The sequence below is a fragment of the Onthophagus taurus genome, chromosome 6 (assembly GCF_036711975.1).
Source record: "Onthophagus taurus isolate NC chromosome 6, IU_Otau_3.0, whole genome shotgun sequence".
Lineage (NCBI taxonomy): Eukaryota > Metazoa > Arthropoda > Insecta > Coleoptera > Scarabaeidae > Onthophagus > Onthophagus taurus.
The window spans coordinates 20319477-20607834 of NC_091971.1; the positions used below are offsets into that span (position 1 = coordinate 20319477).

The 288358-nt window shown below is 34.4% G+C and overlaps 2 protein-coding genes across 20 annotated transcripts; one reads left to right on the forward strand and one right to left on the reverse strand.

Moving 5' to 3' along the window:
* The first annotated feature begins 16017 nt into the window (after positions 1–16017).
* On the forward strand, positions 16018–29780 carry LOC111419747 (LDLa and CE4_CDA_like_1 domain-containing protein vermiform). 4 transcript variants are annotated; one of them, XM_023052611.2, is made up of 5 exons: positions 16018–16290; positions 16559–16679; positions 16805–16935; positions 23709–23858; positions 28427–29780. In XM_023052611.2, the coding sequence occupies exons 1-5, from the start codon at positions 16242–16244 to the stop codon at positions 29581–29583; spliced, it is 1608 nt and encodes a 535-aa protein (XP_022908379.1). In that variant the 5' UTR covers positions 16018–16241; the 3' UTR covers positions 29584–29780. The 4 variants fall into 4 exon arrangements, with proteins under 4 accessions (XP_022908379.1, XP_022908392.1, XP_022908385.1 ...); XM_023052624.2 differs by lacking the exon at positions 16805–16935 and adding an exon at positions 17177–17289; XM_023052617.2 differs by lacking the exons at positions 23709–23858; positions 28427–29780 and adding exons at positions 21851–22000; positions 22057–23339.
* A 28622-nt stretch (positions 29781–58402) lies between these two features.
* LOC111426499 (splicing regulator muscleblind) lies at positions 58403–213094 on the reverse strand. 16 transcript variants are annotated; one of them, XR_011640800.1, is made up of 14 exons: positions 212873–213094; positions 202425–202459; positions 168271–168316; positions 157446–158119; positions 112359–112529; positions 112049–112129; positions 111639–111821; positions 110263–110481; positions 98755–98874; positions 98012–98116; positions 96620–96661; positions 92719–92848; positions 69515–69599; positions 58403–58493 (listed from the first exon to the last, which is right to left on the reverse strand). XR_011640800.1 is itself a non-coding variant. In XM_071197135.1 (10 exons), the coding sequence occupies exons 2-10, from the start codon at positions 157629–157631 to the stop codon at positions 91676–91678; spliced, it is 1980 nt and encodes a 659-aa protein (XP_071053236.1). In that variant the 5' UTR covers positions 157632–158119; positions 166776–167294; the 3' UTR covers positions 81413–91675. The 16 variants fall into 16 exon arrangements, 1 of the variants encoding a protein (XP_071053236.1); XR_011640807.1 differs by lacking the exon at positions 112049–112129; XR_011640810.1 differs by lacking the exon at positions 110263–110481.
* Positions 213095–288358: the final 75264 nt, after the last annotated feature.

Genomic DNA, 288358 nt, shown 5'->3' on the forward strand with positions numbered 1-288358 from the left:
TATTCATTAACATGAATACGTATAATATAACTGCACTAATAGAACATAAGCGTTGACTGCATTAATTTCATATTATAAAAACTGCCAGCGGCCATCCCTTTGATTGCTTTTTGGTGTATATGTTTGGAGAACCTGATCGATATTGACTTATTGTTATCAATAACTATTTGGGGCTTCTTCGTTTCATCTACAAAAAATTCACCCTTATTATGTATTCATAATAATGTTCCCTTATTTAGGACAATAGGAAGCCAACACTGCTTTTTCTTGTTTTGGAATGGCACTAAGCAGTGTGAGATTTATTTTTCTATTTTGCTGATGTATTTAGGCCATTATATTTTCACGACGTTATATTTTCACAACCTCCCCAAATCTTTATCCCACACTTTCCGAGTTTAGAATGAATACACCATTTCGGGCACTTTCCACACAATGTGAGCAACTGTTCGTTGAGAGTTACATTTTCATGGGGAAATTAATTAAATAATAATTTCTCATCTAAAAGTAAAGATTGGGAAGTTGTAGTAAACCTGATTCTATCAATCCATCACCTATGTACATTCCATAAAATTCTAATTCCTTCGTCATGATATTTGTAAATTTTTGGTAACATTGAGAAAATTTCTCCAAATTGTGGCCAGGTTTTGCTTACAGTATCCTTTTCATATGATTTTGGCTCCTTCTTTTACTTTTCAAATTTATTTTGTGATCTGCAGTACCATATCTACATTTATAACGTAAGAAAATAAAACGAAAAACTTACAAGTAAAAATTGACCGTCATTATCAGTAGTATTAATGCTTTCAGATTCTGAATCAATCAAATTTTCGAGGTGAATTTCTCAGGAAAAACTACTTCGCCGTTGTCATCTCAATTGACAGTAACATCCTGGTCACCTTCACTATCTATTTCACTTTCTTTCAAACCAATGCCGCAAAATATCTTCTGCATCTTTATCAGTTAGCCGAACCGATCTTCTTTTAGCCAAGATTACAAAACGTTTGCGGAGAAAAGTTACATATTGTATTGAGGCTTTTTAACCGGACCAAGACATTAGTTGAATGGGAGAAATGTAAACAGGCTCTAACGAATTACACCAAAAACATACGTAAGGCAAAAATATAACCTTGGAGGAGGTTCTGTGAGGGAGTGAAAGACACATCCAGCAGTGCAAGAATTCACAAGATTCTCGCTAGAGATCCGGCAATACCCCTGGGCTCACTTAAGCGGCCTGACGGTAGTTTTACGGACTCTAGCAGAGCCTCATTAGAGCTTCTCATGCAGAGTCACTTCCCAAGAAGCTTGATGATGAGGGCTGATAATGCCACAGCGGGCAATTCCTGCATGGCACAGCGCCCCTCAAATACGGATTGGAGTATGGCTAAAAAAGTCGTCACTTGCACTTCCGTCGACCAGGCGAGTCAAACGTTTAAGTTTATTCCTTGCTTTGTTACAGCAAGGGAATTTTCAGAGCGAGTGTCGCCTGGAAACATGTACCGGCAGAATGGACTAAGGTAAGGGGGCCAATCAGCAGAATTGGCTCTACACAACTTAGTTGGTAGAGTATCCAGAACGCTGCAGGATAAAAAAATCTTGGTTTGTGTGTACCTGGATATAGAAGCCACAATTTCTTGAAAGAGCTGCTCTTGACAGGGGAGTGGAAGCAACTATAGCGAGTTGGATCCGCAATATGCTTGATAGTAGAATAATTTCTATTTCACTCCACGGTGATACGATACATATAGAGAAAGTAGAACAACCAATTTACAGATTTAAGCAATATGCTCAAAACTGTTCCAACATGTCCCACCAATGGGCTGCGGAAGACATTATAAGCACTGATACTGTGCTATCAATGCTATCAAATTTGGCGGGATCACTATCAGTGATTAATGGTCGATACCAGATTGTACTGACTCAGCGGCAGTCCTCGATCGAAAATGAAAATTCTCTGGTTCAGGCAGATATTTGCATGTTCACAGATGGATCAAAAACGCCGGAAAGGGTCGGAGCAGGAGTATACTGGAAAACACCTCGAATTAAGCGACCTTACAGCCTGGGTACGTATTGTACTGTATTCCAGGCGGAAGTATTTGTACAAATACTTCTAACTACTAATCATCTACTAATAAAATGAAGTACAAATTTTCTCAGACAGTCAAGCCGCTCTCCAGGCGCTACAAGCCGTAAAAATGGTGTCGGCACTGGTTAATGATTGTAAGAGAACATTAAACACACTGAGTTGTGATAATAGAGTTTTTCTGATCTGAATCCCGGGTCACTCGGGGGTTGCTGGTAATGAAGCAGATGAGCTGGCAAGAGAACAGCAGTTGGTGTATCATTTGCGATGGCCTACTGTGGACCAGTTCTCCTGGAATGAGACATGCTAATGTGTTTATTAACATCGCCACTGTCAAACCCGGGAATATTTTAGCAACTATAGCGGCATAAAAGTTCTAATGAGTGTCTTTACTGGGCACTGCCGATTAAAAGCACACCTCAACTTGTTAGGTTTAGCCGGCGATGTTGAATGTCGACTGTGCGCGGAAGAAGTAGAGATGGTTGAGCATGTTTTATGTCACTGCCCTGCCGTTAACCGTATCAGATTCTCGATTTTTGGATCGCAGTTTATCTCCTCAAAGGATCTGAATGATCTTTCACCGAGCAAGGTATTAATGTTCGTTAAGAACATTGGACTGCACGGTGAAATTAGATAACGATATCTATCGGGATACAATAGATTCTTAGGATCGCGGTGCAAGGTTGGTTGGTCCACCTACCCGATATGTAGTCTATGTAATGTACATATTGTATAAAGACAGCGTTCTCAATAATTACATTCAATTAGGTGAAGTATTCAGTAGTCTATACTTTATCATCATATACGAATCGCGGGACGAAACGTTAGGGAGAGAAAGATTTAATAATATTGCAAGTATAATATCAAAATAACGTAGTATGGATAATGAATGACCCTAATGCACACTTAGTAAAAAATCTTACTGTACCAAGAACAACTCTTAGACATAAATTAGACGGAAACGAACCAGGATATCTAGGATACTTCTACATTTTTGGCTTTAAGTCGAAAGTGTTCTGCCATTGATAGCACACTCTGGCTAAAATAGATTTTCTGGTAACAGTCGTTGCTGTTAGGATGTATACGCCTGCTCTTACCGGTTTCTTATTTGACAAACTGTGAGAATTACTGCTAATAGACTTCTTGGATGATCATAGTTTGCACTTGAGTATAAGCAACCTTTCTCGGGAACATAAAATGATTTTAACACGAAACACATGTTAACACATTCGAAATGAAGCGTCTTTTTGGGTTAATTATTTATATGGGTATAGTTCGTCTAACACATCAACCAGATTATTGGATAGAGCCAATGTTTCAAAAGGAATTCCCGGCAGCTATATCCTGGAAGAGTTTCGAATTAATTTTGATGGTGCACTGTGCGGATAACGAGGACAATCCCCAAAACAGACTCCGCAAAATCTAGAGCTTGCTCGATAAAATGGTCCATAATTTCCAGACAAGCGTCAATTCTGGCGAAACTATATGCATTGACGAGCAGTTATGCGCCAATATCCAACAGGAAAACGTCATAACTATGGCATAAAGATATTGAAGTTCTGTTGTAATGGAGGATATACTTACAACATAAAAATTTACGCCGGCAAGAATCTTGACTAACGACGCCATTCAATGAGCCATTGCTGGATTGCGGAAGGACCATGGTCACGGATAATTGGTACACTAATCTATCATTGGCAGAAAAGTTGCTAGATCGACAACCACATCTAAGGCACCTTGAGGAAGAATCGCAAAGCAAATCCGAAATAAACTTAAGTCCGGTGAATACATTGCAAAAGAGGATTGGCAATTTACAACCATTGGATATACATCACTTATTTTCACATGACGTCAATAAGTTCCAAACTTATTGAACAATATTTACGTCAACAATTCGTAATGGTTTTATACCTAACATTGGGATTCGGGTTGAAACTGAATTAAACTGTTTATTTCGTGATATACATTGGGTTGATGAAGATAATTCAAGAAAAATATATTGATAATATTATGCTACTGGATGGCTTCAGTATGGACATTTATTTCGAGGATAAACAAGAAAGAATACGCAATAAAGATATATTAGAAAAAAATGTACTACGCATATTTCGACATACGAACAGCGACACACCTGGATTAATTATTCCCACATAAATTTATAATATTTATTTCGCGTTAAAATGTTCTGAATTAAATTGTTTACTTCGAAAATAATCTTATTCACCACATTGATAATTAATAGCTGAAACCAATTAATGATAAACATAATATCCAACTTAAACAACATATGAAATTTTAAAAAGAATCGTATTTTAAAAAAATCTTGAACAAACTGTTAATTTAATAGATGTTTGCACAACTTCTCATCAATTGACTCACCTATACCGATTTGAATACAACGGATTACGGCGACGAGTGGAATTTAAAATATCTTTTCTTGCGTGGTAAACTCATATAATCGGCGTTCTTGTATGTCATTAAAGTGTATAAAGTCAGCACATCGAAAGCTTATTTAGCAAACTCCTATTAAGAATTTTGTTATTGTTAAAAAATTAAAAATATAAAAGTTTTCTTGTTAAATAGTAATGCCTCGAGGTTTGGTTTTTTTAACCACTCCTAATTTTTTCTTTTCATTCTTTTTTTCTGGTGGAAAGAGAAAGAATGCTACCGGTCAAGTCACATTCTTATATTTAAAAAATGCCAATTAACTAAATGTCTTAAATGAAAGTTAAACACAATACTATCCTTTATTATTTAAACATGATTTTAGAAACGAAATTTAATAAGAATTGGTGATTAACTAATTACCACGAAAAAGTAAAACGAAGAAAGTGAATAATTTGGGTCAAGGTGGTCTATTAGAGTCTCGCCTCTCCTTATCAGACACCAAGAAAACTTTTACGGATTTCAAATTTTCTTAATTTACATCTATTCCCCTAGCAAAGTTTATAATAAATTATTCAAATTTATCACAAAAAAAGGAAAAAAAATATTGAATAAAAAAAAAGCGATGTTGAAACGTGAAAGTATTTAACCTAAATATCTTCTGCTTCGTCTCAAAGGATCTTAAAATGTCGTTTGCATAAAATTCTGGATCAATGTCGTAATTTCTTATTAACAATACCAAAGAGGTAGAAGTTTTTAGGGCGCGGCTTAATAATCATATGTGTGCGTTGAACATAATAATTGCGCAAAAACCGTATCTCAAGGTGCTCGAAACTGCTACATAAAGCAGCATTACGTCCCAAAGCCTTGACGTAAAGGCATTTGATCTGTTTTTCTTCTCGATCTACCGCTCCCGCAATATGACATTGAAGGTGGTATTTCCAAAATCGTCCAAATACGGCAAAAGTAAAATTTTAAAATGTCAAGGAACATTTTTAGCTAAAATTTTTAATGCGAAAGATTTTTTTTCTAATTTTTTTCTTAAACCAATCCTCTCTTTACCTTTGACCTTTCATAAGGACACTTTCGAGTATCCCGGAGTGGTCGCAGTTTAAAATTCGAGCGATGGTTCTTCTCACCTTTCGCGGTCCGGCTTAACGAAATAAAACCGCAAAGAAAAATTGTTTACCGCCCGGCACAAAATCGAAAGTCGTCGTTGTCGACGACGTCGCCGTGAAATTCCACGAACGTCTCACGGTCATACCAGAAAGACAACTTTACTCAAACGGTAAACTCAATAAACTCAAAAGCAGACTCTTAGATGAAAAAAAAAAATTCTTCCAACTCTCCATCTAAGGAAATGAACCTGTACAAAATGTTTAAGTACACTTTGACAAGTTTACTTACAAAGAATTCCTCTTCTGGCATTGACTTTAAACTGAGAACGAGAAAGAAAAAGTGGGAAAGATGTTTAGAAAGAATTAGAAGAATGTTTTGTTATAAGAAAGAAATTATTTTTTTAAAGTTAATATTTAGAGGATTTAATGTTTGATACAAAAAAATAGGAATTTATTATCAAAAAAAATCTCGTTAGAAAAATATAAAGGAAGAAAAATTGAAATATATCATTTGAAACTAGCAAAAAACTAAACAAAAATAAATTCAATATTTTTAGAATATATTGTTGAGGAAATGGTGAAGAATTTTAACATTTGCAATTCGTAACAGTTTGATTTATAACCGATTATAAATTATAGCCACGACTTATTAAATCATTGCTACACATCCAGTTTTCCTCGACTGGTTCTTTAATGTTGACGAAATATTCTTGAAACGGAAAATGTGCGATTTGGGGATATCGTACAAGATAATTGACAGATTCGAGAGAAAAAGGTGTGAAGAAGAACTAGGAAATGGATGAAAGATGGAAAGAGAGGAGTTATGTGTGAAGCAAAACGATTCAAGAAAATTCTACAAAGGATTGAGTCTCACAAGAAAACTTTACAAATCCAAAATAAAAATAGAAAAGAGAGAAGACCACATTCTTGTAATCAATGAAGAACAAGTAGTACATCTCCGTACTAGATAAATACTAACATTTTTGAGAGGAAAACCAAATACTTCAAATGTTTACTAACGGTAAAAAACTTTAACCACCTATAGTAGCAGATCTCAAAATACTTAAGGAATAACACTAGAAGAAAAACTTAAAAAGAACTAAAAACACAACAAGTATCCTGTAAAAAAAGAATCGCGACAACGGTATAAAGCTATAAACAAAACAAGAGTTTTAACTACTAAGTTTTAACATATAATACTTAGGTGAATACTACCAAAGGCCACAACAAGTCGTTATCGATACCATGTCAGTACTTGAAAGGGTTCCCCAGAAATTAAGAACAAATTTAGGTAGAACAAAAAGATTACAAAAACATTCAAACGCAAAAGCAAGATCTGTGACTATTAACAGATTTACAGGTATTGCGAACACTGCTGCCCAAACAGAAAATCAGCATAGCGCCTCCTAGCGGTGGCGGTAGACCCACACTCTGTCAATGCGCAACCAGAAGGGAGCTCATTAATTACTTGGCATATCTGGTATAAGAAGCATTTTTTAAAACTCATAGTGTGGAATATTGGTGGAGATAGCATTCCCTTAAACCTCACATTAACCGAGTGCACGTCACCCCGAAAAGACAACTTTTTTACAAGATACGCTGGTTTATGTAGAGTGAGTAATTTAATGATTATACATCACAAGACATGATAATACAACTGCGGATAGTCGAACAAACCAGCAGATACTAAAATTATGCATTAGAGGTTGGAATGATTCACTAGATGCTGGAAATAACTTGATCTAATTACAATGAATACCATAGCTATCTTTGGAATACTGGTGCTCTGTCTAACTATCTGTCTGCAAAGGAAAGATAAAAGGTTGCGACTCACCCGTGACCTATCCCATAATGTTTTAAAGAACAGGGTAGTCGGCCATGAATGTGCCGCCACAAATACCCCCCCCCCTCCGATACTGTTAATCTTGCCGATGTAAATAAATCGGATAAAAATTCGTCAGATTCTGTCAATCACAACATTTTGAAAGCATTTTCCGATTTCGCATTAACTTGTCAATCTTTGCTCAGTAATGTCAGTCAGAAACAGCTGTCGTTAGAAAATCAGATATCGGCCATTCACGACCAACTTAATAATTACAAACCTCAACAATCTTGTCCACATTGTAATTGTCATAATCATAAGACACGATATTCTTTTTCTCGCCAACGCTCACATTCTCGTGGTAGATAATATTCTCATTCTTCCACGGTGTGTTCATATCATGAACGGTTCGGTAATCAGGCTTTTAATCGTCAGGGACTATGATGTAAGTTTTATAAATCCAGTAAGCAAAGATCCAAATCACCATCTACATAAAACCCAAAAAACGAATAACTGTTTCAATGGAAAATGATAAACGCAAATCTATTCATCAGATTTGTTCTCGTCTTTTCATTTTTGATAAACAAAACCGATTAAATTTTTTAATTGATTCAGGTGCAGATATTTCTGTTTTACCTCACCGAAGTTTTCCTGATCGGCAAAAAGATTCAGAACCATCTCTTTGTGCTGCCAATGGATCTTCTATTAATACTTCTAGTAAAAAGATGTTGACAGTACCATTGAATCTAAGAAGAAATTTTCCCTTTATATTCTTCACTGATGCAAATATCTGTATTGTCCCCGAAATTATTTTCCATTGAAACAAAATATTCGCATATATTAAAATCTTTTCCCGATTTAACTTCAATACCTAACTTTGCTTCTCCCGTTAAGCATTCCACAAAACATTATATTGTTACAAATTCCCATTTACCCTTCTGCAGACCAAGACGTCTGCACTCAACAAAATTCGCAATTGCCAAAAAAGAATTTGATTTAATGATTTCCCTTGGTATTTGTCGTCCTTCATCTTCTTCCACTGCTTCTCCATTACATATGGTTCCTAAAAAGGATTCTGGTGATTGGAGTCCTTGCGGAGACTATCGCCAATTAAACTTGATTACCGTTCCAGATCGTTACCCACTGCCAAGATTTTAATGTTAATCCACATGGTTGTAAAATTTTTTCAAAAATTGACTTAGTCCATGCTTACCATCAAATATTATTGCTGAAGAGGATTTATAAAACTGCTATTACAACTCCTTTTAGAGTTTACAATTTTACCAGAATGCCTTTCGGACTCAGAAACGCAGCACAGACATTCCAACGGTTCATTAATGAAGTCGCTAATGGTTTAAACTTTGTATTCGTATATCTAGATGACATTCTTATAGCAAGCAAAAATGAGGACGAACATATTTCACATTTACATAAACTTTTTGAAAGATTAAATAGCTTTGGCATGAATATAAAAGCTTGAAAATGTATTTTTGGGGTTCAATCCATTGATTTTCTTAGTCATACCATTTCATCAAATGGAATTCGTCCTTCATCCGATAGGATTCAGGCCATTAATGATTTTCCAAAACCGAAAACCCCTCAGGAATTGCAAAGATTTTTAGGTATAATTAATTTTTACCATCGTTTCGCCCCAAATTTTTCAGCGATTCTTAGTTCTTTACATACTCTTTCTAATTCTTTGAAAAATAATAACAATAAAGACATCACTGTTTGCTTAGATGAACATGAACATTCATTTAATACTGCAAAAATTCTTCTAAGTCAATCAATTGTTCTTGCGCATCCTTCTCGTACAGCCAAATTGTCAATAATAACAGATGCTTCATCTACAGCAATTGGAGCAGTTCTCTCCCAAACACATAATAATTTTACTCAACCTATAGCATTCTTTTCAAAAAAATTTTCATCTTCACAGATCAATTAGTCCACGTCCAATAGAGAACTTCTTGCAATATATTCAGCGATTAAATGTTTCAAACATTTTCTACATGGCCATAATTTTACGATTTTTACCGACCAACTAATTCCTATATACATAGAGTCTATTTGCTATCAATAGATATTTGCACCGACCTCATTAGATTCTCGTTCTAATCGCTATGGAAACTGCCTAACTTCTAGACTGAACAATTACTGAACAAAATGTTGGAGTTCTCTACTAATTGCTGGAATCATCCTCTGGATACTGAAATACCCTAACATCTTTCAATAATCTTTGTTTGAGAGATATTTGCAAAGCTAGTATTTCTAGCATCTTCTAAGAACTTTGTGGTAGGTGATGGCAACATAATGTTATGAGACAAGTAACCAAAATAGAAATTATGCTGCCAGCTAAAAATTTTCAGCATGTGTTGTACACTGAATCAGTGATCCACCCTCCATGGCCATACATGTACATATGTATACAGGCTGGTCCATAGAATACGAGCTGAAGGGCATAACTGCCAGAGAAAGACTTTATCGAAAAAACCTGAAACATATCAAGTTTGTTTCTTTTGACGCAAAAATTATACCCCAAACTTTACCCAATTATTTTCAAATGGGAAGGGTGTTCAAGCGATACAACATTTTATGTCTTGGTTTTATTAAATTGGTTTTCTAAAAAGAAAAATTAAAAATAAACATGTTATTCATTGAGAAAAAAAGAAATTCTTAACCCTTAAGAAAAGCCTTAACCTAATAAATGTTCAAAGTTACCACCACCAACATCCATGCAAATTTTGTTCAAATTTTTGCCTAACATTTTCGAACATTTCAGAAGTTATTATTCTGCATTCATCAATAATACACTGGCGTAACTCTCCAACGAATCACACTCGGTAGCATAAACTTTTGATTTTTATAAAAATTTTGAAACAGTTGCTGTCACAACACATATTTTGAACAAATATTTTGGAGTGCCGTAGTCTAAATGTATTTTTATTATCTACCTGGTTCAATTTGGTCTTTTCTCAATGATTATGAACATTAACATGTTTCTTTTTTAATTTTTCTTATTAGAAAGATCTTTAAAGCCGGATATTTCGAAAATAAATCGTTCTAACAATTTTTTTGTATTGTATCAATAAAAGCAAGATCTATAGAATGATGTGAAATTTATGGGAATCTGTTATGGGAAATTTTTTATGAATTCGAGAGTATGTCAACATTTTTGACACTTTTGCAGCATCGGTAACTTCGCATGTCCTCTACTTAGAGTGAGGAGTGAGAGTTGAAAATGAGATGAGGAGTTAAATATGTTCTTTACAACTATATTTACAAGTTTTGATCAAAAAGGGAACCAATCCATTGCATATTGTCATAGAGGTCATGGTTTTGGTACGAAAACAGAACAATCTGCGTCAACCCTACATTCCTATACAGGAAGCTTTTTACCTACGGTAATTGTGGGTATATATTCTGTATGTACGACATGAAGAAAAGGACATCGGAGATTCATTACATACAAAGTTTCCACTTTTCTTAATGATTATATTACAAACAATATTATCAGAAACTTCAAAATGCCACCGAAGGACAAAACCGGAACAATACTCTAATCTGATACTTAATAACGCTGTTCTTTTCTGGACGATTTGACAAAGTTATCCAATACTCAGTATTCATTTGTCCCTTGTGATCATAATAATGGCGTTGAAACGAAACACTTGAAATGAACTAATACTGATCGTGTCTAGATACCTATAGAGTATATGCAAAAATGTTGGTATAGGCTAGTTCAAGCTGCAGTTTTGTAGATGTAAGAGAAAATTTTTTTAATTGATTTCAAATACTAGTGGATGAAATCTAATAAAACAAAGATTTTATATACTGAATCTTTAAAGAAGAATATTCCTAAAGAAGAAAAAGTAGAGTTCATTATATCAAAATAAGATTAAGATCTCGTAGTTTTCATTTAACAAAATACGAAAATATCCCATTTCCTACAGAAAAGGCGTACTTGGAGAATTGTTCAAGTATTACTTCAAGACTCGAAACAAATGGAGAACATGAAAAGCTCTAGCAATATATTTTGAGTAAACATATATCCTTCTATGAGGAGATATGTGAGTGGCCAATAATGGGTGGAGCAGAAGCTGATTAAAAGGCATTACTTTAAACCTTAGGAAGCTAATTGTTGTACATAACTGCTGTGTTCAGTTCTATAAAATGTAAACTATTTCGTTATTGATTTAAAAATTGGTGTTGTATCATGACAAATTAAAGAAAACAAAGATATTTCTGATTTTTGCATTTTGTTAACACCGTGGAAATTAACTCAACATTCTTAATAGATCTTTTTACTACCGGATATATCTTGTGTGCTGTTCAGTCTATATTATTAAAGATTGATATTGAATTATGCCGTCGTTTCATATTTGATCCGCCATCACTATCATCATGTTTCAAAATTTCCCATTAATTAAACATAGACTAGAACATTTTTGAAATGTAATCTACTATGTGACGATTCTTAGGAATTCAGGAGAACCTCAAACAATATTTTTCAAACAATCTTTTTGGCTGGTCTGTCGCAGCACCGCTGAAATTATTTAAATTGCCTAACTTAATTTTGCTCTTGAGTTTCATTTGTATTTTAGAAGAAAACTTCGTTTATTTCTTTTGGTGTGTTGAAAATATTTTATACTGGATTTCTTTGTTATGTGGTTAAGTTAGTTTAAATTAGTGGTGGAACGGATATCCGGCAACTATCCGGTATCCGGCCCTTTTTAAAATTCGGCCGGTTACCGGATAGTTCCAAATATCTATTGTATTGGATATTAAAAATCTATTACTTCATACTCCACCATTCACAGGAATTAGTATCTCTTTTAGGTGTTGGACACTGCAGATAATAATCAAGTTCAACCCCAATAGGACTTTTTTCATTGAATACAACTTTATTTATGATTAGCAACCTCATTGTAACAATACTAATACGATATATAAAATCTCTTGTTGCAGTTTCGTCTATTTTCTTCTCTTCGCTTGTAATTCATCATCACATTCATTACTAACATAACTGTTGCTGTTATCACTTTCGATTATTAATTAAAGTATCCTCTTTTTAATGCACCAAGCCGTTTTGAAAAATCACTTTTAGTTCTTGAGAAATAAATTTTTTAAATAATCGACAATGTTTTCGAATTTTGCAATTATCGCCGACTAAATTCTAATAATGATAAATGATAATGATAAATATACTTTATTCAGTGCAATAAAAGCATTACATGAAAGTCGATTAAAAAGAAAATATATACACAAATTACAACACTTTAAAAGACATGTAAAGGGTAGGTATACAATGGTATAGAAACTGTGGTTAATTAATAGTTTTTTAACTTCTTTGGCAAACTGTTTGGACTTTAAGGCGTGGTAATTTGGTATCTTGTTATACAACTTTGGGCCCCAATAGTCCACGTAATTTTGGGTTGTGTTGGTCCTGTGATATGGTACTTGTAGAGCATTCTTGTTTCTTGTAACGAAATTATGTGTGTAATTGTTCTTGATATATTTTTCTTTGTTCTCATGCACATATTTCAAACAGGTGAGTATGTAAATACAAGGCAGGGTAAGTATTTTTTCTGTATTAAAGTGATCTTTGCAGCTTTCGTACGGTTTTAGGTTGCATAGTGATCTGATTGCTTTTTTTTGAAGGGTGAAGATACGAACTGAGTCCGATGCCATACCCCACAACAGTATTCCATAACTTACAACACTTTAGAAATTTGCAAAATAAGCTATCTTTGCTGCTTCGTGAGTTGCGACCATTTCATTCTCTTGATAGTATATATTGCACTGGCTATTTTGAAAGCTAAATCTGATATATGTGACTGCTAGGGAAGTTTGTTATCTATATTCATCCCTAAGTACTTGATATTATACACCGTTGGATCAATTTATGGCGCAAATTTTAAATACTGTGTTTTCTCAATATTGATTTTCAATTTGTTGTTATGGAACCATATTTCTGCTCTCTCCAAGTTTTTATCGCTGCACCTTTTCACGTCTTGCTCCGTTTTTGTTGTTGTTATAACTGACGTATCATCGGCATACACACATGTTACCTCTAATGTTAGATTGAAAGGCAATAATTCGCATAAAATCAATTTCTTGGAATATGAGTATGAAAATTTCTCAAAATGTTAATAAAAGTAAGGTACACTGGGGCAAGTGTGAATTAGGGGCAAGGATGACCCACATATATTTGAACAATTACTTTAATACATGTGGGTCACCCTTGCTACTAATTCACACTTGCCCAAGTGTACCTTATACTGTATTTGAAAAATAACTTTTAGTTTTTAAGAAAACAATATTTGAAGTTTTGATAAAATTTTCGATGTTGCAATTTTCATCGATAATTTTCAAAATTCGCTATTAAATTAATTTCTTGAAGGATCCTTGTGGAAATATCGCCAATTATTAATAAAAGTATCCTCTTTATGGAGTTGCTTGGTTAGTTAAATCAATATCAAAAAAGTTTATTTTGTATCTTGGCTCTAAATAAGTTGACATATCTTATCGGCTTTCTTATTAATTTAATTTTTATTCAAATATCGCAATAATGTGGCAATATAGGGTATCACTTCAGAAATGCACCAGAAATTATAACCATAATGATGCCGAATATTCGGTATTCGGCTTTTCGCAAAATCACTATACGTTCCATCACTAGTTTAAATGATTTCGACGTAAGATCAATGCTATGACTCAAGTGTATACTTGAGGGCAATCTTAACATAAAAAGGCATTTAAAACAGCCATTTATCCCCGACAATTGAGATAGATGCACGTCCCACAAAAACCATCGTCTTCAGCCATTAGATCGTGCTTTCTTCAAGTTTTTAAAAATGACATACTATTCTGCTTGGTCCAACTACGGGACCAATAATCCCTCACGGAAGATTACCGGGCTGCACCTTAGTGCGCTTCTTGGCTTAGCTTGGGGTAAGTCAACAAACGTAGATAATGGGTTTAGTGGTTTTATAACCTGTGGAATCATTCCTTTTGAACCTGATACGACACCAGACTACGCTTTTCTGTCAGAATCCACAAAATCTAGGGCAGATACATCTCTTGTTTCCCAAAATAATATGATGAGAGTCGCTGTTGCTGGTCCTAGTTGTTCAAGAAACGATAGTAATGCTGGTACTTCAAGAAACTATGAATGTTCCTTGGCCTGGATTTTCTGAACAATACGAGGATTTATCTCAAAACGTAACACCCTCGAAGTTATTGGACAAAATATATCTAGTGCCTTGTGAAAATAAGTCCTAATAAATAAACTCTATACTAATCACTTTTCAAGAAGTTTATAACTTTATACTTTGAATTAAACAATGTTTATACCTGTTCATAACCTGATTTTTTTTGTGTTACACCCTGGTTCAGTAACGTATACCATTTCCGTTTTGCAAAACTAAACTTTTTGTAAGATATCTCTTTTTAATATAATAATAAAACAAAACCCAACCACGTCACATTATCTGTTTATTGATTGAACAATGCAAATAGTGACCTTTAAAATTCTTTACGAAAAGCGTGACGCGCTGTCGATCCAGCACGAGCAATAAATCCATATCCGTAATCGTGAATCTTCAAATAAGTAATACGTATATGATTCTATATCCGCGAGTCTTGATTTTTTGTGCCAATATGTATCACTAATTGATACCATCTTGTACGAGACAGAGAATATTATAATATTGAAGTATATTACCCAGCTATGAAAAGTATTTGAATTATTCTTAGTTTGCAAAGTTTTGTTAGACATTTCATAACTTCTTTTTGTTTACAAGAAAGTATCAAAGTACAAAAAAAGTATAAAATATATTCGAGAAAGTTACCTCATTTTCAATTTTTACGTTTTTTGCAGTCATAGTTGAAGCTTGTTATGCAATAGCGCCGCATCGCTTGGCGCATCTGTATGTACTACTATCGATTTGGAGATATCAAATGTATTTTTCCAATATTCAACTTTAAATTTGGGCATTTTAATATTAATACTCAATAACGGTTCAGTTATTATATCTAAAATAATGAAACTAATTATTTGTGATGTAATATATAAATCGTTACTAAAATAATAATTGTTGTTGCGATTAATTGTTTTAAAATATAAATCTAACTTAAATAGAACAACTTTATTTTTTACCTCTTTGTTTTCGTACAAACAACTTTCTTTTTACTCGTGACGGAATAAACGATCACTTCTTAATTTAATAGTTTTTTTTCCAATAGTACTTATTGAACTATCAACTTGAATATAAAATTTTTGTTTCTTTTAAATATTACAAGTTTTATATTACAATATTTGAGAAATATAAAAAATTTAAAAAAGAAAAGAAAATGACAAGATATTTAGTAACAAAGAGAAGAAATTTTCGGGCAACACGAAAACTTCAAAAAGAACCTCTTGAAATCACCAAAAATAACATAAAAGCGAAATTGATTTTGAAATAACCAAAAGACTTTATCTTTGAAGAATATTTATATCTGTTGCATATGTATCAAAACGTATCTTATATAAATGTTTTTAAATAGTGGGGATAAATCTTATCCCCCACAAAACTAATGGCTTGGAAACTTGGTGTTAACTTGAAACGTCTAGTCGCAAATGGAACAGTTCGTGTTAAACAGCTGACCTCTTGTGGACGATTTTCAAAGTTCACTCCCTTACCTTAGTTGTGGTGAAAGTCACCTCTTGAAGACGTTGGACGTCGATCATTGGTAGATTCTTAGTAATATACGCATGCGTAGTCGCTAAAATAGCTTTAGTATAAATATCAAGAAAGAGTGTAACCATTTCTTAGCTTGTGGTTGAAGTCTAAGGATGGCTTCGAAAAGGTTGTGGCTGTGTTTTTTCCTATTAATTGGGTTAGGTAAGTTATTTTTTTTTAATAATAAATATTAATTTGTGAGTCACAATAATTTATGTGATTACTTAAAGTAAGTAAAAAGGAAAGATTTTTAATGTTGTCTTAATTGATCATTAACAGTATCATTAACTATCTGAAGGTTAAAAGTAAAAGTAGGTGTTAAACCGGTTTCGAAAACTTTCTATTTTACCTAATGCATCATCATTAATTGGAAATTTGATAATTAATCTCAACTCGACTAAACTAACTTTTGATACAATTACAATTTTAGTACATTGTCAAGATGAAGATGCAGGAGATGGAGATGCAAGTACAGAAGAACTTTGTGAAAATAGGCCAGCTGATGAATATTTTCGCTTATCAACAGAAGGTGATTGCCGAGATGTAGTAAGGTAAGAGAGGGAAAGTTTCTTCTCTTTTCTGATTTTCTTTCTTGATATATTTCTTATATCTTCTTGTTTCAAAGATATCATTCGCAGTTATTTTTTATTTTTCTTTATCTTTTTTTTCTTAAAAGGTGCGATAGTAATAGTGATACAGGAGTTACAAGATTAGCTTCCGTGCGTTGCCCAGTTGGTTTAGCCTTTGATGTCGATAGGCAGACCTGCGACTGGAAAACGAACGTGAAAAATTGCGATAGAGTAGAAAGTAAGTGAACAGAAGAAATAGTGATCAATATTAAAAGCGATGATGGATTAATTTTATTCTTAATTTTCATGTCTTTTGTACTGTATTTCTTTTATTATCTTATTTCTTAATCTTCTTATTGTTTATTTAATTTTGTGTTGTTAAAAATATTTATATTACCGAGAAACCCGTTTAGATATGGTCACTAATTCTTAAATATCGAAACATTTTTCATCCAAAATCTTCTTCATAATTTCATCAGGTGCACTAAGAGCGGTTTAAAGCAGATTACATGCCCCAGTGGGTTGGCATTTGACATCGATAAGCAAACTTGTGATTGGAAGGGAAAAGTTACAAATTGTGACAAGCTCGAGAGTAAGTCCAATGGGGGACAAAAGTTGCGATAAAACTCGGTGTGCGGTTTAAACAAAAATTATTTTCAAATTTTTCGCTGCAAATTTGCCTTAGAAATTATTTTCTGTGTACACATCTCGTTCAAAATATTTTTGATAAAGAAATTTTTTTGTTTGATTATTTTTTTTTAGAAACGTGATTTGTACACAATGTTTTTGATGAAAAATTAAATTTTTTTGTTAGATTTTGAGGTAATGGTCAAGTAGGGGGTTTTGTAAAAATTTGCCAAACGCCGAAAATTCGCAAAATCGACTTGTACAAATTATTATAATATTTTTAGTATATGGTGGTCGTAATTTTTTAGAAAAATTTAAATTTACATTGGATTAGTAGAAAGTAGATAGCACCTAAAAGCTTTCTTTGCACTTTGAAACCAGCTTTCACAAATTTTTAAGGTTATTTTTTTGGTGGTTTGGTTTCCTATTTCCTGATTTATCCTAATTACATCATTTTATTTCTTATTATCTACTTTTTAACACTTTTTTTTCTTCCGTTAAATTCTTTTACTTCAAAATTATCCGACCAACTTTGAAATCCCACTACATTGTTAATTGACATCTTTCTATTTACACTTAACACGCTTCCTATACATAAACCTACATTCAAAAAGGTCTACTTTCTATGTGAAAAGTAAACAAAAGAATATTTTCAACATATAAAGACTACAAATACAAAATAATACAAATTGCCAATCCTTTTTTAACCGTGTAAATACATTGTATATACAAATTTTTAAACGCTCACAGCAAGAGATGTAATGCAAATAAGAAAATGATGCACCTGATTAACACCAATTTTTTAAATAAGCCAACGGTAAATACGAAAAATAAAGGATAAGAACAAATTGCTTTAAAATTTGTCTTTAGTTTACATGTTTATTTAGGGGTTATATTTTATTGAACATCACATTTCCCATTTCATTAAATAAATGTGTTAAATACAACTTGCATTTCACGTATCACAGAATAAATGGTTTTATTGAAAAATATAAATGAGATGGATTTGTTGTTTTGCATTGCGATGTAACAAACTGACATTTATAACAATATTTTAAATTATTGAAGAATTTTTTTAACTCTTGATAACACACTTTCAAATATTTATACCTCAATATTAGCATTAATTGACCTCAAATAGAAGAGACAATCTCGATTACAGACACAAGCTTGCAAATGCTCTTGCCAATCGTAGATAAAATTTAAGAACGATGTTTCAAGTGGTTATTTAGTTATTTTTGCCATTGCCAAGAGTCAATTGTCAATGAGTAAGAAAACATAGCTGAGGCCACTGACGGCCGAGGAGCTACAATAGATGCTTTCAATACTTACATAAATACATACATTGGTCGTTGAATTGTAAACATGTTGATTATAAACCTTCGTGGGCTTAATTTGCAAATAGCTACTGTATTCTTGCGCTATGAAGTTTTATCTTTGAACGTCGAGATAATTTGTAGCCAAGGTCAGTTGCGGCTGAAACATTTAGCTGTTGACTACATAACTCCATGACGTTACTGTATATCTACTACATATATCTGTTTTCAATGGTAATAAAACGGCAAATGATCAGAAGATAATCAATACTTCTGCTGCCAATATTTCCAAATTTATTGCCAAAGATGTCAGTGTGGATTTAATAAACAAAATTCTTTGTTTATTTGCTTCTAACTACCGATTAACGCTTAGGAGCTCGAATACCATCTGTGATATGATTAGTTATTTTAGAAAAAGTAAATAATCTGGTAATGCACCATCTTCATGGAGAAATCGTAATAAACATGGTATCGTTGAACTTGGTAAACCAACCCAATGTACTAAAACTTTTGAAAGGTATCCTAGATTGCTGCTAAAGTGGCTCGCGGCAGAGATGCATAAATGATCTTAATACATAAATAGCCATTCTATATCTGCGCCATGAAGTTTTACTTCTGACAGCACCGATAAGTTAGCTGAACTCGCTTGTGGCTAAGGCACTAAGCTGTTGGCCATAAAACTTCGTTGTCTTAGTATACAAACAACTACTGTGAAGAATGTTAGTATACAAAATATGTATGATCATTTGCAGACAAAGCTCTAAGTTGTTGAACATAAAACTGCGTAATGTTGGTGTGTAAGTAGCTATTGTATACCTGAAGATTAAGCTTTGTGACTTTAATATATAAATAGCTATTGTTGCCATACGGAGCTGATACGCTAAGTCATTTAAGATAAAACTTTAATAATTTTAACATACATAGCAGTTGTATACCAACATAATGAAGAATTACTTTTACAGCCGTCATAGATTGAATGCGTTAAGCCATTGAATATAAAACTGTGTAACCTTGATACGAAAATAGCTGAAGAACACTACACTGTGAAGTTTTACTAGATAGCCAAGATAGATAATACCAGAAGTTAAGACATTAAGCTTCTTCTTCTTCTTTTTCCTATGATGCACCTTTCTCTTATCGCCTTTGTCTGAGGAGCCCTGTAATCATTACTGATTTTGTCACTTGGTTTTGAGCCTCCTCATAGGTTGCGATTTTATGTCTTTACTTTCCAGCTCCAACTTGCATCTTCGAGGCTCCCTATACGTCACTAATATTTTGGTTTTTTTCTGTGGAAATCCTCACATTGCCTTTTATTGATGTTTCACAAAATTTATGGAGGAGCCTTAAAAGATTATCTTCGTTATCTGCTATAAGCATACATCATCTGTATAGCAACTTATGTTTATCATATCGTGTTCCATTTTGTACCCGTCCAGAGATTAGACTTTTTCTTTCTATTACCTTGTCCATAATTAGATTGAAAAGGAAGGGTCTTACTGAATCGCCCTGTCTAATTCCTTGGGAAGCCAAGACTTGCCCATTGGCATAGTTGTGTACTTTAATCTCATCACTTTAATCTTGTGTATTATATTATCCTGCCTTCGCATACACGATGCTATGTAGTGCAGTTATCTGATTTCGAGAAAGATTTAATCGTCGGTTATCACAGGAATGGCTGATCCTTAAGGAGTTGCCTAGCCAGTTGAAATGTCAAAAATCGACAGTGGCCTATGTTATGCAGAAGTGGAAGGCTCAGTTAATGTTTTGTAAGACACGTTTACAGTGGACCGTAGATCAATGGAAACATGTTCTCTGAAGCGACGATTCTAGAAGTTCATCCTCTACCGTTTGGGTGGTCGGAACTGGGTCTGGTGTCATTCTTGAGAACGCCTATAGGTCGAATCCATTGTGCCAACAGTAAAGTTCGGCGTACGTGGGATTACTATTAATAAATTAATAATCAAAGGTGAAGTAGGATCTCTGATTTGGTTCCAGTCCAAGAAATCTGGGGTTTTGGATGTCACCATTAATTAGGTTGTCATTATGTAATGTTGGAAGCTGTATTACAATTTTTTGCCAACATATATAGGAAACCAGTATTTTACCCTTTTGGAATCCAAAATGACAATTTTAGTAGCCTTATTTTTGATGGTAAGAATTTTCATCTAGAATCTCAGGTTTGTTTTTCTTTGTTGTGGCCGAAACTGCTATTTTTTGGGAAGCACACTGCTATACACAAATAGACATTGAGTATTCTATCGATGTATGGATATGTATGGTACTTCATAATATCTATTAGGGAATGTAAGATCGGCAATATGGGGCATGTTTGGTTGATATCCGTATACATTCATGTATATTTTATAGGTTTTTTGATGTTAAAAGCTTTGGCATCATAGAAAGTAAAACTCTTTATCGCGCATTTTGCTGGATGACTTACAATGCAACAGTTCGTCAATACTAGAATGTTCGCTTCAACCTGCAACTCACGCAAGAGCAAGTCAAATTTTCTGTTTAATGTTTTCGTCCTCAAATTTAAGACAGAGGATGATGAAGAGAAAATATCCCACAACAGCTCTTTCACACTATCGTGAGATTCTTTTTATACCAATGAGAGTATAATATTGTCACTCCAAGTATGCCAAAAACTCGTGATAACTGTATTTCTGCAATTTTGACCTCTATAGTATTGGTAGTCACCTCTCTCAGAAAATCAATATACATCTTTTTTTGGTTGGATAATTTATAAGCATCTTGTTCGATTTTAATATCTCGAGCTTGTCGAATGATAGAATTTATCGATTTGGTTTTTGAAGAACCACTATGCACCAAAATTTGTTGATTTACTTTTTCGATGAGAAACTCCTCAGTGAAGGAATTCCCTTCTTCAGGTATTGAAGTAGCTCAATAATTCTCAACCTTTCCTCTGACAATATTCAAGTCTTTAAAAAATAACTTTTACCACAAAAAACCAAACAAGATTTTCAATACCAGGAGATTCCATTAAATACTAGGTATAGATTTTTCTTCACAAAATTTGAGAAATACATAAAAATTTATCCGAACACAAATTTTTTAGGAATCAATAAAAAATGTGCTTAATTTCAATGAAAATCCATCACATTAATAATTTTCTCATTAAAACCTCAACATCATTTCCATTTATCACCGTATATAAATTAAATTTTTTTTGAACTTGTTAATTATTAGAACCAAGAAAAGTACTACCTATTTTGAAAACGGATGAACCAGTATGTTCAGAAGGTAAATTATCTTGTGGAAATGGTGAATGTATCGATAAAGAATTATTTTGCAATGGTAAACCCGATTGTAAAGATGAATCGGATGAAAATGCATGTAGTAAGTTATTTCCATTTGAAAATCGAAAAACAGAAAAAGTAAAAAATAATTTTTAGCTGTTGAACTTGACCCAAATCGAGCACCTGATTGTGATCAAAACCAATGTGTTCTTCCTGATTGTTTTTGTTCATCTGATGGTACAAGAATTCCCGGCTCGTTAGAACCAACGAATGTACCTCAAATGATTACGTTAACTTTTAACGGGGCTGTTAATATTGATAATATCGATTTGTATGAAGAAATATTTAGTGGTACAAGAGCAAATCCGAACGGTTGTCAAATTAAAGGAACGTTTTTTGTTTCGCATAAATACTCTAATTATTCTGGTATTCAAGATTTACATAGGAAAGGTCATGAAATTGGTGTTTTTTCAATAACACATAAAGACGATCCTGATTATTGGACTCACGGGACTTATGATGATTGGTTAGCCGAAATGGCTGGGGATCGCTTAATTATTGAAAGATTTGCCAATATAACTGATAGTACCGTTATTGGTATGAGAGCACCTTATTTTAGAGTTGGTGGTAATAACCAATTTCAAATGATGGCTGATCAATTTTTCGTTTACGATGCTTCAATAACAGCTTCTTTGGGTCGAGTACCGATTTGGCCATATACTCTATATTTTAGAATGCCACATAAATGTAACGGAAATGCCCATAATTGCCCAAGTAGAAGTCATCCAGTTTGGGAAATGGTTATGAATGAATTAGATAGAAGAGACGATCCCACTTTCGATGAATCTCTTCCTGGTTGTCACATGGTTGACTCTTGTTCAAATATTCAATCTGGAGAACAATTCGCGAGACTTTTAAGACACAATTTTAACCGTCATTTTAATAGTAACCGTGCCCCATTAGGTCTTCATTTCCACGCGTCTTGGTTGAAGAGTAAAAAAGAATACAAAGAGGAATTAATTAAATTTATTGAAGAAATGTTGGGTAGAAATGATGTATATTTTGTTACGATGTTGCAAGTTATACAATGGATGCAAAATCCTACTGAACTTAATGGGTTAAGGGATTTCCAAGAGTGGAAAGAAAAATGTGATGTTAAAGGACAACCTTTTTGTTCATTACCCAATTCTTGTCCGTTAACTACTCGCGAATTACCTGGCGAAACTCTTAGAATGTTTACTTGTATGGAATGTCCGTCGACTTATCCATGGATTTTGGATCCAACTGGAGATGGGCTTAGTGCAAAATAATAATTAAAATTTGAAAAATGTGATAATGAATGGGAAAATTAGAGAATTAAAAAAAACTTTTTTAGACATTTAAAGTTGGTTTGTAACTTTGGCATTTGACGACAAACAATAAAATATTACATGACCCAACCCATTTCTGTTTTATTCCGGCATCAATAAACCATATCGCCTTGAACAAAATGCGTAGGCACATTTTTTATCAATTACATTACACTTTCACTTTATTCCAAGTGACTTTTATAAAATTTAAATATCTCATTCTATCTAGAGTATCTAACGTAATAAACCAAACCCATTTATACAAAGACAACGAACCAATCAACATCGATCGTTTTGATAAAAAAAAGTTATTACGTAACAATTTTTTCTTATTAATCGAAAGACCAAGCAGCAATTCGGTTTCTTATCCTTTACTTTTTTATATAAATTCGTATTTATCGTTTCCTGTACTTTTTTGTGTGTATTTCTTTATTCTAATTTTTAATTGTGCGTGTTTAGAACCAAGAAAAGTGCTACCAATTTTGAAGACGGATGAACCAGTGTGTCCAGAAGGAAAATTATCTTGCGGAAATGGAGACTGTGTCGATAAAGAACTTTTCTGTAATGGAAAACCCGATTGTAAAGATGAATCTGATGAAAATGCTTGCTGTAAGTATTCGATTTATAAATATTTTTTCTCTGAATTTCGTTTCCTGAATTTAATTTTCGATTTTTTTCTATCGTAATTAAAAAAGTTACGGTAAAAAATGTAAAGTGTTTCAACAGATTTGATTAAATTGGAAACAACGATTGGTATTTTCAATGTTTCATCAGTTTTAGTATTCTGTATTCCTCGTTTTTCGTAGTGTTTTTATACGAGGATTCGCTTTTACGCGGTTCCTATCAAAGTTTAGAAAACAAATTTGTTTTCTGTATCAAAAAGAGTTCAGTTACAAAATATTTTAGTGGAATACTTTACTTAAAATATACATATAATAGTATTGTAGTCATATCAAAACAAAGTTAATATGTTAATAAGAATATTGTTGTATTTATTGATGTACATTATTTCCGTGTCACACTTGTTTTTTATGAAAATCGGACGGAGTCATTAAACTGATTCATCCGAAAAGATTTCATTTTACTAAAATCTTCGATAACACGCAGTATGTGCCTGTGTGCGGTATATTCATCGAAATCCCAGAAGACAGAGAAGCAACCTCAACCAAAAAATCATTGATAAAAATCAATCACATTATCGTTTTTCTTTAATAGCACTATTGTGCCGGGAATTAAAACTAATCGTATTAACTAGAGACTATCCATTGATGTCTTCTAGTTTTGTTCTTACGCACTATGGTCCTCTATTATATCAACTAATACAACACACTATACAAGATCACATGGCTTTCTTTTCTTCAGTCTTCTGACGTGGTGTGGATTCCAGTTAAAAATCCTCTATGTTGTCATGGACCTGATTTCTTAATGGTTCCAACCATTACGGAATTTCTTCCTTGTTGTAGATTGAAAGTTTGGAGTTCCCAGTCAGCCAAGAGAGTCTTCTTTTCATGCTCTTTCCACCAAAGTTTGCTGTTCAGAGTCAAGCTTAGGTATTTGACGTTCTCCTCATATGCGACGATGGTGTCATTTATATCTAGGAGCATTGGGGTTTTCTGCTGTTTATTTGTAAAATTGACAAAACCTGACCTTTCTTCACTTCAAGTACGGTTGTGTTATCTGTAAACATAACCACAGTAGTCTACTCCACCTATAATATGTCGCTATTGTACGATAGATACAAAATACGCCCCGTTACTGCCTTGAGGCACTTTCGCTTTTATTCATTTTAAGTCTGAGTATTCATCTTCTTGTTCATTCTGAAAAGAATTCTCATCGAAATGTACGATGTTATGCCTTCATGCCAAAGTTTGTCAAAAGTTTGTGCGTCGGAAGACTACGGAGCACTCTTTCTATTCTTTCAAGACCCATTTAATGGTATTAAAATTAATGGTATTGTTGAGTGCTTTTGGCTAAATCTAAAATGACAATCTGAGATTAGGTTAGTCTTAAACTTAAAGAGTTCTTAAACAATTTGATATCTATAAGGTTTAACATCGTTAAGTTATCTTTTTTGCATTGACAACCTCTGCAATTTTTTAGCATGCCTTTGGCTCTTCTAGACAGGGCTTATCCTAGAGCTTTCTTTGAAATCTGGTTAGTTCTTATCTCATCTGCTATTTCTTTAGGAATATATTCTGTATTTTTTTTATTGTCCACTAAAGGTTTACAACTTTTAGTAAACTGTAAACCTCCCTTATCCATCCCCAGCCTTCTCCCCACTCTTCCAGTATCTAAATTCGGTTCCTTTCCTCTTCTCTGGGCTCGCTACATCCTCTCTACATATGTTCTAGCATTTCCGAATCCTTTCCGCACAGCCAACATCACCTCTGCACATCGTCCGCCCAGTACCTGTTCGGTCTCTCCTCATTGCTACAAAGGAATCTGATCACCAGCCTCTTCCTTTACTCACTCCCTTCCTTCATGAAGTATTTTGAAAACCCCTCCGTCATTATGTCCCCATATCTTTCATTGTATTTTCGCTCTCTTATCTGCGTCCTTCTCTCCCGTCTCCATATCATCTCCCCTTCCATTCTTCTGTTATTTATATCTGAACCGAAAAACCCGTCCTTTTGTAATATATTTTCCTTCCTAACTTCTTTCCAACACTCCCCCAGGCTCCTGCAGTATGGTTTTCTATCTATTATTTCTTCATATTTAACTGCTTTTCTGCACGCCTCCACCCTCATTTCATCCACCTTCACTTCCTCCCTCACAATATACCCCGGTGTTTTCCTCGCCAGACCCAGAAACCACCTCCAGTACCGATTCTGTACGTCCTCCAGAATATCCTGCCTCTTTCATCCCCAAACTTCCGCAACGTTCATCACAGCACTCCTCACCAACCCATCAAACATAATCTTTCTCTTTCTGATGTCCCTTCCAAACACTCTCTCACCCTATCCCCAGAGCTGCTCCATCACCTTATTTGCCCTTTTAGCCATCTAAAAGGGCAAATAACTACTTCTTTAGGAGTAACTATTGTGATATTTTCTGTTCTTTGGTTTTCAATATTAGTCATTGATTTTGCCCTGGGTTAAGAGTAAAGATATCAGTCAGATGTTTAGCAAACATCGTTACTCTTTGTTTATTGCCTCTGATCTCTTGATCTTCTTGGTTGGTTTCCATAATGAACAATCAGTCTCTTGACATACTGACAGTTCTGTTAGTTAGGAACTCATAGACCCTTGTTTAAGCTTTTGAATTGCTCTTCTGAGCTTCTGCGTTTTGTTGTTAAGTACAGTTTAGAGGAATCCCAGGACTGTTAACATCTTCTTCTAGCTCTTCGTTTTTCTTTGACAAGTTCTCTGATCTCATCTCTATCTCTTTAGTATTGTTGTACGGCTGAATATCAGAAATGATATCAGAAATTGATAGAACAGAAATTGAAATTGATATCAGAAAGCTTTCCCAGTCAGTAATTTTTGTTAGTAAGAGTACAACTGGCTAACCTTTCTATTTTACCTAATGTTTGATTGCAGTCTATGTCAAAGTTCTCTTCAACATCTACACAATCAGCGCAATAGAAAAACATAAGGCGGCAATCTTACTTCTCGTCATATTGTCGTACGTTTACTCGCTCTCACTCTGACTTCCTTCCTGCATTCTCCATTTTTTTTCCATTTTCTCCCTCTATCCTCATCTATATCTCTCTATCCTTATACCTTATCGTCGGCACAATAGCGCCCACTCATGTAAATCCACATTACCTATTTTCTTACTATATGCCCTGGTAACTCCGGATCAAGAATAAATGCCCATCTCTAGTACCTTGTTTGTATATTTTCCAGCCTTCCTTGTTCTTCTCAACTCCATATCTCTTCTACATACAACATCATGCTCTTCGTCATTCCATTAAACGATGTTTTCATTTTCGGAATATCTTTCCTAAATATTCTTTGTCTCCAATATTAATGAACTTCCTCTATGTCTTTGTTCCTAGTATGTTTACTATCACCTCAGATACGAATTCTTCTTCACTTCTTCAAACCCTTTCCTTGGCAATTTCTATTGCTCCCTCCGTCTTCTTATTCCCTTACAGAACTTCGATACTTTCGTTATCTCACATATATCTGGCAAAATTCCTTTTGCATTCATCAAACCTATCCTGTAATGTCTTCGTATAGATATTACACACCATATGCAACAAACTAATTACTCTGTAACTAGTGACCTGATCCTCTATTGACTCAGAAACCCAGAAACCTCATTGTCTCTTCAAATTCTATTTAAAACCAACCATTGCATACAAGTTTCCATTGCAAAAAGACTTCTGAAGGCATCTTAAACGTCCCACCATGGCTTATTCTGAATTTTATCTCTGTGCTTCTCAAAATCCACCCTGAATTTGCCTTCCTTCCTCATTCTTCAACAGCATGATGAAATATTCACTACAGATCGTTTTTGGCATTTTACTTTTGCTATTATCTATTGCCTTTCTAAGTATTCACTCATCCTCGTCTACTTTCCAACTACGCCATTGCCTCAATTTCCATTTCTTGTCTTCTTTCACTTCTTTACTCACTCTATCCCAGTTCAGCATTGGCTTTTCCTAGTCAGAATTCCCTATATTGTCTGCATTCCTTTACTTGTATGGTACCAACACTTTTTTTTCAGCTCTGCTCCCCGTATTCCAAGACCGCCTTTCAGTTCTATCTGTAATCTTTGATGATTAGATTTCCCAGATTCTCCTACTATGAACAAGTTCATACCTTCTCACGTTTCCTAATCCACGATCACAAAATCAATTATCGATGTTCTTCTTGTCCTAGTATATGCTCCTCCTCATCTTCCTTATTTCCGTTCAATTTTTCTCTTAAATTGCATAATCTACTGTAGAATAAACTTTTACTCAAATGAAAATATATTCGCCCAATTAGTTCCCATCTCTTGCTCCAGTTAGTATGTTTAACGCTTTTGCTTTCATCAAACCTGTGATTTGCATTCCCATATTCAAAACATCACATCCTTAGCCTCCAGTTATATTCCATCCACTTCAACCACTAAATTACGCAAATTTTTAAATTTCCTGTTTGCAATAGTATTATAGATATTTTACATATATTTTAATAATATGAAACTTTTTTTCGATTATTAACACTTTTTTTATATTATTTTAGCTGTTGATACGGATCCAAATAGAGCACCAGATTGCGACCAAACTCAATGCGTACTCCCTGACTGCTTCTGTTCTGCTGACGGAACGAGAATCCCTGGTCAATTGGAACCAGCAAATGTACCTCAAATGATAACTATAACATTTAACGGAGCCGTAAATGTCGATAATATCGATTTATACGATGATGTTTTTAATGGCCAAAGATTAAATCCTAATGGCTGTTCGATTAAAGGAACATTCTTCGCATCGCATAAATACACAAATTACTCAGCTATTCAAGAACTTCACAGAAAAGGTCATGAAGTCGGTGTTTTCTCTTTAACTCATAAAGATGATCCTAATTATTGGACCCATGGTTCTTATGATGATTGGTTAGCTGAAATGGCTGGTGCTCGTTTAATTATTGAAAGATTTGCGAATATAACTGATTCCTCAATTGTTGGAATGAGAGCTCCTTATTTAAGAGTTGGCGGAAATAACCAATTCCAAATGATGGCTGATCAATATTTCGTTTATGATGCTTCGATAACAGCTTCTTTAGGTCGTGTACCAATTTGGCCTTACACTTTATACTTTAGAATGCCTCATAAATGTAATGGAAACGCTCATAATTGCCCAAGCAGAAGTCATCCAGTTTGGGAAATGGTCATGAATGAATTAGATAGAAGAGATGATCCAACATTTGATGAATCACTTCCCGGTTGTCACATGGTTGATTCTTGTTCAAATATCCAATCTGGAGAACAATTCGCGAGACTTTTAAGACACAACTTCAACCGTCATTACAATAGCAACAGGGCTCCATTAGGTCTTCATTTCCATGCCTCCTGGTTAAAGAGTAAAAAAGAATACAGAGAAGAATTGATTAAATTTATTGAAGAAATGTTGGGAAGAAACGATGTTTATTTCGTAACGATGTTACAAGTTATTCAATGGATGCAAAATCCAACTGAAGTAAACGGTTTGAGAGATTTCCAAGAATGGAAAGAAAAATGCGATATTAAAGGACAACCGTACTGTTCCTTGCCGAATTCCTGTCCTTTAACAACTAGAGAATTACCCGGTGAAACTTTAAGATTATTTACTTGTATGGAATGCCCCAATAACTATCCTTGGATTTTGGATCCAACAGGAGACGGATTCTCCGTTAGGAAGTAAAGAAGTTGCAGTAGACGATTACTTAGATAGGAAGACTTTGAAAAATGTTTTTATTTTTTTTTTAATTTTGAGTGTGAGTTTTTTGAGAGAACGTTTTTTAGAGAAGTGCCTTATTTTGGATATGTATTACATTATTATGCTAAAGTTGTACATAAATCAATTTTTATGAAAATATAATATTAACTTTCTTATTTAAATCTTTTGAGTTTTATTTTGTTGAATACACCGAGAGAAATACTAAATTGATTATTTTATCATACTATGACTCTGAAATACATGGATTTACTCGTCTGGACATTTAATAGACATTTAATCGTTAGCCACACGGTAGATTTAATTAAAGACAGTATTAAACTTTATCGCAGTTCTTGATAATTAATACTATAACTTTTGGCAAATTGCGATGCATCGAAGTTCGTAAATTATTGGCAGTAAAATACTTTTTTACATCCGATGCTGTAATGACATTTTTAGTAACATTTTATGGAACCAGTTCAAGTTGGTGACATTGGGTCATTAATTTTTCTAGTTCTCAATGTGACAATGTTTGCCTATGAATGTTTAAACACGTTCTTAGCATCGAATACAAGGTCCACAATGATGAGGACATTGAACTCGCAATTTCTCTTATTTTAGGAGGTGTACATGAAAAATTTTTGTCAGGTGAATACATTTTGTGTTTTGAGTTTCTAATTGTCAATTCAAATTTCTATTTTCAAGTGTTACGGTGTTACCAACTGCTACATACCTATTTCTCTATACATCATTGAGTACTTATATATAATCTTAGTTCTTATATTAATTATCAGGGTCATCCACGACGACAGTCCATTAGAACTTTACAGGGTTCTGGCCAAAATACAAATTTGAAAATTCAGATTTAAGTATTATCAATTGCGTTCTCTTCGACTAAAATATTTTCAAATATCTAACACTTCCGATTATACCGGAAGTCGCCACCTACTTTATTTTTTAAATGGAACATCCTGTATATTTTTACATATTTGGATTTGTCTGTTTTCAAGGTTTATGAATGACTTTACTTTTTGCAAATTGATTCGGCCGTTCTCGAGTTATTCCAATTTTTCTAGAAAAATCAGCTCCGGCAGACATTTGTTCAAAAAATCAGAGAACACTCGATTTTTGAGATATTAATTAAGGATTCAGAACATACTTAAGCAACTTGATGGAGTATGTTTTGGTGCCGAGTATGGCTGTCTAGAACGTTTGGTCACTTTACTATGGCACGTTACCTTTTCGAAACTTGGAAGTACCATAACTTCATTTCTTTAAATGGCATCCCCCATATTTTATTACTTAGTCGTCTTCGGTGTCTCATTTTACATCTTTTATATCCCATATGTCCTATACCTAACATTTATAGTTTAGGAAATAATTAGGGTTTATAGAAAAATGCACACATTATCGATATCTAACCTAGTCATAAATACCTAGTGCGACCTAGTGAATAATCGAATGAAGTGGAGGTTTGAAAATTTGCAGACTTGTGATGTTTGATGCCAGCTTTTCAACTAAAGTATTTTCAGGTTCCGGATACTTGTGGTTACACCGGAAGAGGTGACAATTTTCATATTTTAAATGGATCACCCTGAGTTTTGTAACATTTTTCAATCAAAAATGTCAACTACAACGTTACTTAAACTAAAATTAGATCTAAAACTAGAACTAACACTAGAAACTTTCGGGTTTTGTCGTGCGTCTTTTAATAAAAGGTTTGACGTTTCGGATGCCATGTTGCAACCTTCTTCAGAAACTGGTTCGAGTGATTGAAACCCGAAAGTTTCTAGTGTTAGTTCTAATTTTAGTTTAATTCACACCGGCTGTGAAAGCCTTCGTACTTATACAGGGTGTCCCGTTAAGCGTACGGAGCGGCTGTATCTCAACAACGGTAAGGCCTAGAGGTTTGGGAAAAAAATCCTGATAAGCAAAGTGGGCAAGAGAAATACCTGGAAATTATTTTGAAGTTCGTAATTCGACCACTAGGAGGCGTAGCTGCCATAGAGAAACATAAAATTCCCGCTATCTCAGAAAGTTAGACGATGAGCTATAACTTTGACAACATCATTTAGTAGCTTGGATAATACCGCATCGCTTTTGTTTTGCGATATTTCTCATATCTATCATAATAAGGGAGGGGGAGGCCAATGCGTTTTCAAATGTTTACATTTTAATATCTCCTGGACCGTTCAACCGATTTGAATATTTTTGGTCTTGTTTGAAAGAGCATTTCATGCTCTTTTAAAAGATATTTTCAGTAAGACCGCTTGGTTTAAAACAAATAAGCTAGAGGGCGTTATCTGCAGCGGTTACATATTTTTGTGATTTTTGAAAAAAAGTTAAATGGAACGGTACTATTTCTCTCGGTACTATTTTCTTTCTAAAATGCTCTTTCAAACAACACCGAAAATATTCAAATCAGTTGAATGGTCTAGGAGATATTAGAATGTAAACATATGAAACGCATTGGCCTCCCCCTCCCTTATTATGACAAATATGAGAAATATCGCAAAACAAAAGCGATGCGGTATTATCCAAGCTATTAAATGATGTTGTCAAAGTTATAGCTCATCGTCTAAATTTCTGATATAGCGGGAACTTTATGTTTCTCAATGGCAGTTACGCCCCTTGCGGTCGAATTACGAACTTCAAAATAATTTCCAGCTATTTCTCTTGGCCACTTTGCTTATAAGGATTTTTTTCCCAAACCTCTAGGCCTTAACGTTCTAGAGATACAGCCGCTCCGTACGTTTAACGGGACATCCTGTATAACGTTACTTTTTATAATTTCAAATCTCTTATTTTGTTTTTTTTTTATACTTGTACACTAATTGTAAGGGTTAATAGAGGCATTATTATTATTATTATTGTTATTATCTACTTTGAGCGCCGGAAAAAAAATTTTGTAAGTAGTAAGGAAAGAGTAAACAGTTTGACATTTGCTAAAGCTATGGTTTATTTCTGTTAGTGTGATGACTAGGTTACTTTTTGTAGTGATCTGTTCTCAAGAAATGCCACGTTTGGAATTTAGTAATAAGGATTATTTGAATTTGATAATATTTTTTTGGAGAGTGCAACCAAATAATTGCGCGTACGTGTCGGCTGCAACATACAGGGGCCTAAAATTGAACAAAAATTTCAAAAATGTAATGAAATACAGGGTGTTGCATTTGAACTATGAAAATTGTCACCTCTTCCGGTGTAACCGCAAGCACCCGGCACCTGAAAATATTTTAGTAAGAAGCTGGCATCAAACACAGAAGTCTGCAAATTTTCTAAAGGCCACTTCATATGGTTATACACTAGGTCACACTAGGTATTCATGGCATACTAGGTTAAATATCGATATGTGTGCATTTTTCAAAAAACCCTAATTATCTCCCAAACTATAAATGTTAGGTATAGGACATATAGGATACAAAAGATATAAATGAGACACCGAAGACGACTAAGTAATAAAATATGGGGGGTGCCATTTAAAAAAATGAAGTTATGGTATTTCCAAATTTCGAAAAGTTAACGTGCCGTAATAAAGTGACCAAACGATCTAGACAGCCGTACTCGGCACCAAAACATACTCCATCATGTTGCTTACGCATGTTCTGAATCCTAAATTGATATCCCAAAAATCGAGTGTTCTCTGATTTTTTGAACAAATGTCTGCTGGAGCAGATTTTTCTAGAAAAATTCGAATAACTGGAGAACGGCCGAATCAAATTGCAAAAAGTAAAGTTATTCATAAACCTTGAAAACAGACAAATCCAAATATGTAAAAATATATAGGGCGACTTCCGGTATAATCGGAAGTGCTAGAAATCTGAAAATATTTTAGTCGAAGAGAACGCAATTAATAATACTTAAATCTGACTTTTCAAATTTTTGTATTGGCCAGAACCCTGTAAAGTTCTAATGGACGGTCGTCGTGGATGACCCTGTATATAAGACCTCAATGCTCTACATTGTCAAAATTTATTTTATTTATGAGAAAAAAAAAGGATAAAAACGCGAATTACAAAAAATAGCATAAAAAACATCTCATAAGACATAAGACTCGTTTTTCAACTTGAATTCATGCATTTCAAACGTGTCTTACGAAACTTGTTTTTTAATATACTATTCCTAGAAATAGGAACAAAACCTCAAATCTATAATCACTGTTATACACAGCCGTTTATAAATTATGATGTATGCGCTTAGGATTTTCGATGTTAAAAAGTGTTAAAGCTGAAAAGTTCATCGGTTTCAAATAGTGAAACACTAGCTTGCATTAGAAATGACTCTCGCAAATTCTACTCTCACTGCAATATCTTGGCTAATATCTCGGTAAGGCTCTTTGGACGAATTGGCAAGTGATGAAACCAACTTACACTCTAGTCAAATGTCTCCCCAACTCTTTCTTATGTGGTATTTATTTGTACTTAATATGGGTTGTGATTGGGTTAACCTCTCAAAGTAATATTGGATTAAGTTCTTTTATGATTAGTTGGGTTACTTGGATTACTTTACTATTACTTGTTATAGGGTTGGTTTGCTTTGTGGTTAGCCTGATCGGCTAGTTTTTGGGTTAAATCATTTATTGATTGAGTTTTTTTCAGGTTGGGTTACAATTAGTTTGAGTAGAACTGCTTTGTTGTTAAGATGTTTTTCGTTAGCTTCCTAGGATTGAGTTTTTCTAGGGTTAGTTGGTTTCTTTTGAAGCTGGAGTACTTTGTTATGGACTTGTTATAGCGTTGATTGAGAGTTAGTATTCTTTCAGATGATTTGCAATTGGTTTGACTTTCTTTGGAGTTAACTTGCTTAGTAGTTCAGTTATTTTAAAGTTGTTGTAATTGAGTTGAGTTGTAGTTAAGTTGCTTGGAGTTGAGTTGTTTTAGGGATGAACTAGCTTAGAGTTAGCTTTTTTTGCATTATGGTTGTCTCTAGTTACCTCCTTTCTTATCCTTACCTTCTTAATATTTTTGATATTAATATCAAAATATCAAAAAATGTTTACTGAATTACTTTGAAATTACACTTAAAGAGAGAGAACCTACGATGTCAAGGTGTACCCTTTCAAAAACATAAGAGGTAGCGGGTGCCATTGGAATTTGCGTTGGCTTGGATACGGCGATTTTAACAGAATTGGAATATTCAATAGATTGATTTAAAATAGAACTATTACGTTGCAAACATTGATTGTGATTATAAGCTGTCGGCAAAGTAATTAAATTATTTAAGCAGACCTTAATTGATGGAGAGTGGGCGCGCGGCCTGTAACGGCCAGTCGTGATCGATCCTTGCTGAATTCTGTAATTTTGATTTTGTACAACTAGCGAAAAGAACTGTACTATTAGAATTGGGAAAAAAGTCGTAAAAGTTCATAAAAATAGATTAAAAGTTTTTATTGAAGATTAATATTTGTTACTGGATGTCGATTGCTCATACCAACTTTTTCATAACACTTCTAATACTGGAAGTATGTATATACGAATTTAGAAAATTTTTACGCGCAATAATAATTTTTATGTACTATCAAATATCACATTCATGGGTATCCACGGTTGGTGTTATCAGAAACAAGCCTAGAACTACAAACTTTCGGGCTAAGCCTAAACAAAGTGTTTAAAACATTGTTTGAAGTTTCGGATGCCATGTTGCAACCTCGAAAACAAGTTTAAAAGTAACAAAATCCAACCATCCAACGCACACAGGGGCGGCCTCTATATCTTCCTTTTTCCGGTTTTCCTGGCATAACGGGTCGGGTTCCTCGTAAATCGAATATAGCTCCAAATCCAACAATCTCAATCAAATAGACCCAACAATCTTTAGGAGGACCTGACGTTCAAAGTTCCTTTATCGTTTTGGCTCAATGTCCACGTCTACGCTCCTTATGTAACGACCGGGCCCACTAGCGCCCAGTATATTGTTATCTTTATCCTGTAAGTGAGAGCTAGTGTGCAGAACTATCTCTGAAAACCATGAACACACCTGCATTTGTTGGTAGTGTTCACAAGAGATCCAAGATACACTAAACTATTAACTTGTTCGAAGAAGTATTCGCCATACTAAATTATTAACAAAGGGTTGCTTGACGGGTCTCTAGTGGTAACCATGTACTTTATCTTCCCGTGGTTAACAGTGATTCCGACCTATGCGAAGTTAGCCCCCAATTTTTCTAGCCCCCAATTAGATAGGATTTTACATGTATAGTATTTTGATTATAACAAGAGAACCAGTTAACCGATTTCGATAAACAATGTCTCATTCGAAAGCTTAATATTTGACCAATACGAATGAGGAAATGCCCGATTCGAAATCTCTTTCGAATTCCGCTAAAACGCCAAAATAATGCGAAGATACACGAAAATAACACAAAAATGATCTTTTTTTTATGTGGTGATAACTCATAAACGATTTACCCGATGATCAAGATCTATACGTCATTCGATTCGTCATAGTTTCTTCTATCGAAATCACAAAATGCCCGATTTCAATTCTCTCCCATTAACCTTATACAGCCCTCGGAATGACACCGTGTTCCGTGTGGCTCGTTGTTTACGCACGTGTGAACGCCCGAAAGTCTAGCCCCCAATATAAAAAAATTAATTTAAACTAAATCGACTATAAATAGAGAACAGTTTGGCGGATTTTAATGTTTTATATCTCAATCGAAAGTTTATGCCTGGCTAAATGCCCGATTCGAAATATTTAAGGATTTTGATTAAAACACAAAAAACGAATTAATCAAACACATCAATTATCTCCTTAACTAAATGACCAATTTTAGTCATCAACATCTCAATCGAAAGTATGATCTACAATGAACGCGAAGGTGGAAATGCCCGATTTCAAAATTTACTAATTATCTGCGTACGGCTATTGAAATGACCCCGCGAATCAGCCGACTGGAAGTCTAGCCCTTCAATAAGAAAAAATTAATTTTGATTAAATTCGCTATAACTAAAGAATGGTTTGACCGATTTTAGTTTTATATATCTCAAATGAAAAGCTTGCGTCTGGCTGAATGTAGAAGATATAAACATTAAATTAACAAGGCGTATACACGCATAACATTGTATTACATGAAACTGTAAGTGCATTTTTCTCGAAACATCCTTTTTACAGCTGGTTAATACGATTCCTAAAAAACAATTCATTCGATTGACTTGAAATTTAAATGCACTTTCAAATAGTATCTTTCTATCGTATGACCTACAGAGAAACTGATACGATATATACATGATTTTTTTTTTGAGATAAACTTATCGATTTGCAGAACAAAATCGAACGTATATTTTATTATAAAAACACAATCTTTACATATATCATAGAATATTTCGGGAGCAGGTTCAAACTGAAATTCGTTAATTCAAAAATTCGACTTAACGCTTTTTTTGTTTATTTACTACTACTATCATTTCTTTTTTTTTTTTTTGTTTCCATGACTTTTATTTTTTTATATTAACGCCACCTCTTAATACTATCATAGGTGATATTATTACAATATTATAGAAAAGAACATCATTTGATTTTTGAGTTTCAGATTATTTCAAGGAATGATATTGTATCAACCATAACTTAGACAATCCACGCACCAACTTGGTTGAGGGACAATGTAAAGATTATTTTCTATAAACAATTCTTTTTAAATAAGTAAATATATCATGAAACCATATGCAAAAGATTAAATTGAAATACCACATAATTTGGTAGCAAAAAAATTCCCAAAGAAATCATTTTATTTGATACAAAAAAAAGAAACTCCCCCATTAAAAAGTTTGAATAAGATTATACTAGTATTATTTGGAGTAGTTTACACTCAATTTCAAATTATTTCATGTTTTGACAATGTTGATAATTAAAGCTTTATAATTTTTCAAGCACAAAATGCAAAAATTTATTGAATAGTACCGTTTTTCAACCGTTCAAACACACCGTTCAAATCGCAAATTTTCCCGATATGTTTTGGTCAATTAATAAAATTGAAAACGACTCACCGAATAGATGTTGTTTCCCTTGGATTTTACTTCGAAGCTCAGCTGGAAAGAAAAGATAAATTAATTTATTGTGACAAAAAAAAAAAGAATTAATACGATACCTTCACATCCTTCAACATCCATAAAATAGCAATCCCATGATGTCCTATATCACATCACTAATATCACCTAACACTTAGCATAAATATAGCACGCATTTATAACTTAATTTAAGTAATGTTTCATTTTTCTAAACTACTTTATCACCCTTAAATGCCCGCACATCAACTAAAATGCGTTATTAGCGAATCAACTTCCAAACATCCCCTCCTTAATTTATTGTGGGGAGAAGGAATACTGGAGGTGAATAAACAAAAAATGTAAAGACGACGGGCCGAAGCGGTTTTAAATCGTTTTTTGGTTTTAAAACTCAACCTTTCAATAAAAAAATTACTCGTTTTCTCGAAACATTTCAAATAAAACTTACGTCATTTTACTAAAATAAAACGCACTAAACGAATTTCAATGTTTAACACTTCCTGCAAAAGAAAGTCTATCCCCAATATAAAAAAGATAATTTAAACTAAATCGACTATAATTAGAGAACGGTTTGATGGATTTTAATGTTTTATATCTCAATCGAAAGTTTAGGGGCTAGACTTCCAGTCGGTCATTTCAATAGCCGTACGCAGGTAATTAGTAAATTTTGAAATCGAGCATTTCCACCTTCGCATTCATTGTAGATCATACTTTTGATCGAGATGTTGATGACTAAAATTGGTCAATTAGTTATGGAGATAATTGATGTGTTTGATTAATCGTTTTATGTGTTTTAATCAAAATCCTTAAATACTTCGAATCGGGCATTTGGACAACCGCATTCAGCCAGACACATACTTTTAATTGAGATATAAAACATTAAAACCCGTCAAACCGTTCTTTAATTATAGTCGATTTAGTTTAAATTAATTTTTTCATATTGGGGGCTAGACTTCTAGTCGTCAGATTCGCTTGGTCATTGCAATAGCTGTACGTAGATAATTAGTAAATTTTGAAATCGGGCATTTCCACCTTCGCATTCATTGTAGATCATACTTTTGATCGAGAGGTTGATGACTAAAATTGGTCAATTAGTTAAGGAGATAATTGATGTGTTTGATTAATTCGTTTTTTGTGTTTTAATCAAAATCCCTAAATATTTAGAATCGGGCATTTCGACAACCGCATTCAGCCAGACACATACTTTTAATTGAGATATAAAACATTAAAACCCGTCAAACCGTTCTCTAATTATAGTCGTTTTAGTTTAAATTAATTTTTTCATATTGGGGGCTAGACTTCTAGTCGTCAGATTCGCATGGTCATTGCAATAGCCGTACGCAGGTAATTAGTAAATTTTGAAATCGGGCATTTCCACCTTCGCATTCATTGAAGATCATACTTTTGATCGAGAGGTTGATGACTAAAATTGATCAATTAGTTAAGGAGATAATTGATGTGTTTGATTAATTCGTTTTTTTGTGTTTTAATCAAAATCCTTAAATATTTCGAATCGGGCATTTGGACAACCGTATTCAGCCAGACACATACTTTTAATTGAGATATAAAATATTAAAATCCGTCAAACCGTTCTCTAATTATAGTCGATTTAGTTTAAATTAATTTTTTTATATTGGGGGATAGACTTTTGGGCGTTCACACGTGCATAACCAACGAGCCGAACACGGTGTCATTCCTAGGGCTGTACAAGATTAACGGGAGCGAATTGAAATCGGGCATTTTGTGATTTCGATAGAAGACACTATGACGAATCGAATGACGTATAGATCTTGATCATCGGGTACATCGTTTACGAGTTATCGCCACTTAAAAAAGGTCATTTTTGTGTTATTTTCGTGTATCTTCGCATTATTTTGGCGTCTTAGCGGAATTCGAAAGAGATTTCGAATCGGGCATTTCCACATTCGTATTGGTCAAAGATTAAGCTTTCGAATGAGACATTGTTTATCGAATGCGGTTGACTGGTTCTCTCTTGTTATAATCAAAATACTTGTAAAATCTTATCTAATTGGGGGCTAGAAAAATTGGGGGTAACTTCGCATAGGTGTCATTCCGACTGTCTTTGCAGCTTGTTCCAGGGCGATAAAGCATTGTTTTGATCTAGAAAAGATCGTGTCGCCCCTTCTTATTCCAATTTCTCGCATTACATTTTCCAATGCAAAATTAGAAAGTGAGGATGAGTCTCCCTGCCTCAAGCCATGCTTTATTTGGAAATTCTTAGAGACTTCTGTTTGTATTCTAACAGATAATGTTGTATCTAGTATTGTATGTAAGCTGTTCTAATGTCATCAAACAGATAGTGCGCGTTGATGTTATATTCAAGGGTCTTCTCCAGAATTTTCCGCAATGTGTGAATTTGGTCGATGGTCTTCCGAAGATGAATCTACATTGATACTCGCCGACCACTTCTTGAGCATAGGGTTGAAGAATGCTACACTTGAAGTATACAGTACATTGCCTGGTATTTTGTATGCGCTGTCGAAAGTTATCCCTCTGTAGTTATCGCAGTTGGTGGGGTCGCCCTTTTTGTTTAGTGGACATATTATTCCGCATTACCATTCTTGAGGCGTTTCGTACTTCTCCCATGTCGAATTGATCAGTGTATACATCGTTTCGCTGTATATTTCATCAGCCTCCGGAAATTTATTATTTTTTTAGCGTTTTAATGGCGCTAATAACTTTACTAGTCAACAAATGTGTCAATAACTGTTCTAGTTGGTTGCAGTGTTGGACTTTATTAGAGGATGTGCCACTCAATATCTACGAATGACAAAATGTGCTTTCAATTAAATGGTTGCCCTTATGTCTTGCAAAAGGACTGCTTCGAATAAAGTTAACCTAAAGACTAAATTAAACAAAAGGAATGATTAATTTATTTAGTATTAATTTGATTGCATTATTTTCTTAAAACAAAAGCAAATGATCATCATACCATCGCCACTAATACAAACTCTGCATCGCCGCCGAAAAGATCTTTTTACTATCGTGCAAATATCTTATTAATACACTTTTTGTTTTATGCAACCCCAATAAAAAAATCAAGGGGATTTAGATCCGGAGAACGAGGAGGCTACGTAATCGAACCAAGGCGCCAAATTCATCTTTCGGGATATTCTGTATTCAAGTAATCTAGTCTAGGACGAGCATAATGAGCTGGACAACCATCTTGTTGAGATTTGGAATCTTGACTAAACAGGCCATCTTTTAAAATAACTTGCCAAGAGTGCAAGGGAATATGACACTCCTTTTTTTAGAAATTGTGCGTCAAACTTAATAGACGTAATATAAATAAATAAGTAGACGTAAATGATGAACAATATATTAATTAAATATCAGTGCTACATATGTTTCGGTACCACTATGGAATCTCTTTGTTGGCTTTATTAATAGACGTAATTTTTTTCGCAAAACTTACGACTTTTGTTGTTTGATTTGTGGCTTCTATAGTAGCATGGTTAATAAGGATTACATTATTAAAAGAATCACTATAAAATTGCGAATATATCTGACCGTAGTACCTAAAGATATGATCTACGGAAACGATTTTTAACATTTTCACAATTATGTTTATTACCACATAACTAAAAGACATGAATTTTCTTTTTATTTTTACCGGAACAGGTATGGGTTGGGTTTTCACCTGGTTTTTTATTATTACAAATACTACGCTTAACAAGAGTGATTCTGTTAATTTTTTTCAATTTTATTATAAAAATACTTATAACCTGTTCATATCTTCGATTTTTTTTTTTGGTTAAATCGTATTGAAATAGTTTTACATAATAACAACAACTAGTTTCTCTTACGTTTTCTTTTTGTAATTTGTTGGAGTTTGCGAGGTCCACTTTCTGTTTTCTGTTATATGGACGGTTTTCCGTTATCTTTTCTTGATATTGGCCTAACTGCGCCCATATAATAATAATACTTTATTGAGCCAAATAAACAACAAAATAAGAATAAATCAAGAAATATACAATTCACAATTCAAGCTCAATGGGTGCAAGAGCAGAAAAGGCAAAAGTGCCACTGATTTAACTTGCACCCTATAAGGTCGGCAAATATCGAAAGACCGCAGTAATAACCGTTATAAAAATAACTAAAGTAAATAATATATAAACTGTTATAATAAAAAAAAACAATAAAATTAAACAAAATAAAATAAAAAGAAACATTCCAATTAAACAGAACAAAAATAAAATTGCGCATTACAAAAATATATCAAACACCCTCTCGCGTAAAACAATGAGTTTGAACGCACGAGCCGAGCCGGCACACCTCGCCTAACCAGGAATTAAATTCCAAAAACGATCAACCTGGTACGAAAATGAACACTTGAATTTTGAAGACCTATGCGAAGGAATGTTTGAACAAAATCTGTGCAGGAGATTCAAGTTATGAACATCCGCCCTGAACGTAATTTTACGACTCAGATAAGGTGGCTTGCCAGATGTAATAAGACCGTAGATGAAAGACAAGTAGTGAACCACAACCCTCTGTCGCATATTCAGCCAGTCACTAGATAACAAAATTTGCGATACATGATCATCTTTTCGAAGATTATACATAGACGAAGACACGAATTCTGCACAACCTGAACCCTCCTTAAACTCTCCTGGGATAAACATGAACCAAATACAACATCACAATAATTAAAGTGAGACAATACAAGAGAATCACAAAGGAGTCGTTTCAAACCCTGCGATAAAAACATCTTACTACAGTAGAGCCTTCTTAGGGAACCATAAGCACGCCTACATAATAAATTAATATGCTCACCAAACGCAAGTTGATCATCAATAATAAGACCTAAACTCTTAACCGAATTGGTCAGTCCTAACTGTACTCCAAGCATCCTAATATTAATATCATCCTTATTAACAAATCAACTACCCTTTTTAGTGAATAAAATACATTGAGTCTTGTCGGGGTTGATCAAAAGAGCATGTCTCTTAATTTCCATACATAAGTGATTTAAATCGCTCAAGATTCCGATCGCTCACCAGGCAGGAAATCTAGATACAGTTGGGAATCATCAGCATAAAGATGATAAGAACAATACTTTAACTTTGAGAATAAATTGCTGGTATAAATTGTAAATAAGATAGGAGCAAGGATAGATCCTTGCGTAACAGTAGCAACCAATTCAATAGAATCAGAACACTGTAACCCCACCCTAACCGCCTGCATACTATCAAACAGATAACTCTTAAACAAACAAACAGCACACTCAGACAAACCAACAAATTCAAGACTAGCCAACAAAAGGTCGTGATTCAAGATATCACATGCCTTACTAAAGTCAAGCAACACAAGCACAGTAGATCTATCAGCATCAAGAGCTCTATATATATCATTAGTCAAATCAAGAAGCGCTGTGGCACAGCTATACTGACTCCTAAAACCAGATTGTTTATCTGGTAGTATATTATAAGTATCTAAAAAGGATCTTAGTTGCTCCGCCATAATTTTCTCTAATACTTTAGACAAAACCGGAAGGATAGTAATAGGCCTCAAATCTTTAAGCTCTTTAACTGGTTTCGTTTTAGGAACAGGAGTCACCAGACCACATTTCCATGCCTTAGGATAAACCGACATTATCAGACAAAAGTTGAAAATATGACAGAGAACATTCAAAATACGAGGACAACACAACCTAACCATATCTAGAGAAATATGATCCGAGCCAACACTAGTAGACTTCAACAAAAGCAAATACCGCTCAATAGAATCTACAGACACTTTCTTGAAGGTAAAAGCAATACAGTCAGGACTTAATTGGCTGGTATGATAGAAAGTTAATAACTCCGAGTCAGGCTTAATAACAACATCAGCAACAGATTTAGAAAAAAAGAAGTTGACACTATCAGGGTCAGCCAGATCGGGAGGTAAATCAGTGATATTCGACCTAACAAGATTAAATTTTCTCAAAGTCCTCCACATCAAGCTAGGACCTTCCATCACACAACTCCGTTCAATAAAAGCTCTTTTCTCACGATGAATAGCACCCGTAACAAAATTTCGTAACTGCTTATAATACTGAAAATGTGCAGGATTTCTCGTTCTCCTGTAACGCCTTAGAGCAGACTCTCGAAGAGCTATCATCCTCTTTACATTTGCAGTAATCCACGGCAAAGAGTTCCTCTTTCGAGTCCTAATAACGATATAAGAATTTTCCGTTAATCTTCTTTGGCCAACTTTAGCATTAAAGCCTTCTATAGCTATTACGTTGGATATATGGTGATTATATTCTTCCAAAGTTCTTTCCAAATTGTTGTTAAAGCTTTCTATATCCGCAATCGGTCCTTTCGTTATTGCATATTTTGCTTATAAGAGCATGAACCTGCATCAATTTTATACTTTCATCGTTACTTATCTTTATAATTAGGATTGCTATTCTTTCATTTATATTTTCTTTTCAAACCTCCTTTATTAATAAACATACGCCATATTGATGGTTAGCCGTTGCTCCACGATATAATAGTATACCTGTCGTTCTTTTTGCGTAATAATCACGTAATTTTTTCCTACTTCTGATATTTCTATTATATTCCATTCAATTTTTGAAACAGCGTGTTCCAATATTTTATCTTGGGAATCGCTCTGCCATATTACCGTGCAATGGCCAGTTGTAGTGAGGTAATTTATTCTCTGTTTCTGTGTTCTTTATATTTAGTTGATCGTACCTTCTTTTATGCTTTAGTCAGTAACTGTTCTTCTTGGTGAATTTTGTTAATTGTATCTGCTAAAGGTAGTGCACTGGTAGAAGTGTACTACTTCTATGTTTGGATTTTCTTTGGGTTCCAGTTTTTTGTGTTTTCTTCTTTTTCATTGGTTTTGTATTTACCTGCATGTCGGATCCATTTTCAGTTCTTTGACGTTCTTTTCATCTCTGCTCCGATTCTCCCTTCTTCTCCAGAGTGATTGATTTTTTTAATAAGTCGCTTCGGCTTCAAGCACTTTTTTTCTATAACGCCTATTTTTGTTATTCCTGCGTTATTTAGCATTCTTTAGCTTAGTAAATTTTTTGTTTGTTTTATCTTAGCATTGTTGATAATCAATTGGTACTTGTTGAACTTTTTTTTTTTTGCTGAAATGTTGGATGGATCTGGTTCGAGGAGGATTCAAATTTCAAATTATAAAAAGAAGTTGAACGTAGCTCATTTGAACGTTAGATCATTGGTTCCCAAGTATAATCTAATAAAATCCTTAATCCTTGATAACAATATTGATATTTTTGCGATGACGGAAACCTGGTTAACTCTTAATATATCCAACTCTTTAGTTAATATTCCTGGCTACAATCTGGTTCGTAGGGATCAACACGTAAGCTCAATACGATTTCAGCTTCTAAACAGTTCCTGCTCTATTGAGCAACTATTTTTTACCGTTGATGCAGGAAAAAAACTCTGTATTACTTTTGGAGTGGTTTATAGGCCCCCTAATTTTAATCTTCCTCTTTTTATCGAAACACTGGAGAGTACCCTTTGTGAGAGTATTGTTACATCTCACTCGACAATTATCGTGGGCGATATTAATGTTGATCTTCTTAAGCTTGATTCTCCCTCAACAACACTTCTTCACTCATTTGCGACTTCTATTGACTTACATCAGTTAGTCACCGAACCCACGAATTACACAAAATTCGCAAACTTTACTCGATCCAGTTTTTACAACAAATGATAAGCTGTTTACTAGTATTGATGTTGTAAATGTACCTAATATATCTGATCATGAACTAGTAAAGTGTGAGCTGGCATTTGATATCGGTAGGCCTGCTGCAATTTATCGTACATACAGGGATGTGAAAAACATTAATTATCCACAATTCTTGAACGATCTGAAATCAATTCCGTGGAGAAACATATATGATCAAGAAAATGTGAATGATAAAATAACTTTTTTCAATAATTGTTTACTTACTCTGATGGATTTGCATGTACCTATAAAAACTAGACGGTTTACAAAGCCTCCCAGTCCCTGGCTAACAGATAATACTAAACTACTAATGTCTATTTGAGATGATGCGCTTAAAAAATTCAAAAAGTCTAAGCTAACTCAAGACTGGGTTTCATACAAGTTGCATCGCAATCTGGTAACATCAACGGTGCGGGCTGAAAAGAAGGCATACTATGATTACGCCTTACGTAGTAAAGATCCAAAGGCTCTTTGATTAAACTTCTAAATATAAATAAAAAAATCGATAACAAAGTGCCTAACATTTTTCTTCCAAACGATTTAAATAATTATTTTGTTCACGGTGATTCTTCACTTTATATCCAGATTGATCCCGAATTACCCATATTTTATCAAAATAATGTAAACCCTAGAGTGCAGATAATGCAAGCTTTTATGCCTGTTGATGAACATGAAGTATCTATAATAATTAATAACATTAAAACTGCAGCGGTGGGTTCTGATGGTATCTCAATCTGGATGATTGACTTGTGTACCCCCTTTCTCATTCCTTATATTACTCACGTAATAAACGCTGCTGTTCATCAATCAGTTTTTCCGGATGCCTGGAAAATGGCTGAAGTAATTGCATTACCTAAAGTATCTTCCCCTTCTGCCCTAAGGGATTTTAGACCGATCAGTATCCTCCCAGTAATGTCAAAAATTTTAGAGAGAGTCTTGGAAAAGCAACTTAGAGCACACTGCGAAAGGTATAGTATACTACCAGATCAACAATCTGGGTTTCGTTCGGGTTTCAGCTGCGCAACAGCTTTATTGAACCTTACTGATGATGTATTTGCTTCTAGAGAGGCCGGGCAAGCCGCACTTTTGTTATCGTTGGACTTCACCAAAGCATTTGATACAATAAATCATAATATACTTGCATCTAAACTTAATTATTTTGGTCTTGGAAATCAAGCTGCAATTTTGATAAAGTCATTTTTGTCGGACAGGTCTCAGGTTGTGAAGATTAATAGTCAAGTGTCGAGCGCTCTGTCTGTTACTCGTGGAGTCCCTCAGGGGTCCATTTTGGGGCCACTATTGTTCTCTATTTATACATCTGATTTTGACCAGGTTCTCAAGCATTCGCAGATTCACTTGTATGCAGACGATACACAGCTTCTGCTGAATTTTAATCCAAATAATTGGGTTGATGCCTGTATAAAATTTAACTCAGATATAGCATTATTTTCTGATGTTGCGAAACGCCATGAACTTGTGCTAAATCCATTTAAGTGTTCTGTTCTTCTGTTTTGCGGTAGTGTCACAAGGAGAGCGATTAAGCCTTTGATATCTGGTCAATTGGTGGTGGATGGCGAACCTCTTACTGTTTCTGATGATATAAAAATTTTAGGAGTCACATTGGATCATCAGTTGAGGTTTGAGGAGCATGTGGCCAGGTGCTTGAGGGGTGGGTATGGCGCCCTGCGTCTCTTGTATACCCATAGGGATGTCTTAAGTAAAAAATTAAAAATTATGCTGTGTGATAGCTTGGTTCTAAGCAAATTAAATCACTGCGACGTTGTTTATGGTCCAAATTTAACGGAGGCGAGTGGGCGTCGTATCCAGAACCTTCAGAACGGTTGTCTGAGGTTTATTTACGGAATTCGTAAGTATGACCATATTAGTCATAAGTTGGCAGAGACTGGGTGGTTGAACATGAAAAACAGACGTAAACTGCATGCAACTTGCGTTTATTATAAAATTATTAAAAGTCAGCGGCCTCCTTACTTGCTGCAACGCCTATCTTTCAGAAGCGATGTCCATAACATTAATATAAGGAGGAAAGATGTATTGACGGTACCACGCCGCGCCTCGCACCGATCCTTTTCCTACCAGATAGCTAAAACGTACAATGATCTACCTATGAACCTTATAGGATTGAACTGTATTTCGTTCAAGAGTAAATTAAAATCCTCCCTCCTGCTTGAGTCATCATGATTTTTTTTTTATTATATTCTGAGTTACTAATGTATCGCTTTATACTGGCATGTCGTCGTATTTTGTTATTTTGTTTTTTTTTTTTCATTTTGTTTATTAGTATTGTTAAAAACATTCTCATTTTTGCTTTATATATATATTTTCTATATATTCTGGATCAAGTGGAAGAGCAGTGGAAGAGCACCAAACTGAACTTCGTCCAGAAAATAAGTCTATTTTCTAAGAGTGTATTATTATTTTCTTTCCTTTTTTTTGCGACTTATTAATAAAGGCATTATTATTATTATTGTTTGTGGTCCATATATAACTTGTAGTATTTTATTATTTAAAATGTCCGTCTTCCCCATACTTTTATAATTTTTATAATCTCTTCATATCTGCTATTGGGTTCCTCGAAAAAGTGTTTTATTGGCTAACACCTCAATTAATTTTCTCTGTTTTCTCCAACTCTATTTTTTAGATTTCTTATCCGTTCCACTACAGTAATTATCGTAGGGATAATTATAGTTTCCTTAAGTAGGCCCATTATTTTTTGCTTAAACATCGCCGATCGCGTTTATGTAGACCATATAGTATAACATTTCGTATTCGATTTTCCCTTTTCACACTTAGATATTTCAGGGTGAAGTATCTTTTTTAAAATTAAAATGCTTTAATCACAATTCAGTAATAATTTTTTTTCAAATTAGTTTGAAACTAATTCAATAGATGATGGTATTAAACTTCAGTTTCTAATGCATAGGTTGCCTATCTGTATATTTACTTTATCTCTGGACTTCACTGTCGTAGTGATACCTAAATATCTAATGCATCTCCTGCTGATGATCCCCGTTTCAGCCATTGAGATGTGATTCTAGTGCTTGGTGAGAAACACGATCTAATAGGAAGTTGAAAATGAAGTAGAATTTATTTTTTATTTACTAGCGATAGAATATATTTTAATTTTGCCCTTAATATAATTGTTATACTATAATGAAGTATATAACAACTTATATAAATAAAGGCGTACTTTGTAACTAAGTGTATTTACGATGTAGGAAATAAAACTAAAATAAAATTCACATAATGGTTTATTAACTCTACTATATTCAGAAAAGGGAGGTACGAACCTCTGTTTGTATGATCAGCAGATCATCATCACATCAGTATTCTTATATTTATAATTAATAATAAACAATAATATATCAGTGATCAATCTTCACCGTCATCACGTCTTCCCTTTTTTTAGACGCACATGAACCGCATTTAGAAACTTGACAAAATGTTAATGATTTCTTTCCTTAAATTTAATTCAAGATTACAAGGTTTCATCATAAATGTTTTTGAGTTTGAAAGAAAAACAAATTGTATATTTACAATTCAACGGCAAGTTCAAGTCGGCTTATTACGTATTACATAGATAATAATAAAACAAAAACAAATTAATTAATTAAATATTAATTACATCATGAACATTGTCAAATTTCAATGGTTCTTATTTATAGATGTGCGGAATCTCCATAAAAAACTGGCCCCGAATCAAAAAATCTTTCTTATACAAGAATAAACAATTTTAATATCAACGTTAATTTTTTTCTCTTTTTGTTTCGGAAGCGAATTCGTTTTTATTATTATTTTTTTAACCATTTCTGTTAAATTCATTTTTTTATTATCTTATTTCGTTCGGCCCGATTTTTTTTTTAAAGAAAATGTGTAATTCCGCACGTCTATGTTATATTAAAAACGTTTTCGCCGTCGAAATAGATTGGAAAATATTAAGTTAGGTTAGGAATTTTACAAATATGAGAATATTAGAATAACATATTGTACACGTATAAACATTTAATTGTATTTTTCATTTCCGTTTCCGTTTTCGTCATCCTTTTTTGAAGAGAAATTTACGTACATATATTTTTCATTAACTTTTTTATTTCATTAATTATAATTGTTATTTGATTTATGTTTTAGGTGGTAATAATAATAAATACATTTAATATGATAAGTGTAAGTATCTATACATGTTTTGTTACTTTTTTTGTTTGTTATATTTTATACATAATTATTACAGTAATAAAATTCCTTTATATCGATTTTTAATTAATAATTATAATATTCAAAAAATATTTTTATTTTTCTTAAATCTTTTAAAATATTTTCCAATTTATTTCTTGGGTCGTACACGCTGTGCTGTTTACTCTCTGTATTTCTTTTTTTTTCTTTCAATATAATAATTATATTTTTATAATAATATACTTTTAGTCACAGAATTATTGTTAAAAATTAATTTCTAAAAATTAATGTACACAAAACTATTCGCAGTGGAAATAAAATTCTCTTCGGGGAATTTTATTTACACGAACGAATAAGGTTGTAAACGTCTTAACAGGAACCAGTGGTGGGGTACTAACTTTCTTCCCCACTACTAGAACTACAAAACAGCTATATGCTATAGCCGTGTCATCGACTTAAAATGTAACAATTACTAAAAATATCACAAAACTGTTGTTGATCAAAAAAAAAACGGAAAAAATAAAAGACCGAGCCACTATTTTTTTTTAATCTTTTTTTAGTGTTCCTATTCACAAATTCATTCCATTTTTTTGTTTCTTTTTTTTAATTAATTAATTAATATACATTTACTCGGGTAAATATTTGATTTGCCTTAAATATTATTGACAAATAAAGAAAATGAAAATCACCACAAATAAAAAAATTTTGTCAAAACAACGATTTTGCAAAAAGAATTAAATTTTGCAAAAAACTATTACAGACGAGATATATATATACATATTTTTTATTATTACAAATGCTTCGCTTAACAAGAGTGACTCTTAGTTTTTTTATTTTATTATAAATATACTTATAACCTGTTCATATCTTCAATTTTTTTTCTTTTTTTAGTCAAATCGTATTGGTTGTTCTAAAAATAGTTTTACATATAACAACAACTAGTTTCTCTTACGTTTTTTTTATTCACTTTTTTCGTCATTTAAAAATACGACCGTTAGTAATTGTCAGGTGAGAGCTATTTTTTTTTTATTTTGAAGAGTATTAAAAATCCCTAATTTAAAAAACAAATTTATTTTCGCTCCTTCCCGGTTTTTTTTCACGTACATTTTTAATCTTAAATATTGTATATTATGTTTTTTATTGTTTTCTTTTTAAATTCGGCTCAACAAAGAACATAATTATAATTAATAATAATAATCATCATTTTTTAAATAACAACGAAAAAATTATTAAAAAAAAAACATTAAGTATATCGAAAAAAATAAAATAAAATAAATTTGGGTGTGATAAAATGATTGAAACTAATCAATTTATTTATTAATTGGCCCAATCATTTCGTTGCACCCTGTATAAGATTATAATTTAATAATTAATCAATCAATAATAATAATTAAAAAAATAAACAAGAGTAGATGTTTTAAAAATTAATAATTAAAGATGGTTTTAAAAAAAATCCCATCGATAACAATAATTATAATATAAAAATTTAAAAAAGATGCTTTGTATAAATTTTTTTTTAATTTAAATCGCGTCTCGAAATTCTACGTTTTTAAAAATTGTAAAAAGTTTTGATTTCATTCTTTTCCTTTCTTTTTAATTTTTAGCGGGCGAAGCGCAAAAATAGCTAACAATTCTTTTTCTTTTTAAGCAAGCAAAAGGAATTTTTATTTTCTCTTTTAACTCTTCTTGGAATAAATTTGTTTATAACAATTTTATATGAACAAATTATACATCATGCAACCATACCAAAAAAATCTTTTAATTTTAAAAGAAGTGGAAGCCAAATTTTTATTTTTTTCGTTTATTGTCAACGATAAATCAACTTTGATTAAACCAAACTATTTTAAACGAAATCTTTTTGATTGCATGATTTAAACAAATTAGAAGCGAACCTATTTTTTTAGTACGATTTTGAAAGATTGATTTTCTTTTTTAAACATACATTGAAGTACAAAAATTGATTGTCCTCCCAATAAACATCAAAGATCAACGTTGATTTACCATTAAACTCGACTTAAATCGGACATCAATTTCCATCAACAAATTTTTATCCCGTTTCCATCTTATTTTTTCTCAATGTTTATTTATTACAAACGTTTTTAAAAATGTAAAAAGTTAAAATGTAAAAAATCTCGTTTTACGCTTTTCATTTTTAAGACAGAAAAAAATAGTCATTGTCACGAATTTATTATCATCTCGTTGAATTATTTTAGTAGTTATTTAAATAAAATTAAAAGAATTGGAAATGTGTAGGCGTTTAAAAGCGGATTGTTTAAATTTAAAAAAATAATTAAAATTTCTTGAATTGGATGAAAATTTTAAAACATTTTGAAATTAATTAATTAAATCGCTAAAGAACGGCTAAAGCTTTCTACAACTATAATATTTAAGAATAGGGAGGTTAAGACAATATTTCCACACTAGGGGGATATACATGCAAGTTAATATAATCCGTAATACATATCGTTTTTAAGGAAATTATTCTAAATATGTTTTAAAGCTAACTATGGACTATAATAATCAAAGACAATTAATTAGTAGCAAACAGCTATTTTCTTTTTTTTTCACCATTTCTCCTCATATACATTTAATAGTACTTTCTTTTCATCAACAAAAAAAACATCATCATCATCATACAAGCGACAAAAAATACAAAACCCCACTGTATATAAAACAATCATTAATTGACAATATTGTTCAATATTTTTCTCTTGTATATTTATATAATAACGTGGTGTTAATGCGAGGTAAACAAACCATTTGGTACGATATTATAATATTTATTTAAATCGTTTATATACAGAGAGTTAACCTTTTTTGTCCCATTAATTCAAACATTTTTCCCAAAATATTTCCCGATCGCGTTATTATTTTTAAAAAATTATTTTTTTTACTGTGACGAGATGATGTAGCGAGGGCACGTAAGTAGCGCAACCCAAAAAAAAGTAGACGGGACTAACTAATTTATGCCTCATTTTTCTGTTTCTCTTTTACCTTAATTATTTATTTAGCGAGCGTAAGCAAAGCAGAGAGACGAGTGTGTGTGGTTTTTTTTTTAAATTTTTCTCTGTATATTTATTTATATGTGTGCTTTAAACGTTATTTAATATTTTTGGAAGCTCTCACGCGAATTTACGGTATTAAAGGGAAAGAAATTAACAATTAAGATAAGATTAGTTAAAATTGAGTTGGAGTTTTAAGGGAATTTTATGTTATTACATTTTATTTTCTTTGAAATTGGACGTATTTTATGGATTTTTTTATTAATTTTATTTTTGTAATAACTTAATTTGTTGATTGATTTCTTTTTATTTTTAAGGTGGACGGATAATTTGTTGTTGTAATTGTAAAAAATTAGCAAAATGAATTAAATATATAAGGTGAATTTTTAAAATAAAATTAATAAATTTAAAAATCACCACTTAAAAAACGACTTATATCTTAAATAATTGAGTTTAATCTATTTCAAAAATTAAGAGTCATATATCAAAATGAAGATGATGATCATTGAAAAGTAGATGGTTTTGTAACTGTAACTAATTCTTGATTTTTTAGATGTTATGAGACTAATTGTAGTCAAGGTCATTTATGGACGAGGCGCTATCATTGAGACCATTATCCTTTTGACGCCAAATGGTATACTAGTGGTCAGCATACCACAGTTTTAAAAATATTTAATTGAATGTCCAGCAGAAATCGAGGTGTATCGTGAACTTAAAGAATAAGAGTCAAAATAATCTTGATAAATACTAGTTGACGATAATAATTTAGCTAAATTCAACAGAAAAAAATTTAGGAGGAAGAGTGATCAAAGATGTTACTCAAGACTTGAAAGACTCGACTCTTTGCAGTTAAGCTATTTAGAACTGATGTCACATCTGGGCTTATTGACGCATTACAAAACTATCATGTATTCAATCGCCTTCCAACTCAAACGGAAATAAGTAATTTACCAGTTTATGGCACTTGTAGATGATCACTGAAGCATAAAAAGTTAAAAGCCTAGAACAAGCTTGTAATGTGCCAGTTTGCATTAATTCCGAGGGAACTGTTTTAAGTTATACCATGAGGTCTATTCACCTAGTAGTAGTGTCATTTTACAAAAAAAAAATGTTTAAGTTGGGAGTTTTTATGAATTATAATTTTGCATTTTGTTATTTTTTGTACATTTGAGAACGTTCTTTTTATGGTTTCTTTGACTACAAAGGATTAAAAGTAAAATACAAATGTAGCGTCTCGGCCTCGAACAACCTTAGATATGATTTCTTTCAATAGTTAAAGACAAACCAATGCTACTTTAACATATAAATAATTATTATGTATTAAGATAGCGAAGATTTATTTTCATTAATCATGAGAAAATAAAGCCGAGGTTGCTTGTGGCCGAGGCGCTACAATTAAGATCAACAACGATTAATGATGGTCAAGGTTTAGATGTATATTTTTTGTAACCGACTATATACGTCATAATAGTTATGCATCCGCCGCAAAAGACCTAAACTACAATTTTTCTTGGTCCTCAAAAACAAAACTTGACGTTATTAATATATTAATAAATATGATATATCAACATAGAGATTTTTAGTGCAGATTTTCAAACTTTTCGGAGAAAAAGAGGAGATCGTCGTTGTTATGATCAAATAATTCTTTTCTGTTAAAGGTGGCCGGTTTCAGTGCTTTTCTATCATTTTCTGGAGAAATGTTTACTCATTAACATCAAAAAAATCTTTCCACTTCATTGAACTCCTTCAACAACAACGCAGATGATAAGAAATTAACTCAAATTTTCGTTTTTCTGTAGTGAAGCAATGAAGCCGCCAAAACTATGAAACAACCCTATCTCAATTACTTTCTAAGATTGGAATCTCATTCTACCCGTAGATTATCAAAGAGAGCTTTACAATACCAAGAACAATGAACCTAAACTTGTGAACTTATGGGAAATTGAACCAAGAGCTGTAAGATGTAACCAACGAAATGAGTGAAAGGAAGATGTTATATGTGTGCAATTATATGAAATTAACAATTAATTTTAAGTGTCGATATTTTGAAAGAAAAAATGCAAAGCAGTCATGTATGTTTAATAATTAGAATAGAAAGTAGGAATATTCAAAGAAGAATCAAAAATGATTTACTGAAGGGAATTTCCTGCCATATTTATGAAATATTAGCTAAAACATTTTGCCAATTTCAACGAAATATGATAATCATTTGGAGCAAAAATTTTTCAAAGTACAATTCAAAACTAGAACCTGATTTAAAGATCGATTAACGTAATTATTATTAAGAAACGTATTATCTTTTAGGGTATCTTTAGAAAAAGTGCCCTGTCATATTGATACCAATCTTCATTAACTTTATCAAACTTTTATTGGCAGAATGACAACGATACGAACAAAGGACTTCACTTTTTCAGAAATAACATCAACAAGTTCGTCTTCACGAATAATACGTGGTTAATTAATTCTGTTGGATGTCTTTGTTCTGCAGAAGATGATATCTAAATCCATTTTTTTTTAATACTGCAAGATTTTCCTTCATTTGCCATTTGTAGGAAATAACAATAGAGTACATATTACTCAAATTAGGTATCACGTAAAGGTTTATTGTGATGTCTCTTTGGATGTCTTGAGAGTTATAAAGAAGATAAAATTATTACTGCAATTCATGTCTTCTTTAGGGGTGGGATTTTCTGCACAACATGTTATGTTAAGTTGAACTCATTGCGAAAGAAGCGAATTAATTACTACTTGTAATAGAAGGAAATATGATAGTGAGGATATTAATAAAGTTATTAAATTGGTTACCCAAAAATATAAGTTTTGAAGAGGAAGATAATTTTGATTCCATAGTATACTTTTAAAATAAATATAGTTGATGACACCATGAAAATCATGTATTGGACTAAAACATGAAAAATAAACCACAAAATTAGGACATCATGATGATTGACTGATTTAGAAGATGATCAAAGGACAAAATTTACATAAATAAAAAATTGTTAAGTCAATTCAGGGAGAAGAAATCTGAGGGATGTAGCTATTAGGATTATTTCACTGAAGTATCGATCAAATGATGGCATAAGCTGGTTTGCAAACAAAGCTGTTTCTATCAAACTTACGTTGATATCGAACCATTTGTAGAAGTAGTAATGGTCAAATTGGCAAAAAATGCGTTCTAACACCACAATCATTTTATTAGTTAATAGAAAAGTATTACTAACACGAAAAAGTGTCAGGATCTTTGTTCTTATAGTTATTTGGATTTTCACAACTGACAGAAACTATAGGTAGCTGGACTTAACAGCATACCAACCCAACTCAATACAACCAAACATAGCCCAACCCAACTCGACCAACCGGAACATTACAGCGCAAGAAATCCAACATATTATAGATGTAATTGTTATGATATATAATTTCCAAAAACAAATTCTGCATTGTGTTTTTGAGTGACACTTTTCTTCATGAACTTGTACTAATGTTAAATCAAAACAAGTATGGTACTTGTATAAAATGTAAAAAATGAAAAATGTGGAAAATATTTCAGAAATGATCAGGAGTTTTTTGACACGTTAATAAATAATAACTTAGGTCTTAACATGACAACATGGGTGGTTTCCAGAGACGATGATATCTAAACTAATAAACACTATTGAATTTAGTTGTGCGTTTATAGCAAAATTATTCAGCTATGGCAATTCTACAAGCCAACCGGCAATTTTCCTGATTATGAAACAGTCACAACGATTTTTTCATTGGATTTCACTTCAAATATCTTAAGAAGTGTTTGTTGACATCACTGTTAAAACCATTCACCTTCTGTGTTCTAGCTCTTTTGGAAATCACTTCTCCAAAACCTTCCTTACAGATATTCCTAGTCTAAACATGTAATTAGAGAGCAAGATACAGAGTTATAGTAATCTCTCATTTAGTTGCAAATTTTTAAAATTCTAAAGCATCCATCATCGTTTTCGTGGTTGTTTTGTTGTGATGTAAATAAAAACTTTATTCGAAAAGTTAAATATTTTTTAAATACACAGATAACCAAAACTTATCATCAAATAAATCTAAATTTTCATATTTCATTAATTTCTTTTAAACTCATCATTATTATTAATTCACCCTATATTTAACACATTTTATCGTTCTAAGAATATCCATATAAACACCCTCATCTCCAACTTCTTCATCTTTAATTTTTGAATTTTCTTTCTAAATCCCCTTTAATACCGAATATCGATAAAGATTTTTCAATTAGATTTAAAATAAAAAATTATTAAAATTTAAATGCTTTTTTTTACAAGGAACATCACGACTTACGTTTTGTAAAATTTCGTTTATTTTTTTTTTAACTTTCATTTTACGATTTAAATTTTTTTTTGTTGCGGTTTCTTATTATTTCTCTGTGGCACTTGGCTGGGGAGATATCGTTTTATCTTTTGAATTTTTCTGTTTAGAGAAATCAACCGGTGAAAGTAAAAATCCGAGACGAACATTCGAAAATTAATTATAATACAAAACGAAATAAAAATAATGAATTAAAAAAATATTTATTTTTTGAAAAAGTTTTGACTAGAACAACGGTCGTTGTCGCGCGCGTTATCATCGAACCGTTTTGTTTTCTGTTCTATTTATTTTAAAAAAATCACAGCAACGTATAGAAAAAAAAATTAAAAAGAGAAATAGATTAAAAAAAAAGGTAATTAATTAATAATAATTAAAAAAATGTGGTGTTTGATATACACGGGCACGGAAAGGGGGTACCTATTACAATATATTTTTTTACCTTAGTTTTTTAAAAAATTATTATTCTGTAAAACGTAATAATAACCATCACAACAAGTCGAAGCGTTTCAACGTCTTGGATATCTCCCTGTTGACTATCGATTTATACTCAGGCCCATTTATTATTATTTATTTTAGACTTAATTTAGCCCGTTAACTTTTTTTCTCAAAAAATTTTTGAAACACAACCAGTTTTATTTCATATTTAAAAAATTAATAAAGAACTTTTTTATCACATGAAATAAAAAGGCCAGCAATTTATTTTCATTTTTCTTAAACAAACCTAAAACGTAGTTAGTAGTAATAGTAGTAGTAATATTTTAGTTACCGTTAAACTCCCGTTATTTTATTTTTTTTAATATAATAAATTTATTGTTTTGTTCGGGCTTCGCGCGGTTTTCATTTCATTTTTTTTTGCTCACTATTAATAACATTCGCTCTCATCAAACACGTCAACACCTTAAAATCTAAAAAAATTGTGTGTCCACAAAAAAGTCACTCCTCAAATCACATTTTCCCGTTCAATTCTCATTACAACTTTTTTTATGATTTTCTTTTCCTCATTATTTTTTTTTTCGTAGTTAATATTATTATACAATATTATTTCATCGTTACTTTTATGAGTAGTAATAGTTATGTATATTATTTTTTTTTTGCTTTTTAAAAAAAAATCCTATTGTTATTATTAGTAGTAATAATATAAAGTTATGCTTTTTTCATTACGTGACCGTAAACAATATAGTAGTAAATGTTTTTTATCATTTTTTTTGTCATTTTAATAATCGTAAACAGTTCGGTACGATAATAATAATAATCATAATTATAATAATATTGTTATTTTTTTAAATAAGTATTCGTTATTCATATTATTATCGTTATTATCTTATTTTCTTGAATTTTAAATAGTACTTTGCTTCCTCGTGATTTTTTTGTTGTAGTATAAGTAAATTTTTTTGTTAATTTTTTTACGAAATGTACAATAATATTTTTATATGTTATTATTATTATTATTTTTTTAATATAGTAGTCGAAGTAGTCGTCGTGTCTCGTTGTCGCTACTGCAGGTAAGATGCCAGGGCAGCCATGATTGGAGCAGGCGGCAGTGCTATAGGGATGTGGTAATATTTACACGTGGAACGGACGCACTGGCCCTTTGCGGCGTCCCTACAGACGGCAACGCGTTGTTCCACCACTTCCACCCCGTCCCCTACAACAAACAATTCATAAAATTACTTAACAAAAAAAAATCAAAAAATAATTAAAAGCATAAACTTGTTTCGTTCGTTCTTGTAAGCAAGTCGTTACAAGTGTTTATCGTTATCAGTTTACATCTTGTTCGTCGTTTATGATTACTAGAAATATCAGCTGGTTAAATTATATGAAGGGTGCACGGAAAAAACCAGCTAAGTCCGTTTTATTCGAAATTGAGATAGCAGTGTCAGTGTGTAAAATATCTATACACAGGAAAAACAAGTTAAGTCCGCGCGGTACAGAGGAAGAAAGAGCTATCTGCTTAATAGCTCAGTTCTGCCATTGCGAATAAATAATTGTGTGAATATCAGTTGGTTGCAACTATGAAAGTGCGTAATGATAATGACTGTGATGATAATATTGGTGAAGTCATTGCGAAGACAACAAAGAAGTAACCTATACATGGGAGAATCAAAGATGCAAACAAAAAGCTGCGTTTACAAAGCCACGAGAGGGGAATTGAATGTAACTGTGAACGTTTCAATTGCTCAGCAAAACTTCTAGACGAAGCAAAACAAAACATCTTGCGAAATTTCAATAACTTGGCCTCGGTGAATGAACAAAATTTGTACTTATGTGACTTAATGAGTCTTGTACCAGTACAAAGAAAACGTCCAAGACAAGATGAACATTAAGCATCATTCATCATTCCGAGATTGTGTTGTTACCTACAAGGTAAATTATTCCAGTGAAAACCGAATGATTGAAGAGAACGTGTGCCGTCAAGAATTCATGGCACTGCATGGTTTACAAAGAGCAAAATAGAATACTTGATAAACTCTTTAAAAAAACCGGGATTACTCCAAAAGATACTCAAAGAGACTCATCTTGACTATTCTGTAACCTATGAAAGCTATAGAACAATTTTCACGAAAAATTTCAACATCTCGTTTGGTTATCCAAGGACAGACACTTGTGGCATTTGCGATACTTACTTAGCTAAGTTAAGATGTATGCAAAAAGATACGGAAACAGCTCAGGGAACAGAAAAAAAAACTGACAATAGAAATTAGACGCCTTACTGTAAAAAATAAGGTAGGTACACAACCATCGTGCTCAAGAATTCTATGCAAGGAAACGTAAATGTAAGATTGTAAGCCGTTAGGATGTCAAAAAAGAATCTATCTGTATGGATTATGGCAAGAATTTACCCGTGCCCAATATCACTACCAACGACGTATACTATAAAAGACAACTATCCATGTGTCTTTTCAACATACACATACTCTCTACATCAAAAAGTATTTTTTACGTATGTCCAGAAAACATAGGCAAAAAGGGAAGTGATGATGTTGCCTCGCTGTTGAACGATTTTCTTTATAACCACTTTGACTCGCAAGTTTGAAATAGTTTGGACATATTTTGTGATTCATGCGGCGTATGCATTATTCCGTTTTTTTCATCATGTCGTTCATGAACAGAACTGTTTGGATGATGTAAAAGTGACCTTTCCAGTAAGAGAGCATTCTTACATGGAGAATGATAAGAATATGGAAATCATCCAGCACAAAACCAGATATGAGACTCATAATGAGTTATGTGATTTGATAAGGTCTTCTAGAGTTAAGCCATCTCCTTTTATTGTGACACAAATTGGCATATAAAACCAAAGTATTTTTCGCCAGTGGACCAACCACCTCACTACATTATACAAAAAAAATGTCCCTTCTCAATACGAGAAATTAAGGAGTTTGAAATGTCAAAGGAACATCCAAGCATTATTATTATATTCAAGGATTATTCGATATAGGAACTTTTATAATTTGTATTGGGAGACCGCCGCTATAGACGACAAAAAATATTGAAAAAGCAGAAATTTGCACGAATTTTTACTAAGATGTCCTGTCTAATTCATTGTTGTTTTATAATCGTTTTATTTGTAGGATTAATTAAGATATCAGCAGACAAATATGCTGATCTGCAATGTTTAAAGCGATTTTATGGTCCCACTGCCCAAGAATATCTAACTAATATTCCACAGAATTAAGCGTTGCTCACTTTTATTATCTATCAATAAAATATATCATAAACCAACGTTTGTCATTAAAACCGGGGAAAATCCCGGCTAAATCCCGTGAACATTAGCTCATCTACAGAGTTCCACTCTTTATCAAATATAGGAAACATGATAAAGTTTCAGATTATTAACTTCCTGATTTAAGACGCCAAAACCCATTGTTTGTGACTTGGCCGGTTTTTCCCGTGTACTCTTCATATGTCAATAATCCCGAGGATTTCTATGGTAACACATAACATTGTTGAAAAGCAATAATATTATAAGCAAGCGAGAGATGTGGCGCAAAGTTTGTAAAACCTGATTGGAGTCACTTCTTAATTAGAACCAAGGATGATGAAAACAGTTTCCATTTGGAAAACCAAAAGTGTGAAATGAGCCATGAAGATATCCAGATTGTAACAAAAGGTTCTATGCAAAAGAAGTTTTATGAATTTGTGCAGAAACACCAATAAAATTAAAAAGACAAAATATTCTAGATTACTGTAGAGTTTTTCCACATTGTTCCAAAGAGTAATGAAAACTCGACATGAATTAATTATAACGCCTCAGCCGCAAGCGACCTCGATATAGCATGGGGCCTCAAAGATCCTCTATCCTAAGATTAGCTGAGACCGCTTGGGACCGAGGTATTGCAGTTTCCGTAAATCTATTCTGGGTAAATGTCATATTAATTGTAATGTGGAGGCCTCAAATATTCTCCACTCAAAGATTAGCAGACACCGTTTGCAGTATTTGTTATTATTAGGAGAACCAAAAATATGTAAACGTATATTTTTTCATACGCCCGAGAAAAGAATGGACTACACAGAAATTTATTTCAGACCAAACTATGAATTTTGAGCCGTATTTGTTACAGCATATTTTTGCTGATTTTATCTATACGAACATATATTGCATATTGGCGAATTATAAAACATTTTTCCAAATAAATGCATATTTTTAATGCATATTTCCAATATTTTATTTTGCAAAAGTTTCAATTTGATATAAAGTTACCGTGAAGTTAAAGTTCTGTAAAGAAAACTATGGTAACAATGGTAATTCCCTATTCGGTCATCACTCGGTGGATCCCCATTCTACCGGGTGACATATTTGCCGTAGAACATATAGAACGCAAGGAGTTGCGAGTGTAAGTATTATATATTTACATTTCAAGTGATTAGAAAAAAATAGGTAAGAGTAAAAATTTATTTGAAATTGTAGTAGTAATACAAATTGGAATTTATTGTAGAATTATGCCGAAAGTGAAATTGTCCATGTCAGGAAAATTATCCCAATAGGTGCGTGAAGTGTGCAACAAATCTGTGTCAATCGAGAAAATATTGTCTGTAAAACAGCGTTTTGCAAATTTTTCACACATAGAACTAGAGAAAAGAAATAATGAGAAGAAAATTACTTAGGATTTTTTGCTGAACGTTCCATATCCAGATCAAAGGATTTTCAATTTGCAGAAGATGTGCAACAAAAAATTATTATCGTTCCTAGAATAATACATAGAGTACAAAGTGCCATCAGAAAATACCCGTCGCACAAAATATGTTAAAGAACCTTACAAAAATACCATAGAGTCATAGACCGAGTCAGAAGGGCATCAACGGTCTTTTTTGGTGGATTACAATCGACAAAACAACAGATGCAACAGGAAGATATGTGGCAAATGTCATTATTGGTATTTTGAATCATGATGAGTTGATCGCTAAACAACAAATTTTGTTTCGTGTTTGATAAAGCGAATCATAGCACTATTGCAAGGCTTTTCGATGACTTTATTAAGATTTTGGATGAGACTTTTAACAGAGACATGATTTTACTCTTTGTATCAGATGCTGCTATATGGTAAAAGCAGCTCAGACCATACATATGTTTTATCCAAAAGTGGCACACTTACCTTGTCTTGCACACAGACCACATCGAGTTTGTGAGCAAATTCGAGGTATGTACACCAACGTCGACCGACTTATCGCCAATGAGAAAAAGGTATTTTTAAAAGCGCCGTCGAGAGCAGCAATTTTTAACGAAATAGCACCTTATCTTACTCTTCCTCCACAACCAGTAACTACTCGAAATAATTGGGAATGTGTTTGATGCATTAGATGAAGAAGACGTCAATCAAAATTTTAAAGCACCTACTAAATGACAATACAATATTGCAATGATTTTCATTGCATCAAATTATGGCTACCTTGGAGTATTAATAAAAACATTGGAAACAGCAGGACTTCCGCTTTTTACACAGGTTGAAGTAATGACATAATTACTGCTCAGGACTAAATTAGTGGCATAAACAGTGAAGCTGCTAAGTTAGTAAAGAAAAAAATGGCTATGGTTATTTCAAAAAATCACGGTTTTTCTAAAATAACCTCAGTGAAGTACTAGCATTTAAATTTGCACCTATAACTTCAGTGGAAGTAAAACGAAGTTTTTCAATGTATAAGAATGTTTTACGAGCAAACAAATATTGTAATCAAAATTTATGCTAAACCTGTTTCTGTTTTATTTTCTATTTGTAACTTTTTAATTCTTATAAGTCGAACTAATAAATATCTCGTGTATAGAAATAGATCTCATTTTTCATTTACCTTGTTTAATCTCACCTCAAGACCTTAAACTCCTCAATGATAAATTTTGCTGAGATTTTATAGATTTGCTGATATCATATTAACTGTCACGCCTCGGCCGCAAGCGACCTTAGCTTAATATAGTAACCTCAAAGATCCTCCAACCCAAGTTTAACCGAGGCCAGTCACAGTATGCGCTGTTTAATTTAGCATCGAAGTAGTATTACAAATCCTTCAAACTCTATCCTAGGTTTACCCGAAGTCCCTTGCGGCTAAGGCACTCCAAGATGTGTTAACCAGTTAACCTGTTTTCATGGATGTGGTATTAATTGAACCACCTCGGCCGCAAACAACCTCGGCTTAATATGGATATCACAAAGAGTATCTCGTTTAAGTATAATATGCGTTATTTAACACCGGAGTACTTTTAATTGCATCGCTTCAGTCTAGTCTTACAATCAGAAATCCTACAACCGCTGTTCTAAGTTTAGTCGAGATGGTGCAGTATATGTTATTCTGTTTTGGGCGAATATGGTGTTAATTGTAGCGATTCAGCCGAAAGCGATCTCAGCTTAATAAGGAGATCTCCACGATCTTCCACACTAAACAACACAATATGCGTTATTTAATTTAACTTTAGACTGCTTTCAAATACAAAAATTATTTTAATAACAATCGAAATACATACTTATAGGGAGTAATTTGCCAATGTATTTGTCGGGGTGACGGCTTTGCATAAGACGGCACATAACAAACCAAATTATATCTTTGTAATTTTATAACAAAATAGATATTGTATTTGGAACGAAAATTTGAAGATATTCAACCAATCTTGTACTTTTAACATCATTTCGAAAAAACCGACTATGTATTACGAAAACCATATTAACTGAGCTGAAAAAAGCATCAATGGTCAATGTGCACATTTATATTTACGTGTAGCATTTCTGAAAACACATTAAATCTAAATTACACAGTACACGAGTATAATTGTAATTTTTATACAATTTACGACTTGGAATTATTATCATATTCCTCGATTACGTGACACACGTTGTAAAGTCGAAATTCTTCGAGATCGGAGGAATTTCAATAACTTGAACGAGAAGAAGAGGTTGTCTATATAAATTCGATATCTTCGGGTGCGTGTTACGACAGATAGCAAGTCAACAACATATTTGCCTCTTAAACCAAATTCGGATTTATTTTTTGATGTGTTGCCCCTCCAAATGTAATGAAGTGAAATAAATATTCAAGGTCGAAATCAATTAGTGTCATTTATAAATTATTGGAAATACTCCAAAATTTCATGTAAATTTAGGTCCACATCCAATAAATTCCAGTAACCCTCAGGCAGTTCTTGGAAGACATCAAAGCCTAAAATTCTTGAAAATCCCTCAACTTTCCAAGAAACACTCGGAGATCTATTGATAATGGTTCGGAAAACACTCCGAGTACACTCCGGTAAGATATTTGATGTCTCCCATAAACCCTTAAGCACTTCTTGAAATAACTTGAAACTACATTGATATTTAATGGAAAACTTTCTAAAATTCTTGGTAATCTAAAAATATATTTCAAAATTCCTAGAAAATACTTTCAAATGTTTTCAAATCTCGAGCAATTTTTAATAAATTGCCGAAATTCCCCAATATACTAAAAAATCTCTGAAGTATGCAGGAAATGTCGGGAAATGTATTGGTAATAAATCTCAGAAATGTGTAGATAGTTAAAGAAGTTTGGTTAAAATTTTTTTCTGAAATCGACTCAAATATGTCTGTATGTATAGAAATTGTCTAATATTTCTTGCAAATAGTTGAAAAGTTAGTAAATTTTAGAAATCCTCAGAAAGTTCTTGGAAGACGTCAGGTATCAAGTTTTGAATCGCACAGGCTTTTCTTTTATAAATATTTACAAGAACATATAAAAATTGTTTAGATATTGGAGCGCCATCGCAACCTCCATAACGAGAAAACTGCTGGATATAATGAAGATGGTTGCGTTAGAAATTTATTTGTTTAATAATATTCTAGTCTGATTTTTTGGCATGGAATATTTCCATTTCTTCATAAATGTAAAATTTATTGGATTCTTTTAGGATATAAATCAAGAAAATAGTATTGTCATTAATTTTGTTTTTTTATGCTCACATTATTCCTGTAAACACTACTTTGTTATTTTTTAAGTAGTGTATATTTGCAATTTATTATCAGATGTTTAAATTTGATATTATTTTTGTATTCCATATTATTAAAATCCGATCATTTCTTTTCCAGTGCTGTTGTTGAATAATGGATAATCTTTCTTCAGATCTGGATTGAAAAAATCAAATATGGTAAAATCAACCTAAATAATTCAAAGTATTGTTCAAAGTTTATAAACTTCACTCAAAGACGAACTACACCCAATCTAAACTATTACTTTTAATCTCCGAAAAAGTATAGTGCTCTATAACTACTCTAGAAAATTAGAACTCTTTTCAAAATAGAAAATAATCGTTTTTTTTTCTAAATCACCATGGTTTTTAAACTCTTTTAGTACTTTTGCAGAAAAGATTTCAGTATGGCTGTTATGATTGTTGTAACTATATCGCTTTTCGTAGCTTTTGCTTTGATTCCGTATTAATTTCTAAATTTTTCCGAACCTGTTGTTAAATTCATAGCATTACTTTGTCATCTATATCTCTGATCATTTAAGAGATTTGTTAATGTATTCTTAATAACATTATTAAGTAGACTTGAAACCCTTACGTATTAAAATTAAAATACAAAGGTATGAAGCCTCTTGATATGGACTTACATCACATTATAAATATACATCCAATTATAGCCGTTGAGGTACAACTTGGGGTAAGTGTTGTACCCAAACCATAATTATTACAGATGTCCCGATCATCATTGACCTACATAATACAACTAGATGTACACAATAAAGGTGTAGAGATTTGCATTTCGCCTACATACTATCTGTAATAGTAGTATTATTCTACCTATAATAGTAGACCGTCCATGAATGGCCTCTTTATAACATGGATGTTAGTAGTAATTGTAGGTATTGCCTGCATAAAGCTTTTATGGTCATATCAATAGCAGGAATATTCTAAACATAGCCTGCAAATACTTTTAGAAAAATCTACAAATTATCGCTGAATATATATGAATAGATAAATATCACGAATATTGAGAAAATACAAGTGGTTATATGAATCTATGTCAAGTGGACTCTCTATGTACGGATTATTGAAGCCTGCTTATAGCTTTGGTGTTGGTAGTGTTTCTATAGTATCCTATGCGGTGATGATCCACTGGAAATATCTAGAACACGAAACGTTTAACTGTAACACTTGGAAAGCTTCAGTGGTCCATTATAAATAATATTCCGTCCAATATTTCATGAAGTGAATGTATAGTTCAAGAAAATTTATATTAACATCTGAATTCTATACCGACTCATACATGACATGAAGGATGTAATACACATTACTGCACCCTTCCAATTTAATACGTAATTCAATCGAAAAGACCAAATCAAGACATATTCTGCGTCTGAAGAAATTAGCTAATACACAACGTATTTATTCTGCCGAAGTTCGCCAAATATGGACGCAAAGATAGAGCAGAATCCTGGAATCTGTTTGCAAAAGATTTGGAAGAGAAGACGATTGCCTTCGGTTTCTTAGGGTTCAGTGAACTTCAAATACTCTTAACTCAAAAGGACTATCCCTGACACATAATCAAAATCAAAAGGTGGTGTCTAGGCCCAGTCTCTTGCATCAATAAAAAAAGAGAAGCAGGGTGTGATAAACAACTCTGATAGCTACAATAATGTCAACGGAAGCAAAAACGACACAATCTTAAGTGGAGCAGTGACTGCACTATGATGTTTACGAAATTCAAATTGATAAGGACCTAAAAGTGAGTTATCCACGTAGTATCCACAAGTTGCTCGCAAATAATGTGCTCAAGTTCCTTCGAAAAGTACTTACGAAACTAATAATATCGAGATAAGCTGAAAATCGGTGGGATGATTTAGGGCGAAATAGATGAATCTATTCAAAAGTTAAAGATATGAATCCAAGGGGAAGGTAATAAGTTTCTATGTTTCTTAGTCTCTATGTAAAAATTATGAGTCCACATGTTGGTGTGGGAGTATATCTATGTCTTTATCAGGGGAGTGATAAAGACATAGATATAGAGACATTTTGTAAAAGTGGTTATATGTGTTGCATAAATGTCGACAAGATTCGTTGTTGTAAAGATTTGGAAAGAGCAGAAAACGCCACATGGCCTCATAAAGACGCTCCTTCATAACGATTGTTATGTTAACGTTAAAGCAAGCAGAAGGCACCACGAGTAAGATGGAGATAATGATTTGTGCGCTCCAATAATAATTTCAACAAATATTAGCGCAGAAAATACAGGGTGATTCATTAGCTCTATGACAAACTTTGGCAGATGAAAGGTGATGCGATTCTAAGGAAAAAATCTAATATGAATATGGGTCCGATTCATTTTGGTTAAAGAGTTACAAGCCTTTGAAAATTTTACACAGTTTAATAGGCAAATGAAAGTGTAACATAAAAAATAAGTTTAAAAATTACAAAAATTGTTCGAAATGTCCGCCTTCAGCTTGAATGTACGCCTCACATCGACGAAGTAAAGGTTCTATCACACTTGGATCATTCCGTATGCTATTAGCTGCATCTTGAATTCTGTCCAATAGTTGCTGACGGGTAGTAATTTCTACATGGTACACAAGCTGCTTCATGTGTCCCCAGAAATAATAATCCAGCGGATTTAGATCTGGGGATCGTGGTGGCCAGACTACTGGACCTCCATTGCCAATCCATTTGTTTGGAAAATGTTCATGTAACCAAGCGATGACTTCTCTTCCTCGATGTGGTGGTGCACCATCGTGCTGATACCACATATTTTGAACGATGTTAAGTGGTACGTCGTCGATAAAATCGAAAAGGTTATGTCCCAAGAAATTTCTGTACATATTTGCATTTAAGCGTTCATTTATCACCCATACAGGTAGCAAAGAATTGTTAAAAATGCCACCCCAAACGTTTACACTAAACCGTTGCTGAAATCTTCCTGGTCTAATTGCATGTGGATTTTACAAGGACCACACATGTTCGTTATGATAATTATTTATGCCGTCCCTAGTGAAACACGCTTCATCAGACCACAGAACTTGGGAAATGAAGTTATTATTTTGAGCATGTTGCTGAATAATCCAATGGCAAAATGCTAAGCGTTGCTCAGTATCTCCAGGATGTAATGCTTGAACATTTTGGCGATGAAACGGATGTAACATTTCTCGATTCAATACACGCCATACAAAACTTTGGGATATTTGTAACATGCTCGCTATACGCCGAGTACTAATTGAAGGGTCGTCAAGTACTAAATCAATAACACGTTCTTCATTTTGTACATTCACATCATGGGGACGAACGGAATGTAGTGGAGCGGGGTTACCTGTTTCTCTCAGTCTGCGAAATGATGCACTAAACACTGTATGGGCAGGTTGATGTCTATTTGGAAACCTACGAAGGTATTCTCTTGCTGCTTGCCGAGCGTTTCCGTTACAAAGCCCTTATACAAAAATAATATCTGCATATTCTTCAGTCGTAAATACATGCATTTTCGTTTTCGATCAAAACTCTGACAATTATAAACTTTGAAACACACAGAATAGAGTAAATTGAAATGTTTGACATAAAGAACTCAGTTTTGTTATCACAGCCAACTCTGTATTTGTGTTTCATAATTATTGTTGCGATTGTTGCAAATCTTTACTTCGTCGATGTGAAGCGTGCAATCAAGCTGAAGGCGGACATTTCGAACAATTTTTGTAATTTTTAAACTTATTTTTTATGTTACATTTTCATTTGCCTATTAAACTGTGTAAAATTTTCAAAGGCTTGTAACTCTTTAATCAAAATGAATCGGACCCATATTCATATAACATTTTTTCCTTAGAATCGCATAAGATGTAAAAATGAGAATTAAAAATTGAGTTTCCAGGTTTCAGAACTGCTGATCGAATTCAATTAATCCGATTAAATAATAGTATTATGTTTGCATTAACATTCCATTTGGAATTAATTAATTATATAATGCATTATTATGGATCAATAACAATAATAAGTTAAACTAAAATTTTGTGTCAAAGTTACAAATAACAATTAATGGAATATAAAAACAAAATGTGAAATGGTGTTCTAGTGTTTATCACAATAATATAGTCCAAATACAAAATACGATAATAATATACGCAAAATACGTTTGGGATCGTTTCGTTTGATTTAAATATAATTTAGAAGAAACTTTTTAAAAGAATAAGTAAGCATAAATTTAAATATTAAAATGAATATATTGTAAAATAACAAACCTTCCTGTAGATGTACAAATCTGCAGGCCACTCTGTTGCAGAGACCGCGATTAAAATCTTGGCACACCGGGAGGGTGTCCAGCAACTGTAAAAAAAGAAGAACCCAAAAAAATTGGAATATTAGTATCGATGAATTTTCATTTTACAAAACGAAATAATTAAAGAAATTAAAAAAATAATAAAAAACGAAACAAAACGAAAAAATAATAAATAAAGAAACACTAAAGTTAAGTAATAGTATATCGTAAATTTTTGTAAACAATCATAATAAAGAAAAAATAAAAATAAATAAATAACATACGTGGATGTGGTGCACATGTATGCATTCGTACAATAAATAATTTAAAAAAGAATAAAATTGAGTATAATAAAGTAATAAAAAGATGATAGATGCAAAAAGTTTTTTTTTTTGTAAAAAGTATCATACATAAGCACTACTTATTTTGATTTTTTTTAATTATTATTAAATTAAAGAAAAAAAGTAGAGAAAACCTAAGATTACTTAACGATTAAAATGTGACAAAAACAACAAGAGTACTAAATTTGATTTATTTTTGGGTAACTTCTCGCGTAGTATCTATCTAAGTTCATGCTAAAAAAACATTATGTGGTTAAAACACTTATTTTTTTTAACTAAACTCTGTGTATTACATCATATCCAAACATTCTGCACATAATTTAAAACTTTATTACTAAAACAGGTAATATAATTAAGACTTTCACAATTTAATATAGTAAAACTTTTCATAACACTACTCAACTTGGAAAAAGCAAAAAGCTTTATGTTTATTTTAAGAACATTATTTCTAAATTTCACAAAAAAAAGATCCAAAACACAAATATACTATTTTGAGTAAATTTAATAAATCCAGAAAGTTATGATTTGAATCTTACAATTAAAAGCTTTCTAAAATAAAAAAAATCTTTTGAATATAAACAGGATCAAGATCAAAGATAAAAATTAAAGCGGATACATAAAAATGGATTTTGCTAAATAAATAATTAAAACGTAGTTTAAAGCAAAGTGTTAATAATAATGATAAGGTCTCGTATACAGGTGTCCCAGATTTTTAGCCCACATAAGTTGGAAATAATGAAAAAGTGAGAAGTTGGTTAAAATTAAAAAAAAAAAAGTTTATGTATTGCAATATTTCCAAAATTTTCCCTAAAATATAATTCATGTTACCAATTTCGTTAATTAATTAATTAATTCATCATCATCAGCGAAATAATCTTAATGACTCAAGAAGAATATCAAAAATGGGAATAGAAACGCAAATATGTCAGAATTAAAATGCTTAAATCAATTAAATATATCTACAAAATAACGATTGAAAGTTATTCTGTTTAAAGGTTAATTGTTTAAAGAGATTCTTATACTTTTTTGTCATCGTGTTTAATCTAAATATAAGATAATAAAATTTTTACATCAGTTGAATTATTCATTTTCTATTGTTAGTCGTCACAGAAAATATTAGGATTTGTTCAATACTTAAATGTGTGAATTAAGAAAACGTGATGATATTATAATCTATATAGAAAATAAAATATTGAGAACAATTGAATAGAACGTAACCCAACCCAACAGCAAAATATTCAAAAATAACATTAAAGTTCGATATTTAAGTGCTACAATTTTTGTAGTAACAAATAGGCTCTCAGAGGTGCTTGAAAGTCTTGAAAAGCACTAGTTGATATTGATAAAGGTTGAGAGATATTAAGCAGTATTAAAGATCTGCTTAATATGAAGGTTTTGGAGAGTGGAGATGTGAAGATCTATCGCGAGAGATTTTGGACGTTTTGGAGTTTAAATTAAATAATGCTGGGAACAATTGAGAAGTAGTGGAAAATATTGAGAGCATATTTGCTGCGATTAAGGATGTAGTGGACGATATTGAGAGCCATTAATAACATTAGAAAGACATTTGAGAGGCAGAGAATGGAGTTGGGTTGGGAGATATTTAGAGGTACTTGGAGATACAAAAAGGTTTTGGACAATGAATTGGATGATATAGAAAAGCTTTGAAGAATTGACAATTATTAGTAACATCAAGAAGTACTGGGAGTAATTGAGGTTGACTTGGAAAATGTTGAGTCTCATAAAAAATTATACAAAATTATTGATATAGTAGCGATTTGAATTGCATTGGCAGTGCGTATTGATATAGAGCAATTAAGGTTGAGTTAGGAAATGTCAAAATCCATAAAAAAGTTATACAATGGTATTGACATGCAATGAGAGTCATTGAAAACCATTGGGAACGATTGGTGTTGGGTTGAAGGACATTGAAAATTATTAAGTATTCCAAGAAGAAGTGGGAGTAATTGAGTTTGAGTTGGGAAACTCATAAAAAGTTATGACAAGTATTAATATCTTAGAAGCAAGGTAGGTTGGCAGTTAACTCCTCAAGTAATGCAATTGAAAAGTATTGGAAGGCATTGAGAAGTGTTAGAGATTGAATTAGAAATGGTGTTTGAGGTATTGAGAAATATTAAGAATTCTGAGAAGAGTACTAGGAGATATTAAGTAATATCCGAAGTCATAAAAAGCTATAAAAGGTATAAATTTATTAAATTAAATTAAAATGTTTTAGAGATTGTTAGATAATGTTTTGAGAGATATTAATAACTACTAACAATCTTCAGAAGTGCTGAAAACAATTAATTTCCAGATTACAAATTTTGAATGCCATAGGAAGTTATTGAAATGTGATGACATCTAATGAGAGCCAGTGAAAATTATTAGGATTCATGAAGAGTACTAAGAGCTGTTTGAGATGGGTTGTGGGAGCTATACAAGTATTGCAATTTAACAGTAGTATTTTGAAAAACCATTGGAATCGATTAGGGTTGGGTTGGCAAATATCGAGAGGTGTTGGTAGTGAGTAGTAGGAGGTATTAGTATCGAAAGGATTTGGGCATTAAATTGGATGACGTTGAAAACTTTTGAGAGGTAATAACAAAAAGAATCTTGAGCAGTACTAAAAACAATCTACGTTATTGAAAGACCTAATTAGTAGATCTAGTTAATACCTAATAAATGGGGTTATGTTAGCAACTATTGAGAACTAATGGGAGCCATTGTAAAGTTTTATGTTATATTTTCGTGGAAATACTGTGAAGATCCACAGAGGGAATACGATTTTCAGCGAGCCATAAATACTCATAAATACTATAATAGATGTAAATCATAAAGTGGCATAGACCAACTGTCAACCAAACCCCAATTACTTCTAGTACTCTTCAATGGCTCTTAACAGATCCTAACTCATCCACAACTATTCCCAATCTCTCCCAAAGTCCCTTAATATTTTCAAATACCTCTCATTGGCTGTCCATATCTACCAACTTAACACCACCCCAATTGCTTCCAATGTCATGATACTTTACGACAACTCAAAACATAACCAAAATCTTCAATCGCTCCCAAAATCTTATAAATTCATCTAAATTCATCGGCAATTCCTTTTTTACCACCAATTCCAGTACGTCTATATAACCTACAAATATTACTACTCTTTTCAGAACTATCCTAGTATCTTATCACAGTACAGATATCATAATAGTGGGAGCAGCAAACCCTGAGTGTTATATTACGTATGGCTGTTCTATGTGTACCAAGTATCTACTGATCATGGCTTCTTACAATGTAGCATATCTAGATTCTTTCTGATAATAACTTATATTAAAGACTTGTAGAGTCAAATTACAAATTTGAGCAAAGGTTATCTCTTCGGCAAAAAAAGGAAGCATACTGGTCTTAGTAGCCATATCCAGTTTATAGTGGCTAACGACTTTAATATCAAGCTTGAAATGCGTAAATGTGTAAATAATATCTTCATGATTGTGTCACAAGACAAATACAACATAAATCGCATGTTATTGATTGTACTAGATAATTAAGAAGCAAGATTATTTCAAACCAATTCGTGGTCGGTAGAGTTCAATTCTTTGATAATTTTGCCAGCTGCCATTAGATTCTCTAATATGTAGCGACTTGGATTCATGTACGTTTAATGTATTTCATATTAATTTCGTTGTTTGCTCAGAAGAATTTTCCCAAACATATTTTCAGAAACTGATTTCTTGCAGTTTGTAATGTAAAATTGATGATCTTATTAATTCGGCCTTAAAACAAAGCAAAATAACTTCAACTTTTTCATTTAATTCAAATAATTAAGTTTTATCACAATGAGTTTAATATATTTGCATTTCAGCCCATTTTCAATAAAATTCCTGAATTATAGAAGTCAGAAACGGGTGAGATATCTGACTTAATATTAATCACGATGATCGATAATTTATAAAGCAATATTAGCTATTCGCCCCCAATCAGCTGTGTAAAATCAAGCGTAATGGACGCAAAAATTGGGTACAGAATGTCGGCAACGATGAAAGATAGAAGCTCAAAATTAGCACACAATGACAATAATTAACAGACGAAAGGACAATTGATGATGTGAAATTGATCAAGATGATACGATAAGATAAGAGATATAATGAATCAGGAATGAGCTACGATATGTTTACAAGGAATAAGGAATAAGTTGTTGAGGTTGGAAAACGAATATGGTTTGCGATTCGGTTTAACATCATGAATGAACTAGAAAAGAGTTCTTTTCAACAGATTTTTCAATGCTGTAATAGTACCTCCTTCAAGATTCGCGTATTTTCAACTATAATGTATAACATGAGTCTTTAGGATCCAATATATTTTTGTAATCGAAGTAAAAAATTCTCACAAAATATCTTTTTGATATCTCAAAACATTTTAGATTGATTGCAATACATAGATTAGAAACACTTTGTCTAATTTTACCCAACTCTATGTCATTTCAAATTTCCCCATAGTGAATTAATTAATTAGAACACCTGTATAAATAAGTGTCCATGCAGAATGCTTGAAAGATTTTTGATTTCTTTTTGTTTAAGCGATAAAAATTAAAATTAAAACGGATTGTGAGTAGTAATAAAAAATAAAATATAAAAAAATGAAATAAAAGCGTTTTTAAAAAATGTTTAACTACTGGAGAAGCATAAAAATATTTAAAGTTTACTTCATAAAATTATGTTAGATATTTTGTTAAAAAAAATTAAATAAAAAAACACTCACAACTTGCATAAAATCGCAAAAAGTTTGAAACGAGATGTATTTCGCATGCTTTTAGTTTTTGTTAACGATTATTTTTGTGGTATAAAAAATACATTAAATAAAATACATCTCGCAACAAAGTTTATATACATATTTCTCATGATAGCTGTAGGCACACTGCTAACGTGCAATAAACTATTTAAAAAAAATCTGTAATTCTCGCATAACTTTTATATCAAAAAAACATAAAATAGCGTAATAATAAAAAGTACCAAGTAAAGTATAGATGTGATGGGGCTCTACAGCGCTCATGATAAAAAAACACAGTGAATACCTGGCCTTCGTCATCAGTGTAGATCACAAAAGGAGCATTGGAGGGCGTACCAGTATCTAGGATCGGCGTACATGCAGCAACCAGCGCATATATTTTTGTGCAGATGCAGAAGCCAAAAATTGTTTTTTTTTCGCAGCCAAAAGTCAGAGCTCGTTACAAGGCGTTTTATTTTTTTTTGTAGTTTTTAACATAGTTTAATTTTTTTTGTTTAAGTTTTTTTAATCCATCGGCGGGTCCCATAACCATTTTTATTTTTATTTTATTATGTGGCGTGAAAGTAGTAATAAAAAATAGACACAGCACGAAACACCCGGTATAAAAAAAATAAAAAAAAATATAATAAATAATGAAAAGAAAAGATAAAAATAATTAAAATAAAAATAAAAGTAGAAGACGAGATGCAGAAGAACACAAACATAGTGCAGAAGATCGAAACGAGTAGAAGCCGTTAATTTTCGTATGCATGAAACAAACAAAATGTAAAAGCAAAAAGGTATTAGTTAATAATCATCATTCAGAAAGCTTTTTAAAAAATTAAATACATTCTCTTAAGAAAAATAAAATTAGCGAAACATAAAATAAATACAAGCTTACCTATTAAAAAAATCGTCGTTATACGCCAAATAAAGCTCAGGATTTTTTTTTTAATTAATTATTATTTGTAGCTGAAAGCGAGTGCTGTTAAAAAAACAAATTATCAATAAACAACTGTAATAAACAGGAAAACGATTACTGATAATCTAAAAAAAAATAAATAATTTAATTAATTAATTAAATAAAAGCGTGTAAGTGAGAAAATGAGAAGAGAAGGAAAAAAAATCTGGTTCTACAATAGCGAGTGATTTTGACGAGAATCCGCAATTCCGCTAAAACATAAGGCAGATTAAAAATAAATTAAGTACAAAACGCAGCCGCTTGGTTAGATAAAAAAAAGACACAACGGCTAGAAAAGTAGAATTTGGTTTTAAAAAAATTAGTCGGGAATCAAATAACATTAATCAATATACTACCAAAAACTAAATTCAAAAACAACACAAAACTACATTAACCGATTAATTTTCTCTCCAAATCTACTGAGGGTATCCCACAAAAATAGGATTAAAAAATAATAATAATTAATACATTATTTATTATTAAATAATATCGGAAATAAATACCAATTTTGCAAAACAAATTTTTTCTTTAAGTAAGGTATTTAAGTAGATAAATTTAAAAGCCGTAATAACAGCTCTATATCTATAAATAACATATTTAACCTTTGCTGCTGTTAGTAATAACCGTTAAAGCTTTAAAATGACACGTTCATGTTTGAAGATAGAAACTATATTTATGTAACGAGTCCAAATGTTAAATATTTATGGATAAATGACTCAAACGTTTAATGGAAGAGCCGCCAAATAAATTTGGATTAAGGTATTTTTTCATTACATAGTAACGAAGTGCGAAGATTAATTAAGTGCCACATTACAGCTGTTAAACAATAAATTAATAAGTTATTATGATAGAGGCTAATATAAATAGCTTTTATAAAATTTATCAAACGGTAACAAATTTACATTTAACTCAAAAAATTTATATTTAAAATTATATTATTTTAAATAACATTTTTTGTAAAGAATTCCTACTCTCTAGAAGAGAAAAATGAACTTATTTTGGAATAATAAACGTTATGTCACCAACCTTTCCAGTGACTAAAGCCGTACAAGGCTACTGATTGTCCCTAAGTTGGAGAAGATCATGTCAAAGAATGGGAATACATACAGTGTGTTAATTAATTATCGCGATTTGCGTATTGCAACACCAATACTGTGATATTGGTTGCATACTTGCCATAATGACGTTGGGTACGATAATTAATTAACACACTGTGGATACACTTTGCTGATGACCAAATAATCATTGCACAGGGTAAAGAGGATGTATGTTAAGGAAACTTGTCGATGAATATGAAAACTAAACATATGTGTATTGGAGGAGCTGGCATTAAAAAATAGTCCCAAAATTGACACCTGCGACAAATATAGTTCTTTGGGAACAAAAATAACAACGTATGGAATAGAAAGTAAAATGGAGACAGAAAACAATTAGATATCTGAACTCGATGCTATGATTCAAAAGTATATGACTTGAAAAAAAACCTATATATATATTTGGCAGTTTTTAAAAGCATTGTCTCATATGGAAGTGAAACTTGGCAGTTAACAAAGAACCTTAAAGAAAGACTATTAGCGCCGGAGATAGATTTTTGACGAAGATTAGCTAGTAATAAGGGAAATAATAAAGATGGACTAAACAATAATAGAGGGCACTCAACAAAAACAGCTAATCCGGATAATGTATGTTTTCATCCAAATAAAGCGGCTAAGCTTCATCTTGACCGGGGTCATTAAGCCGAATCGTTTTTGACTGAGGCGGTTCAATATATGTTATCCAATATTGTATAGATATTGTATCTACAGTAGCGCTTCGGTTATAAACGACCTCGAATTAATTAAGACGGAGAAAGAACGATGTCGCCGATTCATATCATATCGATATAATATTAGGCAACACATATTGCAACGCCACACTTGCAAGTAACGTCTTGTTGAAGCAACTTCATGATATTTTCAGTGCAGCTTGATGCAATATTAAACAGCACATTTATCATAGTCTTGGTCGCAAGCGTACTCAGCTTAATGAAGCAACAACATACATTGTTTGTCTTGGTAACGTAATAAGTTACAATATTAAACAACACATTTTATCAAAACGTTGCAGGCTTGAAGTCGACGATTACTTTTTGCCAACAATATAAAATTAAACACAACTCCAACAAATTGCCTACCTTGCCGATAAAACCGAGCTACATAATATGTTGATATGGCAATGACAAAAGTTGATAAATCAAAAAAGCGTTAATATCTCATAAAAAGCACATTGAATGTAATATTCAGTTATTGTTGATTACTCAAGTGATGGTTCCTATTCGAGTAAAGCTAGCTCCGTCTTACAAAATGTGCATAAACGTGCAAGAGCAATGATTCTGATGTTACTAAAGATTAATGGAATTGTACAGAGAAAGAAAGTATTATAAATACAGGGTTTTTCAAAAACATTTTTTTTTGGTAATTGGATTAGCTATCATATGTCAAAGTTTGATGGTGAGCTAATAAATCACCCTGTATAAAACAATTTACACAAACTCCCAATTTCAATCCGTTAATTTGACATAGATTGGAGACAAATGTAACATCTCTGTACTTTTTGAAATAAATTTGAAACGGATATGCAGCTCAAATGACCATGGAGCACCATGCAAAAATGAATAAAGAATGATTTTCAGTAATAAATAATGAATAGCCAAATCCACTCTGTGAAAAAGATACCCTGTTTTTCGTTATGCTAAAATCGAAAAAATATCCAAAGAAGCTTGCATCGTACAAACTAATAAAAGGAAAAGTAAGAACGACGAAAAAGGAGAAAATGGGCAACAAACATTTAACAGCAGAAGTGGTTGACACTGAAAACAGAAGAAGCAAGAATGGAGGCGAAGAAGAAAATGTTTCAAAATCCAGGTGAGTAAGTTTCTTTCACAAAAAATGTTTCCTAATTTAACAAAACTATGGATGGAATATTTTTAATCTAATATTGCAGGAGATATGGTATGCAATTTGTCTCTTTCTAACTATTCAATTCGCTATTCAACAGTCGCAAAATGAATCAGATACAAACCAAACATTGGGCACATTTTCCTCAACTCTGTCGTCGACAAATAATAAGGAATTTGCTACAAAGAAATATGGTGTTTGCGTAAAAAATGATATAAGAAGTTGTTTCAACTTAGCAGTGCATTTAATGAAACGTTATACAGGGGTGATTCAAAAATCCACTGACAGACAAAAAATTAAGATGAAAAGTCTTAATATACATTGACTTGCAAATGCCACCTTAATGAGATATAAGGGTGTCAAAGTTTCTTTAAAATTAAACATTATCTACAATCAAAAATCCTTTTTTTTAAATATTTTCAACGCCACTGCTAATTTTGTCAAATGAGCAGTATTTTCGTGTAAAGTAATCAATTATCTATCAATTAGTCTCTTACAAAACTTTGATTAAAGCAACAGTTTTTGGACTGGATTGACAAATTTTCTGCAAACATGTTTTTCTTAAAAACTATAACTGATCACTTTACACGAAAATACTGCTCGTTTGACAAAATTAGCAATGGCGTAGACAATATTTTGAATAAAGGGTTTTTTATTGCAGATAATGTTTAATTTTAAAGAAACTGATCAGCTATATCTCGTTAAGGAGACGTTTGCGACCCCATATATATTAAGACTATTCATCTTAATGTTTCATGTATTATCTACTCTAGACGTCTGTCGGCGGTTTTTTGAATCACCCTGTATATCAAGGGATTAAGTAAACGGTAAAAACTTTTCACGAGATCGTAAACTTTTAGATGATAACGTTAACTGCGGTAGTTCGAAAACCTGTTGTTTCTTGTTTATCCAACATGATGTGTTCAAGTTCAATTCTCAAGTTTTTGGATTCTGAAATATTTTCGAATAAGACAACTTTTTGTATGTGTTTTGGCTAAATCTTGAAAACGCATAATTTGCTCATCTTATGTGTAGGGTAAATCAAGTTTTGTAGAACAAAAAGTAATAAATTGCTTATTTGAAAAAGGGCAGAACAAAATATCTAGAAAATACTAAATAACATCATCAAAATATATGTGTTTGTAGTCAAGATTTTTGTGAATCCTGTAACAAATAGTGGGTTTTAACATAATTGCTTTAATGACAAATAAATTGGTAAAAACGAAAAACCCTTAGGGTTACCCAAAAAAAATTGAATTTTTGTTTGGGAGTTGTTGTCTTAGTTTCCATTAACGTATGTAACTTATGACTATTTAATTAACGTTCGAGTATGCGGCGATGATAGGCCACAACTCTGCGGTGCGATTTTAGCGCTCCCCATTCTGAATATAGTACAAACATAAACAAACCAAGCCACTGGACGTTTCAATTTTCAGTGCTTACAACTACTTCTATGTATACAGTTTACTTCCCCCTACTTCGACTCTTATCAATACAAAACATAGATGTGTTACTAAAAATATTTCGACCGTACATACTTAAAATAAACTTGACTTTAAGATTTTATCTTAAAACAGTATTTTTTAATTAATAAAAGCTTGTCGCTTTGTTTAACAAGCAGAATAGGCCACTTAATTAACTAAGCATACATATCTTTGCAAATAAAAAGCAGAATTAGATTTAAACAAAAATTAAAATGTTAAAATCAAAAGGTTTTTTCAAAAACGGTTCTTCTAGACTTTTTAAACATTGTATATACAAATGAATTAATAATAAAGTTCAATAACTATGGAATGTATAAACAATACTTAACATCATTACATAAGCACTTGTTTCAAGATAAATTAAAATCGTTAATTAATTAATCGATTTATTTCCGATATTATAATTAATCGAAACCAACCCAAATTACATTATGATCTACGTTTATGAGATACCCTATAGAAAAATAAGTACTGATAAAAAAAAACAATAATAAAAATCACCATATAAAATGTTTACTTACTACAAAAAAGCTACAAACATTTTTGGTATGTAAAGGCGCATAGATAGTGAAATGTAGTAAATACAGTTTCAATACGGGGTAAGCCTCTAGCCAATAATCCATAAATCACTTGCAATATCTCATCACTACTTCAATAATCACGATATTTTAACAATATTTAATAATTCAAATCCATTAAATTATTATTGTAATGTGGTTCCTTTTCATTATTTGTTTATACGGTTTTCGATTTTCTCATGTTAATTTTATTTTTTACTTATCTATTTCTATTTTCAGTAACTAAGCTTCGTTATGAAATTGTGGTAAGATCTTGTGCAATGTGCATTTTTAAAAGAGGAAATTTAGAAAAGTGATTTTAAGAGGAAATCGGTGTTTTAATAATTAATTTAGTTTAAGTAATATTGCTAAATTGCACATTACACAAGCTGAAAAAGATTTTTTTTTCGGTTTTATAATTAAAACAAGAATTACAAGGATCCTTTTAAAAGCGCACAAACCCTCACTTCGAAGATCTCAACAAAAAAAGAATAAATAAAATGTACCACTAAAGAGAAAAGCTTAGCTCAAACGGTTATTCATCTTATTATATTTTTTTTTTCAAAAAAAAAAAACACTTCGGCCGTAAAGGGTACAAAAGCGATTTGAAATATTTTATATTTTTCTTTTCTTTTCAAGGAAAAGTAAAAGAATAAGGAAGAGAGGATAATAATTTATTAAGAAATCGAAAATCGAAATCGTTTTGTTCAAAAATCGATTTTGATTTCAAAAAATAAAATTAGAAATAAATATAATTTCGGGGAGTAAAGGAAAAATGATTGAGAAGATAATAAAAGAATATAATCAAAAATAGAAGCAATGATTAATAAAACAAATATCATGCATTTCCAAGCATTATTATTACAAATAGTAGCTGTGTTCAATTACATACACCTCAAAAAAGATATTAGAACGAGTAGTACGAGTACACATTAATAATAAATTTAGGCATTTATTTATTTTTTTGTTTGTTTGTATTTTTTTTTTCGCGAACATCGGTGACCCACACCTTTTTTTTGCATGATAAGCGTGATCAGCCGCCCGAAAGGCACTACATTATTGTGAGTCGAGTAGTAAAAAGATCCGGTTCTCATTTTTATTCTTAAAGTTTTTTTTTTGAGACCGCTGATTACGCGATAGTACAATTATTTTTTTTATAAATAGCAATAAACAGTGCTGAGAAAAGGGTTTCTACTAAACTATTTAGCTTAGCGGTTCGTATTTTTTTTTCTAAATTTATAAAATTAAATAAAAAAATAGTGTGAAGAAAAAAGAAAATGATAAAAGGTTTAAAAAAACTGTTTAAAATAAAAATGTTAAAAAATTATTTAAAAGAAATATAGCAAAATATTGTTTTACGCCAATTAAGATTTTTTAAAAATATTTTTTAAGTGAATCTATCTTAAAAATGCAATTTTTAATTTTTTTTTCTAGTATTAGGTATATCTAACTTTATGTTAACTTTAAAATGTAATAATAATTTCTAACATACATGCATCACAATTTTTTTTTCAAATTTTTATCTAATAATACATTTGAATAAAAAAACAATTATTAAGTTAAATAAAAATAGTAGTACGATCAGATTTGTAATTTAAATACAGGTTTTGTGTAAGCTCTACTTGTAAGACACTTTTCCTTTTTTAACCTGCATTATGATTTAATCGTTTATCTGAAGGTAGTTAAACTACATCACAAAAAAAAGATATTATTTATATTATTATCATTAAACTTACGTGTTTTTTCTAATAAATGGTTAAAAATTTACATTTATATAATATTTATATAGTGTTCATGATTCTATATACTTCTTTATCCTACATCTAACTCTACAAAAAACTCTACTATTCAATTTATCATCAAATTTGAATTTCTACAAACTCCTCAACATAAATCAAATCTATTTAAATATATAATCCTCTAAAAATATATTTAATTACACAAGTTTTACTTTTACACGGTTGCTGGGTACGAGTTAATGGTTATTTTGGATGAAGATACGAATTTTAAATCCGTTTTTTGCAATCAGTTCAGATTTTAGAGAATAATTTTTAGCAATTAAAAAAAATTAAATGAATTGTTTATCAAAAGTAAAGAATTATTTGGCAATTCAATTAACACTCAGCCCAAAACAAACACGTTACAAAGCGCATAAAATGAATTAAAAATGTAAATAGTAAAGTGGAGAGAATCGCGTTATAATAAAACGATAAAAATTATTTGGGACCGTAAATTATGATAAATATTTAATTGATCTCATTTGGCATTATGTATTATTTGTCATGTGGTTTATTAAATACGTGCATGCAACGACAATTAAAACGATGTTGAGTGTTATCACTCGAAATACTCGAATAAGCCAGCGCAAAATAATAGCCCGAAACGTGTCCGATTTTATCCAATCAAAGTTTTTACATTTATTGAAGTATCACAATTGATATCCAAAATAAGATTTAACATAGCAAAAAAGAATAATCTATCTTTGTATTAAACTATTCATAAACTAGATGCAAGATTAACCATCGTTCAAGATCTATTCAAAGGCATTGCGAGATATTTGAGATCATTTTGAGCAATTAAAAATCAGTAAGAAATATTTATTGAGAGCTATTGGGAGCCATTCGAAACAATTGGAATGTTTTAAAAGCTTTTGAAAGTAAAAAGTATTGGGAGTAACTGGGAACTAATAAAATGCCATTATTTTCTTTTCAGAGCTTTTTCTTTTTAAGAAAAAGTATTAGGAGCAACTGAGAGTTGTTCAAAAAATTGGATCTTATTGAGAATGTTTGGCTTAATCTCAAATATAGATTACTTAACATAATTTTATTACTGATAATAAATGACTAATCGAGCGTATCAATTAGTATCGATCAGAAAAGTAATAAATGATTCAAATTTCACCATTAATATGATTTGATTTGGTTTGGGTAGGAAAAACTATCTTGACAAATAAAGGACTTGAATTTAATGTGATGATGTAATATGAGTCTGAGACGTGGTCGATGACGCATAAAGAAGAATCCACGCTGAGAGATTTTCGGTGCTATACTTTAGCTGAAGAATCAGGATGAACCACGAGCTGGATACCATAATAGTATCCGTAGCGTTTTATAAAGGCAAAGCACCTGCGATGGCTGAGGCATCTACATAGAATGGAGCATGGCAGAGTTGAGAGAATGCTGGAAACCGACAGAGAAAAGAAAGCGAAGGAGACCACGAAGGACATGGAAGATAGCAGCAGAGGAGGATTTACGGACTAAATCTACATAGAACTCTAGAGCTAAATAAAGAAGAAGAATATGAGATGTAATAAACTGGATTTGCTGAAAATTAGTAGTTCCTACTACGGAAGAGTATTTGTAAAATTTTGACTAATTACTGTTGGAGCAAAAAAAGTATATAGAACCATAAATAAAGAAATACTTCGTCGTTGTTAGAATAGCCACACAGATGTGGTTAAAATTAGTAATGAAAGCATTAAAATTCAAGAATGGATGACCAATCAAGTTAATGTAGAGCAATATTTCATCAATCAAATATGCATATTTTGATATATTTTTACCAAAAAAAGAGAAGTATATTGAAGAAGAGTTAAAGAAGCCAAATTTAAAACATAGTTGAGGCTGATTACATTGACTTAAAAAGAATGGAGCTTTACTAGAAATACTTTGCTTGTTTGCTGGGATCAAACTAGCAAAATAATATACAGAAATAGGTTAGTAATTGTGAAACATAACAAAAACGGAAAGAATATTGCTGTGGAATAAGTTCACCAAAGTTATTCAAAGTTACTTGTTCGAAAGCAATAATTAAAGTATTATACAACCTTTGTACTAACTTTATGTTAATCTGTAACTACTCACGTGTGGTAAAATAGAAATGTGTGTATCCAGCAAACGGAACAATCATGCCACGGAGTGATTAAGTTAAAACCTATAGTAAAGTATGCATGATTATATTTGTTGAAGTTGAAAATTAAAAATGCATTTACTTCAAACGTCATTAAATGATAACTTTATTGCGGTGTTTTCTTGCTTTTATAGTTTCATTTAAATTTAAATTATTATTTTTGATGTTTTATATCAAATTTTATGTTTAAACTGTATTATTATGAAATTGTTTGTTGATTATATAACCCACTCTTGCTATTATTTGACCCTGTTATGTTACGTCTTTTACCAATCTCCAACTACTTGTAAGTTTATTATTAATATGATATTTAATATAAACAATATCTAACAATTTATTTGAAGAAATCTTCTCAAAAAAAAGACACCACAAAGCGCTGGAAATATTTGAACTTCATCCAATCTTTTTATCGTTTTAGGTTGTTAATAAATATACTCAATGAACTTTAAACTTTACCTAAACTATGATATTTAAAATGAACCTAATTTGTCCATACCTTTCATGACCCTGATTTAATTTGAGAATCGATATCTCAGTTACACAACTCAAATTGAATTGTGAAGATCTTAAATTTAAAGAGGAATCAAAAATATACCAGAAATTGTTAATAACACAAGAAGAATTAATACAAACTATAGTAAAAATGTTGGAAATTTTCTGAAAAAGAATTAATAGAATATAACTATTGAGTCCTTTAAATAGGACTTCGAGGTGATGTAATGATGTAAACTTGAAAGAAATGATAAATCTCGATGTAAACTTTCCAAGTATCGATTAATACTAATTATTTTTTTACTTAATTTGTATGATTTTTATAAATGTATATTTCATAGTTTATTTAAATTTCTATTTATATACTTTCAATAATTTAGCGGTACGAATTGGCCTTTAAAATGATGAACGAAAAAATAACTTTGCGGATTACCAATTTAAACTGTTCGATGTAAAATAAAAATTGAAATTTTAAAAAGTTCATTTTGAAATTACAACTTCCAAGGTCTCAAATTTAGTTATACCGATATGGTCTGATTTCCCCTGCTGATGTACCACCATGTGTTTTAAAAATTTATGAAAAAGCAATGAAAACATTTCGATAAAGAACAACGACTTCCGCTTGGGTTATTATCTGTGTACTTTTGCTTCCAGTTAAAAACGTTCAAAATCAAATCATAAAGTATCTAGTTTTTAATAGAATGGTTAATTTTTCAATATTTCTTGCGAATTATAAGATAATTTTTTAATTGATCGATTTATCTAAAAAAGAAGCGAGATTGATGAATGGCTTGAAAGAATCTGATCCAAGATGACTGCCTATTCCGTTAAAAACACCGAATTAATTAAAAGTCGATTAATTAGTTTTCATGATAAACTAAAAAGTTGACAAAATGTACAGCAGCTTTTTACTGGCAAAAAAATTGGCAAAATTAAAAGTTTTTTATGGATTTTTTCTTCTAATTATTAGGCGTATAGTTTGATGATTTCTTTCATGGTTTTAAAAACTCATTAATTCAAAAATTTTTACGGATTGATTTATATTTTTAATAGTATCATCTGAATGATACTTTAATAATACTAGTAAAATACTACAGAGTCGGCATAGAGGTGTGATTTGAAAGTGTATTTAAATTTCTGGTAATAATATTCTGATATAATTCGACATTTTCTAAAACACTCTTTTCTAAATTTAATTTAAATTTATGTAAATGGGGTTTGTAACGACGGCAATTAATTACCCCACTTTGATTGTATCTAATTTAAAGTTTTCTCATCATGACTGGAAAAAATATCGGTTCGGTTAACTAAAAAGGAAGGTGCGTAAGATTTTTATGTGAGTGTTTTTTTACAAGAAAGTGATGATAATGGGAGTTATTACCAATATAGATGATAGTGATAAAAAGAATGAGGAAAATGTATCTTTTATATTCATTAAAACCATAGATCACCTATATTTTTTCAATGATGAATTTTCATACTGTTGAAGCAAGGAGTTGAAATTGAGATTTAGATAAATCATCACCAGTTATGATTTATGGCTACACTATTTACATTCCGTGGTAGATCCTCCTTCAAACAGTACATCAACCCGGGAAAGATGATATCAAGATTTAGAATAATTTCCAAATATATACCACAGCGTCAAAACCAAACTCAATCCAACCCAATCAGGGATAGAGCATTCTTTTATAGATTGTGGACAATACATTGCAGCGCCTCTAAAATCTAACCAGAAAATGTTGGATATTTCTTAAAAAGCCAAGGTCGCTTGCGGCCGAGACCCTATGATTAGCACAACTTAAACTCAAAAGTGCTCAAACAAAAAGAGGTGTTGTTATCAGCCTCTAATTGCAATCGTTATCTTAGCAACCTTTCCAATAATGTATACAACAAAATATCCAAAAGAATTTTTAGAAACTTACAATAGCTTGCCAGCAGGAATTTTTCAAAAGATTTTGGAATAATGCAAAATTAGTTCTGAATTGAAAAACCTAAAAAATCTTGACAAAGCGTGGCATATAGGCCAGTCTATTTCATATATACAGTTACAGAAAAGGAAGACCGATAATACTAGCAATTGAGAGAGTACAACAAATCGTTGATGAGATAAAGGAAGGAGCTTTAAAACACAGAGAATTTTGCGCCTTAATTCTCTTAGACATAGAAAATGTATTGAGAAGGAAATTAAGAACCCTTAACTCCAGGTTAATGGCACTTTAATCCCTATTTTGAAGAAAATTAAGTATTTAAGAGTGTTTCCTAACAAAGGCATGACCATGACGAAACAAGTAGTAAAAGTAACACATAAAGCAACTTTCATATGTGACCTAATTTTGAGACTGATGCCAAATTTGGGAGAACCAAAGTCAAGAAAATGACTATTATTGTCAACAATAGTAACATCTGTTATTCTATACGCTGCACCAACGACATCTAAAGCACAAACGCTTTTGAGACTTCCTGACGATGGTAAATAGAAATTGTAGCGGGATTACCTCCAATGCATCTACTGGTACAGAAGAGAACATAATCATATGCGAGTGGAAAAGAATCGATGGATTAATTGCAGAAAAAGTATGATAAACATCTAGCACAGAAGATGACCAAAATTACAATGTTTGGATAGAAATTTTAATATCGGAGATAGAACCATGGATAATGAAAAGCTAGAAGTAGATTATTACCTTACACAAGCTTTCACCGGACACGGAGTGTTTAAGAAATATCTATGCCTCATAAAGAAATCAGAATCTGAAGAATGCTGGTTTTGAAGAAGTACTGTATCGGTTTTAGCATATTTTATTTTTATGGGAAGAATTTAGTAGTGTAAGAACAGAGTGCGAAAGAAAATATAGAGAGAAGATAACAAGAACAAAAAGAAAGAAGTAGAAAAAAATGAAAGAAGATCAGAAGATTCACTCCAAAGTACTTTCGAATGTTTTGCAGAAGACGACGAAAGGGTTTTTTTGTTGGGTCGGAGATTCAACAATGAGTTTAAACCCCACACTATCTGGTCGCTCAATATCCTAAGTCAGTTTAGCAGATTTTTCCCCAACCTCACAAAGCCTAGGTCATTTTTGGCCGCCGTTTCACAATTAGCACAATTTAAACTCAAAAGTTATGAAGGTATACGTTGCTTCAGCTGGCTAAAAGCTCCTAAATTTAGAATCCTGAACCTATGATTCCAAAAATTTTAAAAATTTGGTACTCTAAAAGAAATATTTTATGTCTTTGTCAAAATTAAATTGCAAAATTAAAATTTTGTTGGTTAATTATTCTAGCGATAATTTATGGAAGTGTTGGAACTGCAGAAGAAGATGGGTACGAAGCTCTATAAACTTCAATCAAGTGGGGATTATCTGACGAGAATATTCGTGATACTCGATACCAATGAACGCGCGCAGATTATAATTTTGATGGTTTACTATTTCCAATATCTGGATTTTGCAACAATGGCCTAGTCTGTTGGCCGTGCTTTACACTCAACTTGTAGTAATGAAGTAATGATGGTGAGCACCTTCGAGCAATTTTCGATTCTGTGTGTTTCTAATTGATTCCATATGATTCTAAAAATATTTTAAAGAAGAGGCAGTTTCAAGGATTTTTTTTTTTAAGTCTATCAAAGTGTCTCGGTAAATTTTGATTGGACCCTAACTCCAGGTGGAATTCCTTACTTACTTTATATGATCTTAAAAAATTTCAGAAATTGTTCATCAATTTCCTAGAAAATTATTGATAGATGTAGATAATTGTATATAATTTAAAACTTTTTAAGTGCACATACTTTGGATTTTATAACTTTAGATTAATTCGGAAATTCCTAATTCGTCCTAATTCGGGTATTCTTCGGAAATAAGTTAGTTCATAGGTAGTGTTAGAGAGAATATAAAAGCAATTTTGCGATATCAAAATTTGGAGTGTTAGAGATAGTCCAAGATAGTATTTGCATGCAGAATTTGTTAATATTGACTGAAGTAATATTCCAACAATGAAGGCATTGAGGAAATTATTCGTGACATTGTTGATGCGCTGACTGATTCGAGTAATAATTGAGTTTACACAATACCAATATTATTAATATTGATATATTTGTGTTAACTTTGTTTTATATTTTAATATTAAATCGATAAAAGATCAAAGAATAAATTTAAAAAAATATTTAAAGCAAATTATTTTCTTGGAAAAACGCGGTCAAAGAAAATGATGTCATCCACATAGAAAATTAGTGATTTTAATGTTTACAAATATCATGTATCAATGTAAAGAATTGCCACAAATTCTTTGATCAAAGTGTTCACAAAGCAATAAAAAATTTTATTTCATTAGAGAATTGCTAAAAATAATTTAATTTACCTCTAAAATCTGAGTCTGAAAAAATCTAAAAATCCTTTCTCGTGACCAAATTTAAACCGATATTTTTGTAAATTTGTGTTACTATAAGACGTTTATTTAGGATGGCTTTTATGAAATGTTTAATTGGCGTTTCATAGTTTCTTTTTTATCAAAATGAAAAGAAATAAAAGAAAAAAACGAGAAAAAAAAAAATAAAAGCAATAAAAAAAAACTTTTGTGCATGTGAGATCAGATAACTTAGGAAGACCACTGACTAACGCTAAGCGACAGTCGTTACAAATTGGCATTATTATCTTAAAAAAACTCTGTAGTTATATTAAAAGTACCTTACCAACTAATAGAACAAAACTACCAAAAACACACTGTTTTTAGGTGCAGTGCAAAAATACAGCAAAAATATACGAGTACCTAAGGTCAAAGTTAGTGTACTATAAATTTTTATGGTTCTCGCAACAAGTTTATAACTATAAAAGCGAATAGAAGCAGTTTCATCAATGTTATGAAGCGATTATAACTAAAAAATTAGTTTTCATAAACTATTAAAACTAAAAAAGTACCTAAAAATAAATTACAATTAAATAATTAAATTATAAAGGTACGTTTTTAGTTGTTTGATTATTTAATTTTTGGAAAAATATTGAAATGGATTTAAGGCACAAACAAAAAGCGATGAGAAAATAATAAAAAAAAAAATAATTCCTCGAGGTTGACCCGTTTTATAAATTTGTTGGATTTGAGCACTACACTATTTTTTTATACGAGGAGTAACAAAAGTCAAAATAATAAAAATACATTTTTTTGTTTTAATCAATAGTAAAATTATGTAGGCTGGCACCCAACCCAAAAAGAGACGTTGCGGTCTCTTTTGGCGACATGCAACTTAAAAGGTACAAAATTTTTATCTAACACGGTGGTTTACAAGCCCCAAAAAAGAAGCATGCAAGTACAACGACAAGTAATAATAATAAATTCATTTTAATAAATCGAAATTTCGATCTCGCTTTTACGTTTTAATTTTCTATAATAATAAAAATTAAATAACTGCAACAAACAATGACATACAAACACCCAATATCTATATAACACGTATAGAGCTGTAATAATTTAATAATAAAAAACAGTTTTTCTTTGAAAAATAAAAAAGAAAAATTTTTTTTAAATTAAAAATAAAACGAGAGAAGGTAAGAAATATTTCTTTTTGGGTCGGTTAACAAATCAACAAAAATCTACAAAAAACTCGATACCTATTGTAGCAAAAATGGCACTAAATTATATAACAACAAAAAGGAAAAAATAACGGATACAATGCTCTTTTCAAAAAGAAACCTCTACTACCATGCGGTTTATATATTTTCTCTTTATCGTAATTATGCCTTTATTTTCGTTTATGTTACAGCATCAAAGGTAATTTTTCACCATGCACGCAATTTATTTTTATGCATTAATTTTAACGATCTTCCAAAACAAGATTTTTTTAGGAAGATGTTTTTTTAAATCTATATGGAGGAGCACTTTTAAAGTTCTTCTTTTTTCTTTAGTTTTCTTTAAAACAACAACGTACAACATGTACAAACACAGACGAACAGCGACGACATAATTATTAATCTTATTTTTTTTACATTCCCATTTTTCATCGTCAACCCGTATTAAATAAAATTTTTCAATTCGGGAATATATGAATTTCAATTTTTGCTTCGACTTTTTTTTTATTTTATTTATTTTTTTGTATTTTTAATTCTTCTTTTTTTACTCGTTTTATCACAGAACGGAGGCACTCACTTTATCTTTAGGGTGGCAAATAGAAACGACACAAATTTTGACTAGATCATCTAAAGACTTGTAGTATTTCTTTTTTTCTTAAAACTTTTTTGGGATTGCACGAAATGTTTGCGTAACCCATAGGAAAGCTATGCGTACCGTTTATACAATAAATATTTCTTTTTTTAGAAGCAAATCGCATATGAAAAATTGGAAATTTTAAATATTATTTTACTAAGAATGAATCAAAAATGTCGATGTGTACGTATCATGAAGCATTGTGCGTATAATAAATAAATTTAACTTGAGAGTCTACGGAAGACTTTGTGTTACAATTCAATTTTTGCAAAATGCAAGCTATGTAATAGTAATATATGTGATACACCTAAACTTAAACACAAAAAAGGAACAATTATTATCTCACCTCTAGGAGATAAGAAAAACGAACAAGTAACATTTAATCGGTAATAAATTTATGAAAACTTGTACTTTGATTTATATAAAATAAAACCTTTCTTTTTAACGTTTAACAAGACATTTAGAATTTCTTGATTACAAATTTCCAATCATTTCTTTGCGAACACACCTTCTAGAAATTATCTGTTTTCAATTTCTTATACGGTGGCAAGACAACATTGTTATTATTGTTATTATTATTGTTATTTTGAACGGCGGAAATGTTTGCTGTTGGTGCACCAACGTTCGAAATAGGTGTCGAAACGGCCGCAGCCGACTGATATTGTGAGGCGGCGATTAACCCTGGAGTTAAAAGTTGGGGAGCCGCGTGAAGTTGCGCTGCTGCCGCCGCTGCAGCTGCAGCCGATGCCGCCGCCGCCCCCGGATATGAATTTCTCAATACATAAGGGTTAATGTGAAAAGCTTGAGGCGGTCGCCCCATATTTAACAAATTTGCTTGTGATAACGCCGCTGCGTAAGGATTTAATGCTAAACCCATACCAACGGAAGCCGCTGCCGCAGCGGCTGCGGCAGGCATCGGTATAGCAGTTCCTGGATATCTTTGAGTAACTGCCGGAAGTGTTAAAGTTTGCTTATTTAACGCAACTCCCGTGTAATTCAAAGGATTTAAATGGCTCGTTAATGGATTACCAACTGTTAACGTTTGATTAGCAGCTGCAGCAGCAGCCAACTTAACAGCTTTCGCATAACTTTGATGAGCTACTTCTTTAGCGATCGTCGCCGCGTCAGTTACATTTGGAATACTACTCGTTGTATTTAATGAATTTATTGAACTCATCGAATTTATAGTATTCATGGTATTCATTGTATTCATTGAAGCCATTGAATTCATGGTATTGATTGAAGCCATCGAATTTAACGCGGCGTTTACTTGTTGCTGTTGATCACCAGCCTCTTTAATCGCAGCCAATTGGCTTTGAACATTAGATTGTTGTTGAGCTGCAGCTGCAGCAGCAGCCGCAGCGGCTGCCGCCACCGCCGTCTGTTGTTGCTGTTGTTGTACGCTGTTGCTTGTACTATTATTATTAATGCTATTACCGATGGTGCTCTGTGTTTGAGATTGAGAAACGACCGGACTTTGCGCGTCCGCAGCTGTTGAAGGGGAGGAGCTAGAAGTGGCGGGAATTTGAAGATTGGGAGTAGCCGTATACTCACATGAGACGGGCACGAACGGTTGATGTTGCAGCTGCATCAACTGCTGGTAGGTCGTTGCGTTCGGTTGATAAACTGGTACGCCTGACTTATCACCCGCAGGCCTCTTGTATGGCATCATACCAGGGAAGGCCTTCAAAAGAAAATTATCATTAAAATCAAAATAACAAAATCAATAGAAATATGATAAACTACACTTTTTAAAAGTATTAACAAAAATGATAAACATAATTAAGACATTTTTTATTATGGCATGAATTTCATCTCCAATTCAAATCATCAATAATCAATGACTTCAATGTTAATCAAGTCGTAGTCGTTCGCCGACTATGTTTGAATATGCCAATATGAGTTTTCTTTCTCAATATGAGCTACTCATCATCTGATTGTTTATGTTTAACTATAAAGCATTCATCTTTTAAAATTATCTGTAAAATCTTTATTAAAAAGCATTAATTTTAATGAGATGATGATACATTTAATCTCGTTATTGTTGAAATGAAAAATATTTGGACATCAAAATTGGTATTGACAAAGGATATGGCTTTTTTAGACTTGTTTATTTAAATATAGCCGATAGGTTTGGAAAGAAAAAGGAAGTTTAAAAATACGAGCGTGAAAGAAATTTCATCATCGCTACAATGATAGATTTAAAGGAAAGTTACTTTCTCATCCGTAGGTTTGATTTAATATTAATAATTCGTTTATAGCGGCTCCTGACTTCAAATTGCTTGATATATTAATGAACCTGATAAATTCAACGTATTTGAATAGTTTGGAAAAAATTTTGAAAATTTGAAGGTATTACAAAAGAAAGTATTTGCCTTGGTATAAACAATGGGTGTATCGATAAACGGATTAAAACTTTCAACAATTATAATAATAATCCAATTATAAATAGATACAGTGAGCCAATTATTGCTTTGGAGGCACCCACAGATTTACATTTGGTGTTTGAAACTATTGATACAATATTTAATAACTTGTTGAAAAATATTGTACTACTGTTTAAAATAAACAAAATAAATAAAGTTGAAAAGAGGACTTAAAAGGAATTTGGAATTTGCTTCCACTAACATATTTATATTCTCGTTTTGAAAATCCATTCAAGTGCAAATCATGAAACAATGGCAACGAAATATTGTACCGAGTTTCCCTAACTTTAATTCATGATGTATATTATCACATAGAACAATTTTGTAGCTTCATAAAAAATGGATTGGAGTATTTGTCAGATTTCACATCATCGTCATTCATAAACCTTTGGTAGCTAATTTTTGGTAGCTAAACCGTTCAAATTGTCCAAAGAAAACGAAATCTTTTTACAAAATACAATTATTACCTAAACATAAAACGTAAAGTAGGCGACGCTGAAGGTCCTTAAGAAAACTTGTTAAGAGATCTGAGTCATCGCGAAGCGAGAATGTTAATAGAAGGTGTTTGGTGTATCCGATCCTGTCCATAAATGATATGAGAAAATTGTGAATTTCATTAAAGAAGACGAAATATGGACAATATCTTGTTCCAAGGAAAATAACTTTGACTATTTATATGCATATGTAGTCGCTGTTATGGGACGAATAAAAGAAATGTGAGAGATGTATTTTATTAGATGGGCTGAGAAGAGGACAATAACACCTGATTCCATAAATAGATTCGTCCAGTATATAGGATTAATTCATTGGAACTCTCATAACTCTATTCCGGAGGTGGATCTCAGAGCTGCTGATTATCTTCAATTTTTCCAAAAAAAAGGATGCAACTCAAAAGTAACAAATAACCACTGAACTGGTTTAATAACCTGAAAAGGTCAGTAAAGGCGATTGTCTTCCCTCTCAATGTTCTTTTACATTATTACCACACAACCGCTGGCTATCAGGATGAAATTACTCTTAGAAGGTGATTTCCTGGTACTTTCACAAACCAGGTTTCATGCAATCATTTTAATTTCTATTGTGCTGTTGATTTTTATTTAAAATGTCTTATAGACCATTGGGAATCATGATAATTTAACAAAACTTGCAAATTTTGGCACATTATAATATGATGTCATGACATTAGTGAGGACAAACACTTGTTCACTATATTGTAAGTTTTTATTAACACTTTTTATGATCTGTGGTGAGATGCTAGGTTGAATGATCTCATTAAAAACGTAGAACGGCAGTAGGCTGGATCCACGGCCAGTGATTCAGTGCATTTTACTAAGCTTTATACGTAGTTGCTTGTGTTAGGAGAAAATATGTTATTGCCATGTAAGGCGTCTATCGAGGTAAAAGTACCTGGGTATTTGTTGTTGATGAATGCATAGTAAAGAGGACATGTTTGGATTTATGTTCAATGACTGTGATTCGCCACGTTTTTATCCACTCCTGAATTATGATAAAATGATATTGCAGATTTCTGCACTGCAGAACACTGCAATGTCATCAGCATATATTGTAACAAAACTGATGTATACAACAGACACATTATTGAGCTGAGAACTACACCTTTAGGTATTCCTGATAATACGAGGTCTTGATTGGAATAGTTATTACCCTATTTCATAAGCCTGTGTGTCAGACAGGATTTCAGCAGTTAACAGTGTGAATAATTAAAGAAGCTCATTAGTTTGACTTGTAAGTCAAAGACTTTGGGGAGCATAGATATCAAGCTTATGAGTCTATACGAGGTGGTTTCTTCTGACCTTTTCCAGAATTATGAATCATAATGATTTGAGCAACTTTCTAGGTGTCTGGGAAATAGTGTGCTCTTAGAATCATATTAGATATGAAACTAAGATAGTACGATTGTCAACATTTTCCGGATAATTTTTGCAATAATAAAGTTAGGAACCAACTTTATTATTGGAAAAATTACGTCATTTATAGCCTGGAAATGCCAATGATGAGAATGTCAAAAAACAAAGGTGCCAAAACCAGTGTGCGCTTTTCCTTCAATAATAGTCTTATCAATGCAAAAGAACTCAACGTTTTAAGGTTTTATGATACTTTGACAAAAACATTTTACTTTGTTTACCTTGTAAATTTTGGCAAAGAGGTTTGCAATGAACAATTAGATCCATGAATTGTTAATCATCTGGAAAAACAGAAATTGGAAGTGAAAACTATATGACGATTTTGTCGTTAGAAAAAGGAATACATAGGCATTTGCAAACCCATAGAGATACACAACTACACAAAATAAAAAGCAGACAAACACCATTATATTCTAAGTGGATTCTCTGTACAATTACAGCGAATGCTGTTATTATTAGGCCGTGCCGATAGGACAAATGGCGTTATTGTACCTTCTATTCATACAAAGAATTTCGTGAATTTTACCAGACAATGACAATTCGAAAAATAGTTCACTGGTATTACGTACGTTTTTTTTTGCTATTGGTGTTGATTTGTGATTTGGATAAAGAGAGGCGTTACATAACGGATGACAAAATTCTGGCCCTACATTTCATGACGTACGTTAATGTGTGTTCACGATGGTAATGGTTACAAGTTATGAGGTAATATCTTTGCATTACCATAAAGAAGAATGGATCGACGTCAAGAAAGATTAGGTTTAATTTAAATAGCTGCTAGATATTTTAAGCATGAAACTGCGTATTAATATTACTTCTAATATTAATTCGATATTATACCGTATTGCAAATCTAGTACAAGGAGTGAAAACAGGTAAAAGAACATTATCATAGCGTTAATCAGCTTTCGTGACATCAAACATGTCTACACATGTAACTCTACAGTTATAGCCAAAACGAATAAGAGAATGGCAGCATCTATGAATTGAAGTTTTTGCTTTTATTTGTTTCTTCTTTAATACTTTTAAAATGTGCAGCTTAACTAATCCCCACCCAACACAACTGCAAAAAAAAATGTTTACCATTAAATTATTAAGTACTTACAAAATTGTCATAGTAAAATGATCCGACAGATTTCATATCCATCTGTAATTAAAAATAATAAATTCAGTTACAGTACCACATTCTTCATTTCTTAATAAAAATAAACAAAAAGAACGTCTAAAACACAGTCGAAAATGTTCCGCAAAATTTCCAAAACTTAAAAATATGTAAAAAAAATCTGTTTGAATTCCAAATAGCACAGAACATCTTCAACAAGAATCAAAAAACTTCAACGAAAACTAAAAAAAAATAATAATAAATGGTCTCAAAGTGGAGGGTAATGTGTGATGATTCTTTTGGTAATACCGAAAAATATACAAAAACGCAAAACGTTTTTGGAAAAATTAGAAGCAAAAAGTACGAATATAGTAAAAAGTTAAATAATTTGAGTTTGCTGTAATTGTAGTTGCTAGGATGTTGCGATTCTTGGCTCTATAGGAGAAAAAGAAATTTTTTTGATAGATTTTAAAATAAATTAATATTTTTTTTGTGGGCGTTCGACGACTTTGGAATTCCCCCCACTCGTGGACGGCTGGTCTCATCGATAACACGACGATTCCGGAACATGCATAAAAGAAACATATAATAATAAGAAAAGCGGAAAAGCCCCGGGCATAGAGAAAACGAAACGATTGAAGCGATTGTCAGCCGTCACAACATGCTAACAACTCCTCCGAAAAAAATTATAAGGTAGCAGTTTGCCACTTATAGTAATAATACTAAGAGGAATTTAATTGTGGCCATTGGTCAAAATACAAAAGCTTCAGAGGACGTTTGATATCTTTTTTTAAATTTTCTAATAATAAAAATAGGTTACCTAAAAAGCTACTAGAGAAAAAGCGAATCAACTTATTTTTTTTTTACAAGCGTATAATTTTTCCTTTCAAAATTGTGTTTTGTGCCCAAAAAATAAACGAATCACAATATAATAAATAGCGTTGTTCGAATAAGCACGATTACAAGACAAAAAGAAGCTCTGGTACCTTAACGCTTATTTGGCAAAAATCTGGTGCCACCACCTTAATTAATTTATAAGATATAATTTAAAAGGAAGTTATGAAAAAAAATTAAATTTGTTTCAAGATAATAATAATATAAGATGCCAACCACTACCTATTATGTATATAATAAAATAATTTAATAATTAAAAGAAACCTAATTATTAGTTTGTAATTTTGAGATTTTTATGTTATGATATGTACGATATTTTTATTAACAAAAAATATTAGAAAATGGTTAGAAATTAATAAAAAATGAAAAGCTGCTGCATGTACATACTTGAATTCGGCCACAACAACCAAAAAAAGAATAAATACATAATATTAAGCTGCCTGCCATTCTGTTACATCGAACGAAATCGAAAGAGGGAATTACAATTGGTTTTATTTTTACCATAAGAGCCGTCGGCCACATCAATATGGAGTAGATGTACGGTGGCTCTTCTCCGTTCCAATTTTGGCAGATATACAGGATCGTGTACGTGCGCAACGGTTGGATCTTTCCAGACAGAAACAATTTGTTTTTAAAAAAATCAACTAATTTAATTAAACTACCTATCACTTTTTATTTAAACTTATTATTTGTATTATTCAATGTAAAACAAATACAACGAGTGGAAATAATAACCAAGATGCTATAAAACATAAAATTAAATCCATTTTGAATAATCAATTATTTTTAATTTATAAATTTATAGAAATAAACAGTATTGTTTTTGGCAATGTAATGAAGGCATGGTCATTAAGTTGATTTGTTAAAGCTGGATAATTTTATTGAAACATATTTTGTGGATAATTCGATAATATATTTTATATAATATATATCTTTTTAATTAATGTAATTTGTTTGGGTTTGAAAATGAGTTCTAAATTAATTATTAAACTCATTATTTACATAATTCATGAAAAGATTGTACTATTTTAAGAAAGCATTTAGGGCCATTTATTCAGGTATGCACACACAACAAAACGAAAAAGAAAACAATCCAAAAAAAGATTAATTTCTTCCAAAAAATCATAAAAATAAAATAATTAAAAATATAATGATTAAGGGGCTCTGTTATTTTTTATGTGTACAGATGTATAAATATAATAATAAAAATATTTTGTCATGCAAAGCAAAGGCGCATATGGTACCAGTAATAAGTCTGCGTCTGCAGTGCTAGTTTCGCGTGGCCTCTTCTTGCCGATTTCAACGGTCGCAGGGCCAGGCGCAGGCACAGGCGCAGCCGCCAGCAACGGCGACACCGCAGCACTCTATTAGTAGCGGCAACATTACCAAAGCGCATCCGACCAATTGGCAACGGGTCAAAATAAAACAGAAAAAAAGAAAACCAGCACTAAATTAATCGTCCGTACGTCTGTGTGGTGTGAATACAACAACAACAACACGGCATTAATCAAGTAAAATAAAAATACAGAGAAAATAAAATATTTGGATTCGCTTTATGTTGGCGCCCTCGCCAAAACTTTTGACTCGGACGAATTTGTATTAAGAAAACTGAAAAGACAATAAAACAAATAAATTTCAAAAAGATTACGGCAGGTTGCTGGATGCGGGCGATTTTTTTCCATGAAGAGAGAAGCATCGGCTGGAAGGAAATTTAAAAAATGGTGTATTAAATAAAATAAGAAGGTTTTCTATAAAAAAATTTAGAAACCTTATCAATAATAATTTAAAATTAACACTAATAACAATAATTACGTAAATAATAAAAACAACATGCAAAAGCCCTGTAATGTTTCGTAATGTCGGCTAATAAGCCTCGAGGGGATGAACTTCAATTACAGCAGCTTCTGGGTACCTGAAATATTCACGACTTTACATTTTGCATTGTTTTCATTTTCATCTATAAAAAGATTAGGGTCAATTCCTTACGCAATGAAAATCTTACCTTAGAAAAAGAAAAAAAGACATGTTTAGAAATTTATTTTTTGAGAGTGTATTTTAAAAAATTTATGATTAAAAATTCTATAATTTTTTTGTTTTATTTTTAATTTCAAGGTGTAATAGTGTTCGTGTAGGGTTGTGTACAGAGCCTTTAAGTACAAGCGGAAGAAGAGCGTTTGCAATAAAGCAAGCGATTCTTATCTACAAATAAGGAATGTTCCTTCACCGAAGTAAAAATAGTAATACAGGCCGACAAAAATTTTATTAATTCTAAAATGCTTTTTACACGTTCAAAATATCGTGATTCTATAAATATTATAGTATGCTCATTTTTTTTAAGTTTGAAGTTCTATTTAGAGAGGTAATCTTTTAAGTACCACTCAATCTTTTTAAAATTCGTTTTTAATCGTTTAAATATCTCTTTGAGAAGTCGGCTCTTGACATTAATTGGTTTCGTTAACATAAAATTCAAACAATTATATAAAACGAGTTTAAAGATTATAATTTGGGTGTCTATATTTGAACGAATATAGACATTTATAATACTTTAAGCCAACTTTTTGCAGCCAATTTAAGGGCAATTATAAGGACTTTCAGTTTTACGGTTGTCACAAAAGGTTATGAGAAAAAGAATTTCACGAAAACTGGGAAGAAATTAAAAACGGAATGTTACGTGATTGGAAAAGAATTCCCTATCAAACAAAACGAAAAAGATGAATATTCTTTTAGTACCGAAAGTCTTAAATTAAAGAGATTTAAATGAATAAACGACTAGACTTTAATCTATATAAAAATTCTATAAAATACGATGAGGAAAGAATCTCTAAAAGAGAATAACTCACATCTAGTTCACATGAACAAACTAAAAGATTTAAAGAGAATAATTATGACTAACAATTCAAAACATTTTGAATATAAAGTCCCAATGCCGAATGGAAAACTTAAATTTATAACAAAAACATCTCGAGAATGAGTTGTATGCATATAAAACTTAGTTGCTCAACTACATAACTACTTCATAACATCTTGCGCGTCACATCTTGTTAATAACATCGATGGCTGTTTACTGTCTACACAAACACAGTGATTTATAACTACACAACGAGATGAACAGAGAGTAGTCAAAGTTAAATGAAGAAATAAATTTGAAAAGATTTTATTTACTCATTTAGTTTTCACACATCCAATAAATATAGAAATAACTTTTTAGTTTCATTGGATTCTTGCGCAGATAATTCAATATTTTTAACCTAACAAACTTGGAATTGTTGGCAGCTCATTTATTTCTTAAAATAGCGCTTAATATTACGCAGGAGTTGGAAACATCAGTTTCATGTAAGAAAAACCATTTCATACAAAACACAACTTCAGGATAATATTTTTGTACCACATAAATTTAAACGATGTTGAAAAGTTATCGAAACTCGTAAAATTAAACAGTTATTGAAAAATTAAAACCAAAATACACAATTTTAAGTGTACGATCTTTCACTTGCCATCTTTTTGAATATTTTTAACCAACACTTCCATTTTTAAATTGTTAATTATACTTTAATAATTTGTTTCTAACGTCGTTCATGAAATATGGCACATCAAATAATGCCACAACCTATTTGTGTTGTTAACCTATTGAATGTACTGTCTATACAATCATTGTTTCTTATACTTATTGCCATTGTTTCTTCAAGAAGATTATTCATCCGTTTTTTACCAAAAATCAAAGGCTCCTTCGGACAAATGTTAGAAGATGAAGATGCATCTTTACTTGGACTGTTTACTCAACAAGCAAAATTATCGGTATTGGTCACCTGATAACCTGCGAAGATTACACCGACGATCTGCACACAGCCAAAAGGTGAAAGTATAGAGTGAAATTTCGAAATTTGTACCTACTTTTTCCAAAATGAGAAGGATTATGTAGTGATAGTTAACTCCACACAGTAAAAATGAATGATAATGAAATAAGATAACATGATCCATAGTCAATAGTCATAGCCACCATAGATATCACCATTTCTTAGGTTCAAGCCAGGAATTCTCAAAATATCAAAATTGACAATCATCTGCGTTAAATTCTGTTATAAGTAGAAAATTAAAGGTGATAGAGAAAAACGTTTCCCATAAAAGTGAATGATAATGAATTAAGATAACATAATCCATAGTCAATGCCACCATAGATATCACCATTTCTTAAATTCAAGCCAAGAATTTTCAAAATATCAGAATTGACAATCACATTGACAACCAGTATAATAACCATATCCTGGTCTTTGAAAATAAGTGTATTTCAAGATATTACCCATCCATCTGCCTTAGTTACGAAGAAAATGGAAAATGGGAATTATCTCATTTTAAAGTACACTGCAATGTTTACTACGATTTCGTTAATAATTCCTCACTCATCCACTAATATTAGATCTGTTGGTAATAATAGTAACTTTTCAAGACAAGCAGCCGTGGTTATTTACCAAGCAGTGGTGTAGTGGGTTACGACCAGTCTGCGCAAAAACAACAGTGAAATGATTACCGAAAATTGTTGGAGTACTATGGTCTTTCTTGGCAGCATTTCACAGAATGGAATATCAATTCATAACCATCAGCTGAAGCTATGTCATACTAGGTGAATGATAAACACTATTAAAGAAAGACTATCATATCTATTTCAGTGATGTAATAGAGGAGAGAACCTTTTAGAAAGATTATGTATTTTTGCTGTTCGAGTGTAATCGAGACTATTTTCTAAAATTAGAAACAATTAAAACACCTTTTTGTTGTTGTTAAAGTAATTTCAAAATCATCTCTGGTACTTCTAACTTATCTCTTGAAAGATAACCTTGGTTATAAAAGTAGAATTGAAAAACTTAACGAGATAATTGCCATGAAATGAATGATGCTGTCATACTAGTCCAGGAATAATTCTTAAAAATATGAAAATGATAAACATATCGTACCTACATCTCCATATACCATCCAGATATGATATTTTTAGGTTATTACCAACATTTGAAAAGTTAAGGCAGATTTTGTAGAATTTAAATAACAAGCTCTTTGCTACAAATTTCTTCTGTACCCACAACAACAACAAGAATTAATTTTATTTATAAATGAGCAAAAAAAATTGTTATTAAGATAAAAAAAATGTATATCATTGTATTGACTCCAAATTTGTTTACGGGGAGCATTTAAAATTTAAATAACTTTTTTACATACAACAAACCTACATACAAAGTGGTAATAACACCCTTTTTTCTATATTTTCTGTCTTGTATTCATCAAATAAATATTGAACATTCCTTAACATACGAAATATTAGCAGTCTGAATCGTGATCTTTAAATTCGCCTACTTTGCATAGTTAATGAAATAAATCATTAATTAATTTTATTAATTCAAGAGCCAATATCTTAGATATGAAAAAAAAAACATGTAGTAATCGATTAAATGTATTTTGATTGAGAAGAGCAATAATATCCAAAATATTAGAATCAATTTGTACTTCACAATAAGATATTCTGAAAACCGTGATTAATTTAGCAAATCTGATTATGATTTTTCGTTTTAAGATTTGTCGACCTGTGTAATGATAAAGAAGCATTATAAGATACAAAAACTTAAAACTGTAAAAGTTCCAATAAAGCTGAATGAAAGAAAAATATAATTTTAGGTCTCAATAATTTTGAATATAGTGATATAATATAGGATGTTTCAAAAGAAGTCTGCCAAACGTAAATTTGTTTACTTGTAAAAAACATACATAAAACTTTTATTCCGAAAGCCTTCATAAAACTGATTTTATCAAAAAATCTGTGAAAACATTGACGTATTAACATTGACGTTTATTATTTACATTTTATTGCTTTCTGCCATTAGACGACTCGAAAATTTTTCGAGAACGATAAATACTTGGATGGTACTTTCCACGATCTTCGTAATTCATTAGATTAAATAATATAAATAAAAACGAAAAGTTCTTGTTTCTAAGTAAGCTTAGGTTGCTGCAACAAATTTATCGCAGAATGTTTTACTGTTGTAACTTACTTTTCCCTCTGCTAAGCTACTATTACTTATGTTCTAATTGCATAGGGTGGTGAGAGCATGTGTATTAATGCTTTTAAACTACAGGCAAGAGCTATCTGAATAATAGGTAATTTAAACTACTAAGAGGAATGTAAACCCTTTATCATTAAAGTTTAATTTCAACATGTTAGTTTGTTTAAACTCTTCTTTATTATTTTTATTTTCTTATTTTTCGTAAAAATTTCAATTTCAATTAAATAACAATTTAATTTCTGATTCCAAAGAAATAAAGAAAACAGCATAAAGAAGTCAAAGTGATATCGATTAAGTAATAGTTACAAGATTTATAGAAAGAAGGCAAAAGCAATTCATTCGATTAAATCTTAGTTTATATAAAAAAATGGAAGTAATGCATTTCGGGTTACAGAGTCGATTAAAATTTAATATCTAAATGTTTTGCGTACATTTCGACAACATTATATTATTCATTTATCCCTATTTAAAGTACCAGTTCATGCGGACAAAATAGACTATGTGTTCAGGTGATGTATCACTTCCGGTTACGCTTTTTGCTTCTAAAGTTAACGTGACATATAAATATGAAAAAATTTCTCTTTGTGGACTGGCAAAAAAAAGTCATAAACTATTATTACATAATGATGATGTTAATATATACTAATGTGCTCAAATTATACACTAACCTTTTATTTCTAATATGTTTTAAAAGTTAACTTGTGTTCGTAGTGTTGAAAGTAATCAACACGACGACAATGTGTCGTTTATGTTTCTAAACATAATATGTTAAAATGTTCCCATTAAAAATCTGTTGATTATTAAACACAAGACATAATTCCTGATCTAGGGCATATTATACATTTTATTTCACAAATATCAAAGGAAGCACTAACTAAACTTACGTAATAATGAAATGTAATTATTCGACTACGGAAAACATAGATGATAAACTGTAACAACCTGAAAATCGATTTTTTAACTCAAACCCATCAAGGATTATTGAAAGAACTTGTAGAGTAGAATATCAAAAAGATAGAGTAATCAAAAAAATCCAAATAAATCAGTTAACGTTTCTGTGCATTATTCCAAAATTTCTTAAAGTTTGTTTTTCGTGACGATTAAACTCAATCAAGACGAAGTTCATTTAGAAATATTGTTTACAGTTGTAAATAACCTAGTCCTTACTTAAATCAACACCCTCCATTAAACCTTGGTGAGAAACTGGTACAACTACAACATTATCTCTAAGTGGGGAAAAGCCTGGAAAGCCAAAGGACCACCAGGAATAAAGCAACAGATCTTCCTCAACCAAAAGGATTTGGATTTTCTCGCCACCTATAGAAGGATCTCAACAGAGTCTGTATGTGGTGACAGCCTCCACAAATGAGGAGTACTGCCATCGTCTCAATGTGACAGCAGAGCTCCAAAATAATCTAACTAGCTGATTGTGAGGGACTTTCTATCTTATCGCTGCGCAGGAATTCTATGATGCTCTAAACACGCAGTTCTTAAATGGTTAGTCGAATTAGATATAAAATTTTAGATTTCGGTTGTACTTCCTATTGACTGCTATGTATTACAGTTCATATCCATCATCCTATAGTTAATATATCACATTGCTTCTTATGACCCCATTTGTGTTTCTCGAATCGAAAGCCTTTTAAAGGTCCAGAAAAGTTAAAACACTTTTCTTCCTTCTATCATTGCTTCCTCTGAATTCACTCTGTGACTCATACAATGTTTCCCCCACTCCGTCTATTAGCCTTTTTTTGTATTATATTTTTGAACATCTTCATAGCTGACATTACAGTTCATATCCATCATCTTACAGTTAATGTATCACATTGCTTCTTATGAGCCCATTTGTGTTTCTCGAATCGAAAGTCTTTTAAAGATCCTGAAAAGTTAAAACACTTTTCTTCCTTCTATCATTGCTTCCTCTGAATTCACTCTGTGACTCATACAATGTTTCCCCCACTCCGTCTATTAGTATTTTTTTCTATTATATTTTTGAACATCTTCATAGCTGTACTTTTTTTGTACCTTTTTTGAATGTTTAGTGCTTTCCTCCAGCCTCCCGACAATTTTTCTTTTCCCATAACTCGTCTTATAGGCAGTGTTGCCGTTTCGGTACAATTGTACTGAATTCAGTACGATGTCATGGATAAAGTACGTGAAAGTAGCAATCCAGTACAAAATTTTGTAATCGGTACAACTGTACTAAAATCAGTACATTTTGAGGGAAGCAGTACCACCTTTTTTGAATTTACTGTTTTACCGTGTCACCAATGAGCCCAGTGATAAAGTGATACGTTTCACAAGTTTTGTTTCACCTAGAAAAAAGGTCTCCTATTTTCTCTCTCAATTTAGTAAATCTTTTTCATTTTCAGTACGAATTTTGGTACATTTATTTTCTTCAGTGCGGCAAAACTGCTTATAGGTACTGTATAGTCTCTATAGTTCTATTGAATATATTGCTTTATCTGTTTCTTGTGAGTTATTTAGCCTTTTTCTTCTTCTAATACGACGATGTCTTATTTTTTCTACGATCCCAACGTCCAACTTTCATACCATCTTTTAAATGATTTTCCAAGAACTCGTTTGGTGTTTGGTTTTTGTAGCATAGTCCATTTGACTAATTTCACCAGAGACATCCTATTGATAGAGTCTCTCTATTACCGTCGCCCGGATCGCACGAATCTCACTCACCACATCCTGGAATCCACATTCATCTCTTACTGTACTGGTACTCACATCATCACGTACATTAACCCTTCGTATTGTTTTATATTTGCCGTATCTGCTCGTGTTTCTGCAGCATAAGCAAATATAAGTCTGATAAAGGTTTTGTACATTCGAAATTTACTTTCTGTCAACTTAAACTGATTTCTCCATATTTTTTAGATATCCAGATATTCGGACAGATATGTTTTTTTTGATTTCTTATGTAGTCAGTTGATATCAAGATATTGTAACCTTAAGAGGTGGTAGTAAACCTGTATAAAAGCCGCTGTAAATCGTTTTAACTTTCTGATAATAAAATTTTGTGGTCGATATAACACAGTATTTTAATGCGGTTGTTCCCTATTCCATACCTAACATTCACCTCATTCAAGGTATCGGATTTAAGTAATCTCCTTGTTTAATAACCGTCATCACACGTACTGGTTCAGTTTGTAGTTTTTAAGTATTCCTTAAGTTTTTCTTAAGTATTTTACTACATCCAAAAGACGTACCGGAGATGTGCAGTATAAATATCGCGTCTATCGTCGATATATTTTGTCGGAAACCTTGTTGATTGAAAAATGTTGAAAAAAATAGTAGTAATACAATCACTAGGAAGGAACTACTGCTTATATTACTGCGATTTTTTCTGCCAGGATTTCAGTAAGTTATTTTAAGACGGCGCTTAGTAATGTTATTCCTGTAAAGTTTGTTGGGTCTTTCTTTTTGAATATAGGAATGATGATAACAGTGTGCCATTCTGACGGTATTATTTCTTTATTATTAATTTTGTTGAAGAGTTTAGTTAATTCTTTTTGAATTTTTCCATACCAAATACATAAGCTTGTTGCTTATGTATTTAATACCAAGTGCTTTTTTTGGATTTGTTGATAACTTTTTTGACTTCTTCTTCTCCATTAATGGTCTTGATTAAATTCGTAACTTTCCTCTGTGTTGTTTTCAGTGTTCGATAAAATAGTTTTTGGTTTTCAATCTATTTTTTCCAAAATATTACGTTGGTTGTATTTTTCGTTTTCATTTAAGCCATGTCAAAATATACAATCAAAAAAGCGTTTTGATAACCTTCACAAAGTTTATGAACATTTCAAATTTCCTCCAAAAAGATTTCTATGCACATCATTACTATTGTAAAACTAGTGAAAGTTGTTTTTCTGCCATAGAAAAATGAGTCTTAAATTGCTTTAGGTGAAACGGAAGAGTTGGAGACTTTTATGGAATTTTAGGTACTTCTGGATAAATTCTGTCAAAAAGATTTCGTTACCGACGGCCTTATTTCAAATTGTATTGGGAAATAAACTTTCAAAGAGTTTTCAACTATTTCTAAAGATTACATTATCAAGTTACTTATTTTAAACTCTCATTTTTTTTTTATTATTTTTTCGTTCATCACATCACAGAATTCAATAGTTAGTCAATATTTATGTATGTACACAGAAAACAGGACCTTCGAAAGTTAGAATTAATGTACTACATAAGATTCTTGAAGTGCAACGCTCCTCACATTTCCAGAAGGTTTTTTAAATAGTGTCGTTAGTTATAAAGGAATAAAAAGTTGATACAGAGAGAAATTTGCCTGCTATAGTTAGAAACTATAATAAAACCAAAGGGGCTGTCGATATACATTCGATCAAATGTGTCACCATATGAATTGTAGCTGAAAGACATAGTTTGCATAAATTCTTATGTGATCTTTATACACAGTTGCTACAAACTGAGCAAGAAGCCATTGTCTGTATTTGACTACATGTGGAGGGACACCATCAGCAGCTCTCTCATGATACAGACTAACGATACCAACTTATTTATAGCAAGCTATTGAGAAAAATCTTGGTCTGGAAAGACTCAAGCTCATAGCATCCAAGATACCAGAGCAATGGGCAGTTATTTTTTTATAACCATTTACGCATGGTTAATAATAATGTTTTATATTTTATGGCTAGTATTCTAGGGTTAAGCACAAAAGACCACTACTTTCAGCAGAAGTTCAAAAAGCTATTAAATCTATTTATTGCAACGCTGTTTATGAGCAAACACCCAGAGTAGCAAAGAAATTCTCAATTTGCTCATTTGGACGTTTTCTCGAAGACATCTAGATTCTGCCCCCAAGATTGTTCAGTTTGCGTTATATTTTATGGTTAATATTCTAGGATTAAGCACAGAAGATCACCACTTTCTGCAGAAGTTCAAAAAGCTATTAAACCTATTTACCAGGATTTAACATCAGAGGATTTATTGTAACTCTGTTTATGAGCAAACACCCAGTGTAGCAAAGAAAGTCTCAATTCGCTCATTTGAACATTATCTTCAAAACATCTAGATTCTGCCCCCAAGATTGTTCAGTTTGCGATGTACATACATACAAAAACTCTTCACCCTTAATAAAATTTTAAGAAAAAAAAATAGAAATAACAATATTACGTTATAGAAACATTTTAGACATTTAGACACATTTAATTGAACACATTGTCCATTAAGACACAATGATAATATTTGAACATGAACAAATTGTATCTAGTTTTATTATATCAATCTTTTTCGAAAGTATTAACGATACAACTTTGCAATTTACGTTATTTTCCATCAATCTTCTTGCATATAATTTACATAAACTGCGTGATACTAGTTAGTAGGATCATGTTTAATGTACATAAATTACAAAATCTCTGTCTGCATAATAACATTATTACTGGCGAGACGTCTTTATATTTGAAAAATTAATGATTGTTTTAAAAAGTTATTCTATAATATAAGATTTTCGTTTGTCAGACTACATTCAAACACTTCATAAATAAAATGAAAAAAATGAAATCTAAGTATTTCTCGGTATCCACAAGAGATTGCAAGGAACGTTCCCCATTTCATCTACACTTCCTCTATACTATTTTTCCAAATTTTCACTGTAATTTCGAATACCGTCCGGAACGGTAGGACGAACTGAAAACTCCAATAGCTATCGTAATCCACGCGTTCGACTCCTAGTCACGTACCGTTTAAATTATGCTCCCTACGAGATGGGATTTTCGTTTATCCATCGATAGTTGAGAGTACCTACCAACCGGAAAACGTTATTTTTTTTTCGAAATTTAATTTTTAACGCTTTTGCAATTAAAATATCTCAATCAAAAAAGATCAAAACCGTCACACGCGCGATATAATGCAAAATTATCGCTACCGTTTATAATTTAAACGATGAATGAAACGCGAGACGCGGTCGGTAATTAAGTGGAGGTACATCAAAGTAGGTGGAACGCTCTAGATTACCCCCAAAGAGCCGCCGCCGCCCTCGAGATTTTGGGGGGTCTGGTCTGACACGATGAGATTTTAATAAGTTTAGAGTCGCAGGCGAAAGGAGCCAATTGGGAACGCTTTTGGAGCGCTGTGCTAAATATGCAGACAGATACCAAGATAGAGACAAGAGAGTTAAATAATAATAATAATAACGATAGCAATAATAATAATAAAGAGGCGTGGTATACATTTCATTGCATAGGGAATTGAGCATGAATCGCCTGGCTAATCAAAACGAGAATCGCTACGGACACTAACAACGACGACAAAAAACAACAAAAAAAAAAGGAACACAAATAAAACCAAAAGCAAAATCATAAAGGGTTTAAGGAAATCGGGTAGTGAAAAACTATTAACCAATTTGTATTGGTTTATGGAAATATTTTGGAAAAAAATAAAATAAAAATATTAGTTTTGGAAAAAATATACACACAAAACTCTATTGGCTATTAGCGATGCAAAAAATAAAACTTAAAAAAAAGGTGATAATTAAAATGGCTTTAGTGAAAAGGATCTTTTTTGTATTACTTGTTTATCTTTTTAACTAAAGCGATTTTAGGGTCATCTTGGCAGGGTTTTTTGGGTTGGGTAACAAAAAAAAGGTAAAAAAAAATTAAAATTTTTGATAAATAGCGGCGTGCTGCGGCGAAAGAAAGACAGGGGGTTCGATGTAGCGTAGGTAGAGCATACCGCGGCTGTGGCCCGCGACTGTGCGGCCTTGATTTGGGCTTGCAGGTGCAGAGGGGGGTGGAAATAGCGGCAGGGGTCGCGGTTGCAGCGGCCCTTCACTGCGTCCATGCAGACAGTGACGGTGCCGTCCTCGTTGGCAGTCACCGTATCGGCGGGATGCGCAAAGCGGCATTCTGACTCTGCCCGCTTGCACGCCCCCCGCTGGAACTCGCGGCACACCTACAGCAGAGGAGTCACACACCGTCTCAGATCTTTCCATAAAAATTTCTTCCGTTTATTTCAAAAATTTATTATAAGGTCATTTCTTAGTCGTAGAATATCTCTTTCATTAAAATATACAACATAATACATCAAAGAGAGACAAAACCCGATATCTCTTGATCATTGACAAAAAATGAATATATTTTAACCTCTTCTAATTTTGAAAATATAAAAAAAATAACAAAATAAAATAACTTTGATATTCGGATACTCATTCGACTAATACTTGTTCTATTACTAACGCAACAAGTACTCCAATAATGTTACAGTTTTAAAACAAATTTTTTTCCTTATCTCGAATAATATAATTAACGTAACTTTAATGGAACATTTGAGGCGTAACATGAGACCGACTACTTACGTAAAAAACTGCTGCCACTACAACTACTTCTAAAATTAAAAAGGGGAAAAATGTCGAATTGTGTATTATATAAAAATGGTGTTATTAATTAACATTAATTAATTAAAAGTCGGTGCTGCTGTTATTTTCAAGAAAATGTTTGGTTAAACAAAAAGGGTCAAAGAAGTTGTATTAGTAGCGATGGTAAAAAGGCAAAAAACGGTAGTAAGTGTAAAAAATACATATGTACATACATAGCAAAATAGCGGGGAAGGTTTTTAAACATATATCAATATATGTACAGGTTTGGTTAAGAAGATAAAAAAATAATCTCCAATTTTCGGAATTCTCGTTAATAACTTCTGTGTTTAGTTCCTTTTATTACATTTAAAAGTGTATATAATTTGAAGTAAATAAAGTAAAAAAAAAATAAAAGAAATAAATCTGTTAAGAGCAGTTAGTGTCTTTAGTGTTAGCGGTGTTTATCTTTTTGGTTATTACCTCCATTCGAAGCGCTATATAGAGAACACTCATGTTACAAAGAAACCTAATAAAATAAAAAAATAAATAAAAATAAATTATAAAAAAACGATATTTTAGAAAAAATTGTGTTATTATTAGTGTTGTAATACGATGTATTTGTTATTATTTTGATAATTAATCCCCTTGTTTACTTAATTTTATATCTTAAATTTAATAATAAATAGTTTTTTAATAATAAATAGTAAAAATTAAAGAATCATCGTTTATATAGAATAAATAGAAAAAAATGTACCTCTAATCTATCAGAGCGGGGCATTTTTTGTTGGGCTACAACCGTTTGTGGTACAACCCCCAACGGTGATGTCACCCCCGTAGGATCAGGAGCCATAATCGTGGGCATAATGTGGCCTGGAGCGAAATACGGACTGTATGTGCTCCCCACTTGCGGCATTCCGGTCAAGTATGGATTTGCAGCCTAGAAAATATTCCCAAATTAATTTTACAAAAATAAAAATCATTTCCAACATTATTTTTAGCATTTATTACTATCATGCAGTAATTCCAAAAAGCTAAGCAGTTTTTAAAAATCGTTTAATGAACAATATTTTAACTTATTAATTTAAAATGAAGAAAGAAGCAGTAAAGCATACGGGTGTCGCTTTGGACGTTCTGTTTATTAAACAAAATGCCCGTTAAAATTACCATTAATGCATACTGCTCGTCAACGGACATGGACAAATATGGAAGTAGGGTGAGGGGTAGGCAATCAGACGATGGATCCACCTCCAAAAATGAAATCCCATAATTAGTACAAACCAACACCAAAAAATACATTTTAAATATAAATTAATTAAGAACAAGTACAAATTAAAACAAAAATAAATAAATAAAAGTGGTTATCGTGCAGGCGCTGCAACAATAAATAATGACATCATAAAAATTATATGAAAATGAAAATTCCATATCCATGCAAAAAGTAGTGTGCCACAATGAAATGAAATACAAAACTTACTACTGCTGGTACTTGACCAGGAACTAAAGGTTGACCAGGTGTCAATCCCATCTGTTGCATCAGGGCATTCTTCAAGGCGAGGTGATTTCTTCCGTTGATCAGGAGTTGGTCTTTTAGGTGTTGTGGCGGGTGAAAGTATTTGCATGGTGGCTTTTCTCGGTTACACCGACCCTGTAACAAAAAATTTAAATATAGTAAAATCTCGATATAACAGACTTCGGATATAATCGAAAAATATTTTTAAGTCATACTATTAATAATATTATCTATAATTATAAATGTTTATATATAAAAACAAACTCGGGGTATTCCCCGTTGTTTATACGATTTATAAATCAAGGACGGTAGTTCTAGTTGTAATGTATATTTTTATTTAATTAAAAGTAGAACTCACACTAGACTTAGAACTAGAAACTCGGGTTTAGCAGTGCGTCTCTTAAGATGGCCAAACAAGAAAATTTAGACACGAAGCTGAAAATTACTAAGCTTTTGGTGGAAGAGATGTCTCAACCCGAAGAAACTAAAATTTGAAACATTTTGAAAAATAAGGAAAAATTTGTTGATGGAATAAAGAGCGGTACACCAATTAATGTAACGGTTATAAGAAAAGGAGATGAAATTATTTCAAATATGGAAAGATTATTATTAATGTGGATAGAAAATAAGATAAGTCGGCATATTCCACCAAGTCAGATAATTATACAAAATAAAGCTCTAAGTTTATTTGATGATTTAAAAGCCAAGAATGGGGAAACAACGGAAGATATTACAATCGTTGTTAGTCATGGATGGTTTGGAAAGTTTAAGAAGAGGTCAAATTTACATAACATCAAAGTGTAAGGGGAACTGCAAAACTAAAAGTGCAGCTAAATTCGTTGAAGACCTAGAAAAAATTATAAAAGAGGAAGGCTACACTCCTGATTTTTAACGTTTATGATACAGGTTTGTTTTGGAAGAAAATGCCTGCAAGAATATTTATTGCTAAAGAAGAAAAGTCTATGTCAGGTTGCAAAGCAGCAAAAGACAGAATAACACTTTTATTGGATAGCAACGCCTCAGCCACTATGAAAGTGATACCAATATTAATTTACCAAAGCGAAAACCCTAGAGCCCTGAAAAATTATGATAGAGATAGGATAGGTAAAGGTGAGTTTAGACATGCATGGATTTAGTGGCGCAGTTTTATGTGCACGCCAATATGTCGAATAAACTTTCCGAAGCATACAAAATAGTCGCTAAACTTTTAGTGGAAAAACAGATAAAAGAAATGTAGAAAAAGAAACGATGAAAAGGTCGTGTCTGGGTTAAACCATGGATTAGTCTTCGATTTACTTTGGGTGTTTCTGCAAAACTTCTGCGAGAACTCGCAACAAAAGATTCTGCAAGCTCTAAAAATCATCTACGAATGACAAAGCAAAATTGATACTCTTCTGGATTGTGTTCTGACAAGCACTACTATGTACATCCCATAAGATTCATAGCCTTCAAGAAATTTGATTGTCAGTTCTGCCGACCAGTTTCTTTTTTGCTATAATAAACTATATAAACTACAATAAACACAAATTAGGATCTCAACCGAAACCAAAATCTAACTAAAAACTGGTGAGCCGATATGCAAGAATTGTTTACACACGCAAATTTTGTTTTGCTGCACGTATTATTATGTCTTCACTGGCGCCAGTGATTTCAGAAGCGTGAAGACTTTTCCGCTCCATGCATGCATGATTTCAACTTGCATGCTAGTTGATGTTTACACATGCAATTTAGTTTAATTTTTACACCTTAACTGCATTTGTTTTTCAAGACTGGTTTAAAAACTGTTTTGTACCTGAGGTTACGTATTGCAAGAAGAATAAAATTTCGTTTAAGATTTTGCTATAGACAGACAACGTTCCTGGTCACCCTCAAACATTAAATAAACTGCACCCTGACATTCGCGTGGAATTTTGACTAGCAAATACCACTTTTATACTACAACCTATGATTCACTGTGTACTAGCCACCAGTAAATTAAATTATCTAAAACGATCTTTTAGTGAATGTAGCAATTTTTTAGATTCATAGATCACATTTTAGATTGTATTAAAATAGTACGAGACGCTTGGAATAATATCTTTCCAAGCAGGAAACAACAATACAGAAAGCTTGAAAAAGTTATGACCCTACAACCATAATAATGGGCAACATTTTAGAAATTGCAACAGAGCTAGATCTGGAAGTAGAATCAGAAGATGTAAATAAACTCCTTGCTTCGCATGATAGATCTCTGACCAACCTGTTAAACCTTGAAACACAAGAAGAAGTCAACGGTAAAGATAATAATATTGAACCATCTGAATGTTTGACAGCGAAAATAATTCTACAAGCGTTTGGGCTCCTTGACAGAGCTATGGCTCTTTTTGAAAAGAAGTTCAAAAGTTAATGCAAACCTATCGAATGCTTAGGTTTGTTATAAAGAAATCTACATAGAAAAGAACTGCAACTCAAAGAACTCTAGATAGGTATTTTCACGCAAAATCTATACCATCTACGTCATCAACCGTCGCTATTCCTATTGAAATCGAATCCACATCGCCACTAAGAAAACCTCGACTGTTACATTATATGTACTTATGATTTATTTGTATTGTGCCTATTTTTGATTATATTTCTACCGTCAAAGTTTTAAAGTTAGTACCCACATGTACGGATACCTGCACTAATTTAATTATTAAAACATTTTTCGTTTTACGTACTTTTTCATTTTATGTACATGCGTTGGTTAAGTACATAAATAATAATAATAATATGACGAAAGTATGCTTGAATTAAAACTACACCTAACACTAAACCTAGAACATAGATACATTCGGGTTTAGCCGTGCGTCTTCAGAAACGACTTCAAACTTTCTAGTTCTTGGTCTAGTGTTAGTTCAAGTTTTAGTTGTTATTCAGCGCTAGATGGTTGTATATTTTTATTGAATTAAAAGTAGAACTAACACTAGACCTAGAAACATCGGGTTTAGTCGTATTAAGAGATGCACGGCTAAATCCGAATGTTTCTAGTTCAAGTGCTACTGTTAGCTGTAGTTATGTTGTTATTCAGCGATAGATTGTTATCGATATTTATTATCACATAACGGACTTTTGGCTATAACGAACACTCCTTTCCCCGTATTAGTCTATTATATCGGGATTTTACTGTAATTATTTTAGAAAAAAAATTTAAAAATAGTAGTTTTTGATTGATAACGAAGGTATAAATTACACCATAGTGGCACTTCGTACAAGCTTTGATTCAATAGCAACATACAAGTACAGTTTCTTTGATGTTGTTATTCCATTACTAATTGGCAGCAGTGGGTTGCTCGTCGTCACTACTAAAGCGCATTATTGGCGCACCAAAGCGCCGTGTTGCGCCTTTTGTGAAAGCATTAGCCCGTTGATGCGAGAGCGTTTAATTATATAAATGTGCGAGGGTAATGTATTAGGTAATGAGAACATTTCGGCAATAGTGGTGGTGATTGAGCGTTAAATTTCGTTTATCGAGAATTATTACCTAATCGGAGTGAGTTACAACTACACTAATAACGATTTTGTTTTTATCCTTCTATTCCTCTACTATTTCTTTTTAACTTAAAGAAAATTTTTCTTGGTAGAAATTTTATCGAAACGCTCACTCACTTCTTCTATCTTATACGAGTAAAACGAGGAGGGGTTCTCCTCTAGGAAAAGAAGAGAGTTACTTTTTAATCCACTAATGGAACGACACGTCGCCGTCGCCGACCGACCTTCCCAACCAACCTTCGAGGAAATGCGATGGAACTTTCAAATGACCGCGGTCGGTTCCTTTCTGATAAATTTACTCCGGATCCGTCCCCACCGGATTGATGACTCGGCACAATTAATGGGTCTTTTTTCGCCCTTTTTCCTTCGCGATATCGGAAAACTTCTCATTGAGGGCCCGGTTATTAGATTGGATCGCAGAGTAGAACCCAAACCCCTCTCTAATTGAAAGCCTCCATACACAAGTTAATTTAACCGTGTTTATCTACGATGAATATGGTTTAGGCGTTGAAATTTAATTAACTTGCAGGTGAAGCGTTTTGATTACAACGTTGTGTATATGTGTATGAATATTGATGCGTAAGCATCGTCCCTATATGGACAGCTTCAATGTAACCAAACGCTATTATAAGTTTAAGTATCATTTCCTATATGTAATGAACCCCTTTGTTCAAAATATTCAATTTTCTAATTGGATTTCTTTTTATTCGTTGAAATGAAATAAAGATGGTGAGTTTGATTTAAAGGTGTAAAGTACCAAACATTTGTACATTAATCATCTCGGCCTTTATATCTGTTTGCCAGCTTAGAAAAACAAATAACAATGAAGGAAATAAATTCTGCCAGGAAACGCGGGTGGAAAGCACACGCAACAGGTTGTCCTTTGGAGAGGGGAAGGAATGAAAAGGACCTGTTTCTCTCGTCCCTATATTCACACACTCAACGTCGCCATGGCGAGTCTAAAACGCGCACACCATCTCGTGTTCATAAACTCTTATGCAAGCACATTAACGGTTAAAACCTGAATTGCAATTAGATACCACCCACTAAAAGAAAAAAGAGGATAAAAAATCGAGAAAATAGGGTGGACTTTGTGTTATTATCCCCTTTATATTCTTCAGTTTTCTCGTTAAACAAAAAAATGTACGCACGCAAATAGCTTATTATGCACTGGCCCTTCGCGGAAATATAATTCCGGGTAGAAAAAAGATACGCGATAAATCAGGTCTCGTAACAAAACATGGTAATGACACCGACAAATTGGCTTGCAAATGGAGAGAGAGGAAAAGCACCGCGAACATGGTCCGCGAACGCGACCGCAAAACATCGAACGATTTTTCATCTTAAACGCCGTGTATAATAGCCGAACCAAATCGAGCACCCGGTTCGGTAATTCAAGAGCTTATTAGCCCCGTCGAGTGTACACCGAGACTCGAGGGGGCAAATTTTAAACTTCAACTTCGTCAACGGTACCAAGTAATAAATTGCCGGTGTCACTTTGTTGCGGCGACGTCGTCAGGAACGAATGTTTCACAGAACGGAAGGTAATTTATCGTATCACATATAAGAATCATCTAGGATATTTTAAAATTTATAGAGAATATTTTTATTTTTAGAAATAGAGTTTTTTTAACAAAATAATTTTTCAAATTGTTTATTTGAAGTCGAATGATGTGTTCGACAATTTATTATTGATAGAAGGGAGGACAGACACAGGGTCTTTGCTTACTGAATACTAACGATGTGCTCCTTATTTACGGAAACTGGCTGAATAAACTCATCGCCAATAGTAATCACATCGATAATTGCGTACCGAGATGGGGAGACGTCCTGAAATTATTCACCCCAAACAGGGTGGAGGCGCGGTTCGTGTGCCGAATTCGCTCCCTCTAATTAGCCGATTTGTGTCTCCAGACGGGAAAGGGGATACAATTAGTATACGACACGCGTATACTAAACCCCCTAGCAAATATCCGTAGGCGATAATTTGCACCACTAATTTATCTTTTCTTATTGTTTTCAATAAACATCCGCTTTCATCTTTTTTTTTGCCCCTGTTTCTATAGTATGTAGTTATTTGTTAAAAGAAAAACTTTTTTAGAAAACCACAAATTGAATTCGACTGTCGAAACCTCTACAAAAGGAAGGATGATCGAGTAAAAGGAACTAACAAAAAAACGTGGTTTTCGATTCAATTAAAACAACCTACATCACTCCCTTCATCTCGTTTTCGTCATCGTTCCCCCCCTCTCCTCTTTTATTTTTTCGTTCTTTTCCTTTCGCCGAGAGATAATTCTAAAAGGCTCGTTATCAATTACGCGCGAAATGTCAGGTCGTGACATTAAAAATAACTCTTCCGTTATCGTCCACTTCTTTCGAGCGGCCCACTCTCGCCATGCGATAAGCAAACGACGCCGGAACCGGAAGTGACGTGATGCTTCTCCACGCCCCTCGTCCTTCGTCTCCTTCGCGACATCATTACCGATCCCCATTCCCACCGCTCAACAACCTTCTCCTGCTATCCCCCAGGGCTTTGCAAATCTATGATTGATCAGTCCGGTAGATACTCTACCTTAGGAAATTAGTTCCCCATCTAAGATATTTCGAAGTTTGCTTTTCGATACCTTGTAAGTGGATAGATGGAGGTAAAGGTAGTTTATTAAATGAAAAATAAACTTCTACGTGTATTAATCTTGAATACTATTCAAGGTTTTACGTATTTGAATGGATGGACTTGAGTTTTCCATTGGTTTCCTTTGATGTATTTAAGAGGTTGTCGTCGCCATTTCTTCGTCGGTAAAGTAGATAGGGGAATCCTACCCGCAGGAAACTGCCAATAACGACTGGTATCGCTCTTCATTACCTCAGACTTTGATGCTCCCATAAAAAAATCCCTTTTAGAGCCCAGAAGGAGCGTCGACCCCTCTTCGCCTCCAACCTGCTTTGCGTTCCCAATGAAATGAAAAGAGAAAAGTAAATCAATTGGTTTCCGGCGACGTTACGTCGTCTGACACACTCGCTTTTTGGGAGCTTTGCAAGAAAGCAAGGAAAACGTGCGCTCGCGAAGGACCTTTTAACGTTCTCCTTTTTCTTCCTGTTTTCTTTTCGTCCCTTTTTCTACATCTTGTTGGTCGTTGTCTCTTTCTTTATTTGTATTGTCTTGCCGTATTGAAGTGGTCGCAAAAATGCAAACGCTGGCACAATACCTGAGAGCCTTACGGGACCTACCAGCGACTGTTGCACGGTCCACTCGCTTGGAAAATTAGGCAAAGATTTCCCCGAGCTATTTCCCGAGTTCTGATACCTGACTGTCACTCCGCGTCAGGATTTCTTTTACTGGTTTTACTGTTGTTTCAAAAATGAATGCCTTTTGATCTTGTCTTAGAGTTATAACAATGAAATTCATCTGGGAATGAACTACTATATTCTTTCAAGTAGTTCCATCTACCATTTGTCTAATATGAACAAGTAAATATGATGAATTACTTTCATCCATTTCATAAATATACTCTATGGGTTATCCAAAATAGAACAAAAAATAAAATAATGGACTTCCCTAAAATTCGTGGAGAACCGTCGAGTAGTAAAATTTTAACGAAGCACAATTCGTCAAGTGTCGAATGCTCTCGTTTGTCGTCCTGGCGTGGCGAAGAGTGCACTTCCGGTCGCCTCTGGGCGAGTGGCGAAATAATTAACACGGACCGGGTAAAAAGAAGCGGCTTGTTTAAATAACTCGCAGTTCTGCGCACTAATGGGACCCGGGTTTTCGAGTGGACCGCCATAAACGGTGACATTTCGAATTAACAAAGCAATTATGGACGTTCCGAACGTCCGTTCCCTTTCCTTCCCTTTAACCCATCCCCATTTTCGAAAACTCGACCGGCGCGGACAACGTTCAAGCATGCGTTATTATTCTCATTTTGATCGATGATATTAACGTCTGACGGTGATGAATTGATGTCAGTCTAATGACCGGTCGTTGAATTTTGACGAAAGAAGAGATGGGGGCGGTAGGGAACGGAAGGCCTTGAAGCCTTTCCATATCCACATGAAACGTGTCGCGACGAACACTGTCTGTCAACTTGTGTTGGCCTGTTTGTATATACGCGTTCGTTTATAACTTTGTTTGGTTTTAATTAAAACGGTCCCGGTGTCGTTCGAAAGTTGCAAAGTTGATAATTCGAAATCAATGTTTTAGAAAAACTTTTTTCCGGAAACGACCTTTTTTACGCATTCCAGAAAGATTTATAACCGGCCGAGACATCGATTTACTCCTGTTGTCTTGCAGAAAGCAAAAGTTCTCAGCTTCACTTTAACTTTAAATTAAACAGCGCGAACCGTAGCTGTCAATTTAACTTTTCGCGGCGCTCATTAGGCGAAGTTTTCGTTCGGAAAAACGAATGGATCGTCCCTTTTTTTGCAGACCTTTCACCAGCCAATGCTTATTTATCATATCGGAAATTTGAGAAGTATCTCTTCCCTCCTCATTGCGGAACGGTAAGATGAAACTTGGTACTTATACGCGGCGCCAAGAGCCTGCGGCCGTGCATCGAAACTTGTACGATCCAAGTTTCAAAGTTTCTTTTGAGAACGTACTAGTACGTGCAAGATGTGCTAGCTGCAGAAAGAGCTAAAAAGGGATTTCTGTTACATTAAATTATTTGCCACGATTTTGTTAGGACGAAAAAGTAGCTCGGACGGTGTGTCGTTTCCCAATCAGTCGCCTGGCAGGTAAAGGACTCCTATGGGATTTTCGATAGACACGTAACCAATTGAGCAGCGATCTCTTGGGTCGACTTTTCCTTGGACACTACGTGTGGTAGAAACGAAACCGATAAATTTGCTAAAACCTTCCGTTCAATTTCCTCTGACTAAAGAATAAACCTTGTAACCACAAGATTTTTTTTATTTTTATTAAGTTATTTATTACCGTATATAATAAAATAATATTGGATTAACGGATATATTTTAATTCTACTACTAGGGCGGTCTATTATGTTTCGAGGCAGCACATTAGGGTGATTTTTTTAGACGTTCCATATGGTTTGTGACGTCCGTAATTATAGGTATGTCCAAGTCTTCAATGACTTTATATTGAAACCGTTGGTGAAGTATGAATTTCTTCCCATATGCCAATACATTCTTCTATAAATGAGTCCTAGCAGTTGGAGCTGTTTAGTCCAGATACTTTTTCGCCAGTTTGAATAATTATCTAGACGGATTCCCAAATATTTTACTTCTATTTTAATATGGAGAGGAACGTCATATCATACTAACAGACGGGCAAGTACCTTTATTTCATGTAAAGGTAACCTGCACAGATTTTGTGCAATATATTTTAATTCGCCAACCTTTGCTTAATTTGCCCTTTTGCCATTTTGTGTAAGTGCTTCTGGAGTAATTTGGGGGAAAGGATCAATGGGTGTGCCCAAGATTGCGGTATCATCTGCGAGGAAAGCAGTGGTTGTGTAAGTGCGATTGGGCATATCTGTGGTGTGCAGCAGGTATAAGATTCAGCTCGTACAGGCTGAAGACTTGAATAAAGAAGAACCTCTCATCCAGCTAGAACTGCAATAGGGAGTAGTATTGGTGGGGCAGCTGTCTTTTTAACTTCACAAGTAAGCTATCGTGCCAGATCCTATTGAAAGCCTATTGGAGATAATACTTGCTTCAGATACGGCTGAAGTTTGATCAGCAGCATTCTTTCAAATATCCTACCAAGGAGAGGTAATGAGCTAACAGGACGATACGATGTCACACCGATAGGGTCTTTACCAGGTTTTGATATTTACTGCAACGACTTTCAGCTCAATTGGAGCCTTCCTAAATTTCAGACTTGAGATCGTACGTGTTAGGTCTATCTTTATAAAATCCATGATCTGTTTCTATTCGCCCCACGAGATTTGTCTCGTCTGAGGTTGAAAAACTGTAATGATCGTTCATCATTTCGCAAATGGAATAGTTAGTATCAGAAGTATGTGTCAGGCTTTCCAAAAAAAAAAACATTTTAATGATTTATTTATATATACAGATAGTTTTTTACTTGGAGAGTGGCTCGATTTAATAGGGGTTTATCTAAAGCCGAGCGGGTGTTTTGCCAGTTCTTTCTTCTCTAATCTATTTAAGTACATAATTTGGGTCAGTGCATTGTCCACCTGTGTTTTTACGTGGTGGATTAAACGCGTTAAAAGTTTCACAGAACTATTTGAACGTCATTCTTCGATTTTAGAGGAATATGTGTATCAAATGAACTTTACAAAACATGTTTAAATATTTGCCACTTGATGAGTTTATTTGCTATAAATGCCTTAAGATCCTGGATGCCCCTGTGTTATAGTCACACAGTATCAGTCAAAAGAATAATCTACGTATACAGAAATGGATCATGTTGAGAATTTTTGAAGTACCAACAGGATAATATGTAGGACTAATGTAGGATAATATTTTGATGAACACGAGATTATCACTGATTTTCAATCTGGTTTCCGGCCAGGTCATAGCACGACATCGGTACTTATCAAAATTACTGATGATATTAGACGAGGTTGTGATGACCGGCATTTGACCTTATTGCTTTTCTGTTGATCATAGCTTGTTAGTGACAATTCTATCTTCTGTACGTTTTTCGCCGAGCTGTGTCCTTGGTTTCAATCATACCCTTCTAATCGTTCCTGGTGTGTTTGTTTTTACAAACCGTTGCGGTGTGCCTCAGAGCAGTGATTTGGGTCCACTTCTCTTTTCCGTCTTTATAAATTGCATTACTAAGATAATTAAGTGCAACTTTCACCTATATGCAGACGACCTCTAAATTTATACATCTGCAGCTGTGGATGAACGTCCAGCAGCGGTAATGCGGCTTAATAGGGATCTTGCTAGTGGCTTGAGTTTGAATATAGTAAAGACTCAAGCTATTGCTTTCGGATCAAGACCTTTGCTAACAAAATTTTACTCAATTCTGCATTGTCCTGGCAGCCCCAAATTCAGTCTGTCTGAATGAAGGTTTATTTCTGTTTCTATTCCCTACGCAAACTTGGTTGTTTCCTTCCACTTATTGTTTGTCGCAACCTCTGTTACTCTTTAATTCTCCCCCATTTGGACTATGCCGATGCCGTGTACGATTAGACCTTTCGATTAATATCCGTAACAAATTAGAGAGGTTACAAAATAATTGTTTGCGCTTTATTTTCGACCTGAGAAAGTATGACCATGTTACACCATACCATAATCATCTCGAGATGCTCACCGTTGAGAAGCTTATCTTTTCGCATATTAATTACCTTATACACGATATTTCCTCTCAATCTCCAATTTACCTGTTCACTGCATATCAGCTCATGGCATCTCGCGGTCTTCCTACTAAAGCACAGTCTGATGTCTCACTCATGTTTCCCGTTCATCGTACTGAAATATATCACAGATCTTTCATTATATTGCTTGTAGTCCGATTGTGGAATAATTTAGCCACAGAATTACGTAATGCTCATTGCTTTTCCGTATTCAAGGGTTCGCTAAGAAATCACCTGTTGTCTCTACAGTTATCTGAGATTGTTTTTTGATGTCATCTGCTTCTTCTCTTTTCGCTCTTCTGCTGACAGCTTTATTTGCTGCTTTCACATCATTTTTCGCTTAATCCAATTTTCCTTCTTTCTTGTTCTCTCCTGTACTTTTCTGTTACTTGACATGTAGACTTATTGTCTTTGTTTTTGTGTTTTTTTTTCATAGTTGCCTTATTAATTATTTATCTTAATTCCATACATACATTGCTTGTTGGATCTTTTTGAAAACATCGCCTCTCTCGATAAATTTACCTTTTGTCCAATAAACTTATATTATTATTATTAATATGTAGAATATGCTGAAACAAGCTTGTAGGAGCTATTTTGTGTACAGATTTAATTAATTTTCTACCTTTCGTTGTAACTATCCTAGATCCCCATTGATGATGTTTGCATTATAGTCTCCTACCACATCAATCTGTGGCGTAGTTTATCAAACAATACGGCTAAAAATGTTACAGGCCATGCTCATTCATCCATACTCACAGATGAGGCAGGAATATTTTAATGAGAGATTTTTCAACTTCATGGTGTTTAATCTTTTTTTTTATGATTATTGCTGCACTGAGCTTTGCCTGGGGGATGTTGCGTGATATAAAAGAAGTAATTTGACATTTTAAAGAAGGACTTCTTTGCCATATGGAGTTTAGAGATAAGCATAAGGTTTGTGTTCTGATATAATTAATTTGAGTTTCTATGAATGATTCATCAAGCCGTAGAAGCATTCCAGACTTCAATTTTGATGTTATTGGTCATTATATAAACCATTTGTTCTCAATTATTTGATGAAGGCGATGGTTGATTAATTTGGATAGCGTTAGATGGTTCAAGCTGATTACATTATTACATTTTAAGATGTACTTCAGCGTGTTTCACGTAGCGAGGTTCTCTAAAGCAGCACTTCCGAGAATATCGAAAGTACAGACATCTTTTAACAAAGCATTTTAGAAATTTGGTGGCCTCGCCTATACTCTTATTAGTCGAATCTTGAGATAACTAGATTAAATAAGGTTAGTGCCTTTTTAGTGTTTCCCCGCCGTATATTAGGTTACAGCATTTCATTAACTCTATTTTAGTAGGAGGTTGAAATACATTGATGGTTATAAATAGAGGGTGGTTTCTATTCTGCCCGTGCTAAAATATTCATAAATGCCGCTATGAAAAAGTCTATTGTGATGAACGTCGACTTAATTTGATTAGGCTGTAGAAGCAATCGAAAGAAGGAAAACAATGGAATAGTGGTACCGAACGTCACGTGGCCGAGTGTCCCACACGAGGGAAAGGGGGAAGGCAATCGATACAGCGTATCCATAGTAACGCACGCCGTCGTAACACGCGGACTGTATCTGAGAAGTGGCGCCACCGCGGCGCCTACATTCGTTCGGACGCTTTCCGTGAAGGTCGCCACAGTCGTATGGTTTGGAAAATCCACATCATCCCACTTTTAATTAATAATTTTTCATTAAAAACAAACAAAAAGAATAATAAACAATATTGCAATCAAATTAAGATAGGTAATAATCAATTCCCTTTCGATATCAACTAAATGGAGCATTAAAAGATTTGATTTGACGAAAACGATCGGTGCAATAAAGCTTTTGGTGCGGCTGTCGTTCATAGCGGTGTCAAAATTAACGAACATTGGGATGTGAAATGCTGCCAGTTGAAGGGCGTAGAGGGGGTTGCAAGCCGTGAGGTCGGGGGGTTGATCTATGCCCGTGATAACGCGCATACGCCACACACAATGGCCAGTAATTACTACCCCGTAACGTGCCGGATTTAGAGACCGCAGCCGTGCATGATTTGCAATCGTTCATCCCACTGTAATCTTCTTACGGCAATAATTGCGTTTGGCGATCTAAAATAAACATACACACGAAACGGTGTTGCTGGAATTGTAATAGGCATCGCCGCCAGTAGAGTGAATTGGAGTATTTCCGTTTCACGGTGGAATAACGATAAGAAGAAAAAGAGAAAGGGAATACGGGGAAACGCTATTACCTCCGCTCGAGTTCGACCATCTCCCCGAAATACATTTAAGAAATTTACGATATATGAGGATTTATAAAGGTAGGGGCGGATTACGGCCGGAGGAAATGATTATTAATGGCCGGCACGGGAAAATATGCGGGGCGTTGTAAAGGAAGGGGCGAAGGAAAAGACAGAAAGACGTCTATTAGGTTTAGTTGCCGCCCTGCAAATTATTTCAGATACGGTTCGTTCATTTTCAGATTGAAAGATCTTAAAAAAATTGATAGGAAAAAAACGAACTGAATTGGAATTATGGCGATAACTTCAATTTAAAACGTGTACCAAGGGATGAGAAGCTCAGATCGAAGAGATAACACCCCACAATAATCCCTTTAGCTTCCGTTCGACAGAAAAGAGGATCCCATTAAAATAAACAGCTTCAACGACGATAAAAGTGTCACAAGACGGATCATTACCATATTTATAACCACAATCTACTTCAATTTTAGAACGCATCATTACTTACATCTTGAAACAAACTTTTCTTACAACTAATATCAAACAATTCGACACGTGCCCCAAGAAAACTTTTCCTTCCAAATAAAATTTCTGACCATCCTCGAGCTGTACGCGTATTTGATAAATTGTCTATCCTACATAGTGTTCCGGTTTGGTTCTGCCGGACAGCAGAGCAAAACGGGGTTGAAACGGAGCAAACCCCCGAGGGGGCCGTGCGCGGAAAGAGCTAATACGATGGGTTTCGTGTTGCGGAAACGCGTAACGACCTTTAAGCCGTGCCCTCCCGTGACGTGATTAACTCGATTCCCGATAGGCCGAAGAACAATTTCTTTTAATGTCAGAATCAATCCGCGAAGAGCCAGACCGAAAAAAAAGCGAAACAAGAAGAAAAGGATGAAAATGAGTTTAAAGTCCCTTATTCGGTGGATAAGAAGGCGAACTTAAGAGGCTCGTCCGGCGTAATTACTTACATAAATTCGTTGTTAAGTGGAGGGAAAAGGTAAGTACGAAGAAACTGGTAAGGAGAACCCGAGCTAACGGTAATGTTTATTGTCCGGGAAACGTCACGAGGTATCGTTATAAACATCGGACCCTAGGAGACACGCTACGGAGTTTTGGCGTCGCGATATCCGTAAAGTCCGTGGAGGAACCAAACGTTATCGTCTATCTAATTGCATCCTGTTTTATTATCTCCTACGAAACGATGTTACGTGTAAGGAAACCCGATGACATACTCAACCAACTATACTCTATTTTTTAATTCGGAGGAGTGTTTTCAAATTGAAGCGCCAAAAAGAAAGGTTTACTATTGGTCCGTTGTAAGCAAAAATTACACTACGAAAATTGGAGATGTTGCCCGGCCTCCTAGAAACATTCGGGTTTAGCCGTCTTTAGAGAAGTGCGGCTAAACCCAAATGATTCTAGTTCTAGGTATAGTGTTAGTTCTAGTGTTACACTAGCACTGTTACTATGTAGGACTAATACTATACTTAGAACTAGAATCAATGGCAGTAAAATATGACGAGAAAAGGTCTAAATGAAGCTGAACTGTTGGCCTTTCTGGAAGACGATAATTTTCTCGAAGAAACTACAGATATTTTAGCGAGCGATAATACATTTCAGCCAAAGTGATCGAAGCACAAAGTAGTGGTAGTGAAGAATCGGAAATTGAAGTGAGTAGCGATGAAGACAATACAGAAAGTGGTAATGCGACAGAAAGTGATGAGAGTGATAGTTATTTCTTAAGAAAAGATAATGTAACCAAGTGGTATAAGAAGGTTCCAGCAACCGCACGTACTCGTGCCAAGAACTTGGTGACTAATTTACCTGGTGCAAAACAAGGTGGAAAAGAGGTAAAAGTCCCTAAAGCACTGAGATGTTTTATCAGTGATGATATTATAGATTGCATAGTAGTCTTTACCAACCTGAAAATACAGAGCAAAACTGCAAATAACAAAAAATTGCAAACTTATGAAAAACAAACAGGCAAAAAAGAAATCTTAGCAATAATTGGTCTTCTTTATCTTTGTGGTGTGTTCAGATCCGCTCATTTATCACTGGATGACTTATGGAGTACTAAGTATGGACCTGCTAGGTTTCATGCAACGATGTCTAAAAGACGTTTCGTATACCTTTTGGCCTATTTAAGATTTGACAATAAAATTGAAAGGGATTCCACCAATAAATTAGCAGCGATTTCAAATTTTTGTACTCCTTTCGTCGAAAATTGTAAGAAATACTACACGATAAGTGAGTATGCAACTTTAGATGAAATGTTGATACTATTTAGAGGAAGGTGTAGTTTTATGTAATACCTCCCAAAGAAAGCAGCAAAATACGGTATAAAAGTTTTCGATATCTGTTGTGCTCGTACCTTCTATTTCTTAGGAGGAAAAGTATATGCCAGTAAGGAAGGGAATAGAGTTGCAAAGGATCTGGCCCACAATGTTGTTATGGAAATCACGCAACCAATACATAATACAGGTCGAAATTTAACCACTACGACTAAGTCGAGGGATTTAGTCCACAATCAAAAATGCTTTCTTACGTCTCCAAAATAAATAAAAGCGTGGTTTTTCTCAGTACAATTTATGGCCGAGCAACCAGAAACAAAAAAAAACAGAACAAATATACTCCTATTCTATAATAATAACAAAGAAGGAATTGATACACGGGACAAGTTATGCAGAGCATATTCAGTGTAAAGAGTAACGAGGAGGTGGCCAATAACCATATTCTATCATATGCACTGTGTAAACGTTACTTTTCATTTTACTCCTCCGAATTAAAAAATAGAGTTAACCAATTATACAAGTTCAATCTAAAACCTTATAATTCACTTAAATTTATCAGCGTGTAAAGAAAAAAAAACATGCAAAAAGGTTTTAAAAAAATTGTAGTAAAAATGTGTTTATGCAAAATCCTTTTAAAACGTACTCGCTAATTAAATCGGCTAGTAGTGAAAGCGACAAAAACACAGCGTGCGCAATGTGGGGGGACACTTCTGAAAGAGTTAATTACGTCAGAGGGCACCGACGTAATGGGTTAACTGAGTCCGGGGACCCGTCCAAATACGGTCGCAGTACGTGCCTGGGGCACGTCTGAAAGCAAACAATGAAAGGGCAGACGACGACGACGACCAGGTTAACTGTCGCGAACGACGAACGACGAGCAGGGGACAATGCAAATAAACTCTGTATACAGAGAGAAGTTGGCCGCGCGTTGTTCAGAAATTGCCGAATAGTTAGTTCTGAACGAGGCCGAATTTAAACACGTTGCCGCCTGCAAATGTATTATACGTTTGCGACATTCTCGTGTGGGCGGTTGGTTTTTAATGAACGTCAAAATCTGGTGTGACATTTGCAAGGAATCGTAAAATCAATTCTAGAGGGAAAATCCGGGTCGTAAATCGAGTGTCTAATCTTGTGGCGCATTGTCCCTTGTGCGATGGGAGGAAAAAGAGGGGGATAAATTCGCATTTAAGGATTCACGACTTGTCCGCGGTTAGTTCCGCAACGGTCTCCGCAACGCAGAGGTCAATACGGCCGATACGTGGTCGAACTTTTCAAATACTACCCCCAACAGCACGTTTGGATCACGCTCTATTGTGAGAAACGACAAATCTTATTATACGATAAAGCCGTCAAATTCAAAAGATCTCTCTATAAAATGTAGAAAATAATAACAAAAAATAACGGGGTAATATGAAATCGGAAATATTCATGTTATTATTTGGTTCGGAATGCTCTCTGCCAAGTGATTTACTATGAGGGTGTTAAACCGAATTTTATAGCCAACTTTTTTACTTTTATCGCTTTACGAATACCCCTACCGTAAAGGACTCGTAAAGTATTCGATTACCATCACCTTGGGCATCCCTCCTAGCTCGATGTGGACGGTTTTCTTTTACCTAGATATTGGAAATGGGCAAGACTCAAGATAATTAGGAAAAAATACCAGACCCAACAGATTTACCGCTTCTAATTCCACTTTTCATTACTGTTTCAGCATAGCTTCGTTGAATCCGCTGGGAAATACAAGGAACACGAATTTAGAAATTTATGAACCCGGGGTTTACGCTTTCCTTGTAGATCCCGGCGGGTCTCCTTCCCTCCACTTCTCTTTTTTTTCGAAAATGTGTTAGTGCAAATTCGTTGCTGCATTTTTAAAGTCCAGGGGTGTCGCAATCGCGTTCGCCCCCTCATCTATATTTCACAGCACATTTTTCCTTATTGTGAACAGCGCCTACCACCCCTCTATTATTCAGCTATGTTTCTTATTCCGGTACCGTACCGCACTCCATTTTTATCTCCACGTCAATTTACATCTCATCTTGGACGTTTTGAGTCCGGTTCATTGGCCACTACGGTCAAAACCTTATCTATTTCACCCTTCGGTAGGTTTCTCGTCTTCACCACTAAACGCGTTTCAACCCGTTTAATGTAGCCGAAAATTTCTCTTATGGGAATCCCTATAACTCACTTCGCTCAATATAAGTCGTCGTCGTCTTGAAACGTTTTTACTTTTGAAGGTGTTAAGGTTTCAGTAATTTACTGGACTTGGAGGTGATAAGACGTAAGCGTGGGAGTGGAAAGTCCTAGTCGAGCTTCGGCGAGCAAAATCGGGATCTCGGATGGGGAAAGAGAAGTGAAGATAAAGGAATCTAGCACAATTAAACTGGAAAAGACGGAGATTATATTGGATAATACATCGGAGCTTCCAGAGGAATTCAGTAATTTCACTGGAATGCGAGATCGAATTCGTCGTCAAGTGAAAATGAACGGGTCCATATCTCACGAAACCTCCCTTACCTCAGGTGAAATACCCCTTCCTATTTCTTATCCCTCAACAATATCTTTGCAGTTTGTTGGAAAACTTCGATTGTTATCGGATTGATAATAATAAATTCATAATTCCTTATTCCCAAGTTTCCAGAGAGTTTTCATGTAGTTGTTAGATTTACTAAATGCCGAAAGTCAGAGAGAACTGTCAGTGGGTATTTTAGAGGAACGACAATTTTTCGTGGATCCCTCGAGAAGCAGTTACCGCAAGGAGTCAACTAACTCGATTGTAGAGGATGTCAAAAGTTGCCAGGACAAAATTAGATTTGCGCGTGAAACGTTAAAACGCGCCTAGGATCGTCACGTCGGACCCAAAGGTCTAGAAAATGTTAATAGAATTAAATGCTTTACGATTCGTCGGCCGCCGAACGTTAAACGGATTATGCGATTCACCGAAATCGTAACAATTAAGCCCTCTCCTGTTAATGGGACGACTATAATCAAAGGAGGATATACATTTAGAAGGATAAATACGCGTTTTTAGACGTTCACACATCATCAACCGTCTCAAAGCGACTTGGAGCAACAAGATTTTCTATTGCTCGAAGGGACGGACGAGGGTGACAGAGCAAGGAGGATAATTGTATCCGAATTTTTGGCCTGACGCGAATATATCCCCTTCGTTTACGACTGTGGGGGATTTCGCCCTCACTTTACGACCACGTAAAACGTGCACAATAATTTTATTGGCCATTCAAGAAATTAATCTGGCGTGTTTATATCGTCAAGTTCTGAGTTAATGTAAATATCTTTGATTATAATAATTAATTAACCCAGGGACTTTAGTAGGTCATAAAGTTAAAAATAATCCCTTTCCCGAGTAAGAAAACTTTCAAGTTCGCACAGTGGAGAGACCGGTACGAATCTTTTTTAATCTTGACATCGGCCATATGGCGCGACACGAAGCAACGGTACATTGTTATGTAAAACGGTCTGTAGAGAAGTCTCCGTGGCGATATCGCCCACACCATGCAAGATAAATTTGCATCAGACGGTACAAGATGGAATTGTAGGCGATCGGCCACCACGGCTCGGCGTTATTAGTGTCATATCCCGCTCGATTTATGGGTCCTGGCGGTGTGTAACGAAATTCGCCCGATAAATTCCAAGAGGAGAGGACCTTGGCGCGGCCGCCGCCTTAATTACGTGATATTTATGACCCGGGTCGGGCCGAATTAGCGTTGCTACGCGTCGCAGGAAATTGCAACCGCCAACCCCTGAGGTAAGGGTTCTCAACTTTTAATGTTTTCTACGAGGGAAAACCAGCACGATGAACAAAACTAAAAGGTACAACGTCCTCGCGTACATTATACCACAAACACCCAGAAAACGGGGTGGGGCAGACAGCAGCAGTCAGTCCACTCTGTCTTCGTAGCAACAAAACTTTTGCTCGAGATCGTACGTCGGACAACGAAACGAAACGTCCCCCCTTTAAACAAATTGCTTCTGGATGGCGAGGTGCAGAAGGTCGCCGTTTGTTGCTCCGACGAGCCCGGATCTCCATTGTTTGGCCCTGCGCGCGTTTATCTCGTTCTGTGGCTCGGACCGAGTAATCTTTCCATTTGGTCCGCGTCAAATAAAGCGCGCATATTTATAAACAACTCTCCGCGTTACTGTTTCCCATCTCTTTTCGGCTAATCTTCGCTTATACACCACTCGTAACTTATGTTACTATTCCGCAATGCGACAGAAGTAACCATAAAAGCCGAATTGTTTATTTAAATATATAACTATACTAAGGATAAGTCAAAAATATTAAATATATTTCATTTTCCATAAAGAAGATTTTATTAAATCCGATGATGTCATCTACTCACAGGTTACTAGATCATAGCTTTCCCAATTAGTTTGCGCCCTCCGTCGGAGCTAATTGAATCTGGCCAGATCCAACGTGATACCGGAGGCACCGCGTGCCACTGTTCCATATGTATGACATGCAAATAACCTCCGTTGGCCACCGCGTAATAGCCCCATAATAGACTGCGCAGGTAGCTTCTGTTTACTTGTACGCCGATTTTGCGACAACGAACGACCACTCTTCATCATCTCCGCGTGTAAACCGATTCCAACAAAATCAATAAGAGAAAATTACAAGACTCAAGTAGATTAAATTAAGGCGATCTCGCTTAGAAAGTCCTCATAGATACATTAAGACCTAGTGTTACAACAGTCGATTACTGTAAAATAAACTGTTTTTACGGATACAAAAAAGATAAAAACTTTTTCGATCCTCGTTTCTCGGTCATTTATATTGCATGGGTTAAGGCCAAAGAACGTAGCTCGGTAGACGACACTTATCGAAGACTTTAAGGAAATTTTGATGAGGACATCGTGGCAGTCTGGGACAGGTATTGCATTTTGTATAGTCTAGACCGCGTTTACGAGAGTAAACTTTCTAAGAAAAAAAAAGTTAATAAGGAAAGTATACGAAGGCGATAAAAGTAACGAAATTTCAAGTCGAGTTAACTTCAAGTGTATAATATAAGCTCGTTGACAAGCTGAATACATCCATGCATGTCAGTTTATCGCTTGATAGTATAACTGAAATGAATACAATATGGAAACGTAACAGGGTGGGCGGGCAAGTAAATTCGAACTCTATAATTTCGCGACGTTTTGGCGTCGGAACAATGTTAATTTTGGACAGCGGGCGGGCGTAAACATTCCGACAGATAGAGGGCGGTAATTGATGGCATTCGAGCCGAGCCCGCAACGAGCGCATGCAGGAGTTCGAGCAATCAGAAAACCGCATCGGTGCCCGGTCCATTATTCGACCGGTATCTATGCGAAAATATGTGTGTACAGTCCATGCTTCCAACCCCCTATTCCCCCGACTATTCCACGCTATATCCGTATAGGCCGGGTATTTCTGGAAGTGGGACAGGTGGTCCCACGGGATTAATAAACTCATCCCTGGAATGGCGCAATTAGAACCGAACCGGCGACGACGTGTACTTTAAAACGACCTTTCTGACGCGGTCGATCCATAGCACAATAATTAAAATCTGCGGTCAACTGCAGGAGATGATATCCGATAGGTATCTTTGTCTGGTATGTATATATATGTAGATGGACGCAAATTAAACTGTCAACGGATACCATAATAGAGAGCCTCTCTATAACCTAAAATAGATGACAAAACCACGACTGTATACATTCTAATAACTTGAACGCATCCTAAAGAAGATCTGTTGACCTCGATTCTTTTCTAATTACTAAATCATCTAACAGCACTACTAATGTCTTCTGTAACCAGTACCATATGGGAAAAGGCAACGTGATACTTAATATGGTCACGAATGGCGCCGAGAAAGCCTTTAAGCAATTACGTAACTTTTCCACAAGAAAGCGTTCGACACCTTCAATAAACCTAAATAGGCTAATGAGCTTGTCAAGTTTATTAACCGAAATGTTAACATAACAATAACGAGTGGTGCGTCAGTCTTTCCTCGACCCCCTTTTTAGACAAGAAGTCCCGTTGGAAGATCCATTGTTATCGTAGACATTCTCGAGGTACCTGTCTACATTAGGACGACACGAGTCTGCCACGAGCGGGACCCTCATTATTATGCCATTGTAACCCAAAATTTTTTTTACGAAAGGGGATCATGTGGTACTTTGAACAAATTTAAAAGATTATATTTTATGGTGACGGCAATTTTATTCGAAAATTGAAAAGATTTCACTGACAATTACAACGGATTAACGAATCAGATAACCTCAATTCAATTTTTATTCGAAATGAAACACTCGTTCCGATTGGGAAGACGGCTTTAAAACTCATTTGTACTGACCAAAATGGGATTATTACATAAAATTTCAATTCGTTCAAGAGAAATTTAAGACTCGATTTGAAAAGAATCTTAATTAATCAAATCGATTAACAAAAGAACCAATTCTACATTTATATAATAATTTGAGTGTAAATAGCGGAATGCGTTTGGCAGATTATTCGAATGCTTAAACACCATTAAGGGTGTATACAGGGAATGCAGACATTGTCAGGAGCACATTCGGGAGCGTCAGTATTGTGCTCGAAGACTGACGTGCGTCAAAAGCAGGCTCCGATGACACTGAATCGGGGAAGAGACAACAATTGTATCGTGCGGATGCCGGTAATTGCTGCGAACCGACGATATTTCGACGTCTATCTCGAAGAAACGTGTATACGCGTGCGAAAACGGAACACCAGAAGCGAAATATGAGCGACCGTCTGTGTTGAATGTTGTCAGTAAACCGCTCACGTAATCGGCATACGCGGTCGGACCGCGTCCGTTTCATCGACGCACTGTTAATTGGGATTTGTTTATATCTCGCACGACTAGACGTGACTCGAATCGTAAAAGTTTCGGAATTGTAACCGTGCAATCAACGACCATTCAACAAAATTTTATCTTTTTTCCACGTTTCATAAATTTTAATCTATAAGAAACAGAGATTATAAAAATGTTGCAGCAGAAATCTATGAAACTCAAGTCATAGAGTCTGTTCGATTTAATTGGTTCGAAGCGAACTTCATCGTGAAACACCGTTTTCGAGTTGAGGGAGCTTTATATTTTCGTCGAGATTTTCTAAAGACGCCGTTACAAGGTAGCCAATTTGGCCGGCACAGCGCGAGATCACAATTTAATATGATAATCAGGAGAGACGCAGGCGCCCGAATCGTGCCGTATCGGAGCTTCCGGCCGTGAACCGCAGAAAAGCTTAAAAAGTTTGCGTCGGAGCAATTTCGGCCGAAGGGAATTAAGTCTGGTCGGGTTTAATGCGACCGAAGCGCCGAGACAAAGGGGTCTAGAGGAGAGACGAGCGGAAAAGCTGACGGAAAATTAAATATTTGAATTTCGACATTGGAGTCATTAGGAGACAAATTTATAAAATCTCCTCCACCACTTCACTTTTTTGAATTATTTAAATCAGGTATAAATGCGAATATTATTGGAGCTTTATTTAATCAAATTTTCGCAAGTGCAAACAAGTAAACAAAGACACAATGACGTTTCATTAATACTTTTAATATTGTCGCCAATCTGTTAAAACCTCGTAACACAAATGCAACAAACGATAAAGCTCATTCAGCACAGGTCGCTAATAACGTATCGATTACGTATGGAACGCAATTACATTGGTTCGAAATTGGAAAATTTCGATTTTCGTGCAATATACGGCCGACACAGCAACAAAAATAGTTGGAACCGTAACCGTTGCGTATCGATGCACTTATTACCAGCAACTCTTCGGGAACATCGTCACGCCGCAGGGAAGTCATTTTCCGATAAAACTCCACCGTCCTTAGAAAATTTATGGACAGTTCGTTCATACTTATCGAAATTATTAAGTTTCCTCTAGTAGGGGACGAGTCAGAAAGGAGTGGAGAAAGAGGCGAGCGAACGAACCATGCGCGTAATTGGCAAAGAGAAGAAAAATTCCCGCACCCGGGAAACATTAGCTCCCGCGCACCGAATGATAGATGACGATGGCGGATTTGGTAGAAATTTACTGGCCGGTTTAATTGCTTCCGAAGATACCGCCCCGCGCACGTCACAGGGGCAATTTTACGGTGTTTCGCACGGAGTGGTGAGCCGAGGGCAGAACAGCAGAACTGGGTCGGGTCGCTTCGCTTTCCGTCAATATTTGGGAGCGCACTATATCAAGCCAAAGCTTGCGTGATTCGTCGGCACCGCACGCGACCGAGGTTAACAGTATTAATCAAGACGAAAAGGCCGTAATCTGTCAATAGTGGATTTTCTAACCTTTGACTTTTTACACCGTAATCTGATAAATTATAAGAAAAACTGCAAATGGTTTATCAAACGTTCTTTTGTGACAAACTGGATTTTCATCAAATTTAATTATCGTAATTATACTTTAAATAATTAACTCGTTGGAAAAGCTCTAAAAGGTTTACGTTTTACCGTGGTTTAATTAACGCGAATTCCATTTTTCCCCCAGGCTCACCCTCTCAAAAAAGAGTAACCGTTTCAACCCTTTATAAAAATACAGTCGGTTCGTCTCAACGTGTAACTCTTTAGAAAAGCGTTTAGTTCGATTCCAATTAAGGGTCCCACCCACGGCACGTTGTTTTACGATCGCGCCGTTGGCAAAAGAGCAAAAAGAGAGACTACAGCGGGCGAAGGAAAGGCACGACCCCGCCGCCGCGGAATTAATCGAGCAGGCCGAGAGTCGGGTCGGGTAGAAAGTCTCTCGACGAAGAAGTAGTAGAAGAAGAAGAAGTTGAGGTTGTATGCCTGTTGCTAAGGGCCGCCGCGGACCGTCGGTTACTTTGCCAGACGGTCGAGGGAGAACCGGTATGCAAACGCTACGTGGTGCGCCTTTCGTTTCGTTGTCAAACGACAAGTCGTGACTTTGGCTTTTCTTATTTCACTTTCTTGCCTCTCTCTTTGACCCCGGTTGTGGCCGCACTCCGCCGACGTCGATTTGCCACTCCTCCAATGGTATTAAACCGTACCATACCGGTTTTCTTGAACAGAGGCGACGATTTTCAACTCTGATACAAGTAATTACAAAAATTTATTTAATTTAATTAAGTATAAGTCTATTGCTATTCCTACGCTTAACAAGATTCCGTTCGTTACTTTATCTTACTTTATTTGTTTCGTGGTTAAAAGTTGTTTGAAAACATTTATCACTATTATCGTTTTTCCTTTCCATCTTGTAACAATAAAATAAAAGACGTAATAAATAGGACCAGAAATTTTCTAAAATAAACATTAATTTCACAATTGCGTTAAAAAATCCTAGAACATCATTCTAGTTATAGCAACACTAATACCAATGATCCATAAAATACCACGACTTTATGCATTACATAAGTTGCACAAACAAAACATACCTATCCGTCCAATAACAGCATCAATAGACTCAAGCACATACAAAACATCCAAATTTTAAATAAGTAACATTAAAGACATTACTGAGTTTAAAGCAGACTATACAGTAACTAACACTGGTCTAGAAGATTGATTTTGGATATATTTATGCTCACAATTCATGAAACTATCAATGATTTTGTAAGATTTACTCTCGTTTTTTTTTAATCTTTATTTTCATTCTACATTACAAAAATCGAAAAACAAGAAACAAAATAACAGATATATTTACAATGTTAGTTTTGTTTTGAAAAATTAGGATACATCGAAGCGATACATAAATAGAGAGGGAAATGTCGAAAATATATTATATTTCCATAAAACACATTTATGAGCTTTTCTTTTATAATTTTTCAGGGGAATCTCTTTTTAAAGACCAGCAGTAATCTGCCATTATGTGACAACCCTGATACCTTTCCTGCATCACTTTTAAATCCTGGTGGAACCGCTATCCTTGTTCCTCACTATAATTTCCTAAATTATCCGGAAATTTATCCAGATGATTGCTTTGATACTGTAACTTAATACTCATATTTGCTCATAGAGTGTGAAAGTTTGTCAACATATTTTGCACAATTTCTTCATAATTTGGTGCTTTATAGTTACCGAGGAAATTTTCGACTACCAACACAAAACTTTTCCAAGCTTTACTTTCCGGAACAGTCATAACTTTAATAAAATCTGTGTCTTTCATCAATTGCCGTAGTTGACGACCATCAAATATTCCACCTTTCAACTTTTCTATACTAAACAAATATAACAAAATAAATCACTACTATATTTACACTTTCTTCGTGACGAACTCATGTTTTAAAAGACAAGACAAATATATTAGAATGGACATTCAGTAATTGAAACAAAATATTAACACATGACAACTTATCCAGATTCACGTGTAAGTACTTCCATATTATCAAATAACTGAGATCTCAGCTGTTCTGCAGAGCAAAAGGTCTGAGAGTGGGGATCACGTGATGTTGGTATGCGCGAAAAAGTTGCGCAGAAGCCTAATCATGACTGGGAAAATAAATTTTATTACAAACAAGCCGATAATTGTTCAAAATATAAGATATGTAAAAATCATAAAAAACAAGAGCACATTCAGTACTTTCATGAATATATCCGTATTCTGGGCACTTGAAAACATAAAAATTTGCAAAGATATCCAGGGCAACAAAAAAAATTTTGTTGTTGTAGAGCTGTGTAATCGAGAAGAACTTTTAACCAGACTATCACTGCCCAGAGAGTACAAAATAATATCATTTGACATCACTAACTTGTACACAAATATCTAACTCTTGAAACATTAAAAATATTAAAAGAAATTCTTGACGAAAAACTAATGAATACAACCAACAGATAGTAAAAACATATATACCCTATTTAATATTAGTATACAGCAAAGTTTTTGCATTTTTGACAATCAAATTTATTCTTACAACAAAGCCCCGCTTAGCGGATTACTTGCTGATATATTTCTGGACTAAATGGAAAACATAATTCTTTGACAACGGTAAAAAATAGGTAGAAAATAATATAATTAAAGGTTTACACACATCCATAAACACATTACACAAAGATGTAAAATTCAAGAATATAAAATATACCGGAAACAAACAGAAGCAGACGTAATTATACCTCCGGATTCACAACACGAATACACCCACAAAATGGAAGCTTTTAGAGCTTATATAAACAGAGCCCTACATAACGAACGGAACAGAACGAAAACAAAAACCAGAAACAATCTCAACAACTTAACCACACTTAATAACCAACAAGAAAGTCAAACCATAACATACAGATCTATAGAATACCAAGGATACATTAACAACAAACTGAAGAAGATATTTAAAGCCTACAACATAAAACTTACATTAAAAAGTAAAAACACCATAAGACAGATATTAATCAACAACAAAGATAAAATAAACAAACTAGACAACAACGGAGTCTAAAAATTGAAGTCTGGACGTGTTAAGCCACTTACATAGGTGAAAGAAAAAGGTCACTGAAAACACGAATAAAGGAACACAAGAATCAATACAAATCGAACTTTGGTAGACACTTGATTTTCAACAAAGACCACCAATAACCTAAGTACTTGAAGAACTTGAAAACTATGAGATTAACAAATTTTAATACAATCACCCAGAAAAGATGTGTTTGAACGACCAATTTACAACAAGTATCAGACTACTTTACACTTATCTACGCGTACTATACACCCCTCCTTAAAAATCTCCAGATGAACGAGAAACTCAAGCCATGGTAGTAGCTTGAGTATTCGCAACATATTGGGTTCCTTGACTACCAACAATTCCTATTATTCAGAACTATTGTTCTTTCAATAATAAAAACTATAAAATAAGGAAGACCTATGGGTATGCTCTTATCGTGTATACTCGCAGATATATTCCTCGATTATTATGAAAATATAATATTGAACAACTTGAACTCATACAAAAAACATATAGTGAAATGGTTAAGATATATTGATGACATTTTCTGAGTATCGGAAGGAGATCTTGCCATGTTAAATGATTTTCATAATTAAATTTTAATCAATAAACTTCACGACAATTTAAAATTTACTATGGAATTGGAAAAAGAGAAGATCTTGAACTTTTTAGATTTAGCTATATCTAAAATCGACAACACAATAAAGGTCGATATTTATAGAAAACCTTCTTCAATTTCTACAATAATCCCATTCGATTCAAATCATCCCTTTTCGAATAAAATGGCAAGCATCAGATTTTTAATCAATAGACTTTTTAGTTACCCTCTTTCCCCAGAAAATCAAAATAAAATCAGATAAGAACCATCAACAATAAAATTAAAGCACAACAGGATCCTTTGTTTACGAAGGATACAAATAATAAAATTTACAAATCACTTTTTCACTTAAATAATGAATAATAAATCTTTTTGGAATATAACATAACTCTGACCTTTTCCAATAATAACACCATTTTGAATCTGTTATCTAATTATCATTTTAACGAATACAACATACTCAAACAATGAGGGATTTATTCTGTGAATTGTTGTAATTGTAAAGCATATATGTGGGACAAACAGGCTGAAAACTCAAAAATAGAATAACAGAGCACAAAAACAAATGCAATTCCAATGTATATAAATATATGGTACAAACTGGACTCAAAATAGATTATAAAAATATAAAACTTATTCATAAATGTGAAAAAGGATACCGCTTAGATCTTTTAGAAGTATTAGAAATTGCAAAACACAACAAAAATAAAAACTATATCATGTTAAATGATCAACTTAATACAAAATTTACACCAATTTCAATATCTAACAACCATTTAATTGTATTAAATTTTCGAATTCGTCGGTTTTTCGTTTTCCTTCACTTGTTATTGTCCTGGCAAGAGTTTTTCATACAAGTTCAAAAGGTCATGTTAATTGTTATTAATTGTAGTTGTGTATTTATCTTTTTACAGTTCGTTATATTATATTTTTAAAGTGTAACTTTATGTTTTTAAAGTGTTTTCTTCATTTATTTATTCTCTGTGATGACAATTTTAATATAAACATTTTTATTGACCGTAACTTCTAGAAGAATTAAAAAAAATCTTTAACTATTGGATATAAATTGTAGATTCGGCTGAAGATGACTAGTCGTAACCGGTACTGTTAAAATAAACAAATTAATTGTAAGAAAAGAAGCTGACATGGATATCAACAGTTATAATTCCTATTATACCATTAAAACTCCTATCCAACCCCACAGCCCGAAATTACGTACCTATCAATATCATAATTTTTAAATAGATATAAGAAATTTTGGCTTCTAATAATGATTAATATAATTTAAGGTTGATATTTTATCCAATATTATTTTCAATTGTTGTTAATGAAATTGTGACATGTTAGTTGATATTAAAATACTCCAGATGAACGAGGAACTCAAATCATGGTAGCAACTTGAGTATCGCAACATATTGGGTCCTATGGCTACCACAAATCCTTTTATCCCCTACAATTCCTACCATAACCCCAAATTCCCAAATTACCACTATAAAAATGTTTAACTCAAAATTTAAAGATTTAAAATCTATTACTAACTTCACATCTTTCAATGTAACCTATAAGGTCTTGATATCTGAAAAATTCTTTAAACCATTAATTGTCTTACACCAAATTAATTGTTTACATGTGTTTTTAAATTAAATAAAGTTCCTGAGGATGATTAGATAGATCGAAACCGGTAGAATTAAAAAATAAAAATAATAAATTCATTAAAAAGTGCAAAGATTACGTCTTTTATTTTATTGAAAAGATTTAGTGTTAACCTGATATAAACAAGTGGAGTTGTCTACAACACTACTCGTTAAACGACGAAAATAATTTTTGGCAACGATCATTTCGATCGATTTCGCACGCTATTAGAGTCCTCTTTCAACGTGTACTACTAAAAGTTTATTTTCAGATTGCGCCCGTCCACATTATGTTTAGGGTATTCGTCATTTTATGATCGCGCGGCCAAAAACCGTTTCTACACGCTTTAAATTTCATATCTTAAATATTACGGCGAGTTCAACTCTGGGCGTTTTTTTATTGCCCCAAAACTTTGCTCGTAAATTTCCGGGCGATCGCATTATTTCGCGTCTGAAACCGCAATATTTTTCGATGGCGCGAAGCGTCACGGCGCCGCCACCGGCTGAAAAATACTTAACCCCCGTCGGCTTTTTGTTCGTTCGAGAAAGAAGAAGAAGCAGGTAAGGAGAAATTCCGGCGCGTATGAGTAACGACTCGCGCCCTTGGGGGGGTGCTCGTAACACATAATGGAGTTTGTCGGGTCGCGGATCGAACGACGCCCGACGCGACGACCGATCCATCATCGGCGAGGCCTCTGCAAAACTTTAAATTGCATTTTACTGCAACCAGAAAATTCCGGTAAAACCGCTAAAGTAAGCATTTAATGGATAAATCTCAACGATAAAGTTTCTCACGGCTATAAACTGTTGAAAGAATTATAATATTAAAAAAAAATATATATGTAACTGAACACACTTGCTTCATTTCCTTCTCACATAAAACTTTTTTACTCTTCCATTTACATTGAAATGATGACGGATATTAATTAAAACACATGTAACGTAGTAAAGTCATTATTATTATAAATACAAAGAAGAGAGAAATAACTATGTGTCTTTTGGGTTTGAGATCCTCTTATGTCAATAGAGACTCATTAGCTAACCCCATGATATGAGTAGAATTACCGAAGGAACCGGTCTGAAAATCATTGTGTCCATAGATGGTCATAGTTGGGAATATTTTGATTAGAAGGAACTGATAACAAGCAGTCATATAGAGTGATAAAAAGTAGCAAAAGCAGAGTAGCTCTAATTATCAAGATGTGTGTGATTTTGTTGCCAAGAATGGTTAGGATGCAATACACTGCTCGACTTAATACGAATTTTTTTGCCTGTAACAATATCATAAATTTTATTTAAATACAATTTTACTAATATCTATATAAACATATTAAACTCACGTATAGTAGCAGTTAAATTTCATAGATTTAAAATTGAAACTCGTTTCCTCTTTATTATAACATGAAGTATTGTATGCAAGGAGGGTGAAGTGTTTTAGTCATTATTATTATAAATGCAAAGAAGAGAGCGTAAATTATCTGGAATAATATTTGATTAAAGATTTCTTCGTTGAGGTTGAAATGAAGACTTATGGCGTCTGCACCCCAGCAATTAGACGGGAGGTGGTGGCAAGGACACCTCTAAAATATGAAGGAATTTTTAATTCTCCCCGACTTAATTTACGGCTTTTAATTAATCCGGGCAAAAGCCACCCCGTTGGAGTTGTCCAGAAAGGCTCGCGCCAAACGTCCGAGATGTCAATCAGAAGGGATACCGAAAGGCATTTGTATGCCCCGCGCAGTTTGTCTTTTTGCCGAGAAGCGGACCGTTTAATTGGATTTCTTTCGTTGCCGAATTAACTCCATTGTCCGCTTTTTTTGGCGAGCCGGACGCCGCGGTAATATACCGAAGGAATTTTATGATTTATCACGACGACAAAAGATTGGAATAGCTTCGTGTCTTTGTATTAATTTATATCCTGGCGCCGAAATGGGTCACAAGTGGGGGATTGTTTCCGAACGATCGGCCGGCGACTGAATGTCTAGACGACCGACGCCTTGCCCCCTATAAAATTCCTCGCCCCCGACGTCGATCGATTCAAAACCCCCTTCCCTTCAACGCTTTTACACTACACCATAGCCTTTCTTTTCCAACTATGCATATAAAAATAACTATAGAAATCTTTTGCAATTCTTCTCTTATATTATTTGTTTTTCCGTAGTTTTCAGTTTTTTCAGTTGTTTATTTTTGGTACACATAACTTTTTGTATAATGAGAAGCTTTGAAAAATACGTGACGCGGAGGCGCTCGAGAAAATATTTTGATCGTTTTGCTTGGCATTCGCGATGTCGGCTCCTGCCAAGAGCGGTGTCGCATCTCGAGCAACGATCCGCTCTAGAACGCAAATAAACCACACTTTTCTGGCGAAAAACCCGCCATATTACAATGTTAAAGAAGGCCCTAGGGCCTCCCAAAAACCTTTGAGCAAATGTTTACTACAAACCGGCCGGGATGCATATTTGCTTTAGACGCCTCTTCCCTTTCCTCTACACCCACCCTCTTTTTCCCCTATTCTCTTCTCAATCTACCGCCTACGGGCTTAATACAACGAACGTGGTATTCCTTCAGCTTTTTCCCAACTTCTCTCCGAAAGTACTACGTGACCAAATCAACTTTATTACAGAATACAATTAATAGTTATAATCATTTTATTTTTAAGAGAAATTTACTTTTAACCCTAAATAATCCAAGTATATTTTTTAAGCTGAAATGGAGGCAATGATGGTTAAAATATTAGAAGAACTCGAGGAAGAACTTTATAGGGTGTTTGACGAAGAAAAAATTCAAAACAGCGACGGTAATTCATTTTCGGAACAAAAAGTGATTTGGAAGAATCTGAAAGTGAGTTTCAAAACTTGGATCCTAAATTCAGTTTCAAAAGCCGAAATAAAAGCATAGTTTGGAGCCAACATACTCTAAGAAGCAAATTCGCAAAGCATGATGTAAAAAATATTGTGAAAATATTTTCTCAACCATTAGTGAACCATTAAGATATTACAAATGAAATAAGCGCCTTTTTGCAATTTGTAACAATTGATACAATCGAAGAAATAGTGACATATACAAATGTATACATAAGATCGATTCAGGTGAACTTTACAAGGGCGAGAAATGTGAAAGAAACAAGTAAAGAAGAGATTTTAGCACTTTTTGTTATGCTTTTTCTAGCAGGCTTGAAAAAACTAAGTAACACTAACTTCAGAGAAATTTGGGTAACCGATATCTTTGGAATCCTCATTTTTCAAGCATGTATGGGGTATACAAGGTTTTTGTTTCTACTCAGGTCATTAAGATTCGATGACAAAAACGATAGACCACAAAGAAAATCCACTGACAAGCTGGCTGCCATAAAGAAAATATATGAAAACTATGTACAAAACTATAAGAATAACTATTAGTCCTGGTGATCGTCTAATTATAGTTGAGATGCTTATTCCATTCCATGAATGATGCAGTTTTATCCAATAAAGCTTCAAATTCCCCCACTGGTATTGTCCTAATATTGATGAAACCAGTTGAAACAAAAAAACAAGAATCTAACAACTGATAACTAGTATACAAGTTTTCCCCTGGCAAAAATGTTCTTCGAGAACAAAGTAGTAACACTCATCGTGACACTGAAAAAAAATAAACGAGAGATTCCACCAGATCTACTTCCAACAAAGAATAGGAACATAACTGCATCAGTATTCGCTTTTACCAATGAAACAACTCTAGTATCATCTTGCCATAAGAAAAATAAAGCTGTTATCCTTCTGTCGACCATGCACAACGATGATTCTATTGGTTCTGATACCCAAAAACAGGATATTGTTTTGTTTGAGAATTGTGCAGAAGCAAACTAGACGATTGTCACTACTTATTTCCTACCAAATATTGAACATTGCTGGAATAAATGCAAATATAGTTTTTAAAGCATTTCAACCCAATCCTGAAGACAGGCAAACTTTTCTAAAAAATTTACTGATGAAACCACATTTGATAACGGGATCAAGCATTCTAAATTTAACTGTCGATGTGAAGCAATTTCTAAAACGGTATCAACCTCAAATAGAAGCTCCAGAACAGACTCAAGATGAAAAATCTTGGGTCAGGTGCGTGCAGTGTGATAGAAAAAAACAGAACCACTACTACAAAATGCAATAACTGCAATAGACCAGCGTGTAAAGAACATATTGTCACTACCCATATCTGTCTAGAATGCAATTCTAATAAAGATAGTGAACGTTAAGAAAACACTCAATAGACTTTTTCTAGCATTTTTTATAGGTCTTATATAGGACATATGTATATTGTTATTTTGAAATTTTGATTTTGTTCTTATATTTTATTTTTTGTAACTATTCTAAGCAGTGCAATATTTTTTCTGAGAATAAAAATATGAAAAGACCAAATCGAACCTGTATAAAAAATGTCATAGCCGACTACTTAAGGGTTAAAAATCTTCAAGTTTGAAAAAAATAACATTTTTAACTGGAAATTGTACGGTTTCTTAGTAGCGGTAGTAAAGGATAACAAATCATCGTAGTCGAGCGCGGTGCAAGTTTCCGAGTAGCTCGGATATAATGGACGATTTTAACGTCAGCGGACCCTTTTTTGCTCCTCCGATGGACTTTTTCGGGAGTCCAGCAACACAATGGCCAATAACGAGGCAATCGATGCCACTCGAAGTGGGCGTCGCGTCGATTCCAGAGCGCCGATCTCGCCAAAAGCCTCTTCCTTTCGGTACCCTATTCGTCGACTGTTCGGGATTTTTAATTAAACGTGACAAGGAGCGGGAAATTTTGATAGACGTCGTCCGGGAAAGCCACCGAAAAAAAGAATACGATGAACTGCATCGATTACTCCCTTCCGCCCTTATATAAAATAAAATTAGATTTTTTCTTCAACGAGACATTTAAGTTACTTACATTTAAATTTGACCCTTTAACCATTAAGGGTTTAGTGTTAAATAATATTATTCGTGGTTGAAGCGATTTATTTACTTGTATAATAAGCGAGACGATCGACGGTTAGGTGTACGGTGAGCAAACTCTGCCTCCAAACTCTCGACCAGTTAGTATCCGATTAAATATATTAACTACGGTCCGTTGTATCGATGAACTTTGGCCGGGGGTGAGGCAAAGTTAATAAGGGAACTGAGGAACATCTGGCAGGCAAAAGGGAGGACGACGACGCCGTCGCGACGACGTTCGAACCCGATTCTAGTCACGGCCAAGTTTGGCTTCCGGTCCGCCTCGCGGATAATTACGCCAATTTTCGGCTTATCTAGCGATTATTCATGCTCACCGCCGCAACCGGTGAAACTTATGATTCGGAAAACCCAGCTGTGCGAAGCGTGTTCCGGAAAATCTCTTGATAAAACCCTTAATTCCATTTCAATCTGTTTTACCTACAACGATACTGTACGTATTACAAATTGTCCGATGCTAACAAACTCAATTGTTATCGGTCTTTCTGCTCGTAGCTCTCGCCCCGGTTAATCCACCGTAATTAATAACCTAAAGCAAAGACGATAAATTTTAATTTGCGAGTAGTCCGGGCGTTGGCTCGTGCCAGACTACTTCAAGGTCGTTCCCGCAATTAACTCTTAATTAATCCCCTTCCGCACACCTCTTCGATAGTTGCTTGTTAAAAAAAAAGTTATTCTTATCCCCGGTATTATCAATTTTTTTTTTCTTGTTACTTTTTAACTTGGCCAAATGCTGTCGCGATCATAAATAATAAGTTATCAGGTGGTGGTGCGGCTGCAATGCGGAGATTGTGCGCGAGTTTTCCAGATAAGACGACGCGAAACGTGTCTTCGCGCAAACGGCTCGATAAGCCGGGAAATTCGGCTGCGATACCATCGCGAAAATCTATTTCGGTGAAAAATGACATGCCTGGAGAAAAATAAACAGCCCCGCGTCCGCTATGCGATCGTGATTTGAATTCTTCGCCAATAGAAAATCAACATTGCGATCATCACTTTTCAAAAACGAAAAGTCAACAATATAAGAATAGAAATATACAACCCTATAGTCAACAATTTTATGAAACTCGTCGACCGTACGCTGACTTTTATAAAATATTCATGACGAGAATGGAATGGGGGTCATCCTCGGGTGTAAAATCAAACAGGATGAGAGTAATGATTCTATTAGTTTGATAAAACGGGTGAACATAGGCAATCGGAGGTCGCCATTAGGTGGTACAAAGCATCGGAATACTGGCGGCGTAAATTCAAATCAGAGAGTTTACCGCAACAATTAAACAAGTAAATTAGGGGATCGGATTCCCAACAGTTTGGACGGCGGATATAATTGAAGCTATATTCTCCGGGCTAATTCCAGGGGAGGTAAAGGTAGAGATAGATGGAAGGATGATGCGATGATGCGATGGACGAGGGAAAATACACATTTTTCGCCGGAATTAACTTACCGTTCCACGAGATGCGTTTGAACGATAAGTTAGATAGTGGATGAGAGTCGGGCTTTATCAGTGCGGAAGCTTCGCGCTCAGTAATTGGCAGTTCGAGGTGCCGGTAAACGCATTAGCGACATAATAACGGGTAGGGTGTCGCCCCCGATAACGGAAAAGCTCCCTTCAGGGTTGGACGACGACCATGTGAACCTCCATGCCGTACAATTTGCATAAAATTTAACTGCCGGGGCAGCGCGTCCACGTCAGGAAATCATTACGGGACATACTGACTGGTGTTAAACTAGTTTACGGAACGGAACGACGAGCCGTTGCGCCTCCGACGCCACCGTCGCCCCCGCAGGACACTAATGAGGGCCGTCTCGTTCTCGTCCTTGTCGTCGTCTAGATAGGATTATCAAAATGTAGGAGAGAAGGAACAGCAGTACTAAACTTATTGCCGCACGTACGCCTCCAAAAGATAATAAATAAGGAATCGGTCGTTTTAAATTTTACTCGACCGTGAGTTTCCTTCGCAGCTGAAATATGTGACCGAACGTCTGAGGCGATAAAAATCGCGCCAGTCGTAAATCTGAGGATCGGGCTTTCTCCCATCTCCAGGAAGACAAACAGCTCCTCGACAAATATTGATCTCCACGCCGTGCTTTTTCACTTTTTCGTTTTTCATATAAATTCTTCTTTATGTCCGAACCCAGTTAATGTTATGCAATATTTATTAGGTTGAAATGCCCTTTCTAGATTTTCCTCCTGGAAAATCTTATTTCATTATTGTAACAGACTTTTTAACTTTGGCTTATTGTCACCAATTCATCCTGGACATTTTCTCCTTCTGTTTCATTAGAAGAGGGCACGGGTAGAAAAGCAAGGAACGGGATTTAGAGTTTGTAGCAACCGCCGCGGTTGGTGCACCTTCTTAATTATAAAAGTTTCGCCCGGGCGCGATGTGGAGAATTTACGCCGAATCTAATATTCGTGGCGCCAACTGGGGGATATAAATTTAGCGCTCCCACCTTAATTGCGAAATGTATTCGCGAAATTTTACCCCTCTCCATCTAAACGCCCGTTCGCGCTACATCACCGCTCTAACGACCCGTCTACCGTGGCCCCTAAGTAGCGTCAAATCCACCCACGCAACCTATACTATATCAATGTACCGACCGACAAAGATTGAAACGAACCGAGTTCTCGAAGTTTTGAGGTGCCGTATAAGAGATCGATATCATCCGTTTCTTTCCCTTTTATATCCGGGCGTTAGAAAATTTCTTCCCACATTCCATCCCGATCCGTGCCGCTCGATTAACCATTCCCCAATCGAGGAAGGAAAAGAAGTGAGCACCGAAAAGCTGATATGACCCCCATCCGATGGTCCTTTAGGTGTTGATCGCGGTGAACGCGTTTTACGAACTGACCGATCGTGCGATTCACATCGTCAAACGCCATCAAGTGTGAACGTCCAAACGATAGTGGGCAGGCAACTCCGGGTATCGCATTCTTACATACTTTTTTATTTTCTTTCCCTTTTGTCCGTATAGTCAGTATCTGGAAAGTTGATTGCTTCGATTCGTTAATTTCCTCGAAAATTTAGATGCCGATGGCCCCAAAACAACATTTTTCCTCGTCTAAGATACCAACTTCTCGGTATCGAGATTTTCCGCCCGAACTAACCCTCTGTTTATCGAACGGGCGAATGATAAATACTCGAGAATTTACCGTGAACAAACTTTGCCCGCTTCGCTCTCCTTTGAAAGGATTCGTCGGGTCCGGCACTTTACCTCCGGTATTTAACAAGTAGTGGATCCGTGCCAAGTTTCAACGACGCGCCTACGAACCGCAGCTGTTTCCCGACCAAACCATAATAATTTCGCATTCGTTTTGCTAATGATATTTACGCTGATATTTAATTATCGCGAATTGTGTATTAATGTGAATGGATGAGAGCTAAATTAGTTGATTTAGGGTCGACGGTTACCGTAAACAAGTGTCTCTCGTCGACCACGTCCACCAAAATCGATACCGTAACATTCAAAAGGATTAAATTTTCAATACATAATACTGTCTGAAGTACATAAATATTAATTACCATTGAAAATTTAATTACTACTATTATTTTGGCTTCAAAAGGGTTCGTTAATATAATAAAATATAGTACTAATAAAATAAAAAGTAAGTAATATATTACAAACAAAATTGGAAGTAATTCGACGAATGGAAAATTGACAGACATGCATAATTGAAAACATATATCTCTTTTTCTCACGTTCAACATCACGATGGGAATTACTAAAAAATGCTTCAAAGAAAACTCTTAAACGTCAATCTGAAACATGATGGAGCGCCAGAGCAAAAGTGGTTAAAATTATTGTCAATGAGCTGGAGAGAAATAATAGGAGGATTGGAAAAATTTGAAGAGGATCGTACTACCAGAAGTGAAACTACAATGAGTTACAAAATATAATTAATTTTAATTTCATAACTTTAGTCCATTTCTGGCATGAAATATTGAGGAGAATTGGTCAGATTACAAGATCCTAACATGAATTTTAGAGAAGCGTTCCATGATCTTGAATCATTAGCGACTGAACTTGTACAAATTCGAGACAATGTCTGTGAAAACGCAATAAAAAAACGTATTTTACACGTACGATTTACACGACTAAATGAACTTAATTCCAAATTTGGATTTCTATTAGTCGTTGAAAATTTCTTAAACCAGGATAATGATGATAACGGTCTTGAAGAGTTATGAAAACATAGGTGAATTTCATAATATAGATTTCAATAGAACAGAGCTCTACATCGAAATATGTGACTGAAAAATGTTACTCCGCAGTAGAAAAGAAATTGAACCTAAAACTCCATTAGAGCTTTTTACCTCTATAATCTCGTACGGAGAAGATGTTTTCCCAAACCTGAGAATCGCGCTTCAAATACTCCTTACTACTTCACTATCAATTGCTAGCTGTGAACGTTCGTTTATCAAATTAAAATTAATTTTTACATATCTATGGAACAAGATCGCCTAAGTGACATAGCTTTCTTAAGTATGGAAAGAGAAAAGTTTGAAATGGTCGACTTTGATGAAGTAATCGATAAATATGCTTCATCAAAAGCAAGAAAAATGTTTACTTAATATATTAGATATTTGTATTAATGTATTATGATATAATTATTAATAAATATACCTTATATACAGTGTGTCCCCGGATAGGTGAAACGACTCTTATAAAAGGTTAATATATATTAACTTTTTTTTTGTAGTAAATTCTGTATATTATATCATTTCTGGAAGGGGCGCCAATTATGCCAGTTATGTTCGCTTCGCCACTGGACACGAGGAAACATTTTTGGGAAGGTTACGTCGGGAGATTTAAATCCCGATTGTCGTAGTGTGAAATTATGTGGTGAAGCAGCAAGTGCGACTGCATTTCCTAAGGAATTTCAGAGTTATGTAGAATAAGGCAACTATTCTCCAGAGTTAATCTTCAACATTGATGAGGCATGTCTTTATTGGAAGAAGTTACCAGCACGAACTTTTATTTCTGGTGAAGAGCGACCTGGTGCAAGTTTTAAAGTTGCGAAAGATAGAAAAACTCTTTTGCTGGGAGCGAATATTTCAGGAATTTTGAAACTTAAACCGATGTTAGTGTATCATTCAGACATTACGTGCTTTGAAGGGTCTCAATAAAGACATGTTACCAGTTTACTGGAAATGGAACAAGACTTCGCTTTTGTGAAATAAATAAATTAATACCCAAGACACTTCTTCTCTCAGGACATCCTCAAAACCTGGACGAAATGAAAACACCATCCAAATACAACAACACTTTTGCAGTCAATGGAGTCATGATACCCAGGGGGTTATTGCAACCTTTAAGGCATATTATCTCCGCAATACTTTCTTGGAAATGGTGAGAGTTTTGGACAATTCAGATAAAACAGTCAAAGACTATTGGCGGCCTTTCGATATTTTAAAATGCATTAATAATGTAAAGTCGGCTTGGGATAAAGTTTCGGCAAAATGTTTAACTGGAGTTTGGCGTAAATTTGTCAGCATTAATGCATGATTTTGAAGAAGTACCACAACAGGAGAATCTAATTGAAGACATTACCAGGCATGCAGCTGCTTTGCGAGTAGAAGGTGCTCAACATGTCACAGAACATTTAGAAGTCTAAAATCAACCACTCTCAAATGAATAAGAATTATACAAATAATTGCATCGGGAACAGTCAGAGGATGAAGACAACTAAGAAGAAATTCCAAAAGTGATGAAAACGGCAGATCTAAAGCGTGAAAAGGGCATTATCGCATCTATTCGACTATATACAGAAATTATAAGCGTGAAGCAATCACGCTGGATACTTTCTTCCAAAAAATTTAAGACATAGCTAATACTAGAGTTAGAACTAGAAAGTTTCGGGTTTAGAAGTGCGTCTTCAGACGCACGGCAAAGATTTAGCCGTCTTAATAAACGTACGGCTATATCCTAATGTTTCTAGTTCTAGTGTTAGTTCCAGTTTTACTTCTTATTTAGCACTAGAATGTAGTATATTTTTATTGAACTAAAAGTAGAACTAAATTACACGTATTCCTTGTATTAATCAGGTATATGGAGGTTTTTCTGTACTAATGCTTAGTTTATTTATCTTAAGACATAAAAAAATAAGTCAAATCGATTAGAAATAAACACAAAATACAAGAAATTTAAAATAATTAAAACGACATCATCAATTAGCGTTAGTTAAGGTTACGTCACTCGTTCGTTTTTAGTAGTGACAGCATAACAATAACCGGTAGCGTAGGTGTGACCAACGAAGTACATGAATGAGACAATTGCACCGGTAATAGCAGTAATAATAGTAAATGGTGTAATGGGTCCCCGTTTCGGCGATTGCTTCTCCTCTTCGTTTTGTTCTTCCGTCGCTCCTTAATTTCTTCTTCTCTCCTTTTTTTTCATAGCAGGTTCGTCCGGTAAAAGTTATTTAAAATTCACCGTCGGCGTACTGAGTCATCCTGCGTAATTTATTTCCGACGGCGCGCCTCGCGTTCACCAGTTGGTTATACAGACGAAATTCGGCTCACGCGGTCTATTTTTGGCCGCCCTCTCGCTTTCAAGGCTTCCTCTACCTCCCTTCATGTCTCCTTACCACCACGATCTCTCTCTTTCCCTCTTTCTCGTTCTATTACCCGACCGTGGATTGTACACGCATTGTTGCGTAACCGAGAAGCCATGATACGGTTAACGCCTGTACGTAACTTAATTCCCTTTTTCTTTTAATACATTTTTTTAATTTTATAAAAAAATGAATTAAGTTTGGTATTAATTCGGCGAAGAAACTTAGAAGACCAATTAAGGCGACCAGGACGACGGTCGGAATTACATAAGAAGCTTAACAGACCCATCCCGAAGTAGAAGACTCGACAGTTTTCTCCCTGAAATTGTCGGGACAAGATGCGGGAACATTTTTACGGCTTCATTAATGCGCGGGGTGCGTACCGCGGGCAAGGCCGAAAATGGGGTGTTGAAATTAAACTGGGGGATTAAAAAGCGGGAGAGCGCTGCGCAATTGGACGTAAAGCTCGCGCGAACCGTATTACGAAACAAATTAGCCGCGCTTAATCGGCCCTTGAGGAAAATTGGCTGAATTTCAGCCGCAATAAATTCCGCTACCTTATCTCTGCAGAAGAATTGGGGAATTGCCTCGCGAGTAAATGGGATTTTGTAGAAAGGAGAAACGGCCGATCTTACTTAAAACAATAGTCGAGCAAAAAAGGGTAAAACGGACTTAAAATATTCCATGGATCGTCCTTGTTTTTATATTTATCTACACATACAACAATAATCGATCAATAACAGATGAATCATAGTGACGTTTTGTGTTGGCGTACAATTCATTCATAAGTTCGAACCCACGAACGATTTGTTTTCTAAATACACCACCTGTAAAGTCATGACAATTTTTAAAATGTTTTAAAAGAACACTCATACATTTTTAATATTTATTACATCATCTTTAACCATATGTAAGGACGATCGCTTAAACCGAGATGAATAAGAAAAATTGAGGTAAAAAGTATTAGTGGAAATGTGAAAGGCGTGTTGTTGGGTTCTGGTATAGTCTGACTGGGAACCTCTGTTGGATCGATATGTTCTGTCGGTTGTAGCCAATTGGGCGCCAGACTCGCCGTCGCCGGTTACGATTTTTCGATACGATCTACATAATTGGCTTGCGAGTTCGCATGACACAATAAAAGGCCACTAAAATCCTCTATTTTCGAGCGGGACCCGCCTCAATTGGGGTCAAATACTCGGCAAGGCTCCGACTGGGATGTTAAGACGACGATTTACGAGCGCGGAACTCTAAAAAGTTTATTTGCGTACCCAACGATCGATTAGGCGAACACGCACACGTACTTCCCGGGTTTACGAATGGCGCCTGTTATGACCCCGACCGGTAGCCCCAGTAACATTATGGCATAGTAAGAAACGGCGAGGGCCGCGAGAAAAGACCGCGCGAAAGAGAGATCCGGTGGTGACCTCTGAGCCCTCTGAAACCGGTCCGGAAGGTCAAAAAGGATCTGCACGAGAACATCCAGCGTTCTTGTAACTAAAAGAAACGCAGCTTTTATAAAATCAACACTCGTTAAATGAAAAAATGTAACAAATCGAAATAAAATTTAATCAGATTCAACAAAAGAACCAAAAAAAGTTTTAAGGAAGCATTGAGCATTCTCTAGTTAACTCTAGTAAGTAATCGAATTTGCGTCTTAATGAAAGAAGAACTCGGCATTACCGAATAGCTCACTCAGTCCCCTTTGAGTTTGGGAAATGGAAAAGTAATCAAAAGATACAATTGTACTTACATTTAAGTCTTCTTTTTTTCGAATACCCAAAAGAAGACGTTAATCGAGAGGGACAAAACAATAGGACGCATACAAAAGAATCGGTATAAAAATGGAACCATCTAAAAATATGTGGCTTTTTCATCATTACTTGCGTATCGTCGAAGAAGTCCCAAGATAATTCCCTGCGATTATCTGCCGATGCTGGTTAATAAAGACCGATGGCTCGTGGGAATTTATAAATAAATCATTCCCCCGAGCGTCTTTAACCAGCGGCAATCTTTCTAGAACCGAAAAGATAAATGCTGGCCAATAATAACTTTTGTGGGACTTAATAAAGACAATACGAAATACGCGTCAACTTTCGAAAAGTAATTTCGAGACACGTGTGTACGTCTCCTCATCGTCGCAATATGTACGAAGATTCTCGAACGCGACCTCCCATCTGGACGGAATCTTTAAACTTTTCGATGTCGATGCCTTGACTGTACGAAAGAGTTGCGAAAGTGTTGGGAACGAATGCGAATGGAGAACGTACAACAAACAAAAAAGAAAACAACTCAAAAAAAATCGTACACAAAATCCTGACTATTTGAAGGTTTAAAGTTAGAATTAAAAGAGAGAGAGAGAAAGAACGGTCATTTCACTTGTACTAAAACCTATTACAAAACGGTAACCGGAAATTCAACGGAGAACGACCCTGGTAGGACATCTGTTCTCTCTTGTGTTATTCGCAATACGAACGGCGTCCGAACGAACAAGCGAGGGTCATCTGAAAGAACCTAGGAAGGGTTGGCCAGCAAACAAAGACCACGGCACAGTGCCGCGACTCGCGAACCCAAACTTAACAAGGGCACGAGCCCGCGAAAGAGGACGGTTTTCAACGGACCGGAAACCGGGATTTGATTTCGCCTGTGCTCTTCGAATTACGCGTGAATGCCGTTTTCCAATTATGCAGAGCCTTTTTAAATCGCACAGCTCGGAAAATGCATATTAAAAACGACGTCGACAATTCTCTGCCTTCCAAAGGGAGAAAGACTCGGATAAGAATTTGCACGATTTTAAACAGGGCTCATATTAGGTTTATTTTTTTTTACCTTTTATAGCTTCGCTTTCTATTCATTACAACTATCGCAGAGTATAAAATTGAGTTGGATACTCGTAATTTGATATACTATAATAAATCCATCTTTTTAAAATAAAATTATTTTCATCATGTTGAAAGGTAAAATGTAACTAGAGATTAGCTTTTTACAAGAAATATGAAACTGGATTGTTAAGCTAGTTGAATAAAGACAATGAGAAAATACGGAATAAATACATCTGGTGATTCTCTTTTTTGCCTACGTAATCTAAGCGACCATTACTTAAAACCGGGACGGTTTAATTCCTAACCAAGGTCCGTCCGTTTAGCAACAATTGGACGCAAAGAGTGCTTATCTCCGGCGGTTTTAGCACGATCGGCCGCGGGCTGAACGTAATGACGGAGTATTACGAACTTGGTGAATTTCGCTTTCCTCTGCCTACAAAAACATTTCTAGGCGGCTCAAGAAGGTAGGAGAAATCTAATAACTGGCGTAGCGGGGGATGGATATCGTCAGTAGTCCCGCCACTGTTTGCAATTTGTCTTTGAGCGTTTCGTGTGCGCGATGTTTGCCGATCCGCTTTAGAATCCTGGTAGATGAACGGTATTCCCCCTTTTCCTCGCACTCTTCAACCGAGTATTAGCGAATACGAGAGATGGAACATTTTATAAAACGTCCATAGAAGTCTAAAAATCCATCCATTGTAAAAGAAAGGATCGAAAAAGCTTTAATAATGTTAAGGGGATGATCACTGTGATATAATCTAACTTAACCGTCCATAGTAATGGGACACGTCCGACAGACAGAAAAGTGCAAAAACAATGCTGCCTCGCCCACACCGTTTTTAAAAGTCTAGGTTAAGTCTGGAAGTTGTTGGGGATCAAGAACGGACCGGATTCGCTTCGGGTCATGGCGATCGCGTAGGCCTCCTCCTCGGTCTTATGCATCATGTACACGAACTTGGATCCACGAAGAACGATAAATCTGCCTCCATCAACCCACTGAAGCCAAACCGGCCCAACCGGCCATTATCGTAAAACAATGCGCCTTTCAGTCGAGAGCCGCGTCTCGTTTTATTTTATATTATTTCTTTCTTTTTCCACCACGACCGACCACGTTGCTTATTTTTTTCGCAAAGATTTTCACGAAGACCTTTCGGTTAATTATAAAAGGATTACGAAACTATGTGGAAATGTGTGGAAACGTAGCATGGTTTTAATTGTCTGCAATCTAACGAAAGGAAGTCAGATTGTAGGACATGGGGCTAATGTGACGTTCGGCTGAAGGCCGTCCGTCCAAAGAGACATCATCAAATCTCGTTAGGGTGTCTCCGCCGTCGGGTCGCAAAGCGTTTCCACCCAAAACGATGTTTCCAAAGCCTCTCTGACGCTTTATTAGATTCTCGGAGCCTCTGTTATGGATTTTGTTGTCTTTGCGGTGAAAAAGATCACCTACATATGTTTTCTGTTACAATAAATAAAGAAAATAGTGATCGTGCACGTATGGTATATCAGCCATACCTAAATTGGCTTTGTAGAAAATTAATTAATGAAAAAAATCCTATCTATCGTTTATCGAATGAACAAAGACTACTTAATGAAATTTCCCCCTGGATTATAACGAACGAGGTTCGTTCTTTTTTTTTTTTGGAACCCCTTTGAAAAATCAATATGGTCAGGGGGGCATTAAAAAATGAATCGACGCTTTGACAATGATGTTCAAATCCACTTACCTTAATGCTATCGTAACACGCGGTGACCCTGCCATTTTGGACCTCAACGTTGGCCGGCGGATGAGCGAACTTGCATTCGGTGTCGGGCCTCGAACACTTGTTCCTCTGAAATTCCCTGCAAACCTCCAATTGTAACCATCTCGAGTCCTTGCCGTTCAGCAGGTTATTCATGTTCACCATAGCCATGTCTTATGTTTGATAAGAACGATAATGACGACAATCCGTTAATATTTTAAAATTCTTTTTGTCTTTTTTATTGTTGTATTGGACGCGGTACACTGGACAAAACACGAAACCGTATGATTCCTCTTTATATTTCTCTTGTATATTTTAATTTCAAGTTGACGTTTCGGTTCTTAGCAAAGCCGAGGATTCAAGTTGAAGAGGCGGCGTTCATATTTCCGTCTCGTTTGGTCTTACAGACGCGCGATGCTGATGGGGTTTGATTGGTCGGACTGACGGAGTGGTGTTTTACTTAATTTTTTTTTTGCAAAACGTAAAAGCAGGGTTGCGAAGCAAAGCGGCCGATGTTGTTCACAAGCTAGCGCATGTTGAGGACGTGATCTCGACTTAAAGCAAGCCCTTGTGTCTACTGCCGATGTACTTTGTTTTCTTTTGTGTTTCCTTTATCGGGTAATAAGAAGTGAAGATGGTTGAGTAGTTGGGAGTTGGTTCTGCAAAAAGCAAAGAAAAAGCACAACTTTACTTTCCGCCACATTAATAAATTAAAATACAAGAATTGTACCAAAGCTTTGCTAATAACTACGTAATGCCGCGGTATATACGGTCGTATTAGTGACGTAAGTCGTAATCTTTCTAAAATTTGCATCGGTTGGCATTAAAGAAACCGGTAGACCATGGAAAGTAAAGTAATTGTACAATTTTAAAACGTTAACAATTACAAAAGCTATCTAATACTGACAGCCGACTGCGAAGTGAAAGTACGACTACATAACGCTAAAGCTAATTACCAACACTATAGAAATATAGACACAGTTTAGCAATAATATACTTTCAATTTGAATTTCTAGCACAAATATAAAACGAATTAGTCACATTTACTTTTTTTTCTTTATTCTGTTAATCCGCTTTGCGACGATCACAAATCACATCACTATCTGACCGACTTTCCTTTCCTCGCAATCTATTGAGAGCTATCTATCTCGGCACCCAGTTAATTTAATACTCTGAACTCGTTCCTGTGCTTTTAATTCAGATCGAACGGGTCACATAAATATGTATGGAAAAATAACTCTCGTCTTATTGTGCTTTACTCACCGATCTGATCGCGCGCGATCACGCAACTAAACACGAACCGCGCTATATGCAGCCAGTTTCAAATTTTTTTAATGGTGGTGGTACCGAGTTCGGAAACGTTCGTGCGAACTCGGCAGAGTCAGATCGACTGTTCGAAACAAGAATATACAAAATAAAACACTATGCATATTTAACTGAAATTTTTTTGATACAGTAAAACCTCGATATAACGAATAATACGGGGAAGGGAGTATCCGTTATAGCCAAAAGTTCATTATATGACAAATTTTTATCTGCACATTTTGAATAAATAATTTTAATACACTCAAATTCGGAATGCACACATCCTCACGTTCAGTCTAATTGGCTTTATATTTATCTAGCACTGAATAACAACTAATGCTAAAGCTAACACTAGAACTAACACTCGACCTAGAACTAGAAATATTCAAATTTAGCCGCCTTAAAAGACTTACGGCTAAACCCAAAACTTTCTAGTTCTAGGTCTAGTGTTAGTTCTAGTTTTAATTCAATAAGAAATATACAACAATCTAACGCTGAATTACAACTAAAATTAGAACTAACGCTACCATTAGAACTAATAGTAGACCTAGAACTAGAAACATTCGGGTTTAGCCGAACGTCTTTTAAGACGGCTAAACCCGAATGATTCTAGTTCTAGGTCTTGTGTTAGTTTTAGTGATAGTGCAATACTAGAACTAACACTAGACCGAGAACTAGAAACATTCGGATTTAGCTGCACATCTCTCAACACGGCTAAACGCGAATGATTCTAGTTCTAGGTCTTGTTAATTCTAGTAATAGTGCTAGTGTAAAACTAGAACCAACACTAGACCGAGAACTAGAAACATTCGGATTTAGCCGCACGTCTCTCAAGACGGCTAAACCCGAATGATTCTAGTTCTCGGTCTAGTGTTAGTTCTAGTATTGCACTATCAGTAGAACTAACACAAGACCGAGAACTAGAAACATTCGGATTTAGCTGCACGTCTCTCAACACGGCTAAACCCGAATGATTCTAATTCTAGGTCTTGTTAGTTCTGGTGATAGTGCTAGTGTAAAACTAGAACCAACACTAGACCTAGAACTGGAAACATTCGGATTTAGCCGCACGTCTCTCAAGACGGCTAAACCCGAATGATTCTAGCTCTAGGTCTTGTGTTAGTTCTAGTGACAGTGCTAGTGTAAAACTAGAACTAACACTAGACCTAGAACTAGAAACATTCGGGTTATTCATTAGTATTAGTTTAATGCGAAATATACAACAATCTAACGCTGAATAACAACTAAAACTAACACTAGCATTTGAACTAACACTAGACTTAGATCTAAAAATATTCGGGATTAGCCATACGTCTCTTAAGACGCACGGCTAAACCCGATACTTTCTAGTTCTAGGGTTAGTTCTAGTTTTAGTTTAATGAGAAATATACAACAATCTAATGCTGAATAACAACTAAAACTAACACTAGCACTTGAACTGACACTAGACCTAGAACTAGAAACAGTCAGGATTAGCCGTACGTCTCTTAAGACGGTTAAACCTGAAAGATCTAGTGTTAGTTATACTTTTCGTTCATAAAAATATACAACAATCTAGCGCTGAATAACAATTAATACTAGAACTACCATCCTTGATTTATATATCCTATAGATAACTCGGGGAATATCCCAAGTTTATCTATAAACATAGATAGAGCAACTTGGGGAATAAACTGATTGCTATTCTATCTATGAGCGTTAACATTTATATTTAAATGACTTAAAAATACTTTGTCCGTAATATTAAGGTTATATTGTATAAAAAAAGTGATGCATAAAAAAAATTGTGTGAAAATTAAATAAAGATAAATAAAGTTCCTGGTTTGTATCTATCGACATATCGTAATGTTTATCTGGGTTTGTCATACATAAAGATAGCGAGAATAAATATAGGTATTATAATTTTTCGTAATTCCAAGCGGTATGACCAATGACACTGTTTAGTTCGCTTTAATATGTGAAACTTTTCATTGTATTATATCAAACCATACTGAACAGACATTTTTATTTCTTATAACAATTTAAGTAACCTCCAAACTGAGTTATTTCACAACATTTTCCAAGATATTAATTTAATGCGGGTCACTTCTATATTTAAAATAATTATATTTTATTACAAGCCTCTTTTAGATAGGAAAGTGTATCGCATGCGGTCACTAATAACAGTTTGAGACACCACATCAAATCATAGTATTAGAAGATAAACAACATAAAATTAAATCTTATTTTATAAGATTTCATCAGTAGGCGAATTTGCCGACAAACGTTTTGGCTTGGTTTACGGCGTTTAATTAATACGTAATCTTGTTTCTTACATAGTTGCGAAAGAGAGTGAGTGTTGCTTTAGAGCTTCACTTCGAAACTTCGGGGTAATTAAATTTCTGTTTAATGCGGGAGATATTTTGGGAGGAATTTGGGTATTTACGACTATTATTCGATAAAGGCACGTACGACTAATAAGTTATTTATCACAGTATTCGATTTTAACAAAAAAATAAGATGTTGAGTTTTAAGAAAAACAGGAAAATGATAAATTCGTGCAGATGGGGCTTCTTTCGTTCGACTCCAATTGATATGATAATCAAAAATGCTTCTGCGAACTTTACAAAATAATCTTGTTGAGCGACTTTCTTGCCAACAATAGATGCTCATTTCGAATTCATTCACAATCAGCGAGAACTTGGGAAGCTGCGAGTAGAATAGATGCCGGTGGACAACGGTCGCTACCAAATTATCCCAGTTAGGAGGGGGAGAACGCTAGACTAAAAGGGTTGGTGAGATGATGCATAAGCGATTTACATAAGAGGGAAAAATTTCTATGTGAGATACGGAATTTAAATGCACGCAGAATTATTTAAAATTATAGTAGAAGACTTGAAGTGTGAGAAACTAGGGTATCTGAGAGCATCTGTGTGCATTTTAATATTATAACAAAAAAAATTTTTAACCGTTGTGTAAATTGAATAAAAATTCCGACACGAAAAAGACAAATTTAACGCTTCCTTGCATTGTCCATAGGAAAGATTAACCATCATGGAATGCTTGAATAAACGAACAATAAACGATACTGCGTCGCGAGTTATATTAGCATTACAAGTATGTGATTACGTCAATGCGGTCATAGGAATCTATTAAAATATTAAAATGTTCACTATTTACCTCCAATACAACAACAAACGCATTAACACCGGGCGTAAATATAAGTTTTCAAAGGATATTTTAGATAAATTGGACCTACATTTAAAATTCCTACTATGGCAGTTAACGTGTTAAGGTAAAGTTTCGCGCTTAATTCCCATCCCTCTCTCTTCTAAAACTCATACTGCGGGCAATCATAAATACTTGAGTACCTTGCGGTAAATAAACGGGACGTGTATCCAGGTGGGGCAACAGAAAGGGGAGGAAGCGCAAGGGTGGAGGGTTTACGTATGGGGGCGTCGGGTTCGGGCGCGAAATGGCACCAGGAGAGACGGTTTTTAATTTGGGGCAATCGCGAATTCAGCGACATTAACGTCACGCGCGTGAATTATGGGCCGGTTCTTGAGCGAGTACAACTCGTAATGGGCCCCAGAGGGCCCCATTCGCGCACGCCGCGACCTCCATACCGTCCCGTCCCTTTTCGCCTCACCGACAATTCTCCGACTCCGGTCCCTATCTCTTTTCCACGTTTTCCTCTTCTCCTGTCCTGTACTTTCATTCAATTACGAAAAGGTGAAAATTTTTAACGTTGTAAATTAATACGTGTTTCATCCCTTGACATAACCGAATAAATTCATCATGTATAATTTTTTTTACACATTTCGAATAAAATGTTTTGAAATGGATCAAATAGGGGGTTGAACTTTCGGCTTCCATTATTACTTTAAAGCATTACGTGGCGTGGAAATCCGTACGACAAAAAGCTTCACCATCCCCCCTAGAGCTTTATCTTTGCCCGAACATCCGGGGCTCGGCGTCGCACGCAAAGTAACTGTCAACTGTGGGGCGTCGCATCGCTCTAGAGCCCCCCGTAACCCGGTCGCAGCCCAATAACTGCACGTCGAGAGATAAATCGTTGTGCAGTGCTCGTTTTGTAAATTTTCCGCTGGGTTTAATGGCACCGGTCGTTCCGGTTCATTAATTAGCGTTGCCCGGGCGAAGACGCTACAACACCCTCATTTCACAAAGAAAAATCTTAAACTTTACCATCATCTTATTGCTGTACTTTATAATCAACAATAACGAATTATAATGATTGGTAACATTTTCAGATCCTAAAATTAATATTAAAATTCAAAATCGACTCTATAAAAGCTTTGGTGACGTTTAGGAAGCTTTCGTGTAAGATCAAGAAGACACAAACGTGTATCTCTTCTTCTAACGCATAAGATTCTCGTGGCATCTCGCTCATGCACCTTTTATCGAGTTTTATTTCAACCAACCGCGTGCGAAACGACGGTGACGTCACCAAAGTTTATTCAAATTTTAATTTTTTTTTTTGGAAAAACTAAAGCCCAATTTAAAAAATAAAGATTATAGAAATCTCTTCGTCTAAAATGTTCTTGTTATTTGTACAGTTACAAAGAAATGTACAGTAATCAATAAGTTTCTTGTTAGTAATCGATAAAGTAACAAAGATTATTCGCATTAAATTACCACACTATAAATGTAATAAGTTTATACCACAAACAATAGAATTAAATTGTCTTGTAATAATTTTGTCTCAAAAATAAAGAAATTAGAAATTTAATGAACAAAGACAACCGAGCGCGATTTATCATAACCATATGAGTCATTTATAAACCTCAACATAAATAAACTAACTGTACCATCTACCAGACGCGCTGTAGAAAGTGTTGATTGAAGCTGCCACGTTATAACAAGGTAAGATAAGCGATTTCTATTTCTGCGCCCGTCTATGATTATTTAGGTCATAGTGGTAGCCGGTCCAAGTATACAAGTCCGTTAAAAAAAAGGTTTAAAAAGTGTAAGTTTTCCTGTTGTTAACGTCAAAACGTGTTCGTATGGTTTGGAGAGTATCCGGTTTAGATATCAGCCAGGAAGTTGGGCCACGCTGTTTAGTCGATAAATATGAGCGAATTTTACAGGAAAGGAAACTCTATCTGCGGAAAAGAGAAGGAAAAATGATAAGTCGATCAATAAAATTCCTCGAAATGAAATTATTATTAAAAAAAACGAATGCATATAGTAAAACCGAATTAGCTGGTTCTGGGCTAATTAACTGTTAACAAATCAAATGAAAATTAAAGTTCAAAGAAGAGCGTTGTTCAAACTTAAAGTAATTAAGCGCGGGCGGACAAAGACATGGCGAAGCTTTTGACACAAAGACCCGGATGGCGACGAGACGCGAATGGGACCTAAACCGTATGGACACGACGACTTACCAAGTTGTCCCAAGAAAAACTTTTTACAACAAATTTTCTTTCAAAGAATAATAAATCCACAACAATTTATAATTAATTAAAATGTCAGAATCCAATTTTATACGACAATGCGCGACAAATCTATTGCCCCGAATCAGTTCAATTTGAGCTTTTTCCCCAACCCTTTTCCACTTCCGGTCGTACTTCACGGCTTCTCTCTCCTCTTTCTTTCGCTTCGTTGGCATCCAAATTTCATGCACGACGTACGATGAAACAATCAGTGCGAGCGAAAGGGAAGCTCGGCGCGAATTCGAATAATTGTTGCACAAGCGGTCTCGGAGAGGTCCTCGGACCGAGTCCGTCTCGTCTCGTGTATATAAATTAGGACCTTTTTTGAGATGGTGAGCGGCCGACTCAATTACCCTCGTGCTGCTGTAATCCTATTATGGCGAAAACGCCCGGGCAATCCCTTCTCCTCTACCCTCACACCCCCTTCGAGGTGTAGGAACCCCAGCGATTCTACATGTTTTGCGATATTAAACGCGGACCACCCTCCAGGCTGCAATTTGTGCAATTAACAGGATTAATGCTACTGTTAAAATGAATAAATAAATACACAAATTTTGGGAAAGTCGATTAATCTTATGCTTCACCCGTCTGGCGAATATCGGGTTTGTTTATGGTAGAGAATAAATGAGCGAAAAAAATCGTAGACGGAGTAATGTGAGAGTCAGCTCTTAAATAAATACAATTACTCCGGTAGCCGTGATTTTCCGGGCGGTTTCACCCCATAATGACGGTTCGCCGCGTGAGTAAACGTTTATTTTTAGCGTCGGTCGGCGTCGATTATTCTCTTCTTTTTTTGAGTACGCGCGAGCCTCGTCACATTAATATGTATGGTCATGGTTGTCTCTCCATATCCTTGAAATTTTAAACGCGCGCGACTCGCATTTGCAATGTAGATGGACGCGCACCGTCGCTCCCATAGTAACCGGTATAGCACGGTTTTCCAGAAAATTACGAAAATTAGATCGGGAATGTCTCTAATTCCACAAAATCATTACAATAACACCACATTCTCTGTTTTTAATTAAATTTAACTCAAATTGATGTATAGTGAATGAAAAAACTCATGCATCAAACTAACGTTGTATGTAGAAAAAAACAGGGTTTCTGATTGAGGTATGAATTTTAACATTGATTACAGATAACGCTGCTAAAACTTGTGTTTTGACGATCACACACACATTGGTAAACACGGGTCGATGTGTTTATTTAATAGCATTCGAACGCGCTGAGAGTTGCGACGATTGACGGAATTCATTTGGTCGCGTCACAGGCCAATTTGATGGCGCATCAGTGGCACAAAGGTGGGCTTTTAGCGGCGTCCCGACGCCAGGAAATTGAATGCTCGCTGTGCCGACGCCACGAGATCTTCGCTTCATGCCCGATTAGAGACACGTGACATCCGAGCTTTTTGTGGCAGCCAGCGAGCGCTCGTTTCGCGTCCATTCTATTTCGTTTTCCTCCGGTTTCTCCCTGTCCGTCGAGGACGGTTGAAGTTAATCAAATTTAATCAAGTTAACCCAACCGATATTTTATTATTAACGAATTTAATGTGGGAAATAGATTCGGCGTTTTCTAAACAAAACTTCACTATTGTGATGGAAATGTAATGAAATGTCAAAATCTGCAGTACGATACCAAAAACAAAATATTTCGCGGAAAGACCGAATAATCGATAGTATTTAACAAGCAGAATAGGGTTTGCTGACCTCGCACTCGTGCCAATTACGAAATGGTAATGGTATCGCTTATTGTAACTCTCACTGACATTTAATTCTGAACTCAGTCGCACGTTTTTGATCGGAGCGTTACATTTACTTCCATTTATAAAAATAAATTAAAAGCACAATAATAAACAAAATATACTTATATTTTAAATAAATGTTTTCTAAAACTCATAATATAAAACCGATTCCGAAATAATTCTCAAATTCTAGATAGCTAATTGATCTAGAAACAAATAAGATCAAAAACAAATAAGACAAAAATGGGAATGGCCTATAAAGCGGTACATACGTACATCAAAAAGTGATTCAATGACAACATCTTTATATTCCCGTCCGACCGGAAAAGCGCAAAAATGCGATTTTCACGAAGAGAAATGGTCCTGATATGTCCACTCGAGGCGCTGTCAGCTGCAACTGCAGGCCCGCTGACGGATACGTTCTCAGATATTTATATTCCGCCAGTTATCGACATCAAAAGTGGCAGCGGAAACATTTTCAACTCTGGATATATTTCTTCAAATGGAAAAGTCTACAGATTGACAACAGTTTGAGGTATTACACTGTATTTATTATATATCAAAACTTATCAATATCGGAAACTCTTTTTCTTTTGATAAAGTGATGGTAAATATAAATTTTATACATTTTTTTATTACCTAAAGATTCGTTATTGCTTCTATGTAAAGAATATAAATAGGTACTATAATTATGGGATTAGAAAGAGAATAATCTACTTTACCAAAGTTATTGTTAAATAATAGTTGTCATCAATAAGAAATCATGAACTTAACGAGTTTTCGGAAGTGAACGAAAGTAAAGTTTGTATAAACGAAGTTAAAAGTACTTAAACTCACTCGTCGTTATAAAACTGGAAGAAACGCCACAACCAAAGTCGTATTCGGTGATGGGACGATTCGCCGTTCGCGCGGACCGAAAGAATTCGATGCACCACAGTCCTGGCGTGAGTTGAGTAAAATAGGATGTAATCACACTGCAATCACTTCGAGTGGTCCTCCGTTTAAGGTTGTTAGGTTGCGAGAAAGACAACCGAATCGGTAAAAGTGAGTACACACGGGGGACACAACACTTTCTCGAAGTACCAGGACGAAATCTTTTCCAAGTGTCGCGAAGAGGAGCACTAATTCCTCACGTTTTGAGGACAGACAGTGGATTTATTTTTTTGTTGTAGAATAGAACGACGAGAGGGGTCGGCGATCCGTGCACGAACTTCCTCCCGTTCTAAACAGTTAAGAGTTATTTCTTTGCGCGTAAAGTGTTAAGGGGATGGCAATGTGCTCTCCCCTCGGTATGAAGACACTGACTGGTTTCCAAAAGCGTCGCGGGCAAGCTAAGCGGTCTGGCGGTAGCAAGGGACTGCGGACGGCCCGCGGACGACGCGGACAACAGGACGGCGTCGCGGCGCCTGCGCGACGCTTCCCCACGCGCCGAGGGCTTCACCATGGGGGGGTCACGGGGGTTGCTGAGTTGCGCAATTCCAACGGCTTAGTAATTATGCGGGTTTTGTCTTCCAAGGAGTCGACCTTCACGATCTTCACATTAACCAAACCCTCTCAACAAATTTTTCACTATCAAATTCCAAAATCAAAATCCAAACCTTGTTTTTCAAATATACTTAGTAAATTTTCCAACAAAAAATGACTTTCTTTTTCTAGTTTTTCATTAATAAACTGAAGGTGGTCAATAATTCTGTGAAAGCATATCGATCTTCGAAGCCTTATCCTTTCAGTCTATTCAACATCTCGCGGCGTCGTAATCCAATTAATAAGTAAGAAATCCGAGTCGTGGTAGAACTGTACGGTGGGGAAGGACGTCGAACTACTTTATAGTAGACCAGATGAAGAGAGAAAAAAGAAGACCCTTCCTTCCTTTTAGCCAGAAAGTCCGGAAAGGTATCCCGATAGTTTCGAGCGTCCGTCGGCGTTGGTTGGCGTCAAGGTCAACGTGGTTGGAGCCTTTAAACGGAACTGAGCGAAACCGTTGATATCGAGAGAATTGGTTTTCGTTACCGATCGAGTTGACTACGCGACTCGACGTCGCCCCTTTTACTACTTGGTAACTTTAGCTGTGTTCACGGTTGCAAGGAAATTACACTCTTTCAACGAAAAACGGAATATTTTTATTCAAGTTTCGAAAAAATTATAGCGGAACGCATTGGTTTTATATTGCATTATCTCGCATGGTTTCTAAGAACAATATTTATTAATCTTATCTAAAGATCCCTCACAAACATTGAGATTAGCAATAAACAGAAAAAGAAAGATAAAGCGTTTATGATTCAAATTTAAGCGAAATGATCTTATAAATATAAAATGAAATTTACAAACTTACCCTTGCGTGTTTTTTTAAATCTTTGGAGTAATTAACAGGGACGTATCTGAAACAAAATAGAAATAATATTAGTAATTATTATTGTTGCATTTTTAAAACGACTTTAAAAACAACATTTGCAAAATATCTCTCAATAGATAATGAAATAATAAACTTTAAGTTAACTTGAGTGATTTACACTCAACTTTCTCGTATTTTTATGTAGCACTTATTTGTTGAAAAATTGTGAGGATATATTCAGATAAAGTTGAAAGTGTTGAAAAAAAATCAAAATGTTTTAATCTCAAATGGAATCTTATGTAATCATTATGTATTGAATATACTACACAGGGTGATTCTCAACCTATACGCATAAACTTGGAGATTTATTCCTTGAGACAAATAATAAGTAATAGGTGAAAAAAATTGTAGTAAAAGATATTTATTTTCATAGATATCCGATATATACGGCGACATTTAGACACGGTGCTTCCCGGAAGATGAGACAGGTCGAGGTAGTCTATTGGCCTGGCCATCTCGATCGCCCGACCTCAATCCAATGTATGTCACCGAAGTACACTATGCTTTTCAAGCGTACAGTCTTTGCTTCCAGAAATCATCTTACACTGCAACACCAAACTATGTCATCTGTTTAGAACTGATACCACCATACTTATTTCATCTTCTGCACAAAAATTTTTACATACATTAGAGAGTGTCGTTTGCTCACGTCCTTCTGATTGCAAGAATTGTCTACACACAGAGCATCAAAAAGACTCAGAGAGAACTCAGGCGAAAAAATGTCAAGCAGCCTTCCTGTTTCGTTGATCTAACTAAAACATTTGACAAAGTAAGGATAAAAGAATTAGAACAGGTCAAACATAACAAAGTATGTAAAGTATGGCTACACTATGAATGATTACAAAATCAAGATTGAGTGCTATGCAGATGATGCCGTGCTCTTGGCTGATACTGAGGACAGCATATAGTGGTTAACACAGGCATTTAACATTGTAGCTCAGGAAGTGAATACTGAGCAAAGATTGCGAAATCAGATACAAATTGCTGCCGAGACAATCCGCCAACACCCCGGTTTAGACCGCGCTAGTGGGACATCGTGGTTTCAGCGAACCCAATTGTGTATAGAAAATATTGGAAACAACTTGATTTTAAAGTAAATATCATTGATATCTAGGAAACTAAAAAACTTTTGTTACAATTTTTTTATATTGCTCATTATTTTTCATAAGGAATAAATCCCCAAATTTATGAGTATAGGTTGAGAATCACCTGTATAATAAACAATTTTAACATTTTATCCAAAAATTTGTTGATATAAGGGTACTAAAATTTGACGTCATCGTAAACAGAAAAAAAAGCGCTATCAAATGAGCCTAAAGAAAGGGTACATTGCCATTTAAAAAGCTTCAAGTGTTATTCGTTGCTCATTTGTTTTCTGAAATAAAAACAATTGAATGCTGTCTTACTATCTATGACAAATAAAATATTACACAACTTTTAAATAAAATGTTTTTTTTATAAAGTTGACACCTACCAATATATATACTATATTCCATACATAATGGGCACCCTGTATAACAAGAAATATTGTTGAGAAGACATTCTGTTGTACTACTTGATTTGAAAACGTTTGCTTTTCAAAAACAAGAAGAATAATCAGCGTGTATATGCCGAATTTAAATTAATCTTACCAGTAAATATAACCGATAAATACTTACTTAATACTTTACTGGTAGATGAGTATACCAGGCCTGAATTAAATGCTGATATGCTTGCAGGTACAGCGGTGAAAACGAAATCAGTTAAATTATGCTCAGACAGCTAATCGGCTCACAAGGCACTGGGAGACAAAAAACGATGTCGAAAAAAAACACTCTCGTTAATCTGGGTCTTACAGAGGTAGATGACAAATAAGTGGCAGAACTCTTTGCGATGACCAAATAAATAAATCATCGGATAGTCGAGGAAAGACTTTCCCTAAAATATTAAGCCTAGATTATTATTTACATTTACAAGAACAAGTAATCAAAACTGTTTATAGACACTTACAGACGCTGAAAATATACTAGAATTTTGTAATGGCTGTATTCATCGTTTAAACGTGTAGACGCTATTTTAGGAGGAATGGTGTATGATCCAATTTTCCAAAATTTGTTGTGACCCCTGGAATGGAGCTTCTGAATTGCGCCGTTACGATTTGTGTAAAAATTGTGAATCATTACAGAAGAGCTTGCGTCATAATATTAAAAGAAATAAAACGTGTCTCAAGCACGAAAAATGTTCTGAATTTCGTAAGTATTATATGCATATTAAAGTATACCATTTCTACATTAAAAACTTTACGACTGTTGTAGTTTGATGAGTTGCTCAGTCTAAATTAAAGACTAAGGCCCACTTTTACCACCTCTTGATAAATTTATCCGATAGATAAATTGACGCTCTTAGGCTCGTTACTACCATCTTATGGTTAAGCTATCTAAGGGATTATTACCACGGTTACGGCTATTTTACGCGCTCTGATTGGCTAGTAGATGGGTTTATCTATAAGATAAATTTAACTAAAAGATGGTAGTAATGGACCTTAGCCAATGAGAGCGCTTAAAATCGCTGTAACCATGGTAATTATCTATCGGTTAAATTTATAAAGAGGTGGTAAAAGTGGGCCTAAGTGAATACAAACGTCTGTGTTTCTGGTACTCAGTTATTACACAGTCGGTAGGCAAAGAGCGTAAACAACGTATTTGTACGAATGGATTTTCTGAACAGAGCATGACCTAACAGAACTTGCTCTATACACTTCAAACAATTTCATATTGGTGAATATAGAAGTTATCTCATTATTCCGTTAGATTGGCAGTGATAAAATTTAAAGTTCTTTCAGATTCCTCTAATCGTCATTCACCATTTATTTATATTACCATATTTATTGGTATTCTTCTGAAATTTGCTCCCTGCCATAATCTTCGGGTAACTCCTCGTAGGTTTCTTATTTGACATGTTGATTATTTTGCAATGGCTTATCTGGTAATAAGCATACCACGATTTTTTAATCTGGCAGTGAATCGATGAACAAGCTGGCCTTTTAGGAATTATTCGTTTGTAACTATTAGGCGTATCTATTAGAGGTGGTTTCTGTGCTCGTGGCGAGACCAATTTTCCTTGAGATAAGGCGAAGTACCCTTGGCAGGATAGGAAATATGAAATCTTAGTGGATTAACGTAGCGCTGTGCTTGAATTGGTCTTTGTTGAGAATTAAAATGCGATACAGAGTTGGAAGTTCGTAACAACGACCTTTGTTGGAAATTAGAAGTGGCAGTATTCTGGAATGGCAAAGAATATTTCAAATGTTAAGTGATGAGCTGTCTATGCGTCTCCATATATCGGGAAGAAAAGTTGCTATATTACCATCATCTCTGTACCAAAAGACTAGCAGCCAATGACACGAACAAAACTAAAGAACCATTTCATGTTACATCATTGATTAGATGGTGTACACATAACATCGACGATCTTGAACTAAAAAAGCTAACTCTTGCGATTATTTGAAAGACAATGATGAAGTGGAATATTAAGACCGCATTGAAGACCAATCACATAGGAACGGGTAATAGTAAATCTTTGAAAGATGTACTAATCTCCAAACTTTATGAACATTTTATCGTAATGAAGGAGAATGAAAGAGAACAGACATTTAGTTACACGTAACTCGAAAAAAGCAATATTCTGTTTCGAATATATCAACTGTAAGTCAGGATAAAGTATCATTAAAATAAGTCAATGTAGAATTTTTGTAATATTTTGTCTTTATATATATCGTATATGCGGGAAAATAAATAAACTAAGAATAAAAAATAAGAATTGATTGCAACTTAAAATAAGAGTAATCTTGATATCATAAAAGTAACCCTCGCATATCTTCGTTGTGCTAAATCAACAAAGTTTGGTGATAGATAGATCTGATTGATTATCTTTAGGGTTTGGGGAGAAGCAATCGGGTAAATAAACATGAAGTGGCGGGATTACGTCATAGGAATGCCCCGTCCCCAATGGTTCTAGCTAAATCAATATACAAAATTATTTTTTCTCTTTATTGTAGCATAGTGGTCGTTACGTTGTAAAGACCCCTGAATCACCCGTCGTATATTCGTCGATTGGATTTTATGTACCGTGTAATTCGGGGCGCGATTAAAGGACTTGGTGGTCCATAGATTTCGAGTCGTTACGAAATCATTTGCGAGTATTTTCTATACGTAAAGAGAAATCTTTGCGTCAGTCATGTTTCTGGGTTAATCTGCAAACGCGACTCGTCTTAGAGGAGCTGTGACGGTGACGTTTTCCAAATATGGCTGGTGGTAGACGTGATGTTAAACTTTGAGGCTGGGCGATTCCTTATGAATTTTACTAGCACGCACTGTAACTTTAGAAAATGGGGCGTTTAGACGAATTAATTGGCCGGAAGTTTCGCCCTAATTAACTGTAAGCTTCGCCGAGCGAAAACCGAGTAGGTAGATAAAGACCAATTTACGCGAGCCTGTCGCACATTAGCGAGAAATACGGGCGGAGGATGATGTTCTTCATCCGCGAATATGGTAGTGTACACAACGCGACACCGTCGTGTATTCGAAGACGGGTGCAATTTTCGCTCGTCCGGGATAGAGGATACCACGGAAATAAGGAGAATACAGGGAGAATAGATAATAGTGTAGGGGTACAGTTACCATCTTAAAAAGTGAGTTAAGGTAATTTTTATTATACGAAGAATGTAAAGTCGTCAACATTCCGACGTCTGTGTCGGATTAGCGAATGACGTTGGAATGCGCGAAACCATCCCGAAATGACATAATGTTCGTAATGAGTAATTAAAACGTTTGCGACATCTGGTCGGCCGCGGGACCCGAGCGTTTCTCCATTTTAAAAGCGACAGAATCGCGCAAGCGAGACAGCACACCAAACCGACCAACCCGTCCTATAAATTTCAATTCAGAAGCAGTGGCTATTGAATCCACCGTTCATTGTCTGCAAAGTTTTCGAATTTCAAAATCGGAATTCCTCACTAAAATAGGCGCTACAAGATCTCTGCCCTACACAGTATCAATTAAAACGGATAAACGCAAATAATGAACATTATCGATTTACGATCCATCCGTAAAGCGAAATAAAACATGTACCAAACCGCGAATTGTGCTTTTCGCGCGCTCAAGGACCAAAAGTTTTTTTTCTCTACCAGATAAAACTTCGGCATATTCATTCGTAAACCCGTCACGTTTGAGTTCGCATGAAATAATTTCTTGGAAAGGCTGACTGGCACGAATTGTGTCATAGTCGTCTTTTTTATCTCGTTACAAATGACTATAAAATACTTTAACATTAAAACCAAAACACGTGATAGAAAAAGGACAAAAAAGTTACTTAATTTTATTAATAATAATAATAATGTTTATTCACGTAACTAATACAGTATTACAGTGAAAAGTCAATAGCAATGTAATACAACAAATGTAAAAAAAAAAGAAAAATATGTATACGCTGCGTTAATTAATCATGTACCCGACGTCATCATTGCAAGTATGCAACCAATATCACAGTATTGGTATTGCAATGAGATCGCGTAATACTGCGATATTGGTTGCATACTTGCAATGACGACGTCGGGTACGATAATTAATTAACACACTGTATATGCATAATAAATACAGTAACAAAACAAATTCAATTTGTTACTCCACAAATTGATCCTGCATATAACACAAGGCCTGCAAAAAAAATATTTTTTAAAATTGATTTAGTTTTAATTACTGATTTTTATGTAGTTTTTGGTGCTGATTTCAGAAATTATATTGGTTTTTTTCTATCATGTAAGGTTTGTCTACAAAATGAAGTAAAACTTTCTGGGAAAATATATATTTACTTTCTGGGGACATATGTATTTTATATCGATATTATTTATATATATGTTATCAACATTATTTTATATAAGGTTAAATCTTAAAAATAGAGGAAGAAAAGTTAATAAGGCTTTACTACAACACCTTTACAAGTCTTAGTAGTAACGTTTTCTTTTTCCTCAAAACTTCGTTTGGTATTTTTCCTGCTGTGGGGTTGAGGATTTTCCCTTTTTAACATCCAGGAGTAGTCTGCCATCATGTTAACGTTCCAATGCCCTTGATATCTGCGGTCCATTCCACTTACCACTTGTTTAAAAGACTTCCATGCTTTCCTTTCCTGGTCTTCCACTTTCAACTCGAAGTTTTCATTCATAATAAGTTTCCTTATTTCGGGACCAACAAATAACCCTTCTTTAAGTTTTGCCTCAGAGAGACTGCTTCCAGAGATATCTGAAACACTCTCTTTCTTTATGCATTGCTTTGACGAATTGCTTCATCAGTCCCAACTTGATGTGAAGTGGCGGAAGTAAAATCTTTTTAGAATCTACTAGACTGTCTTTCTCAACGTTCTTAACTCCAGGAACCAAAGTTTTTCTTACTGGCCATTCTTTTTTAACATGGTGTTGTTTACGGTCACGGCAATCCCATTAACAGAGGAAGCAGGGGAACTTTGTGAAGCCACGCTGTTGGCCTAGTAACATAGAGATCACTTTCAAATTGAATGAACTGAATGTCCTACTGGTACAGATGCATATTAGTTGCCATTGTGGAGAAGAACAGCTTCAGGCTTCTTTTAGAAGAATCAATGAAAAATTTCCATTCTCCGGGGTCGTATTTTATATTGAATGTCTCCGTCAACCCAGGAACATCAGTACAAAAAACAAGATCACTTTCGAGAGAGAAAAAAGGCTCAAACTTTTTTTCTCTACTTCTGTACCAAGAGAAGGATGTTCCGAGAAGGTTTTTCTTCCAACCTCGACCCTAAAACCTCGGCTGAATCCTTTGGAAGGCTTTCCTAAGTTTATAACCAAATCGTTTACTTCCGACTGCGTGAAGAGTTTTGGCTCATTGTAGGTGAGCTCGTAAGTACCATCATTGTCGCCGTCATCACTGCCTTGAAACAACTGATCGACATCATCTAGCATGTTTTCAAATGTAGCTGGAGGACAAGGTACAGGTAAATCAGATTCATGAGGACCAGGGCGCATATCTGAAAGAATGTTTGGAACGAAATCTTCTTTTTATTTTTCGAATTAAATCCTTGCACACCGCAAGAGTAAAAGTAACAGTCATTAGTGTGATTTGCAGGTTCTCTTCAAACCATAGGTACAGCAAAATGAAATGATTTCTTTTTATCTTGAAACCATTGTCTCAGTTCTTCAGCACACTTTGTATAGCAGCATACCTTGGCAACTCGCTATAATATGGTGTCACATTTGGCGCCAGTGTCACTTCTGGTTATTCTGTGCTACAGACAGTAACATGACCTTGCAGTGGAGACTGGTGAGTAGACAGAGTGGAGGGGAGAGCAGTATACTGGCAGCAAATCTAGTATGAAGTGGATTCTACCAGTTTTACTGTAGTTTTTTTAAGAAAAGAAAGGCTGTTTCATGTTGCCAACCTAAATTTAGGCTGGTTGCTTTCGTAAAATAACTTATTTAGCTAAAAATATTGTAATTAAAATTTTATATAGATTTACTTCACAAAGAATACAGTTTTTACGTATTATATAAAAATCTTAAAAGTAAAAAATTACTGTGTGATTTGTGGGTAAACAAAGGGTGATGGAATTTTTTCACTATTTTTTCTGTAATCAGCGCAAAAGGTACCGTAGCATCACTCAAAATTTTTGAAACAATCTTTTCATCGCAGACTTGTGTAATCATACCATTATATAGTAGGCTTTCCTGACCAGATTACACTTCACACATTTTTTGAAATGTCCTCGTTCCATAGCTTTGATTTCTTCTGGCAACTTGTTGACAAATTTTACTCCCCAGAAATCAGCATATCTGTTTGTCGCTTCTATCCTATGTAACGGTAATCTCAGTTCTTCTTTGCCTTTTGTATCGTATGTGTAAAATTTTGCACTCGCATTAAATTTAGTTATATTGTCATAAATATACATCAAGGTAGCCAAAATGTGCACTTGGTACGGAAAGTATACATTTTTTTTAAATACATCTTTACAGCTGTCAGTAGTTTTCTTCTGCAAACCAAAAATTATTCTTAAGCCAGGTGAATGACCCAAAGCAACAGCATGAAAATTTGCAAATAGGCTTTTTTGGACCTCTTCATGAGATGCAATTTTGCTGATTGTAAAAAAAACCCAAGAACTTCATTATTCCTTATTAGAATCGGTATTAAGGTTATTATTCGTTTTATTCGGGACATCAAGTCGATATGAGGTAAAAGACCTGTTAATGGTAGGTTGCTTATCTACTTTTGCGACATACCGTCCATCCATCATTTTCAAGTTTTCTAACTCATAAATAAATCATAAAATATATTTAGCATTAGGCGCAGTTTTCCAATAAAGAAAGAGAAAAAGCAGGGATTTAGAATCGCTCATATTTCTGGGGGAATTTTCGCGTGCTGGATCTACATTCCCGTAATAAATTCATTTTAATGGCCAGAGTGTATTCTCCGGCGCGGTGCTTCGCGTCGGGGATCGAAAAGGTAGGCAGGCAATCCGAACTGCGAACAATGTATTATTCCAGACCGCGCGTGTCAAATATTTATGCCCGGAATGCTCTAAACGAACCTATGGGAAATTAAAACCGGAATCCAACGCTCGGTAAGTTTACGTTCTTTGCTCTGAGACGTCAGTTTTACGAGTCGGGGCTAAATTTAAAATTAGATACTCGAGTTGTGTATATTGGTGATATCGGCATCCGTCGATTTTCTTTTATAATAAAAATAAGTTAAAATGAAAAAGAAAATCTTTTGGATAATTCGTAGAGCATTGGGTAAACATAGTATATCGTGAGTAACGAGGGGGATTCGTTCAGAGTACGTGTGAAAGCGTAGATAATCCCCGTCACAAATATTTGAAAATACGTCAGACTTACTAGAATGAAAATGCCATCCGCGCTCGGTCCACATTCTGCTGGCCCGTTCGAGCGTATGAATTGTTATTAGGGGGGCAAACATCAATTCCTATCGGCGAGAGGCCGAGACGGACGGCCGCCGCGGCGCCCGGGGACGTCCGTCGTCCCGAACGCCGTGCGATTTTAATAAATTTACATTCGCTGCCGTCTATGACCCCGCCATACCCTCACGGACATATTATGGCCGTTCGAGAATTTGCATAAGCAGCGGCGACGCGCCAACGCGGGTCGCCGCCTCGCAACGACGATAAATAAGGGCGGGGAATTTCGCGAACTTCAATTTTCTACTCTATTACAGTTCTTCTTCGGGATAAGTGTGGCCCCCATGACGTTACCCACCCTCACCAGATATACGACACTTTCGGAAACTTCCCTGTACCACCAGACTTCTTCCTTCAAGTTTAAGTTACATCGAACCCCCGATCCAAACTAAAAATTGTTAACTATACAGAATAAATTGGGATAATTCCAATTTTCCAATCCAATAACTTTTAAAGCAATAAACATTTCAATTCCGAATAAAAAATACCGATTTTTAACTCTTGCAGTGGTACAAAAAATAAACCACCTAAATTTTCACCCAACTGACACAGTGGTCTATAATGTACACCACCAATTAAAAAAAAAATTTTAAACCACCATCGTTCCATCGTACGTTAGTGCATTACAATCACTAATCACGAGTTTATTACACGAACAAACTTGTTTAGCGCATAGCCGGTGGATTTAAAGTTAAATGTTCATAGTTCGTGTATGTCTCTATAAATTGAGCACACATTTATCAAAAATCATGTTTTATTTGTGTTTTTTTTTTATGTGAAACAGTGTTACATCAGTTCAGGTAAGTTGAATATATTGTTTTACGGATATATAATTTTGATAACCAGTAATTATTTTGATTATCTGGTTCAATATTTGTACCACCTATAATCCATTTTTTATCTGCCAGTAAAAATTTCTACAAATGTATTTCTGTGCAGGAAATATCAGGCAATCTATCATTTCGTCTAGTAGGAATGAGTCGAGAGGATCTTAAAAGTGACCTGGAAAAAGACCTATACGCTTATTCTTTGCCGTTTGGTGACGAGTCAGATTTATATGATACAGATATAGATTAAGCTATAAATAAAAATATTGATATTTATTCCAGTGAAAATGATTCAGATGACAACAAACTTTTATCTGTATTTCAAGCAAGAATTAAAAAAAACTTAACTACAGTTATGCAGCCACTGATGTGGGATATCAGTGGCTGCATAACTGACGGAAAGACTTTCTTCACCTCACCCTTTTGGTGAAATCAGCAGTGTTCGTGACGAAATAGCCAACTCAAATCCGACACCATATTCTGTATTTCAACTATTTTTCGGCGAAAATTTTATAAATCATATAGTTTTTCAAACAAATTTATATGCCGAGCAAGCCTTTTTAGGAATAAATTTATTTATGAGGATCAAGCATTTACCAAGTTACAAAGATTATCCGTACAGTGCACCAGATCTACGTGATTCTTACATTAGCTCCCTTATAACGCAAAAAAGAATTGGTTGGCTGTTAGGACAATGATAACTGTGCTATATCTAATAGTGATTCGGAATGTTTTGATCGTCTCTATAAAGTACGGCCGTTGTTAGATAATTTAGAAAAAGCTTTTAAGTATTGTCTTTTACCAAGTGAAGTATTAGCCTTGGATGAGTCGATGATCAAATTTTAAGGTAGAAGTGTGCTAAAACAGTATATGCCTAAGAACCCATAAAAAGGGATTACAAAGTATGGATGCTCTGCGATAAGCTGGGATACTGTTTGAAATTCGACATTTTTGTTGGAAAATCCCAGGATCTGGCTGAGATATGTGGTTTTAAAGAGTATGTTGAAATTTATCAAAAAAAGCTTAAAACCAAAGTAACTCGAAAACGAAAAGCGCTAGATACCAATAACTTTTGTCAAATTCAACCTATTTTTTTACGCACAATTAAACGGTATAATAAAAACTATAACATTCCATTTAAAATAACGAAGTTATGGTCTACTTCCGGTAGAACGGAAGTGGCGGCCATCTGGAAGATATTTTGGATCGAAAGTTCCGCATGAACAAGCCATGCTACTAAAATTTCAAATCTCTACGAATAGTGGAATCTGAAACAGTTCTAACGAATCAGTTACGTAAGACACCTGTATAACTAATATACGCAGTGTTGTTAAATACCCGGGTATTTATTTTCAAGGGTAAATTTCCTGGATATATACCAGGGGGTATTTACCCATGATGGGTATTTAAAGGTATTTATGAAATTTAATTTAAATTGAGTTGTTGGCAGTTTTGCAAGCACTTCAAGAATGCAGAGTCGATTATCGATACACCAAACTTGTTTATAACATCTACAAGAATGCTACAATGACGGTAAAATTACATAAATAGAAATAGTAAAGTACTGATTATGAGTAAAATAAAGCGATACAATGTTGAACCCAAATTGTTCATCACAGTCCTGGAGAATGCATTTAAACAATTGGATTTGATCCAAAAAAGCATCAACATTGATGGCAAATACCTAAGTAATTTACGCTACGTGGACTATATAGTTCTTATTTTGGATAGCCTTGGAGAGATGAAACTAATGCTGAACGACTTAAAGGAGGTGTGTGCAAGAATCGGGCTAAATATTAACGTAAAGAAATCAAAATTTATGACAAATCTTGTTCCCAAGTCTACCATCAACATTGGGGATAATGAGATTGAGAGGGTTGACAGATGTGTATCTTGGCCATGCGGTTCGTGTATCTGTTCGAGAGATAATCAAACAAGCGAACTGAGCAGCCTACAGGAAACTTAGAGACATCTTCAAGAGCGATATATTTGAAAAGAAAGGCTTTCAATCAATGCGTGTTTTCGCTTATGACATAAGGCTCCGAAACATTAACATTAACGGTAGCCACTGCCAGGAGGCTCAAAGTAACGCAAAGACCGAAATGAAGACCTATGAAGAAGAACTGGTGCAAATGATGTGGTCAACATTGTGGCAAAGCTCAACAATTGGATTCAGACAGCGCAGAATATAATCGAATGGAACAGAATAGGGGAAGCCTATGTCCAACAATGGCTTGATGATAATAATCATAATAACTTGATCTAATCTAAATTACGACAGATTCGTCTGATGATAATACGTCTTCGATCGTTGACAATTCCTCGTCTTCAACGTCCATTTCATCATCTTCCTCTTCATTTTTTCGGAGTCTGATATATTTCTACTTGTATCACTTTTATACGTACTGTTTGGGTATTTACCCTGGGCCGGGGTAAATACCCGGATAAATACCCATTTTCTAAATACCTACCCGTCAGGTATTTACCCAGCGCCCCTCACTGAATATACGTATGATGACAAATGTTAGGTATAAGAAAACTTTAAAAAATCGTTATTTTACTTACTATTGAAAGTAATGGAAGTAGATAAACTACTTGGAGTAAACAAATAGTTCTTCAAGTACTTCTTATGTCAAACAAGTAACAAGTATCCAGTACATTTTAAGCTAAATACTGAATGTACAAGTATTAAGTACCTACAATTTGAAAGTACTGGCAGTAAACTACTTAAAGTAAAAAAGTACTGAATTACTGAAGTACTGAGGGTCTTGAACAAAAAAAACATACAATATTTTTTGATAATCTTTTTAACAGTTTAATGCAAAATTTAAAGCAACGTGGGATATATGCAGTTGGAACAATGAATGTGTCTCGAAAGAATTTACCTAATTTTGAAATGGACAAGCAGCTCCAAAGAGATGAATTCGACTGGTACAAAACTATTTGCAGTAAAACGGAAAGATGATAAAAGGTCGGTACACCTTTTATCACAATTATCACAATGCTGAAGATTGCGCGAAAGTTAATAGAAGAGAGAAAAATGGAAATATATTGGAAATATTGTGCCCAAAAGTGCTGACTGACTATATCTCCAACATGAACAGTGTCGATAAATTCGATCAACTTTTAGCTAGCTACAAAATAGATCGTCGAATCAACAAATGGTGGCATCGCATATGTTTTTAGTTACTAGATAAACGCATATTGCCTATATAAAACAATGAATCTACCTGATAGATTAACGGCAAAAGATTTCTCGAGGGTTGTTGTAGCCGGTCTTGTAGGCCCAGTTTTAGTATCTAATTCCAAAAGATCTAAGAAATCAGTACCAAAACTATAAATTAAAAAATCAAAGCTGTTTGTACCAGAGAGTGTGTGATTAAATTCTGTTGCGCATCAGCATAAACGTGGTGTGAAGTACTACATACCCAGTGAATATAGCACTGACTGGGTATGTAGTACTTGTCAAATACCACTTTGTTTAGGGAAACTAAAATCCTGTTTCCAAGCTTATCACAGTAAATATTTTTTTTATTTTTGTTTCATATTTAAAGAATATATTTTTGTTTTATTCAAGATTATTGTTTTTTTTTGTACAGAATTATAGAATACGAGTATGTCCAAAATAAACACCAAAATAGATATAGGATATTTTATTGTTTAAAAAACTGTATATGCTTTGATGAAATATCATATAAATATCAACCTATATATGACCTTTAAAAACGTTTACTTAAAGAATATAAAAAGTCCAATTGAGCAAAATTTTATATTAAACACTTGCTCCAATAAGAGTTAAACCTTAAACAAGTAGATAACGTGTACATATTATTTTTATAATTTAATCGTTACTTGTTATGCGATATGTGTTGCTTAAAATAACGCGGTTGGTAAATGTAGACGTTCATGTTATATTATCCAAGGAGAATTACGTAATGGTGTAAATTTTAGACCGCTTCTCACGTAATATTGAATATCGTTGACCGCAAGTGGTACAATGAGTGAGCGCCACGTTCGATTGTCAGTCGTTCGGAAAAAGTTCCATTAGCCGTTAAAGCGGCAAAATTGATCTTCGAAATGGGGCGTAGAATGAACGAGCGAAAACGAGAGAGAGAGAGAGAAGAGGATGAGCAAATTGATTCGGAGTGGTGATACCATTAACGGACCTTTCGGATTCATAATCCGGGAATTTGCGAAGTGAACAAATGAGTAATAGCCCTTTAGGTTCTTAGGGAAGGCTCTCGCGTTCACCTGGTCCCCTTTCGGACCGATGACAAATAGCGGCCGGTCTCAGGAATAATTAATAATTTAATTAAGTCGGTGCAGTTTCGCGCGCCGCCACGGAATTTAATTAGAACTATCAAGAGCGTTCGCCACCGATTACGACCGTTAAAACGTATTTTTGAAGTATATTTTAGGTTGGGTTGCGTTATGCCCTTCAAATTAACGGAATTTCGGACGCAGCACATCACCCTCGCGCGGCCAGCTCGTTATATGAATACTGATTTTTCCCCACTAAAACCGACCATTGTTTAGGGATTTCGGTCCGTATACCGCAGAGTTTTTCATTTTTCGCCGAACGCCAATGGAATTTTAATGCACCCCTGTTAATTAACACGTTTTTTTCCAACGCCCACAAATCCCGAAAACCGACAAATTTCTCGTTTACGTTATTACGCGGCATATATAGTTTCGCGATAGTATCGTATCAATTTGTATTTACGGATTAAACTCGATTATAGATTAACTTTAAAAGGTTGTGATGTAGTACGTCGTCAGCGGAGGGGAGTTCGATGCCAAGAAAGAATCGTTTTGTGTATCACAGATCGGGCGCATTCTCTATGTTCCGAGTAGAAATACGCTTTTTTCCCCGACAGAAGCAATATAGAAGAGCGCCCAATACGGTATTCATAATCCCCACGTGCCCCCTTATCCGCAGGTGTAGCTTGGCGGAACTGCTTCTTCTTGTTCTTTTTTTATAGGGGCATCGGCGCCGCGTCCTCCAGGAGATTGTAGGGGCGTTGGGCGTAGGTATTGCGCCCCGACCGACTTTATGGACTGCCTCCTCGAAATTAGAAAGAGATTGCTGCGGACCGCTCCGGCTTAACTTTGTTTATGGGCTTATTCTGCAACCTCGAAATTGACGCATTAAAGTTGTCGTTTTTTTCTTATACATTCCGATCGAATCTACAACGCATTCATCTTTAAAAACAAAAACTAAAAAAATATATAACATTATTTACTTTCGCTATTAAGAAATAAGAATAGACGTTTGAATAGCGTCCAAAGGAATTTATCTGATGTAGAGGTCAGTGCGAAGTCAAATTCCAGTGCCAAGCGTAATTGACAGACCTAAGCAAGCACTCTAAATATCCAATTAACCTTTCGTTGCGAACAAGACCCCCTCTCTAAATTTCTTCCAAACGTGACTGATCGTGAGATGGAGGAGTAGCGTGCTTTTCAACATTTTACAAGGGGGTATAAAAACGGAAAATTTAACAGGAAACGAATCTTAATTTTTTCCGAAAAAGAACATAAACGTCCAAATTGGCCACCGAATAACGTCATAAACCTATCGATGTTAACTTAAAAAAAGAATGAGGGTTGCCACGAAATTCGTTTATACGCCCAGTTTTTTGCAACCTATTATCAGAATATCATTACCGTCGAATTTGCATATAAATGGGTTGCCGTGAAAACCCCGTGACAATCTGTTCAGTGCGTTCGTTTCGCTCTGACCAAAGTAACATGTTACGCGCGGTATATTTGGGTGCTGGTCTATATTTAAATTTTTGGCTGGCATCCGTGCCATTATTAATAGTACAAGTAGGGTTTCGAATGTTTTCAACAGTTTCTCTCCTTTCACTAAAGATGTATTGCATTTTCTGAATTTTAAAGCACCGACCCATCATGAATCATCACCAACCGATTTAAATTTAATATGACTGATTTTCGGATGTTTAAATAAAGATAATATTTATAATAATAATTACAACAGGATTAAATTCCGTTTAATTATTTCCAACTAGCCCCACTTCATTAACAGAATAATCTATAATAGCTTGGGGTATTATTATAAATTAATAACTGCTTTTCTGGATAATTCCCTCATTTTAGTAATGAATACAGCTGATTATAACAAGCGTAAATAATAAAGCTAATATTTTTACAATATAAACTGAGCAGGTGTAATGCAGCGTGAAATATTTGCAATGATAAATCTATTAAACGATGGAAAACGTCAACAGCGAAAATTAATACGGTTTAAATTTTGACGAATCGTTGCTAAAATGGATCAAAAATTAAACGACAAATGCGATCGTGGTTATACAAATATTTTTGCCCCCACGTAGAAAAAACAAAAGCAAAGCGGCCGTATTTTTTTTTTTTTTATTTTCAATCGGTGTACTCTTTTACCCTTCATTGTTTTCATTGGAAATTGACCGATTATGTAAACGTAGACACAGTCGAAAAGTTCAAATATCCGAGGTAAACTGCGTTTGTAATTTGCCGAAACTGTCAAAATACGAACTAAAAACACAAAAATTGTCGATTAACGCGCAGTGTTTGTTGCGTAAATCACAAAGGACTGGCCAATGAAAAAGTCAAGGTCGACTGATAAATCGCTAAAAATGATTCGACTTTTTATTGAGGTCCATTATTATCGGTGGTTTACACATCAACGCCTGTACCACAACGCGAAGTTTCACCCGATAACGTATTTATAGAACCACTTTTTAGATAGATATTATTCCTCCGCCTGATCGCTTAAATTAATCAATACAACGATTATGTCACAAGTCAATGATTCAACTTTTACTTTTATCATGAACAAATAATAATAAAACCAGGGAAATAAATACAGTAAAATATTGATATAACGGACTAATACGGGGAAGGGAGAGTCCGTTATAGCCAAAAGAATAATTTTAATGCACACAAATTCGAACAGCTGCCTACACCGTTGCGCGCAATCTACCTTTATATTTATATAAGCACGGTAGAATCTAAGAGGACTGCTATATCCCGGGAACAACTGTATAACTGTAAGGCCCGTTCGTGACGTCACGCATAAACACTAGTACTAGAACCAACACTAGACCTAGAACTAAAAACATTTGGGTTTAGCTGTACGTCTCTGAAGACGGCCCTTATTTACTAATTTAATTCTAAGTCTAGTGTTAGTTCTACTTTTCGTCCAATAAAAATATACAGCGATCTAGTGCTGAATAACACTTAAAACCAGAACTAACACTAGACCTAGAACTAGGAACATTCGGGTTTAGACGTGCGTCTGAAGACACGGCTAAACCCAAAACATTCTAGTTCTAGGTTTAGTTTTAGTTCAATGTAACATATACAACATGGTGTTGAACATAACATTTTGCTCAACTGCAGCAAAGTTTTTACAGATGTTTTTTTTATATTCTTTAAGTAAACAATTTTAAAAGGTCATAAGGTCATTTGTAGCTACCTAAAAGTTGATCGAATTTATCGACACTGTTCATGTTACGTTATAATTAGTTAGCATTTTTGGGCAAAATATTTCCAATTTCCTTCAGGACTTGTGGATAATTTAATAAAAGGTACGGACATTTTATCTTTCCATTTTATTGCAAATAGTTTTGTATCACTTGTCGAATTCACCTCTTTGGAGCTGCTTGTCCATTTTAAAATTAGGTAAATACTTTCGAGGCACATTCACTGTTCTAACTGCATATATCCCACGTTGCTTTAAATTTTGCATTAGTTCCACACTGTTAAAAAATTATCAAAAAATATTGTATGGTTTTTTTGTTCAACACCCTCAGTAAGCTTGTACACAGAGTTGAGCTACTCGCAGTAAAATGTACTGCAAGTAAAGTATTCAGTACTTGTTTACTTTAAGTAGTTTACTGCCAGTACTTTCAAATTGTAGGTACTTAATACTTGTACTTTCAGTATTTAGCTTAAAATGTACTGGATACTTGTTACTTGTTTGACATAAGAAGTACTTGAAGAACTATTTGTTTACTCCAAGTAGTTTATCTACTTCCATTACTTTCAATAGTAAGTAAAATAACGATTTTTTAACGTAGGATAACGTTGCTTTAAATTTTGCATTAGTTCCATACTGTTAAAAAAATTATTAATTTGCTCAAGACCCTAAGTAAGCTTGTACACAGAGTTGAGCTACTTACAGTAAACATGTACTGCAAGTAAAGTATTCAGTACTTTTTTGCTTGTACACAACCCTAGAATCTAGACTCTGCCCCATAAGTTGATTCTGGGATTTTCCAACAAAAATGTCGAATTTCAAACAGTATCCCAAACTTTCGATTCTCAACTAACCACGCCATTATCAACCGGGCAATATTATTCACAATTCTTAAGTGAATAATGTATACTATTATTTTTAAATAAAGAACTGGAGAAGGCTTTATCTATTTTATTTATTCGTACAGTAGGGTTAAGATACATAAGGACACTATGCATGATAACGAAACAGTGTTATGTAAGTACATTTTCAAAATTAACATTAACATTTCCATTATTCTTGATATGTAACACGATCATGTTTCCAAGGCACGCGCCCATCAGCAATAAAGTACCTTACAAAACGTTCTCGGACATTTTTGTATTCATCCCATTTTTTACCCATTTTGATCTCTTCCTGTCTTCTTCTTCACTACTATTGCGATAGTAGTAGCAATTAAATATAAATCATGTTGCCGTATTACATTCATTATAGTTAACAAGTCGCACCTTTCTTAGTCGCAACTGTGAAACTGATACTAAAACTGACAAGTAAATTTGAACCGTGTGTTCCATCATTTTCGTTTCACATTTGCTCGCATGCAAACTTGCTTCAGTTTTGCATCACCGTATATGGGCCCCTAAAGGTCCGCAACGGTATATATAGCTGTCCGAATTTCTGCACAACGGACTTTTGGCTATAACAGACACTCCCTTCCCCGTATTAGTCCGTTATATCGAGGTTTCACTGCACTTAATTCCACCCTACATAAACAAATTTATTTTTAGTTGCATCGAATCACCTTGAACCTTAGTAAATAAATTACAATTCCTTGTAAAATTAAATCGACATGACACTCATCTCGGTCATCGACACTCTGTTGCTTGAAGATACGGTGATGGCACGTTTCGGCAAAATATGCTAATTTGATTACTCCTTAAATATTTGACGGATCCACCATCTTTTGTTTAGTCCTCCTCGAAATTTCAACATGCTTATAAATTCAACCTAAGCGAACAACATCAGATTCCTAATTCCAAAACAGGATTATTTTATTGTTAGATGTTTTTTAAACCGCCAAAGTAGATTGTATAAAGCGGGAACAAACTGGAGAATAGGACCAGGAAGGATCGAATCAAATGCCGGTTACGCCTCGTACGAAAACCAATTCCCCGCTGCCGCAATTACGATCCTTCAAATATCGAAGATAGGGAGAGATAATTCGGATGTTGCAATGCGGTTGCTAGATCCGTCGTCGAAATTTATACGGTACCGTTGTGGCAGTCGAATTTACGAGGTCCGTAGCGTATGGATCGATGGCGAAAAGGGGGAGGAAAAGGGCGAGACGCGCCGCCAGACGCCAGCAGGTTCGTGATAAAGTCAACGGATACTTTGTTGTCGTAATAAAGCGAAAATAGTTTCAGTTTGCGGGCCCCCTTGTAAAATATGTCCAACGACTCAGATATCGCGGTGTTATTCGATTTACTACGCTCGCATGTCCACCTAACACTTTACTAACCACCGCAGTATTAAATTTTCGAAATACTAGATTTTTGAGGAACATTTTAGGTCAATGCGGTATTAAAACGACAAAAGGAAAAAAAAGTAATACATTTAAGATCACGTAATCTCAGCAAGAACGTCTTACTCTCACTTTTTAAGGTATTAGAAAGTTGTGCACCGTGGCATATGCGCAATAACTAACCAGATTGTATGACTCACTCGGTGTGAATAAAGTAACCAATAAAATCTTTAATGATCAATTTATTTTATCAACAGACATTTAATTTATAGGTTGTTTTAAAGATTTTCAATCAGACCAAAACAGCTAACGCCCTCGTCGACATTAATGAGACTTAATTTATAAACTACTACGTTATAAACTACTTCTTGTAACCAATAGAGTCGTAGTACAAAAGTTTGATTTTGAAAAAGCGTTAATGATTGTAAAAAAGAAAGTGGGGATCGTTGATAGATTATATTTCCATTTTAGATTACAGAATGATTAAAAAGTACATTTGAAATGATTTCAAAAATAACTACAATAGTCCCTAATCTATATGCCTAATACGTTTGAAGTATTTAAGAATTTTCTGCTAAGGAATGTATGTTTTTATCTGTTGCTTATAACCGCTTTATGGTTGTTAAGTTATACATTCCTGAGGAACTAATGGAATTTATGAAGATACTAAATCTAGGTTATGATGAAGTTCCGCTGCTAAGGCTGCTGGAATATCTTTTGAAGATCATTTTTGGTCTTTTAAAAGCATCTGCTGTACAAACCAGTACATTTTGGACACCCAGCGTCGTAAAGCGCATCAGCTATGGTTACATCGCTGAAATGATGAAACATACACAGGTTTTTCACCTCTCAGAAGAGTTACAACTATCATCTTCTGTAGTCACATGATGATAAAGGCTCTACCACTAATTCAAGAATATTAGATTAAAAATTTGCAGTTTCCAAACTCTTCAGTTAGACAGTTTATATAATGTATTTGACGAAGCTGCATCGTTAAGTACAGGGTGGTATTAAATGAGGATACTCCTTATCCACGATATAGCTACATTTTACTTGAACATCATAAACAATTGAAAGATCAAAACTTTATTCTTTTCAAACTAATGCGAAAAGTCGAAAATTCCAGAAACCATTTCTTGCTTTAAGACCAATCGTTATAAATTCAAGTTATTATGGAAATCGCACTAACATCACATGGTCTAGAAAGCGTGTAACAGCTTTCGACTAGTATCCAAGACTACTTGGGAAGAGATGAGGTTTGTCACCAAAAGAGTCACAGAATAACCAGAAATGACATTGACGTCGGTTCCTTTGATGTTCGGTAAACCGCATTTTTTGAACTCGATTTAAATTCCGCCATCTTTAAGACGGTGATGTCAACAAAAAAATATATCCTCAATTTTAGTCTCATAATAGTAGAGGGAAACGGTACCGCTAAAATCGGCAGAGTAAGCTGTTTTAGCTCTAAATAGGAAAAGATCAGTTCTGGGCTGATTATGGACACTGAGACTTAATTAACACTGAGACGATCAAACATATCATGTGTGACTAGTTCTATCTGAAAGACCTGTGATTGAAAGCCTTTGGGGAAGAAGTGGAGCACAGATGACATCAGAGACACAACTCTAAGCTGTATCCTTACCTTTCGAAACTGCTGACGATAGTCCTTATAAACGAAGTAAATATTAAGAGGTTGCGCAAGCGGCTTGTGCTACGTGTGTATACATATCCTCTCATCTTGACTTTAGCGACAAACAACATCCTACCTTTAAACTCAGTCAGGCGAGTTTACCTTATAAATATTAACGTACTCTAGCGAGTTAATAAACAGGAAGATCATCATTTTTGACCCAGATTGACAACTCGCTGCGCACACAGATAAAACGAACTACAAGATGTTTGTTCATTTAAAGTTGTTAATATAAAATAAATAAATTATGTCTAATGTTGCGTAGGTAGCTATCCAAAATAGAATGTCATGACTAACACAGAACACAGGTATTTGATTTCGCTCAAGCCAAAGCATTGCTAATAATTAAAATAAAGACTTCTGTCTTTCAAATTGAACTGTATAAAACTTATATTCCCTCTATTTCGTCATCCGTGGAAGAGAATAATTCCCAACTATACTACTAAGATATTTATAACTCAACTATTAGCAAAGATTACATCTAGAATGTCCGTAAAATCGAAAATTATTACGGAAACGCCGTACAATAATGACTTGGTCTTTTAAGAATATTAATTCAACGATAATAAGCAAAACGATAAAAAAGCTTGAAAATAATGGAAAAAAATAGAAAACAAATTTCAAGCTCCAGTCGGATTAAAAAGAGGAATGACAACAACCGTACTGCAAATCATAATAAATGCATCATATGCACGTAAAAATACTCGGGAAGTCAAGAGAACTGGTATAAATGTCAGAGATGTGCAGGATTGGTTCACGAGCGCTGTGGGATCTCGACGCCATGTATTTTACTTGTTGGAAATCTAAAAAATAATGTATAATTTTTGGCTGCCTGATCATCATGTCCTTAGATGTAACAGTTGAAGTTTATTTTATTTCGTTCAAAACAAGTGGTTAGAAGTTAAAAGCTTTTTTCAGTTTTAAAATTATGGTTGCCATAATGAGTTATACAGGATGCCCATTATGTATGAACATAATTTTATAAAGTCATTATGTATGACTTTATAAAAATGCATTTTATACAAAAGTTGCTTAATATTTTATTTGCCATAATAAGACTGCATTCCTCTAAATGTAACTCTTTTCTGCATACCACAGGCAATTGTAAGCAACCAATAAAATGCAGCAAATGTGAAGGCACGCATAACACCACATTATGCACATCAACATTGCCAGGGAAATGTAACTCCTGTGGTCAGGAGGGCCACAGTGCGTGGTTTCTTAAATGTAAAAATAGGCTAAAAGCTGCATTCGCTGGAATTCCAAACGTAAAAATTAAAAGCTCAGACATCGATCCCGCGGTAAGAAATAAATCCAGAATACACCAACACCTATAATAATAAAATCAACTCGCAAAAACATTACAATAGACAAGAGCTGATCAACCAATTAAGACGAAGATTTATAGAAGCATACAATGTCGATACAATTCTTTCATTCTCGGGAAGTTACTTGTACATTATTCTGCTTGATTTGGAAAACCCTAACGTAATTTCACCCACGGAACCAATCAATGGAAAACAAGCAACAATACCACAACCTTCCAATGGATAATATCAGATTCCTATACTCCAACATCAATAGCTACCATCGGAAAGCTTTTTTAATAGGTAACTATTTGAATACTCATCCTATAGAGTGTGCTTTATTTGTAGAAACAAAATTCAAAGAACATATCAAATTTCAAAACTGGTCTGTAGTGGAAAAAATATCTTAAATCGGCAATGTTAATATCAGAGGAGGCTGTGTAGCGCTAATTCACCCATCTCTAGCAGTCAATGCACACACTTTTCATTACCATTTGGGAAAGAAAAACTACACATTTTCCTGATATATATTCACCCACATAATGGAATAGATGATACTATCTTTATAAAAGTGTTACTATACGATAACGCCATAATAATCGGAGATTTTAATATAAATAACTCGAAAAACAAACATCTAACAAACTTCCTCAATCAGACTGGATACAAGGAAATAGCTACAGCACCTACATTTATCATGCAGGCCAATACCAACACCACGCCTGATTTAGTAATAGGCTCACCAAGCATATATCCTCTCATCCATGCACTAGAATTAATAACAGATCTTGGTTCAGACCACCTCAGCATAGAATTTCAACTAAACACCCAACCATACTCCCCAATAGTAGACATTCAACTACACATTAATATTAATTTATGCAATATCGAAAACCTAAACAATGACATGACAAATTACATCCATAACAATCCTGCTATTAACCCAGAGAACATATCATGGTTTATCAAACACTTAACGAAATCACTACTCCTTCCCACTCCCGCCTTGTATCCTAACGTTAATTATACGTAAAAGATGCATCTACCGAGAGTTCAGAGGAAATGAAGATGCTGACACTAAGAAGAGAATTAATGAGCTTAGTAAAAGTATTCACAAGTTAATATGGCAATTCAGATCTTCCAGATTTATTGAAGCTTGTAATAATATCAACCAAAGTAAGGGAAAATATTTCTGGAATGAAGTCAAAAAACCATCAAAATACAAAAAAAAACATCCAGCCCGTTCATCTTATAGATCCCTGTGATGACTCCAGCTGTAACACTGATTTCGAAAAGGCACAAGTACATGCTAAATATCTCGAAAAATGTTTTAAAAAATCTGAAAATCACTTATTCGATAACGACCATCACGATCAGATTGAAGACTGGTTTACAGCGTTTGACAACACTGCACAAATTTCTAGTAACAGATTGAATGTCGACGAAGAAGAATACTGAGAATTAAGTAGTTAAGCAAGGAAAAAAATACTTCGGCCGGCTATGATAAGCTGACACGAACAATTTTTAGACAATTATATCCTAACATCCATGCACATGTAAAGACACATTCAACTTTTATTTCCAAAATCAATACTTTCCTAATAAATGGAAAACTGGGACAGTAGTATGCATCCCAAAAAAAAAAGACTCGAACATTAACGTTGCTTTCTGTCATCGGGAAAATGTTTGAAAATCTTATTAAAAAACGACTGCTAATGTATGTTGAAGATAAGATTCCACATCATCAGTTTGGATTTAGATTAGCGAAATCGACTATACATCCACTAGCTATGCTTACTTCAAATCTACACACTTGTCGTTTGCAGCAAATAAAATCAGCAGCTCTTTTTCTAGACATACAAAAAGCGTTTGACTCAGTGTAGCATAATAGTCTGTTTAAGAAATCAGTCCTTCAGCAAACATCAAGTACTTGGGTATCTTTGACAGCAAAGTGAAGTTCCACATACACACAAAAAAGCTAAAATGAAAGCAATCACAAGAGCAAAGCTGTTTAGAAGTTTAACCTACAAGAAAGAAGGCATTAACATCAAATGCGCTGCGAATATTTATAAGACTATTTGTAGACCAATTTTAGAGTATGCAAGCCTATTGACCTATGATAGCAAGCGATGCACACTAAGGAGTTTGGAAGTTGGCGAAAGAACAAGTCTCCGAGCAGTAACGAAAATGAGACACCCGAACAATCCATTGCACAACATCGCAAATAAAACGCTATATGAAAAAACCGAAATGAAGCCTTTGACGGAGCGACTTCTAATTTTAGCTAACAAATTTAAGAGCAAGATGGCACCCCTATTTATACAATCAGAATTCGACACTATTTACAAAAGGATTGTGACAGGATAACAATATGTGGCTGATAAAATTTCAATTAATAAGATGGGGCGGTAGGACTTTGGTCGATAGCCCTTTTTAGACTTAATATAGAATGTACATTATGTTGTTGTTTATGTTATATATTGCTTTTAATTGTCTAAAATAAATCCATTGTCTCTCTAAGACTGCATTCAATTGTTTTTAATTCAGAAAACAAATGAGTAACGACTAACAGTTGAATTTTTTTAAATGGCAGTGTATCAGTGGCTTATTTGATAGAGATTACTTATCTCTTTACGATGACGTAAAATTTTTGTACCCCTACATCAGAAAATTTTTGAAAAAAATGTAAAAATTGTTTATTAATAAAAATTAATCATTAACATTAATCTAAATATCTGCGATCGTCAAATACCTCGAACTATTACCGTAAATTAAATGTACATACAAAATAAAACAAATAAACGAAAAATTCCGAAAAAGTACTTCGAGGTACTTGACAATCTCGGATATCTGGATTAATGTTATTAGTTAAATTTTGTTAATAAACAAATTTTACATTTTTTTTAAAAATTTTTTGATATAAGGGAATTAAAATTTTACTTCATCGTAAAGAGAAAAAAAATCTCTATCAAATGAGCCTATCGAAAAAGTACATTGAAAATTCAAGTGTTATTCATTGCTCATTTGTTTTCTGAAATAAAAACAATTGAATGCTGTCTTATTAAGGCAAATAAAATATTAAACAATTTTTGTATAAAATGTTTTTTTTATAAAGTTGATACCTACCAAGATATATACTATACTCCATACATAATGGGCCCTGTATAATATTTCCAGTTTCCGAAAATCAAAATATTTTTCTAAAATTTGTACGATCTATTCTTAGGAATAGGTGCCAGCCTATTCGTACAGACACTTTGACAAGAAAAGATCCTTTCGTAAGTACGAGTTGAAAAATACATATTTTTCTATAAAGATTAATGTCGTTGCTTATGCAAATACTGTTAATATTATAAGCTGAAACCAATTTCGATATTCGTCCGTAGATTCCAGAGATCCAAAAACAAACTGAATCAGAATCAGCTGCCCGTTGTTTGGAAGTAAATTTTAGAGAGATATACAAGATTATGAGTATGATGAAATAGATAAAAAAGCAAAACAAAAATAGGGATCCAAAAACACAGCGTCGTTGGCAAATTGTGCATTCGCACTGTCAATTGGAAAAACAAATGAAAGTGGATTTTGGCGCCGCGACGCTGGGACGATGTAAATTTTAGCGGTATCGATTGTGCAAATTGGTGCATTATCTGGGAATGGCGACAGAGCGCCCCGTTATTTACGGCCCCGTGGGGCTTACCGAGGCCGCATTGTGCCCCTTTTTTGCCTGGCGTTTCCATTTCGGGCCTCCCAGCATTTGTCGAGAGTTCTCTGGCAAAATAACCCCCTACTTACCTCTCTGAAAACCAGAGAGATACAGAACACAAAAGACCAAGTTACAACAGCATAGTAACAAAATAGTCAATTAAAAAATTAATAACAAAATTATCTTGTAACATAAAGTGTCACTTTATGTCATAATCCAAAAAAGCTTATTTTTTGCTGCAAAAAATACTGTTTCCCTTTTGAAAGAGAAAAAAAAGAGAGAAGGTAAAAACCAGGGTCGTGATAGATGGGTATGTGGACCGTTCCATATGGCGCATCAATTTTTAACGTATTAATTAACTGTGCTAGATTTTCGGCCACCGCGGGTATTAATTCATATCGCTTTAAAAATGTACGCTCCCGCTTCGACCGACGGGCAACCCGTTAGCGATTTATATTATTTCCCTCACCCTTTCCGAGGGTGATTTATACACGGGATAATATTGCGCCAAATCGTCTCTCCCACCTCACATAGGGTAATGCTCGGCCAACTGCGTTATTAAAAATTGACGACACACGTAATTTACGTCACTTATACCGGGCCCTACGTTATGCCAGATTTATTGGTTTGGCATTACGGTGGTTTCGGGGGCGGCATAAAATTTTTAAGTGATTTAAAACGCCATAAATTTATCATTCGTAAGGGGTTTATTTCTCGAGTGTCCATCATTAATCCGTGAAATCGAAACAGTTACGAGCAATTTTAATTTCCAAAACGAATTATCTTTATACGATATTGTTTGTTTGCTGTGAATTCGCTTTCCAAAGAGAGCGGCGGGAGGAAGGGAAAAGTGAAGAGAAACTTTAATGCATTACCAGAGAGAGGAACAATTTACAAGGTAGTAAGCTCGCGCGACGCCCTCTCTTTCATCTGATGTGCGCAATTTCGTTGCTCGGGCTCCGATACATTATGTACAATTAGCGAGCTGACGCGGCCCCTTTCACAGAAATCTCGGTCCTCTTTAATACCTTTAATAAACATAATAATAGGAACCCGCAGCGCGAACGTAGCCCTACACCGCTCCAGTTTCCTTCCTTCTTGCTGAGATCTAAAACACCTGCGGGGCTCTTTTACTCGGAAATCGCGAAAACAACGCTCGACAAAATCCCTTCTTGAAAATAACACGATAATTTTCCCTTCTCTTCTATTATAAATAAAATCTACCACGTACTACAAAAAACTGCAAAAAAATGTCAGAAAATAAATTTGCGTTAGGTAATCCTACCTTCAACCTTAAGAAACTGAAAAAATAATTTATCCAACATGATAAAACGTAATAAATAATTTAAAAGAAGAAAGGAAGGACGTGTTATCGGACAGACGAAAACTCGTTCCTTCCCATCGTGCATCTCCATTTGTCGCGGTCAGGACAAAAAGGAAGACCATAAAACAAAAACCTGGAAACCCCGGGTGATAAACCAGGATCTGGAGTGAAACCTCGGGCCGCCAGAAGGGCATAAATTCGGCCCATACGGTGCCCGGATGTCTGTCGCGTCGACGACGACGACGGCGAAGCTGGCGCCGAAACAAGTGGGCCACGGCGAAGAGGATTATATGCCGGCGTCGCGACGCCGCTGTTGCTATCGGGTTTTTAATTCGGACCGTCGACGCCCGAGAACGGAAAACGGGTCGGTGAGGGAACGGAAAAGGGGGAACCGACGTCGACGCCGCAATCATTTAGGAACGAACGAACCCTTCAGGCAACGTTCCAGGAACGAACCAACAACGAAGGACAGCGTGCCCGTTTCGTCCCAATTTTATCGCGATCTTTACCCCAAAAAGTATTAATCAACTTTGTCACCGTCTTCTCATTCTTAAATTAGTTTCGTCCAAAAAGCGTGAAATAGCGAAATTATGGAATTCTGACCGGAGAGAAAAGAGAGAGAGAGAAAGTAATATCACGCGGGACAGGCAGAGAAGAGATCTTTCACAACGCTCTTCGCTCTTTCCATTATTCAGACACCGTTGGTTTTCCGCTGCGATACAGGAAAAGCAGAGTTGCTGTCAGTCCGACTTGAAATTTCACGGATTTCGCAACCTCATCTTTCTTTTACCACCAATGGAGAGACGTTATTTTCTAATCTTCAAACCGCGATGAAATTACAATTACCACTCTCTAATTGTATTTTCATTTATTTTATACGTTTCTAACAGACAGATTAATAACTATTTTTCAATTTGTATTATGTCATTAATGTTGAACCCGTGAAGTTAGTCATAAATTTTCTATCTCATAATTATTTTATATTAAAAGAAGTAAAAATTTAATTTTCTTTTCGGTTGCATGATGAAAAAGTCCTATAGTTTGTATAATGTCCCGTTCTCATGGAAAAGTATTTGGGACAAGCCGCAATTTTTCAAGGAGGGGTGATTGAAATTTTGGAATTTTTATTTCACAATCTCCTTTCAGACCGAAATCTGTAAATATATGGAAATAACCAAATTCTAAATTTAATATAAATTGCTTTGTGAATAAATACAACACGTTCTCATAGTATGAAGTAAAAAGGTTCTTTCACAGAGTTTTATGACGTAGATGCTGTACTTTCACCGAAGTGATATTTCCTTCAAAGGGTGGTGAGAGGTGAACACGTGGAAATATTTCGAAAATAGTTGAAAACAGCATCGTGCATTTTATATACTAGCGCTGGCGCTGTAGCGAGGCACGGCAGTCACAAGAAAATTAGGGCTTGATTGTTCAGGGCAGCCCACCATGACCTCTATGGAAAATTTTGCTGCACGGTTTTAATGGGTCTTACCCACATTGAACATTGTATGTTATAGATTTGTTACAAATAACAAAGTATTACTTATAAGATGGAAAGACAATAGCATCTGTATAAACGTTACTAATTAAAACTCTTGTTTAAGCTGCCAAAACATAAAGAGATGATCAAAAGAAGTTGCCTAAAGCAACATGTTTTAACAACGTATAACAAACATAAGGAGGGCGTAAACTAAAAATGAGAAGCAATTCAGATGTTAAGTATGTTAGATGCATGTAAGATGGTGTTGTAAGAAGTGCCAACTTACATGGTGCATCGAGAAAGATGATTCTAGAACTACCACACGAAGCAAGAAACAGTTTTTGAACACTAATGTATTAATTGTTTATTGAAAGAAACCACACAATAATAAAAGTAAAACTTTTTATTAATGTTAGATTTTTGTATTAACTTTCTTAGTGATGATTTTTCAAGAAATTATGGATGTGACCAGAGTTAGCAAAGAATTAGATATGTGAAGTTCTTAAAAAACCTTGTGTCCAAATTCATGTTCCTAATAGTCGATAAATTACGAAATATATACCCTGATTCTCAACCCATACGCATAAACTTGGGGATTTACTCCTCATAACAAATAATCACTAATTGGTGAAAAAAATTGGAGCAAAAGTTTTTTAGTTTCCTAGATATTCTTGAAATTACCTTTCGAATTAAGAATACATAGAAATTACTTGAAACTACGATGGTGATAAAGAATTGCAATTTTAACTGTTAACTGTTGTTTAAGTACACTTGTATCATTGTGACATTTAAATTGTGTAATAACTAATAACATTTAAAAATTATAAAAATTATGGCGCATAATTCTAACGAAAAACTTATGGACGTGGTACTGGCATACAGGGAATCACGGCAAAATTCTGTGCTTGCGGCTCGTCTCTATGCAGAAAGGTTTCCAGAGAAATATCATCCGGCACGTGAATCCTTTTTAAATCCTTTTTTAACGTGGTAAGGAAAATAGCAATATTCGACCGAAGCTTGGGCACAATGGAGAAGCAGTTAGACCTTTACACATTGTTAATCTCGAGGATGAAATTTTGAATGTCGTCGAAGAGCAGCTTGGCCTAACTACTAGGACTTGCAGAGCAAAATGGGGTATCACAATGCACAATTTGGCGAATATTGAAGCACAACCAACTCCATCTATATCACGCGCAATGCATACAAGCAATACTACCAGTGGATCATCCCCCTCGAGTCCAATTTTGCGAGTGGTTGTTACATCATCAGTTGAACCCAAACTTTACTAATAACGTAGTTACGGACGAGATGATTTTCACATGTAACTGTATTCACGATATCCACAACACGTATTATTGGCTGTGCAGCATTTCATATTACTCGCCAAATACATTCTCAACAAAGATTTGCTGAGCATGTATGGTCTGCAATTGTGAACGGACTTATTGGCTCTTTCATTCTGGATAATCGATTAAATGGTGCGCGTTATTTACAATTTTGCACGACAATTTACTGGGACTTCTTGAGGATGTTGCGTTTAATGTTAGACAAGCTATGTGGTTTCTTCAAGATGACGACACTTAAATAATGTGTTTCCCGGAAGATGGATAGCTCGAACATAGTGTACACCACCGAAGTGTATAATGAGCAAGAATTACGAAATCGGATACATGTTGTTGCCGAGACTATCCGCCAACACAATGGTGTAGGCCACGCTTGTGAAAAATCGTGGATTTGGCGTGCCCAATTATGTGTACAGAATATGGAAAATAATTTCGAACACTTGCTATGATGTTATTTTAAAATGTTTTATGTATTCTTCATTGAAAGTAAATTTCACGGATATCTAGGAAACTAAAAAACTTTTGCTACAACTTCTTTCACCTATTAGCCATTATTTGTCATGAGGAATAAATCCCCAAGTTTATGCGTATAGGTTGAGAATCATCCTGTATATTTATGCAGATTTCGCATAAGATAAAACTAAACTTAACCAAATCCAACTTGATCAAATCACTAACGAACAGCTAGAAATAGGTCTAATTCTGAGGAAGATTCAGACATGATCAGAATTGGTTTAGTTATCTATTTCATATCTTTAGGTGTTTTCTACAAACATTTTTTTTATAACTCCATATCTTCCTAAGCGCTCATTTGTCGTTGTTCCAATGAGAAAGCTGTTATGGATTAGTTAAAAGTGGATTATTTCATAGAAGTTCTTTTTTTTTTTTCAAAAGAAATTTAGAAAGAAATTTTCAAAGCAGGCACATTATGATTATGAAGACAATTGACCGAACTTTTGAATACTATTTTGAAAAGTACTGCTGCGACTACTAGTTAGAGGGTGGGTCACTACGGCTATACCACTGCGCAACCAATACAGAGAAATCTTCACTAGTCATATCCAAATGAATACATAAACAAGTTTTAGGAAAAACCGCTCCACCGTTGAAGCCATTTTCATTGTCAGACAGGTTGTTGAAAAACTAATAGAGTATAACAAACCTGCCTTCCTCTGTTTTGTTGATCTAACCAAAGCGTTCGACAGTGTTAGTATGTAACAATCCACATAGCAACGTCATTGAGACAGTAGTACAACATAACACTTTTGAGATAACAATAAACTAATTTACAAGCATCGGAGCAAGTAGATGTGGGGACAGGCATTTGACAACGCGACAGCCTCGGCCTCTTGTTGTTTAATCTACTCATGGATAGAATAACAGACAATGTATGTAGTTTACTTTACAATGAACTATGGTTACATTTTGAGTGAACAAAAAATCAAGATGGTGTGCTGTGCAGATGATGTCGTCCTACTGGCCTTCAGCAAATATCGAAGCAATACCAAGCCTATGACGATAACAAGAAAACCTAGTAGATGCAAAATAGTATATTAACAGCAAGATCATCGAAGAAGCATTGGAATTTAATTATCTAGAAGCCACTATTTCGGCTTATGGGAGTCTAAGCAATATTGCAAAATAAGAATCGCTGGCGCGCTAAAGCACACAATCTAGAGAAACGACGGTATGTATGTAAATGTGCCTTATATATTGCAAAATTAACAATATATAAGGCATGCGGGAGGCCTGTGATGACATATGCTAAGGAAACAAAGGCGGAGACGACAAAAACAAAAGGAGCGCACTGCACAAATGAGATGAAAATTGTAAGACCGATAACGGATAGTTGGGGCTGATGGATCATTGTAAAAGCAGATTCGAGATGAGTGTGATACCATGGGTATGTGCGATGGGTGCGAGCGAGAAGAAGAGGTTGGAGAGGTTGGTATCCACGATGAATAACAACAGATTGGTCAAAATCGTTAGGAATGAAAAGCCAGGGCGCCTCCTAAACGGTGGAGGGACTGTTGGACATCCTTATTTTAAGCTTCAACAACGAATGAGTAACACAACCCTAGAGCTTTCGTCAAGAAGAAGAAAAAGAAAAAAAACTGTACAGAACATATTGAAAGTTTGACAATGAACTGATTAGTGCCTCCATTAATGTTATATAAATTATAAATTCTTTCATTAGGTACATTATATAAAAAATCGACGCATTGTATACATTTTTGGTGTAAATAGAATACGATGTGTTAGTTGTTGTATTTGTTGGAATGGAAGATAGACCAAAGTTTACAAAATAGAGAATTTTATGAAGAAAAATAGATAATGCTGGTGTGTTTATTGCCAAATACAACTTATTTAAGCTCGTTTTTAAATGTGACTGTATTTTTCTTTTAAAGCCGCGGCGGAGATTAAAACACTTAAAGTAATCATACTAATTACAGTAACGAATATAACGACGCCATCGAAATCGATTTTCCTGAATTTATCATGCTTGTTAATTTTATAGTAACTGACTTTGCAAAAAAAAGAACAAATACGCTTGATGTTGAAAATATTGTTGACACAGAAAACGATTCACAAAAAGCAGACACGAGCATAGTTCAAGAGAGAATACAGATCCAATTAAATATGTATCGGCTAAAAACCAATACTCACAAAGCTTTTTTAATCAGTCACATAACGAAAGCTAGAAGAATTAAAAATAATGAACGAGGAAACAGAAAAATACAAAGATACCAAAACGAAATTAAACAAAGAATTAAATTAATTAGGATAAACACTGAAAATAGTTAAATTAATTAAAAAAATCTAGAAGATACTATTCACAATGAAAATGAGGAAAATATTGAACCTGGAAGAACGAGACGTTTTAAATAAGTAAATAAACGCAAATGAATATGCGTTTACATATATGTGAGTTACATATAAATATTATCAGTAAGAAAATATAAAGTTTAATATCTACAATACCAAAAAGTACTCTCAGGATTGGAAGTAGCCAGAAGTCAAAGATGAAATTACAGATAATATCGATGATTCAATAGAAGTCTTTCAAGTAAAGAAACGCAGAGATTCCAAGAATTTAGATGGAACTCTTAGCTGAGAGTAAATACTTTGAAAATATAACTTTTAAGCTATAACCGTTTGTTTTTTGTATTGTAAACATGTGTTCAAAACCACAGATAACAAAGACCTATAAATAAAGATAAGACTTTCTGTCATCGAAGGATAAATCATTTTCTATCATCAGGAAAAAAAGTACTGATTTAAACGGAATATTTTGCTAATTTATTGGGTTTTTGTGGATTCCGGGTATTTAGATGATTGAAAATGAGATTGTAATAAATTGTGTGGATATTGATATCACTTTTTGGTCAAATCCGATTTTTACAAAATACTTATTTGGTAAGTTCGCGAAAAAATGTGATTTTTTTAAACAATTTGAAAACTGTGTTTTTATGAATTCCAGTTCTGGGAATGGAAAAGATTTTTTTCAATGTTCAATATTACAGAACATTGTACATAAATAAACTATTTTATGTAATTTGTTTTTAGTAATAATTAATTTTCCATTTCATAATTTTGAGGTTGAAAACCAAGGGTTCGAGTTTACACCAAACTTCTTGAGATGTTTTATTTTTAATAAGGGTTGGTTAATAAATGAAACTTACCACAAGCTTTGCGACTGAAAAAAAGCTATTCCTATCTGCAACAAAGAGAACGATTCACTGTAGCACATACATACACAATATTATAAAACAATAATTAATTTTTGACAATGACAATTTTGGCAAGCTTTCAATAATAATACTGTCAACGTTGGTACACATTTCATGTTTATTATTAAGAAAAGATAAACTGAATGACGCAAAATTATCTATTTTAATATACTTAAAGAAAGAGACATGTCACATAATGAAGACTAATGTTAGAAAAATACTATTTATATCTGAGAAAAAGTTTTTATTTCTCCCTGAACGAATGACTACCTAAATTTAAATTTAACGTTTGTGTTTTTCCGCGTTAGAAACAATCGTCCGGTCGTAAAGCGATTCGCCTAGCCAACGTATTAAAGAAAACATGGTTTGTTTAACAATTCCAACTGATTCGGGTTTAGCGTGCCAAATAGGGCCCTTTCATCTTAACTTAGATTCTTTCCAATAAAACTATTATATTGCTTATGGGTGTGGGTAGAGGGATCGGGGTTTGGTCTTCTAGGTCGGATCAATAGCGGCAGCTTTTATGCGAACGAAGAAATGCGTTAATTCGGTCGGAACCGGGACTTGCCAACAAACTTTGGCACCCGCTCCGAGCCTCCTCTATCGCTGGCCGAACTTTGCAAGTATTCATAAGATGTCCCGGATAATTCATTCATTAATTTAACATTCCGGTACCATAGGAGGTCGTCGTCTGTTGATGCGGGACCCTTTTCACTGATCCTAGACAAACATTTTGGTATTTCAAGTTTGGATTTATATCATGATTTTATCAAAATTAACTTTTTTTTATCAATTTATTTAACATGTTGTATTGTAAATATGTGCCAATGCAATCAACAAAAAAAGCCTCAAACATTTTTTCCGCTTAAATATTTACACGTAGCAAATTTAATTTAGTTCCGGGGTTTTCCTTCTCCCCGCCAACGCTGTGTTTTTCCTCTCCTACGCCGTATTAATTGAAGTTGCATATTTTATACAATTTTTAAGTGGCCGCCTGGTAATCCCGTACTCATGCGCCCCTTTTATCTTTTTTTTTCACCAAACCCCTTTCCGAGTACCCGCTTTCCTCTACTAATTAAAGGAATCGCGGGAACGCGATTTCGTAATGTGGCGAAGAGGAGGTCGACTCTTTTCGCTTTGTAATCGTTATTTCACTTTTTATTAGATTTCAATGAAATTAAATGTGTGCACACTACTTGTCGGTTCGGTAAAGTCTCTCTCTATCCTTTCTTTTCTTTACCACGTTGAAATGTTGGTGAGAACTGTTTAAGATTCCGACCCGGTCAAAAATAGACATTCACCGGGAAACCGGGAGTCAGTTTCCACTCGCAGCTCCCACTAGATGACAGCTTTTAATTTGGTTTCGGCCAAAGTTTAATTAAAGTGAAATAAGAGACGTCTGGTCAAACATAAAACGAACTGTCTTTTATAATTTTGTTACGTTTAGATTCTCAAACTAGAAAATTAATAAAATATGTGAAATGTCATATCATATATGTACAGGTGTCCCCCATAAGCGACAAAGTACATAAATGACATTAAGGAGCCGAGATACACAGTTCTTGTTTAGAGAAAAGTTTGCAGGAAATTTACCACACTATAAATGGAAAATATTTTTGTACATATAGGTGTTCCATAGATTCCTATGAAATGTATTCCTCATAAATTCTTCTTGCAAACTTTGTTTGAAAACAAGTTTGCTTAGTTACATGACGTGCTTACGTCGGATGGGGTGATGTCAATTGACGTCTCCTGCAACATAGTTGAGGTCACATTTGCAGAATACACCGACATAATCCTTTTGTATAGCGAAGCACGAGGTAACAAAAGAGCTGCTCGTCGACTTTATCGAGATCGTTATCCACAACGTCCGACTCCATTGTATACCCTTTTCGCCATAATTACGTAATGGCTTCTTCTTTACCGCCTGCAGACATGACCGTGGTGTTCCAAGGAGATGCCGTACTCGCGAATTGTAACAGACCATACTAGATCACGTTGATGAAAACTCGTCAACGAGTAATTGCGCGTGGTATGGATGTTGCTCCCAGCACCGTCCGGAATGTTCTGTATGAACAACAACTACATCCATACGACCAGTTCATTTGACTTCGAAACCATTTGCTCCATGTCTGACTGATAATTAAAAGCTTATGAAGAATTTGGGTAATAAAGCGTTCGCCAGGTTCAAAAGCACTAACCATCCGACACTGTTTCATAAGTACAAATCATGAGAAATCTAACATTTCTTACATACTACGTCGTGAGAAGAGACGTTGAAAACATTGTAAGCTGAAGACTTCTAAAAAATTAATATTGGTAATAAACCTAAACGCTTCCATTCCCTCCAACTTTAAAAGAAATATGGGTCTGATATACCACAATACATTACTCATGTAGTTAGGATTTCAACATTTGCATCCCATGAGTATCTTTCCAGTTCTTTCTAAGGTGTTGGAACGTTTTATGAAACGCAGTTACATATGTAAATATAAAGGACAATCACTTATAAGTAACTCATTGTTATTTATAGCTTATAGTTTATAAAGCTGTAGCTTATAAGTTCTCCTTTTTTAGTTCTGTATTTCGTTTGCGCCATAACTAAGGCAAACCATCCGAGCCAAAAATGTTAAACTTTGACTCGTTTTCGGAATATGTTCCTTTGCAAAGTTAAGCCGATTTACTTGATTTTTTTTATTTATAAAGGACTTGTTATAGGTTTTTACTAACTCATCTTGGATCTCTACAGCCAATTTTGAAGCGGATAACTTTGGATTAACCTTGGCTTCCAAATAATCAATCGCTCGTCAGTTGCGTTGAAAATATATACTTATTTGGCGCAATTCTCTCCTTATTTACTATACGATTTTTGTGCACAAATCTTGCTATAATGTGTACAGGGTGGGCAAATTTGGATGTTATTATAGGCTATCTCAGAAACTATAAGAGATACGAAAAAAGTAGGTGCCATGTCCCGGTCTCTTTTTGCGAGACTAACCCAATCCCGCAAACATCAAACCTCTATCTCCTTTTGTTTTTAAGTTATATCAAAATTTCGTGATTTCAACAAATGCTCATATTTCGTTTATTTTTGAAATTAGAGAAATGGGGTTGATACGTTCTTAAGACACTTTTTTAAGTATAATATACTGCCATTGAAAAATTTTAAAAATAGTTGATGATTTTTGAGATACAACACAAAGTTGTATTTTTGTAAATGCAAACTATACTTAATTATAATGTTAATGAAAAGAGTAACCTTTAGATGTGTTTCAGTCATTAGAAAAAGTTCATGGCTGTGAAGAACTGGATGACGGAAATATTCTGGAGTGGCTAAATATTGACTCGAACGTTTGGACTGTGAACACATAACACGACTCCAAGAATGTAGTGACGATGACGTACATAGAAGATGACAACTTAGAACCACAATCCAACGTCAGCTGCAAAGAAGCACTAGCAAGTGCAGAAACTCTTTTAAATTTTATAGAACACAAGATAACACCGGCTATTCATCTTAACTTTTCATGTATTATCTACACTAGAAATCTGTCAGCGGTTTTTTGAATCACCCTGTATAGACATTTTAAAAATTCGTACTTTCATAACAAATATTAAATAAAAGATAAAACCACTGAACCAGAAAATAAAACAAGTAAAAATAGCTGACATTTTTAAAAAATAATTGTTTTGTTTTTAGTTTTTATTATTATGGTATTGTTTGTTATTATTATTAACTTTTATAGTAAAGAATAGTTATTTATATTACAAGTGGGCTAGAAACATAATTACTGTACGAGTGTGGAGAATTGCACGACGAGGTCGTAGACCGAGTCGTGTAATCACACGAGTACTGTAATTATGCTCTAGCCTACGTGTGATATACAGCATTTTATCTACGACTGCTAAAAATTACTAAAAAATCAATTTCTTTAAAAAGTTTACTTGACATTTATAAAAATATTTTAAAATGATTGTTGACAATTTTGAATTGTCAGTTTCATCAACATGTTTACTCATCTGGAATAAGTGTTTCGAAATGTAAAAACATAACAATTAATGTTTATAATAAATAGTATTGTTTCTCTGTAAGTAGATAGCACTTTTTCTTTTGTATTGTTGCTCGTTTCAATAAATTAAGTCTGTTCTGATTAGGCTAAAAATGCGTTACGTAATGAAACCAGTGCGGTAATGAACTTCATTACGTAACTCAAATCACCTCAAATGAGTGCGGTAATGATGACTTATCCAAGCAGTCGTAGATAAAGTTGTTTTACACCAGTTTATTTTTTTGATTATACAATTCTCTAACCGTTTCTTAGAACAAAAATTAAACATTTTCCGGTTTCTATTTTCCCCTGATTACCACGTTTAATCGGAATTCTACTGCAGGGATGCGCAAACTTAATACTAGTATGATCGACATTCATTTTTCTCATTTATACGCGATCGACTTCGAAAAATGGATTAATTACGGTCTTTATTGATAATAATATATTAAATACAAACTGTATTTACTGCTTTGTACAACGCAATAAATTAATTTTTGATGTAGACATTCCATTTCATCAACAAGTCTTGTAAAGTTAGGTTTGTAATCACTGATGCTTAATCGATTAGATGCCATTAAGTGGTAATCAATCAGAGAACTCCTAAATTACAATTTGATGTTTTTCAGTTGAGAAAACGCTGCTGTACATAGATAAGTGGAACCAAAAAATGTAAATATCCTCATTGCCACCGATTTCAATAATGGATATTTTTCTTCTGGTGATAAATTCCAAAAATAATTTTCATTTGCACATGCTTTCACAATTACATCTGATTGTATTGTTAAAATTTCTAACTGTAGAGCCGATGAATTCAATTAAAAAGTATGAGCTTGATTTGATGAAATATTCTCGTTATCGAATTCTCCAAAAGGAAATGAAATAAATTCAAAAATCGGTTGAAGATTATTGAGATTTGCAAATCGTCTCTCAAATTCTTGATTAAAATTTTCCAGTTCAGAACAAAACATTCCAATATTACATTCACCAGTAAGTTTTTTTCTAAATATGGAAAATATTTAAAATTTTGCCTTTTTAATTGTAAAGCAAAAAGCTTTACAAGCTTAATTTTGCTTTAAAAGTATTTACCGAACTGAACAGTTCAATAATATTTTTTCCTTTTCTTTGTAATTGTAAATTAAGCGAGTTGTAGTGGCCCATAACATCAGTAAGAAATGCAATTCTTTTTACCCATATTGGATCTTCCAATTGTTCATGTTTTTTTCGCAATGTGACCAAAAATGCAATAATGCCTGAAAGGCAAAAGATTTAGAAATCCAAAATATTCCTTAGCTAAGCCACCTAACATGACAAAAAAAAGTAAATCTTCATATTTCGAGTCATTGTCTTCAAGTTGACTACGAAATAGACGCCTCCTTAAACTTCGCGCTCTTAGAATCGATTCGATTCGAATCGCTCGAATTAGAATCGCAAGAGGCGACCAGGAATACGATACCGTTGAAATTAGATCGGTTAGAAACCCCGAACAGGCCAAAATTTGCGATTGTTTGAAGAAAAACGATTTTCCCGGATTATAAGAAATGGTTAGGAAAATTTTCTTTTTGAATCTGAAGCAAGAGGCAATTAGGAATACGATGTCGTTGAAATTAGATCGATTAGGAACCCCAAACAAGCTAAAATTTGCGATTGTTTGAAGAAAAACGATTTTCCCGGATTATAAGAAATGGTTAGGAAATTTTCTTTTTGATTCTGAAGCAAGAAGCGACCGGGAATATAATGCCGTTGAAATGGGATCGATTAGAAACTCCGAACAGGTCGACATTTGCTTATGTTTGAAGAAAATCGATTTTTCCGGAATATAAAAAATGGTTAGGAAAATTTTCTTTTTGATTCTGAAGCAAGAAGCGACCGGAAATATAATGCTGTTGAAATGGGATCCATTAGAAACCCCGAACAGGTCGACATTTGCTTATGTTTGAAGAAAATCGATTTTCCCGGATTATAAGAAATGGTTAGGAAAATTTTCTTTTTGATTCTGAAGCAAGAAGCAACCGGGAATATAATGCCGTTAAAAATGGATCGATTAGAAACAACGAACAGGCCGACATTTGCTTATGTTTGAAGAAAATCGATTTTCCCGGATTATAAGAAATGGTTAGGAAAATTTTCTTTTTGGATCTGAAGCAAGAGGCGATCAGGAATACGATGCCGTTGAAATTAGATCGATTAAAAACCCTGAACGGGCCGAATTTTGCGAAATTTTGAAGAAAATCGATTTTCCCGGACTACAGAAAATGGTTAGGAAAATTTTCTTTTCAAATTTGAAACAAGATGTGACCATGAATACGATGCCGTTGAAATTAGATCGATTAAATACCCCGATCACGAATTTTTTTCAGTTTAAAATCTATGGCTGAAATCTATGGCCAACTTCACACGCGTCCTATTTTTTTTGTAGTAAATAAAGAGTTTTGAGTTGATAGTATTTATTACTATTATATTCCCAATAATCACAAAGTCAAAATTTTTTATGGCACGTCTATGACCACATTAAACATTTCTTTAGAGAAATGGCACGTCGATACGTAAAGATTCGCTATCCCTGATCTAGTGTATCAAATAAGCTGTGAGCTACTGTACAGTGGATCACTTAAGTATTTGCACAGGACCAATTTACTAAAAAAAAAAGCTAAACAGCATATGAAGCATTATTTTTTTTTACATTTTCTCTAATCGGATACATGTTCTGAGAAATAGTATACATTTGAAATAATTAATAAGTATTTTCCGAATGGAATATTGAGTAAAATCTGAAATACGATGTCACAAAAGTATTTGTACACTAGTATTTCGGACAAGTCTAGACACGCACAGAGACCGAAGCGTTAGTTGTACATCAGTTGTTGTTAAGATAACATCCCTACAGACGCGTGCTAATAAATAACCTATCGTATCGTATCAGTGTTTGAGTCAAAATGCCGAAAACTAAAGAATTGTCTATTTCGGAGAAAGTACAAATTAAAGGCTCATTTAAAGAGAAGAAAAGTTTGCGAGAAGTTGCTAAAATTATTAAACGGCCACACTCTACTGTTCGCTATATAATTACCAAGTTTAACACCAGCAAAAGTGTAGAAAACATGCACCGCTCTGGACGACCGAGAATACTAAGCGATCGTGAACAACGGGCTATTCTGAAAGAAGTCCAAGGTAATCCCAAAACTAGCGCTCAAAATTTGGCTGTACATATCGCAGAGAGGAAAGGAACAACTGTTCATCCTGAAACCGTAAGAAGAGTTCTCCGTAAAGCCGGCTACCATGGAAGAGTAGCACGTAAAAAGCCGTTCATAAGTAAGCGAAATCGACTTAAGCGACTACAGTTTGCAATTATTTTTAGCGACGAGTCAAAATATAACTTATTTTCATCTGACGGCCGACAAATGATTTGTTGAAAAGCAAACACAGATCTTCAAACGAAAAATTTAATTCCAACGGTAAAGCATGGGGAAGGGCACGTTCTCGTTTGGGGTTACATGTCGTACAATGGAGTGGGAAATTTACACTTTATTGATAACATTATGGATGCTAAAACCTACCTTAAGATTTTGCAAGATAATTTATTGAGTAGTGCACGTAAAATGGGTCTAGAGGACAGCTTTATGTTCCAGCAAGACAACAACCCTAAGCATACAGCAAGGATCCTTAAGGAATTATTTTTATATACAGGGCTTAAAACGCTTCCACACCCACCCCAAAGTCAATTGAATTTTGTGGCATATTTTAAACATTAATATTAGAAAATATCAAATACACAATCGAAATGATTTAAAAACACACCTGAAGTCAGAATGGAAGAAAATTTCCCAAGAAATAGCAGCCAAATTGGTAATGTCCATGCCAAAACGATTACAAGCCGTTATAAATGCTAACGGAATGCATACCAAGTATTAGATAGTTGGTTTAAGAGGCATCTGATTTAATTTGGTAATGTGTACAAATACTTTTGTGATGTCAAAAATTTCATTATCTTTAAAAATTCATAAACTGTTTATTTTATTTAAATGTTATTAAGAGTTCTGTTATTGTTTTCATTTGTGTAAATAAAATATACCGTATTTTCTCGAATCTTATCCGCACTCGAATCTAATCCGCACCCCGATTTTAAAAATGCATAGTGGTAAAAAAAATTAGTTTGCGAATGTAATCCGCATCTTTCTTTGAGCAATTCGACAACACCAAAACGATGCGATGCTTGTTAACCATAAATATATATTTTTTCCGTTGACTGACGCTGATGTACCTAAAGAAACCTTGCTTACGACGAGTTTTTATTAGACTAGACTTTAAATTTACCAAGCCAGAAAAAATTGGAAAATAAATATAATTTTAAAAATAAATAGTAATGCCTAGCACGAATGCCGTTCATATAGTGCCCTCGTAGTAGCTCGAACGTGGTGTGTGCTTAATTATACATATAATAGCGTAATTATAAAAAAAAGTAGCAAAAATCTAAAAGGTTCTTCTATACAGCAAAGTTTAAAGAGATGTTATTAAGTTAGCGTTAAGGAAATCGAAAAGCTGGTACAATTTTTGCTGTTAATGAGAGTAACGTTGCGGCTGTTGCGGAAAGACAAGGTAGCTATTGCAGACTGTGAGGCATCGTGCAAAAAATTTACCGGGCCAAAGGAGAGACGATTTCATGAAATTGACGAGGCAGTTTTCTAGTTCTCTCAAGAAAAACGATAGGAGGGACTAAAAATTTTTAATACTAGCAAATGTTGGACTGTGGGATTTATGCGCCGAATGGTGTTATCGTTGAGGCGCAGAACTACAATTTCCCAAAAGCTACTAATGATTTTCAAGAAAATTTCAATTTGTCTCAAACTGTAAATGTCAACGAAATGGCAGTATATCTGGATATGCCACCCAATTACACACTGGAAAGCAGAGGTGTGTGGGAAATTTCTTTATAAACGAGTGGTTGCGAAAAATTGCGCATAACATTGATGCTAGCAGTAACAAGTGATAGGGAAAAATTGCTGTCATTAGTAATATTGAGAAAAAAACCATTCTGAAATCTGAAAGACTTTCCGAATGACGTCCTAGTTAGGGCACGACAAAAAGGATGGATAATGGAAAAGCTGATGATGGAATGATTAAGACAAGTATGGAGTCTTAGACCAGGAGTATTATTACATAAGGATATTAATTAATCATAGACTGATTGCCCTTGGTTTAGACTTCTTGTCATAATAATAATAATACCTGGTGGAATAACATCCATACTACAACCTGTGTATGTATATTAACAAACTCGAGAATTAACAAAACCGGGAGCAATTAAAAGAGCTTCTGAATTTGCTCAGTGAGTGTAGGCGACATGGAGAACGTTCCCTGAAAATAATATTATAACATCATTTAAGAAGTTTTGTATAATCCGAAGATGACGTAATATGGGAAGAAAATGATACATAAAAATGTAAATATCGTTCTAAAACCCTTAATAAAGTGTTATTGTTATAATGTGATTTTATTTTACTATTTTCCAAATGGCAATTATACGACTGCGAATCTAATCCGCACCCGATTGTAATCCGCATTTGATTTTAGAGCACATAAAATTTGTAAAAAAGGTGCGGATTACATTCGAGAAAATACGGTAGTTTAAAATTTGACTTTGTTTACCTCCTTTGCAATTTCTATTGAAAATATTAGGTGTACAAATACTTAAGTGACCCACTGTATATCATTCCATATAAAATAACATTTCGGCACGTCGTTATGGAACAGCCTGTATGTATAAAAATATTTTACGATTATAGTGTGGTAAATTTTGTACAACTTTTCTCTAAGGAAGAACTGTGTATTTCGACTTCTCAATTCCATTTACGTACTTTGCCGCTCGCGTGGGACACCTGTATATTTTAATTTATTAAATTTATTAATTTATTAAATATATTATGTCACACCTACGCCTACGGTTATATTTAATCTGTGCTAAAAATATATATAAAATGAACCAGCTTTAAATCAATGACACGCAAGAATGCGAGGAATTTTCGTTCAGAAAATCTTAAGATAGCTTGTAGATATCGAATTACATTCTGCCGGTTTTAAACGACATCAACGAAAAGTGAGGTTATATCCGACACAAAATACACCCAGTGCGCAACCTTTAGCACGCATACACACAAATAGAGAAATTTCAGTGTTGTCACAAAGCAATGTAAAACGTAAACAGTAGTCGTATAAAGGGTTTGTACCCCCCTTTAGAAGATCGCCCCTCGAAAATGAAAGGCAAAGGGCGTGTCATTTTTAGGTATGGGAGTATCGGGCACTATAACCTCGTGCCCTTCCGTCTAACCTATAAGCTGGTGGGATTGTGTTGTTTACCTGCTGTTTTTGGTCGCTCTTCACTGCTTGGCGATCGATTTCGTTGCGAAAAGGGGCCGTCGGTACCGTTTTGTTCGGAGAAACGACACACACGGCTAGGCGGGACACACAAACAAATCAAAAAATTCGAAAACTAAAGTTTACTAAGCAAGCGAGGTCGTACCGCACGAGAAGCGAAGCAGCTGGCGGAAAGTAAAGCGGACGTTCGGAAGCGTTCGGTTGCAATCGGACCCAACTAATCCCATTCGGACCGCGGGAGGGCGCCAGATTTAAAATTATTGATTTCTAATATACTCTTATACCGTGGAAAATCATCGAAAATTATGTTAAACCTGGTAAACACACCGTAAATATTTTAAGAAATCTTGAAAATCAACTGAGTCATTTATAATTCATCCAAAATAAACTTAGTTTGAAAACAATTTTCAATATATATTAAAAATAAAAACAAGATTCAATACAGCTAATACAGGGTGATTCACATAAGAACCGACACAGAGCAGGGACATGTAGAGGACAATAAATTAAGATGATTTAACGTAACTTACCTCTATACTAAGTTGTACACCTCAGGAGTAAATACCTCGTAATACATTAAGCTAGAAAAATCAAATTTGGTATACATTATGAGTACCAAGGGTATTAATTGGTAGCAAATTGAACTCAATTGAGGCATTTCATAGGGTTGATTAAGGGTGATGGTACCCTAAATTTTGCCAATTTTTTTTAACCTTTTGGCGGATTTAATACATTACTACTTCATTTCATGTGGAATTTAATTCTAAAACTTTTCTTACTCGTATTATTTTTTAAAAAACTTTCTCGTTTTTATAAAAAACTTAAATAACTAAAGACACGTATTTCGCAATGTTACTTAAAATAAGAGAAAATTTAGTAGTTGGCTACGAAATTGTACGTCAAACTTGACAATACCCTATTTGTCATATTTGTCATAAAGTTATTTGACGACAAGGTTTTCTCCATCACTTTTCATTCTTGAGTTATGATCGATTTTAACACCAAAAGTACCCAATTTTGACATTTTGGGGATTTTCTCTTTATCATCTGAAAATCATTACATCTAAACTAAATTTGTTTATGGATGATGTCTTCTTAGTTGACAATAAACAACTTATTCCTAAAAAACTTTTCTCCATCACCTTTCATGCTTGAGTTATGATCAATTTTAATACCAAAAGTACTCAATTTTGATATTTCGATGATTTTCTCTTCTTATCATTAGAAAATCATTATAACTAAACCAAATCTGTTTATGAGTAATGTCGTTTTAGTTCATAATAAACAATTTATTTCAAATAAACTTTTCTCCACATCCTTTAATTTTTGAGTTATGATCTATTTTAATACCAAAAGTACCCAATTTTAACATTTTGAAGATTTTTTCTTTATCACTAGAAAATCATTATACCTAAACTAAATTTGTTTATGGATGATATTTTTTTAGTTCATAATAAACAATTTATTCCTAAAAAACTTTTCTCCATCACCTTTCATCCTTGAGTTATGATCAATTTTAATACCAAAAGTACTCAATTTTGATATTTCGAAGATTTTCTCTTCTTATCATTAGAAAATCATTATAACTAAACCAAATCTGTTTATGAGTAATGTCCTTTTAGTTTATAATAAACAATTTATTTCAAATAAACTTTTCTCCATCATCTTTAATTTTTGAGTTATGATCTATTTTAATAGCAAAAGTACTCAATTTTGACATTTTGGTGATTTTTTCTTTATCACTAGAAAATCATTATAACTAAACCAAATCTGTTTATGGATGATGTCTTTTTAGTTCATAGTAAACAATTTATTTCAAAAAAACTTATCTCCATCACAATTAATTTTTGAGTAATGATCGATTTTGATAACAAAAGTATTCAATTTTGACATTATGGGGATTTTCTCTTTATCACTAGAAAATCATTACATCGAAACAAAATCTGTTTATCAATAATATCTTTTTAGTTCATAATAAACAATTTATTCCTAAAAAACTTTTCGTCATCACCTTTCATTCTTGAGGTATGATCAATTTTAATACCAAAAGTACTCAATTTTGATATTTCGATGATTTTCTCTTCTTATCATTAGAAAATCATTATAACTAAACCAAATCTGTTTATGAGTAATGTCCTCTTAGTTCATAATAAACAATTTATTTCAAATAAACTTTTCTCCATCACCTTTAATTGTTGAGTTATGATCTATTTTAATAGCAAAAGTACTCAATTTTGACATTTTGGTGATTTTTTCTTTATCACTAGAAAATCATTATAACTAAACCAAATCTGTTTATGGATGATGTCTTTTTAGTTCATAATAAACAATTTATTTCAAAAAAACTTATCTCCATCACAATTAATTTTTGAGTAATGATCGATTTTGATAACAAAAGTACTCAATTTTGACATTATGGGGATTTTCTCTTTATCACTAGAAAATCATTACATCGAAACAAAATCTGTTTATCAATAATATCTTTTTAGTTCATAATAAACAATTTATTCCTAAAAAACTTTTCGTCATCACCTTTCATTCTTGAGGTATGATCGATTTTAAAATCAAAAGTACTTAATTTTTACATTTTGGGGATTTTCTCTTTATCACTAGAAAATTATTATGCCTAAACTAAATTTGTTTATGGATGATGTCTTTTTAGCTCATAATAAACAGTTTATTCCTAAAATTACGTACAATTTCACAGCCGACTACTGAATTTTCGATGATTTTAAGTAGCATTAACAAGATACGCGTTTTTAGTTTTTCGAGTTTTTTATGAAAACGACAATGTTTTTTAAAAAATAGTAAGAGTAAAAAAAGTTTTAGAATTAAATTCCACATGAAATGAGGTAATAATGTATTAAATCCACAAAAAGGTTAAAAAAATCTGCCAAAATTTAGGGAACCATCACCCTTAATCAACCCTTTGAAATGCCTCAATTGAGTTCAATTTGCTACCAATTAATACCCTTGGTATACTCATAACGTATACCTAATTTGGTTTTTCTAGCTTAATGTATTACGAAGATATTTAATGTTTTAAAAATTTAAGACCTAACTTTGAAAGCCTATAACTCCTCAGAGGTACAACTTGGTATAGAGATAAGTTGCGTTAAATCATCTTAATTTATTGTCCTATACATGTCCCTGCTCTGTGTCGGTTCTTATGTGAATCACCCTGTATAAAAAACGGTTTGAATAATTTCAAAAATATTTAAATTTCTAAGAACTCTTCGAGCGAAGTTAGCCCGCAATTAGATAAGATTTTATATGTATAGTATTTTGATTATAACAAGAGAACCAGTCAACCGATTTCGATAAACAATGTCTCATTCGAAAGCGTAATCTTTGACCAATACGAAAGTGGAAATGCCCGATTCGAAATCTCTTTCGAATTTCGCTAAAACGCCAACATAATGCGAAAGTAGACGAAAATAACTCAAAAATGACCTTTTTTAAGTGCTGATAATTCGTAAACGATGTACCCGGTGATCAAGATCTATACGTCATTCGATTCGTCATAGTTTCTTCTATCGAAATCACAAAATGCCCGATTTCAATTCTCTCCCGTTAACCTTGTACAGCCCTCGGAATGACACCGTGTTCGGCTCGTCGTATGCACGGGTGAACGCCCGAAAGTCTAGCCCCCAATATAAAAAAATTAATTTAAACTAAATCGACTATAATTAGAGAACGGTTTGACGGGTTTTAATGTTTTATATCTCAATTAAAAGTATGTGTCTGGCTGAATGCGGTTGTCCAAATGCCCGATTAGAAATATTTAAGGATTTTGATTAAAACACAAAAAAACGAATTAATCAAACACATCAATTATCTCCTTAACTAATTGACCAATTTTAGTCATCAACATCTCGATGAAAACTATGATCTTCAATGAATGCGAAGGTGGAAATGCCCGATTTCAAAATTTACTAATTATCTACGTACGGCTATTGCAATGACCAAGCGAATCTGACGACTAGAAGTCTAGCCCTCAATATGCAAAAATTAATTTAAACTAAATCGACTATAATTAGAGACCGGTTTGACGGATTTTAATGTTTTATATCTCAATTAAAAGATTGTGTCTGGCTGAATGCGGTTGTCGAAATGCCCGATTCGAAATATTTAAGGATTTTGATTAAAACACAAAAAACGATTAATCAAACACATCAATTATCTCCTTAACTAATTGACCAATTTTAGTCATCAACATCTCAATCGAAAGTATGATCTACAATGAATGCGAAGGTGGAAATGCTCGATTTCAAAATTTACTAATTACCTGCGCACGGCTATTGAAATGACCGACTGGAAGTCTAGCCCCCAAACTTTCGATTGAGATATAAAACATTAAAATCCGTCAAATCGTTCTCTAATTATAGTCGATTTAGTTTACATTATCTTTTTTATATTGGGGGATAGACTTTCTTTTGCAGGAAGTGTTAAATATTGAAGTTCGATTAGTGCGTTTTATTTTAGTAAAATGACGTAAGCTTTATTTGAAATGTTCCGAGAAAACGAGTAATTTTTTTATTGAAAGGTTGAGTTTTAAAACCAAAAAACGATTTAAAACCGCTTCGGCCCGTCGTCTTTACATTTTTTGTTTATTCACCTCCAGTATTCCTTCTTCCCACAATAAATTAAGGAGGGGATGTTTGGAAGTTGATTCGCTAATAACGCATTTCAGTTGATATGCGGGCATTTAAGGGTGATAAAGTAGTTTAGAAAAATAAAACTTATTACTTAAATTAAGTGATAAATGCGTGCTATATTTATGCTAAGTGTTAGGTGATATTAGTGATGTGATATAGGACATCATGGGATTGCCATTTTATGGATGTTGAAGGATGTGAAGGTATGGTATTAATTCTTTTTTTTTGTCACAATAAATTAATTTATCTTTTCTTTCCAGCTGAGCTTCGAAGTAAAATCCAAGGGAAACAACATCTATTCGGTGAGTCGTTTTCAATTTCATTAATTGACCAAAACATATCGGGAAATTTCGCGATTTGAACGATGTAATTTTTCCAGATAAAAACCGTTTGAACGCTACTCACTGGATTTGTGCTTGAAAAACGGTACTATTCAATACATTTTCGCATTTTGTGCTTAAAAAATTATAAAGCTTTAATTATCAACATTGTCAAAACATGAAAAAATTTGAAAATGAGTGTAAACCACTCCAAATAATACTAGTATAATCTAATTCAAACTTTTTAATGGGGGAGTCTCTTTTTTTTGTATCAAATAAAACGAATTTATTGGGAATTTTTTGCTACCAAATTATGTGGTATTTCAATTTAATCTTTTGCATATGTTTTCATGATATATTTACTTATTAAAAAAGAATTGTTTATAAAAAATAATCTTTACATTGTCCCTCAACCAAGTTGGTGCGTGGATTGTCTAAGTTGCTGGTTGATACAATATCTATCCCTGAAATAATCTGAAACTCACAAATCAAATGATGTTCTTTTCTATATATGTACTTGTGATTATCGTTTGAACTAGAACTAAGCAAAAAAATATTATTGGCAAAATGGCGCCTAGTCAAATTAAGATAATCGATTTTGTTCTTCAAATCGATAAGTTTATCTCAAAAAAAATCATGTGTATATCGTATCAGTTTCTCTGTAGGTCATACGATAGAAAGATGCTATTTGAAAGTGCAGTTCAAATTTCAAGTCAATCGAATGAGTAGTTTTTTAGGAATCGTGTTAACCAGATGTAATAAGGATGTTTCGAGAAAAATGCACTTACCGTTTCATATAATACAATGTTATGCGTGTATACGCCTTGTTAATTTAATGTTTATATCTTCTACGTTCAGCCAGACGCAAGCTTTTCATTTGAGATATATAACATTAAAATCGGTCAAACCATTCTTTAGTTAAAGCGAATTTAATCAAAATTAATTGTTTCGCATTGGGGGCTAGACTTCCAGTCGGTAGGTACTTGGAGTCATTTAAATAACCGTACGTAGGTAATTAGTAAATTTTTAAATCGGACATTTTACACCTTCGCATTCATTGTAGATCATACTTTCGATCGAAATGTTGATGACTAAAATTGGTCAATTAACACAGGAGATAATTGACTTATTTGATTAATTAATTTTTTGTGTTTTATTCAAAATCCTTAAATATTTCGAATCGGGCATTTCGACCTATTATTCAGCTAGACGCAAGCTTTCGTTTCAGATATAATACATTAAAATTCGTTAAACCGTTCTTAAATGTAATCAAAATTTCGAATCGGACATTTCCACTTTCGTATTGGTCAAAGATTAAGCTTTCGAATGAGACATTGTTTATCGAAATCGGTTGACTGATTCTCTTGTTATAATTAAAATACTATACATGTAAAATCCTATCTAATTGGGGGCTAGAAAAATTGGGAGCTAACTTCGCATAGGTGAACTCTTCTTCCAAGAATCTTATTGCTATATTTACAGGGTGATCACAGAACAGCAGTATAGTTTTTATGGTTTCTCTTTACCAATAATATTCCCAATTTTGTTATAATTTACGGCTCGTCGAATAAATATAATTAAAAAATACAGGGTGATTCACATACGGACCGACACAGAGCAGGGACACGTAGAGGACAATAAATTAAGATGATTTAACGTAACTTACTTCTATAATACTAAGTTATACATCTGAGGAGTTATAGGCATTCAAAGTTGGCTCTTAAATTTTTAAAAAGTTCAATATCTGCGTAATACATTAAGCTAGAAAATCCAAATTGGGTATACGTTATGAGTCTACCAAGGGTATTAAAAAGGATAATTTCCGAATCTAGTACAGTCAATATTAATATTAGTTACATAAGAAAATATTCGAGAAAAATTACTAAAGTTTAACTACATCAAATTTGTTAACATGATAAAAACAGCAGTAGCTATGAGTAACCATGGTAACCAATTATTTTAAACAATTTCTAAAGTGTCAAAAAGTGATTAGTAAAGCTTGTTGAAGTGTGATGGCCCGCCATCTTCTTGGAATAACTGCCATTGGATTTCAGGTGTGACAACATTATAATATCGTTTTGAAAAATACTAAACATCTCCCTCTAGTTAAGGTTTCCTCAAAAAAGTAAGGACCCAGGACCAGCCCCGGATTTAGGTATGGGTTTTATGGGCTGCAGCCCAGAGCCCCGGTCCATCAAGCGGGCCCCTTTCTAGTTTACTGATTTAGTATTTTCAGAAAATGCCTTTTTTCTCGGTTTTTTTCTTATACAAACTTATGATATGATAATATGTTCAATATAATAGGTGTCAAAATATAAGATGTCAAAGAAAACAATAAATATCCTAACTATGTGCCATTATGTGCTACTCACTCCCTAAATCTTCTTGGTAAAGAAGCAGTTAAGACTTCAACTCAGATCATTAATTTTTTTGGAATAGTTCAACAAGTATATGTCCCACATAGGAGAGCTCTTAAATAGTGAAGAAAAACTTAAATTTTCAATAAAAAGTTTCAGCCAATTTTTGCCAAGTTTCATTTTTGCCATTATGATGGTGTCAGAGCGTTAAAAGCTAGTTATGGCAATACTAAAAAACTTTTGTGAGAATAGAAATGAAGAGCTCGATTTCCGAAAAGAAGCAAAAAAAATTACATGTATAATAATTTAAAAAAGCTAGAAACCGCAATTTTAACAGTGTTTTGGGAGGAAATCTTAGAGCGATTTAATGCAATTTTATTGGCAAAAAGTTGCAAACCCCAGGCTTAGACATTATATGAAGGTGTGAAATTAATCAGTTCATTAGTAATATTCGTTAGCCACATCCGGGAGCAATCAGATGAAGGATTAAGAGAATATGAAGAGGCAGAGAAAAAAATTGGGTGCAGATGTAGAAAAACATATACATGTATACAGGTGTCTCACGTAATTGGTTCGTTAGAACTTTTTTAGGTTCCACTATTCGTACAGTTTTGAAATTTTAGTAGCATGAGTTGTTCATTCGGAACTTTCGATCTAAAATATTTTCAAGATGGCTGCTAGTAGCAGATCTCCATATACAATGCATGGCTATACTAATAAACCCTTCATTAGCTTCATCACGACTTTTGAAGCTTGTTCTGTGCGCTTAGCTCTCCATCTGTCAACATATATAACTTTATATCAAACTCTTATCGACTTCTCGATAACATCATGTTTTCAACGTCCCAGGTTATATACAAACGGCATTTTATTTGTCTTTTCAACAATTAAATTAATAAAGTCGTTGTCGAATAGTAATATAATGCAAAGAAGTCCATGAGACTATTTCCCGGATGTGTTATCAACAATTCATGTTTTAATTGTATTGGAAGGGTTTTACTGTACAACATTGGTTTACATTAAACCTTCATCATCTGGTGACTTCCCTAACCCTCCCTCGTCTTCAGAATCCAAATCGGAATCAGATAGTTCAAACTGTGAACGGCTTGATAAATGGAATATGGCTATAGCCATCTAACCGACTATTTCAGTTGCCGACAGGGTTAGATTTTTATTTTATTCACACTGCTTGAATTTCTTCACTATGACATTAAGAATATTGAGCAAATTGCGTCAACATCCAAGATAAGTAACAGTTGCTGTTTTTTTTTGATAATTTTATGATTCGACCACATGACATTCATTTGTATTTTTTGATTTTAACTCTAAAATTGTATGAATAAAAAAGATTGTTTTTAAAATTAAATAATGTTATTACTTGTCGTTATTACAAATATTGTGTTAAACCAACTACATTAAAGATCAATAGCGTTTTAATAAAGAACAATTACCTACAAGATTACATTACTTGAAATAGGGCTAAACTATTGGAAACAACATTCCATTAACCATTACGTTCATTATTAATAAATAAACATTTAATACCCAACAATTTATATGTTTTTATTTTCGAATTTGCAGAAACTAGTAGACAAACTAAACAGAAAACATGACTTTTTAAACAAGCGACCCGGTCGCTAATTGAATACCGACGTGCGCGACATAAATATTAAATGGGAATAGAAATTTCATCCACCGGTCCCAGTCCTCATCATAATACCTTTACGATCCGCCCCATCTATTTTACATTCCGCGGCTATTATACTTTCAAATTCTTCGTTCATCGCGGCGCCCTAGGTTCGGGCCCCACAAAGGGCGGGTGATATTTCGGCGTGGCCGCCCTTCCAGTGGCAATTTCTCGCCAATTTCTCCGCGACCGGAAGTGCCCGACAGAAAATCTATCGGCACTTATTTCCTGGACGGCGAAAGCGGAACAATTGGAGTGCACGGGCCCCGTCCCTATAGGGTTTATGTAATTATTATTTCATATAGGAGCCGTTCCTGCGAAATGGCCGCCAACGTCCCTTGGGCACCCTTTTGGTTCCTACGAGGACTCTTCACGTAAACTTTTCCGCCGTTTCTTCCCCCGGAACTCTACGATATGTGAAGTTATGTGGAGTTATGTGAAGTTATGTGGCGAATATATCTTCCGAGGACGATCGATTTAAACTTAAGTTATTAAAAAATTAGTATACATTCCTTTAAAAGTCCTTAATTTTTTATTGAATCCCCCAGGTAAAGATTTATACACTTGTAAGCGTTCCTGCCTGTTCTTCACCTGATGTTGTTGTTTCGAAGTTCAAAGAGAAGGGTGGTGAAACCTCTGCTGAAAAGTGTCGTCGTTCACGTGGACCCCCTCAGCTTTAAGTTCCGTCATTCCGAGGTTATTAAACTATTAAGTCAACCGAGCGATTGTTTATTAACCCCGTTATTATTCGGGTGCAGCAAATTCCTGGGCCCCGAAACGACTCTACCGTCACTTGAAACACCTGTTCCCTAACTATTACTTGAAGCAGGAGACAGTCCCAAGGGATTGTGGCAATGACTTATTGAATTTATTGGGGTGGTTGTATACAAAAAATAATTCGTTATAAATAAGTATTATATATTTTTATGAACCCATTTTATATCCGAAGTTATTTACAATTTACTATTACGAGGTTTTTTGACATTTAATAAATTAATATCTAAATTAATCACTCGATGTAGCGCTATTCTATAAATTCCCCTTAAAGTCAAATGGAACAAAATAATTCGTAATTTGGCGAATCAAAATTTGTGGAAAGGCATAGAGAAAAGAAGATTTTGCTCGTTAACGTAAGAATCCTTAAGTAAGTGAATTGTAGGGATATTTATAAGAATAGATATAATTTGAGGGTTTTTAAATTGAGGTACTTACTTATTTACTCTTATTAGATAACAAGATAAAAGATAAAGAGGCGTCAAATATTGAACAATATATCTGATTTAAAGCGATCCTATAATAATGAATAACTAAAATTAGACAAAAGTAATTTAAAGAGTAACCGCGAGTTATGCAATTAATTTATCACCAACGGATTAAAAGATTAATTTTATTTCGAATCGTAATGTATTTAATAAATTATATTATTAAATTATTTACATCATTTTTGGATTAAATAATATATTTAATGCAAAAGTATTCAATTCAACAATAGTTACTGAAGGTCACACGTTTCCATTAGAATTAATAACTAATCTTCAATACGACAATCGTAACATGTTACTCTATGCTGATTTCATAAGCCCGCAGCATTGTTATTCATATCGTTCAACCGCAATGGTTTAAACTTGATATTAATCTTGTTTTCCTCCTAACAACAGTCACCAATTTAATCAACTGACATCGAAACTTTGGTTTCGGTTAAATTATACAGGGGATTTTTTTTCTGCGGTCTTAGTTTGTAGAGTACATTTAGAAACATTATGGTTATAAAGTACTCAACGTATAATAATTACATTAAAGGTTATCACTTTTGAGTAATGAATAAATTGATACAAAAGGGGTTGTTGGATTACTCCAAGCAAATATTAAAATAATAAATACAATAAATATTAATAAATAAATATAACTTCTTATCTTGCAAAATTCAATTTATTAACGGAACCGGTTTCGACTAGTTTTACTTAGTCATCTTCAGCCGAATGGTCAATAAAATTAAAGTTCTTACACAAACGATGTACAAAATAACACTAACAAAAAAAAATAACACTTTTTAGTATTATTTTGTACATCGTTTGTGTAAGAACTTATGTGGTTTTTGTCTTTTTATAGTTTATTTATTTATATATTATATTTTAAAGTGTAATTTCACATTTTTTTAAATGTTATTTATATATTATGTCTGCTCTTTGTGATGTTGATTTTATTTTATTGACCATTCGGCTGAAGATGACTAAGTAAAACTAGTCGAAACCGGTTCCGTTAAAATAAATTGAATTTTGCAAGATAAGAAGTTATATTTATTTGTTTATTATTTTAATATTTAAACGAAACTTGCAACATGGATATCAACAGTTCCAAGCAAATAATTGGCTAAACATAGTTAAGATTTACATTGCCAAATCGATATTGACAGCTATTTTTTGGTTTACTAGATAGTGTTAGACATTGAGAGCAAGAGCAGAAGTAATAGCAAACTTGATGAGTGCTGTTTTACACCGGAGGGCTTTTCTGGGTGCGTGAATCGATTTATGCTGTGTTTTAAATTAGTGAATGGTTCTACTATCTGGAGTCCGTCATGGGTCTCCGATGGATTAAGACGCACTCTGGTTGCGCAGATAACAATTACACTCATAGGCTGAGCGTTTCATCACTCGTTTAGTAGCTGCTCATATCGAATCAATTAAGCATACTCATAAAAAGTTTTTAAACTAATTGGTTATTATCATGTGTTGTCATATTGCCAAAGAATAGTTAAAATATCCTTCAACAAATAATATCCCTTTGGCTCGGCATGGTAAATATGGGACATTACAAGGTAATAAACACCTTTGAACATGAAGCTTGTTAATTTAATTTTTGTAGAGCAAGACCGACCACAAAAGGAATCACGAATACATCTCTGAGCAATATCCTAGTCACCTCTTAGGGAGGATGCATTGTATATTAAGGGGCCCAATGGGGCTTGAGTAGGGTAATATTTAATATCACCAGGTATGAATAAAATTCATAAGAAAACGAATAAAATTCATAATCGTTCAAAATAACTGATTTTCTTCAATACGTTTTACCTGTTACGGACTCCGGTTATAAAGCTATCCCATAAGCAACATCGGTTTATGTACAAAAATGTTAATGCTTTAGTATATAAATAACTGTTTTGATATTAAAGTTTTTTTTATAAATATGAAATCTCGCCCGCGAACGACGTTGCTTCATATATAGGATTTCCATTTCACGTTACATAAACAACTGATATGACATTAATATAGTTATATTTAATATCATTACAGATAAATATAGAACACATAAGAAACGTGGTTTTATAAATATAAAGCCTCAATCTATAAATATAAAACATGACTTACTGTATAAATAACTATTATGATATTAAATTAATTGTGTTAGAGATAGATAAAAAAAAGTCTTTTTGTAAACATAAAGTCTCAGCCACAAGCGACCTCGGCTCGTATGAGAAATATTATGTTTGGTATAAACAACAGTTACAATGTTAAAATAATTTTATTTAATACCATTAGGAAATGTAAATCGATACACCTCATATCTTATATATATACATATAAGCTATGAGACTTGTCTTTAAATTCTCTGGAAAGATCGGTAAGAATAAGAATCTAAAGAACATTGAAATTTCATGTATATCTTCCTGCTCATATATTTGTACACTTTACAACAATAAAAATTTTCTCTAACAATGTTTAGGCTTTCTGTAATTCGCTGTCATTCGTAATTCTCTTCAATAAATATGTTAGTTATTGGTAGTTTCGTAAAGATGAATCTTATTGCTAAATGATTCGGGTTTAATAGGCTGATAATCCTCTAATTAAAATAAAACAGTTCTGCTTGGTAATCATTACCAGCTAAAAAGAGTCAATAAATTATTTTTCTCTAGATGCGAGACATTATCATGTTATGATACGAACAATTCAATGTCAATTCACGTTGAAAAAGTAAAAACATGGACAGAGGGTGCATCAAGAAACATCCTAGAAGTGATCGACAAACGATCGCACCTCTCCTGGGAATGTCAGGATTACCCAATATAAAATCGTCCACAATCCCCAGCGAGTATGAGATCAGAAATGCAGTCAAGAATCGTCTGGGTTTTATCCTAAACATTTAAAAAGTTACGAGTTGTTGCAGTTTCGGTTTCGGCCCCTTTTAAAACGAATACAATTTATAGAAAAAGACATCGAGGACAAATGATGATGTGAGCTAGCATTACTGCAACTGGTCCTCATTTGATCCCTTATGTGTGAAATGAGGGATCAACATTCTGAGTTTTGTTGTGGATCTATAGGACATTTCATAATTTCAGAAACATCAACTGAATCTTCTAGCAAGATTCTACTCAAGCTCCCAAGGCAAAACCGATTTGGTACACATTTTTTAAATTAGTGCCATAACGGCTTTAAAAGACACTGGGTATATATTGTCCAGTGAAAGGTGATAAGACATAATGGTTATTCAACATCATTGATGATTATGATAGTGTACTACGTGGAAGTGGAAACTAGTGCTAGTGGGTGCTAGTTGGAACTGATAGTGGACGAAGTTTTCTTTCATATGTCTTATTGCTTAGTGTATTAATAAGGGCTTTACTTAAGACCGCCGACGATGAAATAAATGGAATAATTACTGAGTTGTGAATTTTTTTGGGTCGTGAAACAAAAATTGATGATCCTTCTGGTGTAAGCTTGAATCTTAAGACTTTGTAATGTGTTAATTTCTTTATGTTGCTGCGTTTTGATCAAAATATATGTTGAAAAGTACTTTCCAAGTAAAGATTGCTTATTATTTCTTTTTCTAGGTGAGGGTAAACTATGGAATACTCGTCTGGTTTTGTATTAGCAATACACAAACAGTTTTGCTTCAGTAGAATTACTACGTCTAGGATTACCAGGTTCGCAAACTGGAACCACATGAACAACTTATTGAGAATTATTTGGTAAATGTAATATAATTATTGCCATATGTTTCCAGTTGTAATTCATATGCATGATAAAATGTTGTCTGATATTTTCCATATTCCCGGTTTTCGGTATGTTGCGTGGCGGAATCGGGCAGCTCGCGATTACTGGTCTTGCTCTTCTTCGTCGCCCGAAAGGATGACAACTCTAATCTTAAGCCCCTCCGTGGCAATTCGGTCGCCTTGAAGGATGTGCAGAGATTTTGCGAAATAATCGCCGTCTGCATTTCCAAAAGCAAGTTAAGCGTCTTATCAGGATAAGATAAGGTCGTTCAGGCTTTGCATCCATACTATAAATGCACCAGACACTGAAAGTACAGTACTTATAGGGACGAATGATGCCTCCGGGTGAAGAATGATTTGGCATAAATCTTACATCACGTTAGTAAATGTATTGTTTTGTCGAATGTTCTACCCACCCTGCAGCTAATATCTGTTTAGGGATTTGCATTATACTCTCTCAGTAATCTTAAGAGTGAAGCACCGCGTCCTAGATTGCTGTGATATGCTATACTTCCAATTATACTATCTTATGTGGCGCATATAATTAATTGCTGCATCATGGAAAATGTATTCCCAAGATCGTGGAAGCAAGCTGTTGTACTTCCTTATCCTAAAATAAAAGAACCGAAAGAATTAAAGGATTTGCGTCCTATTAGTATTTTACCTGTGTTGTCGAAGGTCATAGAGAAGGTAATGAAGGTGAAATGATGAATTATGTTTAATCAAATAGTTTATTACCACAAGAACAATCAGGATTTCGACCTGGGTATAGTTGTACAACAGCGGTGTTGAACTTAATTGATGAGATATTGCGTGTTTGAGATAATGAACAGTATACTGTAGTTGTATTTTTGGACTTTTCTAAGGCCTTCGACATTACAAATCATGTGTAATACTTTAAAATGTTTGGGTTTTACTGACGGTGCGATTTCTTTATTAAATAATTATCTTACTGATAGGACGCAGATGTGTAAGATAGGAAATAATGTGTCCAGCGTGGTGAGGATTACCACAGGTGTCCCGCAGGGGTCAGTTCTTGGAACGTTGTTGTTTACGCTTTACACGTCACAATTTGCAAAACAATTGGAGTATTGTAAAATTAATATGTATGCTGACGATTTACAGTTATATTTTTCGTTCCCAGGTATTGATTATCATGGTGCTAAAGCTAAAATAAATAGTGACTTAAATAGAATGTATCGTGTGGCAGCTAACTATCAATTGGGAGTCAACCCAAGTAAATCCATGTATATGTGTCTCGGTAATGCTAGGGCTAGTAGCAGACCTGTGTTAAATATACAAATGAATGGTGAAATAATCAGTTTATTTCAGGAATCCAAATGCTTAGGGTTAAGAATAGGTAATACGTTTAGATAGAGATCGCAGATTGGCTATTACATCAAAAATGTTTATTCTTATTTGCGTGAACTTTGTCCTCATCGAGCTTATCTTGCGGTGGATCTGAAAAAGCAACTGTGTGAGTCTTTTGTTCTATCCCAGTTTAATTATATGGCGCCACTCTACCATCCGGCTGTTAATGTGGTGACTTCTAACCGCATACAGAGAGTGCAAAACAGTTGTCTGAGGTATATTTATGGTATCAGAAAATTTGATAGAATTACTTATAAGCTGAAAGATATAAAATGGTTGTCAATGAAACAAAGAAGAGATCCTCATAGCTTATGTCTCTTCCATAAAATTATAATCTCATGTAAGAGAATATCTGTACAAGAAAATTAAGTTCAAACCGGCGACAAACCCATATGTTACGAGATTAAACAATCCTGTATATCCACCAAAACATCGGACGTCTCTATTTCAAAGAAGCTTCAGCTATCACATTTACAAATCTTATAGTAAATTGCCAAATGACATGCGAACTCTGAGCTTAGGCACATTCAGGAAGAGTTTGATGCTGCTGAGGTTTCAGTAGCAAGGGGGAGAATAATATCTGATGCTAGGATATTTACCGTTGGCATGTAGGGATTTGTGAAGGCAGTATAAATTTTTTGCTTTAGTTGATTAAGTATTTTATAATTCATTTTATATGCTTTTTTTTTCTTTTATTTTCTTTCTCATGTTTTCTTTTTTGGTTAATTTTTGTTTTTTTCTTTGCAACCAACTGGGTTGGTATGAGCAGACATTGTCTGGAACCCGCCTATTGTGTTCCTTCTTTAATTTATATTATGAAATATAAATATGTAGAATGTTATTTGTATTGTGGAAGGCACAATAAAGATATATTATTATTATTATTATATTATCTTCGGTTTTTGGCTGATGGGTAGCAGATCATAAGAACAAATTAGTAGGTATCTAGAGAGTACCTGCTGTTCTATGCTCTGAAGTATAGTTTGTATGTGCTTGCTGGTTAATGTTAAACATTTTCTTCATAAAGATGTTTTTTGCTGTATTTTTGCATTTGCTGGAGTGTCTTGTAAAAACTTCTCTCGCTCTTTAGTTAAATTAGAACATTATCCCCAATTTTTTCGATAGCGAATACAAATGATGCATTCACTTATAGATGACAAGTTCTAACAAGTTCAAAACTCTTGTTTATTTGTGTATGTTATGATATTTATTCATTATACTGCCTTCTACTGGTTTACTTTTATTTGTAATTCCATTTTAGAAATAACACAAAATTCTTTGTTGTGTGAAGACGTAAAGTAAACGTAAGAGACTTTATTACGTAAAAGCGATGGCTAATTGCATCAAGTAAATTTATTCTAATATGATAATACCTATTTATGAATAATAAATTTAAATAATTTACAAAGTAGGAGAATAGAGTATTCGCTACAGAAGTTGTGATAGATTAATTTAACAAATGAATTATTCATGAATTATTTCAATACCTAACGCGATATTTTGTTGGTGTCAGGTGTGTTATTGGATCCCAAAAAAAATCACGTTAATAAGGATTCTATTCACCAAAAAATTACGAATATGTGGGATAGCTCTATGACTAATCATAAGGCTATTAACTTGACACTGTGTTGTGAAAAACGAGATGGTAAAATATATTTTGAGTATTTCAAATATAAGTACCATTGAAAATCCCAACTAGCTTTATTGCTTTTCACAGTTTCTCAAAAACATGTTGTTTATTAACAGTTAAATATATAATATATTTTTGTAAAAATAGCTGTTAAATGGTATTAGAGGATTATTTATAATTCGTAGAAAATTTTTAATAATCTAATACGTATATTGTATAAAAATTGATGAAAAAAGAAGAGGCCGGTTAAATAACATGGAATTTTCCAGTATTATTGGGCTAATAGGAACGTTGTCGCAGATGGTAAAATTAAACTTTAAGTCGAATAATTTTCCGGCGGCGTAGGGCGAATATTAAAATTTTCCGGACTTCCGCAGGCTTCCTTGGATTTTTATTTCTGGTCGTAATTACTACGGATCGTTCAGAAAATGCCTGTGCCTCCCCTACAACATCTGTTAAGATTTACGAGTTTTACAAGACCGTGGTAGAAGAGATACTTTTTTCGAGTTTTGTTATTTTTATTTCTGACACCAACTTTAATACCTTACATCATCTTGATTAGAATATCCCAGAAACTACGGCGTTATCGTACCGTGTTGTTTTATTTGATGCACTGTGTCTTAGCCGTTGCATCCTGTACTACATGATTTAGTTCGCACAAGGTGATGATCAAAGTTCTGTCCTTAAGACGAGATTACTGCTGTCTGAGAGAGGGTTCCACACACGTTCGCTCCTAATCCGTATTGTCAACGGTAGCCGCAAAATTTGATGAGTTTGGTTACAATACAGCGCCGAAGCAGCTCCAAGCACCACCGCCCTTGAATACACGATGAGAGAAGAAATTCTCGGGCGACGTCAATTCTAGTTTCTCGAAAGTATACGGCAACTAATCTAAGTTAATATCTCCAGTAAACAAATTAACTCCGTCGGCAGACGGCACGGAACGGAAAGAATGCGAAATTAAAATGTCTCCGGGGTCGACCGACAAACAAAAATAAAACTCGTATAAGATAAAGCCGGAAAGAAAAAGACAAAAATTAAATACAAATAGTATAAAACTGTTTCGTTTAAGTGTTGTGCTAATTAAATTTAATTTTTGAAACTATTTTTTTTTAAACGCATTATAAATGATCTCGTTACAGAGTAAAACGTTGCCAAACATTTCAGTTATGCGCGCAATCTTCCTGTCAAAGGCATTTTTTATCACGCACATCATCACCGTCTACCGTCTTATTTTTAGTGGAACGTCGTCGTCGTAGACATCCAAGTGCCATAAATACCCCGTCATATAAGAACCACCGGAACTCTGCGGAACAGAATGGACGTTCTGCATTACGTTCCGTAATAGCTTACGACGTCATTGTTTTACGTATTTCAGTTCGCAGTACACTGTTTTGGTCGCATAGTGCCGCATTATGACCGTGGCATGCTCCTTGAATTACAGGTATTTAATATGTATCCCATTGCAGGGAATCGCATTTCAACCGACACCTAGGTAAAGTCACACTAAAGTTATGTGTTATGGATATATAGGAGGTGAAATTGTTATGCGGAAAATAATTATGCGTGTCTCGATTTTAATTATTAATTAATTTTTATGGAACAACGAACTACAATGAAATTTTGGTATCGATTACAGAAAAATGTTTTAAAACGTTGAATTGAAATCTAAAAAGGGACACCCAATTTAAGCTTTTGTCAAATGCACAGCGGAATTGCCTGAAATTGATGTTTGACTTTCGAGGATAGAGGACTACCCCCTCACTCACGACGACCCAACGTTTGTGCTTTTGATAAGTTTTCTCCCCCAGTACAGAAACCACCATCATCGTTTCTGTAAATATTTGACTTTATAAATTACGCTCTGTCAATATGCCGTGTTATTAACTCCTCTAACACTGTACGAGATTAAAAGTAGATTTTTATTGCAATCGTGATGTACAGTTAAATGAGGCGCTATGAAGTTAAGAAAAAATGATGTAAAAATGAATTGTTAGTTTTCAAAGATACATAATAGCCCCAGAATAATCAGCATCGAGGGTTAGAATTCATTAATCATAAAAAAAACCGTCACTCATTGATGTTCCAAAATCGACAAAGCGGGGGATTATTTACATAGACTAGGAAGTGAACTAAGCAAAAAGAAGAGGCAAGATTGATTATTTTGTTGTTTTTGGGCCCTATGCGACGATTATTCTGCAAAAATTCTTCTGTTGAATTTTTGGCCGAGTGCCTGATCGCAAGCACTTTAGCTCTAAAGCGAGCGGAATATCTGGAATTCTTATGTAAACACTACGAGTGCGGAGCTTGCTAGTAGTCTTATTTAAATAAATCGTTTCAATATAATCATCAGTATTCAACTACTTACATTTTAGTATTTGCAGTTACATCAATTTTTATTATTTCGAATTCATATAGGAACTGTAAGGACCGTTACTCATCGTCGAGATTAAACGACCTTTTAGCCCTACCTTATTTCTCTTTATAATGTGGGTTATAAAAGGTTAGGATGAACGTGTTACGATATGATATTAAGAAATAACTTGGTAATTTATCGATGAGGTTTATCGTAGATAACTGTATTTGACATTTAGAAACAAAGGTTGAATATGTGTAACTAGTAAACAATAAAATTTATATTTTGTATAAAAAGTATAAATAAATATAGAAAGAAGTGATTTAATAATTAATTCCAATTTTAGAAGTAGCCCATAATGCTTATATAATCTATTTACACAAAAATATTAAATTAATTTTAAAAGAACATGAAGACATATACAAACAAACGTTTTTATAATATAATCTTATCTTTAGTTGTCATCTTTTTCGAAGTGCACCTGTGGTTTTCACCTATCTGGTAACTTCACCCCCTGAAGATCGAAATTCGTATCTCGGGGTTACCTGGAGTGAAGGCGTGACAGGTATTTCCACATATGGTACTATTGTGCTGGGAATTAAAGCTAGTCTTATAGACTAACCATTAATTTTTATGTCAATTCTTAAAAGTATATAGTTATTGCCCAGGGTCTAGTCATTGATATCTTCTACATTTGTTCTTACACACTGTACTCTGCTTTTATAAACAATACACTACACAAGATCAAATTTCACCTCTTCAGTCTTCGAATGGTGTTGGTTATCCAGTTGAAGAAGTTCTACGTTGTTGTGGAGGTGAAATCTAGTTTCACGCTTTTCAACAAACTTTTTAATTTTTTCTTTAACTGTTAGAACTATCTAGTTTCGTGGCTCTTTATTCCAGAATATTTGGATACACTTGATGTTGGAATCACTGACACAACCTCAGAACTGTATGCTGTACAACCATATCGGTTTCAGAATCTGATTATAAACCAGTAGTTTGTTGGAGATTGAAGGTTTGGAGTTTCTCCCAATCAGCCAATAGTGCTGTCTATATTTTAGGGCTAATTCCGTTCTTTTCTCCTTTATATATTCTTTTCACCTAACTTTGATGTCCAGAATCATGCTTAGATATCTGGTGATGTTGTCACCTGGGACAATGATCCCATTTAAATCTAGAGGTGCTTGGTCTTAGGCTGGTTTACTTTTATCCTCTATGTCTTGGTCTAGCCAACAATGTTTATTAGTTGAAGGAATATTACCAAAGGATATCGCCTAGTTCTTTTTGACACTAAATAAACAGCACACATCTTATCGCCTGTATCGACGCCATTTTTGTTGGCGTTATAGTCCAAAATTAGTTTCATGAGTAGTAGTAACGCTACAGTTCTGGTTTCCTTATGGACATAGGATACAGTGGTAGCAAAGATTTGGTATTAAAAAAATTGATAAATTGGCCTATCAAGTATTATTTGATAGAAACTATGGTGGAAGTGCTCTTTTGTTATTTTTTATTGTTCCTATCATTGTTGTCTTTTCTTTTAGCAAACTAATGGCTAGCGGATTATTAGTACCAAATTAGCATCAATTATCACAAGTCCAATTCCTATTCTTTCCTTTCCATGGTTTTATTAATCTATACGTAATATCATCTGGTTTGTTAGAGACTCTGTACTGATCTTTATGCTGGTGTCCGCAGAAATCCTCGAAATTGCTGACATAGAAAGTTGTAGAATCAATACAATACAAAAATCTTGATCCCATATTTGGCAGGCTTATTCGGTATACACTGGATAAAGCTGCATCTTCCCCTAAATGGTATTAGCATTGCATCTATCCTTACATTTGTACCAAGCGATTTACAAATTTGTACAAAGTGATCGAGAGTGAACCGAATAGCAGCAACTTTGTCGTTTTCTTTCCTTTCTGATTACTACCCAAACAAACTCTAAATAATCTGACCCTGTTCCATTGGTTGTCCATAGCTCTATAAAATTCGTGCGATTTTGATTTCTGATTGCTTGTTTAGCATTGCCTTTTCTTGGCCCAAAAATTTAAAAAGTCATTGTGTGAACTCATATTTGTTAGTGTTACTGTTTAATACACGAATTTCTAGTGTATTACACTTAATCTTACTATTATTATTATTAAATTACCTTACATACAGGAGTAAAAAGATATTTTGTCATTCTGTCAGGTTGGTGGTGGTGATCTGGTCAACCACTTTAAAGTTACTATTGATGATAGATAATCTACTTTTGTGAATTCTTCTACTTCTAATAAACAAAGCAGATAAGATTTTGGAAACGTTTCTAATTGTAAAGGTCCAAAAAAATCCAAAAACATTAAATATAAGCACTTCTAGATGTAACCCAAGAAGAAGAAAGGATAGAAGAAATAAGTCAAGACCAAATAGTTGCTCTAGAAAAGAGACAGAAGAACCATCTATCAGCGAAATTGAAAATGTTATCATTGCACTGAAAACAATAAAGCCCCAAGAATAGACGAAATAACATAAGAAGTAGATAAAAAGGTGGTGAACACCTGCTGAATGATGTTCACACATTAATACTAAGTATATGGAGAGAAAAGGAGAGGTTAATATGCAGGAATTACCGGAAATTGTCTGTAGCATTACCTAATTTTATTATTACATTATTTTAGATCTAGTTATTATTTTAATATTCTGTTAATGTTGTTTCCATAGGATTATTATTATTATTAACAAAAATCAATAAAAACGTAACATCAAAAATATCTAAAATATTAAATTCAAAATTTAATTGTAGTTATAATAGTTTAGCCACTATATTGTCCTTCTATGGACTACATACAAAATTTACACCTGCATAATTAACCATTATAGTCGACCTTTTGTCCACAAAATTGTCGGCGAATATCTAGTTGGACGGTGCACTATTGATCAATTGTTCACTGTTAATGTTAGGTAAGGCATAGGAACATGACTAGTGCATAATATATTCATAGACTTCAAGCAAGGCTATGCCTGCATTGATAGGGAGGAGTTATACTTAATGCTAATAAGACTATAAGATACTAATAAGCCAAAACTAATAAGACTAATAATATTGATTATGGAAGATAGGAAGGCGGCCTAAAGATTCTTACTAAGAATTTGAAATTAAACATGAATTGAAACAAGGAGATAGGCTCTCTTCAACAGTCTACAATATGGGATTGTGTTATGTTATAAGAAGGATGAAGATTGGCAGAGATAACCTTATAACAACAAAATCAGCTTAATTAGTCGCATACGCGGACGATATCAACATTATGAGACGTTAAATATATAGCCCTTAAACTTAAAGTCAATGTGCAAAAGACGAAAATCCTTACACAAACCAGAAAGAAATCTACAAGAAACGTTACGCATCGATAATAATATTGAAACAGTTGAATAATTAAATGTGGGAGTGGAGGTAAGTACAGACGGCTGGAAGAGGAAATGATGCTGGCTAACAAATCATACTTACTTCGCACTATCTCACATATTTGGACCGGTAGAACAGTAGATAATTGACCAAATCAGCAAACATTCAAAGAAAAATTTTTTCAAGAATTCTTCAATTCAGCACAAGGCAATCCAATCAAGAAAAATCCATCCTAAGTCATAACTAGTGTACTACCAATAAAACAACTCCATTCCACCAACTGCGTGAAGCTCACCAATCAATTAACCCGGAACTGAAGCGAAACAATCACCAAGTCAAAGTCAAACGGCAAGAAAGACAGCTACAACAACCCCTTTCGGTCTTTTCGAATTCGTTCGCACGTCTTTTGGCCTTCGAAATGCAGCGCAAACGTTTCAAAGGTTCATCAATGGTTCATCAACCTTCATTCTTGTATATTTAGACGATATCCTTGTAACAAGTCGAAATGAAGAAGAGCACATACTTCATTTAAAACAATTACCTTACAGATTAAGTTCCTACACTATCCAACCCAAAAAATGCATTTTCGGTGTTAAATCATTGGACTTTCTTAGTCATCATATTTCAGCCAATGGCATTCGACCATCCCAATCAAGAATCATAGCGATAACACATTTTCCAAAACCAACGATTCTAAAACAGTTACAAACATTTTTGGGAACGTTAAACTTCTGCCACACATTATTATCTAACATTTCAAATATTCTTGATCCCTTATACACACTTTCAAAATCAGTTCGCTATCAAAAATAAAAACCGATCTCATCAACTTCTTGGACAGTGCACCAGGATCTTCTGTCAAAATCTATCTTTCTAAGACATCCCTCTTCACATGGTATCATTGTCAACTGATACATCTAACACAGGTATCGGAGCTGTTTTAACACAAACCATCAATGGAAAATCTCAACTATTGGCATTCTTTTCCAAAAAATTTACTTTATGCCTATCCAAATATTCAATTTTTGATAGAGAACTATTAGCAATCTACTCAACCATCAAATTGTTCAAACATTCCTTACATGGAAATCAATTTCAAGTATATACAGATCACAAACCTATTGTCACATCAATTTTTTCGTCGACAGACCAAACTCCTCGTCAAACCCGATATCTAATTTATATTGCACAATATACTTCATATATCAAATACAGCAGAGGAAATTTAAATGTTGTCACAGATACTCTATCCAAAACAAACATCGGATCTCTAAATTCATATTATCCAGATTTTCTAACCCTTAACAACGCTCAACTGGCTGACACAGAATTATCAAACTTTCTGAATGAACAATTTTCCAACAATCCTTCAAAATCTTATCATTTGGCACATCAAACATCACAATCTAATATCAAACTGTGGTGTGAAACTTCTTCATCATCTATAAGAATTTATATTCCACAACAGTTTCCAGTTTCTCCAGTTTAAGGGAAACTTTTTCCAAATTAAAGCCGGTCAATACGTCTTTTCATTCTATTCAAAAACCTTTCATTCATAAAGGTTTGAAACCGTCGTTATTTTCGCGATACGAACGTCCTTTCAAGCTTCTTACAAAAGCAGACAAATATTTCGTAATTCAGAAAGGTAATGATAAAATTATTGTTAAGATCGATCGTCCTAAGCCCGCTTTTATCTTTAACGAAAATATTACATTTAATAATTCAGAAATTGATAAACATGTGTCATCCTCGAATAGGAAAGTACATTTTATCTTAAACATCTTATCTTCTTAAGTTATACCATTAGTTTACCTTCCTCTTCTTATTAATTTCTTTTTCACGGAAAGGGAGGTATTGTAGTATGCCATGCACCACATAAAGTGTGGCATGATAAAATTGTTTCAAAAGAACGTTTTATAAAAATTTACCAAGAAAATAAAGATATTAAACATAAGTCCTGAGTGAAAAACTCAGAAATAAGGTGAACATCATTGAGAGAAAGATATTCAGATGAATTCCAGGCCCAACAAACATCTACAAAGAACCTCCACTAATAAAATTCTGCAAACTTTTAAGGTTGAGGTAGGCCGGGTAAGTAGTAAGGATGGAAGAGAGTAGGGTGCCAAAAAGAACATGCAAGAGAGAAAAAAAAAGGTAAATATCACATATGGGAAAGATATGTATATACAGATACAAGGTCAGACTGCACATCAATACACGACCACAAACCAAATAACATTATAAATCTGGTAAAGAAATTACCACCTTTCAAATGTCTCTCAATCTTTCAAATACCCATCTTTTAAAACTAGACATACGTAATTCTCGGATCGACATAGGTAAGCTTCCGTAAGATTTATCGACATGGTATGTGAAAGACCGCTGAAACAATGATGTTCTATATTTAGGTGATATGATTGTAAGGCAAAACCTGGTTGGATATCTTCCGTCATTTGACTTAAATGTAATTTTGTCATAGAAGTATCGTGGGATCCGTGTCGTGATTATTGTGTGAAACAATAACAAAGTAAGCAGTTCACGTCTAGAACTCATTTTTAACCAGTTCACATCCTTCAGCCTGTGCGATACTCGGTCATACTTCCTGATACCAAAGATGTAACGAAGGCAGCAATTTTGTACTTTCTGAATACGATAAGTCGTATCCATGTTGATCGCTGCGTGGGAAATCGGTGCCATATAATTAAATTGTGACAAGACATAAGCGTCACATAATTATTTTTTGATATTATATGACAAATAAGCTCTATTAGGATGTAATTGCCTAAGATAGATATAAGCTTTCTTTATATAATCATTAATCTGCCCACGATATCTAAAGCTATTATCAAGTGTTACTTCACATTATCCACCCGCTGCAAAGGTATATTTCCCAATTTTAGATCAATATTAACCTGAACACTCTCTACAGAACTTCCAAAACATATCCACATAGATTTGATTAATTGATGGAAATTAACAATCTTATGGATAATTTGTAAATCTCTATTTAAATTTGTCTCCACACCTCGCCACGACGAAATGATTGGTATATTTGAATATCATCAGCATACATATTAATATTAGAAGAGGACAAGTTGGCAGCGAAACTAGAAGTATAGAGTGCAAAGAGAAGCGGTCTTAGGACGCGGAACACCTGAACCAACAATAAGTTCTTGCGATTCCCGATCACCAACTCTTACCTTTTGTGTTCTACCTGTTAAGTAGTTTTGTATTAGTGCCACGGCACCACGACCCAGTCCCAACAACCCCATTACACGACAGAGCAATGTATGATCAGTGGTGTCAAATGCCTTAGAAAAATCCACAACCTTTGTCAGCTACACCCAAAACATCATCTGTGAGTCTTAGCATAGCTGTAGTGCAACTATGATCAGCACGAAAACCAGATTGCTGAACTGGTAACAAGTTGCTCTGTTCAATATAAGGGATTAATTGATTTTTCATTACTTTTTCCAAGATTTTAGACATAGTTGGCAAAATACTGATCGGACGCAAGTCTCCATAATCAACTGGATTCTTTTTCTTTGGTAATGGAAGCACAACAGGCCGTTTCTATTGATCAGGAAAAATATTTTCAACCAAACAAGAATTTAAAATGTGTGTCAAATACGGCAAAATAACAGGGCAACACATCCGAAGCATACTAATACCAACCAAGTCAGTCCCCATTGAAGAAGAGCTTATCACTGAAATAACTTCCATAACCTCAGATGTGGTAACCGTACGAAATGAAAATACATTGGAAGTGAAAGCTGCAAACTCTTTATGGCAATTATCAGTCTCGCCCAACGTAATATCGTCAAGGATATCTTGAACGCTATGAACAAAAAAACTATTTATGCCATCAGGATTCAACTGTGTGGGTAATTGAGTGTCATTATGAGTCATAGAATTAATTTGCAAATGTTTCAAACCACTCCATCTCTGCTTAGTATCGCGTTTGGTCGAAATGTATTTGAAATAAGCTCTCTTTTCATTTTTAATAGCGTTAGTGGTAAGATTTCGCAAGTCCTTGTAATAGTTCCAATGTGAGGCATTGCCTGTCTTTCTGAATTTTGACTTTGCTCTGTCTCTTAGGCGCATCATAAACTTAATATTATCCGTTAGCCAAGGAGCACTAGGCTTTGTGAACTTGCATAAACGTAAAGGAGCATGAACGTCAAAAATATTAATTATTTGTTGAGTAAAAAAGTAAACTTTGTCATTTATATCCTGCATATAAAATATTTTGTTGAAGGCTATTTTACTTAAGTCAGATTTGAACGAGAATTGATCAATATACTTTAGTGATCTGACCAGTTTATATGCAGGCTATGTAATTGGGTTGCTCAGCTTGCAGTCACAGTACACTAAATCGTGATCAGAAAAACCACAAGGCAACACACCACCGCAATCTATCATAGACACGTCAAACGTAAAAATAAGATCTAAAAGTGTCGACGTATTCATTGTGACTCTGTGGAGAAACCACAGATCAATATTAAAATCTCCACAGCAAAATATTCTGTCTGTCGACATCGACATGCCTGATAACGAATTTTCCAATTCATCCAAAAAATTTTTATAATGCTCAGAAGGGGGTTTATACACACAACCCAGGCATATGATATCTGACCCAGTAGACATTCTCAACCAGAGCTGTTCAAATTTAAGAGAACTTTCAATGACCGAGCATCGCAAGTCACTGAGATAAAGAAAAGCGACACCGCCACCCCTAGACCCACGACCTCTATGCACAAAACTGAAATTATCAAAATTCTTCACAATTTCAATTTCAAATTTATTTCTCTTATTATTTTTTATTTTTATGTATTTTAAATAACATAGTTTATTGCTAGCATTCTCTTACAATTAGTGTTTATTATTTATATTTTAGGTATTAAAATAATAAAAATTATTTTTCAACCATTTTTTATTTAATTCCTCAAATAATATAAACGTCGTTTTGTCTATGTATTTCATACATTATTTTGCACAACTACGTTATTTTACAGAATAACTACTATCCGTGCAAAAAGTCAAGGCCCCTCACTTTAGAGATCGATATCTTCGCAACCGATCGATGAAAAAAATTGCGACAAAGTTTGTTGTAATCACTGAACATTTCTACGTAACATATGTTAATTTAAAAATTTTCGGATACGCGGTTTTCTTTTTATCGCGAGTTAAATGAAAAAAGTACCCAATTTTTGAGTGTGCCGGCAACTTTGTCAACTTTGCGATTTTTTTTATCGAAAACTATTTGACGAAAAAATTTCAAATTTGAACTGGTGGTAAACCGATGTGTTCTTAATGTGGGGCATATTTTATTTTTTCGATATTCCATATAGTTTCGCGGAAAATCGCGGTTTAGTAGGATGCGGTTATTTCGAAAACGACCTCGCGGATTTCAACGCGGTTTTTACCAAAATATGTCAAATATATGTTAATCGGTATTTAATGATATAACTCGTTATTTCATATAATACTGGAATTATACGCTTTAACAGTAACATATATATCATAATTAGTGCTTTTAAAGTCCTACCGACTATAGGAAGAATTTTCTAGGAAATAAAATATGTTGTTAAAAATTTTAAGCAAATAGTTTTTTATAAAGTTTTAATTTAAAATTTAAAAGTAGTAAAGAAAGTAAAAAATAAACGTTATAATATTATAATGTTATCTGTGTCATTTCTTTTTGTTCTCCTATGTGGTAACAATATTCTTAACTCATCATATTATCAAATGGAGTTGTTGGAAGTTGTGTTTGTCGTAATTCTAGGAAATTAATTAAAGTTGGTTTGATCCGGATTATATTCGATTGAATTGGATTATAGAACCTGCTTTTCTTTCCAAGAAATTTATATTAGACGTAAACATACCATCCATTAGGTATTTCTTTAAAGGGATCGAAGAATCGACCACAATATGGAGTCAATCACATGAAAAATTTTAGCCGACCTTTGCCGAGACACGTACATCGGCCGTTCACATGCCACGCCGACCATAAAATATAATAAAGCGATATAAGGAGATTGTTTTCGAGGCGGTAGCGGCTTGAACGGCGTCAGCGGTAGCACAGCACCAGCTGAAGTAAATTCCGTCAATAGACGTCCTGTGTAGGCTGGGCCTAATGAATCTTTATCGTCCGGCACGAAAAACTGGGCAACTATTCCGGGACGGGCGGCGGCGTCGCAGCCGAAATTGCTTTTCCAGGAGATTTGTGCGCGCCCGAACGACCAACGCCGCCGACGCTGCCGACGCAGGGCGTCGAAAACGAATGGGCCGGCTTAATTTGTTGCGATTAGGCCCTGCTTTACCTGAGCCGGTGCGGATTTATGACCTAATTATGCCCAAGTTAATGGAAGACGGAGGAAAAATAAGAAATTAAGAAATCGATCTACCCAAAAAAACAAGTAGGCAGGTATACTTTGTTGGGGTAAAATGGGGTGATTAAATCGACCAAACTGCGTCGTGGTGAAGATTTTGCGAAGTGAAAACTGGGCCCGAGTTAAATCTGTCCGGCTTGTCACTTCGCTTGTCACCTCGCGATACTTGTGCCGTAATTAGAGACGAGGCGCCGCTTTGATGTGGCGTTCGATCGACAACTTATAAAACTTCATTAGAAGTTGGCGCACTCGGGGCTAAAATTCGTGTCAAACTTGGCGCGGAGTTTTATTAGGGGTTTTAGGGCGAGAGCCCCGACTCTCGTCCTACGAAATAGATGGGATGGGCCAAAGGAGGATCGCACCCCCTTCGAACTAAGATAGAACAACCGACAAAAAGCCCTCTAGACGAGAGCTCGTCTTTCTAACACGTCCTCTATATCATTTATGCTAGGCACTGTTAAATTTTATCGTTATATAGAAATTTGACTCTTATACCATTAAATCATAACGGTCGAGATAGGGGGAAGGTCCAATTAACATTTTCGCAAATGACCGCGTTCATACAGGAAGTGCGGACAGACGACGAGAGTCATTTCGTCGCCCCCGGCAATTTACCATCTGAATAATGCGTTAGTTTTATCGTACGCCCGAGTGCCATATTACATAAAATAATACTTGAAGAATTAATTGCAAGGGCGAGGGTCTCTTATGGGGTGCAGATAGCGGTACAATTGACCGTGGGGGAGAGTTATGGTCTATATCACCCTCGAAGTGAGCCCTAAGTGCATCGCGAACCACACGAAAATGTTAGCCACTTTGCCAACCCCTTATTTCTATGGGACAACCGAAAAAGAGAGAGTCATCTCGGTTAATTTAATTTGTTTTTAAAATAATCCATTTCGAATTCGAAAACAAACAACGGGGGATAATTCGACCTCCACAGTCGTATAAATTTTGCGAAATGGCATATAAACTAAAACCGGTCTAATAAATTCGTTCGGGCAGTAAAAAGGGGTGTATATACGGGAAATCTACCCGCGCGGCTACGAGCTCCAACTCGCACGGTCTAGCGCCGTGCCAACTTGAAACTGTACCCAAAAGTTCCAAGTTTCGACAGGAGGTCGTACGTTGCTCTTGAGCTACGTCCCAACTGCTCGTTCTTAAGCCCAGAAATTTCCCGACTTTGGATTCAATCTCTCCCGGGACGCACTCTTATCGAATTTATCTACACTTTTCCAAGGACCAATAAAATTTTAATTAAATCTCTCATATTTCATTAAAGAGACGTGTTTATTTACGTTAATTAACTTATCAAGTATCCTTTCGGTTTAAGCTTGGCTTTACTTTAATGCGAAGGGGATTTTAATGGCACCACCTGACAAACTTCTCAGCAAAATAAGGAGATTAAACGGGATTTACTCTTGTTATAATCATTGCTAACATGATTGTCTTAAATCTTTGCGTAAGAACTTTTGGTTGACTTATCACTTTTATAAAGCTCCTTAATATCAAGTTCAGATCTGATTTTGAATTGGTAAAGTTGGGATTTTTAAAATATAACGTAAAAGTTATAACCAGTGGTGTCTTTGAATAGTTAAAAAGTGGTGCAAGTATTCGAGGGCGCGCATGTGCATTATTTACGGTAGTGGTGCACGTATATATTTGTAAGAGGGCGCTCGCCGCGTAGAATGGTACTTACATTAAGTCCCCGGGTTTATTATTATACAACTGGCAAGTTTCCGTGTGCAGTCCGTATTGCCGTGCCGGTAGGATGTGTGCTGCGCGTATTCCCTTCACATGAATAATTTAGGCCTTTCGGGGCCAAGGCGCGTCTTCACCTAAACTGGCCTCGCAACGGCCGTGTCGCCTCCCGAAAACACTGTAAAATGTATGGGAGCATCGACATTCTCCGGGTAAATATTTAACCGACAGATGTTTCGGATATTGTCTTTCGGGGGGAATTATCATTTGCAGGGGCGTCAATTTCAATTTTCTGGCTCTACGGGCCCTCTGAGGATGTCGTTTTCAACACTCGACGTTTGCTCCACTTTCAAACCACGTTAACAGCTTTCGTTTACGTTTTCAAGTTATAATTTAAAACGGTGTCATCAATTCTAATCGATGATATTGCAAATTCATCGTAATAAAGTTGCTCGTATACAAGGAAAGTATAGGGGTGTACATAGGAGAGCTTTCGGATCGTTAAGGAAGTCTGTCAAGTGTTGTCAAGTCTTGTAACGCTTCAGTCGGGCTTCAGGAAACTGCAACATGTGGTTTGTTAAAACTTACAACAACCGAACGTAAATCTCTGTCCTCCGCTCTCCTAATCTGACGAATTGTGAACTTCCCCGCCTACGTTGTTTTCGAGATTCCGCCATTCTATCGTTCTGTAAGCACCCAGATACAACCGATGTAGGTTCGCGTTCAGCTACAATTTGTTTTTCTACTAAATGTAGTGGGCGTTATAACGTTATTAAGGAAAATATAATCAATCACTCGCAATCTAGAATGCAACTCCCGTTAACGGAATTCAATAAAACATGTTAATTATCAATTCACACGTCGAATATTGCCAGAGCCCCGGTTCGATGGTGAGGTTTGTCGGGATTGGGGGTCGAATAACGAGGGGCAAAGAGGAATAAATGGACGGCAGATGATAAATGTACCCGGCATTTGCATACGCGGAATGACGTACGACTTCCTCGGAATCAACATTGGCGAATTATGTTCCGATTCGAGATCTATAAATTCGGGAAAAAGCGGAACGAGATGCGTCTCGACGCCCCTTTAAAATGTCGTTTAGAGAACACCGGCGTCGCTTTGCGAGGGAAATAAATTCTTCTTTTATCAGTAAATGACCGTTAAGTCCGTAGCGACGACGACAATTGCAGTTATCGACTGGTTTGGTTGCCTCCGGGTTATTAAATCGGTCGCCTGCCCTCCGAAAGCTCTTTTTACGAACTTTCGACAAGAGTTTAAAATATTAGGTACGCTTACTTTAAAGTACCTATACGACGAAGTTCGAAGATAAATGCACGGAAACATGTTAGAATTTCAAGAGGGTGTAATTACCGAAATTCTGTCGAAATGTCGCCTCAAAACTTCTATGCTCGCTCGACAACAAAAGGAAATATTATAAACTAATTAGAATCATCTGTAGACGAGGAAACCCGGCAACGGCGACGACCACAAAGAGGGCATCTGGTCCCTAATGAAAGGGCTCTGCAGGCAGAGTGGCTTAAACAAAACAGGGTTGGATTAACGAACTCTGTAAAAACTTCGCCTTTCTCGGATCAGGACGCGATAAGATGGCAATGCTAGCGACCATTACAAAGGCAATAAAATGTTAAATAAGCAATTAAAACGCTTTCGAGGGATCTCGGTATTTTTAGAAAGAAAACATCACTATGTTTTACTTGGAAAATTAACATGAGCGACATTTTTTGTAATTGCGTGTTATTTTAAGAGAAATATTTCAAGATTGTTTTTACCTACCTACTTAGGTTGTTGAGGTTCGTGTAGATCTGAAAATAGGTCTGAAGGATAGACGAGGCGCAGCACGAATCCGATCATAAATTACGATCGCATTGTTCCCCAGCAAATTGAGCGTAAGATATATAATTTTCGCTGCAGAAGTGACCCAGGCGCCGTATAACGTGGCACGCCGCACTGTACGTGCAAAATATACAATGGACAATGAGATCAGATAAAAGAATAACCCACGACGACGATACAAGAAGCCTTCAGGGGTATTTCTCCTGAAAATATTACTACAAGGATATATTTTGAAGTAATTTTATACCTTAACTCTTACTGGAGCAAGTGTTTAATATAAAATTTTGCTCAACCGGAGAAAAGTTTGTTAAGTTAGTTTTTTTTGTATTCTTTAAGTAAACGATTTTAAAAGGTCATATATAAGTTGAAATCATATCATATTTCATCAAAGCATATAGAGTTTTTTAAAAAATTGAAGATCCATTTTTGTACCTCCGCTCCATTTGCATAAAAATAAAATATCCTATGTCTATTTTGGTATTTATTTTTGACACACTCGTATTCTGTAAATTCTACAAGAAAAAGCAATAATCTTGAGCAAAACAAAAATATATTCTTTAAATATGAAACCAAAATAAAAAAATTATTTACTGTGATAAGCTTGGAAACAGGATTTTAGGTTCAATAAGCAAAGTGGTATTTGACAAGTAGTACATAGCCAGTCAGTGCGCACTGGCTTTACTTTGGTGTTACATACAGTGCACCTTCTTCTTGTTCCATGCTTATGCTGATGCGCAATAGAATTTAATCACACACTCTCTGGTCTCTGGTACAAACAGCTTTGATTTCTTAATTTGTATTTTTGGTCCTGATTTCTTAGTTCTTTTGGAATTAGATACTAAAACTGGGCCTACAAGACTGGCTACAACAACTGGAGGGTTGTTGTAGCCAGTACGATCTTTTGCCGTTAATCTATCAGGTAGATTAATTGTTTTATATAGGCAATATGCGTTTAGCATAGAAGCATCTAGAAAGTAGAAAAATATACGATGCCACCATTTGTTGGTTTGACGATGAATTTTGTAGCTAGCTAAAAGTTGATCGAATTTATCGACACTGTTCATGTTGGCGTTATAATCAGTTAGTACTTTTAGGCGCAATATTCCCATTTTTTTTATCTTCTATTAACTTTCGTGCATTCTTCAGGATTGTGATAATTTGATAAATGATGGACGGACCTTTTATCTTTCCATTTTACTTCAAATAGTTTTGTAGTACATGTGTTCGAGGTCCTCAGTAAGCTTGTACACAACCCTAGAACCTAGACTCTGTCCCATAAGTTATCCTGGGATTTTCCAACAAAAATGTCGAATTTCAAACAGTATCCCGGCTTATCGCAGAGCATCCATACTTTGTAATCCCTGTTTATGGGTTCTTAGGCATATACCGTTTTAGCACACTTCTACCTTAAAATTTGATCATCGACTCGTCCAAGGCTAATACTTGACTTGGTAAAAGACAATACTTAAAAACTTTTTCTAAAACGTACTTTATAAAAACGATCAAAATATTCCGAATCACTATTAGACATAACAGAGTTATCATTGATATGCAACTGTTCTAAAAGCCAGCCAAATCTTTTTTGCGTCATAAGGGAGCTAATGTAAAAATCACGTAGATCTGGTGCACTGTACCGATAATCTTTGTAACTTGGTAAATGCTTGATCCCCATAAGTAAATTTATTCCCAAAAAGGCATTTATTTCTTCGCACGTCGTTGTCCTGAAATGTTTTCCAGTACATATTTGTTCTGGCTCGGCATATAAGTTTGTTTGAAAAACTATATGATTTATAAAATTTTTGCTGAAAAATAGTTGAAACAGAGAATATGGTGTCGGATTTGAGTTAACTATTTCGTCACGAACATCGCTGATTTCGCCAAAGGGTGAGGTGAAGAAAATCTTTCCGTTTTACCTCACATCGGTGGCTGCATAATGATAGTTATTTTTTTTTTAATTCTTGATTGAAGTACAGATAAAAGTTTGTTGTCATCTGAATCACTTTCACTGGAATAAATATCAATATTTGTATTTATATCTTCATCTATATCCCTTAAATCTGGCTTATCAACAAACGGCAAAAAATGAGCGTATAGGTCTTTTTCCAGGCCACTCTTAAGATCTTCTCGACTCATTCCTACTACACGAAATGATAGGTTGCCTGATATTTCCTGCACAGAAATACATTTGTAGAAATTTTTACTGGCAGACACAAAAATGCATTATAGGTGGTACAAATATTGAACCAGATAATCAAAATAATTACTGGTTATCAAAAATATATATCCGTAAAACAACTTACTGATGTAACACTTTTTCAAATAAAAATAAGCACAAATAAAAGATGATTTTTGATAAATGTGTGCTCAATTTATAGAAAGGTCCATGTAGGCACCCTCGACATGCCGCAAAATAAAAAATCTTAATACTAAAGTATTGTACTAGTTTTGTACCCTAATGTACCACCATCGAAAAGTTTTGTACCCCTACGATTTTTAAACTATAACGTTTTTTCTGATGGAGGGCCGACATGTAGGCGAGATTTTTTGACAGAAACGAACCTTTTAGTACACTAAAATATTGTACTAATTTTGTACCTTAATGTACCGGTGAAAAAAAGTTTTGTACCTCAACGGTTTCCGAGAAAAGAACCCCTTTTATAAGGCGGGGGCTGGCTGAAAGTCACATTCTGGCGATTTAGCATACAAACTTTCCATTTTCTGAGCGGTATAGTATTGCACTAATTCTCTACCTTAAGTACCGGTGAAAAAAGTTTTGTACCCCAACGGTTTCCGAGAAACAACTCCTTTTATAAGGTGGGGGCTGACTGAAAGTCATATTTTGGCGATTCAGCATACAAACTTTTCATTTTCTGTGCGTTATAGTATTGTACTAGTGCTGTACCTTAATGTACCGGTGAAAAAAGTTTTGTACCCCTACGGTTTCCGAGAAACAACTCCTTTTATACGGTGGGGGCTGACTGAAAGTCATATTTTGGCGATTCAGCATACAAACTTTTTATTTTCTGTGCGTTATAGTATTGTACTAGTGCTGTACCTTAATGTGCCGGTGAAAAAAAGTGTTGTACCCCAACGGTTTCCGAGAGACAACCCCTTTTATAAGGTGGGGGCCGGCTGAAAGTCATATTCTGGTGATTTAGCATACAAACTTACCATTTCCTGTGCGTTATAGTATTGTACTAGTTCTGAACGTTAATGTACCGTTGAAAAATAGTTTTGTACCCCAACGGTTTCCGAAAAACAACCCCTTTTATACGGCGGGGGCTGGCTGAAAGTCACATTCTGGCGATTTACCATACAAACTTGCCATTTTCTGTGCGTTATAATATTGTACTAGTTTTGTACCTTAACGGTGAAAAAAAGTTGTATACCACCGTGATTTTTTTATAGTAATGAAAGACTATTTTGTGAAATACGAATAATCATATGCAGCTTTCCTGAGGTATACCTACTATTAGGTATAGATATATTTTAATAATTTATACGGCATGAATTAAACATTGGCAAATTATAGCTTCCATATCCATGCACTGGGTGACTTTTGTAGACAAGTCGTCGTACTTTTGCCAACCTATCGGGGACGTACTAAAAGGACGTCTGTTGCAAGTAACACTTTGTAGCAGTATGGATAAACTTAATTCTTTCCCAGTGAATACCGCAAAGAGGGTATTCTTTGTCAATATTATAACTATTGTTATTCCTCTTTCCACGTGTACATGTATTATAATCTGAATTATTTAAGGCCTTATCTATATTATTTAAAATACTTTGTGTTGTAATGTTATCAGTAGCGGACAGAAATAATATAGGATTTTGATACTTTATGTACAACTGTAATAAAAGTAACCGCATTTTGGGAAAAATGACGCAATTTTTATTAATAATTCGAATATACTACATACTACATCATATACCGTAATGCCGTTGCGATATACCGATTTGTGATAGAAGGTTTGTATGCTAAATCGGCAGAATGTGACTTTCAGCCAGCCCCAGCTTTATAAAAGGGGTTTATTCTCAGAAACCGTTGGGGTACAAAACTTTTTTTTTACCGATACATTAAGGTACAGAACTAGTACAATGCTATAACGCTCAGAAAATGGAAAGTTTGTATGCTAAATCGCCAGAATGTGACTGTTAGCCAGTCCCCGCCTCCTAAAGGGGTTGTTTCTCGGAAAATGTTGGGGTACAAAACTTTTTTTCACCGGTACATTAAGGTACAAAACTAATACAATATTTTAGTGTACTAAAAGATTCGGTTTTGTCAAAAAATGTCGGGGCTGACATGTAGACAGCCCCCCATTACAAAAAACGTTATGACTATGAACATGTAACTTTAAATTCACCGGCTATGCGCTAAACAAGTTTGTTCGTGTAATAAACTCGTGATTAGTCATTGCAATGCACTAACGTACAATAGAACGATGCTGGTTTAAAATTTTTGCAGCTGCGAAAGTAGCAAAATAATTTTGAATTGGTAGTCTACGTCTACATTATAGACCACTGCGTCAGTTGGGTGAACATTTAGTTGGTTTACTTTTTCTACCACTGCAGCGGTAAGAGTTAAATGATGTTATTTATAATTTGATGGAATGGATTTTTGTATAATAAGTAGACCCTATAGTACGAGTCGATCTGTATAAATAGATGTCTCGTCACAACGACAAGGCACGACGACATCCCCGTCCTGAGCTGATCCCTTAACGACAGGACAATAAGGTTGTTGTACGGTCGGATGGCGCGCGAAGAGGCCCTAATAAACACCGACGACGTACGACGTAGGAGGGGTACAAATCCACGACAGGACGCAGTATCCTTATTTACGCGAGCAGGAGTGCTGAAAAAGCGACGAAGACGACTACGGCGCCGACGACGACGAAATAAAGTCTTTCCTTCTCTCGGCGAAATATCCAGCAGGAATTTACAACGAGAACGAGAGTCTGCGACGTCGGTATCGATGTAGAGGCCGCGGGTCCCGTCCGCTTTATCTTTTTATACCGAGCGAACGTGAAATGTTACCGAGCGTTGCGAAAATGCTATCACGACGCTTCGCTACGTTTTATCCGCACCGTGTGCTTTTATTTATCCGCGGTTCTTTGGTTTTCTATACGTTTCGCAGACGATGTCTTGAAAGATTTGATCCAGCTTCTACTCTCACTAATAACATATGCTCTTTAACCTACGTATGGAAATATATAAGGTTATGTTTCTTATATGTATAATTTATGTAGGAAATATGTGTATAAACGTACCATAATAACATTAATTGTTTGTGTAAAAATTTTTGAGTAAATAAATTATTACTCGATGAATCGGTAGTTTTAAATCAATCACAAGCTGTCAACAAATACACAATCAACTGCTTCTATTAAGCCGAATCGATTTTCAAATTGTCTATTATCAAGTTCCAATTCACCCTGAAGAATATTATTAGGCTGCATGTGAAACTGAGGAAAATTGATGTCAATTTTAGCCATTAGAGTAACTTAGGGTATATATCTAACTTCCACATTTGGATGATATAACAGTTATCGGGTACAATGAAAATCTTCAACAATTCCTATCTACGACATAAAATGCCAAGGTATTTCGACTCAAAGGGGAAGTCATTAAAATCTTTGAGAATCTAAAAGTTGATATTGTGAAGGTTGCTCTAACCGCACAGCAATATTTTACGTACCGTTGAGACTAATTCCTCCGAGAACTCCAATGTTACATGATTGTCTCAGAGAAGTGAACGTGTTGTCATTTTTCGTGTACTTTATATAAAACTGAACAAAAACATTCCGCCTTGAGAAGACTCAATAAGTCTTTAATAAAGAAAACGGATTGATGTTAACTTGTCTTTAAAAATAAATAGTTATTCATTTATAAATTAACTTTATTTTGTGTTGTATGTTTTATTATAACTTATCGTTCACATTACATTATGTTTCAAACTAGCTTCACTAGCTTGATTGCTGCCTAATGTTCTAAATGCCATGATTATAAAATTAAACCAAATGCTGGTAAACACCAAGTCTAGCCAAATCTGGCACCAACATCTCTTCGATACTTATATAGCTACTACAGACATCATCAACCTAGTGACAGGATTGGTTTCTATGCACCAAAAATGAACAAGAGACTCCACGAAATGTCTCCATTGCCCAGCACATTTCGATTTCTTTCCTCCCGGCTCTAGAAATAGAACTTCCGGTCAAAATACCCTCCTTTGAGTTCCGAAGCCTAAACTTCGTTAACATGAAAGAGTTAAGAAAAGAAGTAAAGGTGACTGAACATCAACTTCCACGTCGGAGAGAATAGCCGGAGTATCAAGAATATCCGGAGAGTGCCAAGAGGTACGTGAAAGGCCAAATACATCTTCGATACGATAATGATCACTTAACTAAACATTTTCAAAAGGTAAACAATTATTAACATTTCACATTTCTGTCTAAAATTTGAAAAATTAAAATGTCTTTACCAGAACCTTATTAATAATAATAATAATGTTTATTCAATGGTATGAATACAAAATATACAAAGAATATAAAGAAAACTATACATTTCATGTAAAAATTACAAGAACAAAGTAATAACGATTCCTGAATAAATATATAGTAGAAATTTTCTACTGAAGATGATGACTTTATTGGTGCAGTCTTGGTCGGTATATTTATTGTAATCTTTGGGCTCATTGAATTGAATTAGGTGCTGATCATTTCAGAAAAAAACCGTCGTCCCTTGTGGAATATCCAGTTTTTTATTTGTTTTTTCACTATGGCGTCTCTCAGGCTGGAATGCAATAATCTTGCTATTTCTGGGGGTACCGCATTATACAGCTTTGGTGTTATGTAATTTAAGTTACGCTGTCCTATTCTTTTATTACATTTTGGAAGTTTTGCAGTTATGTTCCTGTTTCTTCTATCATAGGAATGATCCATTTGGTTCATTAACTGCCTATGTCTGCGTACGTACATTAATACTTTCTGGCTATATATTTGCTTTGTGTCTAATACCTGGCTTATGTTAAATAACTCATTTGAAGGTGATATTATATTTTTGTTGTACATTATTCTTAAATTATTCTCTTCCATATCTAATATTTGAATTATTCTTAATATCCATTTCTGTACTTTATTAATTTTTTCCAAATGAGTGTCGGTTACCCCTCCCCAACCCAAAGCAGCGTATAACGTAAGTGATTGCACAAGTGAGTAATAAACAACTTTCAGGTGTCTTTTATCTAAAAACTGTGACAGGTACCTAAATGTGCTTGTTACTCTTCTGATTTTCTTGACAATGTTATCAGTCTGTAAATTCCAGCGTAAATGTTGATCAATAATTATGCCTAACTATTTCACTGATGACGCTTGTGGAATAAAAGTTCCAGATCAACAAGATTCCCAATTTTGGCAGATGATTGCTATATGAAGCGAAGGACAGGTATATAGTTTTTTCTATATTTAACGTTAATTTATTCAATAGAAACCACTTTTTGACCATTGCAAAATCCCTCTCAACTTCCATCTTCAGTTGCTCCCAGGATTGGGATCTATAGAATATAGCGGTGTCATCAGCAAAGCTGATCATTATCCCTTCAGTTTAAGATTTATTAAGCTGTTTGTGTATATGCTGAACAAGAGAGGCCCCAAAACTGTGCCTTATGGGATCCCATATGTAGTTGTTGTTGTTTCGCTAATCACACCATTTCTGTTAACTGTTTGGTTGCGGTCTGTTAAATAGTTTTTAAATATATCGTACACATGACCTCTGATCTCATATGCGTATAGCTTTTTTAGCAATATTTCGTGAGAAACCGTGTCAAACGCTTTTGATAGATCGACAAATATGCACATTCCAGGAATTTTCTCATCCATAACTTCATATATTTCCCGGGGTAAGGCAGAAATTGCGTTCTCTGTCGATTTTCCTTCTTTAAAGCCAAATTGGTTAGGTGAAATCACATTATTTTTATTAAAAAACTTCACAAGTCTACATATTGTCTCCCGTGTATCCACTATCTCCCTATCAATAAACTTAAATAATTTCTAATAAACTCAGTAAGGACGAACAAAACCAGATGTATAAGTTATGGTGCGTAATATAGGAATGACATTCATTAAATGAAAAAAACAGTGCTTTTAACAGTACCACAGAAGCTTGGCAATTAATCAAAAAGTAGCTGGTAAGTTTGCGAACAGATTATGTGAAAATTATAGTGCAGACAAACAAACAATATCAGAATATGCTGTTTTGTCAGAATAAGCTTGATAGTCATAAGCATTTAGATTAAACTGTGTATAAAAATCAAAAATCGCAGGTTTGCTGAAATGTTGAAAACACCATTTATAATAACAATTTTAAAAAAATAACAATATTTTAATAATAACAATCTTTTAAAAGATGTAACTGCAACAAGTTTTCTAAAAGCATTTTGGACTCGATGGTCTAGATTTGGCGCTCATTACTTAACAATACAGTAACTAATAATGGAGATGCAATAAGGGGGAACAAGATGACGTCACAATCTTACCAGTTTTTTCTCCAGACTGCATACTGCGTAGTGTTCACCAATACCAACAGCACCATCAACCTAGATGATATACTCAGAGTGATAACACCCATTCCAGCAAAATGTATAGCTTTCAACAGCTATGAAATCATAGCTCATATACAACACCATCGATTTGCTTCAAACCTCATCCCGGTTAAATTAAACGAAACTATCCAGGATAAATATCTTCTCTCGTAGTCTCCTAATTGAAACAGATTTATTCCTTCCTTGTTCGCAAGTCTACCACTATCAGGCGAAAGTATTTGTTTTCCATTGTTTACAAGATGGCACAGAATTTGTACAAGAAAATAGAGCCTAGCAAACACTTAAGATTTTTATCGACACTCCACTAATCGATGAAAATACAATAGTTTCTGTGACCCATATGGAACACTAAATTTGTCCGACACCAAATCTAAGCGATTAAGAATGGATTAGACGAAATCACCGTTCTGCAAGTGTTCTGCAATTTTGATACCGAAGTCCGGCGACTTTCCTAAGACCTAAACCAGATTGTCGTTTCGAACGTACCATGGGACGCTAACAATTTCTCTGGGTATTTTATTCTGAAACCTTTGCACGATGTTTCGATTGCTTTGACTGGTAGAACCCTAGAGTTGGTTGTGATAAGTCCATAATATATTTTCTTGTACTTAAATTTGAGTTCATCATATTTTTTCTTGACATGTGGTTTCCAGCTGGCTTAAAATTAAGGATCAAGACACGATATTTGCTACGTTTTCGTAGAGAACTACTTGATAAATTAATACTGCCTTGTGCTCAATCCGTTTATTAGTAAAATCGATATGCACCGACTTGCGGTGTCATCTGCATAGGTGGTCACAACATTTTCATCAAATGCAGACAAGTCTGCATTGGGCCCTGTGGCATGCGTGCTTGGATTTTCCTCACGTTAGAGTAGGAATCAACTTGTTTGATTCTGAAATTGGGTTCAGATAAATAAGATTCCGAGATTTTGGAATATTGGACAGGAAGAAACATTGCAAGCTTGTGGTTCAACCTCTCTTGTCATACTTTGTCGAAGGCTTCCAGGACATCCAGATATATCGCTTAGCAAGTTGCCTTTTCTTCTGGTGAGTTTTCTATGGTATGAGTAATTCAGTAGATCTGACCCATCATATGATGTTGATTTTTGAACAAAATGGTTGATCCGGAATACAATGTTTTTTTTTCGATGATTGACCGTAGTCTATGAAATAAGTAGTAATTCTTCAAATTGTTTGGACATTATCGGTAGAAGCCATATTGGCCGATAAGATACTGTATGTAGTATAGATGCGAATTTTGAAGCCTTTTATTTGTTATTTTTGGTTCAGTTACCGCCTTTATTTCTGATTTTAGTTGTTTGCATGATAGTTCTTTTTAGATACTTGGCTAATCTCCATAGTGAATATTCGGTGCTGGAGTCATTAGTAAGTGTATGTTGGACTTCACTGATGGTGTTTAATTTCATTTCTCAGTTGAGTTGTAATATTGTTCACTTCTGTTTTGATTTCTTGTGAATAATTATTGCCTTTAGATTTCTCCTTATTTTTAGGGTGTTTTGCAAAGGCTAAGTATTGGATATTTGCTCCAATACCGACTTCAGACTCCAAGAATAATTCTTTTTTCTAACGTTATCATGAAGCTTTCTGAATCATGTTTTTTATTGATTAGATGGGGATTGATCGATTTTGAGATAACGTATTCACTTAAAATTGATACAATCGATAAGCAATCTCAGCTTAGCCCAAGGTTGTCTTCGATTTGCATGTAATTTCTTGACACGTTCTTGGTTATATAGAAAGCTATCAAGTCTGGGATCGTATGTGGTAGCCAATGCGAAGCTTCAAGGTCACAAATCCGAGGCAGCATAAACTTTTTGTTGTGGTCTTTGTGGTATTAATAAGGTGTCGCACAACTTTATTTTAAAAATGTCGGGTCTTTTATACTTTAGATCAGAAGGACAGGCATTACTCCTTAGCAATATTGTATAAAAATGATCGCTTACAAAGAGCTGTTTTGTGAGCAGGTATGATAATGGTGCTTTTATGTCTGAGGTTTAGGTTATGTATGTCTGTCCTAAAAGTGATTTTATTATACAAGTAAGGTGGTGTTTTCGTGATAACTACCTTATTCGCGAGGCACGGGAAATAGTATTTAAAACAGTTTCTAATGTTCAACCATCCTATATTACTTATAGTATGAGATATAGTTTCATGCTTTCTGATCCCGTAAATGAAACGACGGCAACTATTCTGAACTTTTTGAATGCGATGCAAATCAAATTCCATTAAACATGGTCCATACATGGCCGCACAATGCACAAAGTTAGAACGTATCACATAGGTAGATGGTGTTCTCCAGTCGCTCACCATTCAATGAAACATTGACGTTATGAGATGGTAAATTGCCAAAGGTAAATTGTGCTTGTTGATTTGGTTGCATTAAGTGTTAGTATCATTTTGACGGAGTACTCCAAAAGTGCTAAATGATCTGCGTTTAATTTTGTACATGACAAAGCAGTGTGCTCTCTTCGTAAAGTCAAATACAGCTGAATATCATCAGCCTACTGATGAGTGTTGGACGCATTTGGGCAGTTGAGAGGGATACAGAGTAAATAGTAACGGAGCTAACGAGGATCCTTGAGGCACATCAGCCTTCTCGGGTAAGGGAGCCGAAAATTCCTCATTCAATCTCACCACCTGAACTCGGTCAAATAAGAAGCTGTTTATAAGAGACATTGCCGAATCAGTTGAAGGAACTATTCATATCTTTCACATTTGATGTTATGTTTTGGAACACTACATAATCTGACCACAGTCTGTCCATTTTTGCCTTTGATAGTTACAATTGCGGCTTGAATATGTTTTGCTGCAATTTTGGCAACTCAAAATGATGAATATTATACTTAATTATTACTGCACTTCCCTTTTTTGGTGTGTTTTTTTGGTGGTTTGTGGAGTAAACTGTTTATCCTTTAAATTTGATAAATCTGTATCGAGGATTGCTTGAAGATCTTGTTGATTGATTTAATTGTGTTAAATATTTTAGATTCTTTTGTTTTTGAGGAAGCTGTTTTGACACACCTTTCAACATTTTTAATTTCGTGGTTCATATTTTGGAAGGTGTTTTCAATTTGAGTAAAGACTTACTTTTAAAACTATTTTATAAATAAACAGCATTCTGTCCTAGAAAGTTACAATGATGCAATTCTTTTTGTGATCCTGACAGAAGCAGCTCCGTATCAAATACATCAAACAAAATTAAATCGGAATAGTATATGTCTTTGTGCGCCTGATGATTTGATAATAATAAAATATAGTACTGTAACTGGGTAGTACATTCGGTTTAAATTACTTATTTAACGATTGTTGGGTGCCATTGTTATAGCGTGTATGAAAGTGCTCGTTACTAGTTCATTGCTCTATCTGTTGCTTGAGTTGATTGTTTATTTGTCCAGGAGTTTAAATAAAACGTACTGTTGATTTTGAATAAGGAATTACAACCAATTATGTCAGAATTTTAGTACTACAACAATGTACCGTTAACATTTTCACATTTTGTTATAAAACATAATATAATAATAATTCTACGTGTACATATTTATAGAACGTTAACAATTTAAAAAATAATCTCCCAAGAAACCAAACAATTTAGAATATGCGCGGTCATTTTGTAAGATCCCCGAGAAGATCAGGATTCCTTTTACAAGAATGGAAAGAGGTCGAAATGCTGTCAACCATTTTGGACCATCTCTCTTTAAAAGCTACCACAGGCTATACGAGATCTGAAAGATTTTACCACGCCCGCAAAACAGTACTTATTGAGATGATGCCTTTTATTTTGTAAATGACTTTGACTATAAGTAAACAGGTAAATAATTTTGCTTTAACAACAATTCATTACACATAATTGTGCATGGAAGTCTGAATTTCACAAGTAATTAATTACTTATTGTGTATGCGATACTATAATTAATTGTGGGTAACATTTTTGTGTTTTATATTTTAATAAAAGGATGGGTTAAAAACTTATTAACCAGTAAACACTGTAAATTTGTATACTAAGCTATTTAATTTTCCATCGAAAATATATATTGTAAACTTTCTCACTGTATCAGCATAAAGGTGAGTGTAGGCCACTCCTGTCTATTGTTTTAAATATTGAGCTGGTGGTTTTCATATACGTATACGGTAGTCGTAATTCTTTGGGTTCACGATCGGTTTTCTTTCTCTAGCTCTTCCTCCAGACGTTCGTTTCAGGTTTTTCCTTTTCGTTTTCTCCCTCCTTCTCGTGTTGGATATCGATGTCTTGAAGGCGAGGACCGGCACAGGTTGCTCATTTGGAATGCTACCGTCGTACGAGGCCCGGGCCCGAGTCGCAGATGCGGTACCCAATAACGATGTCGCCCTCGCGGAGGCGTCTTGCATTTTTATATTTGGCGATGTAGACAGCGAGCGACCTCCCCGGATAATTTAAGCGGCGAAAAAGACAAATTTTCTACCATTTAAAGTCTAGTTACCGAGCTAGAGCCGAAACGGTCGCGAAATGCCAATAAAAGGTTTCGTCGAAATAGAAATTCTTATCATCCTCTAGGGTTATATCTTTCGGAGAACTAATTTATATTGAAATAGAGCAATATGCCGATGTGGAAGGGAAGCTCCGAAATCATCCGATTTTTATCTCGTCCGATACAATAAAATCACCCCTAACGGTCTCGATAAGTAATTCCGAGAAGTTTCGAACGCGAAAAGAACGTCCACCCTTCCTCCTCTTCTCATCCCCATTAAGATGGACCGACATTTCCCAAAAGTTTTTGGAGGGGTATGTCAGGTCATAAAATATCAATAGAACCTTCAATTTTATTATCAAAATGGTATATGACTCAATATAAAATTGTTTTGAAGGGGAAGATTTAAATCATAACCTAGTTTAAAAAAAATCGTAAAATTGTTGTTTGTCCAAGTTAATTTCATTAATCCGTCGACCGAACAGCATTTATGCTCGCGAATAATTCTCGCTCGACTAAGCAACTTAATATGTTTGCGTTGGATTAAAAGCGAACGAGCGATAATTCGTACGGGGTTCTCTATAGAGCTAGTCACAAAATTACTTGGTAAACATCCCCCCAATGCAATGGGATCGGCTCAATTACTTAATCACGTTATTGAGTGACGAAAGCACCACCGTTTACAACCGAAGGAGATATAATGTCGATGGAGAAGGGTATGCGTATTAATTACGCGGCGCAAATACATCTACTTGATTAATGATGGCTTGAATTAACTTGTTTGTTAATAAAGAATTATTGTAACTTAATATCTATATTCATTTTCATCCGCTTTATCTCTCTAAAAGAAGAAAAACGCGGAATGAAAATTGCAAAAGGGTCGAAACTTAATTGTGCATAAGCCATTTGCGCAAATTTCATCTACGGCTCCTAGGGTTGCGTCCCATATTTATTGCATTCTTCCTGCCACCCTTTTCAAAACATCACTTAAGGGACATCCAGGCACGTTCTCGGAAGTCCAATTCCAAACGACCTTATTTCTTAACTCTTTTATGAAAACTTTTTTTTTGAAAAATGGATTAAATCATCAATTTAAGGTCCATTCTGTTATCGTGTTGTGAAACTCACTTAAGGACTATTCAAGATCTTCGAAGGAGTCTTATCAGTGTCCATGTACTTTGTGCCTCTCCTTTCAGAGTACTGAGTACCTTTCAGGGGTGGTTCTTAAGGTGTTTCCGTACAGCACCTATGGTAATTCCACGTTTAGATATGGCCCGAAAAACATTTATCCTGTACAGGATCCTTTCGGCGCATTCCATTCAATTTGTAAAAGCCGGCGGCTGAAGAGTGAAAAGTCTCGTTCGAATAATAGAGTGCTAAAGCGTTTTCCCCTCTCGATGGCGAGGTCCTTTTCGTGTTCTTTTTGCGTTTCTTCCGATTCTAGCCCACGGTGCGTTCTATTTTTGTTTTGTGTCTACCGTCCTTTTCGTTCTTTTGGGGCGTTACCAGAGTCCTCCCGTGAACTGAAAGGCGACTGGAAATGTATAGTAGATAAGCGGCGTTATGTAAGAATTGTATCTCGAATAAAGGCGCTCTCCTTTAGAAGGGTACGCCGAGCCGAGATATGAATATGTTTTCGGATTTTATTATTTCGTTTCATAAAACGAGATATCTGTGTAAATATTGTGGCTGTTACAAAGAAAAATAACTTGTTACGAATTTTTTTTATTGAACACTTTAAAAATAACGTATACGTTATATTATATCATATCATATCATATAGTTAGTAATATAAAATAAATGTACTTAATACATAATAAAACTTTATTTTAACATGGTAAATAAACTAATAAAAAATCCACTTTTACGCTTGAAGTTTTATGAGTGTAATCTTGCCTAAGGCCCTAACTTTTATGATCTAGGAAAGATGAGAAGTTTGCGGTAATCCCCGATTACTAAACAGCTAGTTTGTGACTTGTCGGAAAGAGGATAAGTTTGCAAGCTGAAAGAAACATAAAAGAAATTGATGCCCCCGATAAGATCGAAATGTTGGATTTCTTCCGGAACTTGTATAGCAACTTAATTCAGCCAATCCGTCCGGCAACTTTGAGCTATCCGAGAAAAACTTGAAAATTACCAACGATTCCTTTGTGCAGCCCTTTACCTGATTCGTTCTTTTTTTACGAACGTTGCCTTCGGTTCGCAAATTTCACCGAAACTCTCGCTCGTATCGGTTACGCAGAAGTTAGAACCATGTTATTGCATCTTTACAAAACTTCTCGACAGTATAAACTTTGTGCAATACGCCCAACTTCGTATGACTAGAGGTATACGGTTACGGCCCGGACGCTGAGAAATAATAAAAAGGGGATTGCGATTCTTAATTTTTATTTTTGTCTCAACACGTAACTGCACAACGTGACCGGAAATTTATGTAGCTAGTCGCGTCTTTTGCTCTGTTTGTTGCAAAATTCAATAATGTCGTCTATAGCATCATCACTCAAATTGATAGATGACCTCCAGCGGCGGCAAGTTTTAGTTTCTAGTATCAATAGATGGATTCGATACACAATAGCTGGCAAACTAAAATGTTCTATACACCATAAAATCTCTTGTACAACGATATCAACTTGGATATCATTCTTAATACAATCCATTTCGAAATTATCTTCCCTCGCGAATCTAATTTAATAAATGCACCCGTTTCAACAACCCTCATCTTGTTCAACGAAATCAATGAGCCATATCGGAAGAGCCTTGCGACTTTATGGAGAATTGAAATATACAGACACATGTAATCTTTAGCGGTTGGCCGGTTTGGTATCGTGCCGAAGGGAAAAGAGGCAATATGCAATATTCCTCGATTTTATTATCGAACAGTGTACCACTTCTATGTGCATACAGCCTTGCATTTTAAATAATAGATAATATATGGCGATGCATCTGGGCGAATTCAAGGCGATATTCGACCCGATTGGATCGTTCTCGGGAATGTAGAATGCTACACAGTGGCCAACCGAGCGTCTTCCTCGTAATTTATGGGTCGCAAGAGGGTATGAGTGTTATTTTCGGACTGCAAATGGTCATCGTGCATGTTGATAGCCGCCGTAGATATAGCCATTTGGAAATATGAGTCTTCTATATTGCCCCCTTTGGAATTTTTGCCGTTAGGAGGTCCGTAAAGAAGGAAGGATGACGTCAGAAAATATCTTTTTTTCCTTTACTTCATGTAATATGAAAAATTTTATTTTTCTATTCATTATTATTTTGTATTTATTTTAAAATTGGAATTGTAAAAAATAAACTAACCGCATAAAACACAATTTAAATCCGATTTGGCGCAATATAGAAAAGATCAAATTGCAATTGCGCCGGCTTTAAAATATTTCACTGGGCCCGAGTATACTGGGCCGCGCCGTCAATATTTTAATAACTTTCAATTTATGGTAGATAGGCACGATATCAAAATTTACGCGACCGTAAATAAATATTTACTATCCTTCGACGGCTATCGTATATATTTGTTTTTGCTCAATTTTGTGTTATTATACTTCGTAAAGTACTCTTTAACCATGGTAATTGAAATGTAAACACTCAAATTACTCTTCACTAGTTACTAATATTTTGGGAAATAACAATTTTTCATAACTAATTTCAACATAGAGAATGGGCTCAAATGTTTCGAACGAAAACGTAATAAATAAAGGGGGCAAAACGTGTTCTTAACTTACAGGAGCCGTCGTCTCGACTGCCGTAATTGTCGGACGGAGTTTAATAAAGTCACTCCTAAAAGTATGTAATCGTTGTCGTTGTACGGCTGTGAAATTGCTTTCGCCGTTATAAATGGTAGTCCCCTGTTCTTCCAGCTTTCCCCTTAAAGAATCACGTATGCTTCTTATGGATGAACCATTATTGGAATGCTTGTTCATAACCTATGCGAAGTTAGCCCCCAATTTTTCTATCTCCCAATTAGATAGGATTTTACATGTATAGTATTTTGATTATAACAAGAGAAGTTTTTTAAGTGGTGATAACTTGTAAACGATTCTAAATATTTAGGGATTTTGATTAAAACACAAAAAACGAATTAATCAAACACATCAATTATCTTCTTAACTAATTGACCAATTTTAGTTATCAACATCTCGATCAAAAATATGATCTTCAATTAATGCGAAGGTGGAAATGCCCGATTTCAAAATTTACTAATTACCTACGTACGGCTATTGCAATGACCATGCGAATCTGACGACTAGAAGTCTAGCCCCAATATGAAAAAATTAATTTAAGCAAAATCGACTATAATTAGAAAACGGTTTGACGGATTTGAACGGTTTATATTTCAATCAATAAGTTCGCCTGGCTGAATGCGGTTGTCCAAATGCCCGATTCGAAATATTTAAGGATTTTGATTAAAACACAAAAAACTAATTAATCAAACACATCAATTATCTTCTTAACTAATTGATCAATTTTGGTCATCAACATCTCGATCGAAAGTATGATCTACAATGAATGCGAAGGTGGAAATGCCCGATTTCAAAATTTACTAATTACCTGCGTACGGCTATTCAAATGACCCCATGAATCTGCCGACTGGAAGTCTAGCCCCCAAACTTTCGATTGAGATATAAAACAATAAAATCCATCAAACCGTTCTCTAATTATCAGAGTTGGGTAGCAGTATCCGGATACTTTTTGAGTATCCGATACTCTGTACACGGATACTTTTCAAATTTTGTATTCGGTATCCGGTATCCGTGACTAAATCTGAAAGTATCCGGCATCCGGATACTTTTTTCGGTGTTCGGATACCTATTAATAGAGTTTTTTTTATTTCCTATTCTATTGTCACACACGTCATATGCACCAGAGTCTTTAAATACCCATTTCTTTTCAGTTTCTTCTACTATTGTACATTTTTTGTGACTACATCAATAATTGTGGCTTTACATGTTGGAAGTTAGTTGTTCTTTTCTTCTATTATTGTGGGAAAATCGAGAGCTCTTTCTCCGATTAAAATTTGTATATTAAATTTCCCCTTTTAGAAAAAATTCAAAGAGCCCATTTCGTAGCAAGTGTACACTAAATTTCCCCAACGACAGAGCACTCGAGAAAAATATAGGAGAAAAGATTAGGAGTCACTATAGGTAAAATATGGATGACACTATATTAGTTTAACAATAATTTAGGTCATTTTAAAAGTATTCGAGAATGTATCTGCAAAATGCCGGATACATGTATCCGGATACTTTTATGAAGAAAGTATCCGTACTTTTTTAAAAAAGTATCGGATACATTGTAAGTATCCAGTATACGGTACTCGAATACTTTTTTCCTGTATCCGACCCAGCTCTGCTAATTATAATCGATTTAGTTTAAATTATTTTTTTTTATATTGGGAATAGACTTTCTTTTGCAGGAAGTGTTAAACATTGAAATTCGATTAGTGCGTTTTATTTTAGTAAAATGACGTAAGTTTTATTTGAAATGTTTCGAGAAAACGAGTAATTTTTGTATTGAAAGGTTGAGTTTTAAAACAAAAAAACGATTTAAAACCGCTTCGGCCCGTCGTCTTTACATTTTTTGTTTATTCACCTCCAGTATTCCTTCTCCCCACAATAAATTAAGGAGGGGATGTTTGGAAGTTGATTCGCTAATAACGCATTTTAGTCGATATGCGGGCATTTGAGGGTGATAAAGTAGTTTAGAAAAATAAAACTTATTACTTAAATTAAGTGATAAATGCGTGCTATATTTATGCTAAGTGTTAGGTGATATTAGTGATGTGATATAGGACATCATGGAATTGCTATTTTATGGATGTTGAAGGATGTGAAGGTATCGGATTAATTCTTTTTTTTGTCACAATAAATTAACTTATCTTCTCTTTCCAGCTGAGCTTCGAAGTAAAATCCAAGGGAAACAACATCTATTCGGTGAGTCGTTTTCAATTTTATTAATTGACGAAAACAACTCGGGAAAATTCGATGAAAAATTATACAGCTTTAATTACCAACATTGTCAAAACATGAAATAATTTGAAATTGAGTGTAAACCACTCCAAATAATACTAGTATAATCTAATTCAAACTTTTTAATGGGGGAGTCTCTTTTTTTTGTATCAAATAAAATGATTTCTTTGGGATTTTTTTGCTACCAAATTATGTGGTATTTCAATTTAATCTTTTGCATATGTTTTCATGATATATTTACTTATTTAAAAAGAATTGTTTATAGAAAATAAGCTTTACATTGCCCCTCCACCAAGTTGGTGCGTGGATTGTCTAACAATAAGTTGCTGGTTGACACAATATCTATCCTTGAAATGATCTGAAACTCAAAAATCAAATGATGTTCTTTTATATATATGTACTTGTGATTATCGTTTGAACTAGAACTAAGCAAAAAAAATATTATTGGCAAAATGGCGCCTAGTCAAATTAAGATAATCGATTTTGTTCTTCAAATCGGTAAGTTTATCTAAAAAAAAATCATGTATACATCGTATCAGTTTCTCTGTAGGTCATACGATAGAAAGATGCTATTTGAAAGGGCAGTTCAAATTTCAAGTCAATCGAATGAGTAATTTTTTAGGAATCGTGTTAACCAGATGTAAAAAGGATGTTACGAGAAAAATGCACTACAGTTTCATATAATACAATGTTATGCGTGCATACGCCTTGTTAATTTAATGTTTATATCTTCTACATTCAGCCAGACGCAAGCTTTTCATTTGAGATATATAACATTAAAATCGGTCAAACCGTTCTTTAGTTATAGCGAATTTAATCAAAATTAATTTTTTCGTATTGGGGGCTAGACTTCCAGTCGGTAGGTCATTTCCAGTCATTTAAATAACCGTACGTAGGTAATTAGTAAATTTTGAAATCGGGCGTTTCCACCTTCACGTTCATTGTATCATACTTTCGATCGAGATGTTGATGACTAAAATTGGTCAATTAGTTAAGGAGATAATTGATGTGTTTGATTAATTCGTTTTTGTGTTTTAATCAAAATCCTTAAATATTTCGAATAGGGCATTTCGACAACCGTATTCAGCGAGACATAAAGTTTTAATTGAGATACAAAACATTAAAATCCGTCAAACCGTTCTCTAATTATAGTCGATTTAGTTTAAATTAATTTTTTTATATTGGGGGCTAGACGGAACACGGTGTCATTCCGAGGGCTGTACAAGGTTAACGGGACAGAATTGAAATCGGGCATTTTGTGATTTCGATAGAAGAAACTATGACGAATCGAATGACGTATAGATCTTGATCATCGGGTACATCGTTTACGAGTTATCACCACTTAAAAAAGGTAATTTTTGTGTTATTTTCGTGTACCTTCGCATTATTTTGGCGTTTTGGCGGAATTCGAGAGAGATTTCGAATTGGGCATTTCCACTTCCGTATAGGCCAAAGATTAAGCTTTCGAATGAGACATTGTTTATCGAAATCGGTTGACTGATTCTCTTGTTATAATCAAAATACTATACATGAACCAAAATCCTATCTAATTGGGGGCTAGAAAAATTGGGGGCTAACTTCGCATAGCTTTGTTCATAACTATTATTACTAAACACAATTCCGACTTTGAAAAAAATTAGGCAAAAATAAAAAAAAAAAGAAGATTTGAATACTCTACGTTGTATATAGCTGGGAGTTCGTTGGATAGTGATTGGCAAGTTGCCAGTTGGCTACGATATCTCAGTATCCATTACGAGCACATTTGTCAGACGGCCGTCCGAGATGAACTCTTTGTACAAGATTCCACCTTCGCATTCGGTCTATTCCTAGCCGGACAACATTTTGGTCAAATATATCTTATTCCTGGAAACAGTCTATGAACGAATCTCTAGCAATCTACGACCGACAATACCTGTGCATCGTGTTTAACAAAAACAGGACGCGAAGGTGTTTTTCGTCGACCACAACATTGTGTAAATATAAGTATGACCCAATTTATTCGAGAGCCACAATTTTACGTGCCCCTATAAACCTCAATTGCGAGGAGGCATCTACGGCAACGGAGGCGGCAGCGTAATGAGATCCCTTGGGGACGGTCTCCATTCCTTCGCGTTCCAACCTAGTCGGATTATTTAATATAGAACTTTACGGGCGTACTTTTATTCGAAGGCTTTCGTTCGTCGAAGGTACACGGTGAATATTTTATGTTTAGTGTCTTTAGTTACACCTTCATGGAATAATGTTGTAAATAAATCTTTTATGAATGAATTTGTATTTACAAGACAATAACTCGTACACAAATGTTATAATTTTTATTTTTTGACTTCTTAGTTACAACATTTGTAACATTTATCAACATCATGTGTCATCTTAATTATGATTATGTGCTCTGCAAGACTTTGTAATAGGGCAGTGTGCCAAAACTATACCAAAATATCCCTACGAAAGCAAAAACAATGAAATTAAGTGTTAAGTTTAGAACCAGGTTTTCTATCTTTAATACATTCAGAAATAGTATATATTTATTACTATAATGTCTTCATAGTTCCTCACTAAATTTTGATGCTGTTTGCTTTCATCGTTCTTTTATCTTCTCCATCAATGTGAGCTGCTTGAAACATAATCTCTTTCTTGTTTATATATGATTAATAATAGTCCCAGTTAAACATTCCCAACCTATTTGCTTATTATTGAAATTACTAGAATATTCATTTAATTTAAGAAAATACTCATTCTCCTTTAAGTGGTTGTGAAAAATACTACAAAGACCCCTAAGAACATTTATCAAGTTAGAAAAATTACAAAAGCATTGTTATGTCTTTCCATATCGTAATGATTATCATCTGGACATATAGGATTTTTTATTTACTTATGTCTAAAAACTTTATCACCTTTATTTACCTCTTAAAACAGCCAGAAAGACAAGAAACACTGCCTTATTTAGCTACTCCCTTCAATGCCAGTACTGATTTGGATTCGGAGATGCACCAAGTTTTGCCACAATAATCGTCGTTATTGGCAGTGTCAGTAGTGTCAGAACTTTTTGGGGAGTTTATGAGACAACACATGAAGTTAGGATAATTACCAGACTTTGGTATTAAACGGAGTTTGTCCCAAACAGAAGAACGCGGAAAAAGTGATCAAGGCAATTTCTTCTTTTTCACTTAAAGAATGGTGATTCCGGAACTCCACCTCAGTAGCGTGAAAGTAGAGTCCCTCGGACCCCAAGGTGACGGGTATGAGCTCGCAGTCCAGCTTCTGGCAACAATTGGAAATTGTAGGGTAATAGGTTTCCACATTCTATACAGAAGCTATTGTAATTTCATGGTAATTGTGGAGAAGGTCGTTCTAACAGAACCAAGCCGCACATTTTCAACGAATATTTAATAAAATCACTCAAATGAAAAGCTCACTAGAAAAGCAATTATCGATTTTATATCGGTTGTGAATTCTTGATTGTCTTGAATGAGTTAGTATTATTTAACTAACAATCTCTACGAATTATATTTGAGATATCTTCCTGTAAAGATGACATCTTTTAGAGGGACTTTTTGTAACGTAGTATTGATCCTAGCATTGCTGTTGCAAAGGTAGAAAACAAAATATATTTCCAAATATATTAAGTGTCTTCACTGTATTATCCTAGAAGGAAGTTTAGTAAATGTCCTTCTAAATAAATTTAAATGTAAATGTAAATTTTCGAAGTAATTTTCTGCGTGGAATCAGAATTTCAGCTCAGAATTGGACCATCACGTCAGGATTTTGAGATATTTGAGGTTGTGTACAAGAAAAATGGCTTTTTGGCTTCTTTTGTGACACTGACAATATTATTTAGCTGAATTCTCGAATGGTGCTGTACGATTTTTCCATTATAAGTTATGGCCATATTAAAATGACGTAAGGAGATAGAACCAAGCATATGGATTAGTACTGTTAGGTGCGAAGGACACGCTATTCCGAATTTTGTATTGTATTAAACTTTTTTGGAATCTCTTTTGCTTGTGTTCCATAGATCTTGTGCAAGATCGATGGATGTGCTAGATCGATGTGCTAGATAGTCAGCTAGCATAGATTTCCATTTCTTTTATAGCTTGATGGAAACACTCTTTTTGCTGTCTGCTAAGATCATTTAAATTGTCAAGGAATCCAATGTAAATTAGAGTGCAAATTGTGCAACTTCATGTTCATGTTACAACCTAATTTTTTGAAGGTTTCTTGTATTATAGCGATTAGTACCTTATAATTAACAGCTTTATTACTAAATTAAAGCATACGGGTTTATTTGATCCATGATCGACCAGTTTTTGATAATTCAAAATTGTACCTTTCGGAAAAGTTCAATTTTACAACCCGATTTTTAATTGTTTCACGTTGACTTTTTAGTTGTTTTTCAAATAGAATTGGTTATATTCTTTAATTAACACACATGTTTAAACCCGTTATAATTTATAATTTGATTCTTTGTAGCGTCTCTGAAGATGATAACTTGTTATCGAAACATGTAAGACAAAGTAACAAATAAATTTAAAACCATTGAAAGGTACAGTTTGATTATTTACGCTTTATTATTGCCTAAGGAACCATTGAGAAATTCGTTAAAGGTTTCATCCTAAATTATCACATACTCAAAATCAGTAGTTTGAATTCTCGAATGCGGCCCAACGAATATCCCTTCCGTTATTTTGGCATCACTCAAGTTGGGATCTTTATCTACAAGGTACTTAAAACAAGCACCATTTTTATTAAGCGCCTTTACGAACTACTTCATTATTCCTAATTTGATATGAAGTGGAAAATTTTTATTGCATTAATTACTGGATATTTGAGAATGTTTGGGTCTCCTGCTTCGAGGCAAGTACGAATAGACCAATTCTTTTTAACGTAGTGCTGTTCTCTATTTCTGCTGTTCCATAAACATATAAAACATGGGTATTTTGTAAAATCTGACTGCTGTCCAAGAAGCAAGCCAGTAATTTTCAAATCTCCACATATATTCCATATGTGCTGTTAATAGTTTTAACATTGTCGTATGATTCTTTTAAGTGTGCGGAATGAGCAATAGGCAAGGAAACGTTTTTATTGGAGTTATGGAACAAGACAGCTTTCAAACTTCTTTTAGAGGAATCAATAAAGAACCTCCAATTGGGTAGGTCATATAACAGTCCACATTTTAGCACGAGGGCACTGGCTAATGACAATTTTATGGTCATTACAATAAACATAGCTACCACCTTCAGAGAAGAATTCAATAAATGACTCATCTCAATTTCTATACCTAGAGAAGGTACTTCCAGGTGCAAGGGGATTTCTCACATTGAGTCGTGAACTTAGCAGTTCAGATTTATCTGTAGGTAAACGTAAATCCCTGACCAAATCATTTAGTGCAGTTTGAGCATACAGAACCGACAGAAGAGATCTCTAATATCACAGATGATATAACGATGTAAAACCAATTCTGAGCCCGGATTATGATTCTGCGCAGAAAATTACTTCTGAAATGACTCTCAGCTGACCGGCAACAAAACCTTGCAGATCTATGTAATCATTTTATATAATTTTGTTCCTAACTGATAATATTGTCTTGTCTTAAATATTATGTTACGATTGTTGAAAAGACTACATTTCAAACCACTTTTTAAGCTATCAATAAAGGCATGTTTGTTATGAATTCAAATCTTTATCGAACATTTGATTAATTCATCCCCATTTAAAATGCGATTTATATGAAAAATTAACTGCGGCGGTCTACACTCAACTTTCTCACAATCTTTTATGGCACTGATAGACTAACAATACAAATAAACCATTCATCAATGGATGTTTAAATTTAGAAAAGCGCAGAAATAGCAATTGAACAAATTAAATAAGGTTGATTCGTTCCACTTACCGTTACGCAGTTTGATTGAAATTTTATATCTCATTCTATAACATTCGATTAATTTACCTCAATTTAAAACACAATGAGCTATATATATACTCAACTTTCTCGTTCTAGTATTCTTACATATTTGAAACTCAATTTGATGGTCAAAATGCCTTTTCTACCGGAAATAAATTACAACTTTAATGTTTTAAACTATGTTTTTATTACATATGCTAATCCTCAATACAATAACCGTTTTAGTTAATTACTCAAATATTGTGCTATAAACTTAAAAAGTTCATTTCTGAATTCCATTCATTAATTGCTGGGAAATTTCAACGGTTAAATAAAGGGATTTGTAGTAAGGATTTGCACAGAATTAAATTGTCTGAGAGGCAATTGAATTTGGCAAATGGTAATTAAACTTATGAACATCCTTATAAATGAAAATAGAAATGACAATTTAAAGAACACTTTACTTTATTAAAATGAGATTATTTTAATATGGAGAATAAGAATATGTTCTAAAAACTGTACGCTTTCATTAAAAAACTAGTGTAGTGTCTGATAGGTCAGAAGTGGCGGCTTCCATGAAAATATATAAGATCAAAAGATCAGGATATGCAGCTCTAAAATGTGGATTTCAAAGACGTAGAATTCAAGAAAGTTTTAATGAACCACTTACATAGAACAGGATAAACTTTGTATATGTGAGAAAGTAAAAAGGGAAACAAAAGAGTTTTAAATTAATCTAGAAACAGTTTCGTAAAAACGAAGTTGAAACCTTTGTTATAAATAATGAGTTATAATAATCAACTTATTGAGAAAGCTACAACTGAAACTTTTAATTGAATTTATAATCGTTATTCAGAAACTAAATAGATTTTATAAAAACGCAAGGGTGATAATTTTTTCAGATCCTTTTATATTTCGCAACATTGATCAAAATGTGTCAAATGTTGGAGCCTTTTTACACGATTACAATATTTTCTCTTTCCATAGTTGGTATATAGAGAACATAAAAATAAATGGAGTAGTGCCATTAAAATAAATAGAACTTCCATTTATCTAGACCCTCGTAGGGGTTCATTTTAATTTAGAAATGCCCACTAAGTACTAACCAAGTTTATACCGAGATGCAATAAGTGTTAATAAAACTTGACTATTGTGGTCGAATGAAGGTTGTTCAAACCAACTTACCGTATCGTTGTTGTTGCCGCCCCCATGGAACGCTTTTATCTGTCTGGCGATCCAGGGGGTGGCGAACTTCCGGATTCAAATCGGCACTGAGTGGTGTCGAACGAGTTAGCATCGGCACTCGGACGTTCGCGCCTAGAACTAATCAAGCTAATCTAGTGTATTCGGCAAGCTCGCATGACCACTAAATCCGATTTTGCAATGTACGCCCCGCCGTGAGAGTGAGAGAGCAACTCGCATCCCTTCATCTCTCCCGGAAACTATCCCCTTTCTCAGTAATTAGATTACGAAGGTACGACGGGGCGTCGCCGGACGCAAGTCTCCCATTAACGTATACCGAACGATTGGACAACAGTGTTGGAGAAATTGGTAACGAGAGTAACTTAAACTGAAATCGTTAAATATTTACTAATATCATCAGACCATGTTATCAGATTTAATATTCTTTATCGCAATCATTTTCGGTACAGTAAGACCTCGAATAGCGCTGATTAGCTTTAACGCGGTTTATTGAAAACCTTAAAAATGCTTAAAATATAGCCTGATTCAAATTATTGCAACATTTTATTGATTCGTATACATTCGTATAATACGATTATTCCTGAATATGTACGTAGTGCTGTGATTCCCCAGAATTTATGCTTGTTTGATATGAAAGATGAACTATTGGAACGCAATTATAACATTTGTAAAGTAACCCAAATGTTAAAATACAAAACAAAAGAACCTCTTCCTTTATATCTATATCTTGGATTTTGCACCGTCAGAAGATGTAAAAAGAATCCATGAAATAACAAACATATTATCCGAGATGCGCTGGTAAACACTGGAACAGCGAATGCACTAAAGCCAAAGAAATCCCGGCTAAATGTTTCAACTGTGGAGAAAATCATCCAGCGAACTAGCGAGGACGCATTGTGATTAAGGAACTACACGCCATCAGGAATAAGAAAACAGTAAATTCAAATGAAATAAAGCCAGGCGTCTCATATGCCGAAAAAGCTAGTGGTGAAACTGCAGAGTAAACTGTAACTACCTTAATCGATAAGAAGGCTTAGATCTAATAATAGAAAAAATACTTCAACAAGAAGAAACAATAAATTTCATTGAAGATTTCATTGAAAGCAATTTAAACCAAGGAGACATTCAAAAAAGACATTAAAATGTCTAAAAAGCAGCAACTAAAAATAATGCTGTGGAATTCCAATGGCCTTCGGCAGCATCAAAATACACTACCAATAATACTTAAAGAAAGCAATATTGATATATGTCTTATCCCCGAAACTCACTTTACACGAGAATCGTATATAAACATTAACCATTACAATATTTATCACATAATTCACCCGAGTAATGCGGCTCGAGGTGGAAGTGTAATTATCATTAAAAGTATAATAGTGGTCAACACTAGACCACTATTTGAATAATACGATTAGTACTGAACAACACCAAACTACAGTGGTAAAAGTTCAAACTGCTAATGGCTTAATATCTGTAGCAGTAACGTACATACCGCCGAGACATAATCTCAAAAGAGATTATCAGGAAATCCTACTACATCTTGAAAACAAATTTATATTTGGCTTAAACTTTAATGCAAAACATATGTCTTGGGGTTCTCGCTTGACAAATACAAAAGGAAGAGAACTGAAATATGCAACAGAGATCCTAAATTGTGAGGTGCTTTCCACTGGTAAGCCAACTTACTGGCCAACAGATAGAAGTAAAATTCTGGACCTGCTTGATTTTTTGATTAAGATAAGTATATCGCTTAACTTCGTAAACATAGAAGAAGAGTCAGATAAGTAATTATTACTCTAAATAACAAAGTATGTAAAAGAACCCAAAGAACCCTTTTTATCACTAACTAATAAATTCACTAATTGGAATGTATTTCAACAAACATTAGATAATAAAAAGACAAGGAAGTAGAAAAGTTTTTAAAAGACATACACAACGCAGCCTGGGCCTCAACACCTATTTTAACACCAAAACCTAAATCTAATATTTATGCTAAATTCATTAGAGACAAAATTGCAGAAAAACGGAAAGCAAGAAAGAAATGGCAAACCAATAGAATTCCTAGTGACAAAACTAAATTAATAATAACAGCCAAATTAAGAGCATTAACAGATAGCCACAAACAAAATAATATTTAAAATTACTTAAAAGACCTTACTGGCGAAGCCAGTTCTCTGTGGAAGGCAACAAGAAAGCTTAAAGTTCCAAAAACACACAATTCGAAATAGTAATGGAAATTGGGCTAAGAGCAATCAAGAAAAAGTTATTTTGCTGAACATCTGAAAGAAACTTTCACATCAGACAGTCCAACAACTATGCTACATACTGTTCCTAGCATAATTCAAAGTGATCAGCAGAGTAATATACCATGTGTAAGAATAAAAGAACTATTATGAAATACAAAAACTAAATATAAAGAATTCAGTAGGCTACGACCTAATAAATGGAGACACATTGAAACATCTACCAAAACGGGCGATTACTAAACTATTATACAGGGTTATTCATTAGCTCACCATCAAACTTTAACATATAATAGCTAATCCAATTACCAAAAAAAATGTTAATGAACATATGTCCTATTTCAATTATTTACGAAATTATAATACTTTAAAGTTTTAATTTTTATATCATAATTAACTGCCACTTTTTTTTTAAACACAAATATTACAAATATTGTTCAAAACACGACGAATTAAAGAGTTCTTCAGCCGAATTAAAATGTCTGGTTGATTTCTTATTTCAGTAGCAGCCATTTGTATTCTGTTTAATAACTGTTCTCGTGTGTTAATTTTCACTTGATACACAATTTGTTTCATTTGACCCCATAAGTAGAAATCCAATGGATTAAGGTCGGGGGATCTAGGCGGCCAAGCAAATGGACCATTATTACCAATCCACTTGTTTGGAAAATATTGGTTTAACCACTCGACAACTACACACATAAAAATCTGTTCTTAATTGATCCAAGTCCTTAGTTGATCCAAGAATAACGTATACTCATATATGAGCAAATATACCCCATATTCAGAAGAAATATTGCTTATGTTTAACATTGAAGAATACTATAACTTAGCTTCAAATAAACCATTTACATAAATTTAGTGCAGTTTCTATCCTTAATTCAAGAATATATATATAAAGTCATATATTCGAATGTCATACAAGCTTATGCTCAGTCGAAATGACAGATATTCTCAAATGAAGGATGTACTCTCTTCTAATGTAATATTTCCATAATTTGATTTTAATAAAACAACTGACTTAATTTGAATAGTCAAAAGTTTAAATTTGAGAATTTATAATTCTTGTATCAAGTGTAGTATTGAAATAATTTCAAATAAACGTTATATTCAAATAAAATAGATTTGTTGATTTAAATTAGGAGTAGATAAGGAATTATTTAAAGCCCAAAATTTACAAAACTCAAATAAAATGTTTTATTAATAACAATAAGAAATATTGAACATCCAATAATATAGTGCTTATACATATTAAAACTCTATCATGACTTTAAAAAAATATTTAAAATAAAAATAAATTATTCATTCTTATTAAAAAACGAAATACAGTTCATTCAAAAGTAGCGTCCCAAACGAAAAGCCCATGTGGAAAATGATTTTAAACCAAATGAAAAAATACATACATTTTTTTCCGTTCGACCTCCCTTTTCATTTTATTCGCTCCCAAAAACTCTATTATTACAAACCTAAAATTTGGTAAAAATACATCGTAATACAAATGAAACTATGACAACCATTCCATTTGATTTTTTGAACGATTTTCTCGCTTGTCGGAACATTATTTCGTATATGTTAGGAGCGAATGTCTTGAAAATAAAGGTGGGTGAGAAAGAAATGTATTCTTTCAATTCGATTTAAAATGACTGTTCCATAAGAGGTTTTCGTTTGGAACACTACTTTTGAATTAGCTTGTAGATACATTTGATACATACATTTTGTTGTCTTTTAATATGTGAGCCACAGTGGGTGGATTTCTAACAATGTCTAATAGTTTAACAACATGATATGAATATTGTAAGTGAATAATGTACGCCTTATAATGATTGCTATAACTATCAGTACGTAATTTTTAAAATAAAAGTAAAACGGATGAATCGAGTTTACTTACTAAAATCTTATCAACTTCAAAATTCTGGTAAATCAATTTTGTTTTCATACAAAATAATACTATTATAATCATAATAGAAACCATTTATTTTGTACCAGGAGGTGCAAATATAATTTTTAAGTTCAATATGTAAGTTGACTAAAAAATTGATAGTAGTAAAATCTATATCATATACTTTTCCATGTTCTACAACATCATTTAACCCCTGTTGACACATAAATCTGTAGCAACATTTAAGTATTCTTATTTCAGTAGCAGCCATTTGTATTCTGTTTAATAACTGTTTTCGTGTGTTAATTTCCACTTGATACACAATTTGCTTCATTTGACCACATAAGTAGAAATCCAATGGATGAAGGTCGGGGGATCTTGATGGCCAAGCAAATGGACCATTATTACCAATCCACTTGTTTGGAAAATATTGGTTTAACCACCATCGTGCTGGTACCACATATTTTGAATTACATTAAGAAGTATATCTTCAAGTGAATCAAAAAGGGTATTGTTCAAAAAAAATCTGTAATTTATAGCGTTCAAACGTTCATCAAGTACATGCAAACCTAGTAAATTGTTGTCAAATATTCCACCCCAAAACGTTGATGCTGAAACGTTGTTGAAATTTCCTTGGTCTAATCGCATGCGGATTTTGTAATGTCCAGATATGTTCATTATGGTAATTATTTATACCATCTCGTGTAAAACATGATTCATCTGTCCAGAGAACATCAGAAATGAAGTCATTATTTTGGGCATGTTGCTGCAATAACCATTCACAAAATGCTAACCGTTGCTGATTATCTCCTGGCTGTAGAGTTTGAACATTCTGTTTACTATACGGATGGAGGACTTCGCGGTTCAATGCGCACCATGCAAAATGTTGACTTACATGTATGTTGTGTGCTATTCTTCGAGTGGTGATGGAAGGATTATTAATGACAGCATTAATTACAGCTTCTTCGTCCTCTACATTATCTACATGCGGTCGAATAGCTTTTGCTGGAGCAGGATTACCTGTTTCTCGACGCCTTCTGAAAGAATCGCTAAAAACTAAATAATATGCAAATGACGCTATGGAAATCTTTCTTGATATTCTCGTATTGATTGTCGAGCAGTTCCATTGCAAAAACTATACGCAGCATACTCTTTAGTGCTATAAGCGTACATTTTGAGTTTCTTCTTGTATGTAATAATTAAACCTTACAGCAAAGTGACATATTACACTGTCAACTTTGTTTTTGTTGAATGTTTGATTTTACTGACTATTAATAAATTCGCTGTAGAAAACTTTAAAGTGTTATAATTTCGTAAATAATTGAAATAGTATTACAGTTTAAAATTGAAGTAAAGTTTGTGTATTTTTGGTCGTATATTCACTGTTTCGATTAACGCTCCTATAATCAGGAACGCATCTACTTCGCTGAACGAGGGTTATTGTATCTACATCGAGGAGGACATATTTTTGAAGCATCTCGTAAAGAAAATAATTTTTGATATATAATTAATTAATCGATAAAATCCTAGAACGTAATATAATTTATGCATTGACGTTCTCTCTCCTCTTGGTACATTACTAAAGTCTCTATAGGTTAATATTGGTGGGGGTAATCGCGCAAAATTTGCGCATCTAATTTGGAGGGTCCACTCACTGTGCAGGGTTGGATTAAAAATTCAAATCCGCCATCGATTCCGGGCCGGAATTGATTGGATGCATTTAAACGTAATAAAACCCGGTCCGTTCCGGTACGTACCAGACGCCCGCATCAAACCCACCCCAATACAATGACCTCAATAATCGACTTTTTCTCTAAACTACAACCAATCAAATTACCTATTATTAAAAAAAGTATGTTAAGTAAAAACAATTTATTACCTACCAATTTTTTTTCGTTTATCTTTATTCGTCATTCTGCTGTGACAGTTTTATATCAACAATACAAATGCACACGTTGGCATCAAAAACTTAAATTAGGGTTTTATCGGAGTCAGAGTTGGGATTGCGAAAAATTGCACTGCGAGGCCGATAGAGGGTTAGGGTACCCGGTATGAACCACACGCCTCAACAGTAAAAAATAAACAGCAACACGGACGGCAAAAAAATCGGCCGCATTTTCGGATAGCGCAGTCCCGACGGTGTGCATCGCAAAACGTATCGTAACAAAACAGGCACCGCCGGTGAAAATGAAGGCGAAACGGAGATAGACAAATTACCGACGCAGTAGCGGGAAAAAGAGAATACTATATGGGATGACGGGGTCCGAGAAAGAAACGGAGCGAAAAACGGTGGCCGGTAATGGGCTCGCTTGTAAAAACGCATCGGCCGGGAGAGTTTTGGTATTAAAGGTACAAATTGGAAAAGCGTGCCGGTCGAAATATTGCCTTAGACAGTTGACCCACGATGACATTTCGCTTGTTTTGTTCCGATGTCGCCTGCGCTGGAAGGGTATTGTGTTACTACAGGCGAAACCACCAATTTTCAAACTGAAATTTATGGGACATTGCACTTTCTCTAAAAAAAATTTAAAAAACATTGTAGAACATCGCTAAAAAACTTTGGACAATTTTGATTACATTGGTGCAATATGAGCTCATAATTTGTAACTTTATTACATTATAAAGTTTTAAATTTATCCCAACATAACTATAATATTATTAGATAGTTTGTTTGTGTTCAACTCATCAATGTAATTAAGTAGTTTATTCGGTCCGTAATGGACTATCAAACTACCTCTAGTGGCCAAGCAACTTAGGACGATATGTTGAGATTGGATGCTCGTATAATTCGTCTATGTAAACAGGGTTACGAGCTCACCTTGGTATCGCCACCTTACGAAGCATTACGTGCGCAGACACGCTAATTGCTGTTTGATTGAAATTTATTGTTGTTTTATAGTGGGCGAGTAAGCAGAGTATAGTCGGCGTTTCGGAAATTTAGCGAGATTAATGCCAAACGATGTACAGGAGAGCTCCAAGGGAACCTATTTGGCAGCATTTCCATCATTCCAGCGGGCAAAATTGGGTTAGAAAGTTTCTGTGTTTTAAACTGCAAACGGGTGTACGGAATGCATTGCATAACTTAATATTTGGCTCGTTTAGTACGAAGTCGTTCCGTCTTCCTTCTCTGCCATTTTTCGTTTCATTTTCAGTTCGGGAATATAAATCTTCCAACATCACTTTTGCACTAATCCAGATTAGGTGAAAACGGCGATATCCGGCGCTTGAGTGAAAATAACGAAGGCGGTCGAGACAGTATTTCAGTCGACAATCAATTTCTCTTCGAGGTCTCGTTTGGGAAGGAAGCAACGGCGGCGACGCGAGTTTGTGATTTGCCTCCCCACATAGTTTAAAACTCAAACACCATCCCGCCGAAAGGAGGAAAGTTTGCTAGCCGGCCTCGGTCCGCGATTTGCGGGATTCCGGTCGCGAGCTACGTTCAAAATCGAAAAGAACAACAAAAAAGACGACCGGTCGCCCGTTCGCCCGGAGTTAGGGGCATTATCTGAGAGCCGACGGGTCCCCAAGGAACCTAGACATACACACACATACACCTACAGTAGCAAACGTGTTCGAACGTTCGCCCGCGTACGTTCGGCAAAGTTTGTTCCGTCTACCGAGTCGGATACTAGTCTCTCTCTACCTCGGGATGGGACTAACGATAAAATATATATATATCCGGTCGCACTTACGACCGAGTCGATTCCACCTATGGCCCACCAACTTTAGAGTGAGAAACATTTAGCATATAATGGAATAGGAAGTATCGGAAACTCTACTGTTTTTCACAACTTCGATTTAGTTACATTTAAACAAAACTTTATATCTGCAAAGTTTCTTTGGAAATTTTCAATTCCAAAACTAATTCCTTTTTAACATTCAACCAGCTGGAATTTAACTTTATGTATTGGGATAATAACATATATTACTCTAAACATTAGCAAATTACATATCTGTACAGTTGCTTTAACTATATCAAAAATGTAAAATTAAAACATTACAGAAAAATACTAATTAATTATTTTAAATGATGTCAAAAGTGTCAAAAATGATTTAGAAAAAGTTCTTTATGCCTTAAAACCACTCCATCAAGATTAAGACAGGAGACTTAACTATTACTAAAAATGAGAAAAGAAAAACGCATACAATAAGCCACAAAAAACCAAATCAATTGCAAATAATAAACATTAACATACAATTAGCTAACGAAATAGGCGATACAGATATAATCGGTATAACTGAACACTGGCAGAAAGCAGAAGATATAACAACAGTAAATTTATCTAATTATAACGTGGCAAAGTTGCAGAAAAACATACATATGGGGAGGAGTACTAATAGTTGCAAATAACAGATATAAAACAGAAACAATAAGCATAGAGAAATACAATATCGAAGAATGCTTGGAAATTTGTTCGATTGTTATTTCACAAGTAAACTCAGTTTTTGTATCACTTTATCTCTCCTGGAGGTAACATGGAACAGTTCATGATAGTATTAGAGGAAGTAATAATAATAATAATAATATATTTATTGGTGAAACCAAAAAAAAAAAAAAGAGTACAATTTACAATTACAAAAGAAAATATCAGATAAAAAAAAAGTAAAAAAAAATGAATTATACTATATAAAAAAAATGAAGTACTAAATCATAAATAATAAGCGGTTTACCAAAGGAAACCGAGTCAATGCACCTGATGGACTCAGGTGATATTGTTTTTCATCGGTCAAATAGAGAAGAAAAAAAAAAGAAATAGAAAAAGAAAAAGAAGAAAAAGAAAAAATAAATAGAAGAGGAAGGATAAGAAAGAAGGGATAGTTTTATACATACTATATATATATCCCGTCAAGCAAAAGCTTGTTTATCTTAAATCCCCCTGCTGCCGAAGAAGATATGCTTTGTAAAAAAATTTAAAACTACTCTTAGATTTATTGTTAATATCAGTAGGAATGCTATTGATCAAATTAGGTATACTATATGAAAAACATCGTTCAAAAATTTGCAATCTATGTTGGGGTATAGACAAGGAAGAACGACGACGGATGTTGATGTTATGCACGTCAGAGCGGTATCTCAATTTATTTAACAAGTAGGGAGGCTTTTGATTGAAAATAATTCTTCGATAAAAATAAGCAGACTGCAATTTACGACGCCGAGACATATTTAACCACTCAACCCTGTTTAAGGTATGGGATATTTTTTCTCGCTTTCGAATGCCAAATATAAAGCGTACACAGGAAAAAATATAGAGTAAAAATCAACTCTAAAACATGGTTCAGATCGGTCCAATTTATTTAGAGTTATTTTTTTGCACTATATAGTGTAGGTGAATAGATTAAAAATTTACACTAAATAGTGTAAAATGGTGTTTATTAAATAGTGTAAAATCGTTACTCTATAACAGCGTATTATATATAATCTAACTAGATTTTGTCGTGACTCTAATTAGATACATTTCTAATCTAATCAGTGTAAATTATTAAAAATTCGCTCTAATTTTACTCTATTAATTGACAAAATATCACTAAATAATGTGTATCTTAAACTTATTAGTGTTAATATTTAATAGGAAGTGGAGTATTTTTAGGGAAGTTTTACGTTTGTAATAAAAATCAAAATTATAAAATATTTGTTTTTATTTTTACTTGTAATATATAGTTATAACTTAAATTTAAAAAAATTAAATTCTGTTTATATACATACATAATATATATAATACTTAGGGCCGGTTGTACAATATACCGATATATCTACCTGATATCTATCCGCCCGATAAACTTATCAGGAGGATAAAGATATTCGCTGTTGTACAAACTGTTTTTGTCGGTAGGATTGCTATCGGCGAAACAAGAGTCGGTTGGTAGTAGTTTTTCCCCATATCTAGTGATTTATGCCGTAGAATGGTAACGTCAACGTCTTTCTTTGAAGTTTGAATTATGATTTTGACAATATAAATTATTTAAAAAAATTTTCACTGACACATCGTACATATAAGGTTAACGTTTAATGTTAGAGGTTAACCTATGCAGTAATCATACAAAGTTTTTATATAAAAACCTTGGTAACCATAAATATCTGCCGGATAAGTGTCTTATCGGCACCACTGAGTACCCGATAAGTTATCCTGCCGATAATCTCACCGACAAAAATATCCGTACATTGTAATACAGTACAAACTAACTTATCTGCCACATAACGCTGTCGGGACGTTTATCGCTATATTGTACAACCGGCCCTTAATTCATTTTAAAGTTTCCACCGAGTCACCATCAAAACTGCATCTAATGAGTCTTCTATAAGTTTCCTATATGTATAGTTGCACCAAGTTGCACATACTTACCAATCTTCACAAGGAACTTGTATGTAAAATCTTCCGGAAGTTCCACTAATTTCACATCATGAATGTTTTATTTTGGCAAACATAATTAAAATAAAAATAATCGTTCTCTCTTTCTATATCGCTTAAATCAGGTCTCGAGACGCTATCGAGATCCGACTCGTTTAGTAGATGACCGTTAAATTTTAGCTGTATCACACCACATATTGATCACGTGGTACCGACGAGTAATCCCGAGCAAAATAGTGCGGTGCCTACGAAGTACCCGAAGGAAAAGTACACGTCTAGTGTAAAATTTAATGTTTTATATATTACATAACTTCACTAACATAAGTAAAAAAGAACTCTCCTTTAGAGAACTGTAAAAACTACTCTATTAAGTGAATAATATGTGAACTCTATATTAATATTAAATATAGTGTACATTAGAGTTGTTTTTACCATGTGGTATTACAATTTTTACTCTAATTCTTTTTACCAACTACTCTAAAATTTTTACACGACACGATTTTTTCCTGTGTAAGCATGCATTTTGCACACGTTGAACACGCAACGACTCGGCAACATCTAAACAGGAGCCATATAGAACATCCCCATAATTAAAAATGCTTAACACCAGTTTAAGTAATGCATTATATAAAAGAGAAACATCCTAACAAAAAATGTTTCATTATGGGAGACTTTCACATACAGGCTGTTCCGTGACTCGACCGACAAACTTATACCATATATTCAGGGAGTCATTATGATCAAAAAATGGTATATCACCTATAGGTGAATTCCTCTTTGTTTAGGAGATATCGAAATAAAAACAAAAAAAATACAAATGAAAATTTATTAATTTATTTAATTATGAATGGGTAGCTAATTAACACAAAATTACAGCAGCTATTCAAAATGAGAACCGCATTTTCTAAACATGCAGCTATCCTTCGTGTCATAGAATATTGCCAGTTAATTGCTGCCAATTCATTCTTTAGGGAATTAGTAGCTTCAACTATTCTGTCAATCAACTCTTCACGTGTATCTGGTTTACGATTACTGCTATACACACGAGATTTGAGGCAACCCCACAGAAAAAAATGTAGAGGCGCAAGTAAGGTGACCGAGCTGGCCAATGTACAGGACCTCGTCCTATCCACCTTTCCGGAAAATTTTCATTAAGAAATACCGTCACTTGTCTCCCAAAATGTGGTGGTGCCCCATGTTACTGGAACCACATGCCACGACGAGCTTTTAGAAAAATATCTTCCATGTAATTTGGCAATTCTTCTTCCAAAAAGTGAAGGTAAGTTCTGCACTAAGACGTTCTTCAAAAAAATGAGGCCCAATAAGATGATTATTAAACAAGCCGCACTACACGTTGACAGAATAACGATATTGATGGTTAACAACGATTGTTTCGTGTGGGTTTTGATCGGTCCAGATGTGAGAATTACGTGTGTTGTTAATACCATTCCTTGTAAACTGGGCGTCATCCGTAAAAAGTGTGTAAAAAAACTTCTAAATTATTTTGTAACCACTGGCAATACCGTACTCGATTTTCTAAATCTTGAGGAAGTAAATGCTGGACTTTTTGTAAATGATAGAGAGGGATAAAGGCCATCATAGTGCAGAATTGACCTTACATTGGTTTGAGGGATTCCCGTTGTATCAGATGGTATGGGATTCTACGACTTCGTTCAACTGCTTTAGCGCAGTTTGCCAATTGCCATCTCTTTCTACAGGGTACGACGTGGGTTCCGTCTCTCTCAAGCAACGAAAAACGTTTGAAAATGTTGTGTGGTGAAGCACAATGCAATCGGGGTATCGCTTGAGGTACTCCGTTGCTGCAGCACGTCCACTTTCATTGCAAAAACCATATACGAAAACCATATTCTGCATTACTAAAATGCGACATAATGGCTTAAATTAATAAGACAGTACAAAAATTATTAATTTTTCAAACGTTAAATCGCCATGACTAACAGTTAACTTTTTTAATTTCTTCAATATCTCCGAAATAAGAAGGAATTCACCTGTAGGTGATACACCATTTTTTGATCGTAATGACCCCCGGAATGTATGGTATAAGTTTGTCGGTCGAGTCACGGAACACCCTGTATGTGTACATGAATAATCGACTGCGAAAAAACAATTATTGTCAATAATGTCTTGGACTTCATCCGTGTTTCAATGAACCTTTTAGAGTGGAAGAAGAGAAATGTGTAGATAACGTCTTTGTGGAAAGATTTGAAGAAATAATTAATAAGAAAACACTAAACATGTACCTTAGTGATCATAAAGCTCAATTACTAATCATCAATAAAGCACCTGAAGGGATGTCTCGAGGAAAATCAATAAAGTATAGGATAATTAATAACCATACTGTCGAAAAATTGTTTGCACACGATCAAAAGAATAACACACAAGCTACCTACACCTTTTTCCATCAAATAATTGCAAGGTGCTATGAGACTGCCTTCTCCGAAAAGCAACCCAAAAGATTAATAAAAACACAATTTTGATGTGGGAAAACAAAAAACTTAAAACAATGAAAAACCTACTAAACGCAATATATACCATAATTGAGGTAACACGACAAGATCAATACAAAGACATGTATAAAAGCCTAAGAATGGATTTCAGAAAACAAACAGAAGACGTAAAAAAGGAAACATTTAGAAATTGTATAAACAATTCCGAAAATAAAATAACCGCAGCTTGGTAAGTGGTAAGGTAAACAGGACGAAATAAAGTAAGGAAAGACATTGAAACAACGTTAAGTGCAAACGACCTAAACGATTATTTCATACAAGCAGGTAAATTTGACGTAAATAAATCGGACAAAGACAACAACACTGATCGATCAAAATGGATTTATATCTGTATGGATTTACTTCTGACTGCATGACAGCAGTCAATTGCGCTTTGATCCATTTCCAAATTAAACTTATTTGTAACGACATTTGTGCGTCGCGAATATTGTTTTAAATCATCGCATTTAAAAACCAACACATTGTTTTCCTCTGTCACCCGTGCAACTCGGTCCTCAAGAAACTTGATTTTTTCGGTAAAAACCCTATCATCATACCTGCTCGAATTCTCCTAAAGACAGTATCAAACATCCATCGAGTTTACATCAAAATTGTCTCTAGGATTGTAAATTCTACTCTTTGTCGGATTTATATCAATACATGCATATAGGAGTGGATCAAGACTTCTTCTAGATTGCTTCAAATTTTCTTGAAGTTCTCATTAAATTTGCATGAATTCTTTGAAGTCAAATCTTCATCATGTATCGTAAATGATATACATTTCTGTATCATACCACTGGGATACCATCCCAGATTTAATTCCACTGGATTATGTTGTGTAAATATCTGAAAAGCAAAGTTGAAATTCAAGTTTTATAAAAATGAAAAAAATTCTAGATTAAATCGAGGAGCTGCTGTAAACCACCTCGTCTACAATCTCTCGCAACCAGCACTAATATAATTTGCCTGTCAGTATACAATATTTTGCACGGACCTTAATCGCAACATCGAAGGACCTATTTGTATAAAAAGTTTATGTTCGATGACCGCTAGCTAGGGCGGTTTTAGTAGAGGTCCACTACGACATAGGTGCTGCAATTGTAACCTGCTACTCTTATTAAATCCAGAAAAAATAAACCCAAAAAGAAACGAATACCTTCATTATGTTTTATCTTTAAGGGATTCCTAGGTAGTGCCTCAAGCGAAAGCGATCTTGGCTATAATTTCGAACGACCACTTTAACTATATGTGTATATTCATGGTCTATATATACTTATATTTGTTTTTAATCTATTTATTTTATACGAAATATAAAAATATTAGCACTATAACGTAGATTTAAAGAAGAAAATATAAAATACAGAAAGTGAACTAAGAATCAAAACGATTTTACTAACACACTTTTTGAATCCTTGTCCGTTTTCAGTTGATTGTAGGTCTATAACTGAAAGTGCAGAAATAATGATACTAAGTACACCGTTATAAATCAATCAAGACACCTCAAGATTATAGTATAATTAAATATTAAGTATTATTAATAAAGTATGAACATTGAAGAGATTTGTGAATGACATGTGCAAATCACAGAAGAGAATGTAGAAGATATTGGCAATATCAAAACGATAACCTAGTCAAGGAAACGTACAGTCAGATACATTTTCGTTGAAAAAATGTACTAAGCACTTCAGAGCTCGTCCAACATTGATAAGCGTGCAACTAAGCACTCCAAGATAGCGGGGAACTACAACAGATGGGCAGCAAGTGGAAGTGCTGACGAGCAGCATGGTACTAGAAGAAATGAGAAAGCTAAAAAATGAGAAATCACCAGGGCCGGAAAATGCAACTAACGAACAATTAAAGCATAATGACGAATGTTAGCAGGGCAACTAACCGAACTTTTTAATATCATTTTGGAAAGTACTGCTGTAGTAATTCGCTGATAGTTACCATGGATATAGTCGAGCATTTATCCAGAATGGATGGCAACGGATTAGTCAAAATTGCTAAGAATGGAAAGCCACTGTCAGGCGACCACTTAAAGTGTTAGACATCCTTATCTGACGAATGCCCTTTTGTCAAGAAAAAGAAGAAGAAGTACATCCATAATTTGTACAATAGTTTTTGAACAAAGTTTGATTTGAAATCTGGAAGCTTTATATCAGTTACATCTAAGAAAACACAATTCCCAATTTAACACACAGTAAAATTCAAACATTTCCTGTGGATTACATACCTGTTGTATTTATGAAAGGTATCAAATTCGAAAATCTTTTAATTATTTCTGTTAGTGATCAAGTTGGCCAAAATAGGACCTTTTAAGATATGACTAGATTTGGCTAGATTTAAAATAGTGTAGTAGTTAAATAGTAGTACTTGGACAACTTTCTGCTAAGTCAGCCAGTCTAAGAAGTTACTAAAGGCGTGGAACCCCGCAGAGATGTTTTGATTTCATCCATGCTCAACTCATCCCCACAGGCTTTCATTCTGAGATCTTGCAAAGTTTGGCCGTAGCACGAGATATGTGCTCATTATCCTTTCCTCTAGAACGGCAGAGTGGGTTTTCGACATGCTTTAAGTTTGGAAATACTTGTTTATCTTACCTGTAACTTGCAACAAGCACGTAACAACTTGTAGAGCGTTTTGCTAAACTTTCAAATGGATTAGGTGAAACAGAAAGATAATGCCGTGAAACTTCCCGTTGGTAGTAGTTTTAATAAACTTGATATAAATTGATATAGACGATTCGGGCGAACAGTTTGAATATCTCCCAGTTTACAACAATGTAATACAATTATATATCGTTGTCTCTTTGAGTACGCGGCTAATTTGGAGGAAATCACTTTCCTGCTCAAAGTTGAATAGACTATTTGCTACCTGGATAAGTTGTAAAACTTATAGTTTCAAACTGGGATTTTGTAATAAAGTCTGCGCAAAGTTTTATCTCAACAAATTCCGCCAGTTGACAAGATTATTTTTATTTCAAGGCTTTTTATACATGCAACAATATGCAAGGATTTCTAACTACTACTCTTTAAAAACATTCTCTAACAGAGTCAAAAAGAAAAGTTGGAACCAGGTTAGAGCGATCTGCTGAAAAGGATTTAAGTTACAATTATCAACGTTAAAAACAGTTAGGAAAGCTCGCTGAGCTTCCAACCCGTCGAGAGGTTAAGGACCAACAAACCTAAGCTTTGTTGTAGTATTTTAGTAGTATTTTAGTTAGTCTCTTCTTCTTTTCATTGAACACTTCTAAGTGGCTATGCGATCGCTATATCAGGGATATCCATTTCCCTGAGAGATAAATAGATTCTAATCAATATCTTTTTACTCAAAATAAATCTTGGGAGTTTGGATTATAAAAAGTTCGTCATAAGACAAGGCAAACTGGCAGGGCATAACATAGCCACCTTGAACAGTGGTAGTAAGAGATCAAACTAATGTCCAGTTGACATTCCAATGTCGTGAGTAGCCTTATATGATGTAAATGTTATCTAATGTTGGCTTCAACTTACTCATTAGCTATGATTTCATCAACTCCATTCTAGTTATAACTGGTCTGTCACGATATGATTGCTTTAAAATATAAGCATTTTAAGTACTTACGTAAAGAATGGGATAAAGCATTGGGATTGACCTTCCACCTTTCAACAACTTGA

Excerpts from the sequence above, each read along its gene's own strand:
- LOC111419747 (XM_023052611.2), top strand. The coding sequence starts at position 16,242 with ATGGCTTCGAAAAGGTTGTGGCTGTGTTTTTTCCTATTAATTGGGTTA. Across the intron at positions 16,680-16,804 it reads GATTGCCGAGATGTAGTAAG|GTGCGATAGTAATAGTGATA; the intron begins GTAAGAGAGGGA and ends TTTTCTTAAAAG. Across the intron at positions 16,936-23,708 it reads AAATTGCGATAGAGTAGAAA|AACCAAGAAAAGTGCTACCA; the intron begins GTAAGTGAACAG and ends GTGCGTGTTTAG.
- LOC111426499 (XM_071197135.1), bottom strand. The coding sequence starts at position 157,631 with ATGGCTATGGTGAACATGAATAACCTGCTGAACGGCAAGGACTCGAGA. Across the intron at positions 112,130-112,358 it reads CTGGTCAAGTACCAGCAGTA|GTGGATCCATCGTCTGATTG; the intron begins GTAAGTTTTGTA and ends TCATTTTTGGAG. Across the intron at positions 110,482-111,638 it reads CCCGCTCTGATAGATTAGAG|GTGTGCCGCGAGTTCCAGCG; the intron begins GTACATTTTTTT and ends CCTCTGCTGTAG.